Genomic DNA, 238,482 nt, shown 5'->3' with positions numbered 1-238,482 from the left:
CACAAACCACGGTTCAGTGATTGCTGAACTTAACCCACCTGTTACTCTGTCGCCCAGGGTCTTGACTCAGCTGCTTGGTGAGGTGCTTGCTTTACCCCAGCATTTCTACCTCTGCAGTTAATAGGCCTATGTCTTGTGCCCAAAAGGGAGTGTGGAAAGAAATAGAGCGAACCAAAAATGTGTGTAGGCCCCACCAACTGGGCACATCTGACTGTTCCTGCACTTAGCCACAGCTGTGCCGTAAGTGGGCACATCCAACCTCCTCTTCACTCCATATCCCAAACTGAGAGGTTGGTTTGAAGTTCATAAGCACAGGGCTCAGACTTCTTATTCTTAGAGATATCCCTGCTTCTAGCAGTTCAATGGCTTGTGCAAAGGAGGATCCCAAATGTTGGTGTAAACATGAATGGGAAGGTACAATCATGGCATCCTGTAAGACGACTCCCTCCACCCCAACTTATCCCCCCTAAATAAAATCAACAGAAGGACAACCACACTCATTTGGGATAACAGGGGTGTCCTTGACATAATGTTCCAAGGACTCGTGCTGGAAATGATTAAAGGGCACGTTTTATTGAGCTTGCCCGCTTTAAGTTCTCACTTGGGCTCTTCTGTCTCTTTCACACACACACACACACACACACACACACACACACACACACACACACTCACACTCACCCAGCCCCTTGGCAACTATGTTTCCTCCAAGCTACAGCTGAGTGACCTGACCCAAAGAGCTGCTAATGCTTGACTGGAGAGCAGCCAGTAAGATGGTCTCAATCAAGAATCTGAATTAGTTTAGACTTGTCCGAAGTTGAGAAGTTAGTGATGCAGACTTAAGATTGGGTGTCCATTTTTAGCCACATGCTGATGAGTAGAAACCAAAAGAATGGAGCAAAGTCGTGGTCTCAAGAAGCCAAGTGGTCTGAATAAAGAAAAACTGTGGGTCGTAGCTGCCTGGAATTTGAGCCCCTTCCTTCCCAGTGCCTACGTGCCCTCAGCGGGCCAGCTGTGTGTCCCCCCCGAGGACATGTTCTTAAACTTTTTTAATAGCTCACCCGCCTTTAACCTGAGCTAATGAGAAAACTAATAAGCAGCAATTTCTGAGAACAAAAATGTAACTAACAAGATGGTCAATCGATTAAGCAGAATATGTGTTCATTTTATCTTTGCTGAAAAGTCCAAATTTTAACTTTTTTTGAAAATTATAACTTTAGCTTGTGCCTCTTACCTAACAGGAAGCAGATAAGTCACGAAGACTGCTAGAACTTTCACCCAGGAGCAGGAGAAGATTACGCCCGACCCCCCGCCGTCCCTCCCCGCCCCCTCCCCCCGCACACCCTGATAAATTGTAAAGAGATGTTGAGAAGCAAAATAGAATGGTTTTGATTACATCATTATCATACTTGTTCAGGATATTAGATGCATGAGGACATCTCCAACATCTGACCTCCAGCCCTGGGAACGTTGTCGAGGAATCATGAGAAACACAGCTCAATAGCTATGGGATCTTAGGCATGTTGACTCCCGTTCTGAGTCTCTATTTCTTCATCTACAAAATGGAAGGGAATAGAGGTTCTCAAACCTGATTGTGCATCATAGTCCCTTAGGGAGTTTGTTACAAAAATTCACAGGTCCCATCTCTAGAAATTCTGGTTGAGTACATCTGAGATAAAAACCAAGAGATGGGCATTTTTTAACAGGAATTACATCAGGTGATTTCGATCCACGTGCTCAGGTCTGGGCACCTAAAACCACTTTCAGCTCTAACATTCCATGGTGCTCTATTCTTTACCGATTGCTGACATCTTGTGCAGGGCTTGGGTCCTAAATATGGCACAGTCAGAGTTACACATGGAGATCTCTTAAATTGTGCGTGCGTGCTTTTGCATACACAGCCCTCTTTGGTAATTTTTATGCACACTAAAGTTTGGAAGCCACTGGGCAAGACTAAAAGGAGGAACCAACAAAGGCAAGTCCTGATTGTTGAATGCTGGCTCCCAGAAAATACCAGCAAAACAAGCTGTGGAGAAGGCAAACCTGAGTTTATTGTACATGCCGGTAAGGAGAGCCCTGCCTTCACAGCTTAGTAACATCTTGGACTGGAGAAGAGCGGGGGGCAAAATAGGGATCATTGTAAGGTTTTGGAATTTGGTTTAAGGCAGGTCTTTCCTGAGGTGGTGCTTAGTTAATTTTCACTAAGGATCCAGATAAAATAGTTTAGGATTAGTGGACACAAGCCATGACTTTCAAAGAGTCTTAGAGATTAAATAGTCTTTTCAATGCTATCTATTGAAAAGTTTAAGGGTTTCTGTTCATTTCCATGAGATCTGAAGGTAAGTTCTTGAAAATAACAATAAAGTTATGTAGTTATGTGTAACTTTTATCTTTTATGTATTCTGTGGAATAAAGTCATGTTGGTAAAGACAGGGGATGGTAAAGTCTCGTTAATGTGGACAGTGAGTGGTTTCCAGGGCTCAGTGTTATGCAGGTGTCTTGTTATCCAAACCTTTCTGCCTCTAAGGTAATTATTAATCCCTCTTGAAAGGCCCAGGTGGAATGGGTGGTAAATTATGAATCAGTGCTACTCAAAGTGTAGTCTGAAAACCAGTATTTTTCTGCAAACTGTGTTATTGGTCCTCAATGGTATAAGTGTAGAAACTGGGAGTGTTTAGAAACTTTTAGCCTGGCCAGTGTGGCTCAGTGGTTGAACATCGACCTATGAAACAGAAGGTCAAGGTTCAATTCCTGGTCAGGGCACATGCCCAGGTTGTGGGCTCGATTCCCAGTGTGGGGCATGCAGGAGGCAACCCATCAATGATTCTCTCTCATCATTTATGTTTTTACCTCTCCCTTTTCTTTTCTCTCTGAAACTAATAATATATATTTTTTAATAAAAACTTTCATAATTTAACAATATAATTTTATATTTGTTTAATTTAATAATGAAAATTGGAAGCTTTTATTTTGCATGTCTTATTTTATTTTTCTAATAATTCATTTTTTATTATACTAGTATTTTACAAAAATCATGGTCTGTGATGGATTGGTCCTTCACCATAGGTTATGTGAAAAGCAATGTTCTAAACTGCTCCAGTTTGCTTACAGTTTAGATACTCACTTTTGATATTATGCTTTTAGAGTGCTTATGGATGTGAGGTGATCTGTTTTTTATTCAGGAGATTCAATGAGATAATATATGGGAGAAGCGCCTTGCACAGGGCCTGGCCCTGAAGTAGGCTGAGTTGAAATCTATTTTAGTCAGGGCCACACATCGCACACTGTTCTTCGGTAAGATGTAGGGAAGAGCCCGCACCAGCTTCCTCCCATGTGAATTGGTATTTACAGTGATGGCACCAATGATCAGCTGCCTTTCTCGTGCTTGGTCATCAGTCTCATCTCACCCAAGGCTTAGCTGATAAGCACAACTCATGAGTTAATGTGTGTTGTGTGAGACTCTGCTGAGTCTCTAGGTTACTCTGTTTTTGAAATCTAGGCCCAGACCAGACAACATGCATCAGGAGATAATAATCCCAGGTCCCAGTCCTGGCTCAGGAGCTGGGTGACCGTGGACAAATCTCTGCCCTTTCTTATACTTTCATTTCCATCGTCAGTAAAGGGAACCCAGGCAGTTACATATGATCAACTATTACAATCTAAGTTACACCCAATAAAAATGAGTACCTTTGTGCACCCAGATACACATTCTAGAAAGTTCACAGCACCACTATTAACAGTTAAATCAATAAATAAATTGTGATTGTCACACGATGGAGTATTACAGTGATGAGAATGAACGATTGGCAACTACAAGCAACAATAGGAATGTATCTCACAAGATAATGTTGAGTGAAAAAAAGCAGACACAAAGAACATATACTCTATTATTCTCTGCTTAGAAAGTTCACAAAGAGAGGCTAGTGAGAAGTCAGGATAACGATCAGCCCTGGGAGGGGTAGTGATGAGAATGGCTGGAGGGTTGGGAGGCATGAGGGAGGCTACAGGAGCTGCTTGTATTCTGTATCTTGATGTACAGGTACTGGTTCCATCGGAAGATCCACTTTGAAAATTCATTAAGTGTGCATGTAATAATTTGAGCAGTTTTCTGTATGTATATTGTACTTCAATAAAATTTTATAAATGTATCACAAAACAGATTAATTTTTAAGCCTGGCCAGTGTGGCTCACAATTCCTGGGGGCATCTGCCACTTTCAGAAGAGGAAGGTTAAAATAGCGGGTTAGGTCATACGGGCATAGGATGGGCACTGAATCCAGTAAGACCAGTGTCCTTAGGAGAAGAAGAAAGTTGGACCCAGACAAGCATAGAGAAAGATGGTGGCCACTGGAGTGACAGGAATGCCCGGGGCTACCAGAAGCTGGAGGAGGCAAGGGACTGTCCTCCCCTAGAGGCTGGGAAAGAAGCAGTGCCCAGCAGACACCCTCGTTTTGGGCTTCTAGCCTCCAGAACTGTGAGATAATAAATGTCTGTTGTTTTAAGCCACCTTGTTTGTGGTACTTTGTGACAGCCACCCTAGAAATGAATACACCATCTAAGGGAGAAAACAGGAGCTCCTGCAGATCATGAAGGGGGTTTACAAAGGGTCTGGATCCCAATCAATAATTGGAGGTTGTTTAACCACATCAAAGCCACGGGGGTTGGCCAGGGGGTGGAGAGAAGCCAGCCAGAGCCTCTTGGGGACCCCTTTGATCACTGAAAGCAAAGGTGTGCTCCTCGGGATGAAAAGGATGCATGAGAGATAAAAAGGCCCTGAAGTGAGTGTCTTAAGTGAGAATTCTTTTTGCACGCCCCCCCACCCCCGAACTCTGAGATATTACTAGAGGCCTTTGAAAGCCAGGCTGCCAGTCAGCGTGTCCTTCAGAAGTCCTGCTTGCCTGGACTAAGGCACCCAGAAGGCAGTGGGAAGGGGGCAAGGGCTTCTCTTGGTGGGCAGAGGAGGCAGGGGGCAGGGGAAGTTGAACAACCTCAGCCTATGACATAGCGGACCGAAGGTGGGGTTGTTTTTGAAGATCACATGGATGATGCCATTCAAATGGCCTCTGAATCAGCCCTGGGGGCACGTGTCTCAAGTTCTTTGAGACAGGTGACCTGCTTACCTATCCTCAGGCATCCTGTAATGGACTGTAGACATTAGGAGGAGGTTTTCCTCACCTGGGCATGAGAGTTGAGTGCGTTACACTCGGAGGTGAAACTCTAAGATCGGTGGTTCCTACTGGCGTGGTCTAGCAGAGGAATGAAGATGCTCCCGAGGCATAGTGGCAGGGCAAAGCTTTTAAGGATAGAAAGCCACTTCAGGTGCAGCCAGGCGAGAGTGCCTGGGGTCCCCCAATGCTGTTGCTGTGAGGTCCATGTCATAGGCCACTGAGTTTACTTCCAAGGTCTCCCTTTTCCCTCCCCAGGCCAGTGTGAAAGGTCTTCGTGGTCACAGTTGTAACCCACCTTCCACCCACACCCACCTCCAGATTTGTGCCGCCTGATGGGGCAAGAGTCTCCCTCCATCTTGGCTGGGGAGATATCAAGGGGATTCCTCCCTCCTGTGTTTTCTCTTAGGGAGGAAGGTCAGAAGGAGTACATCTAAGGAGATGCAACCGGATCACCACGGCCAGATGGTGTCTTCAGGGTGAACTTGAGAACCACAGGCCAAAGGGGTCTGCAAAACACTGGGCATTTGGTTCACAGAAGCCGGTTCAGAGAGAGAGAGAGAGAGAGAGAGAGAGAGACCGAGAGACCAAAAGGGAGGCGACACTGCCTTGGGAAGCCGTGTTTCCTGGCCTGGTGTCCTGCTTCTATCTCCTCTGGTGGAAGCTGCCCATTCTTACTCATTCTGCTGAGATTTGGAGTTTTTTGGTTTGTTTCTGCTGTTGGAATTTGAATAGTTTGAGATTCACCATGGTCATTCCCATTACAAAGTTATGTTGTAGCCATTCCCATTCTAAAACTGGAACCTGTGTACAGCAGAGTGACTCTTTCAAGGAAGCTGGGAGGGAGAGGGGAGGAGGACCGGCCTCACTTCACAGACGAAGACCCTGAGGCACAACTGAGTTGTTCAGATCATGCAGAGAGCAGTGGAGCAGGAGTTAAAGCCCTGAACTAGTGACTCTGAGAATGATTAACTAGTTGGGTTGTTTTTTTTTTTTCTTAAGCTATTGATTAGTTTTCAAATCACATACTTACATGTTTAGGACTACTCTATGCACATACTAACTCCCCCCAAATTCTTATGGAAACACCTTCCATTATTCTGGGATGGGAGGGAACTGAATTCCTGTGCCCCAGTTCATTTGGAGCTGCGGCCCCAGGATCAGATTTACAGGGGACCGTGAATGCTGTTTCCCAGTTATTACCATCCTGCTCCCCACCCTCACTGCTCACCCCTTCCCTCCACCTCTAAGGGCCTGCAGAAGCTACCTCACTCTCAGCTGGTCCCCAACACACTCTTATCGGTCCTTTCTCTCCCATCCCCTCAGCCCTGTGCTCTTGGCTCCCTACCCTTGAGACTGGGGACTTGGTTATATGATGCCATGCTTTTCAATTTGGAGCAAAAAAGTGTCCTGAGGGGGTGCATGGCAGCGTGTCAGGGGTACCTGGTCATCTGGACACATAGGGTGCACCTTCCTGGAGTATCATGTTTATGGAAAGATTTTTGTGAGGGGTGCCGGAGGTGAGGTGATTTACCTGTTCTAAACAATGTTTTCCATGTGAGAGTGTATCAGAGGCAGTACAGAAGGAAACATAAAATGCAGCGTGGCAGCTTCGGCTTCTATTCCCAGGTTTCCTCTGAGCAGGGCTTTGCACTGGGGTGTTGGGGAGGGTGGCAATGGGAACTGATCTAGGACAGGAAGAGAAGGAACAGGTAAGCACAAGGCACACGTGCAGGCAGGGACACAGAGCGAGCCATACAGCCTGGTGGCCCACAAGCCAACACCTGGGCCCAGACTCAGTGTCACTTCTCAAAATGGGGTAATGTTGATCTTAAGGATTTTGCTTTCAGGATTAAAAGGAATAATACACGCACCGGACCGCACCTGACTGGGAGGTGAGCTGAATTCCCAGGCCCCATTACCAGCATCAGGGGCGGAGGGCTCCCCAAGGAGCCAAGGTAGCCTCTAGATATTTCTAGAAATGAGCCAGGAGAGGGAGTGAGCATGAAATGCCAAGTGTGCCCTGAGGGCTGAGGGATGGTGCATTGCAGCTTAGGGTCAGGGAAAGGCCGAGAGCTTGTGGCTCGTGAGCAGGAGGAGGGCACATGCGCCCCAGCAGGGGCCCAAGGGAGACTGCAAGAGGTGGCCGGCCTTTCCTGGCGCTTTCCCTGGGCATGTTAGCGCTTGCAAAGCAGGAGCTCTCATCTCAGTTATGTTTACTTTTGGTGGATATTCACTAGGAAAAAAAAGGAATCATTTCACATATTCTATCAGCAGACAAAAGCTTTCAAACAATGGGGAACACAGCGTGAAATGATGGGACTGACCACTTCCTGGAGTTTTACACACTCACATTTCATGAATTTGCATGCATTGGGATTATGAACAAAAAAACCGCCCGACCAGCATGGCTCAGTGGTTGAGCGTGGACCTATGAACCAGAAGGTCACGGTTCAATTCCCGGTCAGGGCACAGGATTCCCGGGTTGCGGACTCGATCCCCAGTGTGGGGCGTACAGGAGGCAGCCGACCAGTGATTTTCTCTCATCATTGATGTTTCTATCTCTCTCTTCCTCTCCCTCCCAGTTCTGAAATCAATACAAAAAAATTAAAAAAAGAACAAAATAACAACCCAGCAGAATCTCAGTCCTAAAAGAGTGCGTGGAAGGCCAGTGCTGTGCAGAAGGGAGCGTTCCTGTTGAGTGAAGGAAATACAAAACCAGGCTCCCCAGGTAGGAGGGGAGGAGAAGCAGGAGGTGGAACTAGGCTAGGCTCTCCTTCCCACCTCCCCGGCTCTGAGAATGGCTCTCTTTGTTGAGGGAATACACCTGAGGTGAGCCTTCTCTTCCTCCATTCGACACCAATTTGCTGGTCAGGTAAGTCCTTCCAGGTGCCCCAATGGGAATCAAACATCCAGCGTTAACTCACCGACTCCCACACGAAATCAAAGCTTAGCCCGGGTCCTTTCACTGAGAAGAAAGAAGTGAAATAGACACTGCCCTCTGAGGTGCCAGACCGAGCCCGCATGGAAATGTTTCTATTCCTTAGACACAAAACCATTTATTTTTGGTCCGTTTCAGTATTTACAGCAGTGCACATGTAACACATTTCAATCCACATGAATAGTTCCCAATCGTGGGAGCAAATTAATCTTTTACAAGCTCCTCAGCAGCGAGGCTAGAAGATGAACAGTAGGTGAAACAGCACACGTTCCCCTGTGCGTGAACCTTCTTATTACAATAAACTCCCACATTGCAGCTCCCCACGTCCAATCGCCGCCACTTTCTCTGTTCATGTGGCAGCCCAAGCTGCCCCCTGCCACCTCTGCCCTGCTGGGGGAGTTCTCTGATCAGCCACCTGGGAGGGGACATGCTGCCATTTTCAGTTTGCAAGGAAGAGCCTGCAGATCTGCTTCCTGGAAGACAGACGTTGCTGACTTGTCGTCGGCCTCCAGAATGCAGAAAACATCAATTTCAGTGCCGCTCCTCAGAGGTGGAAACACCTGCCACTTCCTTTCTCAGTTGCAATTAACATGCTGCATCTCAGCATTGATTGATTCCGAGCCGCCTAACACAGCCAAATCAAGGTTTAAACGAAACAGTATATAACCTGATATTATTTTTCACAGTTTTAGAAACACGAACTTATTTGTGTTTTTATTGCCAAAGCAGCACTACAATAGTTGGGGCTGTAAGTCTTTATGCTTAAGATGAATGTGAGTAGACTAGGTTGATGCTTCTAATAAAAATAGTTCTTTATCTTTGTATTTATTTGGGAATGGCACTTGTTTATGTTTGTATTATTTTGCGTGTGGACAGAGTGGCAGAAAAATATTCTTTCTGTATCCCAGCACCTAGCACAAGGCAGCAGAACCCCAATGGGCGTTTGGAGAATGTTTCTTAAACAAATAGATAAATAAATGAGTGGTTTGGGAGAGCAAGCTTAAGAACTGTCCTCTTGGTCCAACTTATGAAAAATTCTGAACTTAAGACTATCATGAGTTCAGCCAGTGTGGTTCAGTTGAGCATTGACCTATGAATCAGGAGGTCATGGTTCGATTCCTCGTCAGAGTACATGCCCGGTTTGTAGGCTCAATGCCCGGTAGGAAGCAGCCGATCAATGATTCTCTCATCATTGATGTTTCTGTCTCTCTCTCCCTTATTCTCTGAATAAAATATATATATATATATATATATATATATATATATATATATATATATATATATATATATTTAAAAAAAGACTATCATGAGCCTTTGGTTTAGCTTAGAAGCTGTGTGAGACTATGAAATAGGACCTGCGGCTGGCTGGGGCTTTCCGTCTCACTCAGAGTCCTACATTGCTTAGCTTTGATCACAAGTGATCTTTCAGGGGACAGTGAAGGCCGTGTCTGTTTTCATCATAATCTTACTCATACCGCATACAAAGAAACTGTCTTCAAAATGTACAATATTATACATTTTGAGGGCCTAAGAACGGTCTCTATTGTGAATAAGGAATGGAATCATTTAAAATACTTTAACAGCCGCGAAGTTTGCGTCCTTTTGGAAATGATCACTGAAATAGTTTCTAGGTACTGGTAAAACGGAAGGCCGGTGCAAGTATGAGATTTATGTCTTAACTTGGCCAGATAAGACCGAGTCTTAAACCACAGAGTATAGTCTGTGGAAGAAAAAGTGAACAAATTGCTTCTCTCATCTATTAACAGAATACTAGAGCCAAGAACTACCTTCTTTCTTGGCCTTCTTGGGAGAATCTTTCTTTTAGGTGGAAATAGAACAAATTTAAATAAGTGGCAGTTAATTCTTTTGCACAATAACAACCCAGACATTACACAGTTGAGCATCATCTGTTAAATGTACGCAAGCATCCAAAATGCACTTGTGTATAACTGACAGAAAAGTCTGGGCTTGAATACGTCCACACATTCTAGAATGAAAACTGAAGTTATATATCCCCTTCTTAAAAGAGGTAATATTCCTGCACATCCATAGTCTTACCTCCAAATGCCTGGTGGCTGGAAATATTAGTTTGACTATCTCCATAAATCTTTAATACTACATAACTCTCTGCCCCAAACATCTGAGTTATTTGTATATTAAATAGCTTATGTACCAACATTTTAGTGAAAATAGGTCTTCTCCAAATTATAATGTAGGAAAACCAGAATTCTGAGGAAATCATATTAGCAATTTCCACCAAATAAATAACATAGATAAATAGCCATAAGAGACACAGTTTTCATAGATAAATAGGTAGGTAGATAGATGCCTATACATGTTTCCTAATATCAGAATTCAGGCACTAAGAGACTTGATTCTGAAAGAAAGGAGAAGGGGAAAAACCCTACAACCTTAGGAGCTTGATATACCATGGAAACATCGTGTATTAACATGACCCAAAACATTGGCTGACTCAGGAAATCCAGTTATACTTCCTATTTCTGGCTTGTCGGCTGGCCAGGTCCATGTATTATAGACAGCATCTCAGACAGAAGTGGTTCATGGCTCAACTCATATTGAGGGAAGTTAGGTCTCCAGTCAGAGCTGACGGTTCGCAAAGCACCTTTTGTCCAATGACACATTTTAAACACGTGCAGAAACGAGAGAGGCCAAACATACAGCAACAAAGGGTCCTCCAGTCTGCCTCTTGTCAATGACAGAGCCAGTCTTCGAAGAATCCCATTGAGGGAGAACAATCAAATACTTTATGACAACTGATCACCATTTTAAATCTTTTCTTTGGTTCCACATGAACCATCAAAACATCCAAGGAATTCTACATCAGTGCACAAACTCCATCTCCCAGCTTTCCTTGTACATTGACAATGTCGTTACAAAATCCAGGACCCAGTTTGGGATTTGGTAAGTGGGGTCACTGCACTCAGCTACACCTTGAAGTCGGAAGTGGTTCCGTCCTTGTCCCGTGGGTTCCTGGGCCACCCCGGCAGCGTCTCAGAGCCACTTCTTTGTTTCGGACCCAAGGAGACCACCACTGGGACAGGTGCCTCGCCTTGGGTCACCAGCGTGTGCATTTTTACGGCAGCACCAATCTCACCCATAGTTCTATCAGCAAATGAAGGCGTTTCCCTTTGCCATTCCCAACAGTTTTTTAAAAGTATTCATTTTTCTAAAAATGCTTTCCAGGATGTCCCAGGGGCCATAAGGGACAGTGCTCTGAGAATAAAAAGCCTTTCTAAGCCAATAGTACGTGGTGAAAACTAGTGATCCTGCTGGTACAAAGTTAAAGTTTTATTTCCTTTCTTTTTAAATAAAAATCAAGGTTCAAATGTTCTACTAAACTCTCATTGCTTATGGATATTATATTAAGGCTTATAAATACACCTGGTAAATTAAATCCACCCTGGATTGAATTAACACCTGCTATGTGAGTTATTTGCTTTATGTAATCAGTAATCTCAAGGTTTCTCCTCTTTCGCTGGAAACACAATTTAAATATTAACCTAATCTTTAAACGACTGTTGCTTCCTTCTGACATTTGGAAACCAGTCATCCATGGGAAAAAAAAAAAAAGGGCAAATGTGGGTATATTAATGAAAAGGCAGCTTCTTAAAAAATCTTAAGATGTGCAACTCAATGCATTGGGCAGATACATGGTAAAAAAGCAGAAGGAAAGTCAATCTGTGTCACCTTCTAGGGAAAACAATGCTGGTCACCTGCCAAGGTCACCTCCAATCGGAGAGATCTGCTGAGGTTGACTGCCAATTTCAAAAGCGTCTTTGTATTTTCTTCATTATAACCTCTGGAAGGATCTGGGGCAGCTGTAGCACATGTGAGAGAATTTTAATTTTTGAAAACATATTGCCGTATGGTATAACTCAAGTCGCAGGTCTGACGAATGCTGCCAAAGGAAGTAGGAGTGTGTGAGGTGTGCTCGGCAGGATGGCAGGATCGGGTCCTTGGCTGGCTCCGAGGGGGAGGGCCCTGCTCACGTCCTGCTCAGCTGACAGCCCCTGGAGAATATGAAGCTTTCAAAGCGCTGGTCTTCAGCCTTTTCTTTGATGCGCTGTTCCTCTAAGGAATCCACAAGTCGGTCCCTCTGCTCAATCACTTGCATCATCTCAGCGAATATTTCTCGCTCCTCGTTTAGATCGTTCTCATCTTTCTGGCTCTCTAAAGAAAGAGAAAAAGAAAAACATCGGACCTCAGGTAAGATTTGGCCCCGGGAGAGCTCTTGGCCTCTGCATTCTTGGTTGTCCCGGACTTGTTCTGCCCTTTAATTTCCATGGAGAAAACAAGGAAAAGAATTGAACGCCAGGGAACGGCCCTCGAAGCCACAGATTAGAAAGGTGGTGCTTTGTGCTGCGGGCAGCTCAGTTTCCAACTTGAGACTATATATAAAGTGACAGGGGAGAACCCCTTTGTGAGAAAAAGAAGTTAATATCAGACAAGCCCTACCAAGGCCTCACCCTCCCCTTTTCTGCACAAAAAAAAAATGTCCACAAACAACAAACTGTCTGTTCTCCCTAAACATGTCTGAGCTACAGCAAGCAGAGTTTCTAAGCAGACTGTCTGCACCCGTGGCCAGTGCTTCAATTATGAGAATCCTTTTTCAATTTGTAGTTAATGATGAACCGTAGCCCTTTGGGTAGAGACCAGGCGGAAGCACAGTGAGGCACAGCTGGCCAATAGGAGGCTGTGACTGCTCTTCCCCTCAGCCTTTCGGAGCACGTGGCCTACTTCCTACATAGCCTGAAATAGCCAACTGCCTGGGGGAGATACTATTGTTACAAAGCCAGGGAAAGGGGAAGAGACAGGTACTGCAGTCATGCCTCTCTGACATTCAAAACAGGACTTTAAAGCCAAATTTAAGTCTTGTCATCCAGATTATTGCCTTGGGAGACTTCATAAATTCCTTCAGCCCCTTCCGTTTAATACATCAGGACCAAGGTGAGCCCCATCCCAGAGTGGAGAAGGGCCACCGTCCCTCACATCGGGCTTGGATCTAGGTGGGGTCAGGACAAAGGTATATATGACAACAGGGAGATAAAGAAGCACCATTCCCTTCGCAGCTCCTGTTTTATGGGCCGGTGAGAACTCTGTGTTCCAGTCTCTCCATTCTGTACCTTAGAACCGCCAAGGGGGCCGGAAATGTGGTATCATTTGATGGGAACACTGGAGGCCCAAGGACGTTGCCTCATGTCTTGTTTGGAACGCTGGGAAGAAGCCAGCCAGAGGGCACCCTATGTATGAACAGGCAGTACTCTGTGGTTGGGCAGAGAAATAGGGAGTGAGGGTGACTCCCCCGATCTTGGTCTAATGTGTGAGGCATGGGTGGAGCCTAGAAGTGCTCACTTGCTCCAGAGCTGCCAAAGGGAGCTGGCCAGTGGGCCTCTGGGGCTCCCCCAGGATGAGGAGTGAAGTGGCCCCACAGTGAGACCAGGAGGTGAACCGTGGCCAAGCTGAATGGAGGCTGCTCTGAGAGGCTGGTGAGCCAGGGAACGCCCTGAGGCTCCAAGCGCGCCCAGACAAGGGCAGGCTGTGGATTAGCCAGCCACACACCTTCGCTGCAAATGCTGGCAGAGAGAGTGGCAGCCCGATGACAGCAGACAGCTGCGAGGGGACTCCGTGACTCAGCGCAACCCACCCAGGTTCCTAACGCCCAAAACTCACACAAACCTGCCTCTCCCCATTACCTGGCAGTCACCTTGGGGGGAAAAGCAGAAGGAAGGGGTGGCCATCTGCAAGATCGAACATTTTCATCCCAAAGAGACTGAGATTTTCCTACAGGAACTGTTTAAAATATTGCATCAGACTAAGTTTACCAGAGAAGGAGGTATAAAGTTCTTTTTTTATTCTTCTTGCTAATTAGTGGGGTGAAGCTTTTGTGGAAGATGAGCTCAGATACAGACAAAATGAAGAAGCTGCATATTTTTTTTTGGTACACCTGAGAGGGCTGAGAAAACTATGACCATCAGTCCTCAGTAAGAATTGTTTTAAAAAAAGAATTGAAGGTTGGCTAATGGAGTCTTCGGTGGTATTTATTTTACCACCCCTGAAAAAGAATGAATTAAAATCGGTATCAGATGTGTGAATCAGACCTCAGTTATACACTATGGTTTGTTAATCAAGTATATTCCAGGTTGGTGCTCCTTATTTGATAATCAACCCAGTAAAAATTTTAAATTTCTCTCAATTTTGGCTTATCATCAACACACCCATTTAAGCCCTTCCTGACAATAAAAGGTGATGTCCCGAAGAGTGCAGCTCTGTAAGGGTTTTGTCAGAAATAGAACTCTTGCTATAAAGAAACAGTCTGCAAGTCAATACTAACAGGAGACCCCGAGTCTGTGGTGATCTGTTCTTTAATTTCAGCCCTATCATTTATCTTGAGCATGCTTGTTAAGTTCTCAGACTCGGTTTTCTAATCTGTAAAACGGGGATGAAATACCGAAATAAAAATATCCATGATGATGACATCAAATAGTTACTAAGTGCTTGCCCTGTACCCATAGGTAGGCAATGTTCTGTCCATGAGGTATAAAGGAGTCATTTGACTTGTTCTTTCAGACCTATGGTCTTCATGTAAGAAAGCCATGCATGGGTCTGGCCCCACAAGCACACAGTGCAAAATAGAGTGAATGTGCCCAGCTGCCTGGAGCCAATGAATGTGTAAATCAGTATATCATGCCAATTGCGTTTACTTCAATTCTCTGTCCTTCATGGTGAAAATAATTTCCTCACGTACAATGCCCTGGCCCCGCCATGCTGGGAGGGATGTTTCCTTTATCGCCTCCAATGTGGTCCCAAAACCCCTGTGTCGTGGCGCTCATCTCACTGTACCATATTCCTGGACAGGGTGTTGGCCTCCACAGAGAGACCACAGGGCACAGTGGGTCTCCTCCATATGCCAGTCACACACTGGATCCTCCATAAATATTTGGGTAAGTGAATGAATGGGTAAGTGAATGAATGTGTGAATAAATGACTTTGTTCCTATTCACACTTGGGATGGAGCAAAGTGCTGCTCTCCCAGCCCGAGTGAATGAAGCTGGATGGGGACTGCTGTGCTGCGGGCGGTGGGCAGAGGGAAGGGTGGCTTTGTGCTCCCCTCTGGCTCCCAGGAAGAAGGGCCCTCCCCTCTGAGATGTGCAGCGTGCTCTGCTCAAGTGTCTTTCTGGGGGGAAATGTCTTTAACAAGCGTGCTCTGCTCAAGTGTCTTTCTGGGGGGAAATGTCTTTAACAAGCACCCAAAACACATCACCGTACTCACCCTCCTTAAGCATTTTCTCTCTTAATTTCTGCTCCAGTCTGCTTTGATGATCTTCTAATTCTAGCTCTTGGGCCCTAAGGATGAGAAAGCATTCAGACCTTATCAATACTGGAGATGTGTGAAGACACACTGGCACATAAGCCCACTGACAGTAGCTACTGCATTCTTCTTCCCTCTTAAAACTGGAATATCTCTAAACTGGACGTTTTGCTGCTGCCGGTCACTGAAGGTGCCAAGAGGATTGCTGAGATGTGCTGGGCTCAAGAGATGATGGGAGGAACTGAAGGGCGAGATGCGACCTCCGTAGGCTTTTGGAAGGCCATGTAGGCCACCCTTTACTGAAGGGTCATTAGGAAATGACCAGAATAGTCCAGGGGGAAGCAAGGCCAATCTGAAACTCTTCTCTCTTTTGAGGGTAACATGACTTCAAGTATCACCTATAGCCACTCCCAACTCTGACTGTGGTGGACAAGAAAAGGAGAAAGCAGAAACAGGAGACATTTTGTCCAGGTGGAGGCAACAAAACTCAGACAGCCATCTGGTTAGGAGCTAGGAAAAAAAGAGCCAGTGGACCCTGGCCAGGTAGCTCAGTTGGTTAGAGCATGGTCCTGATACACCAAGGTTGTGGGTTCAACCCCCAGTCAGGGCACATACAAGAATTAACCAATGAATCCTATATAATAAAAGGGAAATATGCAAATAACCTGAACAGCAGAACAACTGAACAACCAATCAAAGCGTAATATGCTAATGATATGCTAAGGCAGCTCTACCACTCACTATGAGGTGCACTGACCACCAGGGAGCAGATGCTCTGACCAGTAGGTTAGCTTGCTGCTGGGGTCTGGCCGATCAGGACTGAGCGAGATGGGCCGGACATGCCCTGGAGCCCTCCAGCAGTCCCTCCTTGGCCTGATTGTGCACCGGTGGGGTCCTTCAGCCTGGCCTGCACCACTCTCACAATCCAGGACCCCTCAGGGGATGTCAGAGAGCCGGTTTCAGCCTGATCCCACAGGCCACTCCCCTTGGGAGAGCGCCAGACACAGGGCTCATGGCTGGCAAGCACTGCTGCAGCAGCATGAGACTCTCCCAATCAGGATTGATTGGGTGCAAGCCCGAGGCAGGCACAGTGGTGCCAGGATGAGTGGGAGCGGCAGATAGGAGCTGTAAGAGGCATTGGACTGCGGTTTTGCCTGATCCCTGGAGGCCACCCAGAGGGACCCCACCTGTGCATGAATTCATGCACTGGGCCTCTAGTGCATAAATAAGTGGAACAACAAATTGATGTTTCTCTCTCACTCTCATCAATGTTTCTATTTCTCTATCCTTCTCCCTTCCTCTCTCTCTAAAATCAATAAAATAAAAAGTATACATTAAAAAAAGAGGTGGGTCCATCATATTTTTGTGACTATATAGATAAGCATGTCTAATTCTGGAGTTTGGTTCGTGTCATGGGTTGAATAACGACCCTAAAAGACATGTCCATGTCCTAACCCCTGGAGCCAGTGAATGTGACCTTGTTTGAAAAAAGTTTTTGCAGATGTAATATATGTAGTTAAGGACCTTGAGATGAGAACATTCTGGATTATCCCAGTGGACCCTAAGTCCACTGACAAGTATCCTTATAAAGGAAGTGGATGACACAGACACCCAGAGAAGGCCATGTGAAGACAGAGGCAGAGAGTGGAGTGATGCAGCTACAAGCCAAGGGATGCCTGAAGCCGCCAGAGGCTAGAAATGCAGAGGGCGCATGGCCCGGCTAACATCTTGATTCAGCCTTTCCTCTTCCAGAGCAGCGAGGGAATACATTTCTGTTGTTGTAAGACACACAGTTTGTGGTAATGAGTTATTCTGGCCCTAGGACAGTAATACAGATAGCAAGCTCACCTGGGCTCTCATATTTAGCCAAGCCATTATCAGTAATAAAGGTGATCTTTTGATGTTTCATCTATTGGCTTGGTAGTCTTATTTCTCACCTGGTCCAGGACCCAGCCAGGGGAGAGGAATAGAATGTATTAGGCATCTTAAAAGATAGCTCCCCCGACCCCAATTACCTCTCAGGATTGGGGTGAAAATGAAACGAGACAGCATAAGTGAAAGCACCCACATTAAATGTTACTTTCTCTCCAGAATGGTGACAGGTATCGTGACCTTCAACTTTGTCAGAGGGTGTTGATATTCATCTCTACTTTCTTTAAAAAAAAAAACTGTTTAAAAATATTTCTTATTGATTTCTGAGAGGAAGGAAGAGGGAGAGAGAGAGAGATAGAAACATCGATGAGAGAAAAATCATTGATTGGCTGCCTCCTGCACGCTCCACACCGGGGATGGAGCCTGCAACCTGGGCATATGCCCTGACTGGGAATCAAACTGTGACCTCCTGGTTCATAGATCACTGAGCCACACCGGCCTGGCCTATCTCTACTTTCTGATCTTCAAACCAGGCTGCCGCCCCTTATTTAGAGAAGACAGCCAGACATCTCAGCCTTCAACTCGCTAAAGCCATAAGGAAGTGCACCGGCCACTCCTGCCAAGCCTCTCCTGCGGTTCACACTCTGAGGCCAGAGACATGCTTCCCCGTTGCAGGTGTGTGGTTGCAGGTGGGTCCCTTTGGTCTGGGCAGCAGGGATGGGTTGAAAATACTTTTTCCAAATGCCCTCCAGCTCCAGCCCCATTACCTGAAATCTAGTTTAGCTGCAGGACTTCACAGACAGAATAGGTAACTGAAGATTCTCTGCACTAATGCCAGCATGATATGCAAGGCATCAAGTATCAATCTGCCTCAATCACAATTCTGTATGCACAAGAAGAAAAAACCCCGGGACGGCCACCTAGGCGGGCGAGCCACCCCACTCCCGCCCCGCGCTGCGTTTAGGCCTCACTGCTATCTGTGTTGCCTTACTTACATGATCAGTAGCTCCGACTCATATCGCATTAATTTATTCTTCTCCAGAACCAGCTTAAACCATTCCTGCAAAAGCTGTGCTTCATCCTGTGTGCCTGAATCTGCTTAAGAAATCAACGACAAATGGGTTAGATTGGCGCTTCTCTCCACCTGATCAAACTGTTTTGGAGCTACTTTAGTGGACCATGTTTGTAGCAAAAAGAGCTCAGCAGGCAGCAGTCCCCCGATGGCCTGTTGATGCCTCCAGGTCAGGGACATGAAAAATAAAACCCACCTGTGCATGCCCTAGGGGAGGTCCTCTTCCACATTCAGGACATGAATACTTCAGTTCCAAGGTCATATACCCTTGATAATGTCCTGTCACAAATGACCCTTCTGTCTACTTATATGTTCTCAGGAAAACTTCTATAAGTTTGTGCATCACATCCTTCTCCGAAGAAAACCCAAATAACCCTGCTGGTTACTATCTCCTTCTCCTCCAACACCAAATGCCCACTGAGTGCCCAGGTGGGGTGTGGCTTCCTTCATGGAGCAGAGAAGCTCATACCCCATTTGGTCATAAAGGAGTGGTGATTGGCATTTAGATTTTTGGCAAAAAGAAAAGGCAAATGAATCAATAATGTTATTAGCTTTGAGATTCATAGAGAAAAAGTTATATCCATATAATCTTATAACTTAGATTATGGTTGAGCATTGACCCTCTGAATCAGGAGGTCACAGTTTGAGTCCTGGTCAGGGTGCATGCCTGGATTGCAGGCTCGATCCCCAGTGTGGGATGTGCAGGAGGCAGCTGGTCAATGATTTCTCTCATCATTGATGTTTCTGTCTCTCTCTCCCTTCCTCTCTGAAATCAATAAAAAATATTTTTAAAAATGAATTCCCTTATCTCTCTGTCTCCTTTTACTGATAAGGAAAATGGGATCCAGGGAGATTTATATGCAATGCTCTAAATTATATATTTAGTTAATGTGCAAACTGGTGCTACAGTGCAGCTCTTAACTTCTGATGAATTCATTCATTCATTCATTCATTCATTCATTCAAGAAATACGTGTTGGGTAGGGCCTTAGGTACTTGGGATTCAGTGATAGATAACCCATCAAGGAACCGTTCTCAACCTTTGAGTGAAACACTTCTATAGACTCTAAATGCATCCAAATGGTATCACCCATCCACATTTCTATGTCTTCTCTGTTAGGAAACGTTGGTAACAAAGTCATTTCCTGAAATCAAGCTTCCCAGCGTGGGCCATATCCATCGGCACCTTGCAACTCCACTCAGAAAAGGACATGACATTTGTTTTTCATGGTTTCTTAGTAAACACCAGTGCTTCCTCAGTAATCTCTAAATGTCTTTCTAAATAGTCACCATTTTAAAAACAATCCTACCTAGAGTTTTGACAGGGGTCAGAATTCATGTTTCTTTCCCAGGTGAAAAGTGGAAAATGTGCTCGTCTCTAGGTCTTTCGGCTCTGCAAGGCTTCCTGAGTTTTCAAAGACTGAGGTTACATCTGCGAGTGTTTTCAACACCAGAGGGTTAATACGGCTCATTCAACAAATTCTGATTGAATAATGCCACATCCAAGGCTCTACGTATGTATCATCTTACACCGGGACTTAAAAATCTGAGTTCATTGCTCTCCCTTTTTTCTCACCTGTCCAGATTCAATTTCCTCTTCTAGATGGTTAACATTTCTAGATTGAGGACCATTTGCCTCGATAAAGAAAACAGAAAAGCTGGGAGTTGAGAATCCTGCTTTTCCCCATCGTGTGACATGATACCATCTGCCTCAGCACAGGGTCTGTCCTCTCCTTGTTCCCAATCCAAAAGAAACAGCACTATTTTGCCGTCTTCAGAGTATTTTTTGTTGTTGTTTTTCAGATTCAGCCTCTTTGCTGCATTATACCCTCAGGCTCCAGCCGCCTTTTATCCTGGATTTCATGTCCCTTTTCCAATCTTCCTTATGTGTCCTTCTAAAATCTGGCCCATTAGAGAGTCCCCTATGCAGTCCCACTAATTTGTTTGTTAATCTTCACCCGAGGGTATTTTTCTATTGATTTTTAGAGAGATTGGAAGGGAAAGGGAGAGATAGAAACATTGATGTGAGAGAGACACATTAATTGGTTGCCTCCTGCACGCACCCCAACCAGGTCCAGGGGAACCTGCAATCAAGGTACATGACCTTGACCAGAATCGAACACAGGAATCTTCAGTCCGCAGGCAGATACTCTATCCACTGAGCCAAACCGGCTAGGGCCCCACTGATTTCTATTGGTGCTGTTCTCCACAAACACAGGTTGAACTGAATTGATTGATTTAATTTTTTTCCAATGGAGTAATTTGTAATTTTATAGCCTACAGTTCATTTTTTTTAGAGTCTTCCTTTCCTCAGTAGTCAAAAATCCCTTTAAGGGATCTTCGAATGTGGACTCCTGTGCAGATTCCCAGGAAATCTGCCTTTCCAAAGACTCGGGTCCAGGGGATTGTGCCTTGTCCATACTGGCCTTGCTCTCAACTCCAAGGATGCACCAAGACTTTGCTCCATGCTCTCCATGGACTCACTGCCTCTCGTCAGAAAACTTCCTGTGGGTCCTGGTGAAGCCTGGACCAGCGTGGCTCCTCCCTGCAGATGCAGCGAAGCGAAGTGGCAGAGAGCCTGGGCTTGGAGATCCAGCGGACTGGCTCAGCCACTTAACCAATGTGTGACCTTGGGCAAGCAACCTCACATCTCTCCACCTCGGTGTCTTCCGGTGAAAAACAGGGATGATGGTAGTACCTGCCTCCTAATTAGGTATGGGGATTTGGTGAGATGGTGCATGTAAAATGCTTACCACGGTGGCTGGCACATAGCAAACAGTCAATAAACTGTCCCATTGCTGTTAACACCTGCTGTTTCTTCCAGTGTCGACTTCTATCTAGTTTCCTGTGGGTTATTTTCGGTTCGCCTTTAAAAGTCAGCTAGAGTGTAATCCCTGGCTTGGTTCTACATGCCTAAACTTTGCCTTGTGACTTCACTTGAGGTTAATAAAAACTCTTAACAAATTATTATTATTTTTGGCCCCATGTAAATGAGAAGGTCAGATGGCTGCTGGCTCATCAGCACCTGCTCGGGAGGACGCCAGCGCTCTGCCTGCAGGGATCATTGGCTCAGGCACGTCTCTGTCTGCGGCTGCTGTGGGACGGGAAGCCTCTCTAGGGCAGGGGTGCGAGTCCTGTGTCTGGGAACCAGGGCGCAGCTAGAATGGTGCTGCCAGAGGGCGTGCCGCCCTGGCTCTGTCTAGATAGCTCGGCCACCTACCCCTGACGGCCTCCTCTGCCAGTGTTACCACCGGCTGGTCTTCATTAGCTCACGTGTACTGTACTCATATCATGCCTTTTCTAGACAGAATGCAAGGTTTCCACTTGCTCAGGTGGAGCAAAGTAATCAAAACTCAACACAACTTTTTATTAATGGAGTTATATTTTGTGCTCTGAAACTTTTATTGATTTCAGAGAGGAAGGGAGAGGGAGAGAGATAAGAACATCAATGATGAGAGAGAATCATTGATCAGCTTCCTCCTGCACACCCTACACTGGGGATCGAGTCCGCAACCCAGGCTACTTTTGTGCTTTTGACAATCGATCCTGGGGCCCTTTAGTCCGCAGGCCGACGCTCTATCCACTGAGCCAAACCAACTAGGGCTGGAGTTATTTAAATTGGCCCACTTTTTCCCCAAGTGAGCTCTAAAAACTACAAAGCAAGTTTGGTTACTCCCTACTGAAGTTGTCGGATTACCCTCCACATTCAAGTTCAAATCACCTAGCTGGACAACACTCCGTCCCTGCTTCCAGTAGAGGGACTGGCACTATGGTCAGTAACTTTCTCCCCAGTGAATAATAACAATACATGAACAATCTAGTCTTTAAAGTCACGGCTTTCCAACCATTTTCTTTTGTTGGTAATGCTGAATACTCCTCTGATTGTGTACTGATGTGTGGTGTGTTTTTTTCTAGGTTGGGTCTTGTTTCAACGCTGTCTGATTTTCAACTCTCTGATTCTTCAGATGTGATTTCCTGCCTCCACAGAATCTGTGAGAATCCTCGTCTGGTGTCTGCTGCACTTCTGTGTCTTCCACATCCTCACGGATGATCTGGGCATGAAAGGGCAGTAGAGGATTTGCAGCCAGAACCCTCTGTAGGACGTCACTGGGTAGGCGTCTCCCCCGGAATGGCCGGGGTGCAGCCTCTGCCTCTCCTTGCTGGCCTCTGGTCGGCTCTTAGCTCCTGTGCTCATCCCCAGCCCATTTCATTTGAATCTCTAGCCAGGCCTTCTGTACCCAGCGCTCCGGGTACCATGACCTCCCACAGGCGCCTTACACATGTTGGTGACGATCCAGAACACTGCACTATGGGTGTGGCCTGATTCAGTCTTGACCAAGCCAGGATGCTGGAAGGAAGCGCCCCCCTCCTCTCCTCTCCCCGCCTCCCCGCCGCCCCCCCACCCCCCCACCATCCCATTCCGGGAGCCAGAGCTGCAGTTGAAAAACAAAAGGTCTAGTGTCCTTCCTTTTGAAACACTTTTTTCTTTTGGTTTTGTTTTGCTTTTGGCTACATATCTATTCATTATAAATAAAGCTTTTCTTGCTTTAGAATTTTATTGAAATGATATTATACTATATGTAATCTTCTAAAACGTGCTTGTTTTAAAATTCCACGTTATGTTTCTAAAATGCATCCATGTTGCCATTCATTTTCCCTGCTGTGTATGCAGTCTTCAGTTGTATATGCCACGGCGGGCTATGCCACAATTGACCCATTTCCCTATTAATGGACATCAAGGTCATTCTTAGTGTTTTGCTATTGGGAATGATGCTGCTGTGAAGGTTCTTGTATGAGTCTTCTAGTCCATGTAGGCAAGAGTGTCTCTGAAATACACACCCAGGAATGAAATTCTTAGTAAGGTATGCAAATGTTCAGCTCCACAGCATGAGGCCAAATTGTTTCCAAAGAGTTGTCTTTTCATTTCCACCAACATTGAATAAAAAGCTCCCTTGTTTCCCATCCTTACCAATACTTAGTATTACCACATTTTTTCAAGTGCTGATAATTCAATAGTTTAAGATATTTTCTCATTGTAGTCTTAATTTGCATTTTCCTAATTATTCATGAATATTTTACTGTGAAATGTATATTTATATCATTTGCTTATCTTTACATTGAGTTGTTTGCCTATTTCTTACTGATTTATAAAAGTTCTTTACATATTTTAGAATACTGATTTTTTTGGTTTTATTTGTTGCCAATATATTTTCCAAATTAGTGGATTGTCTTTTCCTTTATAGCGTTATAGACTACCAACTTGATTCTTTTTAACTTTTCGGTTTAATTATTCATATTAAAGTCTTTAACTTTTATGAAATGTTTGCTTGCATGATGTAAGGTAAGACTCAATTTCATTTTTCCTGTCTGGGGTGCCAGTTGTCCCTGATTCACCTGTTTCCTGTGGCCTTCAATGCTACAGCAGGCTCACACTGGGTTTTCATGGATGTTCGGGCCTCCAGGTGGCTTTCAGACAAGTCCTAAAACTGGCTTCATAAAGGTGGTGCATATTTTTTGTTAGATTTACTCCTAGGTATTTTTTTTTTTTTTTTGCTAATGTTAGTGATATCTTCTTTGTTATTGCATTTTCTAACCGCTTGATGCTGATATATAGAAATGCAATTCCTTTTTAAATTTTGACCTTATATTCATATAGAATCTTCTTATTTTTAAGAATTTATTTGTACATTCTTTTGGGTTTTCCATGTGAGTAATTCTATCATCAGAAAAATAAAAACAAAAAACAAAAATTGTTTCTTCCTTTCCAAGCCGTACGCTGTTTTTTTTTCTTTGTCTTCCTCTGCTGGCTAGGGTCTCCTGTACAATGTTGAATAGAAGAGATGATGGTAGGCACCCTTCTCTTATTGCCAATTTTTAAAGAAACACTTCTAATATTTTACCATTCAACAATGGTGCTTGCTTTATGGTTTTGGATGGTATCTTTCAAATTAAGAATGTTCTATCTTGTTGTATTCCTTTTTGCTAAAGTTTTTACCCCAAATGAGTATTAGATTTTGTCAAATGATATTTTCTTCTTCTATTAAAAAGACCATATGGTTTTCCTCTTTAATTTGTTAATCTGATGATTGTTGAATCACCCTTAGATTATAAATTTTGAAATTAGATTACATGTTCATTCTATTCTTTTATCTTTTTGAATCTTTACTGCGGTTATGTCTGCCCCTTTCATTCCTAATTTATTTATTTCTGTCTTCTATCTTATTTTTTAAATCAATTTAAGATATTGCCTCTAGTCTTTTTAAAGAACCAATATTTGGCTTGCTTGATCCTCTTGATGTTATCTTTATTCTCTATATCATTTACTTTTGCTCATATATATATATATATTTTTCTTTCTTTAGGTTACTTTAGGTTTATTTTGTTTTCCTTTTTCTAAATTAAGTTGAACACTTGGTTCATTACTTCTCAGCCTTTCTTCTTTTCTAATAAAAGTATTTAAGGCCATACCTCTAAGAACCACATTCTCTGATCTATTGCTTTCCTCTTCTTATTTAGTATATTTAAATTTCCAAGTATTTTTTAAATATCCATTTTTTTATTTTATTCATGAGAAATGTATATTTTTGCTTTCTAAATATGTGGTTTAAAAAATATCTTTTGGCTATTGATTTCTAAGTTAATTACATAGTAGTATAGAACAGAGTCTGTATAATATAGATTCCCTGAGACTAACTTTGTGAACTTATGGTCAATTTTTGTAAATCATCATGTGACATTGCAAAGAATATACATTCTGTAATTTGGAGGTGCAGGGTTTTATAAGTGACCATTAAATTAAGGTTATTATTGCATTATTCAAATTTATACTAATGTTTTGTCTGCTTGACTATCGTTACTTGAGAGATGTACTAAATTCTCATGCCTGAGAGTAGAACATTTTCCCTGTGGTTTCATCATTTTTTGGCTTTATATGTTTTGAGCCTATTACAGTCAAGTCCATATACATACAATCAAGTCAATACATAGAGGAGTGATTAGAGCATTGGCTTATGGAATGAAGAGTTGTGGGTTCGAATCTGGTCAAGGGCATGTACCTCAGTTGCAGGCTAGATCTCTGGCCCCAGCCTCAGCATGTGGGAGGAAACATCTATCAATGTGTGTGTCTCTCTCTCTTTCTTTCCCCCTCCCTCCCACTCTCTCTAAAAATCAATGAAAAATATCCTCAGGTGGGGATTAACAACAACAACAAAAAGCCCAAACAAACAACCAAAAAACACAACAAAAACAAAAACATAACTGTCATATCTTCTTGGGGAGTTGATCATTTTAAAATTATGTGGTGATCTATTTATTCCTAATAATGGTTTTGACACTAAAGGCTGTTTTACTGCTTCTAATATAATTACTCCAGCTTTATTAAGTTAGTATATATTTTGCCATCCTTTTACTTTAAAATTTTCTGTGCTTTACACATGTCTGCTAAACAGAATATAATTGGGTGTTGTTTTGTTCATTAATTGTCATTAATATGACTATTTGGGCTTGTTTCTTCCATCTTCCTTGATGCTATCTTGTCAACTTTTTTCTATGCTTTTTTATTGCTACTTAGAACTGAATTAGAATTTTTGTTTGATTATTTTTTTCTCCTTTTGTTTCCCCCAACTGATTTGGAAGTTATTCATTTTATTTCCTTCTTTCAGTGATTACACTGAAAATTTAAATAGGCATTTCTAATACCTTAGCAAAGTCTAAACTTAACACCTTAACCTCCTTTTAAACAATATAAGGAGCCTGGAACACTTTACTTCTAGTCATTCAACTCCCAACTTAGAGCTATTTTAGCAATAAGATATCTTTCTTATACATCATAGCAGGAATGTTAAGTTTGATTATGGTTATCGTTGATGAAGGTTAAGGCGGTGTTGCCTGCTTACTTTTACAGTGTTTTTCTGTTTGCTCATTTTTGAATGCAATTTACTATTTCTTTAAATATTTACACATAGACATACTATAGTCCAAGTTTAATAATTAATATAGTTGAAGTTCTTGGCCATTGAAATGTGTTGTTTTTGCTGACTCTCATTCTCAGTGACTCACTTCTTTATGTTTTGGGTGATTTTAAGAAGTATTATTATTATAAGCTCATAGTTTATTGAACTTAACCTGTCAGATGGGATCCTGAGAGCCTAAACTGAGGCATGGTTTCTTTAGAGGATCTATACTTGGTCTGGCAGAGCTAGAGACTTGGCTTAATGTGGGAACCTCAAGGTCAGCTCCTTAACTTCTTGTTAGTTCCAAGGCTTAGACTCTAAAACCAGGGATACTTCCCCCCAAGACCACCCTGGGTTTCTGTTTTTGTGCTTGCTTCTTTCCTGGCACATGTACGTTTCAGCATACCTTCTTCTTTCTTCCTCTTGGCCCTGAGAGATTTATCTCACTTACTCGAGAGCATTGCAATGTTTTTAAAAGGATGATTGTAGTGAATGAGCTTTTTTAGGATCTCGTCCACCATTCTGCCGCTTTATAGTTCTTAGGAACTCCCTTCTGTATCTGTGGCTCAGGCAGCCATCTGGTTATTTGGTTTTAAATATTTTTCCAGGTAAAACCATTATGACAGTGCTTTTCAAATCTGAGGGCTGCAAGATTAATACCATGGGTCATAATAGCAGAGATGTGGCAACCCATCCAGACGCCTTGCTTGCTTCCCTATCAGCTTTGGAGTCTTGTTATTCCTGGCCATTCTCTATGAGGTTGGAGTTCTTTCCTGACCACATTCCATGGCTTTATGTGATGAAATAATGTTGCCTGAGCTTCAGGCAACCCTGTCCACCCTGTCTTCATACAGACCCTCCAGGATCACAGAAGTTCTCGGCCCCCACGCCCCCTGCTCTGCTGGCCTTTGAGAGCACAGCAGCCAGCCACCTGGGATGGCAGGCAGGCCTTGGACTCACTGCCTTTCAGTACAGGTAGGGAACAGGTCACTGTGGAAGGTTACCTGAAGGATGTCCATCCCCTGAAATCTATCCCCAAACTATGGCACATGGTCGGGGAGGCATGCCTTCGAACCCCAGTGTTTGCTTCTCTTGGTTAAACTGCTTTTACTGAATTGGTTTTTTGGGGGGTAATAGCATGAGTCTACATTGAGATCCTAATATGGACCAGACATGGGAAATTCATGTATTATATATTTTTATAGAAACTAGTTTAAATGTCTTCTAGGGAGTATAGTTTTAAATGAATGTGAACAATTGAACAAATAAATAAATACAATATGAGAAATTGTTGACCATCCAGCTATGTTTTATAATGATATGAATATGAAAGAAAAGAGGAGGTATGTTCATTGCAGTGTTATTTAGAAGCAGCCCATGTGCCCATCAGTAGATGAGTGGATAAGAAAGCTGTGGTACATTTACCCAAGGGAGTACTAGTCAGCCATGAAAAAGAAGGAACCTTACCTTTTGCGACAGCATGGATGGTCCTGGAGGGTATTATGCTAAGTGAAATAAGCCAGTCAGAGAAAAGCAAGTACCGTATGATTTCACTCATATGTGGACCCTAATGAACAAAATAAACTAACAAAATAGAAAACAGACTCATACGTACAGAGCATAGATTGAGAGCTGTCAGAGGGAGAGAGGTTGGATGAAAAGGGTGAAGGTATTAAGGGGAAAAAAGAGAATGGAAAGAAAGAAAAGAAAAAGTAGGAATTAACTTTTCTGAATACCTATTATATACCAGGCAGTTCTTTTAGGTGCTTTACTAACATTATTTCATTTAGTCTTTTCTTCATACCAATCCTATAAGGTTGGTATCATTAGTCCATTTTACAGATAAGAAAGTTTCGCAAAGAGGTAATTGTCATATGATGATCACTTTGGGATTCAAACTCAGGAGTGTCCCACTTCAATTGAATCACAGAGTTGTGGCAAACCAACCCAAATTCCTTGCTTCCTTAGCCATCTACTTTGGAGTCTTATTCCTTGCCACTCTCTATGAATGACATCAGGATTCAAACACAGGAGCATCTGACTCTAATATTTCTGTTCTTTTCAGGACACCTCACCCTTACATTATCCAAGAAATTCTTCTTCTTTCTGTTCCTCAGCCACAGTCAAGATAAAAACCACAGAGTATACGCCAAACTACTTCCCTCTTCCTGGCTAGGTTTTCATTCCCAGTTCTCGTCATCATGTGTGTGCCTGCTGCCACCTGCTGGCAGCCTGGCAATCCTGATGTTTCCTTTGCAAACCCCTCTCTATATGATGGAAAAGCCATCTGGCCCCCACAAAAAAGGAAAGAACCTCAATGCAGACAACCAGCTGGTAAACCTTTCCAGAAGCTGGTAAGCTTAAAAGGGAGGACTAATTCCCATCCACCTCTCTTGGGGATACATCCTTTCTTCTTCCAAGTCACTTGCAGTTTTCACCAGATTTCACCTGTCCCTAGGCACTGAAAGAAAGAACAAATCCTATCATCCAGACCATCTAAATGTGAAGGACGGTCTCTTGCTAAACTGGGATATTCCATGACCCCAGCACATAACACTGACCACTGTGCTGACAACCAACAAGCCCGTAGGTAGCAGGGCCCTGATTAAGAAGAACCTGAGTGGCTGGCAGAGCTCGGCTTGGCCTCCTTACAGAAGGTGGGGCCCAGGGCAGTCAGGACACAAGTGTCCTTTACTATGGGCAGTGAGGACCACCAGGGGAATCCATCCCCTTTGTCAAGGACACCCATCTATAACACACACACACACACACACACACACACACAGGCACACACACATTCTATAGAACATAATGACTTGTCTTCTGGGGTGGATTCTTAGATTTTTTGTTTCTCTTTGTTTTCCCCTCCTTGACAAAATGGGGAAAACCCCTTCCCGGGGGTGGGGAAGCATATTTCTGACTGTTGGGAAAAAAAGAAAGCAGGAATTGTTGTCGCGACAATTAGGAGCTCATCAAAGCCTCATTTTGCTCTTCAGCCATCATTGCCATCCGTCCTGCACCCCCGCATGTTCCGCTAATTCAATGCCTGCCTAATGAATAACTCCCAGGAACAAAAGACCCTTTCAGGAGGGAGCACATAATCACTAGAGGAGACTTGCGTAACTGTCGCAGACTACTCATGTTTTCAGGCCTGTCTCTAAATTTGGTTATTCACAACCTTTATAGCTCAATGTTATTGCCTAACTGTGATCATTTTCTAATTATCCTAATAATACCTATTAAATAATTCCCATTACATTACTTGAACCAGAGCAGCACAGGCCAGCTCAAATACAACTTAACCTAATAAGCATCGGTCATTCATTAAGCACCAGGGCAATCTCTTAAAGGGGCTGAATAGAATATTAAACTGTAAAGGAACATTATTATTGCACAAATGTTATTACAAGTTAGGGGTGTATTAATTTCGATGCCTGGTTTGCAAATCTTCCATATGGCTTCCTTTGGGGCTGCGCTCCATGCCTTGACTCTTTTAGTCTTTAGCCCCTGGTTGGTTTGCATCTGTCGCCCACACAAAGACAATCAAAGAGGAAAAGGCCCATAAACTTAATAGGGAGATTAAATTACCAAAGATATAAAGAGAAGGAATGGCATCCATCTTCTGGCCAGGTTAGCGTACCTTGGACAACACCACAAGCATCAGGGTTTCTTTAGCTGATAACTCGAAATGGGGAGATTTTCACAAGTGTTAAAATATTGGTTTCTAGAATATAAATCTCAAGCAGTGAAGAATAGAGAGTGAGTTCTTTAACAGTGTATGTATGTGGATATCAATATTTTGTTAAGTAATATCAAGTAGCGTTTATTGCCCACGCTCTGGGGGATACTTTGCCCACCAAGACCCTTAATTCTCAAAACGACCTGGTAATGTGGGGACTATTAGCTCCATTTTTCAGGTAAGCAATATGGGACCAGAGAAGTAAAGTGATTTTCCTAGGACTACACAGCCTAAATGCAATGGGACAGAATTTGAGCCCAGTGCTCTCTGATGCCTATAATTCTCCCTGCCCCGCTACGCCACAGTGCCTCCCCAGCAAACGGAAGCATGCCCAAGCGTTGCTGGTTTATCTCGTTTATTTCTAAGGCTCTCACTGAAATCAGTGGATTCCTAAAGAAAAGCACCAGACAGGTAGTGACTCTCACTCCAAGCAGCAGGAGATGGGTATCATTTTGGTAATGAAACCTACTTCTGATGAATGGATTTGGGTTTTCTTTACAAGGACATGCATAGTGTATTTTCATAAGAACAGGAACAAATATTTATTAATTATGCCATCCATCCCATAGTCAGGCCCTATGCTAGGGCTTCCACATTAACTGTTTTAGCCTATCCTCACCACAAATCCAAGAAACAGATGTAATTATCATTCTTACTTTACAAACAAGGAAACTGAGGCACAGGGGGGTAAACTCTGACTCCAGCATTTCCCTGTTAACCAAAGACACGTGAGCCATACAGCTAATACTAACGCTGGACCCCCAGGGCCCTTCACTTGGCTGGCCCCTCACAAGGCTCGGGGAGCAGCCCTCACAATTTTGCGGGCATGACTTTGTATGAGCTTCAGGCCTCACAAAATCTGGGTCTGCCCCTGCTAGCATCATCACTCTCAAATAACTGAAGTTTTAAGAGAATTGAAACCCTAACCTTTCACTATGTTGTTTAATCAGTAACACATTTTCATGGTTACACAGAGAGAGATGTGTTTCCAGCGTTTGGTTTTTCACACTTTACATCCAAAATATAAAAGGCTAAATACATCATGTCACAAAGCTAGAGAGACAATACTTCCCACAAACCCTAAGTCTCCCCCCTCCCCCCAATTCACTACCCACACAGATGCTGGGTGGTTTTGAAAAACACGTGTATTTCTTTAAGTCATTCCTCACCCCAGAACCCTTCCCCGGCCTCTCTTTCGTTAAGGCATTTCACGTCTTTTCACATCTGGCCTTTGCAGGTGCTGCTCCCTCTGCCAGAACAGTCTCCTCCCCTCACTGGTGAACTCCTCCCTCCTCTGGTTCTCATCTTGACAGGCCACCCCTTCCGGGAAGCCCAGCCTGACCGTCCCTCTCCCAGGACCAGTTAGGAACCTCTTGCTCCTGTGCCCATGCGCCCTGATGCTTGTCCCTGACACAGCACTGGTCCTCCTGGATTGTGGTTTATGTCTCTGCAGGTCTGTGTCCTTCAGTGGACTGTAAGGCTCTGAGGCAGAAACTGTGTCGTAGTGATCATTTTAGACCCACTGTCTTCATGTCCAGCAACAACAGGGCTTCACCAGATGAATTCTGTTTGGATCTGAGAGTCTGAAGCTATCGGCAGAATAGTTACCATTTAGTGCTTTACCTGTGCCAGGCAGTGTGCTAATTTTTATATGTGTCTGTGTGTGTGTGTGTGTGTGTATGTATATGTATATATATATATATACACACACATATGTATATACATATGTATATGTAAATGTGTATCTATGTATATATATGTGTGTGTATATAAATGTATATGTGTCTATACATATATAAATATATATATACACATATACACAGAGAGGTATTTATACATATCCATATATATATGTATATATGTAAAATTTCTTCTTTAATGCTTACATCAGCTCTATAAGGTTGGAAACCACTATTACCTCCATTGTAGAGGAGAGAAAGTTCGTAAAGATTTAAAACATGACTGGCCTAAGGTCATGCAGTGAGTAAAGGGAGAAACAAGGATTTTTACTTTAAGTCCAGGCTTTGAATCACTACCAACATTGCTTGAATGCCCAAACAGTTCTCCTGAATCTATGCTCACCCCTGAATTGCAACGAACATTCACAGTAACAGAGAACTGGGCAGACCAGAAACCCAGGGACAAGGCCCACAGGCCTACCAGTGCCCCTAGGAATCTCAAACGGCCACGTTGACTATGAAAGCGTGAAGCAGCTGTAGACTTCGCGTTGTGTCGATGCTGACAGAGCCAGAGGATGACAAGTCTCCCTGCTTTGCCCAGACGGTGAGGCCAGCACTGTTCTCAGACCACAGCCACGGGTGGGGCTGCTGCTGTGGATCTGCTGGGATGCCTACCTGCTTCTCCTCTCAGAGCCTTCTCCAGCCTCACGCCCTGGATCTCGGAGGCCCTCTGCCGCTCCTCCACCTCCTCCAGCTGCCTCTGGATGGCCTGCAATGCCAGGGTTTTACGTCACAGGGGACCCTCGCACAGAGTCACAAGAGGGGCCCATGCTGCCACTGCCTTTCCAAGAGGAAGAAGCCCTTCCCCACGTGATGTCACCTCCTTGATTAACTGGGTCAGGACCTCCGAATTCCCAAACAACTAGAACTTGACATTTCCCTTCTTTAGCATGAAGCCATCAAGCAAGGAGTCCGTGTGTCAGCTCAGTTTGCCCCCAAGTAGATGCTAAAATAGTCCCCCTGGACCAGGCCAATCACACAGCCGCGCTCTCAGGCAGAGGCTGCGGGGCCAGGTGGGCGGTCCTCCCGGCTCCTGGACTCCTTGGAGCCTCAGCCTGTGACTCTGCTCATGAAGAACCACGACTCTGAGTAGGACAGGGGCTCTGGGGGCAAACACAGAGCATGCTCACGGTCCATTTTCCTGAGAAGAAGCGGCAGATCCCTCCAAGAAATTGATCTGGAGCGGGAGATCTGGGCCAACTCCTGAGGCTGGGTGTTCCTTTCTCTGTCCGCCTGGCTCCAGTCCTCAGCTACAGACTGTACCTACTCCTTCACTGCCCCTCGGGGTGGGGCCAATGCCCGGGGCCTTTTACTGTGGAAGTGTATGGTAGCATTGTTACCAGCAGGTTATTAAGACACCAGATGTTTATCCTGCTAAGGGACAACCTTATTACCCTCCTTAGACTCACCATTGGCATCTAGTAGGGTTTGGGGTCATGAGTGGGTTTGCATTTTCATGTTTACTTTCCGTACTAGGTCCTTCTCTCTTGTGGATTATTAGGAAGGAAAATGAGGGGAGAACCTGTCCTCTGTCCATTTTGCTCACCCATCGTTTTCTCTGTTTTCTGATATCATGCTGCCAAAGGCACATCTCTAGGTAGAACAGACTTGGCACCTGGCAGACCAGGTATATTTAAGGACCCAGCAGCTGTTGGGGCAGGTAGTATGTGTGTGTTCTTTCTCCTGTATCTCACTCCAACTTTGACTCCCTTTCCTCCTTAACTCTGCGTCTTTCTAAGTCTCCCCTAGATTTAGGGGTACAATTGCCAAAGCACCTCCAATCCCCTGAAGAGGCCTGAGCAGCCACCTGGCTCCTCTTGTGCCAACGAAGAGTGTTTAAGCCCCAAACATAAAATCTGAAATAGGTGGGAATTATATCTTAAACAACTTGTAATTTCATGCCCCCTTCCTCTCTGTCTCTCTTTTAAAGATAATTATATCTTTATAAATCGGTCTCTTGCTGGCATGGTGTAGAATTGCAAAAGGAAAGAAAGCATTTAAATAACTTTATTACTGATTACTTTGTAATTATGGCTATGTGGTTGTTATGGAGTGAGCGGAGTCCCCCTCACCCCCATTCATATGTTGGATTTCTAACTCCCAAAGTGACTATATTTGGAGACAGGGCCTTGAAGGAGGTAAATGAGATTAAATGAGGTCGAGAAGGTGGGGCCCTAATCTGATGGATCTGGCATCCTAATCAGAAGAGGAAGAGATACCAGAGATTGATCTCTCTTTCTCTACATGTGCACAGAAAATAAAGGCCATGTGAGGCTATAGCAAGGCAGCTGTCTACAAGCCAGGAAGAGAGTCCTCACCAGAAACCCACCCTGAAGGCACCCTGAGCTTGGACTTCCAGCCTTCAGAACCGTGCGAGATGAATTTATGTTGTTTAAGCCACCCACTCTGTGGTAGGTTTTTATGGCCACCCAATCTGGCTAATATAGTGGTCATTCTTTAGACACTAAGGATGAAAATCTCAAAGATTGAAAAAGAATGCAAATTAAGACTCTAACGGCCATTGTAATTCTTCTCCTATTGCCAACTATTGACTGGAGTGAAAATATAAGAAGGGGAAATTGCTGAGCTTGCCAGTCCATATCATAAAGACGTATCTTGTTCTCAGAAGGGAAAGTTGGTATGTTTCAAAGAAACCTGTTTTAGAAGCTGAGAGTGGACAGAGGAAGCTGATGGAAATTTTCCCTGTCCACCCGGTGACAGGGGCAGCTCCCAAGTCAGTGACCGTGAAGGGTAAAGGAGGTTGTACTAAACGATCTCCTTCTGGTAAGACACAACTTCCAGGACTGCATGGCCAGATAAAGGGAATAATTGGAGGAAGGAATGTAAGGGTACAATGGATTCATATGAGAGGCCATTCGAAGTCTGTTTGTCCTAAAACCTAACTGTTCTTGAAGGCTAGCTTTGAGGGCCTCAGGGAGAGGGAGGATGCCTTGCCTGTCTGCTTCATTTTGCCGCTCTGTGACAGAGGTGGGCAGATCAATTTGGGAAGAAATGTTTGCAGTGGGCCAGGAAGCCTATATCGGAATGCTGGGTGCTTATGTTGTTCAACTGATTTTGCAACAGAGACAGCTCCTAATAGCTGTCAGTTCAGCAGAGACCCTGGCAGCAAGTTGAGGGAAGGTGTGTCCGCACAGACTGCTATGTGGCAGTCAAGGCCGGGGATGGTCCCTCGGCCATGTGTCGGCTGTTATTTCAGGCTCACTCTGCTGGAAATGTGTCTGCAGATGGAAAGGCTGCTGGGGGTGGGCCAGGTTAACAGAGGGCTCTCCAGGCCCCAGAGTCGCACCAGGGTTTGAGCCAGCGCCTTTAGAAGGGCCAGGAACCTGGTCGCTCAGAGAAGAGGAACCGACCTTTCTCCAGCCCACCTCCCCACTGCAATCCCGACTTCCAAAGGGCTTTCCGATTCCCAGGGTCCCAGGCCCACTCGCTCATATCAAGGTTTCCTGACCTGAGCTTTATGAAGTCTTTTTAATTCTTCTTGCTTAACCAGTTGTTTTGTTGCTTTTTCCAACTTCCTTCTTCTTCTAAGTGTCTTGCTCTCCTATAAAAATCAACAGAGAAGAAAAAATGTATGTCTGAGAAAATGGGTTGAAACTGACAAAACCCTGTCATAGGCTTCTGCCCCCTGCAACCAAACCACTGATTAGCTTCTAGAAGAGTGACGCCCAAGAACCTCTGCAATGGTGGGAATGCTCTGTATCTGTGCCGCCTAAATGTGGAAGCCACCAGCCACATGTGGTTTTTGGATGCTTGAAATGAGGCTAGTGGGATTAAGAAATTGAATTTTGAATTTTATTTCATTTTAATGAGTTTAGATGTAAATATAAATAGCTACATATGGCTAGTAGGTGCTGGGTTGGGAAACATGTGTGTGTGTGTGTGTGTGTGTGTGTGTGTGTGTGTGTGTTTGGGAGTGGCTTTATAGAGCACTGACTTGGTTCAGCTGAAGGAAGGAATCATACAAGAATTACTCTCTTTAGGCGCTACCATAAGGCCCAGGGATGATGAGTCTGGGACTCACACACATACACATACACACACACACTCACACACAAAGTATACTACCTGAAAACCAGTTAACAACTTTAATTAGTCCTTAGGTTGGGTCTACATTGCCCAATTAAACCTGGGAATAGAGGAGCATATTTAAATGAAATGAAAAGTTTTTTTGGCTGGAGAGAGGCATAAGATTGCTTCTCTTCCCCACTTCATTTAGCTACACAAATGTATCATGAATGTCACTGGATTCTTTGTGTGCCTGGGCTTGAAAAATACAGAACATCCAAAACTGATGCATTTTAATTAGATGTCTGGATCGTGATGGTGCCATTTCCAGGTTTCAGACACCAGAGGAAGGGGAAGTAGTGGTGTGGCCAGCTCCACACATTGGAAAGTTCAGGAGACACTCTGGTTGGAGAAACAGCAGAGGATGATGGGGGGCCTCGGGCCAGGCAGCCTGCAGAGCTGGCATCAGTTCCTGACCGAGCTGCATGAGCTGTAGCATGTCATACACTCTGAACATCAGCATCCTCTTCAGTGATAAGAACGATTTAATACCTGCCTTGTAGGGGTGTAGTAAGGAATAAATGAGATAAGGCAGGTCAAGCCCTTTGCAGAATACTTGAAAAGATATAGTATAGAAATTCAGTACATACTATGATTTGTGTTATTATTAGCATATTATTATATTATACATTAGCATTGATTATAACTTTTTACTAAAATATGATTTTTCAGCTATTATATGTTTATATGCATGTAGGAGTGTATATATATATATATACACACACACACATACATATACACACACACACACACACATATATATATATATATCCTGTATATACAAAATAAATATTCAAATTGGGCTAGTTTCATTATGAGTTTGCCTTCCCTGAGCATACACATTAATTTTCTATAATAGCATGAGGATTAGAGCAGGCTAGACGTTCCTTTTTAATGCTGGCAGAAACAAATATGGAATTAAAAAATTATTACAGTGCAGTGGCCACCTGGGTATTCAATAACTGTGGTTGAACTGAAAATTTGTCCGTTAAAGGACCATAAATCCACAAGTGGGGAATAGACCTACCAGGGCTGACCCAGACACTGCCAGAGGAATCCGGGTCCATTAGAGGTTAGAGATTAACCTTCAAAAGCATGAACCATCCTGGCTTCATGAATCCTTGTCATTCTGACACCTGTCCCATGGAGGGCCATCACTCTCCTTAGAAAAGCTCCCAGTTCCCAGGGTTCCAAATGTCTATAGACCATCAGTGACAACATTGATCTCAATGATGAAACTTGGTTTTTATAGAATTTCCTTCAGGATCTAGAATCCTAAAGGCCTCATGCTCTCCTTCATCCTTGGGAGAAAATTTTGGCTCTGAGAACTCAAACTTATTCCACATGATAAAATCTCTATTTCTAGGGGGTAACTTCCTGATTGATTGTCAATCTCTCTGAACAGAGGTTCTGGGACATTGGGGTGGGGGAACCCCTCTTTCAGGCAGCCAGGACCTTACTGGAAAGGCTGGGGAGGGGCGTGTGGAGATCACTGGTAATTGTTATCCAGAGACTTTCCCACTCAATCTATGGAGAGTTGGTGCATTTATTCAACAAACATCTCTGGAGCTTACAACCTACTAACCTACATAACAAATCCCACTATTGATTGTTATGCGCCAGACACTGTACTAATTACCTCACATGTATCATCTTAATTATCCCTCAAATGAGACTTATTTTATAAATTAAAAAATCAAAACTCAGAGATGTTAAATAACTTGCCCAAGATGACACACAATTAGTAAATGGTAGAGCCAGGAGGTAAGCCCGGGTCACCTGAGTGCAGCATCCATATTTTCATATAGTCTGTTCCGCCTTTCCTGTGCCAAATACTGTGCAGGCACATCAAGGACTCCTGCTTTATAGAAATGGCAAAGTCCTCCCCTGAATTAAGACCATTTCATACAATTTCAATGGAGGAAGCTTCGGCAGCATCACACCGTCTTAGCCCTTCCCAGCAGCAGAGCTGCCAAACCCCATGGCTTTACCAAGAACCTGCAAAGCAGAACCTAGAAGAGGAAAGAAGGTCCTTTATTGATAGTTATGAACAGATGTTGACATAGAAATGAGGATGATTCGTTGACACCCAGGTAGTCTCACGATATGCCAGGCACAGTTCTTATACCCTCGATTGCAGAGAGGAAAAGAAAGAGACGAAGAGCTAAAGAAGAAAAAGATAAAGGACAGAGAAAGAAGAACTCTGGCGGGAAGAGGACAGCTGCTGGTCCCAGTCTCTGGGATCCAGGCATTGGTTTCGGGGCAGAGCAAAGGGAAGAGGTGGAGTGTGCATATCCTGTCTCCAGTTTCCTATGCAAAGCTTCATTTGAGCTGACAGACTCTGTCTGGGGACACACCTGTATGGGACAGAAGACATAAAACACCAGAGGGGGGTGCCTGGCCAGTGTGGCTCAGTGACTGAGCGTCGACCTATGCACCAGGAGGTCACACTTCAATTCCTGGTCAGGGCACATGCCTGGGCTGCAGGCTCAATCCCCAGTAGGAGGTGTACAGGAGGCAGCCGATCAATGATTCTCATCATTGATGTTTCTATGTCTCTCTCCCTCTCCCTTCTACTATGAAATCAATAAAAATATATTGGGGGGAAAAACAGGGAGAGGACTTCTCTTGTTCCTTCACTGGGAGCCCTTAGGAAGTCCCTGGCCAGCTTTCCTTCCCGTAAGAGCGGCCACGTCAGAAGGCAGGTGAAGCGGGCAGGTGAGGACTGGCGCTGCTCTGGAGCAGCAGGAGGACCAGGAGCTACCTGCAAGGCTTGCCCTACATACCACGGTCTTGCTATTTTGACGTGTTGGGGCCACTCCATTCTTTTCTCCTATGTAAGAGTGTCAGGATGGCTGATGCTGGGGCCTCTGCCTCATTTGAATTCGGAAATACACTCTGGATCACTCAAAAAGAGGAAAAGGAAACCCCAGAAATCAACACATACATAGAATTCACTTGTGTTGAGTAACAAACTAATCAGAGATGCCCCAAGTTACAAAATTAAGAGTCCATACATATTCTCTCATATTCTCTCTCTCTCTCTCTCTCTCTCTCTCTCTCTCTCTCTCTCTTTTCTCTCTCCCTCTCTCTCATCTCTCACACTCATGCCATGTCCCAGCCCCCTCCTGACTTGCTCCAGCCGGGGCCTTGTGGAGCTGGATCCCCTGAGTGACTTGAGATGAGGCCAAAGTGCCTAGCGCCAGATATGGAAAAGTTGAGTCTAAATAAATAAATCTGGTTCTCTCCCTTTCTCCTCAGATCCTCTCTCTCCAAAAAGTAAACACGAACAGAGCAGTGCACTGCGCCTGTGTCTGCCTGGGAAGCATGTTAGGTCCATCCGTTCAGCATCCCAACCCTATGAAACTGCTCTGGCCCCACGGGTAAGAAACGACGGTGAGCCGTGGTCATGGGGTGCGTGTGTCTGTGGGGTGACATACAGGGACATTTGAGGAAATATAACAGTGTTTGTACTTTTTACATCTGGGGGGATGGGAGTTGTTTAAAGTGTTCTCCAGGAATATTAACGTCATCAAGCAAGGAGGACTGCCCTCTCCCCAGCCGGCCAGCGACTAGTCCCTTCCACAGCGGGGGCCCTCAGAGCATCCTTCCTTACCTGCCACTGCGTGGCTCCTTCCACATGTCTAATTAGAATAAACATAGCATTTCCTATGCAATCTGCCGCTTAAATGAAGCTGTGCTCCCCCCCCCCCCGGGGAAATAAGCATCCGCTTGCTGTAATTTTTCCAATAGTTTGCTTCTTGGACCACAAATTAAACCCGCTTTTAAGAGCTGTAGTCACCAAATGGTTTCAAGGAAATACGTCTGTTTTCTTTTCCCTCCCCAGTTTTACATCTCTGAGGAAGGCAAGCCTATAAAAGTTAACAACAAAAAATAGAGATGGTTCTTGGGGTACCCCAGGTAGAAAGAGCCGTTTGCTGTCAGATGCAAGGAAATGTGATCCTTCTGAGGAAACCGCTGCAGCTGGAGCCCACATCGGGCCTAAAGTCTGCAGGGTAAACAGCCCCACCAGCCAAGGCCCCCTTCGGTCTGCCAAGTGTTGTTACCTTTGACCGCGAGGAAAGCTGGGGATCAAATTCTTCATCTGCCGAGGAGGAGGTGGTAGAAGAGGCAGCCCCCGTCACCTGCGCCCTGATGGGGACGTGCTTGGGACCTGAAAGGGGAACACAAGAGCTCACTGAACTCCCAGCTTCTCCTCTTACTTCGTGACCCAAAGCTGCCTCCCCCCCCCCCCCCCCCCGCGCCCCGCGCCCGCCACCGCCCCCGCTCTGCCCCGCTCCCTCCCTCCCTGCCCTCCCCTCACTGCACCTGCCATGAGCAGGCGGAGGCAGTACCTAAGGGCAACTGAAAATTTGGCCCTCCACGTTAATTACACTTCTGGGTCCCTGCCAAGAGCTTTGCAGCTCTTTCTTCACGTCAAAAATAAAGGTATTATGCAGAAATCAATTAATTCCTTAAACACCATTTATACCGTGTGTTGCTTGAATGCGTTCAGAGATGAAATCTATTATTAAAATACTTGCCTGAAGTTAGCTGAGTTACCTAAATGCTTGTGTGTAAGGTTTGTTCTGCAGAGTAATTGAATGCAACAAAAGTCAGAGCCAGCTCTTAAACAAATCGCCTTTCTGCGGCTCACAGCATCTGGTACCCATTTTTACTACATGACATCTGCTCAGTGTAAAAGAGCTGGCGTCAGAATGTCTGGTCACAGAAAAAAAAAATCCCAAATGTAATCAGAAGCAAAAGGACTCTAAGCCGAAGGTTTTATCACATAGTCTCATGCAACATAAATATTTCATTAATTATGGCTAAACAAATGCCACTTCTATTTTCCTAACTTGCAGATATTATCACATCACCGAAGTGATGATTCAAATGCCAGGAAAGGCAGTTTAAGATAGGGAGGGCTCAGCAACGCAGGGCCCACGGGAAAGCCCAAGTCAGGGGGATATGGCCAACTCCGAGCAAGAGGTAGATGGTTAGAGGCAGCCAATGCCCGTGTCCACCAGAGTCTCTTTGGGATCTGTCTGGGAACCATGTGTGAGCAAGTCTTCCCGGTGCCATGGGAGACGTTTATTCTTCTCAGCAAGGACATCTGCCCCTCCACATCCACCTGATGCAGAGTTCATGATTAATATCTGGATGGACGCACCCTGGACACTGAATAGCAGGACCTGCTAGGACTCCGTGATAGGAAATTTACTAATTTTTACTCTGCTGTGGCAGCTTACATCTGAATAGATATATGGATTGGGCAGGGAGGAAGGTGGAGAGGCATTCCCAGGCCGACTAAACATTCCCTCCAAACTGCCTTTTCCTCTCCATAAGGTTCAACTATTTACCCTGGTGGGAGCGGCCAAGTTTTAAAAAATAAAAATAAGTTTAACCTCCAGGAGGAGCACATTTACATATGCTCTTATTCAAAGAAAAATAATGCAGAACATGTATATAATAACACAGCCTCTCTGGGGAGGGAGTTAACTGCTTTCCACTTTCAATTGCAGATGGGAAAGCTCAGGTGAAGATGGCTCAGGGAGCAGCGCAACAATGGGAGGAGGCAGTGTTAGTGGTGAGCTGAGATTGTCCCCCAGTCGCAGCCATAAATCACCCCTGGGTAATTCGGTCTGAGCCCGTGAGCCTGAGGAATTCTCCTTTACCTCCCTATGCGCTGGGGGATCGATCGTGGTTTTCTAACTTGCAGATTTGAATGACAAGGTTGAAAACGATCAACGTGAAGAGTCTAGCACAGTGCCTGGTTCATTTTAGCTGCTTAAATAAATGTTATTGGCATCAGCAATAGCTGCTGCTTCACCATTCATTGATCAAAGTGAACAATACTGAAATATTAGTAAAACTGCCTGATTCGCCTTCATTTAGTGGAAAACGTATAGTAATCTAAGGATACAACGTTTTCTAACTCTCGAAAACAAATGTAATATTCCCATTGAATTTCATTTTGAAATTGAGGAGGAAATGTTCCCACATAGAATGCATTTCTTAAACTTCTGGCAAAGTTACACAAAGTTATACAGGTGCCTCTGCATCTCTTCCCCTTTACGCCCTTCCATCATAGAACCATCCATTCTAGGCATTCACTCGTCATCTGCAGAGTTTAAAAAACAACAACAACTTGGCAGCATTGTTTGACTCTGGCTCTAACGGGGCGACTCATTCCGGGATTGACCTCCCACCACGAAAGCCCTAGAAGTCAGGACCAAGTATATGAAGCAGCTGTTTCCAGGTGTGGGACAGTGGGAAGTGCAGAACTGTGATACAGGTGAGAACAGAAGCAAATGAGTTCAGCTCTAGATCACAAATGCTTTCTCTGCCCTGGGGCACTTTCTTCCAGATCACAGCTGGTTAGGAAGAACCTTAGCAGAGCACAGGTGATTCATTGGGCTGAAAAGACGGAGATGAGCATTTGAGAAGGCTGGGCAGCTGGAATGTGTGAGGGAGAGTACTGGAGAGGCGGGAGCTGTGCAGAAAAAGAACTTCAGAAATAAGCACAGAGGGCCCTTTAGTTTATTGCTTAATATGTAGATGCACAGAGAGAAACTGCATGAGGCCGGGCAAAAAAGCTGCTGGGGAGTTACAGGCTAAATAATATCGAAAGCTTTTGCAGGACTGGGAAGTGTTCACGTCCCCCCACCCCCAGCCAGGGGCATTAGTAGAGGCCATGGAAGGGTCCCACTTTAGCAATAGGGATAAACGAGCCCTAGAGTAAAGGTTATTACAGACTCACTTGAAGATGCTTAAAAACAAGCCTTGGGAGAAATAAATTGATATGCAAGTACTTTACTGCCTCTCCATACATTCTTTACTGCCTACTTATTATTCTTCAAGTGAAGAAACAAAACCTAGACTCTCTGTGTAATGTAATAGTCACAAAATCTAGCAGCCTAATCCTAACCCTAACCCTAACCCTAACCCTAACCCTAACGCTAACCCTAACCCTCACCCATCCTCATGCTTAGAGGGTGTCCACCCAACTCCACAGGGACCCTTCCTGAGTTCACCCTCTGTAATTCTTCCTCAGGCTGTTCATTGGTAGCCTTTACTATATAATTTATAATAAACTGGTAAGTGTAAGTGTTTTTTTTTTTTAAATATATTTTTTCTTGATTTCAGAGAGGAAGGGAGAAGGAGAGAGAGATAGAAACATCAATGATGAGAGAGAATCATTGATTGGCTGCCTCTTGCACACCCCCTATTGGGGATCGAGTCCGCAAGCTGGACATGAGCCCTTGACCAGAATCGAACCTGGGACCCTTCAGTCTGCAGGTTGATGCTCTATCCCCTGAGCCAAACAAGCCAGGGCAAGTGTAAGTGTTTCTGAGTTCCTGTGCCATTCCAGCAAATTATTTAACCAAAGGAGGGGATTGTGGTGAACCCCTGTTTATAACCAGCTGGTCAGAAATATAGTTGACAACCTGTAAGGATAGAGAAGATTTGAGCAAACACTACTAATACATTTATAGAACACCACCACCCAAGAACTAGAGAATACACATTTTTCTTTTCTAAAGCCCATGAACATTTACTAAGTTGATGCTATGCCAAGCCATAAAGTAAGAATCAACAAAATTCAAAGGCCTGAAATCATACATAGTATATATTCTGACAACAGTGAGATTAAGCTAGGAATCAGTAATACTATATAATAAAGAAGGAATATGCAAATTGACCATCACTCTGCCACAAAGATGGCAGTGCCCACAGCAGAGGTGGGGGTTTCCGTAACACAAGATGGCTGCACCCACAGTGGAGGCTGAGTTCCCGTAAAGAGCCTTAACGAGCAATCAGCAGGGACCTGAGGCTGCACGCCCCCCATCCCCATGGGGCTTGACAGGGGACCTTAGGCGGTGCCCCCCAGCCTGGCGCCAGGCCAGGGAACTTCAGGCTGTGCCCCCCACCTGGCAGGGCTTGACGGGGGACCTTAGGCTGTGTCCCCTGCCCCAGCGCCAGGCTGGGGTACTTCAGGCCGTGCCCCCCGTCCAGGTGCCAGGCCGGGGGACCTCAGGCCATGCCCCCCGCCCAGGTGCCAGGCCGGGGGACCTGAGGCCGTGCCCCCCACCCAGCGGGGCTTAACAGGGGACCTCAAGGTGCGCCCCCCACCCCAGTGCTGGGCTGGGGGACCTCAGGCTGCTCCCCATGCCCCGGGCCGGGGGACCTTAGGCCGTGCCCCCTGCCCAGCAGGGCTTGACAGGGGACTTGAGGCTGCACGCCGCTCCCAGTGCAGGGCCGGGGAACCTGAGGCTGCACCCCCACCCAGCGGGGCTTGACAGGAGACCTCAAGGCTTGTTCCCCGCCCCGGCGCCAGGCCAGGGGACCTGAGGCTGCGCCCCCCTGCCTGGCAGGGCTTGACAAGGGTGGGACCAGCCTGGTCTGGATCTAGCCCAATGGGGGGGAAGGGGGGGAGAAGCTGGGTCTGGGTCTCGCTTGATTTTGAGGCACACATGAGTGGATGAGGACTTGACTCTGGGTCCCATGGTGTACCCCAGACTCTGACAGGAGGAAGGTTTTCATATACATTTTACTAATTTTCTTTCATCTCTGACACTTCTATTATATAGAAAAGGCAAATAGCAATATGAAAATATTTCCTCTAATTAATCCCCTTTTAATGTGCACGAATTTTGTGCACCAGGCCACTAGTAGAAAATAACACCAGAAATTTTCAAAATGAGATCGCCAGACAGGAAAGCTCAGGTGAAGCAATGCTTTTCTTTCTTTTTTTTTTTTTTTAAAATACATTTTATTGATTTTTTACAGAGAGGAAGGGAGGAGAGGGATAGAGAGTTAGAAATATCGATGAGAGAGAAACATCGATTCAGTTGCCTCCTGCACACTTCCCACTGGGGATGTGCCCGCAACCAAGGTACATGCCCCTGACTGGAATCGAACCTGGGACCCTTCAATCCACAGGCCGACGCTCGATCCACTGAGCCAAATTGATCAGGGCATAACATGCTTTTCTAACAACCTATAGATCAAAAAAGAACTAAAAATAAATTTAAACTGATGATTAAAAATGGTATAACAAAACAACTAGATGCAGCTAACACAGTGATTAGAGGGAAATTTAGAACTTTAAATATATACATTATGCAAAAGAAAAGTTGAGAATTAATGCTCTAAGTTCTATTTTAAGAAGCTAGAAAAAGAACAACCAATTGAGCCTAAAGAAACTAAAAGGAAAATAAATCAAGAAGAGATTATGAAAGACAATATAGACAAAGCAGAAATAAAATGGAAAAATTTTGTTTCTTTAAAAAGACAAATAAAATTGATAACCACCTAAGAAGACTGGCTAAGAACAAAGAGAAAGAAAACACAAGTGACCAATATTTGAAATAAAAAAATCCTACAGTAACTATTTTATGACAATAAATTTCAAAATTTAGATAAAATGGGCAAATTTATTTAAAAACATGATTTACCAAAACTGACATAAGAAGAAAGACAATCTGAGTAATTATACCTATTAGAGAAACTGAATCCGTACTTAGAAACCACCCTCCAAAAAATTCTAGGCTAGATGACTTAATTTATGTCCAAATGTTTAAAAAAGAAATAATACCAATGTTAAAAAAGAAAAACTCTTTCAGAGAATAGAGAAAAACAGAACACTTCGCAACTTGTGTTATGAAGCTAGCCTAAGTTTGATGCCAGAACTTGACAAGATAATACAAGAAGAAAAAAATTCAGACCAATATCTCTCATGCGCATATGTGTAAAACTACAAAAAACAATTCGCAAATCTGATACAGTGATACATAAAGGAGTATAAATTATGACCAAGTTGGGTTTACCCCAACAAGTCAGTAATGATTTAACATTTCCAAATCTATATAAAAATATAATCAATATAATTCAGCACATTATTGATTAAAGTAAAATAATATGATTATCTCAATAGAGGTAGAAAAATCATTTGATTCAATTTATCATCATTCATAATAAAAGCTCATAGTAAGCTAGGTTAAAGTGAAACATAATTCTATCAAAAGGAAAAGTTGCGTTTAATACACTTAATAGAAAACACTTTATACTGCTTCAGTTTTTAAATTTAAATTCATTAGCCCTGGTGGGTGGCTCTGTTGGTTGGAGCGTTGTCCCATACACCAAAGATTGTGGGTTTGATTCCCGGTTGGGCACATACCTAGGTTATGGGTTTGATTCCTGGTCAGGACACGAATGAGAGGCAACCATTTGATATTTCTCACATCAAAGTTTCTTTCTCTCAAATCAATAAACATATTCTTGGGTGAGGATAAAAACAAGCCAATGAGAGCACACATAACAAAACACACAGAGCTCTGGTTTCCTGCTGGAGGGTATATACATAGGTACAGTCATTTTGGAAAAAGATCTGACAGTATCTTCTACAGCAAACCACACACGCCTCCTCCATGACCTGTTAATTCCTCTCCCAGGTATATGCAGGGTGGGCAAAAGTAGGTTTACAGTAGTGACTATGCAAAACACAGAGTTGATTCTTGTATTATTATTTTCCATGAGAACAACAGTAACCCTACTTTTGCCCGTCCCTGTACTAACAAAGCTTCTGTCTTTGAGCAAACTTTAGCCAAGCTCTTCTGAGCCCTTTTCTTGACTAGACCTTCACCTTGGCTTATAAAAACTACAGACCCTCAATATAGATTATTTAGCCCACTCACTCCCTTCCTACATTAAAAGACTTAAACACTAACATAGTCTCTGACAGCTCAAGGCTACATCCCTAGGATGAGCCCAGCCCTGCTGAAAGTACTTGAGAAAACTCAAGTTTGACAAAAGAATTTACTGTTCTAGCCAACACCTTCGGACAGGCCCCTGGCTACACACCCTTTCTTAGCATTTACCAAAAAGGGCTGATACCAGAAAATCCTTCCTCTGTCCCTTTGAGATAATATATGCCTCCTACCACTCAGGAGTGTCTTGTCTCAAGAACCTGAAAACCATTCCTTTAAAATGCAATCATCAGGAAGCATAGGGCCTCTGTCTCCCAGTCTCTGTGGGAGGACAGGATCCCAGCTTCAGTAATAAGCAGCTAACAGACACAGCCGGCACTATCAGCGTTCATACGGACCCACCCTCAGTAACTTTTTTCACTTCCCTGACTCTGCCGAGTCCCTGCTTGGCCCCTCTCCCTACTCCCTCATTCTCCCTATAAAACACCATGCCTTCTCTGTAAAAATCAAAGCTGAGCCCAGCTGGTGTGGCTCAGTGGCTGAGCATCAACCCATGAACCATGAGATCACCAGTTCATTTCCCGGTCAGGGCACATGCCCGGGGGGGTGGGGGGGGGGTTTGCAGCTCGATCCCTGGTAGGGGGCATGCAGGAGGCAGCCGATCCATGTTTCTCTCTCATTGATGTTTCACTCTCTCTCCCTCTCCCTTTCTCTCTTTGAAATCAATAAAAACATATATTTAAAAAATAATAATGAAATAAAATCCTACTTAAAAAAAATCAAAGCTGAGTTCAGTTCATGCTAGACTCTCTTCCCCATTGCAATAGTATATTACTAATTAAAATCTCTACTACTTTAACTAGTATCTGGCTTTGTTTATCTTGGACAATAGCCCATATATATGAGTGCTCAAAGCTGTTATTACTTGAAATAAAAAGAAGCAAAAAGAGCCTAATTAAGTACCCACCAACAGAATGCACAAATAAATTGTGGCATATTCATACAAGAAAATAAAAACGTAGCAATAGAAAATAATGAACCACTGATGTATATAACTATATGGATAAATCACACACACACACACACACACACACACACACACACACCCGATGCATACACATAATGTTTAATGAAAGAAGTCATGCACAAAAGAGTGGATACTTGTCTTAGTTTTCTAGTGTTGCAGAAGCAATGTACACACTATTAGCAGCTTACAATAGCACCCATTTATTATCGCACAGTTGTGCAGGTCACAAGTGCAGGCACAGCTCAACGGGGTCATCTGTTCAACATCTCCCAGCGCTGCAGTCAGGTGTCTGCTGGGCTGGCTTCTCCTCTGCAGCTCAGGGTTCTCTTCCAGCTCCTTCCGGCTGTCGCAGAATTCAGCTCCTCCTGGTGCAGCACGCAGGCCCTGCTTTCTTGCTGGCTGTCAGCTGGAGGTCGGGCTGAGCTCCTGGAGGCCTCCCGTTCACAGCATGACAGTTTACTTCTGTGAAGCCAGCAGGATCATGTCTTTCTCACACTTCGAACATCCGACTTCAGGAATGATTCAGTCCTTGTTAACAGCGCGCCAGATTAGGTTAGGCCTACCCACGATAATCTCCCTTTTGATTAACTCAAATTCAATTGGTTTGGAACTCCTATTACGTTTGCAAAATCCCATAACCTAATCATGGGAGTGAAATCTATCAGAGTTACATTCCCACCATACTCAAGAGGACAAGGTTATACTGGGCAAGTCCACCAGGGTGGGAAGAATTTTGCCTACCCCAACACTGATTGATTCGATTTTTACCAAGTCAAAAAACTACAGAAGTGATCTGTGATCAGAGAAGTCAGATGCTAAGTGCTTTTGTTTGGTGGCATCTGTATTTGGGAAGAAGCATGAGTAAGGCTTCTGAGTGCTGGCAATGTTCTGTATCTTGATCTCTGAGGTGATTACACAAATGTACACTTTGTAAAAATTCATCATTTGTGTACGTAATATTTGTGTACTTTATTATATGTATGTTATACTGCAGTAAAAATGTTTATGCAAAAATAAAAAAGGGAGGTTCTCAGCGTGCCTTCTTTTAATTATACACAAGAATAACAATTAGCATTAAAATTGTTTGTATAAAATAGGCACTGGTAAGAACTTGAAATCAGTTCATATCCTTAAGTCATTTAAATACTCTGCGTTTATGTATAACTAGAGGCCTGGTGCATGAAATTCATGCATTCAGTGGGGTCTCTCAGCCCGGCCTGCGCCCTCTTGCAGTCCGGGAGCCCTTGGGGGATGTCCCATGGGGAGCGGGCCTAAGCCATCAGTTGGACATCCTTAGCGCTGTCGTGGAGGTGGGAGAGGCTCCCACAACTGCTGCTGCACTCACCAGCCATGAGCCCAGCTTCTGGCTGAGCAGACCACCAGGGGGCAGCTCCTGTGTCCAGCATCTGCCTCCTGGTGGTCAGTGCACATCATAGCAACCGGTCGTTCTGCTGTTTGGTAGATTTGCATATTAGCCTTTTATTATATAGGATATTAATAAAAAGTTGTGTTGTAAAAGTACAAAAAATTAAATTTCAGCTGGCTCTTAGTCAAGTGATCATAATTCAAGGTACTTCAATTTGAATGACTTTTGATAGTTTCTCACTTTCTATTTGAGTACTATTTTTCTCTCCATTGCATGGAAGTATACAAGTTAAATGTGGAGAGAGCCAAGTCTGTGTGTCTGTGTGTTGGTGAGGGGTGGAGAAATAGAAGGAAACTAATGAGTTTAATCTAATAGGGTAGATAAAATCTTAATATTACTATGATACTGACCTAAAATCATCTGAGAGAAACGCAAAGATTTTTTATGAGATGGGCCCAGGCACCATTTCCAGAGCTGGTCAGCCTTAAGTTAATTTCATTCTCTATATTCCCATTCTGTTCCAAGCCAAAAAAGTGACACGATTTCCTGGTGAATATAAACAAATGTGGCTGTCCATTACTAAATCAGAAAAACACATTACCCCAACTTATTATAATCAGCATATACAGAAATTATATAGGTATGAACTAAAGGCTAATCTTACCTATGAATTTGATAAAATATTAGGAAACAGAACAAAAATATATTAAAATAATAAAACATCATGACCAAGTGGTATTTATTTCAGCAATTTAATGTATTATATAATTCATAGTAATCCAACTAAAAAGAACTAATGTACACAATCATCTCATAAGGTACTAAAATAATATTTGCTAAAATTCAACATCCATTTGAGATGAAAACTAGCATTGACCCTGTTAGGGACATCCACCACCTCCCTATGCTGTGGAAATTTGGCACATAACTTAAGTAGGTCCTCCAAATATTTGAATTACTATTCACCAGTTGACTTTTGAACAACACGGGTTTGAACTGCTTGGGTCAATTAACAAAAAATCTGCATATAAGTGAACCTATGCAGTTCAAACATTATTCAAGGGTCAACTGTACTTCTAATAAAATATAATTAGTTGGTTATTTCCTTGAAATGATTAAATATATCTGAGTCAATCCAGAGGCCAGCATAATGCTTAAATGGGAAAACATTATTTTCATTAATGAGATGCCTTCTCATTAAAGTTAGAAATGTAATAAGGAAACCATTATCACTATTTTTAAAAATATATGTTTTTATTCATTTCAGAGAAAGGGAGAGGGAGAGAGAGATAGGAACATCAATGGTGAGAGATAATCATCAATCAGCTGCCTCCTGCATGCCCCCTACTAGGGAATGAGCCCACAACCCGGGCATGTGACCTGACTGGGAATTGAACTGTGACCTCCTGGTTCATGGGACGATGCTCAACCACTGAGCCACACTGGCTGGGCCATTATCACAATTTTTATTTAACATTGTTTCTAGAGATTCTGGGAACCAAAGAAACTAAGGAAACAAAATAAATTAGAGGTACAGAACTTCTAAAACAAGCAATAAAATTATCATTATTTGCACATACTATGATTGTATATTTTGGGGAGGACCCAGAACTCACTGTAAGATTTCTACAAGCAAAGATAATTCAATAAAATGATGGGTACAAAACAACTATACAGAAATCAATAACTTTCATATACATAACCAAGAATAGCAAGATAAAATGGAAATATCTTATTTACAATAGCAACAAAAACTAAACATCTAATATCTAAATATCCTATATAATAAAGAGCTAATATGCTAATTAGACCAAACAGCAGAACGACCATCTGGACAACCTTCCAGAGAACCTTCTGGATAAAGCTGGGGCTGCGAGGGCCAGCCGGGCCTGTGAGGGCTGGCTGGAACTGCGAGGTCTGGGCCCCTTGCATGAATTCCGTGCATCAGGCCTCTAGTCTAATAATAAACTTAACAATAAATATCCAAAAGCTATTTGACATAAAGTTTAGAATGTCCTTGAGAATCACAATAAAAGATATGAACAAATAAAAAAAAAAGTCAATTCATAGCATAAGGTTGTAAATTCTTTTAAGTTAGTTTGTAAACTTAACTCAATCCATAAAAGCACTTGTAGGATTTTTTTTTTTGTGTGGGAAACATAGATAAACTGATGCTAAATTCATATAGAATATAGAAGCAAGAAGAGCCAGACAATGTTTAAAAGAGAAGATCACTAGTGGAATACTCTTTCTACCTGATAGTATAATACACAGATTTATATATATATATATACATATATATATATATATATGTAATTAAAACAGTGTGGCACTGACACATAATGGACAACTCAATAAAATATAATAAATAGTGTGGAAATCAGTCCAAGTACAGGAATTTGATATATGATAAAGATGTCATCTCACAGAAGAGAGGAAAAAGATGAATTATTCGCTAAATTATTTTAAGATAACCAGGAAGACATCTAAAAAAAATAAGGTTGGATCTATATCTCATATTTCATAGTAGGAAGAAAATATAAATATTTAAATGTAAAAACAAAAGACTAAAAGAAACTGTAAGAAAATTCCTCTGTAAACTTGGATGAAGCTTTTTCTGAACTATTATATAAAGCCCAGAAGCCAGAAAGTGAGAAATTGCTTACCACTACTATATAAAAATAAAAATTTTATATGACAAAACCACCATAAACAAAGTTAAACACTACCAAGAAACTGGGAAGAGCATTTGTAATTCAAAAGGCTAAATTTTCTATCTACTAGAGTCCCCACATATCCTTAAGAAAAATACCAACAACCCAACAGAAAACTAGATAAAGAACAGATACAATAGTTCACAGAAAAAGAAATATAAATGATTATGAAAAGACGCTCAATCACATTGGTAAAGATTAAAAAAAAAAAAAAAAAAGGGGGGTGGAGGATTGGGTAACAACCCGTTTAGTGCCAGTATAGAAACAGCACTTTCATACTTTGGTGCTGGGAGGGTGAACTGACACCCCTTTGATGGAGGACAACTTGGCAATATCTATCAAAATTTTCAATTTGCATGTCCTTGTTCCAACATTTCCATTTCTAGGAATTTATCCTGCAGATAAACTCATGCATGTGCCAAATGACCTAAGTTCTTAATTATTGTGCACTGTTTGCAATAGCAAAAGTCTTGAAATGACTTAAACTTTCCATCATGGGGGACTGGCTCCATAAATTATGGTGCATGTGCACAATGGAATACCATGTAGCTACAAAACAAAGCTCTTTATGTACTAACTAGAGGCCCGGTGCATGAAATTCATGCATGGGGGGGGGGGTCCTCTCAGCCAGCCTGCAACCTCTCCAATCTGGGACCCCTTGGGGGATGTCTGATTGCCGGTTTAGGCCTGATCCCTGGCAGTGGGACATCCCTCTCACAATCTGGGACCGCTGGCTCCTAACTGCTCACCTGCCTGCCTGCCTGATTGCCTCTAACTGCCCCCCTCTGCCAGCCTGGTCGTTTCATGCAGCCTGCTGTTCAGTCATTTGGTCGTCCCTCACTAACCCCCCTGCCGGCCTGGTCACCCCATGGAGCCTGCTGTTCAGTCATTTGGTCATCCCTCACTAACCCCCCCTGGCCGGCCTTGTCGGTCATCCATTCGGTTGTTTTGGTCATGATGGCCCCTGGCTTTTTTATACATTAGGATATGGAATGACCTCCAAAATAAAACCAAAAGTACAAAAAAAGTGTGTACAATGTCCTAGCATGCTACTATTTGGGGGTGGGGGTGGGGAGAAGAATATAATATGTACATTTGCTTGTGTGTTCATAAATTCTGTCTGAAAGGAAGCCCAAGAGCCTGATAATAACATCTGTCACCAGGGTTAGGACCTGATGGCTCCAGGACAGGGAAGGGAGATAGGACATTCTGTGCCTGCTATTTTGAACCATGTGAATTTTGTATATTATCTACACAAAAATGCACAGCACATTAAAGTTTATGATGGGATAAAAGGGAGCAGTTATATTTCAGCCTACCCATGCTTACATCTGAGCTTGGCTGAAAATAAACTCTCTTGTTAATCTACAGGGTGTATAAAAAAATTTACACACTTTAATAGCTGCTAGCTCAATTTTGAAAATGAAATGCCTTTATGATTATTCAAAGTGCATTTTTTAGGGACACACTTTTTGACTAAGGCACCACATGAGCAAAATAATTTTTTGCTTAAAAACCTAAGTTCCCAAATAAGAGTTAAATAAGAAAATAAAACATCAAAAAAATAAAGAAAAATAAAGTTGCTCAACAACAGGAATAGTGGAATCAGTTTGTTTAAAGCAATCAAACAAATATCAACAACAAAAACAGAAACCATGTGACTATTTAAACTGCCTCTAAAGATATATACCAAAACTTTGGTGAGGAGGAGGGGATGAGAGAATATGTTACTGTTTTTGTTTTTAAGATATTTCTATACTGTTGAATTATTCAGATTATTTAATGTATTAATTAATTTTATAATTTGAAAAATTTAAATCTAAAAAACCTAAGGTTCAATTGGTAACCAAATATACATAAACATGTTTAAACTAGTAATAAGAAGAAATACAAGTTTAAAAGGCACCATTAAGAAAAATTTTTTTTCAGTTATAGTTTACATTCAATAGTATTTTGAGGCACCATTTTTGGACCAGTGAAATAGCAATATTTAAAATATATAATACTCGATGCAGAGTGTGGTGAAAAGGTACTTTCATACATTAGTGGTGGAATATAAATTGGTACCTTTCCCATGTTTTAATTGAAATTTACAACCCACAGTTGTAAGAAATAACACAGAGAAATCCCATGCATCCTTTACCCATAGGTTCTCTTTTAAAGAGCAATTTGTCAGTGTAAGTGGAGAATCTTAAAAGTATTCACATTTTCATCCAAAAATCCCATTTCTTGGAACCTATCCTAAAAAAATAATTCAAAGGAAAGAAAAAGCTATATGCATAAAAATGTCCACCCAAGACCATATATAAAATATAAATACATTTATATATATAATTTATATATACATACATGTCTATAAGTTAAACCACAAAGAATCAGTTCATTAAATAACATAGCCACTAGACAGAATATTTTATAGCCATTAAATCACATTTATGTAGATGATGAGGCAATTGGCTTAATACCTAAAACATAATGGTGATTTAAAAAGGCACAAAATTTTATGTCCAACTTAGTAAAAAATATTCATGTATGGACAATAAGGGGAAAGTGGTGAATTTATGGTTAACTCTCTCTTTCAAAACGTTCTATAACATAATTTCAAATTGAATTGTTTCATATTTTTTCAAATTCCAGTTTCCTACTTTTGTCAGACTTTAATTTGAGGAGCAAAACGAGGTAAAAGATGCCGTTTATGAACCCAATAATGATCACTAACTGCCCGGCATGAGCTGTGGGCTTGTGCTGGGAAAGGGCCACTTACTTGCATCTCGCTCTGGAGAAGGAGGTGGGGCCCTCTGCCCCAGCCGCGCACTGTCCACGGGCTGCACCTTCCCCTTGGGGATGCTGAAGATGTCACGGAAGTCCTTTCTTTGCCTGGATTCTTGGAGAGGACTCTCAGAGGATTTGTCTTTGAGTCTGAGGGAGGAAAAGATTTTTCTCTTTGGACTCCTAGAAGCATCTGGAAAGGTCTCTTGCAAACTCACTTTCTCCAGGAGTTTGGGGACATCTTCCATCTTGCTGCAGGGTGGGGATGCCAATGCAGGAAACTTCTTGGAGGGCCGGTTGGGCAAACTGTGGGTGCGGAGGGCCGGGTCGGGAAGGCCAGGGGTGGAGGGCTGGGCAGCCCTGACGGGCGGGGTGGCCAGGGAGAAGAAGGCCGAGGCCCTGCTGGCCATGTCTCTCCCAGGGGACTGCTGGTCCCAGTCTTTGTTGCAGCTGGGTTTCCGAAGGCTGAAGGAGCGCGTGCAAGCTTGCGGCTGGCTGGTGGGCAGAGCCGTGGATTCTGGCTTGGCCCAGGCCTTCCTCCCGCCTTCCGAGTTGGAGAGGACCAGGAGGGACTTTCGGAGGGCATTGGCAATGAGTCTCAGCGGGGACCTGGGTGGAGCCACGCTTCGCTCCCCTGGAGTCTTTGCAGCTGGGGTCCCCCTCTTCTCCGGAGCCTCTGCCTGAGCGGGCAGGGTCTCTCTCACCGCCCGAGGGAGCACCAAGGGGCGGACTGGCTTCAGCACACGGCCTCCTCTGCCGTTCTCGGCACTGTTCTGGGAAAGCTGAGGCCCCGCTTCCAGGCCCGAGCTCTGGGGGTGGAAGTCATTCCAATCCAGCAACTTGCTCTTCTGCTCCTGGGTGAGGGCCAGCTTCTTCAAGCCCAGCTTCTTCCCCTCGGCCAGCTCGGACCCACCCTCCTCTCCTGTCCGGGACTGGGAGTCCGGACGCCCTTCTCCCGAGCCCTCGGCAGCCCTAGGAGACAGCTCTGGCTCTGGCGAGCACCTGCCCTTCCCTCCAATGGGGTGTGGGCCTCTGTGGGTGCCGCTGGCGTCCTGACAGCCATCGGAAGCCATCGCCGCAGGGCCGGGGGGCCTGGGGCTGGCGAGGCCCTCTCCCCCGGGCCTCACCGGGCAGAACGCTGCCCGCTCCAGCACCTGGCCGTGCGGCAGGTAGAGAGGGATGTCGCCGGGTGCTCCTTGGGCTCTGGCTCGCCTCAGAAAGATCGGGGTGGAAGGACTGAAATGACCTCTTGAGACCTGCTGGGCAAACCATAGCCGTGATTTCAAAATTGCCAGCATGTATTTAGATGGGGAAGGCACACCTCAGTCTAGGGCCCACCCTCCCCCACCCCCCCTGTCTCCAGTCGAAAAGAATTCTGCCTGGAATGACTGACTTCCGAGGGCAGCTCTTCGCTCAGATGGCTACCCCGGGCCTGCTGGGGGTCTGCCTGGAGCCCCTGTGTCAGCACGGGCCCAAGGCTTTCCTGGGTCTTGGGTCAGGTGGGTAGAAAGCCAAAGGTGAGGCGCGGGCATGGACCAGCTCCTGGGCCCGTGATGGTAGGGCGGTCAGGCACAGAGGGGCAGGATGCCCCTTGCTCAGTCATGTCCCTACTAACGGGCACCTCCACCCACAGGTGTGTTCCCCCAACTACCCCAAACCCTTCCGGGGTGGCTGTGGGCAGGATGGCCAGGAGGACCTTCCAGTGCCTTTCCTAAGCCTGACTCCTGCCCGCGCAGCTGGGAAAGGGGCCGTTTCCAGCAGGGTGGGCTGGGGCCCTTGGCAAAGGGAGACCACGGGGGGCCCCCGAGGAGGGCTGTGCCTGCCCAGAGCTCTGGCCGAGGGCAGGGCACAGAGAGCAGCTCCGCAAGCTCATGCATCTGGCGGTCCCGTGCTCTCTCGTCCCCGGGGCCTGGAGCGGGTCTGGCCGGTCAAGAGGCCTGACAGACGGACTCCTGGCGAAGGAACGAGTCCAAACCTGTGTTTTCGGTGACGTCATATCCGAGTCCAGGGAAATGCTGCCTCCAAGGTTCTCAGCTCCTCCCCCAGGCACCCCAGGGGCTGCGCCTGCCCCCGCAGCTGCCGGCTCCTCAGCACCCGGGGTGGGGGGGACCTCCAGGGCCCAGCATATGTCCTAGCATCTCTGCGCCCCTCAGCCCAGCCTGGGCGCCACACCCCGTAAGGCTTGCTGAGTGAGCAGGCCAGTGGCTATGCCGGGGGTGGGGGTGGGGGTGGGGTGGCTGAGAAGCAGCAGGTGAGCTTCTCTGGAAGGGACTCGGGAGGGGGCCCTGGCTCTGCGCGTGGGGTGCCCTGAAGGCGCTAAGCGTGGAAGTGGGAGGAGCAGAGGCAGCTCAGGCTCCTGCCTGGGCGGGGCGCTGAGGGGTGCTTACCTGAGGTGGGGGGGAACCCCCCAGAGCACTGCCTGCGGAGGACGCGGGGGAGGATGAGGCGGAAGACAAGGAGGAAGGAGAAACGGAAGGGGACGCTTCCTTTGGAGGCGACACAATTCTTGCGTGGCTCACCGGCATGGAACCTAGCAAGGAAAGAACGCGCCCTCCATGACAGGGCCACGGCCTCACTTCCTCATGGGCAGAGGGGGCTGTACGACGCCCCGACTCTGTAAATGCAGACGGAGGAGGACGTCAGGGATGGGTCTGGGCCCCGATGCCCGGACTGGGGCTTGGAGGGACGCGTGTAGAAGTGGCAGCGCCGCGGGGGAAGGGGTCCCAGGGAGGGGAGCCCAAGAACCGTGTGCTTCCCACCCAGGTGAGAAGACTCCCGCGTGATGAGACAGGAAGCCCCGGTGTTTCTTAGAAAGGGACTCAGCCCCTAGGGTTCCCCTGAAGCCACGTGGCTGGAGGCTGGGGCTCAGTCAACAAACGGCCCGAGGCCTCTGCCCACTCGCTGCGGCCCATCACGGGGGCACAGACAGGCAGCGCCACCTCTCCCTGCGCCAGCGGCTCTCGGAGGACGTGGTTAGCCCGAGGTTTTAAGAGACACAGGGAGGGAGGTTATCGTGAGCATCGGCTCATTTGAAGCACATGGAGTGAGGTTCGTGCCAGGCTCCTGTTGGTCAGGACGGGTCCTTGCAGGGGACGCGCTCAGAGCAACATGAGGAAGGAGTGCGGCCGAGGCCCAGCCTGACCCTGAACTGCGGGAGCTGAAGTCCATGAGGACGGTGAGGTTCAGAATCCTGACAGCTGTAGCCTGTGAGGTCAATCCCCTTCTCTCTCGCCATCTCTCGTGAGTGCACACATGCTCACACGTGCACACACACACTCACACTCACACACCCACACACACACACGCACACACACACATGCACACACACACTCACACACACACCCACACACACACACACACTCACACATACCCACACACACACACACACACACACACACACATAGCACACTCACACACTCACACACACACACACTCACACACACACACACACAGACATACACACTCACACACATACACACACACTCACACTCACACCCACATACACACACACACACACACACATACACACTCACACACATACACACACACACATACACACTCACACACACACACACACACACTCACACACACACTCACACATGCACACACACACCCACACATACACACACACACACACCCACACACACACACACTCACACCCACACACACACACACACCCACACACACCCACACACACCCTAGGAACCTGAAATCTAAAACTGCAAGCATTTTGTTTCCACATTGAGCCATCTCAGTAATCTGCCCTCAAAGGGGCTCTGTTTCTGGCTTCCCCACTCAGCCTCTGACCTGTGGGCCGGGCCAGCTCTTCCTCCAACCCTCCCAGGACCACTGTCTCCACTACCCACTCCTGTCGGCTCCTGCTGACCCTCCCGGTGTCCAGACGCCGATTTCAGCTCGCTTCCTAACTCGGCACAGTCCCCCCACCTCGCTTTCCCCAAAGTTTTGGGGAAGAGGCTCCTCCTCTGGGACCCACCCAGACTAGGCCGAACCCGAGCCCTGAGCGAAGAAGCAGTCCTTTGAGACCCGTTTTCACAGCGGACCGCACAGAGGGCTCAGCATTCCCTCCTGCTCTCCTCACATGCAACTAACTGCAAGCCTGTCAGAGCCGCATCCCAGGCCCGGGCGCTGAGAAGGTGGCCAGCACACACGCATGGTCAGCCAGTTCCCAAAGGGAAGCCTCCAGAAGCATCAGGGGGAAGGTAACTCAGGGGAACAGAGCTGAGGTGGCGGGAAGGAGCCTCTGGGGAGAAAGACCGCCGGCTGCCAGGAGCTGCGCGGGGGAGGCCGCTGGCCTCTTACCCAGCCCCCCATCTCGGCCCATGGACCTCCATCCCAGCCCACAGTGAGATGGTTCGAGCCTAAAAAGGCAAAAGTTGTGTGAGTCAGTTGTTGCCTTGTTTCCTGGGCTCAGCTTGCCAAATTCCTGCCAAATTCCTTCTCCTCCTCTTCCTCGCCCCCTCATTCTCCTCTCTTTGCCACCTCCTGAGTCAAACTCCCAAACTTGTCTCAAAGTCCCCTCAGCTCAACACACTGCCTTTTTGTTCCCCTGGGGAGCTCTCCCGGAACCTTCTGACACAGAGCCAGGGACAACTTGGCTTGGTTGTCAAGAAAGCTTGGGGTTCACGAGGTCATGACCTGGGAGCTGCTCCCTCTTTTTTTCCCCTTTCTCTAAACCCCACCCTCATCCCAGCTAGTGGGGTCTCTCGCTGCACACGTTCCTCATGCACTGTCTGCAGGAGAACGTGGGGAGGGCTGGATGAGGTGGGGTTAACAAAGCACCCGCCATTCCAGCTGCTGCGTGGGGGGCGGGGGTTGCTGCGCGGGAGAGGAAGGCGAGGCCAGAGCAGAGCTGAAGGTGACAGGGAATACACTGCCCCAGGTGGCTGATGTCTTTGGGCTCCCTCAGAAAATGGTAAAGGGGAGCCTGGAACCCCACCTCCCTTACATCCACACCAGCTGCCTGTCCCTGAGCAAGTTTCTTAACCCCCAGTTTCCTCAAGAAATCTACTGCTGTGTCAGGGGAGGCTGAAGGAATAAAATGAGATAAAAAGAGATGCCTAGTGCAGGATGCAAAAATCACACAGAACTAGGAATTCCATCCCTCTCCCCATGCACATGGGTGGTGTCCAATAAAAACACTGCCGAACCGCTAACCCATCCCAGAGCGGGCTGCACACCCTCACGGACCCCGTAACTCCTCCTCAATCAACTCAGATCCTTCTCTGCTGGCCCTTTCTTTTCATTAGCACCTGGCATGGCCCAGGCAGGGCTGCCCTGCCCTGTGCAGGGGCCTCAGCTCCCTTGCAAAGGGGGTTGATGAGCCTGGATTACAGCCCCACATCCCATTTGGACCGGTGCCTCTCCTCTGGGCCCTCTGGCATTGATGACCTTTCCCCTTGATCCCAGTGGTCATTCTGGTGAACAAGGCCAGCTTGGGGGTGGGGTGCTGAGGGCAATCACACAGAACCAGCCTTTCCGGGGCAGTGAGTGGACAGAGGAGGTGGTGCCCCATATTCTGCTCCCTACTATAGAACCAGCCTTGCCCGTTGGTGTTTCCTCCTGGGCAAAATGAAAATGACCAAAAAGATAGCTCTAGTGGCTTTTGGCTCTGGGGATTTTTAAAAAGACTGGGACCGCAGGGTGCAGCTTCCCAGAATTTTGAACTCAGGCCTTGGCTCAAATCCTCCCAAAGTCTTGGAGCGCCCTCTAGGCGTGGCAGCCTGAACAGGCCTAAACCCATGTGCTTCATTTGTTCCTGCCCTTGGTCCAGCCTGCTTGTTCCCTGGTTTGGTCATTCATTTGTTCACTCTTCATTCATAAGTTCGTTCATTCATTCATTCCTTCATTCAAGGAAGACTTGGTGCCTCCTTTGAGCCAGGCTCATGCTAGGCACTAGGCCCACAGAAATGATTTGAACTCCAGGCCTGCTCTCAAATCAGCGTTACCTAGACCTGCTGTTCCTGGGATTACAAAAGACAGGGCTGAGGTCTCCAGGCTGTGCCTCCTTCAGCAGCCTGGCCCTGCTGGGAGGCCCCCCACCAGACTCCCAGCTCTCAGGCCAGATTGGGAACGTCTCGAGGGCAAGGATAACCCCCTTCACTGGTGGCACTCAGTACAGTTGACGGGAAGCACTGGGATGGAATCTTCACCCAAACGGACCCACCCATGGACGCAGAAGTCCCACGACAGAGAGGGGTTGTGGTGGGGGAGTAAATGCGGTGACTGTGGAAAAGGCCTGGCCCCCCCGTCTTCCGTAAACGTTAACTGGCTCCTTCCCCTCACGCTCACTGCCTGGGGCTGTGGGGTGACTCAAGAGTTATTTTGGGTCGTCCCAGGTGAAGTGCCCTGCCCAGGTGTGCAGCCCTGACCCAGCTCCAGCGGCACCCATGTCCCAGCCTGACCCGAGGGAGAAGCTGCAGGGCTGGGGGCTGCCGGGAGAATGACTCACTGGCCAGGAGTCGGCACTGACTCACAAGGAAGGAGTCAACTAAATGAGCACTATGTTCCAACTACAACAACGTTTCTTTTTTAGAAACCCTTGTCTAACCCAAGGCTTTCCAGGGTCCGTCTCTCCTAGAGCAAGGCCCAGAGAGGGTGTGTCGGGGCAGGAAGAGGTGGGAAGCAGCGATGAACTTGGAATCAGAAGAGTTCCTGCCCCTCCCTCAGGCTGGGAGAGGGAATCGCAGTTCTGTAATAGCTGCAGCCCTGGGATGCTGTGCAATTGTGTGTGGTCACTGCGCCCCCTAGTGGGAGCCTGCTGCCCTGGCATCCACCACAGGCCCTGGTCCTCACCCACCCTGCTCTTCCCTGGGACTCGAGGACCACGGCCTGCTCAGGAAAAGGACAGGGCGTGTGTGTATGCCTGGCTCCCCTCATTGCGTTGCCCCTGACTGCATGAACTTAAGCTGATGCCCCCAGCCCAACTCCAGGGCGCTGAGTCAAAACATGCGGTGATCCTGGGCCTCTGTGTCCTCATCGCTGTTTCAAAAAGTTTGGAGCTGATGACATAAGGCCCTTCCAAGTGTAACTGAGTCCTCAGGCTCTGTGACTCTGGAGTGGGGAGCCGAGGGGGAAGGGGGTCCCAAATCCCTCAGGAAATGCTTCCTCGAGTCAGCAGCGGAAATAGGGTCAACCTTCGATTTCTTTCCTTGCCCCTCACATCCAGGAGGCCAGGTCAGAGGTCGTGTAAGGAATGAGGACAGCTGCCCCTGAGAATTTGTCAGAGGATTCTCGCCCCCCTCATCCCCTAGACCACCCCCACCCCCTCCCAGCCCCAGAGAGCCCATGACTCACTTGATGGGCACTTTCTTCTCCAGCTCTGGTATTTGCTGAGAGTTGGGGACTGAAGGCTGTTGGCCCGCTGCAGAGCTGTAGTGGAAAAAAGCAAGGCAGGGAAGGTGGGAAGGGAGGAAGAGTCTGTTAAACATGTAAACAAAAAAGGGAGGGGGGTTTCTCCTATGGTCCATTTACCAAAAGTGAGTTGGCTAATGATCATCATAGACAGCACCCTCCTGATCCAGCACACACCTCCAGGTTCTCATTCACTCATTCATCAAATATTTATGGAGACTCTGCTATGGGACAGGTCCTGCCACCTTTTAGAAAATGCCTCAAATTATGAGCCATCATTCTAAATGGCCCATCATTAACAAGCATACATATGTGTACATGTTTATATGCCTACCTGTATACACATATACACATACCCGTATACACACACACACGTGCGCATGTTTGTGTTTAGCAGAGCAGCTCCTCAGAGCTGAAGTCTCACAGCAATGCAGCCCAGAAGCTGCAGGAGCTCTGTCCGCTCCCCCTTCTCTCAGAGCCCTTCGAACCCTCTGGGAACCAGTTCTAACTGAACCTCTGGCAATCCATTGCCATGAACATCCTCTTGGCCTCGGTTCCAATGGAAACACTTCGGGAGGCTGTGGACTGGGCCCTGAGGACCCTCCGCCCAGCTGGGCCTTGAGGATTAGCTGAGCACAATGACCGTCATGGCAGAAGAGAAATGCCACATGGCCTGCAGATGTGGCCTCGGGCTCCAGGTCCCTGGGGCAGTTCCATCCCAGCCTTGAGAGAAAGAATGGGGTGATGCCTGCCACACAGGTGGGACCAGGAGGCATGGAAGAAAGGCCGTGAGAGTGATGGGGCTTGTGAGGAGTGTGGGGAAGGTGTGAATGCAGGCCTCTCTGAGCCCAAGGCCCGGCCTCTCTGTGTAGAAAGTCCTGGATTCCACTCACACTTCCTGCCAGTGCTGAGCTGGGTGTCCACTCACACCAGCCAGGCTGCAAAGCACAGGTGTCAACCGCTGCCTGGGGCTTCCTTCCCTCAGAACAGCCCCTCCGATCCCGGCACCCTCCTGCCCTACTCCCCTTGGAGACCCTGTGAGCCGGCTCCTCTGAATGGCGGGCCCCCATCCCACAGGCCTGTTTTCATACCACACCCGTGGGTTTGAGGGGGGCCTGTGTGGACAGGCGTGGGGTGCAGTCTCCCCATCGTAGGATGAACAGTCTGCCTGCAGCCTGGGCCCACTTCCTCTCACCACGTGCAGGTCAGTGTTTCCCAGGCTGGGAGTTTCCCACAAGGAGCGAGCAGGCCTCTGGCACAGCCGCGTCCTGCTGACCAATGTCAACCTCTCAGTCAGCTCACGGAGAAGCCACTCAAGAAACAGAGGAGCCTGACCGTGTGGCTCCGTGGCTCCATGCGTTGGGCTCGGCTCTCCTGCGTGGGAGCATCTGGGGCGCTGACAGAAAATGCAGATACGGGGCCCCACTCTAGACCCACTGAATCTCAACCTCTGGAGGTGGGAGGGCAGAAACGTGCCTTTGAAACCAGATTTGTGAGAACTACTACACCAGGTGTTTTAGGGCAGTGGTCGGCAAACTCATTAGTGAACAGAGCCAAAGATCAACAGTACAACGATTGAAATTCCTTTTGAGAGCCAAAATTTTTAAACTTAAACCTCTTCTAACACCACTTCTTTAAAATAGACTCACCCAGGCTGTGGTATTTTGTGGAAGAGCCACACTCAAGGGGCCAAAGAGCCGCATGTGGCTCACGAGCCGCAGTTTGCTGACCACGGTTTTAGGGGAACAGCACTGAGCGTTTTCTATTGCCTTGATAGCGCGGGGCTTAAGTTCCATTGCAAACAATTCTCTGGCGTGTGCTCCAGGCCAGAACCCCGAGGCGGCAATAGGTCCCTTGGGGAGCTGAGAGCGTCCTGATTTGCGGTAAAGTACAGACAACATAAAACAACCCTGTTTGTCATTTTTTGTCCTTCATATTTTAATGCTTTTCCACTTTTAAATACTGATCTTAATTTTGTGACTGTAACATGGAAGATCCAACGTTATCTTTTTTTTTTTTAACCATCAGGATCATAAAGCTATTATAGAATAGCTACACTCCATACCCTGCCAAGGTACTTTAAAGTGATTATGTTTTGTGTTTATAGATGAACAATGACAATAATCCGAATACACTGTCATTTTTGTCATTTTTAAGTGTAGAGTTCAGTGGCGTTAAGGACATGCATATTGTTGTGCAACCATCTCCCCACCCATCTCCACAACTTGTTCCTCATCCCAAACTGCAGCTTTTTACCCTTAAGCAACAATTCCCCACCCACCCTCTTCCCCGGCCCCTGGCAGGCACCATTCTGCTTTCTGCCTATGAATTTGACTGGTCTTGGCACCTCATAGAAGCGTAACTCATACAATACTTGTCTTTCTGTGTCTGGCTTATTTCACTTAGCGTAATGACTTCAATATTCCTTCATGTTGCCGCACGTTATTCAGGCTGAATGACATTTCATGGCGTGGCGATAGCACACGTTGTTTCTCCATCCACCTGCGGATGGGCAGTGGGGCCGTTACTTCCTTTCGGCGACTGTGAATGCTGCTGCTATGAGCCGTGTGGCGTACACCCCCGATTCTTTTTAAAGCTTCGCCTGGTCTTGTCCAGCGTTTCCTCGGCTTGCCTCTGAACCATACATCCAGGTGAGATTGGGATTCATAAAGCTCCCTCAACACCCACAACACGATGTCGACGCTACAATATCTGGAAAAGCGATGGACTCACCACAACCAGCAACACAAGTCACATGCCAATGTGGTTTGCCTAGCAACGATCAAAACCAGGATGGATGAAGACGATATCGACAGAGGATTGCTTGAAAGTCATGCAGTCTAGCCACTTCTCTGTCTAGTCTATTCTTTATTCTGGCATTAAACTGGACTGTCAGAAACAGAATGCTTTGGCCACACTACCTCGTTCTCTCAACCACTCCCCGGGGAGAATCGCTCTTGCTGAGCCGAGCTGTCACCTGCCAGCCAGGGAGGCGGAGTGAAACAGCCTCGGGAAAACTGTGGCTGCCTGTTTTACAGAGCCATTGCTTAAGACAGTGGTCGGCAAACTGCGGCTCTCGAGCCACATGCGGCTCGCGAGCCGCGGTTTGCCGCTCTGTTGACTAATGAGTTTGCCGACCACTGGCTTAAGACATGATCTAATGCCTCTCTCGGTATCATCTATTTGACATGAGCTGGGAAATTTCTAAAGAGTGAAGCATTAGAGAAAGTGGTACCTACTCTGAGACCCACTGCTCCTGCAAACCAATATATTTTTCCCCCTCATGAACAATGAGAATGAAAATTATCTATTTCCTTTTTAACTCAGGCAGCCAGGAAATTCAGAATCAAATTTATGATTCCATGAGAGCAACTGTTTAGGACCATGATCTTCCTCTCTGGGGTCTCGACCCGCTCATCTGGTTTTGTTAACCCTGATCTTGAGGCTTTATCTCTCATGTATATAAACAGACTATTTTGTGTTACATCTTTCTGGTAAGTTGGCTAAAATCCCCTGGTAACTGAGGAGAGAGGACAAATGGAGGGAAAGAGGGAAAGGCAAGCAGGCGTCGTATATTTTTTTTTAAGGGAGAGGGAAATTCTTGTAGTTCCCGTGTTCGTGTAACTTTTTTCTTAATATATTTCTTTATTGATTTCAGAGAGGAAGGGAGAGGGAGAGAGATAGAATCATCAATGATGAGAGAGAATCATTGATCGGCTGCCTCCTGCACGCCCCCTACTGGGGATCGAGCCTGCAACCCGGGCATGTGCCCTTGGCCAAAATCGAACCCGGGACCTTTCAGTCTGCAGGCCAATGCTCTATCCACTGAGCCAAACCAGCTAGGGCAGGCTTTGTATTTATTGATGAGGAGGCTGGAGCCCAGGGAGACACAGGGGCCGACCTAGGCCCGGCAGTACCCAGACAGAGGCAGGCTGCACCCAGCTGGGCAGAGCGCAGCACTTGTTGCTCAGCAGGGCCTAAGCCTTTCTGGACAGCACCACAAAGGGTACTTAGCAAATGTGTCCCTTTTAGAAACAAGCTCACATGGGAGGGTAACCTCAGAGTTTACAGGATTGTGGCCTCAGCCTCGGTCTTTCTGATCCACCACTTTCACGGTGGTTCCTGGGAAACCATGCCCCTATAGGAGAATATTTCTAGGTTCCGGTGCCAATTTCGCGCGCAGCCACCAGAGAGCAGTGCAGGGCAAATAGAGCTCCCGTTCCCCGCCAAGGCCATTGGTGGCAAGTTTCTATTCGCCTGTTCTTTCCACCCAGAGGACTCCCTTTGCTGTTGGCGGAATCAGACCACTCATTCCAGGCCACCTTTATTGCAACACGCTGGGCTTCTAAGGCCAACTTCTTCTTAGGGTGCAGAGGCACCCAGCATGGGGCTGCACTGCTCACTAGCTGGGAGACCTCAGGAGGCAGTCAGGCCATTTGCTCACCTGTACACTGGGCTTCATATTACCTCAGGGCCATCTGAGGATGAGTGGGGCCTGTATGGGAAAACCCCTGCCTTCCAGGCACTCAGTGAACGTGCCTCTATTCTTATGTAGGTTGTTTTGCTGCGTGCCACAAGCCCCAGCCTGGTCCTGGCCCTGTGCTGCCCCCAAGTAGCCGCAGGGAGGCTGTGCTACCTGGGACTGCATGGGGTCCAACAGCAGCGGAGCCCGCCTCTCTTCCTTGGCGGGGGGGCCCGAGGAGATGCAAAGGAGGCAGAAGGAGACTATTCCAGGCAAGAGGACCCGGGCCTCCTATCTCTGGCTGCCTGTGACACACACAGACAGCTGGGCCCCTGCACCTTCCTATGTGAGATTCCCCTGACGAAGGAGGTGGGCCTGGGTCACCCGCACGTGCACCCCAGCCCCCTAAAGTCCCAGCCCCACTGCCTCTGAGCCTGCGGGTCATATCTCCTGTCTCAGGTTCCTCCACAGGTAAAACTGGCCGTGGGGCTCTCTGCTTCTTCCCCCTGTCCCGGGACCCAGCAAGCCTGTCCCCAGGCAGGCAGGCTCTCTGCTCACCATGCAGAGCTCTGGGCTCCTCGGGGCCCTGTGCAGAGGCCGCCCTGCTCAGGGGCTCCCTCAGGGAGCTGTGGCGGCTGAGGGGCTCCAGCGGGGGTGGGGGGTCCGGCTGCTGGGGTCTCTCTTCACAGGGCTCCGTGCTGGAGGCCTCGCTGCTGCCGCTGCTGCAGTTCAACTCCGCATCAGAGCTGGGGGAGGGGAGAGAGAGCGGGTGATCGGGGAGCCCTGCCAGTCACCCCCACACCCACACGGTGCCCTGCCCACCCCTGCCTCCAGCAGACCTTGGGTTCTAGGGTGTGTGTGGGGGGGGATGGTTAGTTCTCTCTGTACCCAGCTCCAGCCTCAGACTTTGTTATGGGCCGAACTGTGCTCCCCAAAATTCATACTAAGTCCTAACCCCTAGCACCGAACATGACTGCATTTAGAGGTAGGGTCTTTACAAAGGTAATTAAGTTAAAACGAGGCCATCAGGCTGGGTCTTAATTCAATGGGACTGGTGTCCTTTACAAGAGGAGGGCATCAGGACCCAGACAGGCGTAGTAGGAAAATGTCCCCAGAACAGGATCATCATCCGCATATGAACTAAGGAGAGGAGCCTGGATCCTTCCCACAGGCTCGGAAGGAGCCAACCCTGCCAACACCTGGACCTCGGACCCCCAGCCTCTGGAACGGAGAGAGTGAGTCTCGGTCATTTGAGCTACCCAGGCTGTGCTGCTTCATGGCAGCCTTAGCCATGAACACAGGCACAGGTGTGGGTCCGAGCAGGAGGAGAAGCCCAGCCAACGTGCAATGAAGTCCTGGCGTGGAGGCTGGCCCCCTCACCCTCACCCATCCTGGGCATGCTGCTAAGCTCTCTGGGCAAAATGAGCTCGTCCTAAACCTTCAGACTCGAACTATCGCTTGCTCCCCTGGGAATGGGTGGGGGATGGGAAGGACTACCTGGGGTGGGGAGTGGCTGTATCGAACCTGGGTCTTACATGACCAGCAGGAAGTCAAATGGCAGAGGAGCGGAAGCAGGTGTCCGCAGATGGAGGACAGCCCAGGCAGGTCCCAGGGTGAGAAAGTGCAACCCCTTGGGCAGTGACATGTTAGTCAATAGATGTATTTACTGTCTATATAGACACCCAGTGTGCTTCTTCTCGTTAGCTCACTGCCCTCGTCCATCTGCGGGCTCTGGTAGACTGTCTATCCACCAGACTGCACAAGCCCACCGGTCATGGCCTCCCAGTCCTGTTCACCAGTTAGCCCAGAGGTGGGCATGCGACGTGGGTGGTGCCCACTGGAGGCCTGCCTAGCCAGGAGGCCCACCCAGGGAGATGGCCTCTCGGTGGATGCTGTAATCCAATGCGCAGAGCAGCTCTTGGAGTCCCTGGCTCCAACCTCGCCTTCTCCATCAGATGAACCAACGTAGTTGCCTTTGTCCCTTAAGCTAGTTTGAGCTGCTCTACGTAATTTACATATTCATTCTTTGATCTGACAACTCCCTACGAGACAGGTGCTATGATTGTCCCCATTTTACAGATGAAAACATGCAGGCACAGAGAGGTCATCCCGCATGTAAACAGAGAGGAGACCAGCTTCTGAAGGCTGTCCCTCTCCCGACCCGTCCTGCCCTCATCCTGCAGCGGCCTGAGCATACCTGCTGTCGTCGTCGCTGGTGACCAGGACACGCACAGCCAGCACGTCCTGCCCAGCCACGCCCTCCCCGGGGCTGATCCTCACGGAGGTCCACTCGGAGGGCGGGGGAGAGGTGGCTTCGCCTTCCACATCACGGGGCTCTGGCTGCGGGACACTCTTGGGCTTCTTGGGGGAGGTTGGCTCATCTGCTGAGAGAAGAGGGTCTAGAGAGACAGAGGCATGGACAGCCCTGCAGGCACCTGCCCCCCCTGCAGAGGCTGGGCAGGCTGCTGGCAGGGCTAATGCGTCCCTGGTTCTTCCCTCCCTCCCTGTAACAGAGCTGTGCTTTGTCCTGACCTTGCAGTGTGTCTCACTGGAGTAGGTGGGTGGGTCTCCCTGCTCAGTTGACTAGGAGGCTTGCTTTGACCAGTGGAAATTAGTAGATGCAATGTGACTGGTGGCTTTAAATAGGCTTGTTTTTTAAATACTGCCTGCTTACACTCTCACTCCAGCTCGTTTGCCATAAGAAGAGCTTGTTCCAGATAACCACTGCCCCTTACGCCTTGGTCCCCAATTGCGGGCACACGACACAGACCTGGAGCCAGCCTGTGGCCGGGAGCCTGGACATTTCCATGAGAGCCCAGGCCACCCCTAGACCTGCAGCCTGAAGCAGAGCCACACAGCCAGCCCCCAGACCCACCCAGCCAGCCCCCAGACCCACCCAGCCAGTCCCCAGGCCCACAGGCAAGAGAAAGAGATGCTACAAGGCACTGGGAGCGTGGAGGCTTGTTACGCAGAATTCCTGCAGCAGAGACCTGACGCTGTGCCTGGCTTACATCTGAGCGCAGGCCCGTGTGCCTGTGAGAGTCAGGCCCATGATGGAGAGTTGGAGATCAAGCAGCCATGGTCTCTGCCTTCAGGGCTCTCTTTCTGTTTCGCAGGGGAGACAGGCATGTTCACAACGCTCCATGCTCACGTTATCAGTAGACCATCTACGCGTGAAGCCGCGACAAGGCGGGAGGGCAGGCAGGCCTAGCTTCGCTGCAGTGAAGCTTTGTGTGGAAGGCACCCTTTTCACGAGGCTGGGGGCTGGGGGGGCTCGGCACACACAGAGGGAGAGAGGGGCGCTGCAGGGACGGACTTCTGTGAGCAGAGCTACGTGGGAAGCACTGCCTTCTCAGGGGACAGACCGAGAGTCCGTGTGGCTGCAGGGCAGGATGCCAGAGAAGCCAGTGGGGAACAATGGCACTGCCATCAACCAAAGCAGGCCTTGAATGGCAAGGCGAGAGCCAGTGACTCCCAGGGCAGTGACAGCAGAACCGGAAGACGGGACTGACCGGGTCGGGTTTGCATCATAGAAAGAGGCGAAGGTGGGCTGCAGACCCACGAGGAGGAGAGAGACCAGTGAGGGGACCTGCAGGCCGAGAACGTGCAGCCGAGGAAGAGGAGAGTGAGGGGTGGAGGGCAGCCTGGGGGGCTGGGCGGCGGCAGGCAGAGGCACCCTGGGCCAGGCTGCGGAGGCACTGGACGCCTGGCCCCAGCCAACCCTGTGCGGAGCAGCCCAGGCATCGGCTCCTCTCCTTCCTCCTCCCAGGGAGCTTTGACTTTGCCAGCGGGGCTGAAGGTCAAACTGGGTGAGGGCTCACAGTGGCTTCCTGGGCTTCTGGACGGATGGGGACACGGTCAGCCTCTCTCACAGCAGAGCCCAGACGTCAGTGGAGGGCTGGGGGTGGGCGCTGGGAGGCGGAGACTGTAGACAGGAAGCTGGTGCCTCCTCCGAGCACCGCCTTGCCCAGGCTAAAGGCCCCAAAGGGGACATGTCCATCCTCTCCTCCTGCCCCTCCCCCAGCCTGGTCCCCAGCGGGTCTCTGGGGTTCAGTGCCGCTCCTCAAGCCTTACGTCCAGACCCCTCTCTTCAGCCCTGGGGCCCTGTCCACACGCACACCAGGAGTGCGGGTTCCAGGGCACTGGTGCTGGGACGGAGGTCACCTATGGGCAATGACACGGCAACGCGAGTCATCACCCAGTGCCCACGTGTCTGTTAACGCTCTACGTCCGTCACCCCCACATCCTGGCAACCGGAAAGGACAGGATTGCCACCTCCATCGTATGAGTGGAAGAACGCCGAGTCCAGAGAGTAACTGAGCCAGGACCACTGCTGGGACACGGAGCAGCCCCAGGTGAGGGGCCAGGGGCTGGGGTCTGCTCCCCTGGGCCGCCTGCCCCAGGCCTGGCTGCTCTTTGTCTCAGTCACAGGGAGAATCCAGGACTTCTGTAGGGCTGGGGCTGCCAGGGAGGAGGCAGGTGGGGTGGGGGCTGAGAACAACCCAGCAGCTCCCGGGCCAGCTGCCCTGGGCCTCCCCGAGGGAAGCAGGTCTGCTCAGAGCCGAGCACCTCAGTCTCCGCTCAGTGCTCTGGCCAGACACCCGCTCCTGGTGAGAGAGAGACTGCAGAGGCAGAGCCGGGCGGTGTCCCGGGGAACATCTGTCTGCGCACATCACCCCTGGCCTTTCCTGGCCAGGCCCCAGCTGCAGAGTCAGGGTGAGGGCCCTTGTCCCAGTTCTGCTGGTGAAATTGTTCCTGCTTCTACCCAACTCCAGGACCCTGCCACTCCCCCGCCCCCGGAGCCCAGGGGGGCATGTTCTCCTGTGTATTGTTATTATCCCCATTTTACAGATTAGGAAACAAGCTCATGCCCCTTAGGAGGCAAAATAGAAGCAAAATCAAGGCCCCCTTCTCCCAACCAATCAAAGACTCTGCGGCGGTGGCAGACAGGCAATGTCACGATTACCTCCAGGCTCCTCGTCCCGAGCTGTGAACCAACGCCAACAAGACCTGACGCTGCAGGTGCCCAGTCTGAGGTCCAGGCCGGAGGCAGGCCTGCCATTCCTTTAGTAACCCTACAAATATTCATCGGGGGCCCACTATGTGCCAGGCACTGTGCCACCTGTTGGGGTTCTGAGTGACCCAAAAAAAACAAAAATCCCAGCCCTTAAGGAGCTTACGTTCTAGCAAGAGGGAAACATAAACAAACAATACACACGATCAATAAGTGAATTACACAATAGGTCGGAGGTGATAACGCTATGGAAAAGCTGCCTCGTCAGGAAAGGCGGGTCAGGAGAGCCGAGGGTGCGGGGAGCCGTGTTAAATGTAGCTTTCACTGGGAGGGAGATACGGGAACAAAGATTTGACTGAAGGGCAGGATCAGCCACATGGATGCTGGGGAAGGGCGTTCCTGGCAGAGGGGACAGTACAGAGGCTCTAAGACAGAGAGGAGCCCAGTGTGGCTGGGACACCGTGTGAGAGAGCAGGAGCAGAGCAGGTCCGAGTTACAGGGGCCAGACCATATCGAGCGGAGGCCACCACAAAACTAAAGCCAAGCTAACATTCCTGTTGGCAGGTGGCGGGAGGGATGGGGGCTCTGGGGCTGGGGCTGGGGGTCTGAAGGGAGGTTGGGAGATCAGAAAACTAGAGAAAAGCAGATGCTGTCTCCAGTGTGTGTTGAGACCTCTATTTAGTCCCCGCACCTGATGCCCCGTCGGGTGCTCCGAGCCCCTGCTGATCTACAACACCTGCAGAAAGCCTCCCTCAGGGCATTGTTGGCTGCACAAAACCAGGGAAATGCTATCTGGAACTCAGCACGACAGGTCGTGCTGCCCTGCACGCCCTATGGGGCTGCTCACCGCCGCGACCTTCACAAAACCCCATGCCACTGAGCCAGCACAAAGGGCTGAAGTCAAAGTCCAGGCTGTTCCCGTGTGCCAGGGCTGCCCTGGAGCGGCACCTGGCTCCTGGCCGGGGTCCACGGGACGCTCTGTTCCTTACAGTTGAAGATCCAGCTCTAGTTCACCTCCCTGGCATCAGCGAACTTCGTCAAAATCCGCACCAGCCTGGAGGTTGGCGGGAGGAGGGAGCGTTTACGAGATGCTGCACATGAAGTGCTTGGCCCCGAGCCTGGCAGCAAGGGAACGCTGTCAATCACGGCTGGCCCCGGGCGGGAAGAGAAGCAGCTGCTTCCTTTCTTTATGTCAGGGATTCAAGGAAAAGCTGGACACGTGAATGAGTTCACAGAAGTCTAGGAGAACAGCTCCCCCGGTCTGCATGGCCCGCTTGCGCTGCTTACTATGCTGGTTGCAGGAGGTCTGTTTCTTTGGCTGGGTTATTCCTTTAGGACCAGTTCCCTGGGGTAGGGTTCCTGGGCCGAGAGGTCAGAGCCCGTTTAGGGATCTTAATAATTGTTGCCATATTGCTTTCCAGAAAAGACTGTCCCATGGATTTGTACTCCATACTAGTTACTAAGTTCATGCATTTTTTCTTTTACAATTTATTTTACTTTTTACTTTACCAATTCAGTGGGCACAGTATAATTTGTTCACATTCCTTTTAAATGCTTGCTTCTTCTTTCTAGCATTTGCTTTTTAATCTGCTTGTGAGTGGTCTCTGCATGGCCTTTGCCCATTTATCATGGGGGTTTTAATCAGCAAATATTAACACGTTAAGTGCCATGTCAATCACCGGTGACTGACACTATACTTTCCGTCCGGAAGACAAAACAGGCTGGGCGCTTAACATGTTAACTGATCAGTGACGACTGAGCCGGGTGCCTGGTTTGCGTGAACTTTGTTAAGTGCCATAGCAATGTGCTTCTCTGTCATCACATCTAACTCAGAATGCTTTCTCCTTCTGACTGCCTATTAAAGATTTTCATTTTTATTGTTATACTAGAGGCCTGGTGCACAAAATTCGTGCAGGGTGGGGGGGGGGCCCTCAGCCCGGCCTGCACTCTCTCCAATCTGGGACCCCTTGGGGGTTGTCTGAATGCCGGTTTAGGCCCCCTGTGGGATTGGGCCTACACCGGCATTCCGACATCACTCTCACAATCCAGGACCACTGGCTCCTAACCGCTCACCTGCCTGCCTGCCTGATTGCCCCCAACCACTCTGCCTGCCTGCCTGATCACCCTTAACTGCCCTCCCCTGCCAGCCTGATCACCCCTAACTGATCTCCCCTGCCAGCCTGATCACCCCTAACCACCTCTGCCTTGGCCCCCGCCACTGTGGCTTTGTCTGGAAGGATATCTGGAAGGATGTCCGGTCTAATTAGTATATTACCCTTTTATTAGTATAGACTAGAGGCCTGGTGCATGAAAATTTGAGCACTTGGTGGGGGGGTCCCTCAGCCTGGCCTTCACCCTCTTGCAGTCCAGGACCCCTCAGGGGGTGTCCATCTGTCAGCTTAGGCCTGCTCCCTAGGGGAACAGGCCTAAGCTGGCAGTCAGACATCCCTCTGGCAGCCCAGGAGCCCTTGGGGGATGTCCAACTAACGGCTTAGGCCCACTCCCCATTAGTTGGACATCCTTAGCGTTGCTGCGGAGGCTGGAGAGGCTCCCACCACCTCCGCTGTGCTGGCCAGCCATGAGCTGGCTTCTGGCTGAGCGGCACTCCCCCTGTGGAAGCGCACTAACCCCCAGGGGGCAGCTCCTGTGTTAAGCATCTGCCCCCTGGTGGTCAGTGTGCATCTTAGTGACCTGTCGTTCCTGGTGAGTCCCCTGTTAGGGACAATTTGCATATTACCCTTTTTATTATATAGGATGTTGAGTTTTAAAAGTGGATATTGTCAGATTTGTGTCATCTTTTTTCCTACGTAATTTTTTCTGTCTATGGTTTTAAAGCTTAGAAAGTTACAACCCTAAGATTGAATCAATACTCAAGTCTATTTAATTCTATTATTTTATATATTTTGATGTCAAGTCTTTAATGTTTCAGGAAGAATGAATACTCTACTAAACACCTATGTAAAGTGTAATATGCAAAACAAAAACTCCCCCAAACGAAAACACTCCTTAAGTAGGCATGGGAGAGCCCACCTGAACGGAGTGAAGTGAACTTCTTCACCGGAGAGCTCCTCTTAGGCCTGAGCGTGCTAATAAACCTGTGGGTCTCTAAGGTGAGGGAGGACTGGCATGATCAGTATAAAACATTTTTCAAACTTGGTGCCTGTGGAACCCTTTATTCAGACAGCACCTCTTGGGGCTAGTCTTCCATTGCCACCTTTTGGAAAACGTTGCTTTAACCCAACGTCAAATAAAAAACAAAAACAAAGGCAAACTCTGTGCTCCACGAGAGTGAGGACCTCTGTCCGTTCATCCCCTGCTGTATTCCCAGCGCGCCGAAGATGCTCGGTGTCAGTGGAGTAAACATGCGAGTGCAGGCACAAATGAACCAAACAAATCAAGTCCAGTACCCAGTCCTGAGACACACACATTCCAAGGTGCAGGCAGAGGCAGGGGCTGTGTGGCTCACGGCCACATTGCTGGACCCAGCCTATGTAGGCCTAGACAAAGACTCGAACAGAGACATGACTAAAGGAATGAGTTACTTGCCCAACCCAGCTCCTGACTTCAGTCCCCAACACCTTTCTTTCGTGGGAAGGGCAGAGGATCTCACCTGGGTAAGAGGATCTCACCTCGGTCACGACCCCAAGCATCTCTGAAGGCAGCTTCAGGCATCTGCCGCTGGGCTAGAGGCCCCGGGCCCCAGAAATGCCCCTTGGGAGGCACGCGGGCCCGTGGATTCACAGATGAGTTTCACGCCAGTGTCAGAAGCTCAGGTGCCCACAGCCTCGCACCGGCAGGCCTCCCACCCTGGGGAGGCTGGGGACCAGGTGTCTGAAGGCAGGTGGGACTCGAAACCCTTCCTTTAAGGACAGCCTAGCGTCGGACCAGCGCCTGTTGGGGTGCTGTCCTCAGAGTGGCCCCCTGAGCGGAGCTGGCAGCCTGAGACACTGAGTCATTGAGCCTTGGGGGCAGGACAGGTGTCTTAGGATCACAGATGGCCCTTCGTCGGGATGAGCACACCTGCCATGCTCACCGCCATCCTTAAACCAGCATCTGCTCCTTCCTTCTGACCCTTCGCCCATCACTGAGCTGAATCAGCACAAAACTGCCGAGAGCAGCCTCTGTCACACAGGAACCCACACGGGCACACAGGTCCTGAGTAAAGCGCTCCGTCAGGTCTGAGGCTCGGAGGTCTGGGGAAGTGGGTGCCCGCAGCTGCTAAGCCAGTCTGTTCCCAACGGCTGAGGTGACACTGACCCTCACCAGCTACGTCCGGCATCTAGAGCAGAAAAGTGCCATGAGCTTTCAAGAAGGAGATCCCAAAGCCGGGCCCAGGAGCATGGGTGACCTTTTCCAAATATTACCCCCGGGTAATATTTACGTTCAGAGTGCCCAGCGCAGCCCCAGAGAGTCCCACGGCACCACATGTGCAAGTCCCCACCAGCAGTTTAGGGCAGACCGACCCCCTAAACGAATGCCTGTGTTCCAGGTCTGAGCAGCTTCCATGGCAAAGAAGAGAGGAAACAAGGAGCTTTATAAAGAACCATATTTATTTTCATTTACAGCATCATATACCATAAATAAAGCTAAACATTGTTCGCTGTGTGCAAAATACAGGGTTCGGTGTGGCACTGAAATTGACCGCGGAGGGTCACAAACATGCGCTGGGGGGGCAGGGGGGAGGCTAGCTGACGAAGGGGCTGGGAGGGGAGGGCAGTCTTTGGTTGACACTCTATAAAGGGAGGGAGACTCTGCAAGAGAAGATAAGAGAGAGCAATGACTTCGCACTGGCTGGGATCTGCACGGGTGCAGTGAGGAATGCAGCATGCAGGGCAGGGCAGCCAGGCCCGGGGTCAGCGTGTCGGGGCCGCGTGCAGGGCAGACGCCGCATGCAGCCTGAGACCTGAGGCCTGGCCTACGGTTCCTGGCACTTGGACTGTCCTGCTGCTCCAGGTAACGAGTCAGCAGAGAGAGCAGCTTTGAGCAGGCCTGGGGGGCACAGAACCTGGCCGCTGCAGGCCTGGGGCTGGACCGAGTCCTTTCTCAAGGCCATCCCTGGCCTGGGACATGATGGCTCTCGGGGCAGCTTCTGCCTCCTCTGCGGCTTTGTGAGCCACGAGAGGTAAGGAGAGAGCCACGGCAAAACTTAGCGTCTGTGGGGCAGGCTGCAGCAGGGAAGGGGCGTGCTAGGAAAACTGCGACGTGTGGCCACAGTGCAGAGCGTGGATGGAGGTGGTGAGGAAGCTGGGCGTACTGCTCTAATCCCTCCCAAAAGAGTCGCCTCTGGTTTTGATCAATGGTATCAATGATCTCCATATCAGAACCAGTTTAAGCTGGTATGCACGGGCTTTTTCAGAGGCTCCTAGACAGAGGTGTTCTTTTCACAGGTGACAGAGCCCCCCCACGGCAGTGTCTCCCCGTCAGAGCTAACCCTCCCAGGAAGGTAAGCGGCTTGGCTCTGTCAGTGCAACCGGCAAAGCATGTGCACAAGCCACAGAGGGGCAGCGGCAGGCGGGCATGCACCGGGCGGGGGCCGGGCTGCCGGCTCCCAGGTCAGTGGGATCGGAAACAGCTTTGGCGCTGAACACCACCCCGCCCTGTTCGCCCCCCATGCCACCCGAGGAGTCGTTAGTACGCAAGACACTTGCAGTGAGCACAACCAGGACCGCGGCGGGAGGACGGTGCGGAAAGCGGCGTAGGGGTTAGTCAGTCCCACTCTCTGAAAATCCGCAAGGAAACCAGTCACCTCAGAGCAGAAGTGTGTCAGCCAAGAAGTGGGTGCAGCACTGGAAGGCTGAAAGGAACTGACGGCCACAGTGCAAGGTTGGAAAGAGAGAGACAGAAACGAGAATTTAGTTTTTTGGGGGGGAGGGGAAAGGAGAACGACCGACAACAAGAGGAGGCGCGGGAACGGGAAACAAGGCAATCATTTAAAACGGGGACACGTCCCCCCACGCTCGCGGCTCGCTCCGGACAGGGGAACCTTCCTGGTGGTGCGCAGCCCGTCCCTGCAGCAGTGGGCACGTGTGTTTGCATCTGCACCCCCGGCCCCCGTGTCCTCTCGGCCCCGGTTTTACTCCAGTGTCTCACAGTCGCTCTCGAACCCATTGTGGAGGCTTAGAGCGCCCCCTCCCCCCAACCCCCGCCCGGGATCCACTGTGTGTTTGGTGCTGCCCACCAGGAAGGTTCAAAGTCGCAGAACATACAGACTGACAGGCACACCCTGTCTCACCAGAGGAATTCAAACATGTCCCTTTAGGGCCATCCGTGACCTTCTCAGCGATTCTAACTGTGGCTCCTGGAGCCTGCACAGGGCTCCTCAGCCTGCCCGGGGTGTTCACACCGGGACGCGGAGAACCTGCTTTCCGGAATCAAACATACAGTGACTCGAGGGCTCCTCCCGCCACGCTGAACGTGACCATCCCAGCACAACGCTGGGAAAACCCAATGCAACTCATCGGACTGAGAACAGGCCCCACAAGGACTGAGGTGTCGGTCCCCACGGGCGTGGCCACAGCCATCCCCCGTTCTACCCGAGGACGTCAGGGAAGTGTTTGTAGAAATGCCTTCCCCCTTCTCACCCTTAGAAACGTGCCATCTCCAAGTCCTCCGGAGCTCCGGCTCCAAACCCTCACCAGGCTCCATCCCTATGTGGTCTAGAGGAGCTCTCTAGGGTGACAAGTGCGTGGAGATGTGTTTGGCTCAGCAACTCTAGCTACACTGAGCAGGGCAGGGGCCTTTTTCTGTCAGCCTCTCCGTGGTTCCACCAGACCCAGCAGCTGCGCATGCCCAGGCAGAGTGGAGCGGGGCAGCTTAGGCCTCCTCTGGACGCCCAGAGGGAAGAATGCAGGTAAGGTAGGCCAGTGCTTGGTTTTGCCCCTAATAGGACGTATTTCTTTGCATCAGTCAATGAACAGCTTCCACTCCCAGCCTTCCCTGCCAATCAAGACACAGGGGCCCTTCCCTCTGGAGGTCTTAGGCACCCCTTTCCCAGGACAGGGTGAAAAATAAATGGCTTCGGACTGCTTTGACCAAATACGCACATAGCCGGGTTGCCGGCTCGAGGGGCTGAGCAGCCAGCATGTCTGCAAGCAGTGCTCACTGGGTAGGCCACGCTTCCCAGAAATATTACCCTGAGGTGCAAACAGACGCCCTCAGTCCCAAAGGACGGGACAGGAGAGGGCAGATTCTCCCCTCAGCCTGACCATGAAGGACCCTGAGGGGCCTGCGCTCAGACGGCAGCCTGGGCTGGGGACCTGATAGGGAGCCCCAGGGGTCGGGGCTCCGGGTCCAGGCCGCCTGCTGACATAGCCCCTTCAGCAGCGGTGTCCGCTCGATGGGGCTCTGCGGGGTCAGGTGCCGATGGGCTTCGCTGCAGTGCTCGGTCGTGGGAAGGGAAAATGCTTGTTTGTAGCGATCTGCGCTAAACCCCAGGGTTCTCTATCATTTGGCTGTTATTTGGGATGGGAGGTGGGGGAAACTTTAAGCGACTATTTTACATCAAAACAAGGGAGCAAAACAGTCTCAGAGGGAGGACATGTAACAGCCAGCTACACACTGCCATGCGCTTTGTACGCTTAATTCTACTTGGTTCTCCTACTCTTCTCTTCTAAAATGAGTATGCTTCCATGTTGCAAAAAAAAAATTGCCTCCCCCATCCTTGACAAGTGGCATCTGGGTACATAAATCGAGAGGCCCTGGTCAGGAGATGGCACACTCAGTTTTGCTGACATAAAGCCCAAATCTGTAACGTGGCAGGCAGTGACTATTACTACAACTGACGGGTGTGGAAGGGGTCTGTCATACCAGTTATAAACTTCTAACCCGTGTTTCGAAATCTCAACACGCATTGTAAAAAAAAAAATGCTTGTTCTTGGATTATTAAAAGTTAAATATTGAAATGTAAACCTAGAAATACAGCTCGCTTTGGTATAAAAGAAATGCAGATCTGTAAAAAACATCCTTCATGTCGCGCTGGCCCCAGCACCCTGACAAGGCCGGCGCGGGCGGCCAGCTCTTTGGCTTTTGCAAACACGTGGCCATCTACCCTGGAGACGGGAAGGCCCTTGGGGCAGCGCCCATCAATAGAGCTTGCCGGGGAAGTGCCCGAGTACCCAGTCGCGGATGCTCTCGAGGGACTCCTCGGACTCCCGGTACATGGAAGCCAGGACCTCGGAGAGCACCCACAGGAGGGGCAGCCCGAGGCTCAGGAGCTCGTACGTGAAGCAGTAGTTGTAAGCATTGTCCCTGAAATGCAGGCCGAGGGCACGCAGGAGTCCCCGAATCCAGTTAAGCAGGCTCCGGGGAAGGTGGAGCAGGCCCCAGGGCAGCCTGAGAGGCCAGCTTAGCGCCTTCCTAAAGGAGGAAGTGGTGATACCTGGGGGGCTGCCTGTTGGGGGGCCCAGGGCAGCGGCTGCACAAGAGCTTTCCGTGGGAGGTTCTTGCAGAGGGGCTTCGTGCTCCGGCCACATTCCCTCCTCCTGAGAAGGATCAAAGGGAGGCAGTGAGTTCATGATTCTCACACAGGACCCCTCTGGCAAAGCAGACCAAGAGAGCCAATAAAAATAGAACTTGAGCGTTGACCTATGAACCAGGAGGTCACGGTTGGTTTCCCCGCCAAGGGCACATGCCTGGGTAGCAGGCTTGATCTCTCGTGTGGGGCGTGCAGGAGGCAGCCGATCAATGATTCTCTCTCATTGATGTTTCTATCTCTCTCCCTTTCCCTTCCTCTCTGAAATAATAAAAATATATTTTAAAAAATTTGAGCTTACTATAGCAACAAAGTCTAACCTATTCCAGTCCTCTCTTCTCTATGAGACAAGCAGTTATATAGACTTAGACACTTAGACAGTGTAATATATCTATATCTATATCTATATCTATAATAGAACTTGGCAGAACCAGCCTCAAATAATCTCATCGCCCATGCACTGCCGAAGGGGGGCTGACCATGGGCACATCTTTCCTGGGGGACAAACTGATCACGGGGCTCACAATCCTTTACAACACACATTTCTAATGATCTGTCCTAAGTGAATAATTTGAAATATGGATAAGTATGCACGTACAAAGATGTTCACTATAAAAATACTTATAAGGTAAAGAGATTAAACAACAGGAACATTCAACAATATGAGAGTCATTAAATAAATTATTGACCATGTTTCATAGGCACCCAATTCTATGCTCTTAAAGGAGTTGTAATGTCATGGGAAACTGTTCCTGACACAGTTAGCGAGCAAAGAAAGATAAAACTGTAGCCGTAGGATTCTGACCAGTTACAATCCATGCGCAGAGGAAGAAGCCTGGAAGGAAACGCTTGTCACAAAATCACGGTTTTCTCAGGATAGAGTGGCAATGGGCGCTTCAACTTTCCTTCTTTATGTATCTAATTTACTTATCCATTTTTTCTACGTTGAGCCTAGATTAACGTGTAATGGGAAGAAAGCTGTCAGTGGTGGCTCTGGGCTGGCGGTGGTATGACTCAAGCCACGGAGGTATTTGCTAAGAGCTGCCAGAGGGGGCACTATAACAAGCCTGTCGCTCATCACGTTGCTGACTTCCAAGGGCCTAGAGAAAGGACTTGAAAACCTCAGCAGAGGTTGGCCCCATACTAGGCAACCCTACAAACAGCGCCCTGTGGTCCCGGCAGGGAGGTGCGGGGTGGGGGGAGGGGGGGCGGGGGGGGCGTGGAGAGGACAGGGCCCGGTGACCATGGTAAGTTTTGCATGGCTGAGCAGATAGCCCCATCTCTGGCACACGGGAAAGCTCTCTGGGCTTCTCCTGAGAGGCCAGCACAGCCACGCACCTGGGAATTGGCACGGGGATGGGGGAGGGGGGCCGGGGGGAAGGGATGGGGTGCCGGGGGGTGGGGGAGGAGGACAGAGGGATACACCTCAGAGGTCTTCTGAACGGACTGAGGCAAAGGGACCATCACAGCAGGGCGGAGAGCCCTCTTCCTCATCTACGAGTCTCGGTCCTTCTAGGGCCGGAGATGCTGGCCTAGCGTGGAGGAACCCTTGAAAACCTCCTCCTACCCAGAGCCCTTCCCTGTTCCAAGGCAAAACGTACCTCTCTTTGTTGCTTCAGATCTGCCCGTCTCTTCCGTTGCTGACTATTGGCTTTACAGTGAATGAAATGGGGCTTGCAGAAAAACTTGCCTGGAAAAAGAAACGCGCACACACAGTTGTTTTTGTGTGTGTGTTTTCTCCCCTGTAAGCCAGAGCCACAGGAGACCTGAGCCAAGTGCCCGCCACTGTCCAGGTCAGACAACGCCAGTCACAGGAACAAACCCCGGGCAGCTCCCTCTCGGGAAGGGGCTTCTGTCTCCGGTCTTAAAGTGGCACTGATTCAAGGCCCAGGACCCTTTGCTGCCTCAGAGGGATGGGGCTGAACCCCTCAGCGAATCCCCAAACCAAACGAAGGCCAAGCCTCTTCCCAGGACCCGTTGTGAGGCAGCAAAAGGGACAGCAACACCACTTCTAGCCCCTCCTCCTCCTTTCTGGGACCCGGGGGTGGGGGAGGCTGGGAACAGACGGCGGCGGGGATGGGGAGGAAAAGCCCGGGTGAGACACACACCGGCCCCCGGCCGCTGCCCAGGGACCTGGCACGCTTTCCAGAAAAGCCTTCTTTGCTCACTGTTACATCAGTGGCAACAGCGATGGGGATAATGGTAACGATAATGAATGCTTTTGTAGGACTTACAGTCTAGCAGGCACTATTCTAAATGCTCCCCGAGGATGAACTCACCCACCCTTACAACAGCCTCATGCACTAGGTACTACTAGTATCCTGATTTTACAGACGAGGAAACTGAGGGACCAGGAGGTCAGGGAACGGGCCCAAGGTGACAGGGCTAGTAAGTGCCACAGTCTAGATTTGAACCTGGCGCTTGCGTTTGAGGGTCTGAGGTCATGAGCACGGTGCTATCCTGCCTCTCATCCTGACAGTGCATATATCCAAGGCTTAAAATTAGAAAATGACCCCTCGTCCCAATGAGTGCAATTCCTTCATCCGTGACCTCTGATCAGCTCCTCGTCAGAACGGATGCTACTATGGTGGTTATTTTTCGAATGCCCGCATTACAAATACTACTCCCATCCATATGCCGCCATCTATTGAACCCTTATTACACGAGCGGTGTGCTGCTGAGCACGCGTCTCCACCACCCAGGGGAGATGGAAGGCGGTGAGACTGAAGGAGAAAACGTACACAGAGCTGGCGGCACTCGGCAGGTGCCCTCAGGGCCAGCACCCACCAGGTGAGGGCGCTGCCTCTCCCCGGGAGCCCCTGCCCCCCTGCAGGTGGCCTCTCTGTCCAGAGGGCCCCCAGGCTCCCTGAACAGCTTTCCCCATGACACTGAGCTCCCTGGGAGTTGCTGGGCGTCCCAGAGCCTCCAGAGGGACAGGAGCCCACAGTGCTGTCCCTGGGGAAGGCGCTCACCTTCCTCGCCGTCGAAGGCGTAGGCGGCCAGGCGCAGGGTGGTGGCGCAGACGCTGCAGCGGAAACACTCTCGGTGGAAGAAGTGGCCCTCGGCGCTCAGCCGCTCCATCACGTACACGCGCTTCTTGCAGAAGTAACAGGTGTCGCTGCCGCCCAGGTTCAGGGGAAAGGCCTTTCGTGTGGTTTCCTGGGGAGCACAGGGCATCAGAGAGAAGAGCAGGGTGTTAGGAGCTTTGGAAGGCGAGGCCCCGGCTGTTAGACATTCCAGCCTGATTGTGGGGACTGCGTGGCTCCTGGCTGCTGCTCACGTCACTGCAGACACTGCAGCAAAGAGTGAGAGTGGGAAGAAACGCCCCCCATAGAGCCCCCAAAACTGCAGGGGCTGCTGTTCATTGTATTCCAGGCTGGCCGGCCACAGGCAGGCCCGGGAGAGGGGGCCTGTCCCCCAGCCTGGCTGCCCAGGTTTCGGGAGGGGGTGATGTCTCCTGGTCTAGGTGTGGGCATTTTTCACAGATATGCCTGCCCAGTGACACCCTCTCCAGCTGCCTGCCCCAGGGGTAAGCATTGTCGGGTGTAGAGTGAGGTCATTGAAAGAATGTTTTCTACAACCTCTGTCCCCTGCAGCGACTTAAGTTAGGCAGGGAAAGTTGTGGCATCAAAACTGTTCAAGGAAAAAAAAAAAAAAACTGTTCAAGAGAACTGCAGAAAAGGGAGAGGCTGTGCCCCACAGCCCACCAGGCTCCAGTCAGACTCCTAAAGGCAAGGGGGTGGGGAGGGGAGCGCAGGGGTGCCCCTGGGCGATTCTAGGGAATGTGCCGAAAGGAAGCAAAAGGGATTGTCAGCTCAGATCTCTGGGGATGGCAGCGAGTGGCCATGGTCTGAGAAAGGAAGAATTAAAGAAAAGGGAGGTTTTTCCACCACTGAATTCTCAACCTAACTCAAAGGGCTCCTTGGGCACTCAACACTGACAGAAAGGGATGCCCGGCCGCGTGGAGGCCTCGCCGGGCCTTTCGCTGAGCTCCCCGGCAGCAGCGAAGGTGCGAGGCCTTGGGAAACGACCCCCAAGGTGGCCGGGGTGGTTTGTCTTCAAGGATGTGCAGCCTCCCTCTCCCTCTGCTCTGATCCGGCCATTCCCAGCCCCTCTGTCCACGAGAAGGGGCACCTTGGAGAGGGCCAGGCCCTCCTCTCTGGGTCCTGGGTGCCCTCCCCGGGAGGCCAGGGCCGGAGTCTGCGGGGGAAGCTGGGGGGTGCATTCTTACCAGGTCTGGAGAGGTGGCCTGGGCCTTAGGTCTGTGATCATTCATGTACAGATTGACCAGGACTTCGGCTGCAGCCCCTATTCCGCTGGACACTTTCCCTACCGTCAGCTACCCGAGAGCAGAGGGAGAGGAGACAGAGACAAGGCAAGGCCGGTTAGCACCGAGAAGGAAAGCAGGAACGGGCTGGATGTGGGAGAGGGCTCCACACCCGCATGCAAACAGCACCCGGCGACCTGCGACAGGCAGACCCAGCCCGGAGCGGGCAGCAGGCACTCTGCCGATGGAGCGAAGGACAGAACGGAACCCCGTGACCCTCGGGGAGCCTGGTGACTTGGAGAACTGCACCCACTGAGGGTGCAGGGCCTTTAGGAGTCACTACTCAGCGCACAGACGGGGTGACGGAGTCCAGAGAGAGGAGGGGTCTATCCAAGGCCACTTAGCAAATAAACGTCCGATCCAGGACGCTGCTCCTGTCGCCTGCCTCCCACCCCCACCCGGGTTCCTCCCCACGCCTGTCTCTTTGGCGGCTGGGACGACTCAGGCTGCTTGGCCTGATTTCCACCAAAAGGCATGTTTGCACCTGAGTCACCGGAGCCTCCAAAAGCCTGTGAGGCACAGAAGCTGAGCAAGGGAGGCCAAGGCCCAGGAACTGAGACCTCACAGACAGACAGACAGACAGACAGACAGACAGACAGCAGGACCGCAGCCACCCTCCTCCTGAAACCCTCCCCCTTGGAGGGTTGTCCGATGCTGCTCAGTGCGCGTGGAGCCCCCACCGACCTGGAGGAAGGTTAGGGCCCCGCATCACCACGGCTGAGCTCAGTTTTCAAGTTGAATCACATGGGGAGAAGTGTGCCTGCCTCATGGATCTGTGGTAAGAACTGAGAGACACGGGGCAAAGTGCCTGGTCTTAGCAGGGGCTGGGCCAGTATGAACTTGACCCCTCCCTCCCTTCTTCCTCTGACTCCGGAGGCAGGCGGTAGCCAGCCCTGCAGCTCCATGTCCCAGGGAGCGATGGCTGTGCCTGGTCAGAGCCCCTCCAGGCCAGGACCACAGGCCATCCTGCCAGCCAACGCAGGGGCTGGCCTGGGAGTGGAGCCGGCTCACGGGGCAGGAGGAGGGCTCAGGATGAGGAGCCTCACTGCGGGCTCCAGGCAGCACGCCCCGAGGCCCCGGGGCCAGGGCTGGGCAAGGCCAGCCCAGAGTAGGGGAGGCAGCCGCTACACACAGGCCCCAAGGATCACTGCCTGATGGGTGGTGAGTGCCACCTGTGGGCTCCTGTGGGCATGATGGCCCCTGGCTGCCTGTGAGTGCCTGGATCACCCCAGTGTGTGGAAGAGCCAGGAAGGGTGGGAGCTGACAGCACAAGCAGACTGGGCACACGCATCCACACACCCAGCACATGCAGCTGGACCCCTCTCCCCACCAGCTCAGAAAGGCCGCCCAGAATGCCGTAGTCTCCTCTGCAGGGCGGCGAACGTGCACAGTAAGAGATTCCTGACCCCGTGACCCTGCAGGAGGGGGCTCCAGACCCTCCCCAGCCTCCCAATCCAGCTTCTGGCAGATGTGGCCAGAGAGAACTGCGATTTAGGCTGAAGGCCCCCGGGCACACTCAGATGGCCATTGGGGGAGCACAGAGCAGGGACCTGTGTGTGGGTGATGGACACCCTCAATCTACACCCAGACTGCTCTGGGGAGGCTGCATCTAACCCCAGAACAGTAGCCTCAAATCCACAGCGGGAAGTTTGGGGAGCAGCAAAAACACAGGGCAGCAGGCTCCCCCAGCTCCCCACCTGCTGGCAGCTGGACACTTTCCCTACCATGTTCAGAACTTTCCCTCCCACGTTCAGAACCTGAGACCCACTCCTCGGGTTCCAGTCAAAGCACAGGCGCTGCGAGGGAGTGAGCGGGAGGGGCTGCCGAACTGGCCGGGAGAGGGACACTCACCCTCCTTCTCACCAAGGGAACCCCAACCTAACAGCAACGTTGGGCCTCTTGCTCCAGACCATGTTTGTGGTTGGGGGGAGGGGGGTTGTGGAGAATGTGGCTGCGGCGAGTGGCCCCTCGACTTTACAACGCCTGCCCCTCTCAGGAGCAGCAGCTGCCGGGCCGTTATTGCCCCCTCCCCGCTGGCCTGGCCTGGGAGGGATTAGCATTGTACTTTTAAGCACACACTCTACAATTGTCACAAATGCCAAGATCCTTGGCTCCTGCTTTCCAGAAACGCTCAGGTGCACTGGCTGAGGACAACAGGCTACTGTTCGCCTGATGCTCCATCCCCTGCCAGGCCCCCACCACGGGCCCCTCAGATAGGGGCTGCAGAACATGAAGAACTTTCTGGGTTTATATCAGAATAAAGAGGGAAGGCCAGATCTACCTCCCTGTCCATCCACACTGCCCTGGCGTGGCCATCTCCACTGGCCCAGCGTGGGGACCGGCTCCGTGTGCTTCTCCAGCACGGCACCACGGTGAGGCCGGGATGCCCACGTGCAGCCATTGCCTCCCGAGTCAGCAGAGACTGAGACTGTGCTTTCTGGGGCTTTGCTACAAGTCCCTAATGAGGCCTTATTAACCACTTAGCTAATAAGCACTTTGTATCGCTGAGCTTCCGTGTAATCCTGACTTAGGGAGCAATTAAGGAAGCACGCAGAGGGCTGTGCGGTTGCTGGGGGTGTCGCCCAAACACATCTGTGCAGCCGTGAGCCTGCTCAGTGGTTCTAACAGCACAGGGCACTGTCCAGTCCCCTGGCCAGGGGATGTCAGGGTGAAGACCAGACCTGACCAGGAAGGCCCCTTCCTCCCGGTTGCATTCACTTCCCACTCGGTGACAGCGGCTGTGCCTCCTGTGGCACTGAGCTCCCAAGAGCACTAGGCATCTGCCAAGTTAGTGAGCCCAAAGCACTACCGTCGGTGCAGCTTCACAGGTCCGTGTTCTGGGACTTTTCTCCTCCGCAGACGGCCCTCACAGGGCTCTGCACACGTAAGAACAACAAGGCTCACCAAGGATGAGCGGCTGGCTTTTCTCAGCCCAGATTCTAACGGGGATGTAATTACTGCCACAAGCTCCATCGCCAGAGGCTGCAGACGATGGCTATATCTCCACAAGGAGACATTCTTAAAGCAATCCCATTACTCCCAGCTCGGAATAGGATGGTCCCTGCCTGGCTGTTGGAGCCTTTCTCACCCTGCTCCGAGCCGGCCTATCTCCCCTCTGGTTTGCATTCCCTGATGTCATGACCCTGTCTTAGTCACCTCTACCCCCTGGCACAGAGCAGATGCGCTGAATGAAGGAGGAAGCAGGCTCCTGGGCCCTTTTGTCTCCAAACAATGGTAATGCGCACCCCCCTCCCCTCCCTTGGACCTGGAACTCAGCCAAGAATACCAGGTGTCCAGGCTGTGCTTCTCCGCAGAGCTGGGCCACCTGTGGCCACTGGGCCTGCTGTGAGCCTCATAAAGCCCACACGGGTCAGGCTGGGTGAGAGGGAAGCTCCCAGGGCCTCGGAGCGGGGGGGGGGGGGGGGGGGGGGGCACGAGAGGGGGAGGTTTCCACAGTCAGGGCCTGAGGACCTCTCCTGGGCCTGCTGGGCAAGGACGATCCTCACTGAGGAGTCCCTGCCTGGGAAGCAGCAGGGAACAGGCTGGTGGGCCCGAGTCCTCAGCCACATGCCAGGGGAGGGGAGGACACGGTGAGACCCCCTTGCCTGAAGGGGTCTGGATATTACATGCTCAGAGCTGAGACACAGGCAGGCCTTTGGGGCTATGACAGCGGCCCCCCCGAGTGGGAGCCTATATCTGCGTCTTTGACTCTGGTGCCCAGCACCATGCTTCTCATCATATTCACTTAACCCTGATGGCCTGCGAGGTGGGTCTTACAGCCACGGGCAGCTGTGGCTCTGGGAGTCCCTAACTCCCTGCGGCCGCACTGCTCCCACGTGTCTAGGATGAAAATGGAAACGTGAAGGTGAATTTTTTGCCTTCAGAAAGAGAGGACTCAACGTGCATTTTAGGTAAATGAGCTTTCTTCTAGAATTCTCCCTCACTGGGGAAACAGCACATTCACTGCATGCTTCAGGCATTTTTACCACATGTGAGGTCACTGCATTATTCCAATCACCCTGAGGAGTAGCCGCTGTCTGTCATCTCTGCTCTACAGGTTAGGAAACTAAGGTGCTGAGCAGCCCTCGGACTTGCCCCAGGTCACGGTGCTGTGACTCCAAGCCCATAGCCTTCTCCCTACAGCATCCTGCCTCCCTGCCACCAGCACTCTACGCAGTGAAACCGCCCCGGCTGGGTTGCATGTGGGACACGTCCAACGAGCTGCCTAGCGTATCCCTGGGACAGAGAGGAGGACGGTGAGGTTGGAGGCAGCCGTGAGATCTATCCTGTGTCAGATGAGACCAAGGCAGATTGCCGCCCACGACTGCCCAGCTTCCTGCGAACATGCAAAGCTCTAGAGTAAACCCTGCAAGTCCAGTTTTAAAGCAAACACCCAGGAGGGGAGAGAAAGCTCCCTTTGCGATGCACGCTGCTCTCCGACCCAGGAGGACTAACCGCAGTCCCCAGCCCCATGAGGCCGTCCCTCTTTTTTTTTTTTTTTTTTTTTTAATTTCTTTATTGATTAAGGTGTCACATATTTGTCCTCATCTCCCCATTCCCATCCCACCCCTCTCCCCACGCATGCCCCAATCCCCTGTTGAACTTAACCGCTGGATAGGCTTATATGCATGCATACAGGTCCTTTGGTTGAACTCTCCCCCCCCCCCCACCCTCCCCCTACCCTCCCCTATCCTCCCTCTGACGCCCGATAGTCCGATCGATGCCTCCTTGCTTCTGGTTCTGTTCTTGTTCCTCAGTCTATGTTGTTCATCATTTCCCCTAGATGAGCGAGATCATATGTCACTAGATATATACTAATAAGAACTGAATGTGAGACGAGCAATAATAGTTATGCTGACAGGCAAATGAATCAATCTGTAGCGAGCTTCCCCCTGGACCAACAGTTCTTTTGAGACCCAATTTCAATGTCCAGTAGTTCCTTATGTGTACATGTCAGCACTGACCCCTCAGCTCTGGATGGTGGACAAATGGTGGTAATGGAGGTCCGACTCCCTCTGGTTTGGTCTCGGCCGAACCCAGGGGCACGGCGTCACCCGGACTAAGGGGCACGTGGCCTCACCCATACCCAAGGGGCGCGTAGTCTCACCCGGGCCTGGGACCCAGCCTCACCCGGATGGATCCAGGGGCGCACGGCCTCACCCGGACCCAGGATCTGGCTTCACCCGTACCCAGGGACGCTTGGCCTCTCCCAGACCCAGGGGCACGTGGCCTCACCCGGGCTTAGTTGCACAAGGCCTCACCTGGTTCCAGGGACACATGGTCTCTCCTGGACCCAGGGACGCTTGGCCTCTCCCAGACCCAGGGCCACTTGGGCTCACCCGGGCCTAGGTGCACGAGGCCTCATCCGGATCCAGGGACGCATGGTCTCACCCGGACCCAGGGACGCTTGGCCTCTCCCAGACCCAGGGCCACTTGGGCTCACCCGGGCCTAGGTGCACGAGGAGGCCGTCCCTCTTGATCAGCTGTGCAAACTCTCAGCCGCTACATTGTTCGTAACAATAGCTCAGCAGAGGGCACATGGCTAGCAGCCGGGGCGGAAGCCAGATGGGCAGTGGCCGCCCTTCTTACATGAAGAAGTCAACTAATGGGTGAGGGGGGCTGACACGCTGCAGGCGGGCTGGTTTGATGGGATGGGTGAGTCTGGTGGTGCTGAGGACATAAGACTGGATGTGATTCCATAGTCTAAGGTCTAGAAAGACAAGACTCTGGGGTAAGAATCTGGGCCCTAAATGAGAAGCCATCAAGATTCTCTGAAACTGTTCAGGTCAAAACTAAACAAACAAACAAAAACCAGCAGTAATCACTCTGAAATTTGAGGCAGAACATCAGCCTGAGAGGGTGGGTTTGTGTAAGTCTGAAGGCAGTCGGTGGCCCAGGTTTCTGTCCCCGTGAGTAACATGTGCTCCCGATGGCCAGTCCGGCTAAGTCTGCTCCCATGAGGAGGTGATTATCCTGGATCCGCAGAGTCGCCGGGTGGGGCGCTAGGATAGGAGCAGGGACAAGGCAGCCCTGCCAGGAGTGGCCAAGGACTAGCGTCAGTTCCCAAGTGCACTTCCCTTACCCCAGCTCCCTGGATGGAGGCAGACTTGGGTCACTGGGCCACGAGAGAAGCCCGCAATCTGTTGGAAGCAGCAGCAAGGCCCCAGGCTCTCAGGAGGGAGGCTCCCTGAGCCCCACCAACTGAATGACGTTGTTTGTCCCCGAATTGTCACCTACTGTAAGGGGCAGGCATCTCTTCTACGGGGAGACCTCACTCTGCTGGATTCTGCATGTGCACAGCCCACTGCCGAGTCAATGGTGGGGTGTGGTAAGAGAGGGAGGGAAGTTGAGGGTGGCGGGGGGGGGGGGGGGGTTTGGCCATACAGCTGGCAACATTCTCTCCTAAGTGCCTACAATGGCTTCACAGCGAGATCTGGAGGCTCCGTGGGGGTCAGCTGCAACCTGGGTGCTTTTTGCAAATGGAGAAACTAAAGCACAGAGAGGGCAAGTGACTTGCCGAGGGTCCCAGGGTGGCCCTTTCTGAGAGCTCCCCCATCATTCCCAGCCACACTTCTGTGAAAGGCACACAAGGTGGACACTATTAAAACTGCCCAGCTATACCATCGTTTGATGGCCAAGGTTGGCTTAGGAGATGGGGTAAGAAAAAAGAAAAACCAGGGAGAAACAAGGAACAAAGAAGAAAAGCTCTAGAGGCGGTAGCCAGGGGCCCGGGGGTTGGCCATCCCAAAGTCCACCCCATCTGCGGCCCTCCCTCCATTCGCACTGGGCCTGCGTGGTGCAGAGGAGAGAACCCCGGGCTGAGGCCAGGACCCCTGGGCACTCGTCTCCTCCCCGTTTTCTGTTCTGTGGCTTCTGCTCGGTTCCCACTTTCCCAGGAAGAACCTCCTGTTACCCCATTAAATTTGCTACCCTCCCCTAACATGCCAAGTCCATGCTATCTGCTAATTTTCCATAGGAAGTATCATCTTATCTTCTGACATATGGCATAACTTAGTTCTGTATCATATAGTTGTTGGTTACTCCCCCTACTAGGAGGCAAGTCCCATCAGGGCAGGGACATAACTCCTGCTCACTGATGCGCATCCCAAGAGCCTGAGATGCTGACACCAAGCTGTCACTCAACAAGTATTTGTCTAATGAGCGAACGCTTCCTCATTGACTCACTGAGTGCCCTCGGTGTGACGCTGTTTGAAGAGCCATTGGGGAAGCAGCAGCCAGGGCCTCCTGTGATACTGTGAGGATGCTGTGACAGGAGACAATCCCGCTGACAAGAAGCGTCTGTCGCACCCAGACGCCCCACATGCACTCAGGCAGCTGCCTTTTGCCACCACCTAGAGAACTAATACCTATGGGGAACCACATCAGGGAAAGGTGGGAAGTGTGGTGGCTCTGCCCTCAGCCCTGACAGGGCAGTGAGCAAGCCAGGCCATCCTGAGGTCAAAAGAAAAGCAGGGGCAACAGAGGGCCTTGACCAGGACCAGTCAGAGAGAGGCTGGCCAGAGACTAGCAAGGCGCTCTGAGCATGAGCCACTGCCTGTCTATGCCCAAGTGCCCTCACCTTTATCATCCTGTCAAGGGTGACGATGACCTTTTTCCACAGCAGGAAGCACTCCTCACGGAAGGGCAAAAAGGCTACTCTGAAGCCTTTTAGTGAGGCTGATGACAAAAAGGCCAGTCTCCACCCATACAGCTCACCATCACACAAACCAGGAATCATGCCCTTGTTGATGAGAGAATGGAGGCCCAGACAGGTGAGGAGACTTAAGGTCAATCCACTGATCAAAGGCTGACCTGAGACAAGATGGGGGCATCTCAGCCTTGGCTATTTTCTTCTTCTTCTTTTTGTAAATATATTTTTATTGATTTCAGGGAGGAAGGGAGAGAGAGAGAGATATAGAAACATCCTATATAATAAAACCTTAATATGCAAATCGCCCAAACAGCGGAATGACCGGTCACTATGAGGTGCACTGACCACCATGGGGCAGATGCTCAATGCAGGAGCTGCCCCCTGGTAGTCAGTGTGGTCCCACAGGGGGAGCACCGCTCAGTCACAAACCAGGCTCACGGCTGGGGAGCGGGCCTAAGCTGGCAGTCGGACATCCCCCGAGGGGTCCTGGACTATGAGAGGGCACAGACTGGGCTGAGGAACCCCCGCCACCCCCCCCCCCCGCCTCCCCATGCACGAATGTCGTGCACTGGGCCTCTAGTCAATGATAAGAGAGAATCATTGATCGCCTGCCTCCTGCACACCCCACACTGGGGATCAAGCCCGCAACCCTGGCATGGGCCCTGACTGGGAATTGAACTGTGACCTCCTGGTTCATAGGATGATGCTCAACCACTGAGCCACACCGGCTAGGCAGCCTTAGCTATTTTCAGTGGACTTGAAGACAGAAAGTGTGTTTCTCCATTCCAGGGATTTGTCACACCACGATGGGGACCTTGGAGGTGGGGTGGGGGGGCTAAGATTCCTTGCTCATTCCTTTCTTAGAGATGGTATCTGCACCCTTCTTCCCACAGTAGTGGGGTGAAAGGGGGCCTAGCCCCCAGATACACACGAGGAGACAATTCCTAATTTCCCACTAATGCAGCAGCAGGGAGCTAACAACTCAGAGGCAAATGAGTAGTAACTCTGATGGGGACATTCAGCCCCACCGGCCGAGCTCAGCACAGGCGGCTGCTAGACAGACTGGATGTGTTCAGAGGAGCACAGTCTGTGGGGAAGAGACTCCAAAGCCACCACCACGTACGTGCTGCGGTGAAAGAAGTGGCCTCACGTCCGTTTCCAGGCTCGTCCGTTCCACGGCCACGCTTCTCCGCAGGCTGCCCCTCTCCCTCCCAGCCTGGGGGTGCTCCCAGCGTATTAGGCATCAGGAGGACAAGGGAAAACATGCCAAGTGCCCAGAGCCCACATTTAACAGTTGCTCACGGTGCATTTCATGATCAATTTAAACAGAGGTAGCTCCCCACCTCCTTCCTCCCTCCCTCCAAGCCAACCTCTGCACTGCTACCTTCTAGAACACGGAGAAGAGCCTTCAGTGGCTCGTTGGAAGAGGACCCAAAGAAATTCCTTAACACGAGAAGAGTGGGCTCGCTTTCATCACCACTCTCTGCACCCCTATGAATACTTTTATCCCCAAGTTCAAGTCTCACCAGAATTCTGACCCTCCATCCATGCAGTCATGTCTGCCTGCCTTTGCACATGCCGGGCCCTTTCTAAAATACCCTCCCCCTCCACTCTTCTCAGAAAATCCTCCTTATAACCTTCAACACTCAGCGCCCATACTCCTTCCTGCGAGTCCTTCCAGGCCTCTCCCCTCTGAGTTCCTACAACCTTGCCCTTTATGCTTCTCATAGAATTCATGTGTAGTGTTCTATTAGGTTCGCCACATGAAACTGCCATTTTGTTAGGTTAGAAATAGCCAAATAGCGGCAATTTCATATGGTAAAAAGTTCCTTATTTCTAGGCTGATGTGCTGTTTGACATCTAAACTGTAATAAGAGAAACGTCCTGTTTATTTCCTCAGCACCTGACACAGTGGCTGGCATGCGGTGTGTGTCCAACTAAAGCTTGCTGGACGAATAAGCGGTGTTAGACGAGTTTTTGAGTGCTGCCTGATTCTGCGATGTTGCTGGATCCCACAGAACCAAACCCGGGCCCGTTGGGAAGTATCTTACAGATTTCCATCTGAGCCAGGCTGAGCTCAGCTGGCTGTGTGGGCTGAGTAGAGCGGGGCGTCTCGGAACATGCAGGGAGTGGGGGAGCTGATTGTTCGGGATAACTACCTTTCTGGCAGGAGAAACAGAGTCAGCAGCCGATGGAGAGGAAGCGGCAGCTGGGTCAGGAGATGGAAGGCAGGAGGGAGAAGACGGAGGCTGAGTATGAGACAGGCCTTTAGAGAGGAGTTTATTCTGCACAGAACAGAAACAGGAAAGTGATTATCCCCGGGCCAGCCACAGTATGCTCGCCGGGGGGCAGCCAGGAGGGGAAGGCACACCCAGGCCCGCCCCTCGAGACCAAGCAGAGGCCTCTGCCACTGGAGCCCAGCAGGGCTGTCTGGCTCTGGCTACACTTTCTGCTCCAACTGCTCCAACTCCCTCGTCACACTGTAACAGCTGGAGCAGGTCCACCCTGTTCCTGCCTGTGTCTGCCACAGACACCAGCCAAGTCCTGAGGCCCTCACTCTGGAGCTTGGTATAAAGTGGTAGGTGCAAGCTTAGGAAAGGAGAATCCTGGACTACTTCGGGGCAGATGGCCTCTGCAGCTGCAGACACCTGTGCCACCTAAAAATGAGCTAAATAAATGCAAAGCCTCCTTCCCATGTCAGCGACTCTGCTGAGTAGCAGAGGACTCAGGTCTGGAGGAGACTGAGTGAGAGCATCAGGGAGGAATGTTCTAGAGACCAGGTTTGCTGCAAGAGAGCCCCTCACACACACAGGCGCTGTGGGACCTCCTATCAATTCTTTCGTCTCCTTGCCTGCACACGCTCTTCTTTTCTGCAAGTTTCTAAATAAGCGCCTGGCTCGCCGGGGGCTGGCCTTTGTATTCTAAGGCAAAGCCGTTCTTCTTGGCTCCGCGCTGCCTTTTGGGAAAGCAGAGTGCATGTTATGGCATGGGGCTGACCTCTTGCTCCGTGTTTCCCTGATCAAGGCCACGGGGAGAGTCTCCATCAGGCCCCCAAACATCATGAACAACTAGGCTGCTTTCACCTTAAAGGAGCTCTCATATAATTCTTGCAACTGACCAGCTTTTCCTCTTTGTGCTGGCTCTTAGGAAGCTCAGAGCCTATTCAGAAGCTGTCTAGGGTCTAACAGTCCATGGTACTGTTCAGTAATGTTTGCCTTTGATCTGAGCTCAATTTTCTGCCTTTGTCCTGACTTATCTACTTATTTTGAGTGTTCTTATTTGCATCTTTTTTAGACAGCACCTTGAATTCTTCAGTGGCTTGACAAATGAACCGTGCCTCATGCTGTAAAAGCAGTGGGAAGGAGGAAACCAAGCTCCAGAGACTGAGTCACGGCCGCCTCACGGGCTGTCCCATGCCTGGGCTCCTGGGGCTCTGAAACCCCGTTTACCTGCGGGAAATCCCCATGTCCAAACATGGAGGCCAGGTGAGCCGCCTTCTCCTTAATGTTCTTTTTGTGAAATTCCCTGTTGGCCAAGTTCTGAGCCCTCTTCTGCAGCCAAGGTGAGAAAGGAGAAAGAAAAAGAGAGAGTGACAGAGACTGGGATTGATGGAGTGTGGGGGCAGTTAGGCAGGCTTGCTCACTCCCCACACACAGGACGGGCGACAGGGCACGAACAGTAAGAGAAGGAACCCACTCAGGGCAGGAGGAGGAAGAAGGGGAATGGAAGGCACCCCCCGACCCGGGCAGAGGCAGGGTGCAGGGCGAGGCTTTCACCTGGAGAATCTTCTCCTCCACTAGCTGCAGCCGCCGCAGCACCCCCGACAGGGCCAGCGCCCCCTGGCAGGCAGGGATTTCTTCGCGCCCCCCCAGCTGCAGGTCAGACTGGGCTCGGGCTCTGCGGGGCCGGCTCGGGCACTCTCCACCAGCGGACACTTGATTTATCTCTCGGAGCACATGCCCCGTCACAACCACGGAGGGGAACTGGAGAGAAGACAAATCAAGCTTCCTTCCCTAGTAGGGCCCTTGTATCGCCCCCCAACATGAGGATCCCCAACATGAGGATCCCCAGGAGGACCAGGGGCCCAGGGCACACCAGGTGTCACCTTCAGTAAGATTCCAAACTAACCTCAGGTGCTGAGGGTCTACCATCCACACCAGAATCACCTGATATTTCCTTTTCTTTCTTTCTTTCTTTTTTTTTTTTACATTTCTTTTTTAATTTATTGAGGTAACATTGGTTAATAACATTATATAAACCTGACATCCTCCTTAACATGACTGTTGGGCCTCCTTCCAGACCCACCGAATCAAAACCTGTACAACCCGTATTCTCAACCCTAGACGCACACTGCGGCCACCCGGGGCCCTTTAACAAACTACCCAAGACTGGGCCTGACTTCCGGAGGTTCTCATTGAATTGGTCTTGAGATGGGCACCAGATGTTGGTATTTTTTAAGTACCCATTTTTTTTAATTGAAAAAAAAATTGTTCGTTAGATAATTCTTATACACTAAGACAACATCTCTGCTTCATACCCACACTGACCTCATTCAGCCTCCACTGCCCAGCAGCAACACACATGTCTCATGCTGACCAGCCATCTCTGAATGCTGTGGTCAAAACAGTGAGTCTGTGCAAATTCCAAACCCAGAGAGGCTGGCTGGGGAAAGCCACAGTGCCCGGCTGCCACTGCGCCTGCGCCCCACCCCAGCCTTCCCCCATTCAAGGGGCGTAGCCAAGCGGCCACCGACGCCCATTCCACCATCACTGCCACTTTCTCATCCCTTTACACATCAGCCTATGTAAGTGGCCTGCAGCTGAAGCTGTGTTCCGGGGGCATCCGACAAAATAGACCGCAGACCATGTGGTGCGGTCTGTGTCCCCAAGCAAACAGAGCACCAGAAAGAAGCACAGTGGTTGGTCAGCCGACACCCAGGACCGATGGCATGTATCGAAGGACCGCATATTGTGTCTGCCTTCCCAGAGAACCTACGATCCGCCCTACTTGGGTGTGCAGAGGCCGACTGAGCCCACCCCTCTGCCTCAGAGTCCCCTCTGGCTTCACCAAGACCCCGTCCACTGAAAGGAGCCCTACCTGCCTTTTCAGAGGAGGCGATGGGCTGGCTGTGGGCTCTTCCGGCTGGAGACAGCGAGAGTGAACAGGAGGGTCAGAGGACGAGCGAAGGACAGGCTTACCTATCCCCGAGACATGGCGTTCCTGAGAGGAGGATGGGAAGTCCAAAATAGCAGCCGCAGGAAACACGAAGGAAAAGGCTGAGTCAGACTGAGAGGGAGGAGAGGAAGGGAGGCGGGGAGCGAGAGTTTTCAGGTACAGAGAGAGCGAGTGTGTCCTGGGCTGAGCTCCGGCGGGGCCCCCGCCAGGAAACCTGAGCCCTGGCTCTCTGTCCAGGCGGACAGCAAGTCCCGGAGTCCCCTCCTTTGGGACAAGGTGTGAATTCAGGGAGGCCTTGCTGTTGGCTCAGACCTGGACACTGGACAGGCTCTGCCAGAGCCCATGCCTGGCCAGGGTGGCCAGCCCCAGAGACTCCTGGAAATGAAAGAGCTTCCTGCCTACCAGGGGACAGGAGCTGATGGGAGAAGCTCCAGCAACACTCGGGGCTGCAAGCGACCCAGCCTCCAGAGGGGCAACTGAGACAAAACATCAGAGTAGGAAGTCTCAGGAAAGGACCGCCTTATATGAAAGCCTGGCTTCCTGGGAAGGTCCGTTTGTCTGGAGGAGCACGGTTCATCTCAAGACCAGGGGGACCTCTATGATCACCTAAAAACCGAATTAACCTAGAGTCTGCCCTCCTCCTGAGAGGCGGGATAGGTGTTCTCCAGAGAAAGACCAACCCCCTTGCCCCAAGCTTTGGTAATGTGGCAGTGGCATCCCAGAGGCCTTCAGGGGAGCCAACTGAGCCATGCAGCGCAGACCCCATGCCATAGTCCAGGAGAGGTCAGCTCGGCCTGTTGCCTGACCTCAGCTTTGCCCGCCTTCAGCCTCACCCTGACCCTGGTCAGACACTCAGCCCTGCCAACCTGACCTGAGGGAGTAGGGAGAGGCACCACAACACTGGGGAAGTTGGTCCCCATTGCTGCAGGCCCATAGGGAGCTAAGACCCGTGACTCAGTTTCCCCTTGTTGGGTGGGTCTTCTCACCAAGGACTTGGTGCTCTCCCAGGCAGCCAACACTCTAAAGCTTCCTCCCGCTGCACATCTCATAGATGGCTGCAAACCAAGTCATGGTTGCAAAGTAAAGCCAAACTAGGGAAAGGGTTCTTCTCTAACGCAGAACAGGCGTGGCAAACTGCGGTCCCCCAGCCAAATCGGACCTGCAGCCTGTTTTGTAAATAAAGTTTTATTGGAACACATGCATACACATTGGTTTAGGTATTGTCTACGGCTGCTTTCATGAGACAATGGCAGAGTTGAGTAGCTGCAAGAGAGATCAGATGGCCCCTGAAGTCTAAAGTATTGGCTACCTGGCCCCTTTTAGAAAATTCTGCTGACCCCGGGTCTAGAAGAAGGCTCGCTTGAGCCAGGCGTGGCTGGCATACCTGAAATCCATCACTAGCTGGAACATTTCTGCTGGCTTCTCAGTTCTGGTCACCGAGAAGACCGGTCCAGTGAGCATGTGATCGGACTCACCTGCTTCAGGAGTGAAGGGTTCCGAGAGCTCTCCTCGAACTTGGCCAGCAGCTGACTTGCCATGGACTTGACTTTGTTCTGATTTCCACCTTCTTTACTGACGCTGCCCTCTTGACTGGAGCCCAAACTCCGGCTGGAAAAGGCTGACCGCTGCAAAGTCCAAATCAATGCATTGGTGGTTGGGTCCCAGAACCCAGATATCAGGGAGGGGGCCTGGGGGCTGAGGACAGGGGACTAATTTCCTGAAGAAGGAGACCTCCATGGTCTCAGGAAGTGAGGCACGAGCAGCAGGTGATGCCCGAGGATGGGCACAGCCAGGCTTGGGAGCCTGAGAGTTAGGGTTTGCAGCCTGACTCTTTCTCTTCCCAGCCCAGTGACCTTGGCAATGAACTTCCCTAAAGTTTCTGCATCTGTAAAATGGGAGCATAACACCTTTCACATGGTTGTCACACTCACACAAAAATCAAATATAATAAAGAAGTGGCGAGCAAAATCATTTTCAAAATACATCCTGTGGCTCCCAAGAGGTGAACAGCAGGGAGGGGGCGGGGGAGTGTGTGTGTGTGTGTGTGTGTGTGTGTGTGTGTGAAGAGAGCAAGAGGGATGTCCATCAGGCACAGGCTTTGGGCATCTTCCTCCTTCCTCCTTGGCATCCCAATCCCAACTCCAACCTGCCCCGCTCTCTTGGGGCTACCATTTGAAAACAAAGTTTAATTGTGAAATAATTTTGGATTTATGGTAAAACTACAAAGATAGCACAAATGGTTCCTGGATAGCCTTCACCCAGCTGCTCATAATGGTAACATCGGGAGCAATCCCGATACTGTCACCATAACTAAGAAATCTACCCCGGCGTGATACCATGAACTACAGAATCGATTTGGACTACACCAGTTTTTCCACACGCTTCCTTGTTTGGTTCCAGGATACAATCCAGGATCCTACATTGAATTAAGTCATTATTTCTCCTTAGTTCTCTCCCATCTGTACAGTTTCTCCATCTGTCTTTGTCTTTTATGACTTTGACAGTTTCGAAGGGGACAGGTCAGCTCTTGTGTACAAAGTCCCTTAATCCGGGGTGCTCTGATCTTTTCTCGTGTTTGGACCGGGTTATGGATTTTGGAGAAGGATGCCACGGAGGTGAAGGGCTCCTCTCGGTGCTTCATACCAGGGTACATGATATCCACGTGACTAAGGACGGGTGAGACGTTGGCTGGGATCTTTTGATTATGCTATTTTATAAAATGGAGTTCCAGTCCAACAGGCATGGCCCAGTGGTTGAACATCAACCTATGAACCAGGAGGTCACAGGTTCGGTTCCTGGTCAAGGCACATGCCTGGGTTTCAGGCTCGGTCCCCAGTGTGGGGCTTGCAGGAGGCAGCTGATCAGTGATCCTCTCTCATCATTGATGTTTCTCTCTCTCCCTCTCCCTTCCTCTCTGAAATCAATTTAAAAACACACACACACACACACACACACACACACACACACACACATATATATATATATATATTTTTTAAATAGAGTTTCCATGTAAGGTTTCTTTAGCTCATCTGTCACAAATAAAGCTTGGAAAAGTACCAGTGTTCACGGACTGTCTGTCTCCCCTTTCCATAGGATCTGCTCCCACAGGCCTCGGGGTGAAAATGGCCCTGTTGTGTCCAGTGGGCAGTCTGCTTTCCCAGAAGACAACAAATCTCCGGGACAGACGTTCTCAGGACAATAAAGAGATTCCGAGGAAGCAGCAAGCTGCAGTCGGTTGTTTTTTTTAACAGATCCCTAAGAGCCGCAGCCCCGTGGGAAACCCTGTCTGTGCAGCCACCCTGAAGTGCTGGACAAACACCAACCGGAGTCACTCCCCACTTCAAAGTGGGAAGTGTGGCTGCACAGCAACCCAGCCTGGAGTGCAAGGAGGGCGGGTTTACGGGGGAGGTCACTGTTTGTACAAGGCCAAAGTCACCGGGACGGTGGGTCATGCAGACAGCCCTTCCCAGACATGAATCACTAGGGGCTCCTTCAAAAGCAGGTTTGGGCTCTGCGGGTCCAGGGTGGGCCCTGAGACTCCGCATTTTTAACCAGCTGCCAGGTGATGCTGACGCGGCCGGGTCTGGGCCCACACTTAGAGTAGTGAGAATTGAGAAAGAATTATGGTTTGGTTAAATCTGACGTGGAAGCAAAGAAAGATGGCCCAGAAAACAGCTCAAAGCCATCTCAGAAGGAACAGGTGCCACCGATTTCTTTCCACACTCCACTCCTGTGCTGCCGTCAACAGAAAGAGCACAAACGGCCCCTCACATAAGGCCCAGTGAGAGGCAGGAGCAGGCATCCACCTGAGACAAAGTGCATGCAAGGGACGCTTCTAAGGGGGGGGCCAGAGCAAATCCCAGGCACACAGGCAAGAGCCAACCCCGTAACCGGGGAAACGGACATCTCTTCTGCCTGTCACTCAGCCTCTGCTTCCTCCTCTCAATCATCTCCCGGGTCGCTGGCTTCTGGCTCACAGCAGTAATTCTTTTTTTTTTTTCACAGCAGTAATTCTTGAAGGGATTCTCCCAAAGAAGTTCCAGTGGTTCGGACAGGGTGATTTGGACTCAGTGGATACTATGAGTTTGAGCGCATTTGAAGACATGAATGGAACTGCGGGCTTTATCAGCGCTTCCCTTCGAGCATCCCAGGAAACGGGCTGAGCAATAGGCAGCTCCCTTCTTTCCCGTGGCGGGCCTGGCGGCTCTATTCGTTACGAAGTTCAGCTGTGAGGACCAGCGTGCTGATCCCGGTCAAGGCTTCCACATGAAGCAAGTCACAGACATGAAGACAATGTCATAAAAATATACATTTAAGATGGAAGTCTTTTCTAAGTCCTATAACTCAGGTATAATGTACTATACAAACGACCTCACGTGCCTCTGTGTCATAATCGTGGCATCAGCCATCAGGCTAGCTAGAGCCGGCCTCCCGCAGTTCACTGACGACACCTGGGCTTGCTTTGGTGGGACTAGAACGGCCTTTTCAAATGAAGGCATAGCTCAGGTCTCTTTAAAGAGCTGCCCGGGGAAGCGGAACTGATACCCTCTTTTTCTGCTGATCAATTTTTCAGTAGCAGGAGAGAGATTCGTGCCTGGTTTTGACAAAGTAGCCTGTAATTTTCTCCTGTCACCAGAAGGTGGCACTTGCGGGCACTGGGACCTTGGCCTTAAAGACTCAAAGTGCAGAGAACAGGAAAGGTAGAAACAAGGATTGGGAGAAAAGCGGGACAGCGAGTGCCTCCTCACTGCTCACTATTGATAGTGATTACATATTGATCAGCATAGGTGCCATAGGTCAGGCCCCGCACGTTGCGTAACATCTTATATGATCTTTGAAAACCCTGCCAGGTTTCATACGTTTCAAATGAATCATTTGTATTTTACAGACGTGAGCCCCACCCTGGCAGGCTCTGTTTCTCAAGGTCACATTGCTGGTAAGTAGTGGAGCGAGGACCAGAACCCGATTGTTTTTCCACCAAGTCAAGCTTGGGACTGAGCAGCTCCAGAGAGAGGAGAGCAAGGAGGGCCAGGGCGGCCGGGCCTGTGGCCACGGGCTGTCAGGCCACAGGCCTCTGTTGAAACCGACGCTGTGCACACGAACCTCGTGCAGGCTGTTGAAGCCTCTCCGCCTCCGTTTGTTCATGTCGTTATTCTCTTCCGTTTGGTTGTCCACCTGCAAAGGCCAAGAAAGCACCATGAGCTCAGGACCATCAAGGACTGCGGATCCACTGACAGCCCTGAGCCAGCACTGAGCCCGCAGCCCTGCCTGCCCAGGAGACAGACAGACACACCCTACCCTGCACCGGGACTAGGGCTACCCAGAGCTCTGTTCGGGCGCAGGGGACTGGGGACGGGGCCTCGCTCCACCTGGGGAGTCAGTTTCTGTCAGAAGGGGTGGGAATCACATCCCCAAAACCAGCTGAAACATCGCAAAGCACAGACTCCCTGTGACAGGGCAGGGACCATCCCTGCTGTGAATGCGACCTCGGTCTCAGGCCGTGGTCTCCAGGCCTGATGAAGCCCCTCAGGTGCTGCCTATGAGACCACCTCTGACAAGGAGGTGACGCTGGCTCACCTCGCGGGCAGGATTAGTGGGACTCAGAGCAGCTGCCCAGGGATGTGGCGGCCACTCGGTCACCACCCCAGCTCCCAGTGCGAGATAGTTTAACTTCACAGGAGCACCAGATTGTGTCTGAACCCTACGGCGAGTGTACAGCCAGTGTGCCCAGGACCGTGTGATTCATCGCTTTTTGTCCCCGGCATCGTTAGTGCCTCCTTTCACCCTCAAAAGCATCCTGGTTTAGACAATACATTACGTGGTTGCCCTACCAATAGCCTTTTATGCCTACTTTCTGCTGCCCGACTCTGGACGTTTACACCCAGAGAAACGCGCACTACCCGAGCCCATCACATCACCTCTGCGAGGACCACAACGGGCACCCGCTGTCAGGCTTGAGTCTCGAAGGAACGAGTGGAACTGTACAGGTTGTGCTGATGCTATGGGCTGGGCTGGGTGTGAGGGCTGACTTAGTACTTCCCCTGCACACAGCATTGTCCATTCTTGACAATGAAGTTAAACCTCTCTACCACAGTCTCTAGCTGAGGCCTTCTCCAAATGGCCAGCCCCTTGAGGACCATGGAATCACCCCACGACTATGTCTCCCACCCGCAGAAAGCCACCTCGCCCTCAGAGGGCCCTCCACAGCAGGCCCAAATCAAATTCCGGCCTTTGTTCCACTTCGGATGCAGCAGCCAGGGCAGCTGGCCACTCTCTCCCCTCCAACCCAGGGGTACCGCCCCATCAGCCCTACACATCCTAAACTTGCCCAATCACAAGCGGATTCTTTTACCTCCCAGTTGTTCTGGAAAAACACGAATAATTTTGGTTGTTATTACAATAAATGCTAATATACCACACAATAGCAACAGCAATAATACTACCACTGCAGTCCCTAGCACGGTCTGCTGTGGCTTCCAACAGAAAGCACCTGTTTCCCGAGTTCTTACATCCCCCTTACCCTGACCCCTCCCCATATTTACCAGGATCTTCAATATTTTCAAAGATGAGATCAACCAGAGCTTAGTCATTAGTATTTGTTTAAAAAGTTGACCCAGGCATCAAAAAAAAACCCAAACAAAAACCCCAACAGATCAAAGGGCCCTGCCGTCCCTCCCACATTCTCCTCAGCTCCCAATAAATCAGTATTCTGTGAATGGAAATTATTTCAGGCCCAACGCTTGGGCAAACACCAAGAGGAACAGATGACCTATTTGCAGCAGCGTTGGGTCTTACAGGCACAGGCGGCCTGGCCCCGGCTCCGCAGCCCGAGAATGCCTCGCTGGCCTGGGGCTGCAGCCTGTGGAAGCACAAGGTGTCCTGCCCGCCCGGCAGGAACACGCGGGTGTACACCATCTTTGGCTTTTCTATTGTTCGTTTGTTGGTTTGTTTGTTTCCACCTTAAATGAGGACTTGGCTTTTGTCTTAAAGAACAACACACGTTAGTCTCTCTTTTGCATTCAACAGCCGTGGGTGTGACTGTTCCAACAACCAGAGCCTGTTTGGGTCCAAACCCGGAGTTAGCTGCAGGCCCACAGAAAGCACGTCTGGGGGAAGTGTGTGCAGTAGCAGCACCTAAGAAGACCCCCGTTCCTTCAGGGGAAGTGTGTGGGGCAGCCACAGCCCCTCTGCTTCAGCCTGACCCACGGGACACTAACGGGGTCTGTGTGGAGAGGTGAGCAATGAAGAGCTAGGCTAAAGCAAAACGGTGGAGAAAACGCAAACCTAGACGTTGAAGTATTTTTTTTCTTATCTGTATATCTCTATTTGGGAACTAATGTTGCCCCAGCACCCCATCTCCGTGGGCTCTGTTTTATTCTACAAAGAAACAGGTTGCAAGGAGAAAGAAAATACTTATTGTGCCAATCAGACAGAACATGAGAATAAACCAGTAATTCACTTTCTTTTCCTTTTAATATTTTCCATCCCTTTCACCTGAACTTCTTTTAAAATCATGATTTCCTAGTGACTTGTAAGATTCTGCACACCAAAAATCATTTATTAAACTAATTGGTAGCTCCACTAAAAAAAAATTAGACATATATCTCCCAATCTGATCATTTATTTGATCAGCACAAAATCACCATGTTCCCATATTGCCTGACTTAATGTGAATTTAGCCCAAAGTAAACAAGCTTTGTATTTAGTTAGCTAGTATAACCTAATTGTGGAGAAATTAAGATCTGGGTCACGGGAGGAGAGACTGGCCATTGCAGGCAAATGCCCTGGTTGAGAAGGGTGGTTGCCATGAGGTTTAGAAAGATGGCCAGTGACACTGCCAAGAGAGTCCGTTCTTCTTCAATGGCAGCGTAGAAAGGAACCATGGGTTCGAGTTCTGACACGAATTACTTCCTGGCTGTGTGACCTTAGGGAAATCACCTAACCTCTCCGACTTCAGTTTCCTCACTATAGGATAGTACACTGTCATAACTGGTGTAAGGATTAATAAAATCATTTATGTAAAACACTTCTTACAACGTGAAGCGCTGTGTAAGTGTTAGACACCGCCACTGAGGTTAATGCTAGTTAGCAGAAATTAGAATTCTAGTTTTGACTTTGACATTCACCACCTACATGGCATTGCAACTGAACCTCCCCATGTCCCAAGTTTCCCCATCTCACTGGGAGGAGAACACATTCCCCGCCTTCCTTAGAAGGCGACGCGAGGGGCAAATGGGATACACAGGAAACCGTTCCCGATGCTCTAAGTGCTACATCGCCCATGGTTGCAGTACCGAACCAACAGTTTGGTCCAACTAGTTTCACTCATCCTTTCAGAAGACGAGCATCTTTATTTAAGCCGTGCTTACCAAGGGCATGGCCTGTCACTTACGGAGCCCCTTCCACGTGCCAAAGAATGTGTCAGGCCTGCAGCGTGCATTTGTTGATGATGTCTTCACAGCAATGCAATGCTTGTTATTATAATCATCTTGCAGACAAGCCAAGGGACTTCCTGAGAGGCTTAAACACTCCAGCAGACCTAAAGACATGTCTGCCTGGCTTCAACGTGCATGGCCATGCTGTAAATCAGCTCAGAACCTCCGGCTGTGGTTGCACAGAGGACAGGAGAGATCAGCCTGCAAACCGCAGGTGCTGGCGGGGAGGGGGTGTGTGCGCAGCATCGGGACCTGGTCCTCTGGACTCTCCCAAACCTTCTTCAAATCTCTCAACTGAGAAGTACTAGGAAGCTCGCTGGGAGCTTTGGCTGCTAGGTGGGTGGTTCTGGAGAGGAGTTGGGGCAGGGGAGTGAGAGGAACTTCAGAAGCCCCTCCAGAAGGTGAGCTTCCCTGGGCAGGGAAAGCTTGTCTTGTTCACTGCTCTACCCCTAGCTCCAAGGGGAGAACTCAACATAAATAGGCACTCAGTAAATGTGTGTTGAATAGATGGAAGGAGGAAGCACATTTAAAAAAAATTGTTTTGTTAATCCTCACCAGAGGATATTTTTTTCCATTGATTCTTTAGAGAGAGTGGAAGGGAGCGTGGTGGGGGAGGGGGTGCGGGGGGGAGAAAGACAGAGAAACGTTGTTGTGAGAGAGACACATCAATTGGCTGCCTCCCGCACTTAACCCAACCAGTGCCGGGGAACGAGCCTACAACTGAGGTACGTGCTCTTGACTGGAATCGAACCTGCTACTCTTCAGTCTTCAGGCCAACGCTCTAACCACTGAGTAAAACTGGCCAGGGCAGGAAGCACTTTCTTCCCTAGCAACCGCTGGCTCTTTGCGGAGTATTTGTGCAGGAGACTCATGGAGAGGAGCGCGGGGAGGCTGACTCAGGTGCACGCCACTCTACCGGGGACCAGTGCTGGAGGAGGACCTGGGTCAGAATCAGCCAGCTGAGCAGGATCTGCATCCTGGGGCCACTAACCTGGCTTCTGGGATGGGCTTTCCATGGACAAGTGACAGCCTCTATGCTGTGCTGTCCTCCACAGAGTGGGCTCAGGATGGAGAAAAGATCAGGCCCCCTGCGTGCATATGTCACATGTGACGCATGTAATGGCTGAAGTGGCCATCAGTGCAGGCATCACCCACACGTGGCAGGCCTAGGAGAGCGAGGACAGGGACCACATATGTTCGGGTGTCACCTGCGGTGCGTGGGGACAAGAGCCCTGGAGTCCCCCGGAACTGTAGCTTGCCCTGAGGCTTTCGATGCTGACGGGATGAGAGGCAGATCTGCAGAAGCAGACCCGGGTGTAGTAAGAGGAAAACAGAACCTCACGCTCTTCTTTCCACAGGCCTGGACCCGCCGGTCTTCAGAGCTAATCGAGCAACCCCATAACTCCCCCTCACCGAGGGACCACCTTGTGGAGGGTGGATGGGAATGTTACTCTCTAAATGTCGACAAGGTCCTTGGGGAGGAAAAGTCTTATTTTGCCTAATGTTGGTCCGTCTTGCTGGGATTTTGACATGAGCATTTAGGGATGAGAGACAAATGTAACAGCAGCAGTGGAAACTGGAGGGAGAGGGGCTTCGAAGACTGGCTCAGCAGAGAAACAATGAACTCTCTTCAGATTAAGATGCCATGTTGTGAATGAGCACGAGCTGTTGCGTTCCCATATCTCAGTGCTCCTCTGGCAGCTGGTGAGGGGTGGGAGGGGCGGGGAGGGATGGGAGAAGGGGGCGAGGGTGAGTGCAGATGCACCGCTGTGTACAGATACTGCGTGTGCTTGCAGAGTAGAATCATGCAAGCGAGGCCTGGCCTGCCTCTCTCAGCCATAGGGGCTCATGAGCCGGGGCATTGAGGGCTGTGTCTCTAATTGTGCTGAAAGCTTCCGGGTGACTGTGTGGAGCCTCTATGTGAGTGCAGTCTTCTGAGTCTCGGGCAGACATCCTCTGTGTCCATCCCAGGGAAACGGGAGTGGACTCAGTACTCGGCTTGTGAGAGATGTTCAGCCCAAAGAGCATTGCAAATCGGTTCCCCAAACCAAAGGAGTGTCCAGATACAAGAGGACATGTGGTTGAATGGGGAGAAGGTACTTGCCGTGTGGTCCGATCACTGCCCAGGCACTGAGTGGTGGACAATATGCTGGGGTGTTTCAGTGATGACCAAGGCGGCATGTGACCCACTGGCCTTACTAACTTGCCAGCCCATGGGCAGCCCACGGCACACGCTGGAGGAGCCCAGCCATGGTTCACACCTGTTCCCCTGCATTTCCTAGCGGAGCCAGTGGAACGTGGAGCGAGGGCCCAGCAGCCGTCGGGGGCCTGGCTGGCCTTGCTGACTGCTGACTTTTGACCATCCCCACCTCCTGGCCAGGCCCTTTCAATTCAGTCACTCTGTAAACAGAGGTGTGGTGAGTGAGAGGTTTAAACTCCAATTCAGCCCCCTCTGCTCTTCCAGTTGCGGGCTATGTGGTGGGAGAAACCGGGTGAACGGAGAAAGGTGGTCAACGCTTGGCCCAGAGGGTGTGTGGAAAGGCTGGATCGGGGCAGCCCAGAGTGGGGTGCTTGGGCTTCAGAGGAAACATGACTGGCCTGGCGGGAACACGCCTGTGGCTGGTATCCAGAGGACAGCTTTCACTCACGGGACATGTGGTGGGCAATGCAGCCCTCACACTGAACTTCTGAATGGGGAACCCTGGGGTGCAGAGCAGACAGAGCTCTGCTGAAAACCCTGGCAGACCTTGCACCTTCCTCCCGAGCCCTCACTTGGCTCACCCACCCCTCCCTGCAGACAGGGCGTGGGGGAGCACTGAGAATCCTATGCAGCTCCTGGAGTTAGCCCAACAACTCCTTGCGACATTCCGGGAAGCACAGGCCTCGGTGGAAAAAGTGACCACTGTTCAGGCAGCTGAAAGAAAGGAGGGAGGCCACCGGGCCCCGGCCACGCCCTGGGTGGAGGGGAGGCAGGACATGGCATGACTGTCAGCAACCGAGAGAGGCTGAGACAGGCAGAGGCCTGCACCCTCTGCCAAACGAGGGGAGGCTCCCAGAGGCTGAGTGCCAGGGCGAGCCCTGGGCCAGGACTTGCCACCTAACACCCCTGGGCCCCCTTTTTAAAATCTGTACCGTGAGCATAATAAGCAAGACAACTTGTATTATCCCTTCCCCAGAGATGCCATCACTCAGATACAATTATTTCTCATTAGGCCCATCATTCCCAAACTGGGTACCAAGGCACCCCGTGGCCCCAGTCAACTCACAGAGGAGCCGCGGGGTATTTAGATTTCCTAGGGGAACATGGTGAAGTCTGCCGTAGACCTTGCAAAATGCCCTTATAAGATATTTGAACTTAACTACTGAACTACTGAACAAATGGAACTCCTAGGCGTTTCTTTTGACCGAGGAGCAGAGTGAAAAAAAGTACTGAGACAGGCAGTGTGCCATAGGTCAGGGACGCTCGGGAACCTCTTTATTGGGCTCTGAGCTCTTCAAAGGCAAAGAGCACATAGTAGTCATTTCTGTCCATTTCCTCCCCTCGTCAAAAACTAACAAAAAGTTCTAATGTTGGCATACTGTAGGGCCCAACGGACATTCATTGAATGAATAAAAAAAAAAAATGAATAGGACAGGATGTGTAAATGTAGCATCACCGCCCTGCCACTCAATGGCCCCTGTGTTCCTGATCTAAATAAACTGCTCAACAAAATGAGAAGTTGCCTCTCCTCCCCACCTAGGAGGCCGCGCTGATCCACAAGGACTTCCTGTAAAGGCTTCTAAGTCATCAAAGTGCCGGGGGAGCTTCCAAAACACTGAACTGATTTATCAGCAGACACAGACCAAGAGCAGGACATTCTCCAACCCCCCAGCCCCATCCATGTGCAAAAAGCAGTTAAAGGAAAGCCAAGCCTTGACTTACTCGTGGAGTCCTCTTCCTGGGGAACGTGAGGTTGAGATAGTTGTGAGGAAGGGATGACGTGGCCACGCCCAAGTCAGCATTTTCTCCATAGTTTTTGCCCCAAGAGTCTGTTAGGAAGGAAAAGTATGGCTGAGATTTGGATCCTTCCACAGCTACCCAAGGGTTCAGGGGTATCACTGCTGTAAGGTCCCTCCAAAATAATTTTCTCCCCCCAACTAAAGATGTGAATGGCCTGGGCGGGGAGCTATGCAGTCCCACCAGAGACCGCCGACGCCAGGGGCAGACCAGACCCCGGCGTCATGCATCACCTGCACACAGACCCACTTACACACACAGGTCTGGGTGTGTGGGACTCACCCCTGTTTGGCCTCAAAGTCAAAGGGAAGGCATGGTCAGCCCAGAACAGAAGACACCAGGGTGAAGAGCAGCCAGAGGCGGCACAGGGCAGAACCGGCTCAAGGGCAGAGCGAAGCGTGGTCCAAAGCAGGTGCTTACCCACAGGCCTCAGCGGGGTGCCCCGGAAGAGCTCGTAGAACTTGGACAGGTACATGACCATGCTGAGCTTGTCGGGCTCCTGCGCTGACGCCATCTCTTTGCCCGTGGTCACTGGGGGGATGCCAAACTCTCGCTCGGCCACGTCAAACGCCAGCTGGTTGTTCTCCACAGCATCATCTTCGTTCAGAGAGTCAAAGTTGCTGGAGAATCAGAACAAGGTGAAACTCAGGGAGAGGTGCGGGGAGTGAAGGAGCAGTGACCCCAGCCCTGGTCCCAAATCACACCCCCACCCCGCTCCCCAGGAGCCTCAGTCACAAGAAGCTAACACTGTCCAGATTTGGGCCACGAGAATGCCACGGCTGTCAGAAGGTGGTGCCTGCCACTTGGAGAAATGCATGAGCTACTTTGCCTTTAGATAGTTCCCTTATGTTTGTTTTCCTTTCATTACAAAACTAACATGGGCTTCTTGTCAAAAAAGAATCAAGTGATTTATAACCTGTAAAGTGATAAGTGAGAGTCCTCCCCCACGCCCCCTTCTCAAGGCAACCTCACGTCCTACAGGTACCAACTGATAACCTCTTCGTAGGTTTCCTTTCAGCCTTTTGGATGCCTTTGCTCGTGGGCGTGAGGTTACCCACACACATTGATTTAAACACGAGTTCAATCGATGCATTGTGCTTTCAACATCACGAGGTACTCCCATAATTGAATCTCCCTAATGAACCTGACATATTTCCCAACTTATAAATGAAGAAACAAACTCAGAGAAGGCATGCATCTTGCCCAATGGTACACAGCTAGTCAATTTGGGTCTCAGCTCTAATTATTTGGGCTATAACCTGTCACATTTCCCCCCCGAATTAGGTCTTACCCATAATTCCTGCCTAAGGGTAGAGGTCCATGGTGGGAATGCTCAAATTTCCCACGTGTGGAAATGGAGGGGCGGGAGACGGGTAACCACTGAGCCTGAGTCACATATTAGGAATACAGATCAAAGCAGTTGTGGGCAGATTAATCAGTGCAAAGGGAAAACAAAACAAACTTAAGAAAAAACTCAAATCAAAAATATGCAAAGAGAAATTTTGAACCAAGTTCTGAAGATTCTGCATCTAGCAGAACAGTCCTGGTTCTCCTCGTCTCCAGGGTCCCCGTGGGCAGTGAGGAGCTTGGCAGGCCCAGCTGGGCCCCAGACTCACATCAGCTCAGGCCGGAAGCGGTGGATGATGGCACACAGGGCCAGGCCACTCCGCCAGGACGTGGTCAGGTCGGTGATGTTGACGTGCTGGTAGCCCTCCGTCTGCTGCTGGCACCAGGTTAAGAGCTTGCTGGGCCGAATGTCTGACTCTGCAGTAACGGGAGACAGACAGTGAGGTGCTCTGGGGAAATCTCAGGGACCCCTGGGGACCGCTCTCTGACTGTCCCATGTCTGGGAACATGGGGAATAGCGCCAAGGCAAGGGGCCCTGTGGAGAGCATGGCGGGAGGGCAGGATGCTGGGGCAGGAAGCATGCTCTCCTACAGCAGGTCCCCAAGACCCTCTGGAACACAGAGGCAGGACGACGAGGACTCTGCCAGCATCTCATCCAGTGGGGAAGACAGATACGGTTGCGGGTGACAATGACGCGGTGCTGTAATGATGGAGAAGCAGGGTGCGGGGGTGAGGGGGGGCATGTGAGCAGGGTTGCCCGGTGTCTGCCAGGGCTGGGACTTGCCACAGAGAGGCACAAAGAGGGTACATTTGAGCTGCTTCTTTAAAAGTGCCTAGCAATTCATCAGACAAAAGAAGGCACTGCAGGAAAACAGAAAGGACTGCGCCGTGGAAAGACCAGGAAAACCCTCCCTGTTTGTGTAGCAAGGCGGATGACGGGCAGCAGCAGTGGGGCACGAGGTGCTGGAGGGAAAGGGGGTGGCTGGTAAGGCCGAGTGAGCCCTAAAGCAGGGAGGACACAAGGTCTGGGTGAGTGACTGGAGGCCAGAGAGACCTTTAAGCAGGATGGTGACCAAAGCAAAGCCTGATGGGTGCTGGGAGTTATTCCTGTATCATTCCTTCCCTCCAGCTCTGTGCCAGGCCCTGGACGACCAGGAAAAGAATGGAGCACATGGAGGCAGACCCCAGACAGGAAATGAAAGGAAAAGAAGAGCAGGTCCCCGGGAAGTAATTCCGCAGTTCACTGTAATGTGCCAAGCGTGCAACACGTATGAACGCCTTGATGGCGATTATTCCGTAGGGTGTCACTGTCCCGGTTTCTCAGAAGGGGACACTGAAGAGCAGAGGACAGGAGCCTGGCCAAGGTCACCCAGGTCCTCTGTGGCCCTGGGCAGCCTCCTCCCTGCAAAGCCCCTCCCAGGGGACCCGGGAGGGCGGCTTACCCTGCCTGGAGAGGCCCACGGATCTCCTCATGGAGCCCAGCCTCTTGAGGGGGGAGTGGTGCAGCTCCTTAGTGATGTACAAATGCTTCACCTGCAAGCAAGAGAGACCACGCAGCTGCCCACCAGTCTTCCCCCACATTCCAGTCGCGGGGCCTCGGCACCTGACCTTCTCAACTTAGTATCTATCGGCCACTCCTTCCCTCTCCCACTGGGACCCTCAGCGAGGGAACCCAGGCCGCCTGGGACACAGAGCGATGGGCCGCAATTAGCCACCCAGATGTGGAAGCACTCAAGTGTAAATATAGGTCACGGGCTAACTTTTAAAATGCACGCCACTGCTGGAGCTATTGACTGAGAGGCTGTGAGTCAATGGGAGAGAATAAGAGGCCTAGAGGACTCAAGTTCGCCAAGTAGATTGTCTGAGGGAGGTAGGCTTAGCAACACACACGCATGGTGACAAACGTGTGTAAATATATGTACAAATGTGGACATCCACTTACATGTGTTCTATTTCTCTCCTGTGGGCTACAGAGGTGCTGATTCATGTTACTCTGTGACTCCCCTAGAGCCACCTTAGGGCTCAGAGGCCTTGGTCCCAGGGATGTGCCGAGATTTCAGGTGACCCCTCCTTCCCACCGCTCAGTGCAGGGGGACCCAGACGAGATCCCAGGGAAGGACTTACCTGATGGGGCCGCACACAGTGGGAGTTGAGGTTTGGGTACCGCGTGCCCGGGTCCAGCGTGTACTGTTCAAAGTTCTTGTTGATGTTCTCTGGGGTCGTTTGAGGTAACAGCCGGTAAAGACTTTCTCTGGAGGGAGGCAGGGCATGGGGTTGGGATTCCTCTTGAAGCCTAAGGCCTTGGTCCCCACCCCCACCCTCTCCTGCTCTCAAGGGCTTCTTAGATGTGTTTGTATAACCCTTCCCTGCAAAGCCTGACCCTTGTGGTTCTTGAGACCTGCAAAGTGGGGGAGGTTCAAGGGGTGCAGAGGTGGCAGAAAGGAGCCTGGGAGGTGGGGAAGCTGGCACCTCCCCCCGGCAGAGCTGGCAGCACAGGGACCTGCGGTTTTGTTATAACCGCCACTCAGCCACATGGGCTCCGGTGGCCTATCCCCCATGACCACAGGCCGCCACACCCAAGACCAGCCAAGGCCGGTCCCCACCCACCAGTCCTTACTGCTCCCAGGCCACCAGCTGTCACAGCCACGTGGCCAACAGCAGGGGTCTGGGAGGAAGCCCAGGTTCTCCTGGGGGATCAGAGAACCAGTCCCCAACAGGGTGGGGTACTCAGCGCTCCCATGGCAACTTCCCCCAAACCTCTTCTGGGTCCCAGGAAACTGAGCAGTGCCGGAACCCCGACTTCAGGACTATCCCGGATGAACATTTCTCTTTGGCACTGAGGACCTACGGTCCCGGCCCCCAGAGAAAGTCACTGAAGGAGGTAGATCATGATGGAAAACATGTCCTTGGGGACCCCGATGATCAAGCTACGTGTGGGAAGGCAGGTGGGAGGGGACCGAGGCTTCATCCAGGTGCCACCTAGCAGCCAGCTGTGCTCCCTTCCTGCCCCAGCCCGGAGCCTGGCCCACACACTCACCTCTCAGCCAGCAGCTCCAGCGGAGGAGCGCCCTGGTCCCAGCTCTTCACCATCCAGGCCGTGTCAAAGGCCGCCAGGAAGCCACGGGCACAGCCTGTGCCCATGGGCCAAAAGGGCTGCAAAGAAAAATGGACATTTTGGGGTGATTCTAACCACTCCCAGCCTGCTATCCAGTTCCATCCAGCACTCTCCCGCTGCCAGGCCCAGGCGAGGCTCTGGGGGTGCGGGGTGAGGGGGTGGTGGGGGGGGTTGGGGGAGAGGTGACTGGGAAGCTATTAGATTCAACACAAATACAAATATCCGCAACCCAAGCCCTAGGTAAAGGGGCCTAGGACACAGAAACAGCAAAACCGCTCTGGGGCTCAAAAGAGGCAGAGGCAAACTCCCACCCTGGGGGATGGAAAGGGGGAATGATCCATAAAAGATGCATTTAGGCTGACTGAAAGAATGCATAGGATTCAGATTCAGTCCATGCAGGACCAGCGGGGATGTGGAGAGATAGTGGGCAAAGTCTCGGTGGCTGGAAATGGCAGAGCCTGGTGGGTGCAGGGTCCGTGTGGTGTGGGTTCAGCGGTGATTATGGAGCAGAGTACTGAGGGGAAACTGAGAAGTGGGTGTGGGGTGAGGTGCTGAGTGCTTAGCCAAGGAGCTCAGGTTGTAGTCCACAAACATGGTGAGCAAGGGGCGAGTCATCAAACTCCCTTCTAACTAAACTGGCCCATGCACACCCACTGCACGGTTTCGGATCTGATGCTGACCTTGGGGTAAATACATAAACACATTCTGGTTAGTGGTTCCCCTGAAGATGAAAACAGATCCCTTCTGAAAGCATGTATGTAACCTGAGGATCCTAGCGTTTGAGGATTTTCTGGGAAGCCTTTTGAGCAGGGAGGTCATGGAGAGAACCTGGACTTTGGGCCCACATGCCTCTCTGCATCCTACATGACCTCAATGTTGCAAGGCCACAAAGACCCACCCACATGAGGAGGAGATCATGGCCCAGCTGAGGGTCCATGTGCTCTGAGAAGGATGCCCTGAAGTCCAGACCAGGCCTCCTGAGCTTGTACTTCAACAAAGTACAAGGGAGGAGAAAGCTCTCTGGCCGATACAGACACATGGGCTCCCCTGGATTTCGTGGAAGGGCCGGCTCTGAGGCCAAGCTGGGCTTGGTGGAGTCCTGCCGACTGGCCGAGGGCCTGCCTTCCCCCGGCTGTGTGACAGCAGAGGCTGCCAGGCAAACATAAACGGGGGATCTCTCTTCAGGCAGGAGTGAGGGGGGCCCCACATGCCGGTGGTACCTCAAGCAAGCTGTCGCCCACCAGGGCCACGAGCAGCTGGTGGGACTGACGCTCGCGCACCAGGGCCGCGTTCTCCGAGGCGTACATGCAGGTGAAGTCGAACATCGCCACGTCGGGCTGCTCATAGTGGTTCATAGCAAAGTCTAAGGATGGCAGCTGGTAGTTGGTGGCGAAGTCTGCAGCCTCGCGGGCATAGGAGAGCAGGTGGTCCTGGTTCACGTTCTCTGCGCACAGCAGCATCTCCGTGTCGATGTAGTCCTGTGGGAAGAACGGGAGCACAGTGCGGCCGCCTGCCCCTCCAAGGGCAAGGACTGGCATCCCCTCCCTCGCAGAAGGACTTGGAATGGGGTCTGTACAGGGAGGCTAGTCAAAGCAGACATAGAAAATCAGGGCCAAGGGAAGAAAGAGGAACCCCGTCAGCCAGCTGTGAGGGTTAACAGAGTTGTGATTAAGCATCCGAGGCAAAAGGGAAATGAGGGCTATCACAGTTCTCGCCTTATCAGAAAGAAAGCAGCACTGAAATTCCCCGGCGAGGTAATTTTTTCCTGGCACTAAGTTCCAAAAGAACAGTCTCACGTAGGGGTTCCAACAGAGAGCGTGGTGTTGTAATGGACACTGAACATACTAATGGTCTTGCAGCAAATGCAGCAGCATCTTCCATATGGCTGGTTCTCCTGATAACTTCAGTGAAATGAAAAGAGAAAAGAGTGAGAGGAAGAGTGAGTGTATAATGAACTAAGCTAAGCTGATGTGGTCCAGATGTGCGGCGTTCAGTGGTCCAACGAGACCAAAAAAGAAATGGGTGTTTGCCATCACTCAGACTTGCTCTCCAAAATTCGTTTCCCCTTTTCTCGACAGGCTGAAGGCTGCCCAGGGCCCTGCTCTCACAGTATTAACTGCTATACTTCCTGCCAGCGGATGGAGAATCTGAGCCTAGAGGACCAGGATACTCATCCTGGAGGCACCTGCAGGACACCTGTCTCCCAAGTCTAATCTGCTCATCGTGTGGCTAAAGAAACTAAAAGACCATCTTTCCCAAAAGGTGACACAGAAGGTGCACATCCCTGGGGGGAGGCGGGGCAGGGTCTAGTGCAGGTGTCCTCAAACTACAGTCCCGCAGGGCCACATGCGGGTGTTTTTGCCGTTTTGTTTTTTTCCTTCCAAATAAGATATGTGCAGTGTGCATAGGAATTTGTTCATAGTTTTTTTTAAACTATAGTCCGGCCCTCCAACGGTCTGAGGGACAGTGAACTGGCCCCCTGTTTTAAAAGTTTGAGGACCCCTTGGTCTAGTGTGTATAAGCCTGACACAGGCCTTGGGTTATTGAAAGTAACAGGTTAATCCCACCTCTACTGTTTACTGACTGAGTAAATGTGGGTAAGTTAGTAAACTCTTCTGACTTTCCATTTTCTTACTTGTAAAATGGAGATAACAAACTTCGTTCACAGAGCCGTGGGAGAACTAAAGGAGACCACGTGGAACCCCCAGCCTGACGGGGGCGTGTGGGGAGGGCTCAATGAGAGGGAATTCCTTTCCTCAATAACCATGGCACTGAATGCAGCCTGTGGTGAGTGCAGCCTGGACCCCCCAAGGCACCAGCAAGAGCATTTACAAGGAAGGCACAGTCTCATCTACAAACAGAATGATCTACCGGGTCCGTTCTCCCCATGGCCACGCCTTCAAATACCTTGTCCTGGGAATTCCAATATTTCCACACCCACACCACGTCCCCCCAGTTGCATCGGCTTTGGCCCGAGAGTGTTTGTTAGGTCACGGCATCCAGGCTGGAGCTCCAGCTATTTGATTTCCCTTCTCAGACCTGTTCCTACACTTACATGGTCACTTCCTTCCCTTGCAGGTGTGGAGAGGAGAGAGAGGGAAACATCAACAGACAGGTCTCAGAAAGCCCCCTCTTCAAGACATGCTGCAAGCACCTGGAGGTGGACTGGGCGACGGGTGGGTGTGGACAACGGGCAAGGTCTGGGGCCAATGCCCCAAGCAGGAGGGCAGGGACCTGGCAAAGGGACGGACCCCCAGGAGGCACTGGGATGACAGTCCACCTGGCCTGAGGCTGCGGGGAGGAGCCAGGGGGCCTTGCAGGGCAGGAGTTAAAGGTGAGTGGGTGGATGGCAGAAGGAGAACTCTAGGGAGGGGGTAGAAACAAGGACAAGAAGGAAAAAAGTGGGACTGAGGCTCTGGGGAAAGTGGGCAGGCACGGGGAAGCAGTTCTAAATTCTGATAAAAGCAGGGGAATGAAATTGGGCCCCATTGGCCACAGTGGGTGACGACAAGCACAGGCTTGGGTCTGCTCCAGGGAACTGAAGCGAGGCTGAATGCTAGACAGACAGGTGGGGCGGCAGAGGGAAGCAGCAAAAAGGAGCAAAACGGAAGAATGGTCACCCCAAGTGGTGAGCTGGAAAGAGGTTGGAGGCCAGAAGCGAAGGCCGGGCAAGGCCTGTCCAGTGCTTCAAATGAGGGTGGACTCAGGCTCGGGAGACCAGCTGTGATGGACATCCACTTCGCACACCTGGCCGCCAAGCTCCCGTCGTGGCGAGACCAAGCCCGCTGCATCCCGGAATCCTCGCCTGCGTGTGCGAGGGCCGGCAGAGGCAGGGTCCCGGGGGTGGGCCCCTCCCTGTGGGGGGAGAGCCAGGTGGGCACAGCTGGGAGCCCAGAGGCCTGGTTTCTCAAGGAGAAACGTTCCTCTCCCTTCAGAAGCCATAGAAAGCAGCCCAGAGATCAGCAGGAACAGAGGGGGAAGCAGGTCCATCGGTCACTCAGTGAGCCTGTTCTCGGCACCTCCTGTGTGCCTGTAGGAGGATGCTGACCCACAGGGGGAGAGGGACGCAGGGAGGACTTGCCATTCCTTCAGGAGCAAGAGATGAATGTTAATTCAAGTGGCTCAGGACACATGGATTGGCTCCCAGCTTATGCAAATACCATAGAGCTTAGCTGGACCCTGGAGATGGGCCAGCGCTCCTGAACGGAATGGGTGTCCAGTTCTCCCACGTCCAGCCAATTTCCTGGTAAGAGTCCGTGTCTTATACCTACAGGCCCCTCAGCACAGCTCAGAAGATGCTCCCAGAGTCCCTGACGGGGAGGAAAGCCCTGGGTGACGACAAGCACGGGCTTGGGTCTGCTCCCCGCTCCTCCATAGTTACGATCTGTGGGACCAGAGTGAGCCACGATGGAGAGCCCGAGATGGGAGGTGGAGGGGCTCAGACAACGCCAAGGAATCGAGTCGCCATGAGCAACATGCTGTGGCTGGAACAGTGCCCTGGGGTGACCTGAGGGAAGCTTAGCATCCAGAGGCTGGAGTACTCAGCCAGGGACCCAGGAAACCCAAGGTGCACTTTGCCTAATGCCCCAGGGATGGGCTGACAAAGGCACCATCTCCCCCCGCCCCCCCACAAAGGTACCCATTGCACCTGTACCCCTGGCCCAAACAGTCCTTCACTATCTGACACAGGCATCCCGACAGAGGTGGCAACTTTGGGAGCAGAGGAAAGAAGGGGAGACCGCCTTGCCTCCCCCCAGGGCCGCAGGGGGCACCCCATGTTGAGCCATTGCTCCCACCTCTGCTGGTGGCTTCATTCAACCCCCTCCCTCATTCACACCTCCCTTCCAGCAACTTAGGTTCTCATCCAACCCCTGAGCCATGCGGAGGAGGCCCAGGGGAGGGCTGGGTTACGAGTGCCACCCGGCCGCTGCCAGCACGGGCTGGTGAGAAGATAGGGACATTCTTCTCTGACAAGCGGCAGTGAATGGTCACCATGCTGCTCGGCTGCAGGCCGGCGCGGAGAGCAGGCCGACCCTGGACTGAGATCCTTATCTCGAGGCTGCGGCCCGCAGCGGGCAGGATCAGGGGCTCAGGAGAGATTGAGCACCTGACCAAAGCCGCATCCAGCCCAGGGCCCGCCACTCCATGCTCCTTCCTCCCAGCCCTGCCCTCTGTTTAGGCAGGAAAACGTGGAGGCAGGACGCAGACACCAGAAAGCCAGCAGGACAACAAAGCAGGTGCCAAAGCAGGCGGAGGAGGTGTGGGGGGAACCTGCAATCCACTGCGTGCTAGACGCGGTGCTCTGTGTACATTTTTAAAAGTGCTCTTCCAAGCCACCCTTTCAGACAGAAACTATTACTCGGACTCTGCAAACGAGAAGGCTGAGGTTCAGAAAGGTTAGGCAGCCTAGTCGCCGCCCTGAGTTAACAGGTGGCAGAGCCAAGACTCAACTCAGTGTTTTAATCCTCACCTGAAGAGTGGGGATATTTTTCCCATTGACTTTAGAGAGAGTGGAAGGGAGGAGGGGGAGAGAGAAACATCAATGTGAGAGAGACACATCGCCTGGTTGCCTCCCGCACGAGGGCAGGGATCGGACGTGCAGCCAGGTATGTATGGGCCCTTGACCAGGAATCGAACTGGCGACCCTCTGGTCTGCAGGCCGACACTAACCACTTAACAACACCAGGCAGGGCTCAACTCAAGTCTTTTTTACAACAAGAGCTTTCCCCTTCCATGACAAGGAGGCTACAGCATGAAATTCACAGTGAAAGTATCTCGGTGTCCCACTTGGACAAGAAGCCCCCATCTGCCTCCAAATGACTGTGCCCTCCCAGAAAAGAGGGCGGGCTGAAGGAGATGTGGGGGAGAAGAAGACTCAGGTGATCTCTCGGGGGCAAGGACCCACACTAACACCTGGGTTAAGGACTCAGCCCCGCCATCCTCCTCCCCCACCTCGCCCCAGCTCTCTGCAGAAACGCCTCTGCATGCATTGGTGTGGGCTGTTCGCGCAACACCAGGGAGAAGGAGAGCGGTGGAGGCGGTCCCTTCCCCGCCCCCTGGTTCAGTTCCTGGCAGGACCATGGCTGCTCCTACACTGGCCGATGCCGCCAGCCCGGGCGCAAAGGGAAAGGCAGGACATAACAGCCCAGAGAGACGTACGTTGATGATGACCCCTTTGTCGAGCAGGCTCTGCTTCTTGGCGGTCATGACAAAATAGTGGGTGCAGTCCTTGTAGTAGACAATGTTCTCCAGATCGATCCCTGAAAAGAGAAGCGAGCTTGCGCTCAGTCCCGATGGTCGGTGCCCAGTGCGCCAGGAGATCCGCGTTGCCCGCGTGTTTACCTGCAGCGTATTCATGCTAGATACATTTTAAAGACACGACAAGGCTGAAGAAAATAAAACCGAGTGCCAGCATTTACCCAAGTGAATAGAGCTAAGTGAGGTTTCTACCATTTCCTGGCTCCGTGTGAACACCAGGTGCCCCAGCAGGAGCAACTCAGGTGAGAGGGCCGGGTTGTCTCTTTTTCTCACTTTCCACCCATTGAAAAGACACTTTATAGACTAGATTTCTGTGTTTAAAACAAATGAGAGGAGAGCTTAGCTCAGTGCTTCTCAACGTGGGGACCCCAGCCAGAAGCCTCTGAGAATGCATTAGAAATGCCAATGACCAGGGCACCACCTGGCCTGCTGAATCAGAGGCCCCGGGGGTGACTGGATTCGCCTTTGGGAAGCACTAGCTTAGCTTCTTCCAAGGCACGGAGGGGAGCAGACGCATGGCAATTACCCGCAGTTGACACGGAGGCGTGCTGGGTAACCATAGGAACCCCGTTATTACCACTAAATAGGAAACAGCCGTCAAGGCAGAGGGCCCCCAGAGAATCAGAGGAAATCAGCGCTATCACTGTGCGAGGGGCCCTGTTGTGAAACAATGGCCAAAGGTGACGACCACAGCAGAGTTTAAAGGAAGCCCATTCAGACGTTTGGAAAAACACACCCCAGGTCCTGTCAGAATTTATAGTTGGTGGTTTTTTTTAAGTATTTATTTTCCTGGTTTTTGAGGGGAAGGGAGGGTTGGAGAATTCTTAAATCATTCAAAGGGACATAATCTGCTGAAAGGAAATCCTTTTTTTTTTTTTTTTAAATAAAATAACACAACCTTGCTGAACTTCAGAGGGTCATGCAGTGGGCACACATCACGGGGGCCAGGGAGAGGCCAAGTCTGGCTCAGCAACAAACCCCATTCCTAGAAAACCAGCTTCACAAAACAATCCCCAGAAGCAGGTTTAGCTGCGACAGTGAGTAACTGAAAGGTCTACACCAGACGTCAGCAGGCTTTTCTGTAAAGAGCCAGAGAGTCAACACTTTGGGCCTTGTGAGCCCTCCGGCTTGTGCCAGCCCCTCCTGGTGGAGCAGCGCCGGCCACGAGGTAACCGCATTGGGGGTGGGGGGGTCCCACAGACCTTTATTTTTAGACATTGAAACTTGAATTTCATATAACTTTCCATTTTTCTCAGAATATTTTCCTTCTGATTTTTCTTCAGCCATTGAAAGGTATTTAAATGATGCTTTGCTCGAAGGAAAGACAGAAACATGTGGCCAGCCAGCTTGCCACCCCATGGAGTAAACAATTAAGCAGTGACAATACATCCACTGAATGAGCTATTTTGCCAAAACTGACCATTAGGATGACTAGGCGGCCATGGCGACAGTATTTAAAGTGTGAGGCTGAATGAAAAAAGCAGAATAACAAACAGTATTGGCACTATCAAGAGAGCGAAGTCCATGGAAAAGGTAGGAGGATGCAGGTGAAAAATCACTGAAAGGAAGCACTGAAAATGAGTATTCTGGGCCAGGTGGTGCTGGGCGTGGATGATTTATTTTTAGTGTAAAGATTTACCATTGTTGTCACACTGCCTTTTCAATGTCTTAATTGGGGGCATGTGTTTTGTGCCTGGGCCTGCTTTATTTCCCCCCCCCCTCCTTACTGAAAGTCTCCCTCTACAGTGAGCTCCAAGAGTGGGTTTTGTTTGGCCCACTTCTCTGTCTCACACCCTTGAACCCCGTCTGGCACCTCGTAGGCATTCAGTGCATACTTGTCAATTAAATAAATGAACAGTTCCTCTAGGCCCCGGGTGAGTGTCAAGCTCCCTGGGCATCTCTGGACCCCTGGGAGGAAGGGCACCTCGCACACTGCACAAAAGCACCTGGGCTTCTTCAGGGACCACCCCCAGGTGACTGGCTCCCCACTCAGAGCGCACCCTGAATCGCATGCTGATCTCTGCACAGCCCGACCAGGCTGCACTAGGAGGGGTAACGTAGGGTCCCACCCTGGACAGGAGCCGCTTTGGGTGGGGACCATGTCAGCCTTGGCTTTATATCCCACAATATTCAATCCAGGACATAATGGGCATTCAGTAAATGTTTCCTGAGAAAATAAATATGTATCTATAGTCACATACAACATCTAGAACGTTCCCTCATGAATCCCTCTTGTCCTGGAAGGAATCCTGCCCATTATTAAGGAGAAATATCCCTGCTTCCACTCAATCGGAGTGAGTATCCCAGTCCCTAGAGCTGGGAAGTGACAGTGGCCTGGTTTGGAGAAAGGTGACAGTCTCACCTGTTTCTTCCTTAAGGTCCTGGAAGAATTTCTGATTGAAGATGAAGGCCACGCCGCTGATCTCCTCCACCTTGGCCTCGGCGGTGCTGTTTCTGTTTATGAAGTTGGCGGTGATTGCAATAGCCAACTTCCCACGGAACTCTTTCCTCCTGAATCCTGCAGAAGGAAAGGGAAGGAGTGGGTCTTTCTCCTGGACTTGGTGTGAAAGCTGGAAAAGATGACTGAGAAAGCTGCTCTCCGATGCCCATCGGTCAGCGAAAGCAGAATTCTGCCTCTGGGGTCAGGGGCAGGCAGCAATGCCAGGCTTTGCACCAGGGGAGACACTAGAGGTCTTTCTAAACCAGTAAGACTTTCTCCTTTTCTAACATCTTCAGGACCCATTACCCTGGCCAGGCTTCGACAAACCAAGGCTAAAGTGATCTTCTCTGACAGGCACCCACCCTGTTCAGGATGTGTTAGACCCACGTGCACTGTAAACTTACACAATTAAAACCTCTTTGTTAACATTTTCATGGTTTTTTTTCCCCCTTTGAAAAATAGGAGTATGAGATTGAATTCCTGGGGGCAGAAACAAATTTTCTGCCCAGCCCGTGTAGCTCAGTGCTTGAGCATTGACCTATGAACCAGGAGGTCATGGTTTGATTCCTGGTCAGGGCACAGGCCCTGGCTGTGGGCTCAGTAGGGGGTGTACAGGAGGCAGCTGATCAATGATTCTCTCTCCTCATTGATGTTTCTATCTCTCTCTCCCTTCCTCTCTGAAATCAATAAAAATATATTGTTAAAAAACACACACAAAAAACAAATTTTCTTTCTAACTCAAGTCCAGTGGCTGGCACTTACCATACATTCAATAAATGTATGATAAACAGATAACATTCTAACCGGAAATTAATGTAGTACAGTGATTCCTTTGGGGTCCTTATAGTTCTCAATGGTTTACATTGAAATTTCTTTTTAATGGCGGTAAGAACTCTATACCCAATTACAGTGTGTTTTCTTTTCCTCCTCACGCCAACAAGCAATTCTAGGACACCAGCTGGGGGTTCTATAATTCATCTCATTCTGACACCGTCCACCCAGATACAACATCAGATTCTGCAGGCGAAGGGCTCAGTCCCACTGCCCTCCACTTCAGACGCCAATTGCAAGCCCATGTTCCTGACCAACCAGCTACAGTCGGGAGGCTCCAGGGACCCCTGGCTTAGGTTAGATTAATTTTTAGAGCTCACAGAACTCAGGGGAACATGTTACTTACAGGATAACTCAGGGACAGCCGATGGAGAGAGGCACAGGGCCAGGTATGGGAAAGGGTGTGGAGCTCCCAGCCACTCCCTCTCAGAGCATGCCATTGTCCCGAAATACCACCTGCGCAGCAACCTGGAAGCTCTCTGCACCCTCTTCCTTCCTTTTCTTTCTTTTCTTTTCTTTCTTTTTTTTTTTTTAAGGCTTCTTTACTTAGACATGACTTAGTAAATCACTGGGCACTGGTGATTGAACTCAATCTTCACCCCTTCCCCCCTCCCAGGAGGTCAGGTGGTGGGACTGAAAGTTCCAACCTTCTAGTCATGTGGTTGGCTCCCCTGGCAACCAGCCCCTTTCCCATCCTTAGGTGATTTCCAAAAGTCACCTCATTAACATAAACTCAGGTGTGGTTGAAAGGAGCCTTTTATGAATAAAAAGGCACCCATTTCACCTTCACCGCTCTGAACTGAGGACAAGAGACCAGATATTATAACCGAAGATGCTCCTATTGCTCTTACCACTCAGGACAGCCCCAGGGTTTGGGGAGCTCTGTGCAAGAAGGGCAGGAAGACCAATTACACATCCCTTAGTATAGACAGCCTCATAGGTGTTTGCACAGAAAATCACAAGCAGGTGGTCTCATCTCAATGGACTGCTTTCTAATCCCCTTTCTTTTTAGCATCTGACTATCCCACAGCCCTGAATGTCCCCTCTGCCTGGCCCTGCAGTTGACTTTAACTCAGGGCCCTCACGGTCCCAGCAGACTCGCTGGACAGGACCTTTGTCTTCAGCCACCTGTGGGAACCCCCTCACACCCCTCTTCACCATATCATCAAGCCTCACGCTGATTCCCAAACTTCTTTGTCAAAAATCCCTTTGACTAAACATCTTGGGTTTCTACTGTATACCACTCCTTTGAATCATTCTTCATTAGAACTTTGTCAAAAATGGTAAGAAATGGCCATTTTCCTCTAGTCTAATATTTCTTAATGGGGAGTGATTTTGTCCCCCCCAGAGGGCATTTGGCAAAGTGTTGAGACATTTCTGGTTGCCACACTGGGGGTACCACTTGATGTCTAGTGGATAGAGGCCAGGGATGTCGCTAAGCGTCCTACAATGCCTTGGGGACACCCACGACAAAGAATTATCTGCCCGAAATGTCAACGGTGCCGATTCAGTGCTCTGGTTTACCTTCCTGGTCCCAAGTTGCTCAAATGGCTCGTCCTTCCCAGCCCACCCTTCATATTCACGAAATGCCAAACTACATGCAAGCTGATCATGGGTCCAGAATTTTCAAATATTCAAGCTGAGTTTCCTCACACCATCAGAATGGCCCATAAACTCTAACAGCACAATATCCAGCTTACAAGTTCCTTGTCAGATATTGGTGATTGATTACAGGGGAACAGGTATGAGGTGAAAAGAGAGGAACAGCACTTCCCACAGCAGGTGGGAAGGGCCTCAGCCGGCCAACCTCACATCCTGAATTCTCTTGGATCAGCCCTATGTCGGGGAGTGTGTCCCATCCTCGGAGAAGGTGCCTCCCCCATCAGACGTCTGGTGTCTGCAACCCTCGAGCTGGGCAAGCTCGAAAAGCAGACCTGTGCTCGTCAAAGAGATGCCACCTGGGAAGATTTACCCACAACCCCGGTCTCAGACTAGTACAGTTAGGGCCAGTTAGTACAACCTGCGTACCAGTTAGTCTTGGGGCCGGGGTGGAGGTGACTGAAGGCATTTCCTGGCAATGCGGTTCCTCTCTCAACCTCACTAGATCCTAACCCAAGAAAACATGTTGTGCTCCCAAGTTTACAACTCAGAGAAGCAGTTCTGCACCTTGACAGTTTGGGCAAAACTCATCTTCCTGCCCAGCACTGAATGTGTTTAAAAGGCATGAGAACAGAAGGGCTCCTCCTCTGGACTATTATCCTAGACAGCAAAGTGATGCCATTAATAATATACACATGCTTTTCTGAGATGAAGTCAGTAGGAACATGCTTAGCACCATGGCTTGAACATTGGCAGGTGTGTTCAATAAAGGCAGGTGGATTTTTTTCTTTTAATTTTTATGGCACTTAACCTTAACAAAGTATTTGTACATAGGAGTCCTTTCCCAGCTCTTATAACAATACTTTAACAGGGTTTGATTTTCCACATTTTACAGTTGGAAAAACCAAGGTTCAGAGAGAATTAAACGGCTGCTCTCTAGGCGCTCACCTCAGGCATGACAGGGTGGTCTGCCCTTCTATCAAGACCCCCTCCAGCTTTGGCACCTGTCACCTTACCCCCTCTTCTCTACCCCCTTCCAGATACACCCCTTCCCACTTGTCTCCCCATCCTTGGCCCCAAAAAGAAGAGTCTTCACCTTCCAGTGTGTTCCTGCGGCCATCGGCACCGATGATGACATCAAACTCGAACTCCGACAGCGAGTGGTCAGCAGGGAGAAATTCTGCCCGCCAGCCAATTTCTAAAAAACAGAAAAAGGAGGTGAGTTGGCACAGAGAGCGGTGGGAAGAGAGAGTGATTATACCCCCTCTGTGTTGGCCATGAGAAAGGGACAATGCCCCCTGGTGTAGGTGCCCCAGACAGAGCCTCCAGAGAAAAGACCTGGCGCTGTCCAGATTCACACTGGAATCTGGAGTCCTTCTGGCTTTAGTTTCAGTTCAGTCTAAGATGAAGTAAACCAGCAGCGCCAACTCCATGCCTGGTTTTATTGGTTTCTATAAAGGCTGGGGGTCTATCCTCAATGATTCTCAAACCAGTCTCACTTGCATCTTTTTTTTTTTTCCCCAACAGATTTTACCATGTTCTCTTCGTATTCTCCACATTCCTCCGGGCCCTTCCATTGCTAAATAGACCCAAAAGGATGTGCAGGGTGTAATGAAACCAGTTTGAATTCCTACTTCATTATGCTCAAAATGTTCCATTGTGCAGCACACAGTCTTTTATGAAACCATATTCAAGTGAAACCTTGATGGCTACTCATAATCAGAATTTAATATCCACTGGAGGTCTGGGGAAGATGAACAGCACATGGGTCTCAGAGTTTAATGGATGCCCAGTGACAAAAGCCAAATAACACCTCCCCTAAGTTCTCAATATTCCGGGTAAGACAGGAGTTGTAGCTGGGTGTGAAACTGTGAGGTCTACAACACTATCTGGCTCAAAACTGAGAGCCCTGTCCAGGCAGGAGAAGATTTTGATAATAAGGACGATGCAAAGGCATCATAAGCAAACCCTCTGACCATAGTGTATATACAGAATCAGAATTTACATACACACACTAAAAAAGGAGGGATTGCTAAATAAGACATAACTACAATGGGTGAATTTTATGATTTGTAAATTAGACTTCAATAAAGCTTAAAAATATTATATACCAAAAAATATTTGGAATGTGTATTTCATATTTGCTCTAGAAACTTCATTCTTTATTAGACTCTAATACCACCATGCAGGTACATCAAGTGTATCCTCATATCTGTGTGTACACAAATAGCTTGAAGAGCATGTGAATGAACTTGACCAGACAACCAAATCTATCTTCTAGCCTACTCCTGATTTGACTTCCTTTGTCAAAGTGCCGCCTCCTAGTGGCAGGATAATCAAATTACAGGTTTTGTGGCTTAATAATATATCCTGTGGGAGGCTGAAGAGCAAACCTAAAGTGATAGCAATGGTAAAAAAAAAAAAAAAAAAAAAAAGGTAAAATAGCCATTGGTGAAATTATGTCAAACAGCTCCAAATAAGAATAACTGTCAAATTCTTGAGAGCTGCAGATGTAATTTCCATCTTGCAATGTCTCATTCCTAGATAGAAGAGGAAAGTTATACTGTACTGTGGTTTTCTTGATCTTCGGGAGGCTCCAGAACCTTCACAAACTCAACATTCACATGGATTTCAACTCCCAAGATCAGGGCCACCTTGAATAGGATGAGCTGTAACTGACGAATACCTGTTAGAAAGGAAGGGAAGCAGAGACGAGCTGTCAGAAGCAGTGCCTGGATGCCTCTTGTATATAGAATATTATATAATCGCTGCTCAGTGATCTCATAGCAATCTATTAATAATGATAATTACCGGGCACTAATTATGTGTCAGGTACTCTGTGTCTTCTCATTTAACTCTTACAGTGCCCCTTTGGGATAATTATTCTCATTTTATAAATGAGAAATTGAGGGTTAACGAGAATAAGTGACTTGCTCAGGGTGTCACATGGAAGCCAAACTAGAATGTGGACCCAGCTCTATCTGATTCTAAGACTGTGCTCTAGCTGTCAGATCATGCTATAATGATGGAGGCTCTCTTTCCTGCCTCCTTCCTCACCTGAGCTCTGGGTTTAGTAAGATAAAGATGAAAAAACAGGAGAGAGAGAGAGAGAGAGAGAGAGAGAGAGAGAGAGAGAGAGAGAGAGAGAGAGAGAAAGACCACAAGTAAAATTGGGAAACTAAACCTAAGCTCCTAGCCATCCAGGGTAAGGAGTGCGGTGGGGAATTCTCTCCACAAAGCTGGGCTCGTCGCTGGCCAGTGTGCTCAGTGGTTAGATTATCGGCCTGTGCACCAAAGGGTCACAAGTTCGATTCTTGGTCAAGGGCATGTACATGGCTTGCAGGTTCAATCCCTAGCTCCAGTCAGGGTGTGTGCAAGAGGCAACCAATCAATGTGTCTTTCGCACGTCGATGTTTCTCTCTCGCTCACTCTCTTTTCCCCACTCTCTCTCCCCATCCCTCCCACTCCTTCCTTCCATTCTCTCTGAAAAATCAATGGGGAAAATATCCTCGGGAGAGAATTAACAAACAAACAAAAAAAAAAGCTGGACTTATGTTCTCGACTTCTTATCTGAAACCCCCAATATGGGACACCCTGTTTTTCTGCTTTGTCCCCTACTCTTCAGCACAAACATGGTTGCCTCCGAATATGTTTTTGTAGAGTACAGTTTTAAACTCTCTGTGGGTCCCTCTGTATTTCGTGGGCTTTGCTCATTTAACATTTACTGAACATCTACAATGAGCCAGGTACCATGTTATGTCTAGGAGATAGGACCCACACGCCCTCTAATGGGGGAAACACAGGTACACAGAATGGGGCAGGGCATGGCGGTTGGGGGCAGAGCTGCAGTCCTGAAAGCCTAGAGAGGGGGAGGGACCAAGAATACCACATCCCACGGAGAGATGAAGGAATATGGAGACTATGGGAGGCCAGGGCACTTGGGATCTAGGAAGCTTCTGGAGACCTTGGTGAAAAGCTCATGCACTCAGTGGTCAGGAAGAAATCAGATCACAATGCAAGGAGGCATGAATGGAAAGTATAGACAAAGTCTGCATCTCTTTCTAGAATAAATACTTGGAAGTAAATAAAAGTGATGGGCAACAACAAAGGACAGAGGAGGGGCAGTGTGAGGTAAGAAGTGGGAAGACTAAGTGATGGGGCAGGTGAAAAGGGGAGACGGAATCAAGGGGGACCAGTGTGGAGAGGAGGTGGTCATCTCTGCCTCTGACATTGGGTTGAAAAGAAGGAGTAGGCACACGGGTAGAGGAGGAAGGAGAGGGGGCTGGAATGGGAAGTGCCTGCTGGTGGCTTCTCTTCCCCAGAGCATGGGAGGGAGGCCAGCTGCTATGAATGAGGAGGCTGTGGTGGAGGTTTGGAACAGCTACTGTGGGAACTGGAGGAAGATGCTGACACAGGACAAGTTGAGAACAGCTGTGCAATGCTGAGGTCCAGGACACAGCTGGGGCTGGAGACCATGGTCCGTCTGGAAAGAAGCCGATCAGCTGGGCCTGGAAACAGGCCTGGCCTCTCCTTATAGCAGGCTATATGTTTCCAGCACACAGTAGGTGCTCAATAAATTATACCTGCCTCCCTTCTCACAGGCACTGGGGCTGCCCTTGACAATGATCACTCTGAATCTCAGTTCCACGGTCCTGCCAGTGCTCCTGCACACTGGGATATTCCCAAGGACTAGGAGTTAATTGGGAGCAGAGAGGGGCTGCTGGCCCAGAAGGCAGCCCAACAGCCCTGGGGCCCTCCCAGGCCTCTGGGTGCCTGGCTCTGCCTCTCGGGAAGGTCTGATGAGAAAGTGGTGCTCAATGCTGTTGTTGTAAAGTGGTAACCAACATACATTCTTTCAATGGGTGGTAGGGAATATCCTGAAAGCTGACCCTGCAACTTTCTGGGCAAATCCAAATTACTTTCCAATGGACTCATGGAATTTTCTCATCTCAGAGCAGGAATAAACTCTGGGGACGCTTCTGGTAAGTTCTCCTGCGTCTGACTAAATTACACCCTGTGTAGCTGATAATTCTCTCCAGGCATTCCCACTTGAATCCCATACCCATTTCCCATCAGTTCTTGTCCTCATAAAAACATAGTTTTCAGGATTCTCCTCCCACCCACGTTTTGAATTCTGAATTTTGCTTCTTGCTCACTGTACATGGTTAGATGTTAAGCATTTCCTGAGTACCTACTATGCACCAGGTACAATGATAAGCACATTACAAACTTGACCTTATTCAATCCTCAGCAATCCTGGTAGGCAGGCATTAATCACATTTATGGGAGACAAAACTGGAGCTTGGAGAAGGTAAAGAATTTAACCCAAGTCACACAGAAAAAATGGGCAAGACAGATTTTGGAGCCAAATCCGTTCAAACCTTGAACTCTCCCCACAGTATTAGCTGCCCTAACTTTTATGAGTCAGTATATATAAAATGGCTAATGACCTCCTTCCTTTATGGGAGGAGGGAGCCTGCTCTCCCAAAGTGTGTCTGCACAGATCTTGCCCCATGAGACCCAGGCATGAGTAACATCTGGACAGAAGGGCCTCAGCTCTCACCTCGCCCTACCTAAGTGTTCAGGGATGGCCCAGGCCCCGAAACCCATGTTCTCTCTTTCCCCTCCTTTTATGAATGAACATCATCATGATGTCCTCTCCTTTAAAGCGCAATAAAACTTGGTATGAGGAGTGGTGGCATTCCTCTGTCCTAAAAGCTGCCAGGGTTCCCCAGAACCGGCAATACTTCTTACCCCAACGGCCCTCGACAACCTGGCCCATTGAATGGCTTTGTGTGGCTCCCTCTTCCGAACTCCTCTAGCAAGTCTGACTCCTCTATCAAAGCACATTTCATTACTGACAAAACCTCGGTGAGCTCTCTCGGTGCAGAGTATGCTATGTACCTCTGCCTCGGTTTTCCATATTTCATTCATTCACTCAGTAGAAGTTTATTAAGCACCTACTATGTGTCAAGCACTCTTTTATGCTCTGGAGATACTTGGGTGAACAAGACATGCCACAGTCCTTGACCTCATGGTGCTCATAGCCTACGGGGGGCATAGCACAGGGCCTGGCCCAAGGCACAAAGCAGGTCCTTCACTAAATATCTGCCAGCTGGATGTGTGGAGCTCCCAGAGCCTTGCACGATGGGACATTCTGGGGACTCCTCAATGTGCAGAGATGTGTCCCCAGGTCAGCCCCCTCCCCTCATGGGGTGCCACCCCTGGCGCCACTCACTGATGTGGTCGATGGAGCCAGCACAGAACTTCCCATAGAACTTCTTGGCTCCCAGGCCCCGCAGGTCATGGATGGTGAAAGGCCAGAGGTGCAGCACGTTGTTCCGGGAGAAGGTGTCCCTCTTCTCCACCACGACCACTTTGGCCCCCAGGTAGGCAAGTTCAATGGCCGTGCGCAGACCACATGGTCCTCCCCCAACGATGAGACACTGCAGAGGTGAGAGCGGAGAGAGACACTCGGTGACTCTAGCATTGTAGACACAAACCCACGGTCAGCAGCAAATCCCACCCACCCAAATCGACCAGCAAGTGCAAACATAACAAGCACCTGTTAGGACCTGCCACGCATCCATCCGATGTTCACCACCCGTGGGCCTGCTGGGCACCAGGCACTGGGCCAAGCCCTGTGAGGGACGCAGAGGTAAAGGGACTTGGGGGGAGGCACAGTTAGATAGACGTGAGGTTCAGAGTCAGACTGAACTGGGCTTACGTCCCAGCTCTGGCATTGGACCTCTTAGTTTCTTCATCTGTGACATGGGTCTGCTACCCTCTCCTTGTAGGGTTATTAAAAATAAGATTGCTTTTTAAAGCTTACGGTGCATCTTTGTGACCTTGCTTAGGCAATGGTTTCTTATCTGTGATACCAGGACCATAAACAACAAAAGAAGAAAGAGAGATATTGGACTTCATCAAAATGAAAAACTTTTGTGCTTTAAAGGCTACTATGAAGAAAGTAAAAAGACGACCCACAGGTGGGAAAAATATCTGCAAATCATATATCTGATAAGGCATCATTATTGTAAAGAATTTTACAGCTCAACAATAAAAAGACCAACAACCCAGTTAACAAATGGGAAGACGATCTGAATAGACAGTGCTTTAAGAAGATATATAAATGGCCGATAGGCACATGAAAAGATGCTCCACATCATTAATCATCAAGGAAATGCAAATCAAAACCACACTGAGATGACCCTTTATACCCGCTGGGACGGCTGTAACCAAGAAGATGGACAACAACAAGTGTTGGCGAGGAGCTGGGGGAACTGGAGCCCTCACACTGCTGGCGGGAATGTATAAAGCTGCGGATGCTTTGGAACAGTTAGGCCTTTCCTCACAAAGTTAGACACAGAGTTACCACATGAGCCAACCACTCTACTTCTAGGTTTATACTGAAGAGAAATGAAAACATATGCCCACACAAAAACTCGTACACGAATGCTCATAGCAGCATTAGTCGTAACAGCCAAAACCACCCGTGTTCATTCGCTGATGCAGAACAAAATGTGGTATAGCCTCACCAGAGAACAGTATTCAGCTATAAAAAGGAATGAAGTGCTGATATATGAATGAGCCTTGGAAACATTATATTAAGGGGGGGGGGGGCGGAGAACAGACACAAAAGGACACATACTGTAGGAGTCATTTATATGAAATGTCCAGAACAGGCGAATCAACAAAGACAGAAAATAGACTAGTGGTTGCAAGGTAATGGGGGAGGGGGAGGAGATTGGGAAGTGGCTGCTGAAGGGTATAGGATTTCTTTTTATGGGGATTAGATCGTGGTGGTGATCGAACACATTTGTGAATATACTAAAGCCACTGACCTGTATGCTTTGAATTATATTTGTTATGGCAAGTGAATTATATCTTAGCAAAGTAATTATATGAGAAAAAAAGCATGTGGTATCAAGTGTGACACACACTAGTAGAAATCAATAACTAGTTCTATGTGGAGCCCAGAAGGGGAAAAGCTAATCCTACTTGGTAAGCTGGAAAAGACTTCACTGAGAAGGTCTTTAAAATCACATCACCCCCACTACCATCTCCTCCTCTTTATCCTCCTCTTCTGTCATCATCGTCATCATCACTCCACCACCACAGCCTGTTTGTCCAGCACTTACTATGTGCAGGCACTGGCTTAAGTGCTTTATGTGTTTTCGCTCTCAATCCTCACAACAAATCTAAGAGGAATATTATTATCCCCATTTCACAGCTAGAAGAACTGAGGCACAAAGCAGCTAAGTATTTGGCCCATGGCGTCACAGCTGGAAAGGGGCAGAGCCAGGATTCAAACCCAGGTGGTCTCACTCCAGAGCCCACCACACTGTTCTGACTCTGGTTTGCCAGGAATAAAAAGAAGAAAGAAGATTCAAAGGGAAAGAAAGAGAAGTTCTAGATAGAAAGATACTTTGGGGAAGGGAGGAAAAAGAGTTGTCTGGAGCCAGATGCTGAAGGTCTTAAATGACAGAAATAGGGGCATGGCTTTGGTCCTGTAGGGCCTGGTCACAGTGGGCAGAGGCGACAAAGAGGATTCTGTGCAAGTCCCATGGTAGGTCTTAATGGACACTGTGACATTGAACAAGACTTCCCCAAGGAAGCTGCAGCCATTTTGGAGAGAAGGGTAGACACAGTGACCTAGCTAGTTATGTGGGACAAAGCCCTTTATTCAAAAAAAATCTTATCAGGAGCACCAATACTGTTTTAAAAAACCAAAAACAAAAACAGCAGAAAAGGGCAGTATTCTGATTCTGAGAATCAGAGACACCCCTACACAGCACCCTGCTCTACTTCCAGGCAGCCCTGGGGCAACTTCCTGAGGTAAGAGTTCACCTGGTAGGAGAGGGGAGTTAAATAACTCAGGATACCCCAGCGAGGTGAAAGGGAAGGAGAGCTGCACCCACTCCTCACAGCTGGACACTGCAGAGGCATTCGGAAACTTCCCATCTGCCGGGAATCTAACCTTATCTTACAAAAACGCATTCCCCTTCCCTTAGCAAATATTCCATCATCCAGTTATCACTCATCTGGGCCTGCAGGGTCCCAAAGGGAAAGCATAAACAAGCCTATCAAAGCTCCCACACCACAATCTGTGTGGCTTAGGGTCTGTGGACACCCCAAGGGGGAAATGAAGTCACTGCTGAGATAGGACTCCTTCCAGGAGCGCCCGGAGTGGGCGTGCAGCTCCCTGGGCTTCCTTTCTGGTGGGAGCTGACTGGCAGAGCCAACTCCCCCGAGGCCAGCTCCGCGTCTTATCTCATGCCCCCAGCGCCTCGGGCTCAGCTCGGACATAGCCAGACCATGACAGGCTTCTGAAAGCCAGACTCCAAACCTCAGGTTGGCTTTGGGGTTAGGTTTGAATTCACTGCATTTCTTTGCAGTTAGTGCATCTTTTCCTGTTTGCCGAGTTCTGTCACTCCAGGGCCAGAGATAGAGAGGGGGCGGGAGGATGTAGAGTGAGGAAGGGCAGGAAGAGAAGGAGGGGAGCCCTCCTACACCCTTCTATCCAGGATGCCTGACCCAGTACTGCTCCCAGGACAAGGCAGGACACCCCCTCCCACCAGTTGGGGTGCTGCTGTGCAGTTTTTGTGCACACAGTAGCTGGTGTACTGCTTCTGACCCCGCCCACCCCTGCTAGACCTGGATCCCATCCGTGAAAGCTCAGTTTTCCCACCACCTTGGGCCCGACATATACTTCAGGCCTGAAATTGCAGAGACACCACTCATACCACAATCTAAAGTCAAAGTAAATACCAATGGGCCTACTTATCTAAAGGGGGGAAATTTGGTACAGATGTACCAAGGCAGGAGAGAGGGCTGGCTGGCAGGGGCCAGGCCAGTTCCTCTTGGAACACACTTGTTATGATTAACACTAGAGGCCCGATGCACGAAGATTTGTGCAAAAATGGGCCTTCCTCCCCCTGGCTGCCGGCACCGCCTTCGCTCTGGCCGGAGCCACCTTTCTGCTTTCCCATGCTGCCCAGAGGCCCGGAGCAGCTGGGGTGGTGAGGAATGGCCCCGGGCACTTGATGCCTGTGTATGCAAATTAACCCACCAACTTTGTTGGGTTAATTTGCATACTCACTCCTGATTGGCTGGTGGGCATCGCAAAGGTACAGTCAATTAGCATGTTACTCTTTTATTAGTGTAGATGGTAACTCGGAATTCTGATGAGAGGCCAAATGCCCCCGCTGCTGCACACCTGGGCAGAGGGGCAGGAGAGAAGAGGGCATCCCTGGGGTGCCCACAGTGGGTGCTCTGGATGTTGGGCTGGTCCAAACACCATGGATGCAAAGGTTGTGATACTTTCAACCCCCAAAGAGCTGTCCACCTTTCCCGGGCCCAGCCGGGCTATCCCTGCTGAGGATTACTGCCAGGAAGGAAAACTTTTTATCAAAACTCAACCCCGCAGCCCCAAATTAGGTTGTGCGTTCCTCCCACCAGCTCTGTCCTTAGTGCTACCCCAGAAGTAAGCTGCCCGTGGTATAATTATCTGCATCTAATTCCCAGGTCAGCGTGAGTGTCCTCTGTCTGCTCAGAGCCCAGCACAGGGGTGGGCACACAGGAGCCTCAATAAACAGTTGATGGATGAATGACCTTCCCACATCCTCATCACCCAGCCAGTTCTGGCTCTCCATGCCTAACCGGGATGCTCAGTACATGTCAGCCAGGGTTTATGTCTGCAGATTCCCACCCAGGCTGGGGGAGCTGGGGTCTGCCAAGGCCACCAGCATCACAGACGTCAGCAGATCTGTGTGCTCAGGCGACATAAATTTATTACCCAATGGGGAACAGGGTCGATCCAACACCAGCAGGAAATCCATTGTACAGATAAGCTTGGCGGTGCTTAGGCTCCACATTCGCAGGGAGAGACAAATACCACATGGAAAAGTCGGCCTCCTATTATCAAGGGGCGGGGAGAGGGGATGAGGGGATGAAGGGACTGGCCCACAGTCAAGGCCCAGGGCCGGGGTAGCCCCAGTGCACACAGATGCCTGTGCCATCCTAGAGGAACCCCACAAACACTACCTACTTCTTGGTCACACACACTCATCTCTCAACCCACCAGTGGGTGGGTGTGCTGGGACTGCACCAGGAATGCTAACAGGATTCAGTCCCCAGAAGGAGCCACAGGGGAGCCAGGGGTTAAGCCAGGGGTTAGCTAGCTAGCTAGCTGTCTGGAGACTTGATTTCCGGTTCTGAATTCTGCCTCTGATTTCCTGGGGAGCTCTGTGTGCGGACACTCCAGGGAGGGGGTTCAGAAAGCCAGCACGTGGAGGCAGCAGGCAGATGCGGGCTGCGTTCACCAGCTTGCTTCACCAGGCTCTGCACCTCATGGAGAAGGACGCGTATCGTGTCTAAACGTACTGTGCCCGTCCAGCACTTTCTACTCGCCAGGCACAGTCCTGATCCCTTCATGCATTTCATCTTTCCAACTGCCTCTGACATGTCGCAATCATCTCCACTTTGTAAATGAGGAAACGGAGGCATGGGAAAGTTACGCAACTGGCTCCAGGTACCCACTTCATCCCCTTTTTTGAGTTAAAAATAAAGAGACCAAAGAGTGTCAGAAACTTCTCCACGATCACAGAACCAGCGAGTGGTCAAGTTTGGATACCAACCCAGGCAGTGTGGGTCCAAGGCCTGTGCTCGAAACCACTCACTAAAGCCTGACCTCGGGCGTGTGGTCAGTGACGTGAGGCCTTTTCTATTCCTTCCCTGCCCCGAGTGCAGAGCGGCCTCCAGAATGCAGCTGGGGTTCAGGCTGCGTGCAGGGGCCTCTGCACGAAGGTCTAGGCCCGTGTCTGCATTGGGGCTGAGCTTGCTCTGCTTCCCTGGGTGGCAGTTTACTGGCGGATGGAGCTAGAGCCCATGAAAGTCCTGGGCAGCCGCTCGGGCAGGTGCCACGGCAGGCAGTCGTGGGTTTGGGCATGGCCAGTGCAAGCCTTTTCCCGTGCCCCGGGCAGCAAGACGAGCCAAAGAGACACAGGGTCATGCAAGTGCTGTCTCCCTGGTAGCAGTGGCCCTCCCAGCCTGCTGACCCACAGGCCACCTCCCGGCATCGCTCTGGTTCCAGGGACGTGCCACCACACTTCCTGGTGTGGTTTCCAGCCTCGCTGGCGTTCAAGACATGCCGCTTATCTAACCCAGGCAGGAGGGCCCTGGCTGTTACTGGGTTACCACGAGTCAAAACAGCCCAGGGCAGAATCACAGGACCGAGAGCCTTCATATCCAAGGGCCAGCCACAGGCTATTATGAGGGGCTTGCCCTGGGGGCCTGGCCTCACAGCCCTACTCTGCAGGACACTGCTAATGAGGGTGGGGGGTGTCGCGAAGAGGGGATCAGGAGAGATGCAGTCACCTAAGGTTTAGCCATCTAGCCATGTAGGAGTCTCTGCCAAAGGGGTGGCCAGGCAGGGCCTCTTCGTGGTGACTTCAAGGGCCATTCTCATCCGATTTGACATGTCTGCCCCCGTCCGACTCCGTGCCTCTCGGTCACACCCAGTTATTCCTGAGTAACATTAGACACCACTCACTAACCTCAGACAGTTACAGGAAGGGCATGGAAAAAGACATCCTGCTCTCTATTGTAACAATTCTACAGGCTTAGTTTTATATTTCTTCTATTAACACCCAGCTACAACAACATTTTAAATGTTTATAAATATTTCTAGCAGCTACTTGCATATTTTTTCATCGTGGGCTTTTTATTTTATTTTCAATCTAGTACCTTTACAATATTTCCCCCAGCATTTTATTTATTTTATTATTTTTTAATATTGAATCTTTTTAAAATATATATTTTATTGATTTTTTTTACAGAGAGGAAGGGAGAGGAAACGGGATAGAGAGTTAGAAACATCGATGAAAGAGAAACATCGATCAGCTGCCTCCTGAACACTCCCTACTGGGGATGTGCCCACAACCAAGGTACATGCCCTTGACCAGAATCAAACCTGGGACCCTTCAGTCTGTAGGCAGACGCTCTATCCACTGAGCCAAACCAGTTAGGGTCCCCCAATATTTTATTATAAAACTTTTCAAATACTAGACTGAAAAGTTGAAAGAATTTTAGTGACCACCCAAATACCCGCCACCTAGATTCTCTAACTAGATTTTACTCTTCTTGCTTTATCACATTATCTATCTGTTCATCCATCCCTCTACCCCTTCCTCAATTTATCTAAATATTTGGTACATTTCAACTAAATTGAAGAATTAGTACATTTCTTCCCAAATATTTCAGGATGCATATCATTAACTAGAGTTCAATATTTGTTCAAGTTATTTTTAAAGGTAAAATGTACATACAATGAATGCACATATCTTAAACATACCATTTGATGTGAAATTCACATATATTTTGTTTCTTAAAGCGTTAGTTTTCCTCCCTACCAGTGCTCTTTCTTCCAGTCGACCCTGTGAGCTCCTGCTCTCTGGGCTCTGGTGCTGGCATCTCAGTCTAGTCCAGAGGGTTGTAGCGGGGCTCGGCCCACCAGCCAGCCTCCTTCCCTCCCTTTGGGAGAGCAGAAGTCACATGTCCTCCGAAGACCCCAAAAAGGAGTGTGGAGGAACCTCACGTTCCTTTAGGAGGAACAAGGGAAAGAGACTTTGAGATGGGCTGAGTCCAGATATATTCAAAGCTAAAACCCCTGGGGTTAGTTATAATCCATATGTGGGGGAAAAGTAGAGCTAAGATACACAAATAATCCAGCATCCAGAAACAGATACACAAGTTCATTTTTATCACTTTCTCTTTTTCTTTTTGGTCACTTAGCAAGCGTTCGCTTTTATAAGCTGGGAGTTCAGTCAGGGAGGGGTCCCCACATAGCCAGCACTCAGTCCTTGATCCACAACAACCCGTACCCATTGTGCCATTTTCACAGCTCTAACTATTAAGAGATGGAGCTGGATTCAAACCCAGGTGCCCGGCTCCAGAGACCATGCTTTTAACCACTGTGCCATAGAGGCCACGGCAGGTAATCATGGAGAGGGAGATGGTAGACTGGCAACCCACACAGCCCTCCATTGATCCATATATCAGTGAATTTAAATTGTTTTTCAAGTCTGTCTTTCCTTCTTGCTATGACCTCCTCAAAAGTAAAGGCTTATCTGGCTTGCCTTTGCATCCCAAAAACTAACCTGGCGCAGGTAAGTACTCAGGGATCATCAGATAAAAGAGGCAAGAGTACTTGGCAAGCCCTGGGTGGGCCAGCACCTTTGGGGACCAACCTGGTGTGGTGGCTGGGAGAGCAGCAGGTATTGACAGGATCTAGTAGGAAAACTACAGCCATGCCAAGATGCCCCTTCCTGGCCAGGACTTAGTGACTTCTGGAAAGGGCCAACATCGTGGGTAACTTAATCCAAGGATAAAGGCAGCATCCACGCACCTACACTTTCCCAAACAGAGAACCCAGCCAGGGTTGCCACCAGCAGCCATCAACCTACCCGATGACGAACATTTCTACTCAACAGGTGCCATGACTGAGGCCAGGAGAAGCATCTGCGGAGTATCTCACAAATGCCAGCCCTGCAGCAGAGGCCTGAAGGACACTCACTCATGTCCACTGCGAAAGTGGCCTGGCCTTTCCCAGTTACAGTTGAGAAGCTGAGACTCAGAGGTGGCATGACTTGATAGAGCTGGCAGTTGCTGAGCTCTTACTCTGCGTCAAGCACTGACCTAAGCGTTTCACAGGTAACGATTCAATCAAACCTCACAGCATCCCAAGATTAGGAAATAAGGCACAGAAGGGTTAAGTAGAGTCCCAAGCTAATGTCACAGTTAGGAAGAAGGAAATGGCATGCGGACACAGACATCTAGCGCCAAAGCACAAACTTGGATCTGCCACGTTACACTTGCCTAAGACCACACAGCTAATCAAGGGCAGAGGAGGATTCGCTCCCGGTCCTTGTGACTCTGGCATCCAGCTCTTTCTTCTACGTTGCCCTCTGTGCCACCCTTCTCCCAACTTATAGGGCCTTTCTGGCCCCTCTTCTCTCCCTCATGGGTACTGTGACTCCTCTCCCGGTGCCAACTCACCCCATAACCACTCATGGCCACAGGCAAGGCTGACCTCGTCCCGGGCTGGCCTTTACAGAAAGGCCACGATGGGCCTAGTAGCAGATCTGGGAAAAGGCCAGCATTCCTTCCACGTTCACCTACTCCTATTGCTCTGAGGTCAGCAAAGGAGAGACTATTTACCTGAGCCCAGCAGCTGTTTCCGCAGCCAGCCCAGGGCTGGGCTGAGGGCCCACGGAGCACAAGGACACAGCTGCCGCTCCACAGCCTTATCTGGTCCACCCTGCCAAGAGCCCGGAGTATTCCCTACGGAGGAGGTGGCGGGTAAGAACGCATGCTAAGAATTCACTGTAAGAATACGCTGGCCTCTTTCATCTTCTACTTTTAGTGGGTCTCTAGCCCCATACGGGAGATGCTGAATAAATATGGCTTAGGGCTCTAAACTGCTTAATCCAGGCATGCAAACAGGTAAAGACACACCAGCCCTCAACAGAACACCACCGAGGAGCTGCACAGATTCTGGTGAAGTGACGGGCGGGGTTCTAAAGTCCGAAGGCCATTTGCCTTTGAACACAGCAGCCTAGTACACTCAAGTTAGAGACCTCCCGTTCCCCTAGGGTTGCTATGGAGATGGCATCAATAAACTGCAGAATTGTTCATAAAAGAGCCTGTCGTGAGCATTCGGTAAATGGTAGCAATGTTCGGTGCCTCTTCTCCTCCCTTCCTTCTTCCTGAGAAGGAGTCCGGGGAGTGGAATCAGCATTTAACCTCAAATAGCTCATGGTCCAGTCCATCCAGGGATGTGGATGGTGTGATCCCACCAGTTCAAAGGCTGTGGTTGGCATCCCTTGGGGAAGATACACTCCTTTTATGAGGATATCCTTAATCATGGTGGGGGAGCCCAACTGGAGCCTGAGCCCCAGGAGACTGCCAGGCTACTGTGCCCTGCACCAGCTCTGTGCCGGAGATCACGGGTACACATGCTGTCTGACCTGGAAGGGACTTTAGATGAGGGGCTGGCATGCTTTTTCTGTGAAGGGTCAGACAGTAAATATTTTAGACTTTTTCCCAACTATTGGCTTAGATCATCCTTCTTGACCCTTCCTTGTAACCTCTGTCCTTAAGGGTGGAGTCCAGGAAGGTGTTCATGGGAGCCCAGAGGCCATTTGCAATATCTCCCAAAGTCTGATGATTGCCCTGCTGTTCCTGCTGCCTGAGACGTACTACCCTCCAGATCTTTGCACTCAACTCCTTCTCACCATTCGGTTCTCAGCTCAAACATCACAGAGGTACTTTCCCGGCTCCACCCTGTTTACTCTATCATAACCCTCTGTTCATTTTCTACACAGAGCTTGTTGAGACCCTAAATCTCTGCTTCATTTGTTAACTAGTTCACGTGAGTCTTTCCCTCTAGAATGTGAGTTCCACTGAGGAGGGGCCGTGCCTCCCTTATCCATGCTGTATCCCCAGGAACCAGAGCGGCCCCTGACCACAGGAGGGGTGCTGCCAAATGAATAAATGAATTCAATCGACTCCTACTTTACCCCAAATCAGGATGCACCCAGAGGTACTGCAATATCACAGCCACTATTTAAAAGATGCACTGTCCTGTGGTCTCACACATATTACGTTATTAAATGAGGCAGAAACTAACTTACAAGATAGTGACTTTTATCTCCCTCTTTCTGAGGAAGACACTGAACTTAAGGTCTCACTGTCCAAAGACTGTCATCTGGTAAGAGGCAGAGCTAAATTTCACACCCAGATCTGTCCAACTCTGGGCCCCAAGCTATTAACCACCACCCTTACTTCATTTTACCTGGCATTATATCAATGTAGTGTGAACACAGGTTGTCTGTGTCTGCTTAGCAATGCAGATGGGCAGTGAAGTACCTATGGACTTGTTAAAAGTAGAGGGAAGATATTACCTAATATACAGGGGTGGGCAAAAGTAGGTTAAATTACCAGCCATCATTACCTAAAAGATAACTCATAAGTAAGGATACTAAATAATAACAATAAGAATAAGAAGAAGACAAATAATATAAATAAATAGTGCAATAACTAATAAATAAATAATACAAAAATAAACTCTGTCTTATGTACTCACACCTGTAGGGCCACTTTTGCCCACCCCTATATGCAAGCTTGTTTGTTAAACTATTTGCTTTGAAGCATAGGTTTGAGGGAGAAGGAAGGGAATCCAAATTGCATAAAGGCAGGGTTTTTCTCATCTTTCACCAATGAAACAGCCGGGCTCAGGTCGAAGAAACAACTTCAGATGTCACAAAGCCATGGGAAACTCCATGTCATCATAGCACCTCAATCCCTCTCCTGGGGATGGCATACACATCTGGTACCCGACCCACAGAAGACAGCTGTACAGGAGAGCCTCAAATCCAGATGTGGACCACCCGCTCCAGAAGACCGGCCCCAGTGTATTTACATATGGGTGGTCCCCAGCACAGGAGCTTTAAGGCCTCACAGATAACAGGAGAAAAGGGAGTCCCTTCTGGCATCTCACACTGGCCTTCCAGGCCAGGGAGCCCGTTCTCGCCAGTGCATTACAGTTCTGACTCCACTTGCAGCTGCTGCAAAAGAAGTGAGCAAACTTGCCGATAAGTCCTTGGTAACTTCAAGTGGGTCACCTCACACTATAAAGTGGCTTGTAATTAAAATATTTCAAAACTGTGCCTAGATCACAGTTGTCTAGACATTGGGAGACTCCAGTCCTACGCCATCCTGCCCAACCATGATTACAACCTGCCGAAGAACATGTTCTGTTTTCTTTATCGGAGCATCTTCAAGGGCAAGTTTCTGGAAAGCCTCCCCTCACGGCTGCTGGGAGCTGCATGGGAATTCTTTCGCCCCTGAGAGGAAGACATGCCTGGGCGTCTCGGGACCTGCTCTTGGGAGGCAGGCCTGGGCCTGCAGAACGCGGCTGCGCATCACCCCTCAGGCGGGCTGAGGAAGCCCATAAATGGACGGTGGGACTTCCGGGATCCAGGTGTGTTGCATCATGGCTGTAGTCCTCCAGGCAGGGCAAACAAACTGCCTGCCCAGCTCAAACATGGGGTGGTAGTGGCGGTAAGGGGCATGGGGGAAGAGGTAGGTGAGGACATGGTTTAAGCTCTGCTGAACTATTAAAGGGAAAATAAAGCATCTGGAAACCACTATCCCACCTCCCTATGTAGGACCTGATCCTATCCATGAGCCCAGGAGAAAAGGCTATCTATCATTCATTTATTTGTTCATTCATTCATGTTGGATGCTAGGGAAATAGAGTACATGTCACGTTTCCTGCCTACAGGTGCTCCCACTTTAGTTAATTAGAGAGAGAGAGAGAGAGAGAGAGAGAGAGAGAGAGAGAGAGAGAAGATTCCTGAGTGAGCTGGCGTTCAACCACCAGACACACAGAGGGATCAGGAAAGAAAAGAGGGAGGTGGGACCTAAAAGGAGGCCGCTCTCAGGTTGGATGAAGAGGTCCCACTCGCTGGGAGTGGAAAGGAGGAGGGTTGGAGGAAACACACAGGAATTACAAATTTGAGTGAGGGGGGTAGAAGCAGGAAGTGAAACTGACTCAGATTCTCAGAGTGGAAGGCTGTTGCCACTGTGTACTAAGACTGAAAGTCAGAAAAAAGAATAAATTTAGGGAGTGGGTGGGGAGAGGAAGAGTGAAATTATAAATTTAGTTTTCAATACGTTGAGTATTGGATTATCATAGGAAATCTGGAAAGGCATGTAGAAATCCTAAGAGTTGAACCAGAGAGCCAATAGAGGAAAAGGCAGAGATTTTTTTTAAACAATAATAGTAATTTCTATTTAGTAGAGGTCTCTATGTATCACATCTATATGTCAATCTCACATAATCCTAACTAGAAATCTATAGAGTAGGGATTATTGTGCCCATTTTACAGATGAGGAAATAGAGATTCTGACATGTTAAATAACTTGCATCTGGGCATTTATGCTATGCCCTAGGGCAGTGGTCGGCAAACCACGGCTCACGAGCCACATGCGGCTCTTTGGCCCCTTGAGTGTGGCTCTTCCACAAAATACCACGTGCGGGTGTGCACGTACAGTGCGATTGAAACTTCGTGGCCCATGCGCAGAAGTTGGTTTTTGGCCTGGGCGAGTCTATTTTGAAGAAGTGGCGTTAGAACACTCAAGGGGCCAAAGAGCCGCATGTGGCTCGCGAGCCGCGGTTTGCCGACCACTGCCCTAGGGCAGGCATGTCAAACTCTTAGCCTTAGAGTTTGACATGCTTGCCCTAGGGGAGTGGTCGGCAAACTCATTAGTCAACAGAGCCAAATATCAACAGTAACAATTGAAATGTCTTTTGAGAGCCAAATTTTTTAAACTTAAACTTCTTCTAACGCCACTTCCTCAAAATAGACTCGCCCAGGCCTGTGGTATTTTGTGGAAGAGCCAAATTTGAGAGAGAGCCGCAGTTTGCCGACCATGGCCCTAGGGCCTCCAATTTTGGAGTCATTGCCTATAAGAGAGAACAGAGTCCCAAGTGAGAGTGTAGAATAGAACCTGGCTTCTCAACCTTGGCACTGTGGACATTTTGGGCCGGGCCACTTTTTGTTGCAGGGGGCTGTCCTGTGAATTACAGGATGTTTAGCAGCATCCCTGGCCTCCCCTATATAGATGTTAATAGCACCCCTTTCTCCCCTGAGCATAACAATAAAAAAATCTATACATATATTGCCAAATGTCCCGGAGAGGGAGGGAGGCAAAACCGCCTCCAGTTAAGAACCACTACAACAGCCCTGGCCGGTGTGACTCGGTTGAGCATCTTCCGTCCCAGGCGCCAAAAGGTGGCCAGTTCAGTTCCTGGTCAGGGCACATGGCTGGGTTGTGGGCTCAGATCCCAGTAGAGGGTGTGCAGGAGACAGCAAATCGATGTTTCTCTGTCTCTCTCTGCCTCTCTCTTCCTTCCTCTCTAAAATGAATAAAAATTATTATTGATTTAAGGCCTCACAGATAACAGGAGAAAAGGGAGTCCCTTCTAGCGTCTCACACTTGCCTTCCAGGCCAGGGAGCCACACAGGCAATTTTAAATTTTCTTGCAACCACATTTTTTTTAAAGTAGAAAGAACAACGACAACAAACAGGTAAAATTAACTTTAATAATATATTTTATTTAATTCAATATATCCAAAATACTATCATTTGAACATGTAATCGTTATAAAAAGTATGAGTGAGCAGTTACGCTATTATTTTTTCATACTGGGTCTGCAAAACCAGGCATGCATTTTACCCACATCTCCGTGTGGCTAGTGGCTCCCATACTGGACAGCACAGATGCAGACGACGGAGGATGGGCTCACTCACATTTGTGAACCGTGGAGACGGAGGAGCAAAAGGCAACACTGAACAACGGTCAGAAGGTGTAAGACAACTTCTGGGGCTGCTGGCAGTTGAAGCTTTTCCTTTCCCCTCTGAAAACTGCCACTCCCCACCCGTAAAGAAAAGGATCTGGTAAGGAGGGGTGGAGGGGAAACCAGAGAGCACGTGCAGGGGCCCGGCAGCCCACCCACGCAGGCAGTGGGGAGTTACAGAGGCTTTCAGGAAAGCAGCCGCCGGGCTCCAGCAAGGGAGGCGGAGAGGGGAGAGCCCCACAGATGCAGACAACGCTTCCACAAGGAGGAAACACCCAGTCACTCCGACCAGCAGCTGCTGCTGACGCAGGGCTGATCCCAGCCCCCAGTAACCGCTGAAACAAAGCCCTCGGAACCACAGCGTCTGAGTCAATCTCGAGTCAGAGCCAGAAAAATCAAGGCCCCTGCCTGGGACCACTCAGCAGCAATCTACACGTCTTTGGATAGTTTAAATGGAAGGGCTGGGTCTAGCCGCTGTCCGGACTTCATTCATTCACTCGTCCGACCCTGCGAGGAGCATTACTGTCCGCAGATGGAGACACAGGACCACATCGCTAGGCAGGGTTAGGGCCAGGATACATTACTACTTTTCTAAAAAAAAACTTAACTGAAGCACTTACTGCAAAAATCAAACGTGGAGATGGTCCCCCCTTTGATATGAAATCAGGTAACTAACCAATGTTTATATAAGGAACAGAAAACCCTTTACAATTAAAAAGCAAACAGCTCTACGGGATTAAGAGGGAGGAAGAAGATCAGGGAGAGCAACGGGGCAGGAAGAGGAGGCCATGGAGACAGAGGAGCAGGGCTCCGGCCTCACGTGGAGGGCGGGGAAGTGCTGTCCACCTCTGCTCTCGGAGCCTGGCTCAATGCTCTCTCAGATTCTCAGAGAGGAAACACTGCTCGCCACGCAGAGGTCCAGCTGATGAGAACCAGGCGCACCGTGGTAAACCAGGGGTCCGCCATATGGCCTTGAGGACCAGGCTGAGAGGGCAGCCTGGGTGCCCAGCTTACCTGCCCATGGCCTTGGGGCCTCATCTCTCCTGCCTGGTCCCGGAAGAGGCAAATCCCACCCTCCGAGCCGGCAGCACCGGGAGGGAACCTCCCCTAAGCTGATGTTAAGGGTTCCCATCACCTGTGCTGGACCCCCCTGAACTGCCCAATGCTCAGAGGCAGTCAGCTCCCACTCACCACACTCTCACTGGGCACCTGAGCGGGAGAGAGGCACATTCTCTTGCAGCATTTCCCCTGAAAGGAGCTGTCATCCTCCAGTGGGTAAACTGAGGCCCAGAGACTGAAAGCCAACCTGTGTTCTTCCCTAGAGAGGAAAGAACAGGCGAAGCAAGAGGGGAGTGTGTGTGTGATGTGTGTAATATAACAACCCTAAAGGGGAAGGTTACCTACAGTATTTATACACACATACACACACACAATGCATGTGAAAGGGGCTTTATAATAAAGCCTTTTTACAAATGATAGTTGTTATTATTAGATTTACTCTTACTGCAGAGAGTACATTGTCCTCCGGACAAGCTTATGGACCTACTTTCAAAGGGTACTGCTGCTAAGGCTCACTTACAGAGTTCCTGTAGTTTGTTAATCAACTAAGTCCCTCCCCACCCCCCAAAAGCCATGAGTAACCTCTGCTTCATCCCTGTGAGGCAAGGTCTTGTTTGTTTTTCAAAACCCTCTCTTTCAGCGCTGGAGAGCTCTCTGCCTCTTTGCAGTTTCCAGTAAACCTGCCCCACTTACTCCCATGAAGAAAGCCTCCTCGGCAGCTTCCACTTCCCACGCGAAGTGGGGACAGGAAGCCCCAGCCAGGGCCCGGAACTGGGCCCCTGTCAGGGCAACTGGACCCACTTCCAGCTCCAGGACACCTCTGCTAAGCACCTACTATGTGCCTGGGAGGTGTTCCATACATGCTGAAGAAGGTATAGAATTTCAAAGGCTCTGGCAGGATTTTGGAAATATGATTGCGGACAGTGGGCGGGGTTCAATGTGAGGCAGTTTAGAGGAAGCATGGCAGGGGATAGGGGTGTCACCTGTCTCCTCCAGGCCTCGAGGATCCTAGAGCCTCTCCTTTTTCACACCCTCTATATGGGCCTGGACATCCTCCCGCCTCCCCGGGAGAGCTGAGCAGCGCAGTCAGGTCTAGCCTCCTCCAGCCTCAGTTTGCTCATCCGTGGAACGTACATGGATGAGCAGTAATATCTACACACATCAGATTCCTGCCAGGAGGCTGGCTCCAGCCCCCAGCAACATAGCAGGGACCAGTCAGAGCTGTCATCTGGAAGGAACAGGGGCGGCTTAGAACAGAGTGGGAGGATGCGGGCAAGGCAGGTCTTCGGGGTGGGGAAGTGCTTGGAACTGGTAAAGTGTGAATAGTTTTTCACTATTCCCTCCAGCACTAAACAACAGCCATGGGTTTTATTCTAGCAGCCACCCATTACTGAGTGCTCACTGCTTTATCGCCAGCATCTGGAACACTAGGACACAGCTATCATGACCGTGCGCGAGTGCGTGCATGTGTGTGTGTGTGTGTGTGTGTGTGTGCATGTGTGTGTGTGCTTGTGTGTGCACGTGCGTGTGTTGGACGAAAGTGAATCAGTGTTCTAAGCCCTTTACCAAGAACACATCATATAAGCAGGAGGACTCTTGAGGGAGGCAGGTGAGGAGCCCTGCCTTTGGCCTTCAGCCTTTGGATAACTCTCTGGGCCACAGGGAGCCTGCCTTCCTCTCCTCCTGCGATGTGAAGGCCTAGGGCAGAGAGATTTGGGGGGCCCACCTACCTGGGAGGCTGAGAGGTGGGAATAACCACACCAACCCCTGAAAAGACCCCGGGGCCAGTGTGGGCTAGCTACCAATGTTACCAACGCCCAAGTTAAGCTCCGCCCAATGCCCCTCCCTCGGCACATGGAAGTGGGGGGTTCCTAAATGCATTCCCCCACCAAGCTCATTCTTGTGTCAGTACAAATACGGAAGGCCCAGGAGTGGGCTTGGTTTAATACAATGTCTGGAATGTATTTGTGAAACTTCTCAGAGAGCCCAGACATTTCATCACAAAATCCAAATGTCAGACATTCTCTGTGACAGACGACAGGGCAGGACACCAGGAGCTAGGTATCCCGAAGACGGACGGAGACCTGCCCTTACCCCAGGCAACCTCTCCCGGCTGGAACTTGAGAGAAGCAGCGGAGCACCAAAGCTGTGGCCTCCGTGGGCAGGAATGCCCCTGGGACGCAGATCCCGTCCTTAATCCCTAGGGAGGAGGCTAGCAAGGAGCAGCTCATGGGGTAGGAGACAGGCAAGGGATAAAGAGCCACACTGTTCAGATTCCTTTCCTCCGACGAACGGTAATAATGACCCACGTGCGTCAGGCACTGTTCTAAGTGCTTTACGATATTAATTGATTCAGGTCTTTACACTCACCTAATTAGTTGGGCATCATTATCGTCCCCATTTTACAACTGAGGGAAGTGAGGCACAGGAAGGTTAAGTAACATTCCCAAGGTCACACTAAGCATTAAGTGAGATGCAAACCCAGGGTGGTCTGACTTCAAAGACCATGCTCTCAGGCACTGCCCCACACCCACACCACCGACCCACTTCTTGGCACGAAAAAGTGAGAGAGCCTTAAGGGCAGTGTATCTCAGTGGAACCCTAGGAACACCTAACTCTCCTATGTTCGGGGGCAAGAGGTTCCCTCTCACCTCAGCTGCTCCCTGCCGGCACCCTACCAGTGGCACCGAAAACACAAGACGTTCCATCAAACCCTCTTGGCTCATCTCAGTCTGAGAAACACTGGCTTCCTCCCACTCCATTCCTGCGCAGGCCTGTGCAGAGCAGAGGGGGTCCGTGCTGGGCTCGGAGGTGGAGTGGAGGATCTATGTCAGGACTGCGACAGGGAGGAGGACATGCTGAGTATGAACGATGGTCCTCCCCTGCTATCCTCCAATCGGATGCCCACGGGGTGAGCCTCTAGCTCTCATGTTAACAAATAGTGCGGCCATCAGCCGGGCATACCGTATGCGTTCACCTACCCTGAGAACTGAGTTGGGGTAGGATATGGTTCCAAGGACAGTTAAACAATGAGAAACAAAACTGCAACATATGTCATCTGGACCCAGTGACCACAAAGCCCTTTTTTGATTCACAGCTTAATTAAGAAAAACAATAAAGGAGCAGGATATGGTTTCATGATGGCATCCAGCCACGTCCCCCCGACTCCTCACTTCCTGTACAAGAAGCCTGCCGTCACTTTAGCACCTTCCCACCAGGACAATAGGCTCCAGGTTTCCATCCTAGGACAGTCTGCTTGAAACGACAGATGGAGCAGCAGCGAGAGTGGGTGCCGGCCTGCGGGGCCTCTGAGGACGTGCTGAATGGGTTTCCCAGGTCTGCTATCAGCTGCTCCAGACGCTAAGGGTAGGGACCGTTCTTAGAACATGTTCCACCACAGACCCTCTCCCGGGCACTCCGGGGAGCGGGAGATGGGCCTACGCATTCCTAACCCGTGAGCTCAGCCTGGAGGTGAGCCAGGGAAAACCACGGTGGTCAGTGAAGGCCAGGGGGTCTGAGCCCCTGCTTCTCACTGCGGCTCCAGGGAGGGGCCCTGGCAGTCCTGTGGGCGTTAAACACCAGCTCGGACTGGAACAACGGGCTGTCTGATTTGGCCTTAATTAAATGAGAGACACAGGTACAACACAGAAGACAGACCTCAGAGACGCCATCAACTAAAACCTCTCCTGTCACACCAGAGCAAGGAGGAAGGGAGAGCGGAATTCACGCTTTTGAGGACTTCCTATGAGACAGGAGTGATTCTTTGGGTGTTAAAGCCGGAGAGGTACGCTGTAACACTGCTGCTTTACCGACGAGGAAATGGGACTTGAGCCACTGAAGTGACTGGCCCGGAGTTACAAACTAGGAAGTGCAGGGGCAGAGATTTGACCCAGATCCCTCCCAGGCTCTTCCCAGCATGCCCCACGGCCACACACAGGCAGACCTCCGATAGCTCCTGACCCTTAGTTCCCAGCCATTTCGTCAGACCAGGGGTCCTTGACCCTTTCTATGTCATGGTCACTTTGAAAACCAGGTGAAGTCGATGGATGCCTTCTCAGAATAATATGTTTAAAGGCATAAGACACAACGGTCAAACATTTAACGTATCTAAGAATATATTAGATAACAGGTCTAATTGCAGCTTTAATACCTTATATAATTTCCAAATAGTAATGAGTGTAAACCAGAGCTATGTCTCTAACAACTGCCGGGATAAATGAAAATATCTGTGACTCCCGTTGGTGACAAACCACAGACACTCCTCATGTAGGTTTGCTGCTTACATTCATGATTGGGGGAAACGCTACATGTCAGAGTCTAGTGAGAGTAAAGATCCCACCCCCGATCCGAGTTCACAGACTCCTGAAAATTAATAAAAACAAACACCAAAAACAAAACCAAACAAAAAAACCCTGTAACAATGAGATACGGCTACAGAATGGCCAACATCCAGAACACAGATAACACCAAACGTTGGCACCGATGCGAAGCCACAGGACCGCTCACCCGTTGCTGGAAGAAATGCAAACTGGTAGAGTCCCTTTGGAAGACACTTTGGTGGTTTCTTACAAAACTAAACATGCTCTCACCATACAATCTAGCAATTGGGCTCTTGGGCATTTGCCCCCAAAAGTTGAAAACTTATGTCCACACAAAAACCCTCGTGAGCAGCTTGATTCATAATTGCCAAAACTTGGAAGCAGCCAAATGTCCTTCAGTAGGTGAATGGATAAATAAACTGTGGTACATTCAGGCAATGGAATATCATTCAGCCCTCAAAAGAAATGAACTACCAAGCCATGAAAAGACATGAAGGAATCTTAAATGCATATTACTAAGTGAAAGAAATAAGTCTGAAAAGGCTATCTACTCTATGATTTCAACTAGATGACATTCTAGAAAATAATGTAAAAGAACTATGGAGAGAATAAAAAAAGATCAGTGGTTGCAGGTTTGGGGAAGGGAGGAGAGGGATAGATAGGCAGAGCACAGAAGACTTTTAGGGCAGTGAAAATACTCGGTATGATATTATGATGATGGATACATGTGTCCAAACCCACAGAATGTACACCACCGAGAGCGAATCCTAAGGTAAACTACAGATTTGGGGGAATCCTGATGTCAATGTAGGTTCATCAGTTGTAATCAATGTACTTCTCTGGTGTGAGATGTTGAGAATGGGGGAGGCTACGGATGTGTGGGGGCAGTAGCATATGGGGAATCTCTGTACCTTCCCCTCAATTTTGCTGTTAATCTAAAACTGCTCTAAAAAAAAAAAAAAAAAAAGGAAAAGATGCAATCACCAAAAAAAAAAAATAAAAAACCCTCAAAACATACCAGACCAACATTGCCATGAATTCCCAACAAGGAAGATTTACTTAAACCTTTAGGAAAGTGGGTACCCTCAATTTGCAGATCTGAACGTTTTGGTTTCAAAGTTGAAACTTAAAGCAAGTTAGACATATCTACCTAGCACATATTTGAGTTTCTGGATTATTGTAATTGGAGAGATGGCAAAACAAGCTGTTAACTATTTTATTTGAAACTTCCTATTTTAAGTCTGTGTAAACAAAACAAAATAAATGAGATGCTGACACTGATCTAAGGCTGAAAATGCCATGCTTCACCCAAAATTTCCAACTGCTCCATCCATCAAGAGCTTCATGGCACCAGGACATTAACTGAGGACCTCTCATTGGCAAATACTGAAATACGAAGTTCTAAAATCATAATTACGAAGGAATGCTGCTATCCACTTTAAATATTTCAGGCATCATTTCTTTTGAAAATAAAGGTAAGAATAATGTCTGAGCCTCCCTGTATCCTTAACACCCAATGCTAAGTATTGAAAACATCATGTGGTTGGAGGTCAATGGATTTCAAATCTTTCTGAGAGCCGCTGTCTACACTGAAGTCCTCAAACAAAAGTCAAACACCTGGGCCCTAAAACCTCGGAGCCCTGGTTTTAAACATTCTTGCATTCTTCCCTTTATGTCGTGGAATTCCTGAGTTTATTGCCTGACGTTCCAGGCAAGTCCTGATGTTTATTGAAATTTCTGAAATTATTGCCTTGAAATCCCAGGCAAGTCCTTTATCCCGTTAAGCCTCAGTTTCCTCATCTGTAAAGTAGGGATGATAATGCCAGCCCTTTCACCTCACAGTTATGGTGAGAAGCAAATGAGATATTGCATGCAAAACTGCTTTGTGAGCAGAAAAGCTTTCTACCATTGTGATGCAGACTCCAGTGAACCATAAAGCCACCCAGTGTGATCTGGAGCTCCGGAGTATATCTGAAGGGAAAAATACCAGAGACTCCTGCAGCTCGAGAAGGGATCATAAATCCACGCCACCCACACCTGTCGCCCAGCTCAGCAGCATCAGCAGATAGGCCAGTGACCTGCTCTTCACGGAAAACCCTCCTGCCAAGAAAATGTGAAAACATTTTCACATTTCACTGGGAGAGGTCAGACCTGTTAAGCCTCAGATTTACAATTCCTTGCAACGGAGCATAACCCACATTCTCCCCTCCTGCAAGGACCAGGGCTCATGCCGACCCCCAGGAACCTCTCTAGGGAGGATGATTGCAAGGAGATGGTGACTTGCCACGTCCAGTGTCTAAAAACGACCACATAGATGAGGATATAAAGGTAGTCATGGGCTGGATTCACTCCAAGGCCCCAGAGACCCCCCCAAGAGAGCATTTCTGCTGGCACAGTGAGAAGGAAGCCAGGTTACAGTGGTTGGGAATAAGAGGAGAGGAAGCCATGACAGCAAGAACAGAGATGACCATCCCCAAGAATTTGGTAGAGAAGGAAAAGAAGAAACAGTGGTGATGATATTGGTTTTTGTGAGAAGTAGGGTGGCTACTTAAAGGCACAGGCTGAAGGGTAGAGAAGCAGACAAAGGATGGCAACATCTTAAGGCAGAAAACAGGCTGGGCTTTCTAATAAGGCTGATCTGGCAGCACTAAGAGGTGCAGACAGGTTTTAAAAATGGGTCAAAACCCTTGTGTCACAAATTTAAACAGGATTGTTTCAAGAAGGAGAAAGGGGTCATTAACAGCTACCAGGACTTTAAATGTTTTGTGGGCATTTTACATGTAACCTTCATCCCAGCCCGATGAGATAGTAACTGTTATTATTATTATTATTCCCATTTCCTAGATGAAGAAACAGAGGCTCCAGGAGGCAAGGTCACACTACTTAGTAAACAGTGATGCTGCTAATCCAGGAGAGTTCTTAAAATAAAGCCTAAGCTTGTTACAACAGACAGCATGAAAGGCCCTTCGATGATCTGCCTCCTGTCACGCCACCGCCCCCACCTCATCTGGACCGCTTTCCCCTTTGCTCACTTCACTCTCGCTCCCTCTGGGCTGCCTGGCTGCTTTTTCCAACTAACTGAGAGCTTTCCCACCCCAGGGCCTTTGCACTTGCTGTCCTCTTTGAACAACCAGCTGTTTGCTGTCTGGCGGCTTCTCATCTGTAGATCTCAGTGTAAATGTCAGCTCCTTGACACCCTGTCTGGAACCAACTCCCCTCCTCCAGGTCTCTGTATCACAACATCTACAACACAGTGTCTCTCTTGGGATGTCATAACAAAATTATCTTTGTGTGTTTCTGTTCTGTCCCGACTAGATAGGAAGAAAGCTCCATGATTATAGGGGTCTTCACTGCTGCCTTCATCCTTCTCTCTCGTGCCCAGAGAACTGGCACTTAGCAGTCACTTAACCAGTAAACTCATAAATAATACTCCTTCTTGGGTAGTGTTAAGGGCTATGGACATTCTGGAGGACCTTTCCTTCCAGATCAGAATGCCCAGGTCTGCCTTAACCTGGGCAGCAAGGCTGGTCTATGGGAAAGATCAAGCAGCTCGTCTAAGCCATGACAAGCACAGGATGCAATAAATTCCTTTGGCCTGAGAAGGTTGTTATTCACAGAAGGGAGAGACTCCGGTCTACCTTGACTTTTTTCACCTCTGAGATTGCACAATTCTTTCCATGAGGAAGTCCTATCACGTGGCTCTCCACTCAAAAGCCTCTTGGGACTTGACATCTCATTCAGAGTAAACTCCTTCCAGGGCCCTCAAGGCCCACAGACCTGCCCCTCCCCACCACTCCCTTCCTAGACCCTTCTCTTCCCACCACACCTGGCTCCTGCCAGTCCCATCCAACTCCTGGCTGTTTCGAGAACACGCTGAGCACACTTGCTTGTCAGCATCTCTGAGCCTGCATTGTTGCCTTTATTTAGGCTCTTCTTCCCTCAGAGCCACATGCTCACATCCTCACTTCCTTTAGGCCTCTGCTCAAATGTCACCACCTTTCCCACACGTGCATTATAAAACAGCAACCACCTCTGCTCAGGGCACCCACGTCTCCCGCACCTTGCTTTATCTTCTCCCTAGCACTTTCCACTACACATACACACAAACACCTGTGGGCACCTGCACGCTCACACATACGCGTGCCGCACATCTTTGTTTATGTCTGTCTCTCACTGAGAAAAACATGAACTCCAAGAAGGCAGCAATTTTGTCCGTTTTTTTCTTTTCTTTTTACTGCTATATCCCTGGTGCCCGGCCTGTAGTAGATACTCAATGATTTAGAGATGGCAATTTAAAAGAGTAAGTGAACCCATCGATTCCACTTCTGGAAATACACCCAAAGAAACCTGAAACACTAATTCATAAGAATATATGTACCTTTATATTCATTGCAGCGCTATTTACAATAGCCAAGATTTGGAGGCAGCCCAAGGGCCCATCAGTAGATGAGTGGACAAAAAAGCTGTGGTACATTTACATAGTGGAATACTACTTGGCCATAAAAAGGAAAGAAATCATTAGCTTTTGTGGCAGCATGGATGGACCTGGAGAGCATTATGCTAAGTGAAATAAGCCAGTCAGAGAAAGACAAATACCATATGATTTCACTTATATGTGGAATCTAACAAATAAAATAAACTAAGAAACATAATAGAAATGGACTCAGATACAGAATACACTGACAGCTGTCAAAGGGAGTGGGGTTCGGGGGCTGGATGAAAAAGGTGAAGGGATTAAGTAAAAAAAACAAACAAACTCATAGACACAGACAACAGTATGGTGATTACCAGAGGGAAAGAGGGCTGGGGGCAGGAGAATAAGTTAAAGGGATAAATGGTGATGGAAGGAGACTTGACTTGGGGTGGTGAACACACAATACAACATACAGATGATGTATTATAGAATTGCATACCTGAAACCTATATAATTTTATTAATCAATGCCACCACAATAAATTCAATAAAATAAAAAATAAGAGTAAGTGGAAACAGCATGGTGGTTCCTCAAAAAGTTACATACAGAATTACCATATGACTCAGAAATTCTACTCCTAGGTATATACCCAAAATAACTGAAAACAGGAACCCAAACTGATATCTATTCGACAGTGGTCATTGGAGCATTACTCACAATAGCCAAAAGATGGAAACAACCCATATCCAACAAATGAATGGATAAACAAAATGTGGAACATACATAATTATTATTCAGCCTTAAAGAGGAAGGGAAGCCTTAACCGGTTTGACTCAGTGGATAGAGCATCAGCCTGCAGACTGAAGGGTCCCAGGTTCAATTCCGGTCAAGGGCATGTACCTTGGTTGCGGGCACATCCCCAGTAGGGTGTGTGCAGGAGGCAGCTGATTAATGTTTCTCTCTCTCATCGATGTTTCTAACTCTCTATCCCTCTCCCTTCCTCTCTGTAAAAAAAATCAATAAACTATATTTTTTTTTTAAAAAAAGAGGAAGGGAATACTGACACATGCAACAACGTGGATGAACTTTGAATACATTATGCTAAGTGATAAGCCAATCACAAAAGGACAAATACGTCATATTCCACTTATATAGACTAATTCCAGACGCAGAAAGTAGAACAGTGATTGCCAGGCACTGGGGAGAAGGGAGAGTGGGGGATTATTGTTTAATGGGTACAGTTTGGGATAATGACAAATGTTTGAGAGATGGATTGGGTGAAAGTTGCACAACAATGTGGATATACTTGATGCCACTGAACTATGCACTTAAAAATCATTAAAATGATAAATTTTATGTTCTGTATATTTTACCATAATTTTTAAAAACCCATATTCAATCGGTTATTGGAAAACTTTTAAGTATGATTGGAATAACTTGAATATGTGAATCTACTTTTTCAACTGTAAATTTTATGAAATATAAATGCACATTAAGTATTTTTATTAAAATTTAGCATCCAAATTAAGATGTGCTAATAGAGTAAAATACACACCACATTTCAAAGGCCTATTACAAATATGTAAAATATCCTATTGATAATTTTAGTGATTAAAGGTTGAAATGATGATATTTTTATATATTTTTAAATAATTAAATATATTATTAAAACTTTTTTAAAGAAAGGAATGAGGTTCTGATACATGCTGCCACATGGATGAATCTTGAAAACATCTTGCTAAGTGATTCCACTTATATGAAATATCTGCAATAGGAAAATTTATAAAAACAGGAAGTAGATAAGATGTTACAGGTGCTGGGGAGAGGAAAGAATGGAAAAGTATTGCTTATGGGTTTGGTTTGGGGGAATGAAATAATTTAGAAATAGAAAATGGTGATGGTTACACAACACTGTGAATGTAATTTATGTCCCTGAATTATATAATAAAAATGGCAAATTTTTGACTTGGGGAGGTGAACACACCATGTAATATAGAGATGATGTGTTATAGAATTGTACACTTGAAAACTATATGACTATTAACCGGTGTCATCCCAATAAATGTAATTAAAAATAATTTTTTAAATGGCAAAGTTTATGCTATATACAAAACATCAGGAACGCAACAACAAAAAAAAGAATATATGAATATATGGAAGAGCCCACATTCTTAACGCCAGAGAAAGCAATAACCTGCTGTAGTAAACACTGGTGTGCCAGCTCCCTGGGTACTTTCTCCATGAAACTTCCATGACGTGTTCTTCAGATCTGAACACAAAGGAATTATCCGAGGTGTGTTCCTCAGATGTAGACAGCTCTTCCTGGAGAAAGTACCTGAGAGTAAAAATCTTTCCACTGCGAATTCCCACGGACAAACCCTTGGTGATAGTTTGCTACCCTGTATTTGTGTCTCTTCTGTCTCTCATAAGACATGAGAGGAGGTGTGGGGTATGCCAGGTGGCAGTAGAACATGTTCCATACCGGGGAAGTTCGGAGTAGGCTCTAAAATTAGAACATACTTGGTTTTTCTTTCTGAGAAGCTGAAAAGAAGCTTAAGGTGAAAAGCTTTTTATGTAATATAATTTCATATGTGACACACAGAGAATACATGTAAATACTCTATTTACAACTTCCCTTAAGCATACACTTCTGTAACTACAAATGTTATGGAATACAATATATGTATTGGTGTATACGTTAAATACATTCCGTAGAGAGCTCAGAGCGGACCATCCTATGTTACCTGAAGTTTGTGAGGCCTCCCACCCTTATCTCTTACAAAAGTTTATTGCTGAAAGGCCAAGGAGCAAAACACCCAATTACATGAACCCGCAGGCATTTGGCTCTCTCGGTATACAGTCTGACTTCTTCTGTCCAGTCCTCCTTCTCCCCCGCCCCATTCCTTTCACGGCTATTGATTGCTAGTGAATATCTTACACTACAAATACTTCCTAAGCATCTGCTTTGGAAGAACTCAACCTGTGGAGGAATACCTACTATGCATCAGACATTCTCCTAGGTGCTGGGGAATCAGCAAAGAATATACAGACAAAAAGTCCTGCCCCCATGGAGGTCCTGCTTCAGGGGGGTTCCTGGGAACACTGCTGCCCGCGTGGTCAAGCAGTGCATGCGCGAGGGCAGCCCTCCCATCGTCTTCCTGCCTCTAAGGCAGGAGTGATGGCTGCTTCAAAAGCAGGAAGAAGGATGTCATCCTGTGATGACAAAGTGACAAGCAAGAGGGAAAGCCTTGAGCTGCACTTTGCCATTCGAAAGCCACTAGTCACGGTGGCTTTTTGAGCATTTGAAATGTGGCTGGTCTGAAGTGGATGAGCTGTTAAAACACAGAATTTTGGAGACTTGATAATAATAATTCTTTTAAAAAAAGAACGTAAAATATCTCAACCATATTTATATTGACTACATGTTGAAATTATAGAATTGCGGATATATTAGGTTAAATAAAATATATGACCCTCCTTGTTCATAGGTTGACACTTAACCACTGAGCCATGCTGGCCAAGCTACTATTAAAAATAAATTTCACCATTTCTTTGTACTTACTTTTTTAATGTAACTGCTAAAAATTTTAAAATTACACATGTGGCTTGCATTCAATTTCTATTGGTCAGCACTGGCCTAGAGAATTACAAATAACATAGCCACTGAACCTCCAGCCACCATCTCTGTCCAGATGTCAGGTTAAAAAAATAAGCCCCCATTGATTGAAGTCTCTGCAGTCAGTTATCAGTTACTTGCAGCGGAGTTACCTCCGTTACTTGCCTCAGAGAGGCGAGCGAACCAAGGACTGGGCCCAGGGACCAGCCCTGGACCTGCCCTGTGGTGGGGGCTGAACTTAGCCTGGCGCCCCACCCACCTGAGCAGGAGGGAGGCAGATATATGAACACTAAGTGGAAAAATTCCCTGCCATGGAATACACTGATCATCAAAAGATTTTTTATTATAAAAAAAGCAAAACAGAGCAAGAATCTCTGATGATCAGGAAAGAGGGCAGCCAGGGGATTCCTCCCAGTCTGGGAACCAGAGCATGAAGCCTTCATGGTTTCCTTTTGCCCTGCCTCATGGCGCACATTTATTTGGATAATTTTAGCCAGAGATTCCCGAAGGCCCTGTGCAACCCTGGGTGGGCCAGGAACTACAAGAGGGTTTTCTTTTTTTCTCCAAGAAAAAGAAGGCCCAGCCCTCCAGCCTCCCAGGCATACTGGCTGACTTCCCCGTCCCCCTTGTAAACACCACAGTAGCCAGATGCTAGTCAAGACCCAGACAAGGCTGTGGTCATCAACCCACCACAGGAAAAGGATGCTTAGATGCAAATTTGGAGAGATGCTTAAATACGGAAATAAAGGGATTGGCTGGTACTGGCTCACCCAGTACAGCTCCAGAAAGAACTACAGATGTTATGTAGGACACACTTTGTACAGCTCTTGAGCTGCAGAGGTCATTCACCCAGTCCCTGAACAGCTTCCCTGTGCCAACCCCAGTGCTGGGTGCTCGAGATCAAGGGATGAGCCAGACATGGTCCCTGTCTTCAGGTTGCTTACAGTGAGTATAAAAGAGACGCGCCCCCCTCTCCCCAAAGCAATCAATGAAGGACACTGATCAATGACATCTGGTAGGACCAGACTCTGGGAACCCAGACTAGGAATGGCATAGAGAAGGGGGAAGTAGAGAGGAGGCCAGGAAGGGCTTCCTGGCGAAGGTGGTGATGTTTACTAAACTCAATCATAAAGAGAACAAGTTAGCTAAGCCAGAAACAATACAGATTGCCCCTGGGCCAGGGCTCTAAGCTCCCATTCTTTGATAAAATTTTGAAGAGCAAAGTATACACTTGTATTTGCTCCTCTTTTAAAGCACATTCATCTTCACTGATAAAGTAAACTTCTTTTTCTGTTGTTGTTGTTCCTCACCCAAGGGTAATTTTCCATTGATTTTTTTAGAGCGAGTGTAAGGGAGGGAGAAACATCGACATGAGACACATCAAATGGTTGCCTCCCTCTCATGCCCCAGCCAGGGCCAGGGCAAGTACCACAACCCAGGGACTTGCCCTTGACCCAGAATCACACCAGAGACCCTTCAGTCCATGGGCCAACACTCTAACCACTGAGCATAAGGCCAAGTTTACATGAAGTCAGTGGTTCTCAACCTTCCTAATGCTGCGACCCTTTAATGGGGTTCTTCATGTCGTGGTGACCCCCAACCATAAAATTATTTTCATTGCTACTTCATAACTGTAATTTTGCTACTGTTATGAATCATAATGTAAATATCTGTGTTTTCCGATGGTCTTAGGCGACCCTGCTAGCAGTTCTCAACCTGAGGGTTGTGACCCACAGGTTGAGAACCGCTGCTGTAGAGCCTAAGACCATCGGAAAACATGGATGCTTAGATGCAAGAAAGTTAGAGTGTTGGCCCATGGAACGAAGGGTCTTGGGTGTGATTCTGGGTCAAGGGCATGTACCTGGGTTGTGGGTTCGATCCCTGGCCCTGGTTGGGGCACGAGAGGGAGGCAACCATTTGATGTGTCTCACGTCGTAAACTTCTTAATGAACCATGTGTATGCAACTATTTTTTTTAACTACAAAGCACTATGCAAATGTTGGGTAACAGTAATGAAATTGCTGTGACTGGGATGATCACAGGCTGGCAGACCCTACCATATTCCTGCTGGACCGCTTTTCACGCAGTGGCTCTGTTCAAGGCCACCAGCCAGATTCCAGGACTCAGAGGGTGTCATCCCAATGCCTCGTTGGCAAGGCCAAGGAAATCCAAGTAGCCAACATCCCACACTGCTAGCCCCCTTTTACAGAAGGACTCCTCGTAGGCTTCTCTGGCACTATTGGTGGGAGTGTCCATAGGAAGAGCCCTGGGGGCAGAACTTGACCATGCCTGTAATACTGACAGTATCATACTGTCACAGGTTTGATATACCTTTGACTCCAATATTCTCACAAGCTATCCCATAGCTATGGTTTCATGTCCACACAGAGCATGTATGAGGAAGTATACCGCAGCTCTGTTTAAAGTGGCAATAGACTGGAAGCAAGCTAAGCAGTTAAACAAATTCTGATCTAGCCATAAAATGGGAAGCCTTCAAAATAATAAAAGGATTGATTAGTGGCCCATGAACTGATACAAAACAATCTCTAACATATAATTTTGAGTGACAAAAAGCAAGATACACAACAAATATGTGTGAAATATCCATTAAAAATAAGGGGGATACACGCATCCATTTGCACATGCGCGCACGCGTGCACACACATACACACACACACACACACATGCCCATGTAGAGGCTCCCAGGAAAGGCACAGGAAATGGGACAATGGCTGCCTCTCGGGAGGGGACCTGGGGAAGTACATTTTCTTGTCCTGCTCGAATTATTTTTCTATCATTAGCATCATTTCTTTTTTAATTAGAGGAAACCAATACTTTTTTTCTGAAAAGGACAAAGAAGTCTTTATTTATAAATGTGGTAATAAAATGAACTACAGTGAACCCAGATTAACCACTTCCTATGAAGACAGCCAAATAAAGAGGGTTTTTTTCAATTCAGTTTAATATTGTTGAGATTGAATCTACTCAAGTTCAAATATAATATCCAACGCACACATTCATGCACACCCACATGCTCCATGTGGAGTTGAGGTGACTAGTGTAATCATTAGCACAGCCTGACTGGTGATCTAGGCTTGCCCATGTCTAAGGTAGCAGTGCCAGGAGTCCGTTGCCAGGTAAGTGGACAAATGCAGAGTTCATCTAAGATTCTTGTTCAACTGGAACAGAATTTCACACCCTGGAGACCATCCTCTGCTCTATTCGCAAGTGTCCATATTAGGTAAAGCCGTGCTTGATGTGGCCCAGCCGGTGCATGGAGCCTGGCTTTGGGGGCTGTGGCGGGTGATTTCAGAGGCCTGGAATGTCAGATAGGCTTATCTAGGCCAGGAGATAGCAGACTTCCTCTCCAGCTTCACCCTCCCAACCTCCCACCCAGCTCCCTACCTCCCTCTGTAGCTCAGGAACCACATAATGAGTTGGGCTGTATGCATGACCCAGTCTGGACTACCCCCCACTGAGGAGCCACTACAGAGGCAAAAATGGGCAAGGATCAGGTTCAGGAGCAAAAGGTGTGGGGTGACCCTACTGGATGCTCACAAAATGCAGACATTTCCTTTTCACAAGTGAGTGAAAGAGTCTCCATTATACAGGTTAGCCCCATCTCTGCTGGTGACAAAAGAGTCCATGACTCATTTCCTGCACGCATGTTGTTATGGCGATGATATACAAATGGCTTCTACCTTGAATCGGTTACCTGTAATTAATGAGCCATCCCGGGAGAGTTGTGGAAAGAACCCTGGTTTGGGAATCGGGGCTGATCCTCAATGGTCTCTCAGGTCCTCTGTGTGCTTGCAGGACCCAGTCTTCACCACATGGCCCTGGGAGGCCTTTCTCTCTGGTCTCCTCCTGCCACCCACCCATTCTGCTCTCTCTAGCTCTCACCCTCTTACCTCTCCCCACATGTATCTTTATTCCCTTTTCACGAGCAACACTCTACCTAGTCCTAGATTGTATCTGTGCCCTGTGTTCCCTCTAGCTCTTCCCTCAGCGATGCAAGGCAAACTCCTATTTGCCTGTCAAGCCTCAAATCATACCACCTCTTCCAGGAAGCATCTCTAGACTACCCCAATCACACATACTCCTGTAGAACAGTGTACACACCTCTCTAACAGCACTTAGGATATTAACGATAATAATGGCTAAACATTTACTGATCACTTACTAGTATGTACTAGGCAGCAATTCTAAAACACTTTACAAAACTAGCCTTCTTTAATTTTCACAGTCACTCCATGAAGAAAGTATTTCATTCCACAGAGAATGCCAATGAGGTTCAGAGGTTTAAGTAAGTTCTCAGGGCCACAGAGATATTAAGTGGCTGATGGGTGCCTAGACAAGTGCCTGGCACACAGTAGCTGCTCAATAATTATTCACCTCATAAATGATTAAGTGAATAAATACAAAAATAATGGCATTTCTGTCTCCTGTATAGAAAGTTCAAGTAAGAATTTCTTATTAATTCTTCACACCATCTCCCCTGTCAAACACCTACTAATGTGCAGGGCAAGGGAAATATATAACAAATAAATGAGCAAATAAATAAATAAATAAATAAATGAATAAATAAATAAATAAGCAAGCCAATAAATAGAGTCAAGTCCACCCACTAGCTTCAGACAAATAGCTTTAGCTTGCTGGGCCCAGTTTGTCTCCTGTCAAATAGAGTGACTGTTCACAGCATTCTCTCAAGTTCCTTCCCTCAAGGTACACTGCCCAGCCAGTGTGGCTCAGTGGCTGAGCATCAACCTATGAACCAGGAGGTCACAGTTCGATTCCTGGTCAGGGCACATGCCCGAGTTGTGGGCTCAATCTCCAGTAGGGGGTGTGCAGGAGGCAGCTGATCAACGTTCTCTGTCATCATCGATTTCTCTCTCTCTCCCTCTCCCTTCCTCTCTTTGAAATCAATAAAAAAACATATATTTTTAAAAAGGTACATATAAAATAAATGACCAGACTCCATGATTTTGTGGTTATGGTAACTTCTATACTAAATTACGTATTGCATTTTCTTCTGGGTGTTTTCCCCGGGAACATTACACAATTGGATGTGACATTTGATCCAGGTACTGCCCAAATACAGAGCCAATAGCAGTCCTTAAAGAGCACATTTGGCCTGATCCTTGGTTCATTCCAAGGTTCATATCCAAACAGATCACACCCAGGGAAAGAATTATTAAGTGACTGGCAAAATCCTCATAAATAATAGTTAATAACGAACAATGATCCCAAGTTAGATTATGCAACCAGCATCTAAGACACTTTAGTGCCCTTGCAGGTCCTTCTTCCTGTCCCTGGCACCTGAGGCCTTCTTCTCTAAACAGATCCTGGTCACCGATCTCCCCCCACCATCACCACCAACACACACACCCACACGCATGCACACACACACACACACTGCTGGCATGAAAGGAGCAGCATAGTTCTTAGCACACAGTAGGGACTGATAAATGCTGATGAAATGCTAAAGCCCAGATCCACTCCAGGTGGGGCTGAAATGTGTCCAGTTCAGCGCAAGGTCCGAGTCCTGGCTGAATTTCGTTCATTCCCACTCTACCTGTGGCTAATCAGGAGCTTGGCTGTTTGCCTGGGACCTGACACACCTGTGTCCCATGATGAGTTACATGCATGCTAATGCCCAGCATTTCTTGTTTGACTAATTAACGCTCTGTGTCAAGGCTTACACCAAAGGGTACCTAAAGGAGGCGTGTGAGCAAGACCGTAACTGTTCACGTCCGAAGAGCAGGAGGACCGTGTTCTGTGTTTTGCTTGATGCAGAGCAAGGAGTATAAGTGCCAGGCTCTTAGAGCTGAGCACAACCATCCCTGTGAGACCAGGATGGAAAGGGCCTCTACCACAACCGGACTGCAAGTAAACAGTCACTGCAAAGCACACCTGTTGTTTATCTGTCTCTCCCCTCCTGTCCTTGAGGACCTGCTCCTCCCTCCCGTCAATCATGCGATGCTTGAAAGGGCTGCCAAAGACAGTAGTCAGGTCCCCTGGCTTTGGCCACAGTAACTGGCCCAGAGGTGAGCCCATAGGGATCCTTCCACGGGACTTTTTTCAATATTGAGCAGGAAGAGAAAGATTCTAGCCTTTTGTGTCCCAGCGCTATAAAGGTATGAACTAGAGGCTACCAATATGGGAAAAATCTGTTTGTAGGATGGAGGAATGTAGCCAAAGCAAAACACAACATCCAAAGATAGATGGAGGGAGAGGGGATGGGATAGACTTTGAGTGTCTGGGCCTTCCTGTTCATACGAATTACTGATTTCCCTGTGTTCTTTAGGGTAGTTTGAGGTGGGTTTCTGAAATGTGCAGCTGAGGTGGCCTCACACAGTCACACTGTACTTAGAATTCATTTTCCAATGTATTTTCTACTTTTCAGGTAGTTTTTATGAGATGGGCTATCACACATTTGTAATGTTTTTGTTCTTCCTCCTAAGAAAGGTGTAAAAATTCCTGGGCAAGAATCACTCTTACTCAGCCTCACTCACTGAAGATGTTAGTTCTTCCTCTTTGTATCTCAGGCGCCAATGGTGACCTGTCAACCACTGGATGTGAGGACTCTTCTGTTTCAAGCCATCAAAGCTTGTAAAGTAGGGGCTGGCCAGACAGGCGAGGCAACCAGCTAGTCATTTTTAAAAGAAGGACAGTTACATGGTGGTCAGCCCTCCATTCTATCCCTCTGCTGGCTGACTCCCTCTGAAGGTCTGTCTTCAGATCTCCAAAAGAGTTCCCCAAAAGCTAGAAGGGGCAATGCATTTCTTGATAAAATAAGGTCTCTGAAAACTTTCCTGGAGAACATTGCAGTCCAGCCATCTGACTTCTATGGCACCTTTTTATTTTTTTCCTCATCTGAGGATGATTTTTTAGAGAGAGGAAGAGGAAGAGAAAGAGAGAAAGTAACATCAATCAGTTGCCTCCCGTACACTCCCTGACTGAGGATCAAACAGGAATCAAACTCACAACCTTTGGTGTATGGGACGATGCTCCAACCAATTGAGCCACCCAGCCAGGGTTATGGCACCTGTTTAAAAGAAAGCCACCATGTGCAAGTACTTAGAACGGTAATGCTTTTGAAGCTAAAAGCTTCCCCTGCCTCTATGTCTGAGGAACTTGCCCAGTGAACTATGAACCACAAAGTTACAACAACTAGGAAGGGAGGTGCTGGGTGGGGCTGGCACCAAGGATACAGGCCCTACTTCTCCCCTCGTCCCCCCCCCCCGCCTTTCTTTAACACTTCCATCTCCTCTGTATAAAGCTGAAGCTTGGCAGGTTATGGGCAGGGTGGCTAGGGTGCTCTGGGCTGAAGCGATGGGTCTGATGCAATGCTCTTCCCATGCCCCGTACAGCTGTGTGTCCCAGCCTCAGAGGAGCTTGGCAGCTGTCTCCCCAGGGGCAAGGGAAAGCAGCCGTATCCCACGGTGGACTCAAAGGCTCCTCATCACCAAAACAAACACACAACAGTCCCGATCGCCATGGAGAGTTCAATCCTCTTGTCTGAGATTGGCACCAACTAGAATTCCAAGGGCTCTGGCTGCGCTATCTCCTGTGAGGTCTAAATACAGCATGCTCACTTTTAACCTAAACATCCAGTCTGGACCAGCGCCCAGGGCGGACAGACCCCAAGGCCCGGCCAGGAAGTCGTGATTCCTGGCTGTCCATGAATCGGTGGGTGCTGCAGCGCTACCTGAGATGGGATGTGCTGGTCAGCCCCATTCACAGATGTTGTTATGGCCAAACAATGGGGGAAGCAATCAGCTTGTGGAGGGTTAACCACAATCATGATCCAGAGCGGAGAAATGCATGCTGGGGGAGAGGTGGGGAATGGGGGAGGTTGGGGAAGAAGAGAAAGAGGAAGGGAGGAAAAAGCAGCCAGGACCAAAGACCTATTTCTTAGCCAGTTAAAGTCAGCGCATCTTTCTAAAATGTTTGCTCCCAGGGGAACACAGCTCTCTAATTATGCGTCTCTACTGAACTTAGGGCTTAAGCTCTAGAATCAGACCAAAGTTGCCTCCTAATTGTGTGACCTTGGGCTAGATAATTGACTTTTCAGTTTCTATATCTCTAAAATGGCCCAATGGACTACTGTGCATGTTTGACGAAACCATGTACATTAAGTGCCTAGCACACAGATGTTGCCCCATAAACAGTAGCTACCAGCAGTAGTAATAGAAGTAGGATAATACCAAGCCTGCCTTTATTTTCTCTGCCTTGGAGAGGGCACAAGAGGAGTTGTTAAAGCCACCACGATAAGATGGAAACTCCCAATTAGAATAGATGCGGACAAAGAAAACATGCAACTGAGCAAGGCAATAAGACACACCCACACCCACACCTGTTGAAAACCTTAGAATGTCCAAATGGCACCAGCTTTCTACCCTCTCGGCAAGTCAGCCCACACGCCCCACAAGGGTAAGAAACGCCCACGCGTGGGTTCCCTTACCTTGGTGTTCATACACGACTTCCCGCGCTTATACTCCTTGTGGGATCCACGCTTGTCCAACTTGTGCCACAGGGCTTTGGCCTTCCAGGAGGTCACCTTGGACTTGAGCTTGGAATAAAAGTTTCTGTGGTCCAGGGGGTCTAGGTCCAGGTGTCGCGTGAGGATGTTGAAGGCCTGAAGGGTGCCTTTGCATGTGGAAGCCTGGACAAAGTTCTCAAAAATCTGCCCGGCCTGGGTCTGCTTCTCGTCCTCGTTTTCTCCCATGTTTCAGGAACCGCGTGGAGCAGTGGTGTGGAGAAGATGGAGGAGGACACCATGAAGGACCCGGAGGAATGTCACACCTGCAAAGGTAGGTGCAGGCAGAGGTGAGCTCCAAGGGTGGGCAGAGATGAGTGCTGGGAGAGCAAATAAAATTCCTTTAAGGTACTAACCATAGTACTTAACACGAAACATAAAAATCCATAGAAAATGTACAGCCATATTGTCTAACCTGGCAATGCTGCCTGCTGGCAACCTCTCCCCACTCCTCTCACTGGCTGACAAGAACCAGAGAGCTTCGAGCTATAGCTGGCTGATGTCAACATTACCTGGTCAATTTTGCTGTGAGCCAGATGGTTCTAGAAATAGTAACTAGTCAAAGGAAAAAACAACAACAACAAAAAGACAGAAAAACACTCTAGATTTATCACCATTAAAATTCTATAATTCTTGCTGCAAATTGGTTGCCTGATACAATGTAACCTGGCCACACGACATTAGTACACAGGCCCCCCAAAACCCAAGCACATGCCTCCCGAGGTCCCATGACCATGACACCTATTGCTAGACATCAATCTTTACGTCTCTTTCATTGGTTACCAGGGGACAGGTCTTTCCCCCATACAGACAACAGCAACTTCTCAAAACTTCTCACTGATCCTGGTATCTGCTGGGATCACAGCATCGACCTCCATCCGAGAAGGACAGGGAGGCACGTGGGTCCCCTCCTGTGTAGAGAGGCGCCTGTGCTTTGTAAGCCCGAGCCGTGAGCTCTTTGGAACAAGTGCTTAGGCTGACGGAAGGAAAAATGCGATGGGTGTTCATTCACATCACAAAAATAGCTTGCCTGGGTTTTGGCCATCGTCCTTTCCCTCTGTACCACTCTAACCTCAGGCATTTCTTGGGAAAGTCATTTAAGTTTCAAAGGAACAAAAATAAATTAGAGCTGATTTTCCAAAGCACCAGCTATTTTTCTAGAATCCAACGCGAGTGCATGGAGACAAGCAGGGAGGAGCTGGGGCCTGCCCAGCTGTCGGGAGGGCTGGAGGGGGCTGTAAATGAGAGGGTACAACACACTGAGCTCCCCCGGACGGAGGCTTGGCAGGGGGAGGTCAGCAAACACAGCGACAAGGCCCTCAGGCTGGGCGGCTTCCCACTCTCCAGATGGGAACACTATTATGGGTGCATTCCGATTGCAGGCTGGCTTTATTATACTAAAAGCAGAGAGAGACCAGTGTTTATCCTCTGCCTTAGTCCTTTGCTCACTCACTCAGCAACAATTACTAGTGTCTTAGCAAGAGCCATGCATCACCCTAGGAGAGGGATGGGGAACATCCAGCTTGTGGATTGTAGAAGGCCAAGGAAATCATTTGGTCTGGCCCTGCCAAGGCGTTAGGGGTGAGTTAATTAAAAGTTTGACCAAATACAGCAGGCTGATTTTTAAATTGGTCATCTTGTATGGCCCGAGAATGATGTCATAAATACCCAAATGGCCCTTGGCAGAAAAAAAGGTACCCCACCCCTGCCCTATGTGCTGGGAATACAGAGAAGGAGACAGGCACATAAAGAGTTGATTATACAGTCCTAACCGGTTTGGCTCAGTGGATAGAGCGTCGGCCTGTGGACTCAAGGATCCCAGGTTCGATTCCGGTCAGGGGCATGTACCTTGGTTGCAAGCACATCCCCAGTAGGGGGTGTGTGCAGGAGGCAGCTGATTGATGTTTCTCTCTCTTCGATGTTTCTAACTCTCTCTCCTTTTTCTGTAAAAAAAAAAAAAAAATATATATAAATATATATATATATTTTAAAAAGAGTTTATTACAAGACAATGGGCCAGCCCTTGTAGAATATGAACACAGTGCATGCAAGCCCAGAGCAGGAGGTGGCCAACAGAGCCAGAGGAGCCCTGAGAGGGAAATGCCAACATGCTTTCTAGTTTTCACTAGAAAACTGGGGAACGTACGTTTAGGTCCATGCAAACACCACACAAAGGTGTGCCTTTGGAAAGAGCCAGGACAGCTGCAAGAATGACTGCAAGTTCAACTCGCTGGGAGTTCAGGATGGGTGACAAGGGGTGGTGGGGACGCCCAGGGCAGATCATGGAGGAGGCTGGCTTCTCCAGTGAGCCCTGGGGTGCAGGAGACTAAGCAGTGGCTGAGAGAAGTTTTGGGGAAGATGAGCGGCCAGAGAGTGGACTGGAGAAGGAGGCAGCTAAGCGGCTGCCCAGATGACAGGGAGGAAGGCAGGGGAGAGCAAGGGGACAGCTCACCGGTGAATCCTGGGTGGCAGCCTGGCTGAGCTCCACCTGCAGGGAGCAGCTTGCTGGGGACAGACACGCTCTCCAGACACCAGATTCCCAGATACTGACAGGTGAGGGGGCACCGGCAATAGAATAGGAGCCCACCCTCTTTCCCCCAGAGCTCCTGCACCATGCTTGCACCTTGCTTGGCTGAAGGGAGAACAGCACGTTCCCTGACCCAGGCCTCGCCAAGTTCCACTCCTCAGCCGGCCCTCCATCCTCCCTGAGAACCTACCTGGCTGCTCTGGTCCCTGCAACTCAACAAATTCAACGGACTTGGAAAGCTGGCTCTGAGCATGCCTGGCACGGATATGATGTTTTGTTCCTCACAGATGCTCTCCCAGCTTCTTTATTGTCCGAGATGCTCACTTTGGCATCACTCACATAAACGCTGCCTCCTACTGTGTTTCAACTTTCCCCCGTCCAACACTTGCCACCCAGAGAGCATAAACAGAGAGCAAGGCTCGTTTGCTTTACAGAGAGTATTAATACCCTCAGTCTTTATCTTTGGAACCACTTCTCTGCCCGGCACTGAACAAAAAAATGCAGCCGCTGACTGGCAAATAGAAAGGGACTTGGGTCCTGCAGTCCTTTCTGAGGATGGGTGGCTGGTGCACAGAAAGCCCCAGGCCCGAGTCCAAAGCTCAGCCTGGCCCCTCACTGCCCACATGGCCTCACACAAGCCACAGACGTTCTGAGCCTCGGTGGCTTCTTTTGTAAGAGACAGGTGACAGCTGCACCTTGCAGGGCTGCTGGGAAGGGTGGGATACACGGGTGACAGCAGAGCCTGGCTCCGGGAGGCACTCGGTAGATGTGGAAATGTGTGCTGTACCCAGGACATGGGGCGGGTTTGCATCAGGGAACTCACCAGTTTGAAAAATGGTTCTGTAAATCAGTTGTGCACGTTGCCAACTCTGCCTCATCTAAAATGGTGAAGTGTGTAGAGGTATCAAGCCAGACCTGACTGCCAGAGAATCATTTACAAACTGGAAGAACCTGTCTCCTCCCAACCCCCGTAGCCTCCTCTCCTCCCCACAAAAGAATAATGAACAGCTTAATCGTAGGCCTCCAGTAGAAAGAGCCAAAGGTGGTGCTGAGGGCTCTGGGTGGGCGTGGGAGCTCGAGGAACCAGCTCTTATCTAGAGTGAGATAAGGGAGGTGGAGGGAGACGGCCAGACAGCAGAAGATAAGCGCTGCCTTGGACCATACCCCACAGCCCGTACCAGGCTCAGACCTGCCTCCCGGATCTAAAGCCTCAACCTTTTAAAACCAGTTAAGTCCAAGACCCTAACAATGACTAATAGCCCTGTGGGTAGGCTTCTCACAGAAGAACAGCAGAATATTTAGAGTCTGGCAAACTCGGGTGTGGATCTGGTCATATGTTCTTGCTAGCCATGTGACCAGAGGCGTGTTATCTAATCTATCTCAGCCTGTGTTCTTGTGTGTAAAGTGGGGATAACACTCACTCACTCACAGGGCTGTAAGGGTTACAGTAGACCATGCAGGTGATGTATTCAGCACCTGCTGGCTACATGATAACCAGCACTCATTACTATTCTTCAAATGGCCCCAACCTGATCAAACCAAAAGAAAAAGAAAAAGGAACACAATTGATAACCACTGGGACTAGCTTCCAAGGTTGAGGAATTATATACTTAAAAATTTTTGCCCTAGCCGGTATGGCTCAGTGGATAGAGGGTCGGCCTGCAGACTGAAGAGTCCCAGGTTTGATTCCAGTCAAAGGCACATGCCAGGGTTGCGGGCTCCATCCCCAGTAGGGGGCGTGTAAGAGGCGGCTGATCAATGATTCTCTCTCATCATTGATGTTTCTACCTCTCTCCTTCTCCCTTCCTCTCTGAAACAAATTCCTCTCTGAATTTATCTCTGTATAAGTTCAGGCTGTGGGCTTTCAATTCGGTTCATATCTAATTCCTATCTGTGTCTCCTTGGTCACCTAACTTAACTTCTGGGTTGTAAGTTCCCCATATAGACAGTGGGGAAACACAGACGAGGAAGTCTGGGTAACGACCTGAAAACATACCTGGTGCGAGGTGGTTTTATTAATGAAATAGAAAGGCTGACTTGGAAGGGCTCTGGGAGTCTGCATCCGAGCTTCAAGCCTTTTCGTCCAGAAACTGGAGTGTCATATTTTTGGTGGCTACCCCTTTCCTTCCCCAAAAGGAGAAGGTCAAGGATGAATTAAACCAGAGGATCCTGGGAAATAGCTCTTATTTAAAGTCTTTCTGTTGCCTTTTTGGAGTCTGATATGCAATATAAATAAAACCAGCTACCCCGCAAATATGAAAGGTTCCTGCATTTTTCTGGGAAGAAACAAGATGTGATGCTTTAGTTTCCAAGAATAGCCTTGAAGCAATTAGGTTTTTGCCAACTGAAGTCCCTTATTTGTGGTTCTGCCTGTGTGACTTCATGAGTCACAAAGCAACTCCCTTCCCCTGCCTCTGGCTGCTACAAACTAAAACTCAGTGACACACTAGTGATGGGCTTGGCTCATGGCATCTGGGAGACAACTGCAGGTTTATGCCGAGTCCCCGAGCACCTCTCAAAATAGAGAAAGAGCCTCCTGACTAAAGAGTTGCCAGTGCACTCACATTTGGGACTATCACACCTTCTCCTTGCCTGGGCCTCAGGATCTGCCAAATGGCATCGAATGGTGTGACCAGGTGGTGGGTAAACAGCGGAGTCCTATAAAAACTTAAGGAGGGCCCGAGGGACACTGGGCAGAACCTTCCCACAAAGCAGCAATTTGGCTCAGGAGAAAAGCTCAACCCTCTATCCACCCTCAAGGCTTACAGATAAGATACATTTCCAGGTAAATGGAATCTAAAAACTAGCCCCTCTTGCTGCAGACACTAACAAACTCCCCATTCCAACTTATCATCTCTCAGGTTTACCTCATCAAGAGGCCACTGGGCAGGGCTGGTTTCCTTAGCAATGAAACGAGGGTGCTGCTCACCAAGTGGCTGGAAGGACTAGGAACTCTGGTTCTGTGCCCTGAACACAGAAGACCTTCAGTCATGGCTCCCTGGATCCAACCCCTGAGGTAAGGCAGGAGCTAGTCAGCTCCGGCGGTGGGAAACGCCGCCCACACACGCTGCATCTGCAGGGCCCCGCATGGGCAGGACACCTGGTTTACAGGTGACACCTGCAGACATCATCTCAGCTGGCCCAGGGAGGCCTGGCTTTCCATCTATGAGGGCACGTGGCAACCGACTTGAACCGAAAGGGGTAACTTCCAGGGTTGGGAAGGGACTGAAAGGGCCCCCTTGTCCTCCTTGTAATCTCCTTCCAGCCAGGGGTCCCCACCTTTCCTTAGTCACCTACCCCAATGGAGAGCACGCTGCCTCCTGGGGCGGCTGCTCCACCCTCGCCTCCCTGACTAGAAGAGAGCCTGGCTGAGGTCACTCTGCCTCTCTAACGGTTCCTCTCTGATCACCCCCAGGCAGTCAGGGTCCTTCCATGTGCACTGAACCCAGACGTGCAGAATCTTCTTACACAGGCGGTTGGGGCCCAAGAGATGAACTGTGAAAGCCCAGACACATCCCCAGCCTGCAGCAAGGGCCTCTGCACTGTCCTCTGTCTACACTGCCCTCTGTCTACACTGCCCCAGGGTAGGGAACTCAGGAAAGAGGCTTCGGTTCACTGAAGGCCTGGGCCTCTATGCCGTTCCTCCACTGAGAGCCCACGGTCATGTGGCCCTTGCCCTTCCAGCCCCAGCCCTCTCCTCCCTCTTTCTCAATAGTGAGTTGACCCCACTGGGCTGGCTTAAAGCGACCTCATACATTTTCCTCCCTCAATTCCACCCATTTCCTGATGGAATCACTCACAATAACAGATCCCAAGACCACCTTCAGCCCCCGCAGTGAGAGAGACCTGCATGCTGACCAGTCACAGTGCCAGGAGGGAAGCCAACACCATCAGAGGCCAGGACAGGCCAGGCTCTTCCACCTGCATATCCTAAGGAGTCCTCGCAACAAATCGGTGGAATGGGGCAGGGAGACACTCTCTCTCTCTCTCTGCGCCCCCCCCACCCTCACTCCGTTTCTAGTCTGTAAGAAAGGCATTGGGGATAAAAGAGTCATCCCAGAACTTGTCCATCTTGCGTTTCTTTAATGCAAGTATAAGTTTGCCATGTATATATGCATGTGTATATATGCATGTGTGTATATTTGTATTTGTGTATAAGCATGTGTATTTTTGTATTTGTGTATATGCATGTATATATTTTTCTGTGTGTCTGCAGTATGTACAGGCATGCATGTGTGCATATATAGCATGTATGTATATAGGTGTGTGTATGCATGTGTGTGCATGTATATATGCACATATGTGTGTGCAGTGTATAGGTATGCATGTGTGCACATATGCAGATATGTATATAGTTATGTGTGGGTGTACATGCATGTGTGTACACATGCATATGAATGGGTACATGCATGTGTGCATATGTATTTATTGCATGCATGTGTGCATGTGTATATGCATGTGTATGTGTGTCCACACATATTTTAAACATTTTTCCATAAGGATATCTAGCCAGTGCTCCATATTTCCACTTGTACCTCTAGGCCTCTCTTCAAAGAAAATTCTCAGAAAGCCAAAGCCTCTGAGGTGACAGAAGCCTGGTCTGGGCGTAAGGAGACAGCTTGTCTCTCTCACCGCCCTCATGAGGACACTGGCAGCCGCCCTGCTGGGCCACGCCCTGTCCCAGGCCCTTTACATCCATGAGCTCCTTTAAGCACCCATGTTTGACAGAAGAAAAGACAGGTTTACACAGGTTAGTAACCTCCCCAACACTCCACAGGTAGCGAGTAGGGGATGCTGTGAAATGAACCCGGTTCTATCTCACTCTTAGTCACGGGTCAACATGAACCATGTAAATGGAAACAGCATGGCCTGCCTGCTCTGCACCACTGGGTAAATTCAATGGACTCAGGCCTGTAGTCTCTGAGGTTCTTTCAGGCTCCAAGAGTCCAAAAATGTCAACGACAGGGCGTAGTTTCATGAGTTATGGTGCACCCAAACAATCCAGTATTAGGCACTCCTTTAGAAATAATATTTATAAAGACATCTGACCCACGGGGAAATGCTCAGGCCCCGATGCAGAGTGAAAAGCAGGATACAATTCCAGGCTCTCGATATGACCCAGCTCCATAACGCACTATCCACGGGAGAACGGAACGAACTGACCGTGAGCAGCGGTTATGTGTGTGAAATGGTATTTCAGATGATTTCTATTTTTAGCTTTATGCCTTTCTGTAGTTCCCAAATTTCCTACCAGTAATAGGCATAACTTTTATGACCCTCTCCCCCAAACACGTTCCAAGGCCAGAGGTCCTCTCTCCCTGACTAAAGTGAGGGTCTCGGCACAGGAGGTGGGCTTCTCTTGTCCTCGGGCCTAGCAGGTGCTCGGCCCGCGTGGCTCCACCACACCAGCAGTGCTCCTCTTCTCCAGAAAAGAAAGAGCCACCGGCATGAGGCCCCGACGTGTGCTAACTTCATGGATTGGCCTACATTCTTGCAGGTCAGGGATGGGCCCCCGAAGCTGCTCTGCTCTCCAGACCACAGGCCCCCCCAGGCTAGTGTGGCAGACCCCTTTCCAGGGAGCCATGCCGGTGAACGGGAAGATGACCCCTTTGACCCAATCTCAGCTGTATGCCGATACCCTTTGCCAGTGAATCCACAAGAAAGAAACCTGCACACCAGGTTATGGGCAAGGAGGTGACAAAATAACACATCTCAACACACACACACTGAGCCCATCCTACCCACAAAACTTAGTCTATTCTGCAAGCGCCCCAAATTATCTTGATCACACAGTAGGTGCCTAGGAAAACTGTGAACTTGAAATTCACAGCTCCAGGAGGCCAGCCTATCTCAAAATGAATGGTGGGAGGTACCCAGAATAAGCAAATTCACAGGCACAGACAGTATCCTGTACTTACCTCTACTACAAGTTCTGTGTTGAAATTACATTTTACTTCCCTCCTCCCAGTTCCTAGCACAAAGCCCTCTGTACGTAGTGTGTGCTAAATGAATGAATGGCTGTTCCGTCCCAGGGAACATACTCATCACTGACATTTAATGAGCATCTATGAAGTCTCAAGCAATGTTTAAAAGCTTTATACGTATTAAGTGAATCATTGTAACAAACCAAGGCATTGCTATATACTATTATTAATCCCCTTTTTCAAAGAATTAGAAAAATTAGCAACTCGCCCAGGGTCACATGGCCAGAAGTGATGAACCTGTTACTTGAAGCCCCATAAGACAGAGTTCAGAGGCCACACCCTAAACCACCATACCCATCCTGCTCCCCCGCCAAGTGGATGGCGGGATACAAGTGCTCCCTCGCACACCACATCAAGGACTTGGTCTCTGGCCTGGACCCTTTAATTCATGAGACTCGTCTACCTTTCTTTCATTAAACTCAAAATGCAAGGATCTGGAGTAATGAGATTGTGATGCAGTATCAGATGAGGACAGTGGCAACTAAATACACCAATAACGCCCAGCTGAGAGGTGACTCTCAAGCCTTGGTGGGTGTGATCAGAGACAGGCTAGCTGATCACCTAACACACTGGGCCCTTCTTTGCAGCTGTGTGATCCTCCACGGCTAGGTTCTAGGTAATGGAATGTGAGCGGAAGCGACCTTATACCACTTCTAGGGCCAAACAATGAGATCCTCCCCTGGTCTCCTCTCTACCCCTTCCACTCTGCCAGGGCACAGCAGCCTTGAAACCACACGCTGAAGATGGCAAAGCCATGAGCAGAAAGGAGCCAGACCCCTGGGAGGAAAGCCCTCTACGACCAGGAACACCTGAACTTCACATATGTGAGAAATGCACTTAAATGTATGTGGAGTCACTGAGAATCGAGGGTGTATCTGTGAGCAGGAAACACCACATTAACTGATACAGTCGGTGAACTTGGGCACGTCAATGTGGCTTGTGTCAGAAAGCTCCCTCCAAGAATGAGGTTGACCACACAGGGATTAACATCCCAAACCACCGGTTCTATCCTATTCTATCTTCCCTTTGCTTAGGACCTCGATATCCTGGGAAAGTTGTTGACCCTCAGAAATAAACTTGCCCACCCCTCACCTTAAGCACCACACACACACACACACACACACACACACACACCCCAGGTTGGGAAAGCACATCCCTTCCCTATCTGAAAATGGAATAAGACAGGAGAACAGGACGAAGAGGCTAGGGCCCTCCCTGGGTTTCCATAACTCGCTGCGTCCTCCGCTGAGTCCCTGGAAGCCTGTGTGGTGTGATGGAAAGAACGTGGACTTCTGAGTCACTGAGCACTCCCTGAGCAAGTCATAAACAACAGCGAGTCCTGTGAGGATTAAACAGAGGCGCCTCTCAGGTCAGGCTCTCAGATGTGTCATTGAGTGCCGTTCCGGAACACTGCCCTGGGGACAAGTCCCACTGCCCCGAGATATCACCGGCTCAGCCAGGGCAGAAATTGGTGCATTTTCACATGGGTGGCAAGGGTGGCTCACTCTCTCCTTGGTCTACCTTATGCTGACACAGGACAGCTAAGAGCTTACTAGTATTTCCACCAAGTCTTTGCGCAGCATGCACTTAAAGGCACTCCCCAGGCGAACCTTTGTATCGGGACGGCGCCACAGCTCCCAACGTGCTGAAATTAGGCCTCAGGGACTCGAACCCTAGTAATTAGTCAGGAGGATAGAGAGGGATGCTGGGGAGGAGGTACAGAAGTCATGGCAAAGTGAACTGGAAAAGGATTTCTCAACACCGCCACCTGCTCGCTCTGCACACAGCACCACACCCAGGAGCTGGGAAGGATGCAGAGCAGTGGACCTGGGAACTCACAGCCCAGCTGTGCACATGGACTCTGTCTTCCAAAAGCACCCCCATTTTGAAGAATTGTGCCAAGTGACCACATTTTTCAAATTTAAGAAATGGGGGTCCTGGCCGGGTGACGCAGTACACTAAAAGGTTGAAGGTTTGATTCCTGGGCAGGTGCGTACCAGAGGTAATCCATTGATGCTTCTCTCTCTCTCTCTCTCTCTCTCTCCTTTCCTCTCGCTCTAAAATCAACAAACATATCCTCTGGTGAGGATTAAATAAAAAGAGGCGGGGGGGGGGGGAGATTCATTGCCTGATACAGGTGTAGTTTCTTTCTGATTTGTGAATTTACCAAGGTGAAGTCATTCTTGAAAATGTGCACAAATTCAACCACAGAGTCATCTTCACTTTGCCCGGAGAAAACAAAACTGCGCTCTGCCGCCTTCTCTTCACAGCTTGGGTTCCCAACAGAGGAGTCAAGTCGGCTAACGTCCATTTTCTCACCTCCACTGACCCTTCAATCCACCACAGCCTCGTTTCCACTCACACACACAGCCCACCCCAGGCATCGTGCCCAAGGTCACCACCAACCCTCTCTGTTGCTAAATCCAGTCATCACTTATAGGACCTTATCTCGCTCTGGTCTCTGCCTATTGTCAGCTTTTGCAAACTTGTCTCTCTCTACCTGCCCCTGAACGTGTGCTGTGTCCCAAGGTTCTGACCTTCACCCTCCTCTCGCTCTCAAGGATCTAAACACTCCTATAATTCAACCAGCATCTATGTCCTGATGACCCCCCAAGCTATCCCTTGACATACATTTCCCTGCTGCATTCCAGGCCCTTATGTCAACTGCCAGTGACATATTTCCTTGACTCTCCTGTAGACCTCACACACAGCCCATTTACCTTCTCCCCGACCTGTTCCTCTCCCACACCCCCACCTCAGTGAACAGCACCATCTGCATCCTGATTCTTGAGCCAAACCCATGGAGCACTTTCTCTGGCACCTTCCCCTCATCTCACAGAGCCAGCCCGTCACCGGTGCTGCCTCCTCAGGAGCCCCATCCCCTACCTCCTGTCCCGTCCTTCCTTCTTGCTCTCGCCTGGAACTCTCAAAATCTCATATATGCCTTTTCTGCTTCCAGGTCTCCTCCCTCCAATCCACCAGCCTACTCCTTGAGCGGCTGCCAGAGAGCTCTTCATATCAAAAATGCACACTTGGTCAGGTTCCATTCCTGTTTCAAAGCCTTCAACAGCTCCCTGACAATCTTCAGGGTGGAGTCCAAACATCTCAGTAAAGCAAACAAGACACACCATGATCCGCCCCCCTTCCCTGCTCTCCCGCCTGCCCTCTGCCCTCTCCCCACTGCGCCGATGCCTCCTACTCTAGACTTACCGAGCCAGCCGCAGTTCCCTGATAAACCCAACTCCTTCAAGCCTCCCTCCCTGTGCCCTCTGTCTAGAATGCCCAACCAGACTCTGTTCACTTGGTGAAATCCTAGTTGACTTTAGAGCTGAAACATCAAAGGCTCGGAATGTCAAGGGTCCTGATGTGGCCTCTGGAGTCAGGCAGACTGGCTGCAAACCTGACCCACCACTTAGTAGGTGTGTGAGCCTGGACGAGTTACCTAACCTCTTTGAACCTCAGTTTCCTCATCCATAAAATGGGAATAATAATAGTTCTGACCCTGGGTTATGTGAGGATGAAGTGCAATGATGCCTGGCTAGGCAGTATTCTTGGCTGCGCTGTTCTTTGAAGCCCCACATTGGCCTCCCCTCACCCTCTTTTCCCACACTGTACTCTATGGAGCTACTAATGATGGTTTCATACATAGTATTGCATTGACTGACTTTGTGGATCTGCCTGCCTTACCAGACAGTGAGCTTTCTGATGCTAGAGGTTGCATGTCCCAGGGCCTGGCACCTGTGCCTCTCTGGCAATGGTGGATGCTCATGACTGTGCTTGTGGGTAAGATCTAACAAAGACCAGCATGAAATTCAGGCTATGTGGTGGCTTGAACTGTGACTGCCCTTTGTCTCTAACCAGCATCAGAATTGCCACAGGAGCCCTGGCTGGTGGTGCTGTTGGTTGGAGCATCATCCTGTGCACCAAAAAGTTGCAGGTTCGATGTTTCTCTCTCATGTCAATGTCTGTCTCTCTCTCTCTCTCTCTCTCTCTCTCTCTCTCTCTCTCTCTCTCTGTCTCTGTCTCTGTCTCTCTCTCTCTCTCTCTCTCTGAAATAATGAAAAGCATATCCTCAGGTGAGGATTAAAAACATAAATATATTTAAAAAGGAAAAGAATTGCTGCAGGAGCCTCCTGACTATTCTCCATTTCCCATGTCTCGGGCACCACCTCCACCCTGCTCACAAAGCCTCAGGGCTCCCTCCATCCCACAGCGGAAGTCTGGACTCCCTTATTGGGCTCATCAGTGCCTCCCATGCAGCCCCTGTTTTCTTGATAGGTCCAGTTCTCCAAGGTATTCGGGATCCCTTGGGGCTGCCATTCAGTGCTTCACATACTCATCCTCTCAAGCAAAATCAGGCCCCCTAGTAAATTCAAGACCTACTATGTGCTGGCTCCCATATGAGCATCACAGTCTTTTCAAGAAATCAAATTCAAACTAACAATTTTTGGTAAGAACTACAGAAGGGTACCAAGACGTGTGTGCACAGAGATGGGAGATGGGGTGACTTACAGCCTGGAGAGCAGCTCATAGAAGAAGTGGCACCTGAGCTGGATCTTAAGGAATGAGCTGGAGTTCTCGGGCACAAAGCTTCCCCATCCCTCCTGACCTTTTCTCTCCATACATTCATCTAACTCCTGGAATCTATGACAGGGGTCACCAAATCTGGCTCTACAGCAGATGCACCAGGAAGTGTCCAAAAAGACAACTTCATGGGCCCACTCCCAAACCGAATTTCTGCAGCCTGAGGACCAAGAGGGAAATGTTTTAGTTTTTGTTTTAACTCCCCAGGGAATTCTGTGGACCAGCCAGGTTTGGAAATTACTAACCACATTCAATTCCATTCATTGCTTTTACTGAGGACCTATATTGGACCCAGGATGCTGCAAGGCATAACAGGTAGGTACCAGGTGAACAAACCCTGTCTCCGCAGCTTCTGAGAAATTGCCATCTGGTAGGGAGGCAGAGTTATAACAGAGGGGTCATACAGGACGTAGGTCAGACTATTTGGCACTTCATTTAGCCTTGAACCCAGCTCATTTTTTGTGTATCAGTCTTGTCTGGACAACTGATGTATAAACTTAAAGAAAAGTCCGGTATCTTATCTACTCAGCTCAGTTCTGGGTGAGCAGTTGGCGCTCAATTTAAGATACAAATAATTCAACTTCTTGTACTACATCCCTGTTTTGGCCGATTCACCCATTAACAAGTTGTCTACTGATTTTTACCTTTATAAGTTCAGTGCTGGTGTAGTGTGTGCTCCTAGGAGGTAGTTAGTATCGGTTGGTTGAATGAATCACTGTTTACTGGTAAAAATCTGTTTCAGGAGGAATGGAACAGCTTATATTGCACCACCTCTAGAGTTCACTTAGGAGATTTCCAAATGTCTCCTTTGAATTATAGACCTTTAATTTCAGGATTAATTTCCTGATATGAAATTATACAGGCTTTGCTGTTTATAGCGTCATTAATGTTATTAGCAATGGAAATAATACCCCTGAATCTCCCCAGTCCACGGGCCTCTGCGTGGGGGTTGCCACTGGCAGAAGGGGAGATGCTTATCCATTCCTCCCATTAAGCCGTCCACCCACCCAGCCAGCAGTCCAGCCGGCCACGCCCCTCACCCCAGCCTCTACACAAGGGCCTGTAAACTGCATTCAGCCTTTATGAGCGGGTATGTGCACCTGCATGGGCAGGTGAGTCCTGCTTGAGTGAGAAAAGCCTCATGTTCAAAACCTATCCAAGTGTCAGCAAACTTAGGAAGCCAGGACCTCTGATTTCAGAGTAAAATCTCCTATTCTGCAGAGAAGCAGCACGGCAAAGCACGAACACCCATCAGGAGGTTCCCTAGAGGCATGGCCAAGGGTGGGACATTCAGCCAAGAGGGGGTGAGCAGGGCAAGCCAGGGTAGCCGGCAGAATGGACTCTACCCTGCTTTCACTGGGGCCACATTCCCAGCGGTTTGCTGATGTTATTGTTGTTGGTGGTGTGTGTGTGTGTGTGTGTGTGTGTGTGTGTGTGTGTTTCTTTTAAGCTCCCAAAACAGGACTCAGTCTTGAGGAGGAGACTTTCTGGATGTGCATCAAAGATCGCCTGGCCCTCCCTTCGGGCCCCCACCTAGGAGATGGGAGATCTGCAACTCCCTCTGCACCAAAGGCCCCGGGGTCTTTCCTGGGGTGCATGTGGATCCTGGAAAGCACGCATGGCTGCTCAGCGTGGCACCTGTTCACTTCGTTTTGCTTCTGCTAGGAAACAGGAGGATGGCCTTGCTGGCTATTTATTTGCTCACTTATTCTTCCCCCAGATTCTGATCTCCATGTGCCAGGCAATGTGCTCAATGAACACAGCTCAACGGTTCTCAGCTCCGACTCGGGAATGAGCAGGCCAGAGACCGCCAGCTGAGGTGGGTCTGAGAAAGTTGTCTTCACTTCACCAGGACCCTCCCTAGGGAATCTCTGCCCGAGTCAAGTATGTTGCTATCCGGAGGCAGTGCAGAGGGCTGAGCAGAAGAGAGAGACGGCCATTTGCGCCACTTCCTTATTGCCCAGAGGAACTAAGGTCTCCTGGAACTGTTTTCCCAAAAGCTCTATAAAGCCAATTAAGATTCCAGACAGTAAATACAGAAAGGCCTCGCTGATAAGACACCGGAGAACCAGTCCCCAAAATATTCCCCTCTGCTGAACTCAGTCCTGGGGAGATTGTTGGCTTGACAGGTTGCACTTCACATTCCAGGACTAGGCGTACGAGCCTGGGGCTGGGCCGTCCTGGACATTAGCCTGTGGGTAGTGGCTGCGAGGCTGGCACTGAGGGCCGGTGGACCTGTGTGGGAGGCAGCAGAGGTCTGAGGAGAAGCATGACCGCTCTTCAGGCCACACTCAAAGGCCATGCATGCTCTATGAGCTTAGAGATGCTTGGACAAGCACTGCACGCCCGGCCACTGCCTTGGCCGTTGCCCCATTCAGGGAGTCAAAACCCCCCTCACTGACCCAACCCTCCAGAAAAAGTAGCCATGGGGAAGATGGCCGCCCAAGGTGTGAGCAAGCTGGTGATTCTCTGTAAGGTTAGGGAGGCAGGCTCCACTCTCCGTCCCTCTGTAAAACATTGTGTTGGCGAAGAAGATGCTGCCTCTCTCTCCTCTTGGAGCTTGGGCTTTCATTCGGAAAAAAAAAATGCATTCACTACAGCAAGCAGCAGCTGTCCCAGGAAGGATTTTCTCTTTCCTCAAAAAGGAAGGAACCCCGGGGGCTGGAAGAAATGGACTGTGATGCAAGACCTAGAAGCCTCTGACTCTAAGTCACTGTCCCGCTGTTTGTCCCCTCCTTTCCGTGAAGGACAGGCCCGACTCAGAGTGCAGTTTCCAAAATTAATTGCCTGGGACAGACCTCAGCAAGGAGTTCATTCAAGAAGAGAGAGAGAGAGAGAGAGAGAGAGAGAGAGAGAGAGAAGAGAGAGAGAGAGAGCCCAGCTGGTGTAGTTCAGTGGTTGAGCATCAAGCCAGGAACCAAGAGGCCACTGGTTCGATTCCCGGTCAGGGCACATGCCCAGGTTGTGAGCTCGATCCCCTGTGGGGGGCGTGCAGGAGGCAGCCGATTGATGACGTTTCTCTCTCATCATTGATGTTTCTCTCTTTCCTTCCTCTAAAAAAAATTTTTAAATTCAATAAAATATATTTAAAAAGAAAAAGAGAGAGAGAGAGAGAAACAAGAGTTTCTGGAGAGCTCCTCTCTTCACCATTATTACTCCTCCCACTGTAAAGAGTTGATCTTTTTAAAGATTCTGGCTCACCCTTATGGCACATAATTCACTTCCCGGATACTTTTGCCTTGCAAATATTATCCTTAAAAACAGTTATATCTTTTCATTGGTCTTTATTTTTAAGTAGCCTTCTCACCCCACACGCCCAGCTCCCACAGAATTATAGCGTGACCCTGTCTGGAACGCAAGCCCCTCCCTGGAGAGACAGTCTGCGCATGAACTCACAAGGGTGTCTGCTATCAGCTTATTTGGCAAGAGGAATCTGAGACATTTTAACTATGAACTGGCAGCATGGTCTGTCCCACTCCGATGCCGTAGCCTCATCAATAAACACTCCCACTGGTACAGGAGACATGCAAAAGGAGCACAAACCGTCTGAAAATGAGCCCCACCTACATTTCTCCCAGGAAAGGGGTGTTAGGTGCCTGGAGAATTCTACCTGGAGAATCTGTGCTGGTCTCAACTGATGTTTCTTTCAAGTTCTGCCACATAATCAGCATTTTAGAAGGACTCTGTCAGGTTCCCAACCTCCTCCTCCGACCCCAGCTTATCTTTCAACTGAACGTTCCACTCCTCTACCCTTGTTGAGAGGAAAGCATACACCTAACTCCTCCTGACTTCCAAATACCGAATCCAGCCTCTTCTTACACCATACCTTCCGCTTGGAAGACCCTCTGTCTCTTTCTCAGCTTAGCAACCTCCTATTCATCCTTCAATGCCCAAGTCCCACAGCACCCGCTCGGTGCCGTGTTCCCTTGTAACACACTCTTCTCAGTGTGTGTGAAATGGTGTGTCTCTCTATGGGGACTAGATCTTTTTCACCTTTGCAGCCCCACAACCAAGCCTAGGGGCTGGCACCTGAAAGTCCATTGCTTCCTGACTCAATCAATGCCTGGCCCACTTAGCCCCAGCCCTCCCTTCCCTGTGCAATGAGAACAGGCTTTCGAGTCAGTCACCCTGTGTCTGGTGGGACACGGACAAGTTATTTAACCTGTATCTGCCTCAGTTTTTCTCTTCTTTTTAATAACTAGCCATGCCCAACTCTCAGAGGGTTCCTGTGAGGAACAAACAAGGAAAATATGTAAATCTAGTGCTTGCCCTTTTGGAAAGAGCTCAAGATACCTTCCCTTGAGCTCAGTAGGAAATGCTGAGCCAAATGGAGTCCTATTGGAAGAAGTGAATGACTTCTTTCTGGTTCACTGGCCATCAACACAGCGAAGGGATGGCCGGCCTCTAACCTGAGGAGCCCTCTCTCAGAGCAAGGGACAGTGCCGGCAGCACACACGGCATGCCCTCAGCACGAGAGTCCCAGCACGAGGCCTGCTTAGCAACAAAGGAGATTTTTATCTTAATGGCAAACCCACAAGAGGCCACTACTGCCGAGGCTGGGCCATCACAGCCTTCATTTCTGTCTTGAATTAATCTTTCACCCCAAGACATGCCATAAAACAGAATACTGCTGACTCAACAGTGTTAAGTCACTAAGTACAAGCCAAACAGCCTGCCCAGGAGAAGCCTGACCTCTCTGTGATGCTGCACCCAGCTTTTATTAGGCCTCAGTAAACAACGAGGTGGGAGCAGTTGGGGCCCTGCTCACACCTAAGTCAATCAAGCTCAGGGTCAAAGAGAGGAGTGGAAAGTGTGGTGGCTGAACCCACGTGAGGAGGCAACTTGTCGCCACTTCATGGGATGTTTAGAACTCCCCTGGTTGGGAATCAGGAGATGGATTGCCACCACTAGCCTGCTTTATGGTTTGGTTAAGGGCCCCAGTTTCCTCACCCATAAAATAGGAGAGTGAGATTAGATGAGTTCTTTCCAGTATTCATCACACATCTAGGAGACGGATCTACCTTCCCCAACTCCTTCCCTTTCTGTGTTAGCTGTGAGATAGCTTCTAGCTCTCACTGAGCAGCCTCTACCAACACTGTGGCCTTCATTGCTCCAGTGTCTGGTCGTCCCTGAGCACAAAGCCTGGCCGGGGAAGAAGAGGATAAACTTGGGACCATATTCTTAAGAACTTAACTAGTACCCTCTGGTCAAGTGACTCAGAGTCCAGGGACCTTGGGGCATCAAGAGCTTGGATAGATATACCAATGTGGACCAAAAAAAAAGGGGGGGGGGGGTTCTAGAGAAAGTAACCTCACAGGGGTGACCTGATTATAAATTCCTAATAGGGCAGGTCAGGGGAGTAGTCACACCCCAGGCATAGAACTTCTTTAGTAAAAGGCTTATCCTTGCCTTCAGCAAGCCTCGTCCACTGTTTCTGTGCATCCAAATCAACACCTTTGAAATGCTCCTTCTCATACCCCTCCTTGTAAAGCATAACCACCCGCAAGAGAGCACATCATCTCTCTTAACCCTCCTGTAATCCCACCCCTCCCCCACCCCGCCTGGCTTTCTCCCACCTTCCTGTGATATTGCTTATGTTCCCTCCATGATTCCAAATGCATAAAAGGAGCTGCAATCTGTCATTTCCTGGAAGCATTTATCTCAATCTGTTGAGATCTTGCTTCCAGGCGTATCCTCCGTTTGGCTCAAATAAATTTTTATGATAATTGTCTACAGGTTTGGACATTCACACATCAATACCAACAACCCCTAATCACCTGGCTGGCTTCTTCCCACCCAAGGATTTTCCCCACTCGCCTCCTATTCCAATCCTTACACCATAGGTCCCCAGCACTCTATCCAAATCTAGCCAAACGTTAGACCTTCCCCCAAGCCGCTGGGCGGAGACCAGGGCAGCCAAGGCAGTTCTTATCTGCACGCTGGCTTATCTGAGGGGTGGGGCAGAAGTGGCAAAGCTACAAAGACCAGGAGAAAAGTGCTTACAGAAGCAAGCTCTGGCCACAGGAGGAGGAGGAGACCGGGAGGAGGAGACGGGACGGAGAAGACAGACAGAGTGAGCTCAGACAACCACAGAAGTCTAAGAGGCTCCTTTAAAATGCCACAACCCTCAAGGCCCCCCTTATTTCCTTAATAAGAAATCTGAGGGCAAGTAAAATTCAGTGACTGGCCCAAGGTCATGCTGCTAAGCTGTGAACAACGAACACTAGAATGTGGGTCTCGGGTCTCAGCCGACTCTTTTTTTCCACTCCACTCAGTTGACCTCAAGAATCTATTTAGGTTGGATCCCCTGCAGATTCTGCGCAACATGACCCAAGCCTCACTTAGGAAAGGAGCAGGCCCAACTGATAATTTCCTTCCCAACCTGGCATGGCCCACTTGTTCTTTCTCTAGTCCTCGCCACAAAATCTTGGGGAGTTCAGAGGTCAGTGAGAAGGGAGAGGTAGGTCTTCCTATCCCTACAAAACCCTAAATATCTGAGGTAACCCACAGGATCCTCTTCCTCCAGCAGGAGGAGGCTGGTGGGGAAGACAGGCAGGAGGGGATCAAATGAACCCACTGGATGTCTGACCTGAGTAGGCCAAGAGTATCCATTGTGGGCAGTTAGATGGGTCATCTGAAGGTTTACAACAACAAGCAATAGGATCTGCCTTTCAAAGATCCCTGTTGGATGGATCATCTCAGCATCAGGAGCAGAAAGCTCTGAGTAAAAGATTCAAGGCATTAATTATTTAGTGTGCATGACCCAGTTCCGGGAGGTAAGGCTGGGTGAGAAGAGAACTCACCAGTTCCTTATCGTGGCAAGAAATTCAAATACTTCACAGAGTAGTGTTCCCTTGCTGCCAAAGAGGATCTATTTATGGTTAAGTGTGGCAAAAAAAAAAAAAAAAAGAAAAGAAAGAAAGAAAGAAAAGAAAAGAAAAAGAGAAAAGCCAAAGTTCACTCATTCAACAAATATTTACTGAGCTCCTCTATATCCTACCCCCTCCAGGAACTTAGCTGTGGTTGGAGCATAGTAGAGTAGAAAGAGCACTGAGTTCATAAACAGGAGGCCTGGACTGTGTCCCATCTCAGCCCTTATTCTGGGCAGGTTACAGCCTAAGTCCAATTTCTCATCTGTGAAATGGGAGTAAATCTACCTGCCTTATTACGAGATGAAATGATCTTTATAAATGTAAACCTAAGGTATACACAATAATGATATAACACCACACACTTTCCCTGCCCTAGAAGTTTAGATGTTTACAACCTGGTCATGTTTAGGAAAATAATCCAAGGTACCTATTAGCGAAACATCACATTCTCTGTAATTTGGGCAAATTGTATGTTTCAACCTGCCTGTGGAGATAGAACCTACAGCCAGCCTGGACTCAGTCTGTATGCCCAAGAAGGGGCAGAATAACAATGGAAAGGGTAGCCAGCACCTACCTGGTCCAGTAGCAAGTCTGGACTGAGCAAATGACCAGGAGAGCCCCAAGATTCAAAAGGGGGATGGGGGACAGAAGACAAACCGGAAGTGCAGGCAATCAGAAACAACAACAACAACAAAATTCACGTAGGCACAATAGGGATAAGCCAGCCAGAAACTTACGTTCTTCCCTCCCCATCCACATGTCAGACCATGACGGGATTCACTGTTTATTGCCTCACCCTCCTCTGTGGACGTACTCAACGTTCTGTGTTTCTCCAGGAGACAGGAGGGATGCTCAGGCTCCTGAACAGGACCTCTTTGCTCAGACACTAAGAATCAGAATTATTAGAGCAGCTTTCCCTTTGATCCAGTCAACCCCTCTCATTCTGCTGATCAGGATTCTCACCATGAACTCCTCACCCCCATGGACCCTCAGCGCCCACCAGGCTAGCCTCTTGAGTGGGGCCCCGAGGATTCCCCTCAGCTCCTCTCCTTCCTCTACATTCCCTCCAACTCAGGGCACTCCTTAAGTTCTTCACCCTCCTGCCAATGAAGAACGATAGTCCCCAGACGGTCTCTGGTGGCTGTATACAGAGGGAGGTAGAGGCAGTGTAGGGAGAAGTGGAGAGAAGGCTGGGCTAGAAGTCCAGAGCCTGCCTTCCAAGTTGCCATGTGGACCCGATTGGTTATGTAATCTTGAGAAAGTATCTTCAGGCCAGGCCTCAGTTTCCCCATCCAGTAATGAGGGGTTTGCTCTACATTATCTCTTGGGTGCTCTCTAATTATAAAATTTGGTATTACAGAAACTGCCCTAGTCTGGACTACAGGAGATTGGGTCCTGGTCCATATTAGGCTACAGCCTGGGGCAAGTTAGCTGACTACGCACACCTCAGACTCCATGTCTATAAAATAAATGAGAATGATGTGACTACCCTTCCCAGGGGGCAAGGTAGAGCTTTGTTAGCCATAAGCCCTGAAGAAACCTCAGGCTTTGAATCCCTTGAGACAACTAACAGCTGTGGACCCCCGGCCTCGTGCCCGGTACTGTACCACCGGGATGGGGCTGCCCAGCTCAGACAGGGAGGCTGCAGGACAGGTGCTTGCCCTCAAGGCTCTCACAGCTGGTGGGTGAGACGGACAAGTGGACAAACCTTACCTCAGCCAATGATGTGCCTGAGGTCTGAACAAAGGACTATGGGAGTGTAGAGGAGGAAGAGGCGCCGATTTTGCCCTGGGGAGTGAGGGAAGCTTCTCAGAGGGAACAGTGAGTCCCAGAAGCAGGGATCTATTCCAGGAGTAGATGGACTGGAGCCAAGGCAAAGAGGAGAGGCAGAAAACAAGGCTGGACTATGAGGCTGAGGTCTGACTGGAGGAGGCCTTGAAGGCCAAGAGCAGAATGTTGGTCAGACAAGTCTTCAAGGAAGGAGCCTGAGAGAACAGTGGGAAGGCTCTTACAATAACAGTGCAGGAGGGTGACTGTGAAAAACATGTCGTTACTGATTTCTGCCTATACCTTAGCCTCCTAGACCCTAAGCCTCCATGGACCTGCAGAAAATACAGAGATGTAAACGGGTTTGTTCTCAGAATGAGACCCAAGCAGAGGAAGATGTTGCAATCACATTTTCAAATCTTGGACAAATGGTGTGCGGTGCTCTGAAGGCACTCCCGACAGAAGCTGCCCAGCCATATTTTTGCCTTGGCACCGATCGGGGCCAGAAAGAGACTGAAGCATCGTCAGAGCTGGGGCTGGAGTCAGGACAGCCGGGCTGCTGGGCCTCCTTGGGGAAAGAGGGGGCAGAGATCCCACCCACCCAAAGACCACTGAGTTAGACAGGTCCGTCAGGTCCTCACACACATCTCAGTCTCTATCCTGCCTCCCTCCCTCCTCTGACCACGTGGGAGGGCTGTATACAGGTTGTAGGCAAAGACAGAGCTTTCACTAGCCATTGTTTCTTCAAATGGGCTCACATCCACTTGGGTCTGTGTATTTGGCTCGCATTCACTGGGGCCTGTAGAAAGAGTGCAAGCGCCCCTACACATTCCAAAGCCTGAGGCAGCCCCCCAAGAGCTACTCAGTGGTGCAGTAAAGGAGACCCACCACAGTGGCTTACTCACCTGATCCTCAGGCATCACAGTGACTCAAGTCGCTCCCTTCCAGGACGAGCCCCGCACAGATTGCCATGTCCCTTTAAAAACAAGAGCCCAACAGTGAACGTTAGTTTATCACACGTTACAGCCTCATATCTTCTCCCCGCCAAGAGGGCCCCCGCATGCTTGTGCACTTTGCCCTTAGTAACACATTACCCAACAGGAGGAAACGGACAGAGCGCTCCTCTCTGTGCTCCCAATCTTGCATGTGAAGAAAGGAATTGTGAGATGCTCGCACAAATGCTATTGTCTGTCCCTGTCTGGGCACCCCACGGGCTTATCACATCTCTACACAAAGGCTTGCAGAGAAAGGGAGGCGCATCTGGGGAAAAACGCTCTATTAGGCACTTCCGTAAAAACAAAAAATGCCAGAATTTCTAAGCTTGGGAATGACAAAAGTGAATCAAGCTGATATAAACACCTCGTAACAAGTTACCGATGTGAAATGTGTTACAAGGTGGAAAGGTCCAACATGCTAAATACACTAGGACAGTGGTCGGCAAACTCATTAGTCAACAGAGCCAAATATCAACAGTACAACGATTGAAATTTCTTTTGAGAGCCCAATTTTTTAAACTTAAACTTCTTCTAATGCCACTTCTTCAAAATAAACTTGCCCAGGCCGTGGTATTTTGTGGAAGAGCCACACTCAAGGGGCCAAAGAGCCGCATGTGGCTCGTGAGCCGCAGTTTGCCGACCACTGCACTAGGAGGTTATAAAAGTGGGCCACCTGATCATGGCTGGGCTTCCTAACCAAATTATTATTTTGGCTTCCGATGACCACCCAAATGATTTGATTGCATCTACTGCTTCCACAGAACATGCCTCTGCACCTGTCCGGAAATCGGGGCCCAGAGTCGCAGGCACTTCTGAAGATTTACTTTTACAATTCTAAATTGTGCACAAGCGGCAGCCTCTCGTAGACAGAAGCGAATGCAGGTGTGCATGTTGAGATCTCCAAGATCCCATCCCCATCCTCCCTGGATGCACACACACGTGTTTAGCAGGGCCTACGTGCCCACATAAACACACAGGTGTTCTAATACACACAGGTCTGCACTGAGAGCCAGGGGTTGGGACTCACTGTTCAGAATTCTCAGACTATTCACGGGCGAGAAGCTACTACTGAGTGAGCACCGGCCAAGCATGGGACGAGCACTGTTAGGGACTAGACCTACTTTGTCTCGGTGGCTCCTCACAGACAGGGACAGGGCCTCGGAGAGCAGAAGGCCCTGGCATGGCCACACTGGGGCCGCGTGCTCGTGGTCTATCCTGCCACCAGGTGAGAGGTGTGCTAGTGCAGCTGCGTGCTGGCAGGCTTTGAGAGCAGCCACCTGGGCATCATCTCTGTCATCATCATCATCATCATTATCCAGCCTGTGGCAGCTGACAAACAGGCTGGCCCGCCTTGGCCACATTCTATCAGCATGAGCTGTAGGCTCTGTGGAGTCATCTGGAGCCAGAAGTCAGAGAGGCTGGAGTCTCCCCTTTATCTGCTTCTCTAGGGAAGCTTCTGGGTACAGTGGGTGGGGAAGCTGGACATCCTGGCAGAGAATTCTACCATTGGTCTTCCCAGGTTTGAAACTGGGGACCTCTCCATGCTCCCCAGATCTCAGGAACAGAAGGCCCTGCCCACCCAGGGACGCTGCTGAGACCAGAAGCAGGGAAGCGGGGTTCTCTGAGGTTCTGCTTGGGTTGTCTGCATGGCGGGTGCAGGTGGGCACTTCCGGACCAGCCTACAAAGGCTGACCACCAGTCAGATTCCCACACAGGCCTGGGCACACTGTGATCTAGCCACTCCAAGTACCAACTCGTACCCTCTCTCTGACCATCAGCCAAACATGCTTTGAGCTGCCTTTATTTCCACTAAATCAGAAGGCCTGGAGCCCAGCATCATTCCTGCCTTACAGGAGCCTCAGCTTCCTTGTCTGTAAAATGAGGAGCTTGACCTAATTGGTGATTTCCTCACCAAGGATGCCTTCTAGCTGACCCCTCCATGGGCCCTGACTTTTAGAGACATCTGAAAAAATTAGTCAGTCCTTTAAAGGAAGGAGAGGGATTCATCCATGGGTGGTTATCATGTGCTATCTCAGACAATTGTCCCAACCACCCAATGGGTCAGGTAGTAACGTCATGTCACAGAGGGGGAAACTGAGGCAAGGTACTCACTCAGCACTGCCCACAGCAGCCTGGCACTCACAGTTGAGCTGGCCTGGCTCCATGCCCATGCTCACTCCCTGACACAAAGTTTTTAATCAGAATGAAGAAACAAGTCTCCTCTTGCACCTGCCATCATGCCAGTTCCAAGCAAAGGAGCATGAGGTCTCCAGGCCCCTGTGGGCCCGACTTGGGTGGTGCAGGAAAGGTCTCCTGTGAGCTTGAGTGGCCTCATGGATCTTGAGGAGCCTAAGAACAATTTGGGAACCTTCCCCTCTGCTGTTCTCCAAGCCTACCTCCATAGAGGCCAGGTCTTCACTAAGGGGCCCAAGCACCTGGAACAGGGCCTGGCGCCTACACACTGGGCACTCCATCAATATTGGATGAATGGAGGAATGAAGAAATCCAGAGCTTAGATGCACTGAAGACTTACTTAGGACCCGCTGGTATGAGTTAGTGTGAAACACACCCAGCTTGGAGCCACAAAGCCTCAGCAACATGCACCGAGCGGAGGTCTCCACACTCCAAGCTCCCAGACAGAGGACGAAGGTGCAGATGCTGAGCCAGGTCTGCTCTTCGTCCAAGTCACCAGGGGAGCTTCTGACAGAGCAAGGAAAGTGTCTGATGTAAAGGCTACCCACTGAAGTGGTCCTGAGCTCAGGCCCTGGAATCAGGCAAACCAGGCTTCCTATCCCAGCTGTCACATTGAATGAGTCAGGTGACACCTGGGCAAGCCACATAATCTACATGAGCCTCAAGTTCTTATCTGAAAGTAGGGATAATGTTAGTGCCTACTCCGTAGGGCTGTTCTGAAGATGAAATGAGAAAATGCTGTAAAGGACATAGCCCAGTGTATAGCTCAGAGTAAGTGCCTGCAGCTGACAGCTGTTGTTACTGTCTGCATCAGAGTGGGTGGTTAAAAGCACATCTGGAGTCCTTTGCATGGGTTCAATTCCAGCTCTCCTATGAGCTATGTGGCCCTGGGAAAATTGCTTAACCTCCCTGTGCCTCATCTTCCTGCTATGTAAATGGGGTTGATTTGAAGATGAATGAGCTATATAGGTATAGAATGTCTGGCACAAAATAAGCACTCAATAAAAGTTAGTATTATTACTTATTGGTAGTACTAGTATCCTTCTCCCTTTGTTCTGATAACAAATTTCACCCCATTTTCTGCTCCCCAGACAAAAAGGTGGTCATGGGACTCAAGATAGGTTCATCAGAGTATCTTTCCTCCTCGGCCATAGTCATGGGTACAAAGGCTGTGCCCGTGCTCCGAGCTGGGAAAATATCCAATCTGAAAAATCATAGTGGAGGCCTAGTCCTCTTGGGAAGGGTGGAAGGCTGTGTGGGGTCAGCTGGCAGCTGTCTGCAGCCACAGGCCACTAAGCAGGGTGGGGGGTACTGTTTTGGGGATGCCAAGGTCACCTGTTCTCTGCCCCCACCCAACCTGGAGACAGCCTTTAGGAAAGAGACTGCCTTTAAGGCCCTGACGGGACAGGCAGCCGGGTGGATACCCACAGAGCATCTGTGGGCATGTTTCCTTCTCTGGACATGGGCTATTTTAAGCTCCAAGAGCGTCAGTGCAATGCTAACGAGAGGGCATTTACCCATGGGTTTTAACTGGATATGCCTGTCAGAATCCCATGAAGAGATTTTTTTTTTTGGGGGGGGGGACTTTTATTTGTTTTTATTTCTCCACAGCTTTACTAAAAGATTCTGACTTAACAAGTACAACTACAATGGCTGACACATTGCATTGTGCTAAACTGTTATCTTTGCTTTGTCCCATTTTCTCCCCACCTGTGGGCCACCACCCAGAGATGGTCTATTCCCATACCTCCAGGTCTTCTAACAGCCCCTTGCCATTCCCTCCAGGAAAAGGAGCTTTACCTTCAGATGTGCTTTAAAGGGCTTTAGAGAAACAAACAAAAACAAACCCCTGGTGGTAACAAAAACGAAGAACCAAACCTCCCCCGCTCCTGCAGCATTAGCCATGGGTGAAAGGGAGAATGAGTACACGCATTCTCCCGCTCGTCCCCAGGGGGCCTGCACCCAGGGCAGCACAGGCCTAAACTCAGCCACCCATGGGGTGAGGACCCTGCAGACGCAAACCTCAGCTGGTACAAAAGGAGAAAGCCGGAGAAGAAAGTGGCAGCTTCCAACATTTGCTGGAGAAGAATTGGAAACAGTGACCTGAAATGACGTGAAAATCATCCTGACCACAATAATGTCAAGAGCAGCCACCCTTGGCAGGGGGTGGGCTGGACCTGAGGGGCGGGGGCGCACAGGAAGCCATTCCAAAGAGGCCTCACCCCCCAACCCCGCAGGACACACGCAGGGCCAACACTGTCCCGAGCCCGCAGGCCAGCCACTGGCTTTTCTCTTTGTCTCCCAGCAACGGGGTTCAGGGCGAGGGGGATTATCCAGACAGGTATTTCCCTTGCTTCTCCTTGTCTTTTTATAACTGTATGCTCTGCTACGTAACAATACATAAAGACATGAAAAGGAACTGGCTGGCGTCCCCTCGGGGAAGGATTTGGGACCACACTCCCTGGCTGGTGCGAAGCTGGTGCCACGCTGCCCAGCACTGCCTGGTGTCGCCGTGGTGTGCACAGCACCGGCAGGGATCCGTGGGCAAGCTGATCGGTCTGAAATCTGAAAGGGATGGAATGCTCAGGGATCCCATTTCCTGCCCCACCAACATGGTTCTCCGTAAACCAGCCAGGAAAGATCATTCACTAAGCATTTGCCAAGCATCCTGACCGGGACTGTGAGGAATTCCTGGGGCGCAGGAGCCTGGACTTGGGAAGCAGAGGCAGTAGAGAAAAGACCTTGGACAAATCGTGGCTCTGAGGCTCCCTGCTCCCCTTTGGAGGAGACGCTGTCTCCCTTATACAGCCAGGGTGTGGATTCGATAGATAATACATGTCAAAGGACAGTCACGGCTGGCGTGTTAGTGTTAATATGAGCTAGGAACTGCGCGCTAAGTGCACTGCATGGATTATTTCACCAGATCCTCACAACTTCCCTGTGAGGGAAGGAGGGGCAGGGGTCCTCCAGTTCAAATGATGGCTCTGAGAGTCAGAGAAATCAAAGCATCTCCCCAAAGTCACACAGCTCAAACGAATCAGAGCTAGAAAGTACCCCCAGGCCCGTCGACTCCACAGTTCTAGTCTCTGTTCCACTGCCTGCTGTCTGGTAGGTGCTCAAAACATGTTACATGACATGTAAATGCGGAGCTGGGGGAGGCTGGCTCTCCACCCAGGAGGCGTCTGGAGAAGAGGGGAGTTTGGGCTGAGAGAGTTTAGGGAGCCTTTCTGAAGCAGGAAGGGCTGAATCTCGGTCTTGCAGGGTAAGGATGGATAAAGGCAAAAGAGAAGGAAAGCACTGCCTGCTGGGAAAAACAAAGAAAGAACTGGAGGCAGGGATGACGCAGGCAGGCAGGCGGGCAGAGAACAGCAGCGGAGACTGGCCAGGCTGGCGGGAGAAAGAAGGGAGACTGGCTTGAGTGAGGAATGGGCCCCCTGAGCCATTACCGTGGGGGCCATTCCTCGTGGGATCTTTCTCACCCACACCCCGGACACGCTACTGTGTCTGCTCCTTTGGTCACAGAATAGTCGCGGAGGGAATTGAGACCCATGAATGGAAAGGCCCAATAATCCCCCCCCTCCGCACAGCAGGCTTAGAACCCAACTCGATGAGCAGGGTGTTGCCAGCCCCCAGCCCACAGATTCTAGCCCAAGCTCCAGGACGCCAGGAATCTGCGTGCTGCCCTACGCACACAGTATCACCACCATTACCCTGGCATGCAAGGTTTCCAGGAGAGGGGAAAAAAAAAAAAAGTGAAAATGAGGCCTTAGGACATGAACGCCTCATGGCCACGTCCCTATCTCACCTGAAGTCACATTCCTCACACCAGCCCGGACACATTTTTAAATGACCTCTTGTTGAGCTGAACTACACAGAAGATTCTTCCGCTTAAGGAACTAGTTGGATAAGCCCTGGAGCCTGTGGTTTGGTCCCACCTTAGCTGGAAGGATCATCTGACTGCTTGCCTCCTGGAGAGAAAGTGCGCCACCACCCCACCCCACCCCACCACACCCCACAGTCTCTGCTTCGCCCCCCACCCCAACACCCCAGCAACTCCTTGCACCCTGGACATGGTTCTGGGCTCCCCCTGGGTGAAGGCGTGGACGTCAGCCTCCTCCACCTCTGATTGCAGGTTCCCCAGGGCACCACTGTGTTCAGGCTCTGCTCCAAATGCTGACGCTACCCTGCCTCAACTCCCCACCAAGCCCAGAGTGCAGAGTCCTAGGCTAGGCCTCAGGCCCACAGAGAAGGGAAAATGTGAGTGGCGATGATTTAAGCAACTAGGATCATTGGCTCAGTTCAAGACCACTGTTGTATGCTTTTTTGGAAGTAACAGGACCTGGAGGAGGGAGGAGGATAAAAGCAGAACTGTTGGTGACATGGGCTCCTCCCAACCCTCTGCAGGAGGGGGACAGGGGGAAATGATGGAAAGGCTTTGGCAGTGGTCAATCTGAGCCTCCAGACCACTGCTTCCTGGGATGGACGATGGGGGGTGCCTGTTTCCCCACCTTCCACCTGGGAGTCTGGGCAAATTACTTAATTCTACAGAGCCTCAGCCTCCTTACCTATTAAATGGGGCTAATAACCAATGCCCACACAAAACGATTGTGAAGACAGAGCGAAATATGAATGTGGACATGCTTTGCAAACTGTAAAGCACCCTTGGAAATATCAGGCATTTTCCATAATCCTACGGGGTGGGGAACGCAGGTCAGAAAATGTGGCTTGAAGGGAAAAGGAGGACCGGGAATTCATTCCATGCCTCAAACTTCTTTCTACACCTTCTAGGACAGTGGTCGGCAAACTCATTAGTCAACAGAGCCAAACAGTACAACGATTGAAATTTCTTTTTTTTTTTTTTTTTTTTTTTTTTTTTCTTTTTTTTTTTTACTATATTTTATTGATTTTTTACAGAGAGGAAGAGAGAGGGATAGAGAGTTACAAACATCGATGAGAGAGAATCATCGATCAGCTGCCTCTTGCACACCCCCTACTGGGGATGTGCCCGCAACCAAGGTACATGCCCTTGACCGGAATCGAACCTGGGACCTTTCAGTCCACAGGCCGACGCTCTATCCACTGAGCCAAACCGGTTTTGGCTGAAATTTCTTTTGAGAGCCAAATTTTTTAAACTTAATCTTCTTCTAATGCCACTTCTTCAAAATAGACTCGCCCAGGCCGTGGTATTTTGTGGAAGAGCCACACTCAAGGGGCCAAAGAGTCGCATGTGGCTCGCGAGCCGCAGTTTGCTGACCACTGTTCTAGGACAAGGCACATGTCTCCAGGATCTTCAAAGCACTGATTGAGACCAATTTATTCCCTGGTCTCAAACACTTGGTCTGGTAAGGGGAGAGCTCCACCCACATTTCCATAATAAGGCAAAGCCACATGTGTTACCCGAGGAATTATGCAGAGAGGATGGGACATTTTACTCTGGCCTCCCAGGTCAGGGCAGGCTTTTATAATATTATGCTGTAATGACTGTTAGCATAATAATTCTGAGTGCTTGCTATGGGCTAGGCAGTTCTAAGTATTTACATGGCTCATCTCATTTAATTCTCATGAAGCCCTATGAATGGTTCACAGATGACAAAACGGAGGCACAAAGAAATTCACTCCTGTGTGTTGGCCTTACACACCTGGGAAGTGGTAGAGCTGGGATTTGAACCCATCAGGCTCTGCTCCTCCAGGGCCTGGGTCAACCAAGATAGGTCTCTGACCAACTCTGTCCGGCTGAAAGGCTCTGATAAGGCCTGCGGGATGAGTCACGGAGAGAAGGCACTGACTCACCCAGGGCCTCTTCCTCCCGTGGGCTGCTAACTCCTGGCCCTGCCACACTTGGACACTGTCCCTGGTCCGTCTGGAAGGTTGGCCATGCCTCTAGCTCTCAAGGCTCCATGTGGGCACCAAATACCAAGGGACACTGACGGAAGAACCTAAACGTGGATGTACATTTACATAACAGAACATTCATGGAATAATTGTTCTTATGAAAGAAGGTAGTTCAGTGTTAAAGGGGGAAAAAAAACCCTCAAATCTCCACTCTGCTACTCACGGGCCCTGTGATCTCGGACAAATCTTAGCCTCTCTGAGCCTCAGCTTCCTCATCTGTGAGATGTGGTTAACAGCTTATCTCGGGCAATTGTGGCAAAGATGAAAGGAAATAACATGTCCAGTGCAGCACCTGGCACACCACAGGCTCCATAAATAATGATGGAATCCGATGGCCTGACAAAGCATTTCCACTGGACAATCATTTTTTTCATGAGACTTTCTGGTAGTAATAGTAGTACTTTTAACTAGTATTCACCTGCCACTAAGCTAAATCCATTACCTCATTTCATCCTTAAAAGCATCATTCTCTTCCTTTGACTTAGCTTCAAGATAACAGGAAGGATATGTCCAACACATTAATTTTATTCACACACACACATATATATATGGAGAGAGAGCCGACGGTCAAATAAGCTAATATTTAACAGGCACTTACTATATACCAGGCACTGTTCTAAGGATTCTATACTCAGCAACCAATTTCATCCTCTCAAACACATGCCTGTAAGGTAAGTATTATTTTATCCCCATTTTACAGATGCAGAGCTTGAGGCACAGAGGTTAAGTAACTTGCACAAGGTCTCTTAGGCAGGATTCAAACCCAGACCCCACATTCTTACGCACTACACTACACTAAACTAATGAAAGAAAAGTCACGGCAACTATGTTTAACCAACCCCACGCACCAAATTCTAAGAACCCTCCAGCCTAAGCCTTGCCTTCATTCCCTTTCTGCCGATACCTGCTCTCACCCTCACCCTGCCCCACGGCTTTTGCTCCCTCGCCTTGCCCCACCATGCCCAGGCAGGAAGTGCCAAACCAGTGGACTTTTCAAAGCCCTGGTCATCTCCTCCTGGGACCTTAGCCTCATCCCCTGTGTTCTATCCTCCACAAAGTCACTAGGGACATCTTCCCGGACATGGTGCTCCTCTGCTCAAGAACCCTCCAAGGTTCCCTGCTGCCTAGAGCTGAGACCCAGTGGGTTGAAGAGGATCCCCTGGGGACTCGAGGTCCCTGCACTGCCTGGCCTGGCCCCCTTTCTTACGGCCCCAGACTTGCTGGCTCACAAGTCCCAGCAACAGGGTGAGTCAGGGAGGCCGTTCCTGACCAGCCTATTGAAAATTACAGCCCTCCCCCCAACTGCTACCCTCCACCCCACCCAGCACAGCCTGTCTTCCTCCCCGCAGCCGTGCTCCTCACCCACCTCTTACCGCCTGGCCTCGTACGTTTCACTCACCCGTTTACTGTCTCCCCTCCATGTGACAAGGGATTTTACCCTGGTTTTTCTTTTTCCCTGCTGTAACCACAGCACCCAGAACAGGTTCTGACACCCAGTAAGAATCACAAATACCTGCAGAATGAATGAATGAATAGGCATTTAAAATGCCCAAGAAGAAAATGTCCAAACAGTGCAATGATGGGGGAAGGGCTAGCATGCCTCTGGCCTCCCTCTCTGCTCCTGAGGACATCTCTGGAGGACAAGCTGGGGATGCCTAGATTAAAATGTCTGGAGGCCAAACCCCTTCTTGCCCATCCTCCCTAGGATTTACAAGAGTTCCCTATGAGACCCTGGGCCCTTATCCTCCCACCTCTGTTCTGAATGTACACACACACACACACACACACACACACACACACAATCTCCGGCTCTCTGTTGTATTAAAATCTGTCTGCATCAGTCCTAAATTCATCTGCCCAACCTCAGCTCCCTCCACCCACCTTCAAACCAGGCCATTTCCCATTTCTCCTGACCTTGACGCCCACTAGGATGCTCTCTTCTTCCTCCTACTTATCCATCGGCCCTTCATCTTTCCTTTGAGATCCAGATCAAATGTACCCTCCTTCCTCTCCTTCTCCTTCTCCTCCTCCTCTTTCTTCTCCTCCTCCTCCTCCTCCTCCTCCTCCTCCTCCTCCTCCTCTAGGGAGCTTCCAGGCCCTCTTCAGCCCCTAGAAAACACCCCCCACACCCAATGCTGTCTCCACCAGTCATATGGAAATTAGTCATGAACTACCATGAGACTTGCCTTCTATAAACTGAACTATTACCAAAATCTCCTGTTACTTTTTTAAAGCACGTGTGTCTTGTTTTCCCAAGTATACTGTGAACACTTTGGGAGGAAAGACTGAGCCTTAGCCACACTGTCATTCCCATAGCACGGGGCCTAGGACACACAGTAGGTGCTCAATCTATGCTTCTCAATGAACTGCCCAAGGTAAACAAGGCACCTTCCTAAGCAGGTCACTTCCTCAATTAGAGGCACCTGAACTGGCTTCTCCCAATTCCCTGAATTTTTCCTTCAGGGCCTGCTCTGACCTCGGTTATCGGCAAACCCAGTCATGGGCTTGTGTTGTCAAAGGGTGTCAGGCCCATTCTAAGGGCACTCCCTGTGCTGAGCAGGTGAGTATGACTGGGAGAGAAATGATCTGTCAAGTCCCACAGGTCTGGAAAAGAAAAGTACACAGTTCCAGGCAAACACAGACATTCTGAGTGTTTCAATTTCCTTAAATACCAGAGTTCAACAGAGGGGAAAAAACCAGGGTGTAAGTTTTAGGTGCACCAGCGCTCAGTAAGTTGAGATTACCACCAAAGGTTGAGAAACCTCAAGTTACTTCTGAGCTTCAGAGGGGTGAACCAGGGAGGAGGCCTGTTCACCGCAGACCCTCTCTGGGTGCAGCCATGCAGCCACCAGAGAAAGGTCTCCTGTGTCCGCACTGCAAGGTAAGGAGGCTGCGCCTAGCCCTGCGCGTGTCTGAGAACTGAGGTCCATGTGACAGCAGGAGGCAGAGCGATGACTCAGCCAGGTGAGTCCTACTCCTTCCACAGTTTGACAGTCCGGACTCCCAGATTATCTATGCTTTTAAAAATTTTGAATAGGAAAATGAATTCACATGGTTCACAAATCAGAAAGCACAGAAGTACATGGGAAATTTGTTCCCCTATCTTGGCCCCGTCTCCCTAGTCAGTCCCAACTCTGAAACAGGCAACCACTAGTATTAGTTGCTGTAACTTTCCCTGATGATGTTTATGTATACAAATGCAAGTATAATATGGATTCTTTTCTTTACATATACACATTTCTCGGTGAACCACTTTTATCCTCTAAAAAAATGGACTTGGGTCCTACCTGTTGTAGCTGGGCAGTTAGAGCATCACCTGGCACCAAAGGGTCATGGGTTCAATTCCTGGTCAAGGGCACATACCTGGTTGCAGGTTCAATCCCCAGCCCTGATTGAGCGCATGCAGGAAGCAACCAATCAATGTGTCTCTGTCACTTCAAAGTTCCTCTCTCTCTCATCCACTCTCCCTCCTTTCCACTCTCTAAAAATCAATAGAAAAAATATCCTCAGGTGAGGATTAACAACAACAAAAAACTTAAAAAAAAATGGACTTGAGCCCTGGCCGGTGTGGTTCAGCTGGCTGAGCGTCATCCCATGCACCAAAAGGTCACTGGTTCGATGCCTGGTCAGGGCATAAGCCCAGGGTGTGGGTTCGGTCCCCAGTCAGGGTGCATACAGGAGGCAACCGATTGATGTTTCTCTCTCACATAGACGTTTCTTCCTCCCTTTCCCTTCCTCTCTCTCTAAAATCAATAAAAAATATTTTTAAAAACTAAAAAATAAAGAATTGGACTTGGAATAGAGAGAGAGATGGAGTGCCTACATAACAAAAAAGATGTGTGTCTGTGTGGCAAGCCCATGAAACACAGTCAGGGAAATAATTCTGGAGAACACGTGAGTGAAGAGAGAACTGAGGTGCAAAGGTTCAGCCACCATGGACACCACTGGCCTGCTGCTGGTCCAGATCCCAGGCCAATCAGAGAAGAGCTCTGGTGGTTGGGGGCGGGTGCTGGGGGGCATCACCCACCCTGACAGCGGTGGAAGCCCGGGGAGCTGAAAGCTCCAACTGGCCTCGCTGAGCATTTCATCTTCCAGAAGACAGAGGAAGCGTCCCTAGAAACGGAACAACTAACCTAATTCCCATGGCTATGGGTTATGGCCGATGAGCAGTGACCAGGAGACACAGGAACTGTGGAGGACAAGCAATCATTTCCTCTGAAGTTTGTGAGATCAAAGAAGGGGAAGTGGGTGCCTGAGGCTCTAAGAAAACAGCCTCGGATGGCTGGGGGAATAGAAGGGCTCTGGGACCTGAGACTGAGAAAATAAATGATTCAGACTCTGAAATGCAATTCTAGTTATACACTTGGGAGGGGGAGGGAGGAGTGAGGAGCAGGGGGATGGGATGGAGAGGGAGGAGGAGGGGGAGGAGGAGGAGGAGGAGGAGGAGGAGGAGGAGGAGGAGGAGGAGGAGGAGGAGGAGATGATGACGACGGAGAGGGAAGTTCAGAAGTGGGCAACTGACCATAATGATTGAAAGTTGGACTCAGGGGCAAACTGACTCGATTCTAATTCACCCTTTCCCCCTTGCCAGCTATGAAATATTGAGCAAGTCAATTAAACCCTCTGAGCCTTAATTCCCTCATTGGTAAGTGGGAATAATGACAAATCCACCTCATGGGGTTGGCCCAAGGATGAAATGAGTTCATGTTTACAAAGCCCTTACCCCAGTCTTGGCTCACGTAACTGCTCTGTAGGTGGTACAGAACAGGAGCCATGTAGTTGCACAGGAAAGCCTTGGTAGAAAGCAGTCTCATCCCCAGGAGAAGGCTGCACAGCCAAGGAAGCCGAGACAGTGATGCAGGGCCCATCCCAGAGTGTCCACCGGAGGAGGCAAGCCCCAGATGCTGAGGCTGCACCACAGGCCCCAGGGGGAGGAAGGTTTGGGGAGGGGGGTTGTCTTGAGCCAAGTGCTCTAGAGGCATAAAGGGTCCTGGGAAATTGGGCCTCAGCTCCCACTCTGGGTGCATCGTGGCCTTTGTCAAAAAGAGCTGTTTTTTAAAAAATGTTAAATTTATTGGGGTGACATTGGTTTAAAAAAAAAAAAAGAGCTATTCTTAGACTGACAAGTAAAGATCCAACGCTGAGATGAGACCGGGAGCTGAGATGGGGGAGGGGCCTGGTTTTTTAAAAAGGATATTTATTTATTTATTTTAAAAATATATTTTATTGATTTTTTTCCAGAGAGGAAGGGAGAGGGAGAGAGAGTTAGAAACATCGACGAGAGAGAAACATCCATCAGCTGCCTCCTGCACATCCCCCACTGGGGATGTGCCTGCAACCAAGGTACATGCCCCTGACCAGAACCGAACCCGGGACCCCTGAGTCCGCAGGCCGATGCTCTATCCGCTGAGCCAAACTGGTCAGGGCTAAAAAAGATATTTAGATACTTTCAGTGACCAGGTTTCCTGGACGAGGGCGTAGGAAACCTGCGGGTGCGACTGAACTGCCTCCCAAGTCCCTGTGGGGCAGCAGGGGCACCCGGAAGCAGCCGTGGAGCCTCTGGGAACAGAGCATGTGAGGTCAAGGACATCACCTCGCTCTGTGATAGGATGCTTGGTGGTCCGTGGAGAACCGGCACATCTAGATTCAAGAAGGCGTCCGGTCACAGGTCAGAAAAGCAAAAGGGCAGAGACGTAGGCAAGGGGACTACCTTTCCCAAAGTAAGATCAAAGCTCATGGCACTGAGGGGAGGACTCGAGCAGCGTGCCAGAGGCCTCTCTCCCGATAAGCATTTTATCAGTGACTTGGGCGATGCTATGGAAGGCACACAAATAGGATCCTGAAAGAGCTCAACAGAACAGGGTTGCACTGAAGTGAACAACTTGACATACAACAGGAATGGTTGTTCTGAATCAGGTGTGAACAAAACAGAGGCTGTGCCTTTAAATCCTAAAGCCACACACATTCTAGGCCAGGGGGGAAGCAGCTTACCAACAACACCACATGTTAAATAGATCTGGTCAGCAATAATGTCAGCAAAAATGGTGTGATGTGGCTGCCAGAAAAGCTGATGCAATCTTGGGCTGCATTAAGAGGAGTAGAATGACCTAACCGAGGGAGGTGATAGCTCCCTTCCTATGCTGTGGTCACACCACAAACACCATATACGGTCTGGGTATTGCCCTCACTGTATTAGAATATGAACAAACTGGAGTTTGTTCAGAGGAGAGCCAAGGAAAGGCCAAAAGCCCCACGCGAGCCTACATCATAGGCTGTTAATCTGAAAGAAGACTCAAGAGAGAACAAAAGGGCTGTCTTTAAATATTATATTTCACTAATTGGAAGATGCAACTTTTTTCAGTGATAAACCGTCTGAAAGCAGAACGTATCGTATAATCCCCCCCGACCTCGAACAATCCCTCGGGGCCTGGATGCAGCTGTGGCGCAGTTGTCATTGCCTCATTTCCATGGCCGTGTGGAAATTTGACTGTTGACAAATCTAGACAACTGCCGCCTTCCACACTTCAGGAGGCCAAGCGTTTCAGGACCATTTCAGGAAGGAATGTGAGTCCCTGGTGCTGACTAGAAAACCCTCCTTGGATACCTCCTGATAAAAGTAAAGAAAGCAACACCATCAAAACGTACAGAATGAGCAGCAGAAGTTAGAAAAAGAAATCCAGAGACAACAGAGATTAAGGAAGACATCACTACTTTACCAGAATATAAGAATGTACAAAAAACACATGGGTGGCTCTGGGTCAAAAAGTGATTTGGAAGACTTGGGTTCTGAAAGTGAAAAAGTTTTAGAAATGCCGTAACCAATTTATTTTCCTTTTTATGTATGTGCAAGAGTGATTATGGGATGAAAACGTAGGTCTAAGCTCTAAAAGAACGCTTTCAGTAAATACAAAATAAACATGTTAAGTGATAACAAGGCGCTTTGGAAGCACTTGTTCTTTCTTACGAATAAAATAATGGTACAGCTTCTAATTGATGGTATCATAGATTTGATTTTTAAAAACAGTGTCCAAAGAGCTGTCGTGTGGAGGAGATATTAGACTCAGTCTCTGGAGGAAACACTGGAACCAAATGCCAGAAGCCATGGGGAGCCATCAGGGAGGTGACAGGAGGAGCCGTCCAAAGATGGAAGGGTCACCCCCCAGGTGCAAGCCCAGGCGGGCATGGCCCTGCAGCTCCAAGGTGTCCGACTGAGGGGACCTCTCATGAAGAGAAAGGCATCATGTTTTCTTGGTGCTTTGACTGAGACATCCTCTTAAAAGTCACTAGTTAAGGGTAAGAGCCATGTAGGGAACAGTGCCCAATGGGAGCCTGAGAGGAACCCTGCCCACATCTGTGCTCTGAGCCTCCCGTGGGTCAATTGGGGAAAGGGCCAGAGGGGAAGAGGCCACCTATGTGCCAGGCACCGTCAGGGGCGCTATGCGCATTGCCCCATTTAATCCTCACTGACACCCTGCAAGATAAACTCGAGGCCACAGAACAGAAACTCGAGGCTTAGAGAAAAGAAGCGGCTTGCCCAAGCTTTTCTAGCGACGCTGAACCAAAATGGGCTTCAAATACAAGAAACTCCAGAAGTCTTGACTGGCAGAACGAATGGAGTGCTCACTTGATCAATCACTCAATGAACTAACTTGGTCTCATTTTGGTAGAACTGATGCTAGGAGAACAAAGACGAACGCTGTTGCAGTACCCCACCCCCACCCCATCAGCAGTTCCCACAGGCACTAAACCCCATGACATTCGCTGCTTGCAGGAGCCATTTACTCCATCACAGAAAGCAAGGGTGTTTCTGAGACATCTACAGCAGAGAACAGGTGCCCGCAGCCCTGCTCAAATGTCAGAGCCGCAAGCGTACCAGGTTGCCATGCCTCCCACCTGCCAGGTTCACACGGGTGCAGGCGGAAGCCGAGCTCAGCTTTTGTCCCCTGCCCAGGGCCAGGGTGTCCACAGGGCTGGGGGAAAACGCTGGGAGACAGACACCTGCTCGACCCCTGCAATGTGTTCCAGCTGCCTGGTGACATCAAGTCCAGCCTGGGTCCCCTGGTAAGCTCAAGCTTCCTCCTACTGGGGAAGTAAACTCAAAGTGTGCACCAGAGACCCAGGGCGGGACCCACCTGCAGGAGATACTCGGATACTTATGAGACCACAGAAGGGAGAATCCGTCATTTCAGATCATGGCCCACAGTGCTTGGAGCGTCCGATGCCTGCAGAACCGATTCTGACAGAGGAGGGAGGCTCCTGGATTCCTGTCCCGTCCTAGCTTTGGTGGGTGTCTCATCCACATGCAGGCAGGTAACTCCTGCTCTTGATCCATGGGTACCCACCCCCACTGGGGCTCAGCACCTGACTCCCTATGCATTCCCCTCAAGTTGACCTTGACCTTGAGGAAGGGGAACGATTATTGAGGAAGGCTTAGCCTGCAGGAAGACGATGAAAGGCGGGGCAGTAACCATTTTCTACAGAGGACAGAGTTGCCAGAGCTCAGAGCAGCACCCTTGGTGGCACAGAAAGTGACAGATGCCCCGTATTCTAAGACCCAAACTGAGGAGTTCCAAATGGTCTGTTCTCCTTCTAAACTGAAATACAGGACTGCCCATTCTGGCCCTCTTCACACAGATGGGCTGCAGGCAAAACCAGCACACAGATGAGGCCTTATTGGGACCCAGCCTTACCTGACCCCCATGCCCTAGCCCCCATTCCCCACGCCCTCCTTGGTCCTGATAAACAGCTGCTGTCTGGCCGATGTACACATCCAAAGCATGGAGGGCAGTGCAGACCTCCTGACAGATGCCTCACCCTGTCTCCCCCACAAGCTGATCTGCCTGAAGGATAGCTCTGACCATCCATCTCCAATGACTTCCCACTGCCTGCTGGGTTAGGGCCATGTGCCCACCCAGCACTCAGGGCTGGCCTGATTCCAGCCTCAGCTCCCACGGGTTCCCTAGGCAGACCCATGTTTTCACCATGTGGCACCCTGGACCCACCTCACTTTCCCACATCTCTTTGTGCTGTACCTCTGCCCATCTCTGCCTATGGAGGTCCTTCCATCTCCTAGGCCCTGGCAAAGCCACAAACAAGTCCCAGCTTAGAGGGCACAGCCCTCTTAGCATAATTAAGCTTGACCTTATAGCCACTCCCTACACATTTCAATGACCAAGTGCCACCTCCTCCAGGAAGTCTCCCCTGATTCCCCACACTATGCAACTCTCCAAAGCACAGTGCATACTCTGCCTTGATGTGCAGGCATCAGTGAGCTCTTCTAATGCACCTCCCTCTACGAGTCAGATTAACTCTGTTCCTGCCATTCATCACAATGCCCCCAGCATGGACATTGTGCATTGTGAGCTAAGGAGCCTTGGCCATGGTACTCCATGCCTGCCCTGACAGCATCCTATTTACAAGTTTTTCTCATGCCCTCCTCCACCTGTTCCCACATAACTCATCCCCCATTCTCTCCAGGCTCAGCTCTCAGCAGACAGACAATCAGAGATACACCAATATCTGTTGTCCTTCCAAGTTAAATTATATATATTTAAAAAGGCCCTCTGGAAACAATGGCTAAAAACAAAGATAGGAATTTCAGGCTCTAAGGCTCTGGGGATGGTATTTTTGATAAGGAAAGACCTTGCACCAAATTGTTGTACAAACCAGTGCTACAAGTGTATACACTATAAATTCAAAGAGTGGGAGAGCAGTTAGAAAGGGGTTTAGGGGGTGAGGCTCTGTCCTTCAGAACAGCAGGCAGAGCAGCTGGAGACGGATCCCAGGATCACGGCAGGGCAGAAATGGTAGATGGAGAAAAGACCTGACTGAGACCTGGCTTGGTGACCTTGAACAAGAAACTGCTCCTCCCAGGCCTCTGCTCAGTATCAAGAACCCCCTGAGCCTCAGTTTCCCTGTAGGTACAACAAGGTGCAGGAGTGAGATCTGGAGGGCCCCAGAGGCCCCTTCCAATCTGACATTAAGATTCTGTGGCTCACGGCCTCACCTCCTCCTCACTTCCCGGAGGTCAGCACGTTTGAAACTACCCTTGTGCCACTCCCTCCTTACCTGGAGCCTCCCTGAGTCCAAAGGGAAAGGAACCGCTAAAGATCTCCCAGCCAATCAGCAGGCAGCATGCATGGTGGAAGGAAGAGGCGAACGTGGGGGAAGGTGTGGGTTTCTATGGACACAGAAATGCTTCTCTCATTCACACCATCTGTCCCAGCCCAGAAAATGACAAGTCGGCTGGTTGCCTTTGCTTCTCTGACCTACCTTTTTAAGAGATTACAACTGCCTGCCAAATTTAAGTGCTGCCCTAAAATCAGGACATATAAGGTCTCTCTGCCGGATCTGAAGGACTTCAGAATGGGTAGAGAGCAAGAGTGATGAAGAATGAAACTCGAGGAGGCAATCTAAGCTGTATTGTGTGGCCACGCCAAAAAAAGGTTTTTAGAAACAGCTCCTCTCTTCTCTCATGCTGAAGATAAAGATGAATTTTCAGCAATAAACAGACATCTGCTAGGAGCTTCTGAAGAGATTACAACATAAACACCCCAGAGACGGCTTATAAACAGCCCGGAGTCCTCCCCAAGTGGCCACAGCATCCTGCTCACCCGTGCGGCTGGGGGATGGGAGGGCAGAGGGATAGAGCAGGAGGTGGTATTGCAAGGCTGGGGTGGATGGAGGCTGGGCTCCCCACAAGCAGGAGGAGGTGGTGGGGAAGAGTTAACTTGGTAGAAAATGGAGGACTGGCTGCCTTCTGCAAGGGAATAAAGCTCAGGGACCCACTGAGAGGACTTCCGGGAAGTCATCCAGAGGATTCCATGCCAATGTCATTCATTCTGAAAATGGGTCACTCTTTAGACGTAGGGAAAGACAAAACAAAAAGCACTGATGTTTTGGAGTGCCTACATAAAACCAGGCACTTCACAAATATTTTAATTTCATCTCTGCACTTGAGATCAGTATAAATACCTCCTTTTTACAGATTAAAATACTAGGGTTCACTGACTGGCCCAAGGCAACATGGCTTGGATATGAACCCAGGTCTCTCTCAGCACATTTATTTGTTTGCTTCTGCCTCGGTCACATGCATCCAGAACATTCCTCTGAGGTTTATTCTCAGACACAGACTCTCTATACCCACAAATCTAACACAAGGATATTCCTAAAGGGGAGAGGTGACTAAGTAGGGTGATGACTGAGCTTTGGCTAATTCAAGCAAATGCTGAGTCTCAGCAGCCCTGTGGGCCCTGTTGTGTCACATCCAGGTTGCTCCCCAGGAGGCCTGAAGAGGCACAAAGGGGAACACAGGTACAAAGATATGTCTCAACTCAGTCTGGAAGAATCCACAGGAGAATGGGACACCAGATGCCACCAAGGAAGAGTACTGAGGGCTGGAGGACATGGGAAGAAAAAAGACTTATTTTTCATTGAATTCCCTTTGTTCTTAGTGACTTTTTTACATGCATCAAGGTATTATGTGTGGGGGTGAGTACCATGCATCTATGCAGCTGTGTGTGGGTGAGTAATATGCATCTGTGCAGGTGTGTGTGGGTGAGTACCATGCATCCATGTATTATGTGTGGGGGTGAGCACCATGCATTCATGTATTATGTGGGGGGTGAATACTATGCATCTATGCAGCTGTGCATGGGTGACTACCATGCATCTATGCAGCTGTGCGTGGGTGAGTACTATGCATCTATGCAGTTGTGCATGGCTGAGCACCATGCATCTATGCAGCTGTGCGTGGGTGAGTACTATGCATCTATGCAGCTGTGCATGGGTGAGTAATATGCATCTGTGCAGGTATGTGGGGTGAATACCATGCATCTATGAAGCTGTGCATGGGTGAGTAATATGCATCTGTGCAGGTGTGTGTGGTGAGTACCATGCATCTATACAGGTGTGTGTGGGTGAGTAATATGCATTTATGCAGGTATGTGTGGGTGAGTAACATGCATCCATGTATTGTGTGTGGGGGTGAGCACCATGCATCTATGCAGCTATGCATGGGTGAGTACCATGCATCTATGCAGGTGTGTGGGGGTGAGTAATATGCATTTATGCAGGTATGTGTGGGTGAATACCATACATCCATGTATTGTGTGTGGGGGTGAGCACCATGCATCTATGCAGCTATGCATGGGTGAGTACCATGCATCTATGCAGGTGTGTGGGGTTGAGTACCATGCATCTGTGTGTGGGGGTAGGTGAGTCCGTTTTTAAGAGAGTCCAAATGTCAGATACAAGTAAACAGACCCACCCAAGCTGGAGGTGAAAACCTGGACCAAGCAGGAACGTTTGGGTCTCCTGGCTGCAGCAAGCCTGGAATCGAGAGGAAGCCTGAGACTGCATCCAGAGCCTCTTCCTTCCTTCACAACAGGAATGTGCTGCAACTCCAGGCAGATGGCTGAGAAGCTCCCCCAGCATGGACCCCACATTCCCCGAGGCCCCATCTGGTCACAGGAGCGCCCCAGGACATTCCCTGAGGAAAGAGAACGACTCCTCTCCCCGAAGGTCTGGAACGAGGCCTTCCAGACCCCCTGCTTATTCCTCTGTTCTGTTTTCCCTTTCATCTGGCTGTCAGATTCCTCCCTCCTCCAAGCAGGGAGCTCCTGACTCTTATCACCTTCGCATCAAGTTGTGCAAAAGCCCAGCTGTCCTGATACTGGAGTGTCAGCACCCCGACTTCATAGCAACCATGAACTCTACATACCATACCTCAGCCCCTCATTCCGCTTCCCTGGGGACAACAGCTGTCCAACAGAGTGCTCCCGGCAGACCCTGCGCCCACTCTGCTCCAGGGAGCAACTCTCCTTAGTGACCAAAAGTCCCCACTACATTTTCCTCAGGCACTTCTTCATCTTGCACTACACCTCATCTTCCTGGCCCCAGGCACAGGCTAAACCCTGAAATCCTGCAAATCTTTATCAGATACAGTCAGAACTCAAATAAGTAGCCAAGGCCAGACATTCAGAGTCATGAGAGCAAAAAAGTCGTTGCCATATCTTAACACATTGACACCACATGGCAAGGCCAGAACGGGATGTCCCTCGACTCCCACTCTTGCCTCCTGGGCCTCTGGACTGGGTGTGTCAGGAGCTCAGGCCTGCAAATGTTCCACAGGCCTGCTGCTGCGGCAGCTCGGGGACCAGGAGCCGTCATCCAGCTCCTTGCCACCCTCCTCCTGCAGCCAGCAGAACGGGCATCTGCACTGGGCATCCCGACTGCCCAGGATGGAGTAAAACCTAAGTCCCAACCCAGCAGGAAACAAAGCCCTGTTCTTGGGCCTGCCTTTACCTCTGGATTCTCCATCGAGAAATTTGACCAAGCCTTGAAAGGAATGCAAATGCTGGACAGCCCTTGGGAGGAGAGGGTTTAGGGTGGGGAATTACCCCGACTCCCAGAGAAGAGAAGCACAAGTGCAAATAAAGAACACACTAAAAGCCCTGGCCAGGAAGCCGAGTTGGTTAGAGCATCGTCCCGATATGTCAAGGTTGCAGGTTCCATGCCAGGTCAGGGCACATACAAGAATCAACCAATGAATGCATAAATAAGTGGTGTTCTCTCTCTCTCTCTCTCCTCCTCTCTCTCTCTCTCTCTCTCTATCTATCAAATAAATAAATAAATAAATAAATAAATAAATAATTTTAAAGGAACACAGTAAAAATTCCAACCCTAAGAACATTAGCAGCATCCACACGCACCACTCCCTGTCAGCTGCCATGGAGATAGGCAGGTTTTTCTGAGATGAGCTGCAGTAATATTGAGAGGCATGGATGGGTACCGAGAAGTTGCAATTAAGAAATGATACCATACCTGATATCTACAAAAGGCTCTTCATTTGGAGCACAGGGATAGACGCTTCCTCAACAGCTGACAGAGAAAGGAAACGTCTCAAACATCAGACTCCATGGCGATGCAATGAGGTTTGTTTGTGACCAGAGGGCCCATGTCCCTATCACCCCCGCCAGCTCCGAGTGTCTGAGACCAGATGGTCCGTGCTTTAGAAAGGAGGGGCCTTATCAACACGGCACAGCCATGTTTTCTACCTCTGGGGAGGACGCAGGGAAGAAAACAAAAAATGGTGGCGGGGGAGGGATCAGAGCCCCCCAAAGTGAGGGGACCAGGCTGGTTGGCTCTCAGGCACTTTCCCAAGAGGACAGGGTGAGCCATCCGAGCCTGAAGCTTGGTCCTGCCTGCCTTGTCTTAACACAGCCTGTCATACTGTCTTCCTCTGAATCTCAGCCTCCCTGAGTAAAAAAAGAAATCAGAACCAGGAGCCTAACATGAGAACAATTTCATGTTGGGGAAATCACATGAAATTCTCGGGAAGAAAAGGGAGGAAGTAGAATGGGAGAGAGGGTGAGGCTACATGGGTATCAGAGCTTCCCATCTCCTACGCCCCAGCTTTGTTTACTTCCTAACTTTTAGGAAGGCCAGAGATGTTCTTCAAAATAATATCATAAAATAAAGTAAGTAAATATCAAAATTCCAATGGCTCTGTGACCTCATCCACACGTATAAGTTGTGCCAAATGCATGTATAATTTTGTCTACCCATCCAAATCAGTTGAAGGAAGGTCTATTTTTTAAAAGAGGAAAAACACACACACAAGTATTTGGGTTTTCTATTAGAAAAAAATAAAATATTTTGATTATAAAAATTTTGGAAAAGTACTTGAGAAGTAAAAGATAATGGGGGGGGGGGGGGATCAACCCTAGCCTTGTCATCTGGAGAGAAAGACAAAACATTTTGTTCTATTTCTGCCCAATGGAAAAGACTGTCTCCTGTTGAGAAAAATGATAAAGAGGAAGAGGAGGAGGGGGAGGAAGGGTCAAGCGTTCATTTTCTGTCATGACCTGCCGGTTGCAGATGCAGAATGATTTGAGAAAGGCTGCACAACTCGCCCAGGTGTGAGGCAGGTTAGAGAGGGCTCCTGAAGGCACCAGGGAAGGAGTGCCGTCCAGAGAGAGGACAAAGAGAGAAGTGGACAGCCTTCTCCTCGCAGCCCAAATGCCAAGGGTCTGGGTCATGCCGCGGTGATCCCTGCGGCTGAGTAAGCCAGGATTCATAGCTCGGGCAGAAATGACCTCATTGCTGATCAGGGCACAAACGTGGCTGCCTGGACTCCCCACCACAAACCAGAACAGCTCGGGTGAGCACAGCAAATCATTTTATTGTTTCAGGATGTTTACAGACTGATATATGCTGAGGAAAGTCCACACGCAAGCAAGTCATCTTTTTTAAAAAAAAAAACAAAGAACTTCTTATCTAAACACAGGCACGGGCAGCCACACAAAACCATGACCGAGTTCATTCATTCGAAACGCGCTTCCTGAGTGGCTTGGACACAACTGGGCAGATAGATGCTCAGGGAGCCACTGCCCCATTCAGACAGGGTGCTGGGGACCCACATGGCAGAGAAGCCAACTCCACTCGCAAGAGGTTCACTGTCCAGTGGGGGAGATGGACACTTAAAACAAAGACTAATAGCTGGCTGAAAGGGGGTGGTGGGGTGGGGAGGAGTGGGTGCTGCTCCAGGTTAAAATAGGCATAAAGGGACTAACAACCAAAGGCAGCATAGATTTTGTCTGGATCCTGACTCAGACAACCAAGGAAATCTGAGTATGGACAGGTGAGACCAAAGAATTACCGCTAATTCTATGACATGCAATAGTGACAATGTGGTATGAAAGAGGTTGTTCTTTCTAAAATAGATATATATTAGATTATTTAGGGGCAAAATGACAGGATATCAAAGGTTTGTTGTAAAATACCTCAGGAAGAAAGAACAGGGGGAAGAAAAAAAAGAAGAGGAAAGGGAAGGAGAGAAAGGGAGAGGAGATGGAGAGAAGGAGAGGGCGGGGGGGGGGGGGCAGGGTGCCAGCTTGGCATAATCTTGAAATCTTGATGACTGTTGAAGCTGGGTAATGTTTATATGGGGCTCACTGTACTATTCTGTTTGAAAATATGCATAACATCTTTAAATAGAGGACTGCAATACATCATGGTGGATATCCTAATAAAGACAGGCATAAACACTGAGGGAATACAGAGCAAAGAGGATTTGTAAGAACCAGAAAATAAACTTGCCAAGTTTATGGGTATCTTTAATGACACATTCACAAATAATTGCAGCAGGTCCTTGAATAATGTCGTTTCATTAAAAGTTGGTTCTTTATAACGTTGATGGAATGACCGAGAAACTTAACTGTCGCTTGTATCAATCAGCCTATGGTAAGTTAGTTTCATTATATATCATTTCACTTAAAGTCGCAGAACTCATCAACAGCGTAAAGTGAGGCCCTAGCTGGTTTTGCTCAGTGGATAGAGCATTAGCCTGTGGATTGAGGGGGCCCCAGGTTTGAGTGCGGTCAGGGACAAATGCTCTGTTTGCGAGCTCTATTCCGGGTAGGGGGCGTGCAGGAGGCAGCCGATCAATGATTAACTCTCATCATTGATGTTTCTATCTCTCTCTCCCTCTCCCTTCCTCTCTGAAATCAATTTATATATATATATATATTTTTTTATATATTTTTTTTTTAATGTAAAGTGACAATATAAGGTGGGAAACAGTAAGCACAGCAGGGGAGCCGTACTCACCAAACCTCCAAGTTCAGAGGACGGTCACAAAGTGTTCCTGCTTCCCTTAGTGTTTAATTCACCACACAGACCTCTCTCAAACACACAAGGCCAGAATCCTAGTTTGGTTGCTCACTAGCTTGTGTGATAGGAGCAAGTTTTAACCTTTCTGAGTCTCTGTTTCCTCATCTGCAAAATGGGAATAACCCTACTTACTTCTTCAAAGGGCTAATGTGGGGATCTAATGATATAAAGAACAAAAAGTCCCAGCACAATGAACTGTATTCCATTTCTTGACTCTCTAAACACCAGTGACCCTTAGCTTGGGGAGGACTTAAAAGATTAGCAATGTTCAGACCAAACCTTCTTGTACCCATATCCCACCCCTCTCTCCAGGGTCAAGTCTCTCTGCCAAGATGGCAGAACCTCTACCCTTCAGTGGCAGGGAGTAAAAGGGCCAAGCCCATGGCTGGGAGGCTCACCCAGATGGGGGTGTAGACATGGTGGAGAGAATAGAGACAAGCCACTCCTAGGCAGAGGGGGATTGCCTGTACCTGTTCCTCTGCTCCTTACAGCTGCAGGGAATGGGCTTCCAATGACCATAGCTTTAACCAGCCCTAGTCCTTAAGCTGATTTATGCTAAAGTGTAACTGTTTGGGTTATTAAAATAGCCAGGTTATTTAAAAAGCATAGCAAAGAGAATATAGTCAATAATATTGTAATAACTATGTATGGTGTCAGGTAGGTACTAGACTTATTGGGGTGATCACTTTATAAGGTATGTTAATGTCTAATCACTGTGCTGTACACCTGAAACTAATATAATATTGTATGTCAACTGTAATTAAAATTTTAAAAAAGCCTTTCATGCCCTAGCCAGTTTGGCTCAGTGGATAGAGCATTGGCGTGCAGACTGAAGGGTCCCAGGTTTGATTCTGGCCAAGGTCACATGCTTGGGTTGTGGGCTCAATCCCCAGTAGGGGTGTGCAGGAGGCAGCCAATCAATGATTCTCTCTCATCATTGATGTTTCTATCTCTCTCTCCCTCTCTAAAAACAATAAAAACATATTTTAAAAAATAAAATAAAAAATCAAAAGCCTTTCACAAGGTTGCCACCCCTAACATACACACACACACACACACACACACACACACACACACACACTCTTAGTTTCAGGCCCCTGCCTGGAGATACAAGTAAATAAAATAAATAAATAAATAAAGTGTAACTGGTTGGTAGTAAGCTAATCATGACTTTCTTTTAGAAGAGAGAGATAAGCAGAAAGCCAGAGCCCTAGCCCTAAAGAAGGAAGGAGATAGAAATAGAAAGTGATGTCATTTTTTTGAAGGTATGCTCAGATTGTAACTCTCAATCACCTTATAATCATAACGGGTATACTCCAACACCTACCACCCCCCCCCCCAAAAAAAAAATACAAAAAAACCTGGAATCAGTCCTAAGGTAGAGGTTATTTCAGTTAACACAATTCTCTTAGACCATCCCAGAAGCCAACTCTCAGAGGTGAGACCCGTCCATGGCATAGGCAAGCTTTGCCCCCAAATAGCTCCAAACACCAGTCAATCCCTTCCCATCACAGCCTGACAAACACCAGCCCTCACCCTTGATTGGAGGACAGGGTGGGCAAAGGGACCCGCAGGCTGAACAATCTGGGCTAACCTGAGTCCGTTCAAGCGCCACGAAGCATCCCCTGAATCGTGGGCAGAATCTTTTTGGAGGCCGGGAGCCCCCATCGGCACACAGTAGGGCCATGATCACGGCGCAGGGCACCCCCCTTCCACAGCCACAGGGCAACCAGAAGAGCGCTGGTCTGAGCTCTGGCAAAGCTAAGCTGGGTCTGAATCCTGGCTCGGCCATTTTCTGTGTGACCCTGGGCACTCACCCTACCTGCGGCTGTTTCCCCATCTCTAAAATGAGGAGGGTGCAACTCTGAGTTTGGGGAGAGTAATCACGAAATTGACTGCACAAGTACCACAGGGCAGGAGCTGTCTCCCAGCCAGGACTTAATAAGTCTTTCTTCTCTCTGCCTAAAGGTCAATTTTTGCTGCAATTAGTCTCCAGAGCATCAGGTGAGCTGCCCTGGAGACGTGAGGTCCACTTGTTGGGCTCACTTCCCCGGGGAAGGGGACAGGAGCAGAGCTGGTGCAGGTGCCAGGGCAACTCCCCCTCCCCCCCCCTCCCCCCCCCCCCCCCCCCGCATGCAAACATTCGAGGGCCAACCTGCCCCTGGCTTCATTTCAGAGGGACCTTCACCCTTCACCCGAACCACAGAGGACGGTAGTGAGCAGGCAAGAATGACAGCAAGAGGGTCCACGTGCAGCCGAGGGGCCCCCGCAGAGCCGAACGCACCTCCGAATGAAAGCTTGTTGGCTCTAAGAACCCAGGCTTCAGAATAAACAATGTGGACGGAGGCGCACGTTTACTCTGGTTTCAACACGCCTCTTCCCCATCCAGCAAAAGCCCTTCCCAGCTTGGCCACGGCGATGAGGCGAGCCCAGGATAGAGTTAACCCCACGGGCTCCAGCCTGGAAACCAGGTCAGCGGCGGCGGAGGCTGCGGGCAGGACCCTGCATCTCCCCAAGGCCGTTCGGGCGGGCAAGGTGGGCGCCGCGGACGCCCGGCAGGGGTCCTCCCGGGCCTGGGGGTGAGCGCGGGCTGCTGGGGACCACCGCGTCGCGGCCCCTCGGGCCACGCCATGGCCCCAGACCCGGTCCTAGCCCGCAGGCGGCGAGGCCACTGACATTTGGCTCCACTTAACTTCCTGTTGTTAAGGAGGGAGGGTAACACGGGGGGGGGGGGGGGTGTCAGTGAAAAGCCAGGAGAGAGCGTGAAAGGCGCGGAACCCAAATCGTGGGAAGCTAAGTTTGCAGATAATCTTCCGCCCGGGTGGCAGGTCGGCACCACCGGCGCATTGCGCCCACTCCGTGCTGCCGGTTGGGGTTTTTCTAGGCTTAGAATTGCTGGGTTTGGGTGGTGGCGGGCAGAGTAAGAGGTAGTTCCGGGCACGATGGGAGGTTTTTTTATTTCGTTCTAAGCCTTCAGAGAGGGGTCGGTGCAGCCCGGCCTCCTGGGCAGCGCCACCTGCTCGCCGGGTGCCCAGTGGGTCTGAGGCAGGAGATGCTGCCGCCGCACCTGACCCTCCCGGGCGCCGGCTCGGACTCAGACTCCAGGCTCGGCTGGCACGGTCCCCCACCCCGTGCCCGTCCGCCCGCCCACCTCGGAGCCGTGCGCTGTCCTCCTTACCGACAGCCTTGCTGGCCACTGAGCCAAGGGCCAGCTCCTGCCTTCGCCTCGGCCTCCGGCGCAGCGGTCAGGACTCGCAGGCCGCCTGCGGAGCTGGGAGCGAGCAAGACGCCCCGCGCAGGCTTAGCCGGGCGAGCGCCCGCAGTTCAGCGCCTCGCGGCCAACGGGGCTGGGAGCCGCCCCATCGGTGGTGCGGCCTATGACAAGGCAGCCGGGGGCGCGGCCCCGCCCGCGGCCCGAGGGCTGCGACCAATGGCAGCGCGGCTCGGAGCCCCCCCCCCCCCCCGCTCCCGACCGTCTCCGCCCCGGTGGGGCCAGCTGTCACCGCGGCAGCTGTGGGCGCACGTGGGCTGCAGCTGGGCCGGTGCTCAGGGAGCGGCCGGCGCTCCCACCCGGACCTGCACAGGTTTGAGACCAGTGGAGAGGGCCGATGTGGGCGGGGTGTAGCGATGCTGCGAAATGAAAGCCCAGGTGCTGTTATGCTACTGTCAAGGGAGGAGTCAAGGGCTGGCCTCCTGCTCCTTAGCTTAGGCAGCTGGAAAGCAAGCAACCTCGTCCCCTTTTGGACTTGGGGAACAGCTGTGGGCCTCCTCCTTGCTTTCCTTCTTGGCCACTCTGGGCTTCAGCGAACGCCCTGCTTGCTAGCTGATAGGCTCTCCCCCTCACTGGACTGCCTTTGCTTAGAAGAACGATGGTGGGAAGGGGGAGGGGGTGCGGTGCAGACCACCTACGCTACTTAAGAACCCTCTTCTCTTGACCTTAATCTCTGCTCTGCCCCTTCCCGGGTTGCCCATACTCCCAGGAGCACCATTCACAGGAAGGACAGTGCAGATGGTGTGGGGCCTATGAGGGGGTGGGTTGCAACTTTGCAAACTGTAAATACAGCAGACACCTTGCAGTGATTCATGAAACGAGGATCCCATGGGCAGAAGTCATGTCTTACTCACCTCTGGGAGTAGGGCTCATCACAGGCTTGGCCCAGGGTAGGCATCAATAAATGTTCTTGGAACTGAGCTGATGCAGTGGGAAGAAGAACAGGCAGACTTGGGGCAGGAGACGGTACTGTGACTCCAGGCTGCTGGAATTTTCATAGCACCAGACCACCCTGTGGGAAGACTGTGTGCCCTTGCAGGGCAAGTACACACAGAGCAGTTTGCCCCATCAACCCTGGGGGCATATATTTTTTTTTCTATTCCTTACCAAGTGATTCTACTCCAGGCCTTTTGGGCTCATTTAATCCTGACAATGGGTCTGTACGGCACGCATTCTTGTCATCCCCTTTTGCCGATGTGGAAACTGAGACTGGGTAAAGTAACTTGTCAAGGGCACATAGTTAATAAGTATCAGAGTCTGGATCTGAGCCAGGAGCTATCTGACTCCACATTGTGCAATTGGGGCTTCTACAGCCCTGCCCATGCCTCTAGAGTGTGGGACAGGCCAGGTCTATTTCTGAAGGAACCACGGTGGGGCCTGCCCTGCCCAAACATCTATGGAGCTCGGGGCTGGGCACTGTCAGAGACAGGAGTTGAGACGGGCATGGCCCCGCCTCATTTACAGAGTGATAGAGGGAAGCTGAGACAGAGAAGAGCTTTAGGAAACAGTGTTACCTTTGCCCCCAGCACAAGGCCTCACTGGATACAAAGCCTCCTGCTTCTGGCCTGGGCCTGAGATAACCATGTTGGCGATGGAAATGCAGACAGCTCATTCATTCATTGCACAAATGCTACTGCGAGCTGGATGTGGTTCCTGTGTTCCTATAACTTATAACGCAGCTGATAAATAATCAGAAGTACATGGTGCTATGGAGCTAGCTGTATTTTTTTTTTAATAATTTTATTTTTTATAATCCCCATCACCTTGTCTATGGCACAATGTTATCCAATTAAACAAATTAAAGACTACTTTAGGAACACTGTGAGCCAACCAAGTTTTGTAGAGATAGCATTGCTCAGCACAGTTCTAATGGCTCAAAAACTCAAATGTATCCGTGAGTTCCTAGGACCTCTGCCTCTTCTTGTCATTCCACTCCCAATATTTTTAACTCAGGGGGCTCAGGTCAGAAAGACCCTTGCGAGGTGGGTCTCAGGGCTGAGAGGTGAGCTTTTCCTTAGATGCAGGGCAAGCTGGGAGGTGATGGGGGGATAACTGCATGGAGGGAGATACGCCTTGGGACCTTTGAGCCAGTGGTCAGAGCCTGTCCCCACCACACACAAGCCACCTTGCTGGCCATTTCCCTGTGGGGTGGAGAGGCACGGAGACAGGAGGTCCCAAAGCCCCTCCTCTGGACAAAACAGTAACCCTGGGCTATCCTGCTGGTCTCTGACTGTGGGAGTTTATACAACTGAGATCATGCAATGTGAGAGCGGACCCTAGAGAAAATACCTAGGCCCCTCACTTAATCGATTAAAGAAATAACAAACAACACTAAATGGAGCCCCAGAAACGGGAAGGCACTTGTGAGTACCACAGACTACGGGAATGGGTTCCAACGCCTCTGCCCCACGCTTAGCATGCCAGGCAAACTCCACGTCCTTATGCCACGACTCGGGAGTCTATATTTAATAACCACCTCTTCCCCAGCCCACTCACTAGGATGGTGAACGTGTGCTTGTGAAGGTTGTCGGGGAGGTGCAGATGGCCACATTAGCATCAGAGGGAGGGAGGGAGAGAAGGAAGGCCCAGATTCATCCCTAAAAATATCTTCATCTCAGTCAGACTGGAAGCAACAGGCTTCAACGCCACTATGTGTTCCTCCCCAGGAAAAGGACTCTGGGTGAGGGGGGGGCGGGCGGGGAGGGGGCCTTTATCCTCTCTGGTTACCCACCTCACGATGTTCCCGGAGGGACGCATGGGGTGTTGGGCTTGGCTTCCTTTTATATGCAGCCCAGCACGTCGCTTAAAGGAAGGTAAACGTTGAACTAAGTGAATTCTTGCTACGAAGATGTTGTGTAGCGAAGCCAGGGTGCTTCTCGCAGTGTTTGGTTGGCAGGGAAAAGAGTTGCCACCAATGCCTCACTCCCTCCAAGGGCAAAGGGGTCCATGCCCTTGGACCTCTTCCTCACGCGCAGACGTCCCACCAGGAAGGGGTGAAACAGTGAGCGGTTCCCACCAGCTTCCTCCTCAGCTGCTGTCAAAGGGCGCTGGGCTTCCGGAAAGAAGAGAGAGGCTGGTATCCAGAGTCCAGACCTTGCTGAATGGGGAGAAAAGGCTGATTGGCCCCAGGCTACCTTGGGAATTATCTTTGGAGAAGGGCTTTCTAAGCCAGGAAGTAGAAACAGTGGTACCTCCCCAAAACACGCAGGAATGTGTGAGAAGCGAGATCCCTGGGGCCTCATTCCAGTCTGATATCCGGATAGGCCCAGAACACACTATTTTTTTGTGAATTAGACAGAAAAGGTCTCTAGGAACTTTCCAGGCCTATCATGCTTACAGTGGGTTTTCCAGAGACAGTTTGGGGAAGAAAGGGCACCTGTCAAAGTCAGTAATACCCTCCGAGGCACCACAGCACTTTGGGGAATGTGGGCGTGTTGGCAGCAATGGTGGGAAAGTCGGTGCTGGGGAGCTGAGGTTGCAGGCAGGAGGTGATGTGCCAACCAGAGCAAAGAGAGAGAGATGCCGAGAGTGGGTGTGCAGAAGGGGAGAGGAGGGGAGACACAGGGTCACGAAGGAACGCTAGCCCCAGCCTCAAATAGCCTGGTGAGATGCGCGCACACACACACACACACACACACACACACACAGCTAACTGTCAAATCCAAGGGCATAATTCTAGATGCAAGAGACTAAACAATGGCACAAAAAACAATGCACCCTCACGGCAGACTGGGCCACACCTGCAACCTAGGCAGACTCTCGCTTATGCGAACCTGAAGCCCATTCCAGAGCACATTGCGGTAGCGGAACGGAGCTGGGGAGGCAGCTCCGGAACCCTCCACAGAGTAGCTGTCTAGGGGCAAGGACAGGGATACTCTCCTCTGTGATAGCCCGTGGAGGGGACTCACTCAAGCTCATCTGTCTGTCTTTCCATCATATATCCACCCCACAAATATGTACAGTGCAGGTATTCTAAGAGACATCATGACCGAGTCATTAGTAGCACAGATTCTGAAGTCAAGATGCCTGAGTTTGACTCCCAGCTCTGCCATTTGCTGGGTCACCTTGGGCAAGTGACTTAACCTCTCTGTGCAACAGGTTCCTCACCTGTGATACCGGCATAGTAAGGGGGAGATATGTGCATAGAACAGTGACTGGGACATAGTAAATGATAAAGAAGGGTTTTTGAATTTAAAAATAGGGGGCTGAGGCCTGTCTGGTGTTGTTCAGTCATTAAGAGTGTCGGCCCATGCACTGAAGGGTCACAGGGTCAATTCCCAGTCAAGGGCAAGTACCTGGGTTGAAGGTTCGATCCCCAGTCCTAGAAGAGGTGCATGCAGGAGGCAACCAATCTCTCTCTCTCTCTCTCTCTCTCTGTCTCTCTCTCTCTCTCTCTCTCTCTCTCACACATTCCCTTCTTTCCTTCCACTCTCTCTAAAAATCAATGGGGAAAAATATCCTTGGGTGAGGATTTAAGAAAAAAACACACAAAAAACTAGAGTTCATAAGAGGCATCATTTGATCAACTCCAGGTTAGGGACGTGGCCACTTCCACTACTAACCATGTGTATATACTAGTACCTCTCAGCCACACTTTGAGGTGCATACTATCATCAGCCACACCTTAATGATGAGAAAATGGAGTCTTGGAGAAGTGAAGTCACTGGCCCGAAGTCTCCCAGGAGCCAGCATATGGTGGGATGAATCTAACTGGCTGACTCCAAATGTGATCTTTACACCCTCCTCACTTAAGACTGGGCATTGCTCCAGGGCTGGCCAACCAACCATATAGCCCCAGGGGTGATGGGTCCAACAGACATGCATATGGTCCAAGCAGATTCCTTCCTCAGGATCAGCGTGTGGATACACCTGTGAGAGAAGCTCTCTCTTTCCACAGAAGTCGGGGCTTCCAGGTAACGTGCTCCATGTACAATAGAGGAGACCAGACTGTAACAGAAGAGAAAGCATCTAGAAGTAACAGCCCCAGTTCTCTTTCTCTGCGATTCCCTGGCTCGGCCCTCCTCTGTGTTGGCTTTGTCTTCGGGCTGGTTTTCCTCGCTGTAGCCAGTGCTAAGAGCTCTTGCTGCCACAAGCTACCTTACCCAGAAGAGAACGTACCTGATCAAACATTCCAAGCAGGAGTCTCAAGATCCACTCTGAATGGACTGGCTCCATGCCTGCTTGAACCCCTGCCACAGCCAGAGGACTGGAATGTGCTGATTGGCCGTGCCCGTCAGGGCTCCTGCCTGGACCTGGGGTGGGCTCAGTTTCTTCTGAGACTCACAGGCTGCATGGTAGAGAGGTGCACACCTGAATGGAAGTTGAGAGCGATTAGGACGGGAGGAGGAGGGAGAGATAACTATAGGTTGGGAAGGAATAGCAGATGTCCTGGTGTCCATACGTGCCCCTGGCTTTCTATGGCAGGCACCTGTGACTCTCTGCCCACGGGTTTTCTCTAGCTCCAGCAGCTCAGACGATGCACAGGGCCGGCCAGAGTATCAGAGATACTGGAGCAACCTTTAAACAAGGGTGGGCAAGAGTTGGTGGATTCATGCCCTAAATGTCTCGCCACGCAGGAGGGATATCTTGGAGGTGTGTGCTATCTCTCTGTCTGTCCCATAGATCCCCAGCAGGATTGAGCCCCAGGTGCCCTCAGCAGTAACCTGCTCATTAACCTACCCTCTGTTGGTGTCCCTCGGTCACTTCTCTGTCACACTTCCCCAGTCCCATGCTGTGCTTTGTGAGATTACTTCCCAAATAAACTGCTTTCACCCAAATTCTTATCTCAGGGTCTACATCTGGGGGGACCCATCCTAAGACAGTCGGATCAGCTCACCTGAGCCCCTGACCTTCATCACCTTACAGTGAGCAACAGCGTGACATTCAATGTGCATTGCTCGCACAGCCCCAGCATATAGGAGGTGTCAGTAAATGTTTGTTGGAGGAAAAAAGAGAGGAACCTGCTTAAAAACAAACAATCGGCTAAGCAAGGTGTTTGAGCCGAAGTCAACAGAAGAAACGTTCAAACCTGTGGAGAAATTTTATGAGTTTATTTAAGCCAAACTGACGACCATTGCTGGGAAGCAAAACCTCATTGGATAAAATGCTCCAGAAAAATGGCAGTTTTGCATCTTATTTTATACATTACAATCAAAAGAGGACGCATAATTGGGCCACATGAAATTCATTGGTGATAGATTAGGGAAACAGGAGAAAGCAAAGTGGGGAACCCTTTGAGATTAGATAAAAAGTAAAATGATAGACACATCCTTCTTTTACTTCGGTGGGTGCAGGGTAGTTAACAGTCAACTATTCACTCAGTAACAATGAGAGGATTTGTGGTTTCAGCTCTGGGCCTGATTTTGTTTTGAGGGGTCCAGAAAGAAAAAAAAAAAAAGCTTTGCTAATGCAAAGGCATGTTTATCAGGTATGTTATCCTGGACGCAAACAGAAGGGCTCAGTTAAGGTGAAGACTGAGCTTTGTTAGGGGAAAACACTGCCCTAGGGAATGACTACCCACCATGAGCTGCTTTTAGTTAAGAAGCTTTCATTTTAGATCATACTACGTGGTGACTCTAGGTCTCTGAGTTTGTCAGGCAGCCCGCCCCGCCCCCCCGCCCCGCCCCCAGCTTGTCAGGTTTAGTAAGTGGCCCCTTCACATCCATACCGCCACCCACTGTTCTCTCCAAGGAGCCCGGATCAGAGATGCAGAGGCGGGCCCATGTGAACTCAAAGAAGGAATGTATGCTTTTCCCCTTTCAGAAAGTTATCCTGACCTCCTCTTCTATTGTCAACTTCCCACTGCCCCACCCCCTCACCCCATTAAGCTTTGCTCTAAGTTCCGTGCATTTTGTAGCAGATAAATACATTTTAATTAAAATTAAATTCCTGTCCAACTGCTTTTCTATTCAAATCTTTCCCCTAGAGGCAGCTTAGATGTCAAGAGCCCACCCAGTGCCCAGCCTCTAATCCATTCAGAAGGGGCCATTCTCCCCCAGTCAGGTGAGTGGGGTCTGCAGGAGCATCGGACTGTTCCGGGGCTGGAGCTGGAGGCCCTGCAGAGGAGCCCGCATCGCCTTCACGGGTCAAGTTCCTGTACAGCCTGGGTTTCAGCCTCTGCTCTCCCTAACGGGGTGATTTTGAGCAAGCCAGGCGAGGGAGATAATAACCCTACTTTGTGAGAAGAGAGCATAAGATCAGACGAGGGAACGTACACGAAGGCACAGTATTGGCCCCGATTACATGTTAGTTGCTTTCCCCCCTATCTGTGAGTGCAGTGGTTTTGTATTGTAGCAACTTACTGAGCTAGAACTGGGTTTCCCAGAACTCCTTTTTCTGGGTGCTTCCATGTTAGCACTGGCCACCAGGGACATTTGCACGGGGTTAGAAAGGTGGCAGTGACAGCGGGCTGTGCACTTGGGAGGTCAGTGCAGGGCTCCGGGCACCGCTGCTGTGCATGCATGTTGTTGGTGTGGGGCAAGTGCCAGGCACCTAGACACAGCCTCCCCCAGCTCACACAGGTGCTGGGATTCCTTCCGCTCCTGTGAGCCCCAGGCCCAGGGAAGGAGACCAGTGTTCACTGAAGCAGGCAGGCGGGGAGCGTGAATTCTCTCTTCGTCTGCCTTTTGTACCTGTTTAGGCACTCAGAGGATTGGGTGACTTCCAACCGCCTGGGGAGGGCCATCTGCTTTACTTGGTCTACAGATTCAAACGCTAATCTCATCCACAAACACCGTCACAGACACACCCGGAAATCATGTTTAACCAAATATCTGGGCATCCTGTGGCCTGGTCAAGTTGACATAAGATTAACCACCACACTTGCAGAAACCAAAGATCTGGGAGGTTAAATACCATGTCTTAGCAACTGGCAGAACTAAAATTCAAGGCCTGCTCTGTCTCCCGCTTGTGCCTAAGCTCTTGTCACTTAGTCAGTCTGAAACTTATCAGAAACACATATCTCATCAACTATAAACGTGCTGAACATGTGGTAAATACTTATTAGGAACAGGAAAGACTCTGAGACACATTGGTTTACAATGTTTAAGATGCCAGGGACGTGGACAAAAAAGAGATGGACATATCTCAAAAGATGTGAAAACACTGTCAAGAGGGAATAAATTGTCGGTCATGGGGCAAGTCACCCATGAGGCAAGCTGGCTTGGGCCACATCTCCACTGAATGGGACTGATCCCTCTCTGTGCAGGCATATCTGAAGAGAAATCTGACTTCTGACAGAAAGAAATGCAATAGTTGTATCTGCACAATTCAGCAGTCAGTACCCTCCCACTGGCCAACACTCCCTGACAGTCCAACTGGGAGAAAATCAAAGAAGCGATTGAGTGAGGGCTGCTCTGGGTTGGTGCCCGAGAGTCACAGGATCCCAGGACAAAGCGGGAAGGCATGGCCGCAGCGGCCTTCTAAGAATGCCTGAGAGGCCAGCCCTCGAGGTTTTCTGTTTCCCTGAGGACCGAGGGAAGTGTCTTAGAACAAGGCTGTGGCTGCTCTGTGGACAGCATGCACCACAGCAAATTTATGTTGCGTGGTTCACTCAGGGCAGAGTAGGAGGAGGAACCCGGGAGAGGGGCACAGGGAGACCCAGGAAAGAGGGGCCGTGAAGCATCACCCCACTGGATCCAGCCTGTCTCTCCCCATTTCCTCCCCCATCTCTCCTGGCTTGAGGGTGTCATGCCTGCTGTTCCCCTCCCAAAGACCCTCCCTCTTCTTTTCCATGCAGTGAGGACTGGCGCTCCCTTTCAGACTGTGATCTAAGTCACCACTTTAAGAAGTCTTCCTCCTGCCTTGGTTCACGCTCCTTCCGCACTCTGCACTCACGTGTGAAGGTTCGCACCCTCTCTGGTCGTTTCTCACACACCTGTAACATCTCCCTCAGAGAGGGCCATGCCTCTCAAATGCTTTTCTTCTGTATATCGAAAATAGGCTTTACCCTATTTTAATCAAAGCTTTGCCCAATCAAAAAAAAAAGAATATAAAAAATATAGATAATGTCATCACCCTGAGATTTGGAGCATCGATAGCTTAGATATGGATCTTCTCATATTATCAGTATACGCACCTATGAAAACACATAGCTCTAAGGCAATATGAGAGAAGAGTTAAGAGCATGCATGGGCTTTGTAGTTAAGTCAGCTTGGGTTGGAATCTCAAATCTAGCTGTGTGAGCTTAGATAAATTAATTAGTCTCTCTGAACTTAAAATACACATAAAAAGTTCATCGTTTCAACCATTTCAAGGTGTAAAACTCAGTGGCATTAAATCAATTCACACTATCATGCAACTATCACTATACCTAGTTCTAGAATTTTATATATATAAGATTCTCCCTTTCAGAGAGGAAGGGAGAGGGAGAGAGAGAGAGAAACACCAATGAAGAGAGAGAATCATTGATCAGCTGCCTCCTGCACACCCCGCACTGGGGATAGAGCCCACAACCCGGGCATGTGCCCTTGACCGGAATCAAACCTGGGACCCTTCAGTCCGTAGGCCAACACTCTATCCACTGAGCCAAACCAGCTAGGGCCAGAATATTTTTATCAGCTCAAAAGGAAATCCCACACCCATTAGGTCGTCACTCTCCATTCCCTTGTTGAGCAATTGGCAACCACTAATCTGCTTTTAATCTCTGTGGGAAATCACTTTCTCTTCAGCCTTCCTCTCTTAGTTTTTTCCTGATAGCTTGGTCAACTGTCTCTCATCAAACAAACCAAGTCAAATTTTAAAAAGGAAACAAGTAAAAAAAACAAAAAAAAAAAACCCTACAAAACAAATGTATGTAAAATGATTTGACACATGTTACTGAGGTCCCAGAAAAACCTCAGTGTATTGTCTGTAAATTCCAAAGAAATAACCTGGAGGCCTGGCTGTGGAAGACATGGGTTTATTAGAACTTACGTGCCCACCAGAGTTCACCATGGCACCAGCTGCCACTAAATCCCATTTGGCCTGTGGACAGGCCACACCGGGCGGTGTTATTGTTTTACCTCCGCCCAGACTTTGCCAACACAAGGTTTTATAGAGTACAGAAAACAGAGAAAAACAGGGCATGCAGGGGGAAGTGGACATGCTGTGCACAAGCTGTGTAAGATCAATACACTACCAGTAGCTATTTACAATCACATGTAGAAACAGTTTCTCTTTGGCCTTTCTTAGATGGAGTGTGGCCAGGTTCCCAAGGTCCCACAGTCTGCTTACAGCTGGCCTTCACTATATTCCCTCAGGTCCGGAGTGGGTGTCAGAGCATGGGAAGGTGCCCATGTTCCCATTTACCATACAGCACATCTCCTTGAGCCACTGCCCTAACCGCCTCATTATCAAACTTGTTGAAGAATGATGGGTCCATGCTTGGTCTGTTTGCATACCCCAGGCTCACTGCCCATAAATACTATAACTTGGCTTTTTAGGGTAACAGGGAACCCCCTGTTGTCAAGTCCATGTTCTATTTCCAGCTTTCACCCTCCTTAATGATTTTGTACCACCTGAGGCTGTGGACCACGTCCCCTTCTTGAAACTCTCTTTCCTTTGATTCCAAAGCCTTCTGTCCTAACTCTCTGGATGCCCCACCACAGTCTCCAGTCCTGGTAAGCGCTCCTCAATGCTCTTCTCCCTCCACGTCTCTCCTGTGGGATCCCATCCATCGCCCCTGCTTCACCGACCACAGGAACACCGTGGCTTCCAGCTCCCTCCTGAATTCCAGATTCAAATGTTCACCTGCCCATTGGGCTCCTGGATGTCCACAAGACATGGCAAATTCAACACGGCCAAGCCAAATTGCCCAAAACCCATTTAATGATCTATATTTCTAATCTCATGAGTGGCATACCAACAACCAAACTTCCCAAACTAGCAATTTCCCAGTTGTCCATGGTTCCTCTCTTTTTCTAAATTTTCATTTCCAACTGGATAACAAATCTTGTCAATGTAATTCAGAAACATCTCGAATCCTCTGCCTCCTGTCCACCTTATCGGCCCTCTCTTAGTTCAGGTCCCAACATCTCTTCTCTCAACAGTTGCAATAACCTTTTCTTTTTAGTCGTATATGACCTTTCCATAGCTGCTGTTGTTATATACTTAAAATACAAAAGTGGTCATGTTGTTCTCCTATTTAAATATCTCCATCTCCTAGAAAGCAGACTCCTCACCTTCACCCATACTGGCCCTGACTGCCCCTCACCCTCAGCCCCCAGACATACCAGGACCCTTTACAAACCCTCCATTCACCATGGGCTTTCGCCTCCAATTACTGGCCCCTGAAGTGGGACACATGACTCAGCTGAGCCAATCTGATGAGCCAGTCTCCACCCCTCTCACCTCAGTAATTGGTTCAGGCCCAAGTCAGAGCCAGTGAAACACAGTTCTGGGCTTTTATCTTTGCTTTGCACTGAACATGAAGAAAACCTCACCCTGATGACATCTTTTGAGACCTGGGTCAAACCCTGCCCCAAAATACATTCCTCCCCACACACTTTCCCCCTTAAGACAGTTTGAGTTTGTTTTGTCTTACTTGCAAACTAAACTCCCTACTCATTATGATTTAAGCCAGTGTTCCCCAAATTAAGTCAAACATTAGAATCACCCGAGGAACTTTTAAAACTCCCAGTGCCAATTAAATCATAACATCTGGGGGTGGGAGGTAGGCATCAGCAGTACCTAAGCTCTCAGGTGATTCCAATGCGGAGTGAAAACTGGGAACCACTGCTTTAAGCAAACCAAGCAGCTTTTTCTGGATTGCCCCGGCTCCCCGCCCACCAACTTCCCAGACCTCTTTTCACACCATACTATTGCCCTGCCTCCCTCTTGGGATTCTAACCATTTTAATGGAAGATTCATGTCTTTATCCCTCTGCCCTGCACATGATAAGCCACCAGTAGGCATTAAATAATGAATGAATGAATGAATGAATGAATGAATGAATTGAGACAGGACAGGACATCTTTTTGTATATTTTTTTCCTTCCAGGCACATTGTACAAGTATGAGAATGCTCAGGCTCTAGAGGCTGCCTCTGCCCAAGTTCAATGTGACTCAGGCAGCACTCAGCTGCTCAGTGCCTCCTTTCCTCACCTGTAATATGCAAATAACGATAGCACTCACATCACACTGATGTCTGGATTTCATAAGTGAACACGTGTACAATTCTTAAAACATTGCTTGGTACATAATAAGCACAAAAAATACCAGCCTCTTCCTACCTTCCTTCCAGCCTTCCTTCCCGGATGAATATTAAGCATAGAACCTCTGGGTTGGCTAACAGATGAATGGGAGGTGAGGCTGGGCAGACAATGAATACAGACCACTCCTTGCAAAATCTCATGAGACTGGAAGAGGACACACAGTGGGAAGAGGCAGGCTAGAGGGTGGTCTCTGGTGTTGTCATGTTTAGGCTGAAAGCCTTGTTTACCTGCTGAAAGAAGAGCCAGGTGAGAGGGAGCCACTGAAGTGTCAAACAGGGCAGATTCAACACCTGCTAGAGAAGGAGGCAGGAGATGGAGCCCTGGACCAGAGGGGACGGTCTCTCTGGGACAAAGAGTCATAGAGAGGATGGGTTCGGAGGTTGTTTTGCTTTACGTGCGGTCTGCTAATTTAGGTGAATTTTGTTCAGGTGGCTGGAAGTTTACTATGTAGGGGTGGAGAGCCCATTACTGCAGGGTGGCAGGACAAAAGACGAGTAAAATCCTCTGCACGGCTGGGCTGGCCCTGCCCACAATGCCAACAGCACACAAGAGCCACCTGAATAGAGCCTGTTACTTGGACTGAGGCCCAGAGAAGGGCTATTGTTTTGTATTATTCACCTCAGAGAATTTGGTTGTTTTAAAGGAACTCTTTCCGCCTAAGGGGAAGAGAAAGCACTTCCGTATGAAGAATGCAGCTGTATAATGGGATTCGCTGTAACGGAACTTCACCTGGTCAGGCTTTGTCTTTAAAAACTTATGTGCTTATCCATTTGTTAGCAGAGGGTTTGCAGGACTCTTTGCTCTTTGAGAGACAGTAAGCATCCAGCTAAGGGCTTTCTTACCAGTAAAAGTACCACTCCCCCGCTCCAGCTCTCAGTTCTGATCTGTAAAAGAAGGGAGTGGACCTGGGGCCTGCCTGCTCCCTCTCTTCCCTCCCTCCCATCACCATATGTGCACGGAGCTCCCAGTAGTGCAGGGTACAACTGGAGGCCCTGTGGGTACACAGAGATCAACAAAACCTGATTAAACCATTTCCCTACATGCAGTTAATTTGCAGTTTTGCAGGGAAACTACAACCCAAATCACTGTGTTGTAGTTCAGGTTTCATCGCCTCTCATTGAAACACTTTCAATGGCTTCCCAACCACTTTCCCTGCCTTCGTTTTCTACCCCTTCCAGGGGATGTTTCTGAGGCGTGGATCCAAACAGGGTGCTGCTCTTCAGCCCCATCACCCAACAGGCAGGCGCATGCCGTGTTTTCTTTACCTATGATATATTCTCCTCATTCTCAGCGTCTTCCACACTCCTAGGCAACCTTCCTGGCCCAACGCCTTGCTTTTTCTGGACCCACCCCCTTGGTAGAATGAATGGCTCCGTCCCACTGCGCTAGCCCACACATTTTTAGTTTTAGCGTTTATCAGAGGATGGTCATTTACCTGTCTGTCTCCTCTAATAGCCTACAACACCATATCGGGGAGGGACAGACCCTAATTATTTGGTTTCCTCAGTGCATGGCACTTAGCTGGTGCTGAAGCAATGATTGTGAAGTCATTGAATGTCGGAGGTGAGATGCGTGTTAAGAGAGGCACAATATCCAGAAAAATTGCTGGATATAAATATAAGGGCAAAAACATTCTGCCCTTTGCTTTCCCAAGCCATAGCCATGCATCTGGAGGAATCCCAGCGACCAGGGACATGTTTTTTTGTTTGTTTTGTTTTTTAATTTCAAACATAAGGAAACAAAGTATCCAACATCAAACACTCATGTACCCACCATACAGTTTAACGCATCTTGTCATTTTGCCATACTTGCTTCAGACATTTTTCTTTTTCTTTTTTAAAGACATAGTACAGTTAATGCATGCTCTGTACCCCAAAGGGATCCATTCTCTTTCCTTATGAATTTGATATTTTTTAGACTAATGTACGTTTTTACACTTTGACTACATAGGCATATGTTTCTAAATAATGTTTTGTACTTTTTTCATGTTTTGAAGCATTAACTTGGTAGAGATTCATACTATGTGTATGAAATCACAATTTGTTTTTCCCCTTAATGTGTTCTTGAGATTTACCCATGTTGGTATTTGAGATTTAATCATGAGAAACTGCTAATTTGGTTTGACTTTTTTTTTTAAAAAAATTTTTTTAATTTAAAAAATTTGTTTTTATTTCAGAGAGGAAGGGAGAAGGAGAGAGAAATAGAAACATCAGCGCTGAAAGAGAATCATTGATCGGCTGCCTCCTGCACGCCCCACACTGGGGATGGAGCCTGCAACCCAGGCATATGCCCTGACCAGGAATCAAACTCATGAACTCCTGGTTCATAGGTCAACCTCAACCACTGAGCCATGCCGGCTGGGCTGTTTTGACTGTTGAATAGCATTCTCTTAGGTGGATATGTCACATTTTATTTGCTCATTCCCCTGTTGCTAGACATTTAAACATCATTGTGTATGTCTCCTTGTATACAGGTAAGAGAGTTTGTTCTGTAGATTTAGAATTGGTATTTCTGGGTCTTAGGGAATCTTCTTTTTCAAGTTCTCTAGCTAGTAAAACACATTTTGTCTACAAGGTGATGGTACCAATTTCCTCTCATCAGCACTGTTAATCCAGCATGCAGCACTGCCATTCAGTCAGTACTCTTAGACTTTAAAAGTCTTGCCAATCTGATGGAGATAAAACGATCTTCCATTGTGATTTTAATTTGCATTTTCCCAATTACTGTGGAGGTGAAGGTTCTTAGGCTTACTGGACATTTGGGTGTCATTTATTTGTGAGTTTCTAATTCATACCCTTCGTTCTATATTTTACTGGGTGACCTTTTCCTTGTTGATTATAGGAGTTCTTTATATAATCTGGGTATAGTCCGTGGCTAGTCTTCTTTATTGGCTTATTGTGTCTTGTTTTGAACAAAAGTTTTAATCTCAACATAGGCAAATTTTTGTTTCCTTTATGTCCTGTAGGTTTGCTATTGTTGTTATTCCCTCTTAGAAAAATATTTTTCTAACCCAATTTCATAAATATAGTCTCTTACATTTACATTCTCTTCCAAAAAGTCTTAACATTCTACTTTCATGTGTGTTCCACCTTGAATTTTAACTTTTCCTCATGGACAATTAATACACAACACTGTTTACTGATTGGTCTATCCTTTCCTTATTAATGTCACCTCTGTCCTTTATCAGGAATTCAGATACATGTTGGTCTATTTCTGGGCCCTCTGTTGTATCCCACTGGTCTATCTGCCTGTTCCTACACTAATTCCTTCCTATCGATGGCTTCCTTAATGGCTGGAAGGGTTACTCTCCCCTCTTTGTTCTTCAAAGTCATTTAAGCCATTCTTTGGCCTTCCTCTTTTCCATGTAAATTTTAGAATCTGCTTGTAAAGGTCTAGGAAAATTCTTATTGAGATTTTGATAGGCATTTTGATAGGCATTTAATTTGAGCTGAATTCTCATATTTATGGTACTGAATCTTCCAATCCATGAACCAAGTAAAGCCCTTCGTCTGTCTAGTCCATTTTCCTTTTGTGTAGGACATGACAATGAACCCCAGAGCATTATTCCCAAAGGAATCAATCCCCAATGAGAGAGTCAAGAGCATCTGAGAAAGCTATCAGTGGGGGTGAGCAGAGCCAAGCCAGCAGGAAATGAAGGCAGGCTGTTTAAAGTGATTGCTAAAGTTCGGCTCATCTGAGGATGGCAAACAAGCTCCCACTTCCTAATCCCACCGAGGCAGGCACTGCTAGTCCCCAAAACAGGTCCTCCAAGCCTGGGGCTCTCAGCTTCCTTCCCAGCCTGTGGTGTGCACAGTGAAACCAAACCAAACCTCTCTAAGCAGACAGGCATTTGCTGGGACACCATGACAGCCCAACATTGGTGGCCCCGAGGGACTCACAGGCCTGAGAGGGGCTCCGAACTTTCTGTCTTCCATAAATAGAAGTGCAGGCACATCAGGCATGTGTAACCTCCTGCCATTTTAGACATCATCTCCCCCTGGAGAAAGGGTCAGATCATAGGCAAACCAATTAGCTAAGTAGACTGGATGGAGACATACTATGCTACAGGATCTGGTTGTGGCTTTTCGTTCCAGCCACCAAGCTTGTCTGTTTCTAAGTGTACAGAAGCCCTTGAAATCTGGTCCCTGAATGTCTGGCAGTGGAAGCTCTCTGGTTCCCTATATCTTTTGTGGAAACAAATCATTATAATATAAAAAGATTACAAGAGAGGCTTAAGGGTCTTTGCCTTGCTCCCTTCTGGACCTTTGCATCCGGCACATAGTAGGCGCTTACCTAATGCAGATTAGAGTCAGTTAACATCCACTAAGTATCTATCATGTGTTAGGCACTGATAGAAAAATTCTTATTGAGATTTTGTCCTCACTGTAGTGACATTATCATTTGCATTTTGAGATGAGAAACCAAGGTTCGGGGAGCTAGTGACTCATCCAATCAAGGTCACCCAGATAGTCAATGATCAAATGAGCAGAGGTCTATCTACCTGTGTCTGTGGAATTCAGGTCCAGTGCCAGTACCCACACTGAATGTCATGGAAGGGAGGAGGTAGGGAGGAAGGAAGAACAGGCAGAGAGGAGGAAGAGGGGCAGGGAGAAGCAATGGAAGAAAGAGGCGGAAGGAGGAAGGTGAGAGTGAGGAGAGAAGGCTGGTGGAGTTGAAGGCTCCAGGCCTCCTCTTCCCTTTCCCAGAGTCACTTCTCGGTCCTGTGAGTCTAGAAATCCCATGACAACAGTCTTGCCAGAATGCTGTTGTTTGTCCCTTGGAGGAAGGAGAGAGGGAGGTCAGATTTTCACAGATGAGGATCCTCTGAAGGGGGAGGCACAGTCCTTTGAGGTCTGGCGGGTGGAGGGGAGAATCCTGAGATAGCCCTGCCCTTTATAATGGTGACAGGGAAGCCATAGCAACCTCATGACCTCTGTAGCTGGGAGAGGGACTCGGCTAAAGACCATAGGGTGCACCAGAGATGGTCAGATGAGCAGAATTTTGTTAAACATTTAAACAGATCTCCAGAATATAAACATTATTTCTCTCTAATAGAAACTCTGGAAATTTTTTCTGTTCAAATAGTCTTATATGCATGTATTGCAGTGGAAATAATCCACTTTTGCTTGATTTGCAGGATGTTCAAAGATCATCCCCACCTCTGGATGGATGGATGGACGGGATGGGTGTGCATGTGCAGAGGGCTTAGCTGTGGGTCTGGGGAGGCCAGTGCAGGGAGGGGCTGGCACTTCTGTGAGCACAGATGCACAGGTGAGCTACCCATTATATGTCACATTGCTAGGGCATTACCGCAGCCAGGAAAGAACCACTCAGGACTGGGGACTTCACTTTCACCTCCCTCTTTCCACTCCCAGCTCCCCAGAACTCCTCCCGTTGCTGATGGCGGCTGAAGGAGTTTCTGAGGCCATCTCTTCCTCCAGGCTCTCTGGGGTATGGGCTTAATTACAAACCAGTCCAGTTTCCCCCTCAATAGGAAACAGGGCAGACAGGATACTGATGCCAAAGCAAGCCAAAACCCAAGTCAGCGTGGGAGGCATCCACCAGCTTCCTGTCCTGACCCGCCTAGGCTCTGCTGCAAGGCCTGCTGGGACAGGAGTAGCTGGGGCCAGGTTCTCAGGGGATTTGACTGGCTTTGGACCTGGTAGGGGCTCCTGGGCATGTGGGTGGGGCTCTGACAGGAAGAGTCTCTGGCATTTGCCAAGATTACTTGTCCTCAGGTGGGCAGCAGCATCTTGCTTCTGGAGGGACTTTCTGTTTGAAACTTCCTGTTTGAAACAGGAAGTCATTTTAGATTCAGGAACAGGATCTGGCTTATAAGAGGAAAGATGGGAGAGTTAGCAATACCTTAGCATCCCAGCCAAATGGGGCCCAGGAGACTCCCTGTTCCCTGGGGGGCCTGTGAGAACTGGAGCAGAAGCTCACCACTCAGATTGGACTGGGGAAAGGCGGGAGCTGAGAAGATAGGCAGACGCCCAAGGAAATCTAAATCCTCCTGTTCCCACTGCATGGATGGGGTTCCCACTATGGTCAGGCCTGGCTTCCCACTGCTGGGTCATGGGCCTGGGCAGAGCTACACAGGATGGTTTAAGACCTGACCTGCAGGTAGGCCTGAGGGGGTGAGCAGAGACTGACACTGGCACCGTCACTGTATGCATAATGAAGTGGTAAACTCAACTTGAACCTGTTATTCACCTGACTTTACCCTCCACGGCAGCTGGTATTGACAAAGCACTTGACTGGAGTTGACTCTATCTGTTTACTTCTGAAATTAGACAATTGCATTTCCTCATTCCCATACTGAAGAACCCTTAGAAGAATGAAAAAGAGGAATCTGAGTACCAGCTAATCCATACCAGGTGGGCCACTTCCTCCCCTGCTGGCCCTCGGCAGGCAGTGATCACACTTCGGTCACTGCAGTCTTTCCCACTGAGCCCAGAGGAGCTGACAGGCCCAGCAGGGCCCTGCAGGGCCTCCTCTCCAATTGCTCGGCTTTTACCAATCCCTGTGTGATTACAAGAGCAGCCAGAGAGGACAGACCAAAAGCAGGGCTGCAGGGAAGGAGGGATCATGGGAAACAAAAGTGTGTGTCTCTGTTAGCCTTTGCCACAGTGATATGTGCTGCTGTGGTAGAGTTTATGTTCCAAAGATGGTCCCAGCGATATCTCCCATCCTACATTCTCTTCTGAAATGTGATCTTGCCATGTCTCCACCAAGAGATGGCATCTATTTCTTTACCCTCTTGAATTTGGGAGGATATTGTGGCTATTTTGACAATAAAATGAGGAGACAGTGATGCCATACTGGAGCTAGCATAGCCCTTCATTAGCCCTGTAGCTTCCTCTTCCTTCCTCTTGGAACCCAGAAGCTGTGTTGTGAGAAGCCATGACACACACAGAAAAGTCAACAGCCCCAGCTGAGCCTCAAGATGACAGTCAGCATCAAGCACCAGCCATCTACACGAGCCATCTCAGACGCCTAGTCTAGTTGGACCTTCATGTGTTTGCAGCCCCAGTTGACATCTGACGGTAATCATATGAAAGACTTCAAGTGGGAATTGCCCAGCTGAGACTAACCAATGTACAGAACCATGGGAGATCACAATACATTAGGATATAATAAATTGTTATAAGCCACTAATTTGGGGGTGGTTGTACTCAGCAATAGCTAGCTAGAACAGAAATAGACTACCCCAGCTAGCTATGCTGGGTAACAACCACCATATATTATTTCTCTTGAGTCTAGTTGCTCATGTGTTTTCAATCAGGTGGCAGGTTAGTGAGGGTCTGGCTGGTCTGGGGTGGCCTCAGCTGGGACAGCTCAGATCTCTCTATATGACCTCTCATTCCCCAGCAGGCTGCCCCTGGCTATTCTCATGGCAATAGCAGGGGGGTTGACAGAGTAGAAGACACAGGCTTCTGAAGACCTAAATCTGGAAATGGCACACTATCACTTCCGCTAAGTATCATTCAAAGCAAATCTCAAGGCCAGCATGTATTCAAAGGGCAGGGAAATGGATTCTATCTCTTGGTGGGAGGAGCTACAAAGTCACATTATAGAGGGTGTGGATGCTGGGAGGGGTGGAGAAGTGTGGCTGTTTGTGTAATCAGTCTATCCCAATAACTAATGAGGATATTAGGAAATCATCTGGGACTTGGGAGATTTAAATCCCTCTTCTTGTTCTGACCTTTAGTTAAATTTCCATTGCTCAATGTAACAATCCATTATTTCCACTTTCTAGCCTATACACGGAGTAAGGAGGAAAGGGATCACAAGGAGGAGCTTTTGAATGGCCAGCCCACTCAAGTCTAGTGGTTTTAAATGGTGCTCTGTGCAGCCCTGCCCTTGTGTGGTGGCTTCTCCGTGGCTCCCAGGAGGGGAGTGGTGTGTATAAGTGTGAGGTCCCCACCCTACCCAGGGCAGCTCTGCTCTCTCTTGTGACTTCCTTTGGAGAAATGTTATGCAGCTTTGAAAAAAATAAAAGAAAAAGAGTTAAACGGCATTGAACTAGACCAACCTCTCCACTGTGTAGAAAAGTAAACAGTCTTTAGTGAAGTTGCGTGTCTACTCCAAGTTACTCAGCAAAGGAGCTCTTGGCTGGTATTAGAACATCAGTCTGCTGACCCGTCATTCAATCCAAGGCTAGTTCTCCTACTTTACTTTCCCTTC

The 238,482-nt window shown here is 49.3% G+C and overlaps 1 protein-coding gene, 1 long non-coding RNA gene and 1 other non-coding gene across 6 annotated transcripts; 2 read left to right on the top strand and 1 right to left on the bottom strand.

The window, feature by feature from the left end:
- Positions 1-12,047: 12,047 nt before the first annotated feature.
- On the bottom strand, positions 12,048-218,158 carry MICAL2 (microtubule associated monooxygenase, calponin and LIM domain containing 2). The gene is given in 42 exon segments (XM_054724629.1): positions 12,048-12,293; positions 15,394-15,467; positions 18,300-18,399; positions 32,421-32,514; positions 35,275-35,367; positions 39,959-40,065; positions 52,746-52,784; positions 54,484-54,829; positions 54,872-55,738; positions 56,828-56,993; positions 59,786-59,796; positions 60,533-60,543; positions 61,803-61,868; positions 65,687-65,689; positions 66,871-67,058; positions 68,510-68,693; positions 79,704-79,806; positions 81,398-81,486; positions 82,769-82,955; positions 84,028-84,135; positions 87,936-88,001; positions 93,934-94,059; positions 95,224-95,325; positions 95,551-95,757; positions 96,872-96,994; positions 98,425-98,574; positions 102,053-102,124; positions 109,307-109,413; positions 109,802-110,001; positions 110,998-111,145; positions 112,171-112,261; positions 112,853-112,979; positions 113,766-113,881; positions 115,064-115,321; positions 120,003-120,103; positions 122,464-122,619; positions 126,068-126,169; positions 127,541-127,657; positions 131,210-131,417; positions 167,272-167,612; positions 189,986-190,056; positions 218,013-218,158. Coding segments are annotated over 40 exon segments (5,862 nt in total). The 5' UTR covers positions 167,536-167,612; positions 189,986-190,056; positions 218,013-218,158; the 3' UTR covers positions 12,048-12,108.
- LOC114234932 (uncharacterized) lies at positions 27,033-41,711 on the top strand. Of its 4 annotated transcripts, none has more exons than XR_008557866.1 (4): positions 27,033-27,086; positions 27,182-27,302; positions 39,153-39,274; positions 41,417-41,711. It is a non-coding gene; the product is annotated as an uncharacterized LOC114234932 (long non-coding RNA). The 4 variants fall into 4 exon arrangements; XR_003621116.2 differs by having other exon boundaries at positions 27,035-27,302; positions 41,417-41,481; positions 41,614-41,711; XR_008557864.1 differs by having other exon boundaries at positions 27,037-27,302.
- Positions 80,048-80,170, top strand: LOC114234967 (small nucleolar RNA SNORA28). The gene has a single exon (XR_003621147.2). It is a non-coding gene; the product is annotated as a small nucleolar RNA SNORA28 (small nucleolar RNA).
- Positions 218,159-238,482: the final 20,324 nt, after the last annotated feature.

Source organism: Eptesicus fuscus, chromosome 13 (assembly GCF_027574615.1).
Source record: "Eptesicus fuscus isolate TK198812 chromosome 13, DD_ASM_mEF_20220401, whole genome shotgun sequence".
NCBI lineage: Eukaryota > Metazoa > Chordata > Mammalia > Chiroptera > Vespertilionidae > Eptesicus > Eptesicus fuscus.
Note: the sequence above shows the minus strand (reverse complement) of the source record. Positions and strands in the feature narration are given on the sequence as shown.